Below are 230,938 nucleotides of genomic sequence, written 5' to 3'. Positions count from 1 at the left end.
TGTTTTATACAGCAGGAGTGGTCTACCAGAAAATCATGAAATTTTATATGCTGACATTGATGGTATTCTATTTTGAGAAATAAATCGATCTAGACTTTATCGTTATCTTCTAACGTTATTAATATATTTTATTCTATCATAATGAATGAGAAACGATAAATACTTCTACAAAGAAAACAGTGAAAAATTCTAAGTTCTATTCCCATATATTGCTTTCGAATGTTGTACGCGTTTGACAATGTCAAATAGAATGACTATAATTTTTAATATACTTAATACGTCGACTGCTATGTCACTCATATTCGAGTGATGTAGAGTCCACAGGTGATCATGTCATTCGTGGTCGAGTGACGTTCATATTTACCCGATTACGTATGACATTAGTACTTATTTATATCAGCGCGATAGGGCTAATAAATCGACGATAATTATGAAAATGATAAATATGATTGATCGAAAACGTTTAACGCGTCGACTGCCTCGTTAACCACTTCAGTACGAAAGTATAAATACAAATAAAAATAGAAGAACCATGCGTCAACTTTCGTTCCAATAAATGGCTGTTTATTTTACCACAATTTATTCGCCCGGTAAATAGTTGTTGCGCCCGTCGAATAGCGTTGCTTCGATCGCGACGAATGCAGAGGAAAATCCATTTACATCGATGAACTTCCCCGTTGCTACGAAGATGGGAATTTGAAGTTCAAAAGAACACTTTTGGCCAGCTTTTTGGGATTTCCGACCCAGCCAACTCCACGCTCGGATGCGCATCGGTGCAAGCCGATTCGAACCGAATCCAGGATGGCCCTCCAGCTCTACGACTCGCTTGTTCTTTTGTCTTGTTCGACCTTAATCCGTACGCGTGTCCCCGTCGTTTTCGATGCTCCTTTTCCCGCTAATATTGGCCCCCGTGCGATTGCATTATCGACGAGGGATTTTGAGCGAATCTCGTTTGGCCAAGGGTCGACCAGGTCTTCTCGAAATTTTTCTAACCGATAAAACCGATTATTCGACGATCGTTGCGGTCTGGGTTACGTTACTCCTCGTTTCTCCTTGTATCATCATGATTAGAATATTCAAATTGCCACGGTATCTGCGAGGCAAAGGTACCTTTCCAGCTCGAACAAGAAGAAACTGAACATTCTTCGGTCTCGCAGAGCCATATTTAATCACCCATTCGAGTGGCTGCTCAAAACGATCGATTTTTGTTTGCTGATGTTCTTCATATTAATGCCAAGTCGTGACAACACTTTACATAAATTAAACGAGGAAAAACGAGACCTACGTCAGGTTATCCGATTGTAACAATTGTTGGGAAGAACTTTGAATTTTCCAGCGAGTTCGGAAGTCTGAAACTGTTATTAGGGGGTCCTGAATAACCAATATCGCGCGGGGGGAACAAATTCTGCGAAGCATTTAAAAGATGTAAGCTTCGCGAGATTAATTGAGGCGTTAACGAGGAGCTTATCACACGTGCCATAAGTTGCCCGCTAACATCTCGGTTAATCTCCCGAAGCTTACATGTTTTAGATGTTCCGCGCAACTTGTTCCCTGGCATAATTGGTTATCCAGGATTTCCTAACAATAGTTTCGGACTCTCGAACCCGCTGAAAATGGAACGACAACAAATTTCCACAGATATACTCGATAAACGTGCATTCAACGTCGTACTTAATTTAATACGTACATCCCGTCCATACGAAGAACGAGTAAATTTTTAATGCCCTGAAAAGCAAAGCATTAACGACTCCTCCATCTTCTAATTTATTCAAGTATTTACGAATAGCGAAACCGCGGATGTATTTTCGTTTTAACGTTGTTTTACAGGCTCTTTTCGTCCTGCTGGCGACGCATGACACTCAATTGAATATTGTACCACGACTCGCGTATGAAATTACCGATGGTTAGTGCCTGGAGTTACCAATAAGAACAGATTGAGCGCAGACATAACACGGTGACTCATCAGCATGATTACATTTAGCAATCAAAGAACGCGGTTGGACACCAATCAGACTCGAGCAATTCGAATCACTCTCGTTCCCAGGGCATCGTCGCAGCTTGACATCAATGTTTATTGTCGTTTGGGAGTATAGAAATTTTGATGAATAACTGAGAGAGAGAGTACTGCCTACTGTGGACCATAACGATATTACGAGATTATTATTACGGGGTTCGAGAAATAAGACCTGGAATTTTTTGTCGAAAACAAATAATCGCGAAAATGTTGAATTATGCACGTGTTCCGTTAAAAAATGTTTAAAGTTATATTCCCAGAGGTTTTAACGCTTTTTGTCCGTTTCAACTGTTATTTACTGTACACTCTATCCTCTTTTAGTGCCTTATTGACGATTCTCGAATAGTAGATGGGGGACTAAAATCCCAGGAGCCATTGCCGTGCGTGCTAGACCGGAAAGTCTAGACTGTAAGGTACGCAGCACACCGAACAGCGGAAGCGTAGAAACCATTTGCGATTTCCGCCAGCTTTCCCATTGTCGGCTGCAAAATCGACTAATTGCACGGGCACTGGGTAAACAATATAATTTTCTCGTGTGATTTTAGAACGCGCTTTACCCATCGTACCGATTCCCTCGTTCGAGCTATCTGTGATCCTCTTCAGCCACGAATGATATTTTTCGGATGCTTCGAGACAGGGATCTTGCAAACGCAAGAAACATTTATTAAATCAGTTAAAAATTCTCTCTTTTGTCGTTTCACTGAAGTTTTAATATTTACATTTACGACTATAAATGCACATGGTGGTATCGAGCTACTCTCGAAAATTAATAATAGTTTATCGCGACGTTCCTCGAAGAGGGCCGTAAGCTTTTATTAACATCCAAGAGTTGCTCGATAGAACCGAACAAGATAGACCATTTGGACGAATATCCACGGACGCACGGAGTAGCGAAACGATTAAAACAAACCTCACTGAGGGAACTTTAGGAAATTTATAGTATAGCTTCTGCACGTTTCAAGGTTGGCTATCACTGCTGGCGGAACTTCGCGTGTCTCGGATGTTTGCCCCCGAGGGGTACGCTCGGTGACACGAAACTTGTCCATACCACTGGGTATGCACAAAGGTCACGTGACTCGCGATCGATAGATGACATCGGTAACGTCAACGCCGACGATCGCTGGTCGAAACGTTCGCGGACAAGTTTTGTGTCGCCAAGTGCACCCCCCCAGGGGGGTAAACACCTACGTTCGTCACGGCACGTCGCCTCGTCCATAGATCCCTGCGTGTCGTTCGAACATCCCTTGACGCTAATGGTCATTCTCTTAACGGCGAACGATACAACGTTTCTCAAGGAAATCAACAACTCTCATTACCTTCTTGAATAGCTTCGAAAACGGCGAACGATCCCGAAACAACTGCCCCGTGGCACGGAACTGACGTTGCCATGGCGATATTCGAAACAGACCTTACGCGAATGTCACGAAGAGCAACAGTGTTTCGCTTCGTGAAGTATTGTTTGGAAACAAGATATCGAAGTACTCCGCGAGCCGTTCCAACAATTTCCCGGGTATACTTCTTTTCTGGGAACCATTTACTTCCGGGGTATCTTCCCTTCCCTTCCAGCGAATTGTAAAATGTGAGGAAGTGTATTGGAGACGATTATGACAAATAGTTATTGACTTCAGAAGATCTGGCGGGGAGTCTTGATAGTATAGATTTCAATTTTTGTGATCAAACAGTATCAAATGTATGGTGTGACATATTTTTGTGAGCATACACAACACACATATATTAAACATCCAATTATTGATTTTGGAAGAACCAGTGAGGAATAACAGAGGGAGATGGAATTTTATTCAATATTTTCCACATGATTATGTATTTATTTTCACCAACAATTTTCATCGTTATGATCCAGAGTAAACAGGATGTATGTAATATGTTTTCCAATTGTTTTTCAATTCCCAAGTGTCTGTAAACCTTATGTCTAAATAAAATTCGTGTATTTCCACGAATAAATAACTTTGTAATATTAAATGGCGAAAAAGCTTGTTTTCTTTTTAACCTGCCCCGATCCATATCGATTTGGCGCTGCACCTGGCTACGTGCACCCCTTTTTCTGTCTTTCTTTCGTGCACGTCGCGTCAAGGATCGTCCCGAAGGCCAACGAATATCGAATTTTCAACGTGTTATTGTAAATGTTTGGCCGAGGAACCGTGGAACGACCGAACCGGGAGCACGCGTCGCGCTGAATGGTTCGCTAATGCCGGAGTTCGTCGGCTGCGATTGTGGATCGACGCACGTTGTCGACGATAATCGTCGATCAACGACGGATTCAACGTTACGCGTGGTCGACAAAGGCAAACAGCGGTTGTCCGTGATTCGTCGATCCGTTTGCCAAACGTTACCGCGATCTCTGAAATCACAAAGACCGCCGAACGAATTCGTTGCGTCGTAACCCTGACCCGACGATCGAGAATCGCTTTATTTCGTCGTTAATTGGGGCCCATATCTTCTTTTCCAACCGAAGATATCGAGGAATTTATTTGAACTGTTTAATAAATTAAAAATTCGCGATCTTCGGAATGGTTTTCCTTCACGATTCGAATTCTACGATCGAATCGGATCGTCTCAGTTATCTTTCGCATACGAGTCTCACCTACCAGAACTCTTCTCTTCGTTTTTCCTCTTTTTAAACGATCGATAGAGGGAAATTGTTACAATTTCATTCCGGGCTGCTATTGCTCCGCGTTGACACTAGGTGCATGCATATCGGTAGGACATATTGGGGCAATTTTGCAATTTTCCCGGGAAACGTTAACCGTTTGCTCCGCGGGGAACGATTATAATGGAAATACCCTCGCGCGAAATAAGAGAACGCTGTTCCGCGTATAATCGCGGGTTGCCCCCGCGAAATTCCCTCTTCTTCCGCTACGGCGTTCGTTAAGAGCGCAGGAAACGTCCGTACCAAAATTTTCAGCTTCCGCTTCTTTCCCCGAGTTCGTTGCCCCGAGGAAAATCTTTCCGCGGTAGCAACGTTATCGTAGCTAATTGGTCAAATGCGGACAGTTTGAATGAGATTTAAATTAAACGTAAACTTAATATCCGGTCAATCCACAAGCTAGAGATTCTTTTTTAAAAAAAATTATCCTATCGAGATAGAACCGCTCTGTTTACTTTGAATACGAAATTTATTATTATTTTTAACCTTTCGTCGTTCCGTGGTCTTTTAATTCCGCCCTCATTAATTCGTGCCGGGCTTCCAAGGAAAATATTGTGATCCTTTGACCTTTATTTCTCTTTTCGAGTTCGTTCGTTCAAAAATATATTCTCGAGTGTACAAAAAACATTCAACCCTCGAGATAACGACCGGGGCAAAGGAACACGAAGCGTCTGGGTCGCGGAGAATAATTTCTGTCAAAACATATCCCCGCAAATAATAAAATTCTCGCGATTACCGAGTTCGTTCGGTTCGTTCGTCGACGACCATTCTTGGAATATTAATTCGTTCGACCAGGAGGCACGCACGACGGAATGATCCGCCACGTTCGCTGGCCGCCGTGTACCCAGAATGGAATATAATTGTAAATAACAGAGAACAAGGGAGGGATGTAACGTATCCCGGAAGTGCTTTCATTAACCCGCTTAAACATCGTCGTCCCCCGCGGAGCATAAATTGGCCGTGTTATTGGGTCGAAAGCAGGACGATGTCTCGCCTTACGTGTTGTTTCTTCGGCCGCGATACAGAAGGGTGCTGCTGTGACCGTGTTATTACGAGCGTGTGCATAAATTCGTTAAGAGGACCCGCAGGAATACGATATCGCGGGACGGTAACGGGTAACGTTGGGATTTTCGTAAAAAGGACTGGCACAGTCGGCCGGTTCCAATTAAGCTTACAGGCTCGTCCGCTTCTAGACAAATATCAGTCACCGTCCGAGCCCTCCCGACGCCCCCGCGCCGCCGACGACACGCTGTATTAAATATTCGTCGTATAACGCCGTGGATATATACCTCGTTAGGCTCGTCGGAGGGACAGGACTCCTCTGACAACGACGCTGCTGGCATTCTTCTCGCTCTACGTCCTTCGAAACCTCCTGGATGACGTTAACGCGCCATATTGGAGCCTCCTCTTCCTCAATTTTAATTATTTAACAAATTCCTTTCAAGCTTCGAAGCTTGTTACGAGATTAAAAATAACACTCAAAGTATCATTTCATCGATTAGTATTTTTTTTTTTAGAGCTAGGATCTAAACAAATTATTAGCAAAATGGTCTTTGCTACTCTGGTCGAGGATATCCATATTGGAAAAATTGTCTACTGTCTGCTTCTTCGATTTTAATTATTTAACGAATTCCTTTCAAGCTTCGAAGCTTGTTATATATTTAAAAATAACGCTGAAAGATGGATCACCACAAGTAGTATTAATTTTAACATCTACCTAGGAACGAAATAAATTATTAGCGAAATGGTCTTTGCCACTCTGGTCGAGGATATCCATATTGGAAAAATTGTCTACCATCTGCTTCTTTGGTTTTAATTATTCAACAAATTCCTTTCAAGCTTATGTGGCGTCGCCTCCCATGTTCGCCACCAGAGGTCTCGCGCTCTCACAAGCGCTCGACCGACCCCTCGGTTGTTATACACTCCTCGACCGACTTCGAATGAATGAAATGAATGAAAATGAAAACTCGAATGAAATAAATTATTAGCAAAATATTCTTCGTTACTCTGGAGGACAGTTTGAAGAGAATTATCGATTTCTAAAGCAGTCTAATAATTACAGTGGTTTCAAAGAATATAAAAATTGAAACAGAAATGGGGAATATTGCTCCTTTGAAGAATCACAAGGATAAGTTAGATAAATCTTTTTTTTCGGTTATCCTCGCTGGTCCAGAGCAATCAAAATTCGTGTCTTCGTTACTTTGACCGTTCTTCTAGATTCTACCACATTACCTCCCCGTTACGACGTTCTGGCTAGTTGAATATGCAGTGCAGACGAATTTTTCGCGACTGCTTCCTTGATTACAAGGCTTCTGGTCTCCTATTTACCCATTTAATTTACCCTCCTCCAATATGCTCTATGCACTAAGAATGTTCTAATCATCGAACTTGGTCCAACTCTTTCTCTAACTTCTAGATAGACTGCTACATTTCCAAATAATATACTCAGTAAATCTTTACACCCCTCCCAAACACTCGTTTTATTCTTCCATATTTGTATCACGCTATGAATTAAGCCACATTTGCCCAAACTTCTTTCTTTTCCGGTACTTAGGTACCATTTGAAATTTTTCTTCCCACCGGACAAAGTCGTTGAACGAAAAACGCAGGAATAAACAAATCCGCGCTAGCGGTCGGAAGAAAATAAATATTAACTTTTAACTACACCCGACGTGGTCCCAGCCACAGCGCTATTATTTCTTTCTCGCCCTACTTGAAGTCATTTAACTTTAACGAGCTGCACTTTTCAGCGCATTCCTAAATCCCAGTCGGTTTTCTGCATTATAAAACCAAGACAACGATGTTTTCCACGCACGTGCCTGTCACGTTACTTCAACGTTCCCCAAATTATTTTAACATCGTAGCAAATGATCGCAAATAACTCGTGCAAACAAAACGCGCCAAATGCAGTTCGAAGTAGGTCAGTTCAAAGTAGGTCAAAGTAGGTGCTTCGTGTTTCGACGAATCGTACAAATCTGAAAAATGCACTCAATTTTTACAGAGTCTAGTCGTCTCCGCGATCGTTTTGCAAACAATAATATGCAGATTCTCGTGTTTCTCGAGACAATTAGAAAGCACAAAGGAATAATTTAAACGATAATTACTCGTAGATTATCAATTTTACAGACCCTCCATTAATTCAAGTGAGTGTCTTTCGTTCAACGTTTCTTCCGCGGCACAAAGGACCTCGAAGACGAGTCCGCGATCGAAAGAGCGGCTCCGTCGTCTCAAGATTATCGTGTTGCCGATACCCTTGTTAGAAATCCGCCGTCTGACAACGCTTGGGACACGGCCGCGCCTTAATTATTTCCGCAGAAAGCGAATTAGTATGTTTGCCGTCGAAAAGTCAGGCACGATAAATCGACGATAAGCACGCGATACCAGCGGCGAACAAAGACTGGCATGAAAATCCGAAAACGCGATATTTGCGTCGCTCCGATGTAAACAACTTAATACGCGGAAATCCCCTTATCAATTATCGTTTCTAAACGCACGCACAATCCGGGCTGCGGTTTACCGAACCAACTTCCCTCACGAAAGCTTCTCGATAATAGCGACGAACAGCTGAATTTTATTATGGAAAAATTAATATCGAAAATGGTCGTGAAATCCCTAGTTTCTTCGTTACGAAGTACAGAAAATGTAGATAAAAATTTATACTTCGTTAGAAGTTATGTTATAGAAAATAACTTTGATCTATGTTATATTGATCGAATCTAAATTATTGTGAAACGGGGGATGATTTCTGTTAGATATTTTTACTTTTGATAGACCAGTATGCTGAGTTGCGAGTAGTTATATTATAAATGCACACGATTCCTAAGTAATACTCGTTCGTTTCGCATGTGGAAGGCAAACGCACGCGTTCCAAGGTAATTCTCGTTCATTTCGCTCGTCGAACGTACACACGTGCGCCCGTTCCCAAGGTAATTCTCATTTATTTCACTCTTCCAGTCAACTGACGCTTCAATTCGAACCGAAAGAATGATTTTCATTAAACCTATAATTACGGTTCCGCGTAAAACGAAGGGAACAAGGCGCAGAAATAAATCATGCACGATATGGGCGCACCGTGTAATCACCGTATAATTCGAGGATCGATACACGGCGGAAAGAGATGGGCCGGCACTGACATCAGACGGTCAATTAGACGTAATGCGAAGAAAATTGTATGTAATGTCTGTGGCCTGTTTGGAACACGAGATAAATGCTCCGGGACGCAATCGAGCGTTGTTTTGCGCCACGATTTAGCGGCGTCGTGGGTGCATTAAAACTTAGATAGCGCTTTCGTGTCCCGTCGATGGATCGCGCGTAATATTCGCCGAACCGCCGCGACAATTAACCGGGGAAATGGTTAAAAATCGGAACGGACGATTTTTCGAGCGTCCTCGGAAACGTACGAAACCGTGCGACGCGTGTTGTTCGTTTAAACGCACAAACATTACGCGGGAACGTGTTTTTAATTAAACGACTGCGAATAATTGTAAGGAAATACTGGAACAATTTTTTTTCGAAAAAAAAAATGTTTCGATCAACAGAACGCATTATTAAAAATTCTAACCAGCAGCGGGTTTTAATGGTCTGTGCGAAACGACTCGAAAATACGCTGGAATATGAATACACGTTTACTCCATTGTAGAGCCGCGATTAATTTTTAACTTTCGGCTGGATTTTTCGACGTGCAAACAAATAACTTTTAACAATATTTGCTCCATCGTTTGCCTCTTTTCGGGGGGGAATGAAAACTCGTTTCGATGAAAATGCCGCGGCGTAAGTTCGTGTAATTTTTTAAAAATACAGTTCTCAAACTCGATCTTATCGAGCCGGCGAATAAATCGAGAATTCTTGGTGCTTTCTAATTATACGATAAACTCGGTTTTCGTGGTTTCGACGAGAAGCGGATGCAGTAATGATGATCGCGAGGATCGATGAAAGAGCATTTTAAAAATCCATTACGAAATTAATTGTCTACCGAGCAACGCTCAAATTCATTAATCCGAAATAATATTTCCGAGCGAGAAACTTTCGCCGGAATATTTTTCGAGGCTGCAACGTATCGATTCGGATTACACGGAATATTTTCGCGCAACAGTGGCGCGTAATTGTGTTCCTCGAAATACTTCGTTAATGAACAAATTTAAAAAAAACACGGAGTAAGTTATATCTAAAAATTTCATTGTGATTTATTGGTATCGCGCCGTCAAAATTTTTCTACGATACCCAAAAGCGTACGTTCATTTTCACCCATTGATTAAGTCACTGGTTTACAATGATTGCACGTGTCTCGTAACAGCGTAGTTCCACGATCAATTTCTCTGTCGGTCTGGTCTTCTCTATCGCCGCTGCATTAGCGGGGAACACAATACTAGGTCATTAAGGAGACCACGTGTCATTAAGTCATACTCCAGTATCAAGCAGGATATCGGATAAAATGTACACACGATATTAATAACGACATTGTAATTCAACGTAGCGAGAAAGCAACCGAGTCCAGAACAATTTCTGTGCACGCCAGAAACTGAAAACGAAATCCGGTGCTTTCTGGCTACTGCTGAGAATTACTGTTTTTATTTCGTTTAAAACTGTTCTGAAACGTCTGCGGGGGCGTTTAAAATCCCAATGAGAATTCCATATTTCTATCGATACGTTAATCATAGCCAGATCGAACCCCTCAAATTGTCCACGAAAACGAAACTTTGACAATTGGAAACTAGCATAGCTGTGGCGTCGCTTCCCATGCTCGCCACCAGAGGGCTCGCGCTCTCACAAGCGCTCGACCGACCCCTAGGTTGCTATATATACATTCCTCGACCGACTTCCCAATATCCCAATAATTTTCTGTCCTCCTTCGAATTTCCAGAGTTCCTAACCACAGCGAAGCAGCGCCACATAGCCATAATTTGTCCGTAGAATTTACTTTCACAGTCTTGGTAAGATTCAAGAGTCATATTTAGATTTATTTTCTTTAAAATTGAATCTTGAGACTTAATTTAACATGTTGACTGTCACATCAAACCCCTCAAATTGTCCATAAAAACGAAACTTTGACAATTGGAAACTAGCATAGCCATAATGCAGATATACCTATTCGTATTAAAAATCTGTGTGTTTGTGATTCCCCTGTAATTTCTAGAATTATTGCCCAATTCGAAAGAAATTTCATATTAATCGCCAAGTGCTATGAAATAGGATAAATTAGATATATTAGTGGTAAAGTCCTTCTCAGATCCCAGTATATGTTTTCGATTAAAATAAAGACGATCACGAATTTCAATTATCTTGGATACTATTATACGCGACGATCGTATTTTCCCCACTACGCTTTCTCATTTTTCGACCTGTTCCCCCGCATCGCCGTTTAACGAACCAAATTTGTTCCACGTATCCTCCGCCCGGGGTAGCTTCTGTAGCCCAAACAACTGCTCCTTTATCCTGGATTCCACTACCTTTCGCGCAAAGGAGCAGGTGGAGCAGCTGACGTACCGTCGCTCGTAAGACGGGATCCGTGTAAGTAGACGGGCGTCTCTTCATTATTCAAAGTTGAACGCGGCCATTGGTCATGGTGTCTGCTGCCCTCCCCGTAACACTTAAACTACAACAATGTTTCTTTTACGGTTTAATCCGAAAGACGCGCCAGGACTCGCGTACGGATCGACACGAACCCGATGGAGCGCGTTGCTGCGATTTTTACCTTCGAACCCCTCTACAGCCGCTCAGGGTTATTGGAAAAATTGAAAATGAAGGAAAAAGTATCGACGACACTTACGGAAAGAGTATTTTTAACTCCGAATAAATTGTAAATTAAAATGAAAACCGTATGCGTAACGGGATCGATGCCACAACTTTCGGTTCACGCGGTGAAATTAAATTTACAACCGTTCGAATTAATTACCGTTTACAGAAATTAATTTCGAACGTAACGCGGCGTCGAAAGTTCGCTGCAACGTCTACAAACGCGTTTTCCATTTAAATTGACTAACGTTTTCGTTCAAATTAATTGGGAAATGGGGCCGCGCGTACTGTATCACGCCAGGCATATTTTAGTTCATTGGTGCTTTATTGTTACCATACCGAGACAATAAATGGTTTATGTATGAACGGTGTAACGATATTCGTCGTTATTAATATTGCAACTATCGAGGTGGTCGAAATGAGTTGCAATTTCTGATCAAAGTCAAAAATTTACTCGACTGGAATTTTTAATTTTCATTGCAGATAGATCTGGGCAAATTTAAAATAACTTATTTCAGTCCTTTATTTGATAATAAGAATAATTTCGAGCTATTTGAGACAAAGCGATTTTAAATAATGACTTATTTCGTTATTTCTTCGTTTCAAATTGGTCAAAAGAAATAATCCTGAAGATAACCGACAAAAAGATTTTATTTCATGAAATCTAATTATATTATGAAATCAGCCGCAGAATTGATGATCAAAACCCAATTTCCAAGATCCAAATATTGAAGTTAATTTCATAATTGTTTCGAATAATGTTATTTCGGATGTCATTACAGACATGAAAACAATTATAAAATAACATGTTATTTGAAATAATATTTCAAACAGTGTCATTTGATAAGTGTCCAGGTCTGGTTGTAGTGTTAACGAATGAAACTAATGGCGGAGAACGCATCGACGAGACGGTTGGCGCCATAATTCCCGCTGTCGAGCGTAAAAATTGAAGACAGTAGGGGCTGTTGGTAATTAGTTGGTTGTATAGGAAGATGGATTCGGGCCGGAGTAACAGAGACAGGATGATGAAGGTAAAGGGAGAGGAAGATCAAGCAGAGGGTAAGGGCTACGCTTAGGTGTTGGTGCAGGAACGATGGACCGTCGGCCGCACCATGTGCTAACTTAACTGAAGGGATTACGAGCTTAGTTAATGGATGCCCCTCGTACGGTTCACGGGTAACCACTGTGTTACCCTCCTGTCGTGCCAGCGACGCCCTTGAGCGCTCGATGGATTTCCAAAATCTTTCGTAATAAATGCCGGGTTATATGACCGAAGGGGTCACCGTGGTATTCCCCGGCCCTTTGGACCATTTGCGGCCTTCGGGATTACGGCGCTTAGTTAACACCGGATCTCTATTAACTCTTAGGGTTATCCGTGGCCTTCGGTGCCCCCGCGTCTTTTAGCGACCTGGAACTGGCGCTCAGCCGGCGATCGTAACGGAGAAATAATTTATCGCTCACGGAGCTCTGTTCTCCTTCGCTGTGCTCGATGTTGATTTGTGACGTTGGGCGCTCGCGGGGCCGGAAATTCACGCGAGACAATAAACGAGCACAAAGTAACGACTGAATCGCGCGCGCAGAAAATTGGCTGCCCGAATGCTACGGGGAATCTGGAAAATTGTTCTTAGACGACGCGCTGATTATATTAATAACGCCCCCATCTAGCTTTCGAAACGTAATACCCTTGTCTCTACATATTATATACCATTTAGTTAAAAACTATGCTCACACGTGAATGAAGTAAATTTCCCCAAGACATAGTCCTTTGTAGAAAAGGGGAGTCCCATAGTATGAAAACGAAGTGTTCGTTGAGTATTCTTGCCTGTTAGTAAAGCGCGTGTTCCAGTTGTTAGGTGATCGTTTATTTAGTTAAAAGTATCAAACAAAATGAAAAGAGTGACAAGACGAAGACCTGATAGAAGTAACCCAAAAGCAATGGTTGATGAAGTTGTTTCTCATATAGTTTTAGGCTTCTTCGAAACGACTACACGACCATCGCGGATAGGGATTTTTTCGCGAGAAAACCGATTGTCCGATAAATTTCGAAAAAATTGTTACGGAAAGGGGGAAGCTGGAAGCTTCCATTCCGCGCAGATTCTCCAGGAATTCTATTCGATCCAGCCCCGATTTAGATGGCTCAGGGCGACTGCGTATAACGCGGCCTCGCGTTATTTATCGCCGGCAGGTACGCCCGCTGAAAACTTACCCGTGATATCACGGCGAAGTGGTACGAATGGCGAAGAAGAAGGGGCCCACCGCACCCACAAATCCGTACGAAGATATTGGCAACTCGACCCAAGCCAGCGCGACTTTTTACCACGTTGCTGTTCGCGACTTTAAACGACCTCGCCTCTTCGCCTCGTCTCGAGATTCGGCTCCTTCCATCGCGATCTTTCACCCCCGCCCCCCCCGGACTCGCCAAACTTCGAACCCTATCGCGACGTCGCGATCGATCGTGAAATCAATTTTTTTTTTTCGTGGACGTTCGACGTCGTTTCAGACATCGTTCTCACCCTTATTTTGTATTGTTAAGGGGTTATTGCTGCCCAGTAGTGGACCACGAAAAGACTCAGTAATTGGTGTGTTCGTTGCAAATAGAAATTCGTCCTAACCGCTCTTAACGAAGATGAAATTACTTTTCACATGTAGAAATTACTTTTAAATGTATATAATTCAAATACGGGATATTCTTTAAATCTTGAGTCAAGTTTTGCAGGTCTGCAAATGCAAAAAATTGTTTAGAGGTCCAAACGTTAGAAACCGCTGGTCTAGATTGCCATTTTTCTCGGCCTTTTTTGTGATTTTTTTTGTTAATGGTAGGTGGGATGTTTTGTACTGAGATTTTGCAAATATATTTGTTTATCTTATAAGCATGCATAGTATTTTTTTCATAAAAAAATGTTAAAAATTGTGGGAGTTATAGCTAATCTGAAACAGAGGGGGCTAAAGTATCTTCATAAGGAAGGGTGTAGTTATAGGAGGAACTAGGAAGAAGTCAAAATACAGATAAATAAAAGAATGGTGGTTGAAACACAAGTCTCGAATTCTCTAGTTTCAGCGATGAAGGCGTACTTGCTGAATATTCTCTCCTTTGAAGTAAATCGGTCTGCTAGATCTCGAAATTCAATGTGTTTCTTTAAACAAGAATAACTCCCACAATTTTTAATATTTTTTTATGAAAAAAATACTGTACATACTCATAAGATGAATAAATATATCTGCAAAATCTCAGTACAAAACAACCTACCTATCGTTTAAAAAAAAATCACGAATCTCGAAAGAATGACAGTCTAGACAGCAATACCCTCTTAATAGTGACGATGAAATTTTCTGTACGCGACTCTGTAGGCTCGGAAAATAATTAGATTTCAATTTCAGTCGTAAAGTGAACGCTCGCGCGTGTAACGTTATTCATTTAACTTTGGTTTCTTTCCTTTTTACACCAGATGCGGCGATAACGGACCGACGTAATTTCACAAGGCAGTTACACGAATCGCGTGCGATCCCCGTATTTTTCAGGTTCTGAAAAAAAAAAGAAAAAAAATAGGAGAAACCGTTCCTTAAATGGTAACATAGTTTAAAACACCATCGATCACGGCAGCGCGTCAAACGAAACACGACAATTTGCGCCGGTTTCCAAACAACGGCGACCCGCGCCCATTTCCGAACTTTGTACACGAGGAGAAACAATTTTCGCGCGAATTTGCTGCCCATTCACCGTCACCGTCTCTGTTTTCGGGATGCCCCTCCTCGTTCCAGGGAATTTTGATAAATTCCGAACCGCCCGAAAACCGCGCCGAATACCAACGAATATAATAGCGAACGTGATTGGACCATGGAACGAGTAACATTCCAGCGAATAGATACTTGTTACTCTGGAAACGATAGGACGATAAGCAAACGTTTCTACAGGAAAATATACGAACATAGCCAGACGCAGGAGATATTGTTTACAAATTAAATTGAAAATGGTTGGTAATATAATAATCGTTGACTTGTTCGTCTGCACGTTTGAGATGATTGCCATACAATGACGAGTCCGACTATTAACAAGTCCTTTATGTCAACTTTCACAATCATGAGGTTCTTCACTCTTCATCAAGTCTTATATATTAAATTCGTAAATCTAATCTTTTTCGCGACCATTCCTTGTACGAGCAAATTTAAACGAAATTAAATAGAATATGAAAAATTCCATTAAATCGCACGTCAAGGGGTTAATAGGAGCGTTTGGTCAGGTATCGTCAATTCCAAATCGACGTCATCTTTCCGCCACTTTCGCCCTCGTACACGTTTCCCTCTGATTCCGTGGCTATTCGCGATCCTCGTCCGCGGGCCGCGTGCAAATAACTCGACGGAAACTGACCGTGGCAGCGGGTTGGTAGCGCCAATGAAATCCCGCGGGTTCAATTTTTTTTCCTCGACCTCGTTCCTCTTCGATCTCCCTCTCCCAACGAGCGATTCTTCCGCATTTTACATCCTCTCCTCCAGGCCGCCGGTGACACAATACACACACAGACACACAAACGCGAGAACACACGGACGACCAACCGCGAAATTGCACATAGCCACGAGATATCCCTCCGTCCTTTTCGCGGGCGTTGTGTTCCCCTCGTTTTGTTTATTTTTCCCGTGGCCCTTCCCCCCCCTTCTCCACCCTTCACTCTTCTCACCCCCGAAAACCCGCCGTTTCCCGACCGCTCGTTCGTTTCGTTTTGTTTCACGCACGTCTCTTTACCCCGGAATCATAACTTTTTCACCGACGCGATAAACGGCGTGTAACCAGGCGTGCAGGCCCCCGTTGCACAGCTGCAGCTGCACCGCAGTTGACGCGACCATCGGTTTCGAGCGGCTCGCGAAACGGCGTCGAGCTTTTAAACGTTCGACTCGCGATTGTTCGACTCGACGCCCGCGCCTGGGGATTCCCCGCGACGCGAATGGCAGCGATGCATCTTTGCCCGGAACCAAATTTTCCAACGAATTTTCACCGTCACCGGTAGGGGGGGGACTCTCGTGGAACGTTGTGCAAAATTGTATAGTTCAACGTATCGGGAGTACGGGCTTCCAGTTTCTCAGGATAATTTTTATGGAATTTTATTGGATTGTAGCTAAAAATGATGGGCACTTTTGTATCCGTGAAAATTGTAAATTGGACGAGCAGCGTATTTTTCTACGAGGTATGTTGGGCAAACAGGCCTTAAAAATACGGATATTTGTTTAATAAATATTGGGAGCAACACGGTATTGATCCTTCGAGCGAAATGTTAATTTCTTATTTTTACGGATGGCTGTATTACTTTGCATTGCTGGGCAGGTGTATGCGGTATTAATTTACTAAAACTTGTACAGAATTCTATTTAAAATATTTCCCTCGACGTCCAAAAAGACCTTTGTGCGAATTCATATTTTTATTAATAGAATTAGTCAAATGGGAGCTTCGTAGGGGGTTGTGTCAGTTAATAAATATAATAATTCGTATCTTGCTTCGAGCATTTTTTATATTTTTGCATGTCAAGTACGTTCTGTAGCTTTTTGAAAATTTAAATTTTCAATAATACAAAATTTAGTAGTTAAGATAAATACAGGGAAAGGATAAATGAATATTTTCTGTTTTGTCATACTGAAATTATATTTTGAAACAAGATAAAAGTCTGTAGCAAGATATGATGAGTAGACTGTGGATATTTATGCATTTATAAAAATATGAAAAACACCTAAACTAAAATACCAATTATTATATTTAGAGATTGGAACAACCCTCTGCGAAACTTTCATTTCATTAATTCTGTTAACAAAAATCTGAATTTGCACAACGATCCGCGATCTGTATACCGTTCCAATGCTTCCAATTTTGTTGGACGTCGAGGGAAGTATTTTAAATAAATTCTGTACAGTTTTTGGTAAATTAATACAGCGAAGAGTAAACTCGAGTTACGATCATTAAAACTGCATAGCTTTAAAAACGATGCTCCATAAAAATCCTCCCTTCGGTTTATAAATCGAATTCTCATCGCAACAATGCTATCAACCCTCCATTTATACGATTCGAAATCTCTTGGACCATCGAAATAACTTCTTGGAAAAATACATGTATGATCTCTGGGGGACAGTGAACGTTATAACGTTTCGGTGTTATCGAAAGCCGGTTAATTTAATAACGGCGATCGCCTATTAATTATAATCAATTACGGCAACATTTATTCGCGGGTAACGGTAAATACGTCGTCGTTTAGCCACCGGCGAATAAATATCGGCGAATAAACGGCACGGAACGGCTTGTCGGCGATCGGGGCACGAAGAGAAAACCGAATTCGGAACGAGTGCGACCAAACACAATTGAGTAGATTAATAATCTCGGCCCAGGGGTGGTAAATAAGTGCGCGCACGCGTTATTTGCCAGACGCAAACGTTACCGCGGCGGCCGTGGAAACGCGCGTTCGTCCGTGTACACTGATATAAATGCATCTTTCCCAGGCCCCCGTTCGCGTTTTCGGTCCGCGTCCTTCTTTTTCCATCGAGGCAACCGTCTCCGCGGAAACCGGTGCATATGCATGAGTAATTTCGACGCTCTATAAATACAAGAGACGCTCACCGCCACGGGCAACGTCTCTCCTCGGCGCAGGAGTCGCTCGATATCGGAACTTTCCACGCCTGGGCTCGCGGGGATTAACCGTTTCGGTTGCGAAACGTGTTTCTTATATCCGGTACGAATGCGTACCGAATGAAATTATACGAGTTCGCCGGGAATAGATTCGAGCTCGCTGTTTGGCCGAGTTTGCGACTCGTCGATCCTCCCGTTCGATGTTTTAACACAGGTTTCGAGAGGCTCGATGATGCATACAACCGCCATCGCGATTCCGGTGTGTCGCGGTTCTGCATTCAAGCGCCTCTATCGTTTTCTATTTTCGAGACGATTTTCTCTGGTGTAATTCGTTAGCATCAATTTTTAGGAATACAGGTTTACAGGCTATTTTTATTAAATTCCAAGATAAATATTTGAAACACTTTGGCGAGCGTATCCTGTTAAGGTCGAGTTTGCACCTACAAGGCGAGGTCATTTTCACTCAAAGAGTTGATACCAAGTTAATTTTCATGTTTATTACTCCCTCCTGCGAATAACCAACTGGTGCCTACATAAATTCTAAATCGAATTTCATGGAATAATAGTTACCGAAATCTTCGAGCCAAGAGAGAAATTCTATTATAATTGTTATCCATATACAAATTGAGTGAGAGGATCATGAATATTTGTATCCATTTAGTTACAACAAACATAAAATATTCGTACTACAAATTGTACTAAAATGCTACATTATGAAACGTCCTATTAATTTTTCTGTCGATTTGCAAATGTTGAAACGCAACGCCGATACAATCGATATAATCAATATACCATTACACCGACCCACGTCAGTATCGGTCTGGCAACCATCGTTTATTTGTTTTTGTTGATGACTGTATATATTTTATTACGAAAATTCCACATTCCTTATTCCAAAATCCCAAATAGTCAAAACTCGGCTGAAATAGCAACGCGAGCCCCAGATGGTCCTAAACAACTATTTCTGGCAAGCATTGTCGTCATACTGGTCATACGCGAGGTTCTGGGCCAGCCACGGAGCAAGTAGAATAAACCTGTCACGGTGCGTACAAGTAGTACGGTCGACATTCCTGGTCAGACAAGTGGAATAGGACAATCGTCGCCCGGACAAATAGAATTCGACTGTCCCCCGGTGGACCACGTGGAATTCGTGCATGGTCGGACAAGTAAGAATTGGTGTCGAACGGGGGAACAGGAAATAGCATCGTATCGTGGGAACCACACGTACGCTATTATCTCTTCCGTCGTCAAATGTTGTTTTCCTTTTTTTCTTTATCGTGGATTTTAGCAGCGAAAGGACGCGAACAATTCGACGAGAATCACCGATCGACAAAGGAAATTCGTCGATCGCCGGCTCGGGGCATTATTCCGCGCGGTATAAATCAATTTTCAGTAATTATGTTCCCATCAATTTTTCTCGGTACCTTTGCCACCCCTCTGCACGTTTATCGAAATTCCGTGTCCGCGGGTGGCTCTTTTGTACCACGTGGAACACATTCTCCGCGTCCACGGTGTCTCTCTCCCGTGCACGGCGCGCTGGTATCTGGAGGGATGCGTTTTAATTCCGATTTATCAAAGCAGTGACAGCAATGTGAAAGGATCGGATACATTGCACATGTGCGGAATGTGTGGTCCATCGTGTCACCCCCGTAATCCTTTCGCAGCCCCCTTGGGTAACGGGAGTTCCGTGACAAAACTAGTGGACACGGACAGTTTTGTCTGACGAAAAGCCCTTGATACAACCTATCACGCGACTGATATCATTTCGTCTCAATATTACTATTCGCCACTGTTATAAAATCTGATTTTTATTGCTCGAACACTCTACGTCCACGAACATGCAGCAATTTCACGATTTCATCTATATCTAACATACTAATTTTGCTTGTAATACGAATTTTCTATTTTCTGTTTTTAAAGAATTTTTCTTATTCGTTAAAAAATTTATTATTTAAGTAATATGCTCGAGGTACGTTTAAATTTGCATCACATCGCTGTTGGTAATAAAATTACTCATGTGACAAGGCTTTCCTTTAATTTTTCACGACAAACCCCTAATGGACAACACGAAAATTCGTATCGAATTATTGTACATTTTTGAGTAAACGATTCTTCGTCGTGACGATGCTGAAACAGCAGACACAAGCTCTGCACTAACAACGTCTCCGATCCAGTTGCAGCCAACTACAACTTTTGCCAACTTTTACAAACGTCCTGTCAAGATGTTCAGCGAGTTCCTTGACAGATCGACGCGAATACGTGTCAATTAACGTCCGCCTCGTTCGTCATTTTCGAGCAACGCCGGAAGAACGGTACACCATTGACAAATGATAGGTTCACCGACACTTTGCTCCGCGAAATGTTAATATTACGCCTTCGACCGCGGAATGACCGAGTTTAAACTCGTTCCGAACAATGACTCGAATATCGTGCGTGCTCATCGCGCTGCAGCGAAGGAAACGCCGAACAAACTTTCAGCATCTTTCGAAACAAAAGGCGAGCGAGACAAAAGAGTATATTTGGACGTTCAATTGTGCGTAACATACATTACAACCTAGCAACGCGTGACACTTTCTGCGGGGTTAAAATTCTACATAGCTATTTCATTTGTCTATGTCCTCTGTGGGAACACAAATTATTTAAATACTTCGCCATTTTGCAGAAAATACTCGGATAATTTAATACAGGAGTCTCTAAAAGCTTGCGTACCACCCTCAATGAACCCTTCCGTCCCTCCATTTATCGAATTTTACATAGCTATTTTTATAATCGAGGATTCATTTTTCTATACCCTCTGTGTAACCACAATTTTTTTAAATACTTCGCCATTTTGCAGAACACACTCGGATAATTGAATACAGGAGTCGCTGTTACACGATCCAAGTCGAGAGAATAATTCTGAAAAGCTTGTGGACCACCCTCAATGAACCCTTCCGTGCCTCCATTTATCGATGAAGCGTTTCGAAGTTGCATTGTTTATTGTTTTTGCTTCCCCCCAGGTGCTTCGAAGGTTTAATTAAAAAGGTTACGGATTCCAGAGGGGGCGGGGGTTGGCGCGTGTTAACTCAGCACGTCGTACGAAGCACCCAGAGGGCCACAGTTTGGGACAATAATTACGGTAGACTAGACACCGTTGGTCTCGTCTCATGAAAAGCACTTGACGCGTCCCTTCGGACGCGGGCGCAGTGTTGCGGTCGATGTAATTCAATTAAACCGTTATTATTGTCTGCGCGCAAGATTCGCGCGCCCCCGTGTCCAGACAATTGTTCCCGTTTAATCTCCATCGAGCATAATCCGCCCGGGTGAAGCGTGTTCGAACCGACGCGCGTCTTCGAATTTTTCCCCCGTTCCCTGCGAAAATGTTCTCGAGGCTGTCAGTGTTTTTCATCGATTATGGCGCAACTAATTACCGGGGCGAACACGCTGGAAATGGAACAGATTGCTATTGGAAACGCATTAACGCAACCTAACACAAACGGCGAGTTTATATATTTCACGGAGACATATGTGCCCGATAACACGGCACTCCGCGCGATCCTTGCTCTGAATTTTCGGTCATTTCACTGTTTAGCGAGCCTCCGCGATTTTTGGTACTCGATTCTGGCCCTTCTTTAAAATAGTATTTCATTTTTAACCAGGCAAGTATCAGATTTGGGTTTTAATCAAAGGCAGACCGATGGGGATTCCTATTTACGATTAAACTAACTGTTATTGTAGATGTAGATAATATAAATTTACGCGTAATATTATTGTATGGTATACGATTCCATATATTGTACGACCATACACATTCTAGTATGTATTATACTGGTGTATATACGGCATCAGATACGGGCTCTTATGTATGTATACTACATTTATACACATTTATGGTCACGTATGTTACTGTCTGGTTTCTATTATATTATACCATACGACTCTAATCTAATGTGAAATTTAGAGTCTGAGCAACGCACGAGCAATTCAACTCTGTTTAATACCCACGTAAAATTAAATAAGCTTTCCTTGCGATTTTAATGTTTCAATATAATATTGCTTTTTTCCCCCTAATGAAGATTAGTCCCCCAATATTACCATTTGCAGTAGTTAGAGCAACGAAAGAACAATTTTTTTTTATTTGGTGGTTTATTTACGCCGCAGTAGGTTGTGTAGCTTTCTGTTGGTGAGGTTTTCTTTAAGTTGAGGTTCCAGCTTGTGTTTACGGCGAAGAATATTGTATTTTTGGCAGTCAAGGATTAGGTGGTCCGTTGTAATTGTTGTGTTGCAGTGTTCGCATATTGGGTATGGGTTTCTTTGATAATATGTATGAGTGGGCGATTTTGGAGTGTCCAATTCTTATTCGGGTTATAGCAGTTTGCTCTTTTCTAGTTAAAGTAGTTGCTGTGTTTTCTGTAAAAAAGGCGTCATCTATGTTTTTGATGTGTGGTGGAGCTGTGTTCCTCCACTCAGATTGCCACTGGTATTTTAACTTATTTCTGATTTCTTTAATTAAATCCTCTTGGGTGGGAATATTTTGGTAGCTAATTGGTGAGTTGGCTACTTGTTTTGCTATCTGGTCGGCTTTTTCATTTCCTGGAATGCCTACGTGTCCCGGAATCCATGCGAGTATTATTTCGTGGCCCTTTTCTGTGATTTCATGGTTTGTTTCCTGAATTTGGAGGAGGATGTCATTATCCGATGGTATGCTGCTTAGTGCCTCTAAAGTGCTCATTGAATCAGTGAAAATAATAGTGTGTGTATAAGAGTTTATGTAAGAGATTTTTATAGCATGGTTGATGGCAGTTGCTTCAGCCGTAAAAATTGATGTATATGGTGCTAATTTGGTTGAAAGTGAGGATTCCGGGGTGACGGATCAGTTTTTGATCCGTCAGTATAGATATGGATATAGTTTCTGTAGCGATCTATAGTTTCAGTGGTTAGGTTACGAAATATTACAGAATTGGTGTCAGATTTTTTGTATACTGTTAAGTCTATGTTTACTTCGATGGGGTGCATGACCCATGGTGGTATTGCGGTTTTCCTTCGTGGAATAGTAGGGAAAAATGTTATATTGAGTTCCTCTTCAAGTTTGTGGACTCTATAATAAAAAGGTTTGGGAGTCAGTTTTGTATTATTGTATTTTGTGATGTAGCGGTCTAAAAAGGTATTTTTAAAGGAGGATTTATTTGGGGTAGTAGATATTTTTATCGCTTGTGTAATGCAGAGGAGTTTTCTTCTGAGTTTGAGCGGAGGTTCGTTTGCTGAAAGAACAATTTTCTGGTTCAGATAAATAATAAATCCATCATGGATGTATTATGGTCTCCGATGGAACGCCGTTTCATGCAATAATTCCTTACGCAAATCAAACCACATTGGCCATATCAAAACGGTGAATAGCGATGCCCGCGAAATTTACAAAATTAAATAACGAAACGCATCTCGTTAGTGGAAATCCAGACGTAAAATAATTAAACGCTTTAAACCACCGCACCTCATAGCGCCCGCGCGTTTCCATTGGCAGAGGTACCCCGGAACATTTTCATTACTCTCCCGTAACCGTCGCTCCTCCCCAATTCATTGAAAGGTATTGTCGAATGAAAAGCGCCATCGTGCCAAGATAAAATCGCTAATTACCAACATTCCATATAAACATCCGCGTAATAGGATTGGGAATCATCGACGATATTCGGGAAATCAATATTCGTCGTTCGAAAATATCGCCTGACCCGGAAAGTTACGTTGTTTCTTGACCCACAAGATTCGAAGCATTTCTTGCTCGATAATTATCGGTAAATGCGAACAATTGTTTCCTGGGTAGTGATTTGGTTATTGGAAAAATTAGCAGGGCGAAAGCTTGCGCCTCGAAGATCGCGATGTGGTTCGAACCCTCCCATTCAGGATATATAGGGTTGCAAGAAGGGCGATTTCTATTGAAAATACACCCTTTGTGGAGAAATCTATAAATTTCATTGAAATCCATGAGGAATGTCGCTGCTACAGAGGCTGAAACGCGAACATGTTCCAACCCCCTTGACAGATGGTCCTCCTTAAAAAGTCTAGCTTGACTTACACCCGGATTCTTTCTGTTTTACGTACGTAAGAACTTTCCTGCAATTTAGGTTCAAGTGTCTTGCCAGTATTGGCATTATTATTATATATTATTGTTCATTATTATTACTAAATGAACGAAATATAGAAATATGAAATGTCTTGCACCCTGTTAGTGTCTGAAAAGTAGTCCAAATTAAATGGTAAATGTTGCTAGCCATTGATTGTCGAATCACCCAGCCACCTGTGCATCTTTGTATTTCCACCCTATTAGTACCTGAAAAATAATTCAAATTAAATGACATTAAAATAACACGTCGTGTTAAAATTTCAAATTCGACGGAAATAAAGGACCGACGAATCGGGGAAAAAATCGTGGACAAAATCTGACAATATTTATCATTATTCCGGAGAGTCAGATACGTTTCTATGGAGGCAGCCGTCGAATCCACCCGAAAAGGGATTCTTATTGGAAACGTATCGACGCGACCCGGGCAGAAAAACGACGCATTCGAACGTTAGATACACGTATCCGGTCCCCGTGACGTCCCAGTTCAATTGTTTGCGGGAATACAGTAGCTACGAGACGGCAATGTCGACAGGCCTGCTCCCATGAAAAGCACTCGATGCGTTCCAGTCGAACCAACGTTGGGGAGAGAAGGGGGGTGGTGTCCCACATCGGACGTGCCTGTTCCACGTTTATTTCCATATATGTTACGCGTGCCAACATGCTGGGTTTGCTTCGCCGCGGGACAATAAAGTAGTCCCGCGCCCCCTAACCGAATCGCCCTGTCCTCGTCCCACGGTGTCAGCAACCGAGACATTTCCATTTTATTGGAGAAGCCACGGGGAACACGGGTATCGCCGAGAAACCGACTCGTTTCTCGTACCCGGTTACGTAGGAATCCGAATTGGGTGACGTGAGAGCATTCGGGGACAACTGTCCGTAACCCGCGGGACATCATCTGCATGCGTGGCCTAACCGGCCATCCTGGCATCGAGGACCCCTTGCGTACGGAATATCCCTGGCTGTCCGTGCAACGTTTCCGTATGTGCCGCCACGCCTCTACTCGCGGCCACGGGCTGCGAGCAACATTTCCATCCTGTCGTTCTGCTGGAATTAGGAGACGGACGGCTACAGGGGAGGGGAAAACCGACGCGAACGGTAACATAATTGGACGGTACGTGCGATTATAACAACGACCATCGCGATTGTACGTCGAATTCCACGATCCTCGAACCCGAACGAAACTCGTTTCATCCTGGAAAAAGAAAATTTCAAGCATTAGAAAAATCTGAGTCTCTCAAAGTGGGAGTTTTTTACTGTTCAATGTGTTCAAATTTTCAAAATATCGTGGAAGCGATTATAGTAAAGGAATATGACAGAGTACGTTAATTTTCTTCCAAATATTCCCAATTAAAACTCGTGAAAGAAAGCAATTTCGATCTTCATAAAACTCTGAGTTGACCAAAGTGGAAGTTTTTTTACTGTTTAGTATGTCTAAAGAGGGGTAAAAATGTTGAAAATATCGTGAAAGTCCATATAGTAGAGGAATATAATACAATACGTGTATCTAAAATTACCGAACGATTGTAGAAGCTAAATTAATTTCTTTCGAAATATTCTTTTAAACAATGGTAAATATATGGTTCCTATACTGTGAAACCATAGTTTGAATGCTGAGGATCGAGTTCTGATCGTTGCAAATGCATTCGCAAACGTGATAGATAAAGCAAGTGGAAGAGACACGTAACGAGTCGGACAAGTAGAAGGGATACGAGTCGGGCAAGTAGAAGGTATCTACGTATGAGCGAACAAGTGGAACGAACACGATTATAGTCAGACGTGCGAAACACGGCGTACTTTACGGTCGTTTTTGATCAACCTAGCATAATTACCTGTAAGTTAAGTGTTTAAATATTCAAGTACGATATTATTATTTGTAATATATAAATGTAACAAGCTAGAAAAAATTGTAATTCTTTTATTTGTATTCTGTTATTTCTTAAACTTGAATAACTGTTTCTCGACAGAATCATGTTCCATAATTTGTATTATAAATTGTTCAGAATGGAATATACTAACTAAATTTTTGAAATTAGTGGATTAAATCCAGCGTTATTCGCTGTTATAACCAGCGACTCAATTATTTCAAAATTCTTTAGTCTTCGTTAATTTCGAGTTCTAGCAAAGACTTCACCAAATATTTTAAGGATCAATTCAACAATCCTTCAATAGTTCTTTCGTACTCAAAACATCCTTCAACCTGAATTCAACATTCTCAATCAAATATACCTCATTCCCATTAATTAAATTATTAAACCTCAACGCTATACGTTGAAGGTAGGATTTCGATTCTATTGTTTCTTAAATTTCACCTTCTCATGAATCCTGTCTATTAACTAATACGAAACAAATACTGTTTGGAACACATGCTCAATAAATAAAAATCTCTAACAGTTAGAACAAATTAAATTTTTCAAAAATGGTTACCACCGAGTGGAGAAAAGGCTTCCCAATCGAACGGAGAGCAAAAGGCTGACGCAACACGAAAACACGGAATTTTTTAACGTGTACCAATTGCTTGAAGATCCGTGAGAAAAATGGCGCCGATAGATTCGACACGATCCGTACGCGTCTCCGCGTACGCTTGTCCCCGGAATGGAATGGCGGACGATTCATGGTCGGTATTCTCGGCCGCTCGCGTGAATAACTTTATTCGATTCGACCCCGCGCCCCCGGTGCGTCCTCCCCCTCGCGCACTCACCCTCTTTCAAGCCTGTAATCGGTTTACTCCGAGGCGCTCGCCGCGGAAGTACATCATTCGGGATTATTGCGTCAGGTGAATTCGACGCGACGATGCCTCGACGATTCCTCGCGCGTAGATGCGTGGATGATCGCGTCCCATAATTGCAGGCACCGATGAACTTCCACCGATGTTAGGCGTTAATGAACTTCCCGTGTGCTTGGTGCGAGTGGCAACAGTTTGGAACCGAGCTGAAGAGTTCCAACACAGTATTTAGAATCCAAGTTTCCACGACGAGCGAAACCCATCTTCGTTTATTTCTAGTCCCATTCGACTATTTTCTTCGCCAAAAATTGGAAGCAAAATCGAAACAGAACCGATCATAAATATCACACCTCGTTATATTTTCTTATTTGAGGGCCCAGAGTAAAAGTAAACAGCTTGATTTTGGACCAGGCGAACCAGCAAGTTTCTGCGTTATATTAATCTCTAATATCGTAATATTATTTTATCCTCGAAATGTGGAATTCGTTAAATTGTATGGAATGAAAGGGACCATACGCGATATTACGTTTCGAATTCCAGTTTCGTACACGAAACGATACCATAAATCATTCCGTACATCTTTATCGCGAGAAATATCGTTCGAGTAACATTCAGAATTCATAACGCGCCGCGCGATTTACAGAAGACAGTCCGCGTGAAATTTTACCAGCATCGATCGACGCGACGCAATTTCCGAAAAACCAATGTCACAGATAGCTACGGCGGCTTTCAAAAGTTTCTGCCCGGCATTCACGGGTACGGTTATGAATGTACAGTTCTGTAGACAGAGCTGCCGCGCTGAAACGCGAAAGTAATATGTAACCCACTCGAAACAAAAACCAAACTAAATTATTTACACCAAGCAATATTTAATTCTCGAGTTTCAAATTTATTTACCTTTCCATTCGATTCAAAGAAGACTGCTACTCACGCTCGGCTGCGTTTTAACGTTCCACGTGAAAAATTACTTACTATTGCTCGCCTGTACATCGAAGTCCAAATTAAAAAGTATTGCTTCTTACTAAAATTTAATAACCGTGTAAAATAACTAAGTTAATGACATTTTCGTGTATTATTAAAACAAGATGTTGACGGGTCAGACGTCGACACAGACGTCGGATGAAAATTTTAATAAAAACGTCGTATCCGTGTTATTCGACGCGTGACAGATTCCATTGTTTATTGCGAAAGAGTACAAGTGGAAATAACCGAGTTTTGAGAAAACACGATTCAAAGTTGCCACGACGCGCGGAATACCAAGTAAAATTTTGAACGTCCACCGAATACAGATAAGCGAAAGCTGGATGGGAAAGTTAAAGATTTGTTTGCAACCGGTTCCCAGAAAATCTTTACACGCCCCGTTGTTTACAACGCTGTCGAGTTAATACATTTTTCCAATCGTACGTTTGTTAACAAATATTTGCAAATTATATTGAAGTTTCACGTTCAGCAGCGAAAATTAAATCTTGTAAATAATATGAGGGTAGGTAACTGTATCGTTAATAATATCCCAAATCAGAGTAAAATGTCGAACGCAAATGTAGACTAAAAATTAATATCAATCTTCGAGCGTCATAATTTTGGACATAAACTAAGCAGAATCAGGGATAAGGATATCACGTCCAGCGTGCTGGGTGTAACACGCTATTGAACATTCTTTTCGTCCAGATAAGAGAATTTGCTTACCAGAGAAATTCGAGGTGTTTTCCACTCGAGTCGCCTCGCGCCTTCGACCTGGAAAAGCAGCGCTGTATCGAGTGGTCCAGTATTATTCTTGGTAAACGCGCCCGATTCGAGGACGCGAGAACGATTTCTACGAGGACAGTCTCGAAACGACTGGAAAATACGAGTACGTTGACGGTCACTCCGTATTTCCAACGCGAAAGCGTTCCTAATACGATGCAATCGTGTTTCGGGCGGACACACAGGGACTCCTGGTTCTAGGTGATTAACGTTTAATTATAATTACGGGTCATTGATGCCGATAAACTGGCGCACGGTGCCCCATTATCGTCGCCGGTGATTGCGTCGCGTTCGGGCCACGAATTCTCTTGAGATTAAAAAAAAAAAAACAAACAAAAAAATAAATAAATAAACCGGTAGGTGATTCGAGGTAAAAAGGCCATTTTGCGGAAACGAGCAAATTTCGATTTGCCACGCGCGCGCGCGACCGAACCGAACGCCTCGCCGTATTTTGTCTCCTTTTTTTGCAAATTGAAAATGGTCGTCGGGCGAATTCATATTTCGCGCATATAAATTTTACGGCGGAGCGAAAGTGATTTAAATTCGATACGTTCCCGCCGGTGGTCACATTACAATGAAAATTTATTCAACGGGTCGGATTTAATTATTTCTCCGATGCGCGAAATTCGTTCCGCGTTTGTCACCCGTTAACTGCAAAAGGGAACGGAGATCGCACGGGCTGCGCAAGTTTAGGGTATTTTTATCGGTAACGAACGTCCTGTATACAAATATAAATTAATTTCCAATTAAATAACGAATTTGTAATCCAGTATTATCGTGCACCAGTCGTATGATCGATAGGATTTGCTAAAACTTCTTTGGGTATATAGCGTCAAAGTAAATTTCAAAATAAACATAGAAGATAGCAAAAATTATAGTGGCTGGTATAGTCATTGGATAGAAGATGAAATGCACTTTAAAATGAGCGTTCGAACAAGTCGATAGCTTTATTAGTTCCGGAGATATAGCGATTTTAGTTTCAAGTCGATGCGGTGGCTAGTTACGGAGATATAAGGGTCCGAAGTGTTTGTTTACTTTCCTACTACGGCTTGTAAAGGTCATTGACCGCACGTGCGCGTAGTAACTAGGTCACTCGGCCACTCAGTCACGAGTCGAAGTAGAAAAATTACCCCTTTACATAAATAACGATATCTCGAAAACGGAAAGTCGGATCGTCAAAAACCAAAAGCCATTTTAAAGAGGAAGGTTTACCGCTTCCAATGGTCGCTCAACAATGGATAAAACCTAAATATTACCGAAACTGCAAGCGTCTAAAGTTTTAATACATTTAATACGCGTTAGTGGACTTTTGTAAGAGGGAGAGCGGAATTTTAAAAAATACACTTTTCTTTACACGACGAGATCTTCAAAACGGAAAGTCTGATCGACAGAAACCGAAAGCCAGTTTAAAGGGGAGGCTTTGCCGCCTCTAACAATGGCTCAGTTATGGAAAAACACTAACAGCTTTGGAACTGCACAATTCTAAAGTTTGATTACTTTTAATACGTGTTGTTAGACTGTTCAAAGATAATGTAAATTGAAGATTAATCACATAGAATAAAAACAATTTATTTTTAATTAAGTATTGCGTACAATGATTTTTCCCTTCCACTTAAACTCTGCTTTCCCTCATTTCCACGGGTTGGGATATATAATATTACAGTACGGAATTAACGAAATCATATATAGACGCAAAACTACAGGGCGAACTAAATATTTTCGACTCCTACCTGTTGAAAAGGATTATTGCCACGAGTCGAAGATTAATAAAATGAGAATTTTCAAAGTTTCGTTTCGAATGGGAAGCTTTAGCTACTCGTGGAGTCATTACGGAATAAACCCGTACCGAATAGAATTCCGTTGCGTAGACGGAACAATCATAATGCGTCCGTGCGCTGGTAAATCCGAAATCTGGAATTAATCGTGCACCCCTTTGCCACGCTTACTCGACTCTATCGGCGGTTTCCGTTCTCGCGTCTGAATCTAGCATGTCCATTAGCAGTCTTCTGTGAATTAATGAATTCGAAACGTGATCGACACGTCGATCGATTCGCCTAAGCGGAAATTGTGAGAGACAGCAATTTCGGCGTTAAGTTTGGAGAAAACGAATCTCTGGATCGTTCGAGCCCAGACGTGGCTAAATTAACGAAGGCCATTTACGAAATTCAGGTTATCGTAATGTACGAAGTCTTGGCCTGCTAGTGAACTCGTCAGTAAGGCTTTCTAACAGGCCCTGTCTTAGACGACTGGGATATTAGGAAGTGGTTCGAGGAATGTATATATAGCAACCGAGGGGTCAGTCGAGCGCTTGTGAGAGCACGAGCCCTCTGGTGGCGAGCATGGGAGACGACGCCACAAAGCTTTCGATCTTGGGTCCAAAAGAGATATAAATATAATATCGATGTTAGATACTTTCCAGTTAACTAAAGACTAATAATTTTGATAATTTTTTTAGATACCCAAGTACTGTTATTTATCTATGGAAGCCGTACTTTAAATTATTTTACACTTCATGGATCTCATACAGAAAGCTATGTACTTTGGTTTTACAGTAGATTCAAAAAAATAATCCTGTCCAAAGAGTCATGGTTATAGATAGTTTAACTTCGACAGCTTACACACAGTTTTTCAAAGTCAGTTCCGATTATTAGACTCGTGGGGATCTATACACAGCTTAAGTGGATCCCGCCAGGTTACAGCGGTCACTCCAGTCGCAGGTAAGATCCGGCCACGAGTCACGCTCCCGGAATACAAATTCCCGCGAGCAACAGCTCGGACCTCGCACACGGTCGGAAAATGACGGCGAATGATCAATCCACTTCGAGTGCTCGGAGGAGGGTCGACGATGAATTGAAAGGATATATATTGCGGCACGAAGTCGATGCCGTGGGCGTAAAAAGGCATCGATAACGGTAAAGACGGAATTATTCTCAAGCTGAATGGAAACGATAACGTGCGGAAACTGTGAATCGAGCTTGGACCGAATCATATATCGCGTTTGTTTTACAGGTACGTCAGTTTCGGGAATAAAAATCGATCGAGATCTATGACGCCATTGTCTGAGGCTTTTTGGCCATGCTCGTTGTTTCCAACAGATTTTTGTCTCCCACCACCCCCGGGGGGGAAAGTGTACGCGTAATGTTTAAAGAGGTTAACGAGATAGTTAACGAGCTGGCTCGGTTGTGAAACTTACGAAAACTAATAGGCCCTCGGGAAGGTTATTAGGAAGTATTATCAGATGCACTGACTCTGCTAGTTTATGTGTTCTTGCCTTCGTAAATCTATTCCTTATGTACACAGTATTTGCACCGAGTGGCCAAAAGTCGATTTCAAAAATTTCATGTAAACTAAAAAATTTTGTCAGTCAAGGCAAAATGCTAATTCTTATTTTTCTAATCCTTCGTGCGAGTTTTCGAAAATTGAAATTTATTTAAATCAATTCGCTGCTTTTTCTTTGAGATCCAAGATGAATTGATCCATAGCTACCTCTGACTCGACACAATGAAAATATGTACTCGAACGATTATACACTAAATAAATAATAAAATGCTTCTAAATTCTGGTTAATTAAAACTTGTCATCGAGGAATAAAAATTTCTTGTATTATTAATTTCAACGACGTTCGAACGCGTTTTTGGGACGGACAGAGATCTCAAGACCCCAAATCAATCCTTTTGGCTGTAGTTTGCGATGGGAGAGGAGAATACTGGACAAGGTGGGTTTGATTCGAGGGGGGTAGGGAAAATGGAAACAACGTGGAGAGGCGAACGAGACAGAAATGACGCGACCCGTTCCTTAGCGACGCGATATTTCAAGCACGTCCGCGCACTCGGAAAACGGAGAGGTTTTACGTCTTTGGTATGTCTCCGGCTTGGTAGATTTATTCCGAACGATGGGGAGGGATTACTATTTGCCGTATAAATTTGCATGGTAGCGCGGAGAGAGCCGCTCCCCCGGTTTGAAGATACAACGAACGAGGAGAAAGAGGAACGGAAGTCGGCCGGGTTAGGTTCGCGGCGAGGGGATAGAGGCGTAGCGGAGTAGTTCGATGCGAAAAGCCTCGTAAATCTTAAGCGAAATCTAAGATCGGTGATCCCCGCTTATGGGTTTACACCTGTAGGCGTGGTAAAGCCCGCCAGTGAACTTTCGAGAGCGTCCTCGTCGCAAGAAGATTCGGAGACACAAAGGGCAACGGTTTTCCGCGGGGGCCGTTTGATGGATCAGCTGTGCTCGCGATACCGGAAACGGATACACCCAACGCGGGACAAAGCGTTTAGCCGTCCCGAGAAATCCCCCTTTTTTCGGTGTATCGAATTCGCGGCGGATCGGATTCTAGATTTTTCGTGGCATTTTTGCGTCGACTCCCAGGAGCCACAAAAGACGATGGAACGAAACTCGAAGCGATACTCGCTCTGCGCGACTTCAGACAAAATTTTTTTTTATGTCCAAAAGGAAGTATACGATGTAATTTTCATTTAATAATATTACGGAATCCTTCTCGAGCCTCGACTTTATTTTCTCGTAAAATCGAAAAGAAATACTACCGAGTCCAGGGATGCAAAGTACGGGGTCCCTTGTTCCGCTCCATTAAACTCTAAACAGCCGTCATATTTCAAATATTCCCTGTCAAACTTTCCCAGACACTCGTAACGTTGGAAAATTTTTATTTTCGTACGGGTAGTCATATATTCCCGACGTTCATCTTTAATCGGGAAGAAATACGTCCACGTGTCCGCGTCAATCATTTCTAAGGTAGCGTAAGATCGTTTTACGCGTTTCAATGTGTTGGCAAATGATTATCGTTTATTCTATTTGCTAAATAATCGTTTTCACGAACTAAAGGAAGTCTTTGTGAGAATAATGTTTTCCAATATCTGTTTTTAAAATACTCGAACACTTTTGATCGCTTCTATAAAGTGCAACCTTGCATTCCCCTGTTATTTTTACCGTGGATAATAAATAAACCAATATCTGTTTTTAAAATGAACACTTTTGATTGCTATTCTATTTGCTAAATACTCGGCTTCACGAACTTAGTGCACCCTTTCTAGCGTTCGTGTTCTGTTATTTTTACCGTGGCTAATAATATTGCGAAATAAAAGAATTAAAATAAATTAGAAGCCCGTCCGTCGATAAGCAGAATTGATCGATTTCCGAGCGGTTAAAAACGCAGTGGCCCATCACGAAATCATGAGCGGGCCACTTGGGAGCCTGTTTCCATCGCGGCTATGACTGACGAATTTTTCACGATATTAATTCCCCGGTAGTTCCCGACGGTACATTCTGCCCGTTGGATGAACCCGGCCGGGTTTCGGAATGAAAGGATCATTAATACGAATCCCTGGCTCGGCCCCCGCGCCATTGTGTTCGAACCGCGGAACGAGAAAACGGATTTATAGAAATGAAGATTTAAGGAGAGGCACCGACACAGCGAACTGGAAACGCGTTCCTGAAGAGAAGGTCGAAGATTCCGTTCGGAACTGGCGACGTCATTTCCACGGTACCCCCTGTCGGCGTCGCGACGACGTCGTTCTCTTATCTCGCGAATATCTGCGTTCCAATTTGTTGGCGAACGAGCGAATGAAAGTTCCCAAACGACACAGTATTCATCAGAATTGAATAAACCGAAATAATAGGAAAATTTCTGACAGGTAATTCCAATTCTTGAGACGGGATTTCATCTACCAAATTTATATTAAATACATTTATCGTGTATTAACGTACGATTTAAGGTAATTTTTCAAAGGTATATTATTCAATTTTGTTTAATTTTGTTCGTTCTAGGAATGGCCGCGAAAAAGAGTTTGCTTCACGAATACCTCCCAAAATTTATATTAGATATATTTAGCGTGTATCAACCCCTTGACGTACTATTTAACGTAATTTTTCAAACATATATCAATTTTGTTGTTTGCAAATACTAGAAATGGCCACGAAGAAGAATGTCTTTCACGAAGACCCCTTGAATGTAAAAATGTGAAATTGTGATGATCGTGAAACTTGACGTCAAGAAATTGTAACGAGTCAGAAACGCCATTGTATGATTTCCGTAAATATATTTTGTCTTTCGATTCGACGAGGACGAGACCTGGAGGAAAAGAACGACGGCACAAAAGGGAAACGTCATCGGTGGAAAAGTTTGGGGGGCAAAGAAGCGTCCAGTTTCCGTTGCTGGCAGCGCAAAGGTTCCTGTCGCCGGGATGTTCCGCGAAATTCCGCAACATCGAGTCTCCAATGCGACCATTTTGCAAAATTCCCCGGAAATCTTATTCCGCGAAAACGGGACGGTTATTCTGGCCGCGGTTCCGGCCGTTCCGCGGGTGCCACGATCGGTCTTATTCATCGGGTAATAACGTTATCGTGACCAACGCGTTGAATATCCGTGTCTGACCCAAATAACTGCCGTTTTACCGCGGCATGCATTTTCCATTTAAGCGTTAATATCATCGATCGCGCGAACGCACGACAGCGCGCTCGCCACGGTCACCGCCGCCGGTGGAATATCAGTCCGGAACGATGCATCAACGTTTATTATTTATTTATGGGACGTTTTTGGCGTTCAGTGGGCTGTCGAGCGACGTGATCGCGTCCCACTGACGTTTCGACGCCCAAGAATGTAATAATAAAAAATAATGTCCCCCCCGACCAATAAAATATTGTTCGCTTTGACACCCGAACCATTCTTCCCGTGTACCCCCATTGTTCGAGGAAATAACAACTTCGCGTATGTTTTGATCATCGGGTATTATATTCCCGTTTTTTAAAGCAATATGTTCCTCCTTTTCAATAGACGCGTGCAAAATACTCCGGACGTTATACCGGAGAACGTAACGAACGATTTATTAACGGGATTACAACGGACAGGGCTATTGTCGACGATTATTATTTTGAACGTGTTCCGCGAGGCGAAACGGGGCCATAGTTTTATTTCATTTTCGTTGTATTTATATTCGAACGTATAAATTTAATACAGTCCTGCGATCGGGAGTTTTATTCTGGATCGCTTGGAAGGGTCGATGACATTCATTTGAGTTTATTAAAGACCGTAGATTGAAACAAGAAAAGAAAGATAATTATTTTGAACGTGTTCCCTGAAGCCAAACTGGGCCACATATCTATTTCATTTTTCGTCGTATTTATATTCGAACGTGTAAATTTAATACGGTTCCGTGGCCGGGATTTTTATTTTTTTGGATCACTTGCAAGGGTCGATGATACTTGTTTAATTTTATTAAAGACTGTAGATTGATACGAGATAAATAGGTTTCTAAACAAACTTTGTATATTGCAACCTGTGTTACCCGGTTTCTGATATTCCTCTTTCGAAACTGGTCCAAGCGATTCAGCTGTTTCCAAATAAGCTCTGACGATGCTTGTAAACAACACAGAGAGCAAAGCAAGCATAAGTGCGATCGCTATTATGCAATAGTCTACCGGTCGGCCTCGCGAAAATGATACGAACATGTTGATCTAATTAAGTTTGTAATCTGCATTATTCTCCGCAATATCGCGACTCCGACGAAAAACAGGTTTAAATCGAAACGATAACAGTACTGACCGATACCTAAACATGCTGGTATCTGCAACAATTAGCGTAATTCATGCAGGATTGTCTAAACGTCGATACGTCACGCATTGTTCAAACTGCAGGATTATCAGCTCCCATTATTTTTAGCTTTGCTTTACCTATGCTCCTGTCGTTACAAACTGACAATGTAACAATATATATTCTATTTATTAAAATTCTTTCTTACGTTAAATAAATAAAATTTGATGCTAGAGAGAACAATCTTTGTTCGATCCATAAGAACAATTAAAAAAGTCCAATTTCCAAATCTATTTGGATAGACAATTTGTTACGAAAGAGAATTATTTTTGGATGTCTGCAAGTTCTCTGGTCAAGAAAGACGAACAAGTTTTGAGTTTTCCTCGAGTGCTAGATGGCTAACAAGATTTCTAACAGGACACGCGTTTCGCAGCTCAAGAATGATAGGTGAAAATGGCGTTTGCAGATGAAAATGTTGCGAGAAACTCGCCAGAATTGACCAAAATAGTGGAAGACGACAGACACGCTTTCGATCAAGTTTTTTGAGACAATATTTTTCCTGACGGATAATCTCTACTCGTCGTTCGAAGTTTTCTACAGCGAGTCTATCGATAATTATACAAGGAACCAGCCAAAACCCTAATCCCGACGGATTAAACCAATTTCTCGACTCAAAGAAAAATTAATAACACGGGAGTTTTCGGAGACCAATACGATTCGAGTTTATATTGGACGGATGTCTCCATTGGATTCGGGTTTATCTGATGCGCTAGATATTTCTAGCAGCGGAAGCCATTTTATATCAGCCTACCTCGGATATACGAGCTTATTTTTAAGTTGCAAACAATAGTTGCTTTCAATTTCCAAAGTCATTTGGTTATAAATTCTATTTCTGCTTCGTGAGATACAAAAATTGAAAATATCTATAATCCTCATTCCACCTGCTCTCAAGTATAATCAAATGCATATCAAAAGTTTATGCATTTGGCTGTTCGTAAATACTATTTTTGCAAAGTTTACAACAGTTTTCCTTTCTACGAACAGACCTACCTTTTCCTGAATTTCTGAACGTTATCTCGTAAATCCACAATTTTTCCCCGGGGCAGTATGCTTGAAACGTTTTTTTAAAAGCAGGGTTCAGGCCACTTTGGACCTCCTGCCGTTAATTAAATTACAAATAGCGCGACGGGCGTAATGGGGAAGATGTCAGAACGATACGGCAGGACAATTTCAATAGGAAGGAACGTCCTATCGCTGGTTTCGAAAATAGGCCAAGAGAAATTCGAGGGACTTAAAAGACTGCTCCGTGAGATACCTTATCGGCGAACGTGAGCTACTAGCGGCACAATATAATAGCGTATCTGGCACATACTCGGCGAAACAGTTCGGTACAGCCGAGTCGTCAGCTAGCGAGTATATACGTCGTTTTGCAGCGGCGCGGTCGAGATATGTTCGCCCGTCTCGCGGCGAGACCGTGTACTCGCATACCAATGAGCGTTGTGGATGGAACGAAAGCGTCATAGTTGTGACTCAGTTTGTGCCGCGCAAGCGGGAAAAAGATTTCGCGGAATAGAAAAAGGGGGCAAATCGAATAGGCATCCATTTGGAGGCGGCTGAGAATTTCGAAAGGGGGACACGCGGTGCTTACGCGTGCGTTCGACTGCGCGTGCCAATTTGAATAACGCGCGTACGAACAACTTTTTCGAAGAAAAAAAAAAAGGAAAACTGGCGCATGAAAATTCGCGACTCTTTCGACGGCGAAAGTTAAAGCCCTGGAGGGGGACCCAGAATCGGTGGTTTAATTCGACTATAAATAATTCGCTGTAAATAAAAATAAAAGGTTGTTTACTATGAATTGAGTTGTTTCTTTTTGTATGTTGAGATATTTAAGGTGTGGTACTGATAGCTGAGAAGTCAGTCGAGGATTATATATATAGCAACCGAGGGGTCGGTCGAGCGCTTGTGAGAGCGCGAGCCCTCTGGTGGCGAGCATGAGAGGCGACGCTACAAAGGATTTAGAATGAACAGAAAATTTGTCAGCGTTCGTGTCACCTGATCCTCAGAAAAGCATATATAAAATTTATTATATGCCCTTATGAAAGGCTAGCATCGAAAACAAATACAAAACCACTACGTGTGCTTCAGAGTAAATGCTTAAGGCTAATGCTAAATAGAAGCAGGTATGAAAGAATCATAGCTCCTCATGCTCACTCATGCAATTGTATTATTGTATTTTGTTACCAAATGTAGTGTCTAATAAATGTTATTTAAAATGGAAGCATTGTTGATCTGTTTACTGTGTTTATACGATTATAACATCTCTCTATCGATTTCATAATTAGGAACTACTTCCTCCTTATCATTAAAGAAGAATAAAACAAAAAGAACTACTTTGTAAATAGAAGTAATACAAAAATAAATGGGATAAATTTCATAAGAAACAAAAGTTTCATTCATGCTATACGAACACGAGTGGAATGAAGGTATATAAATTATGAATTATTATCAGAACACTACATTCAATGGGTACAATTTAATTCCGTAAAAGCTCTAACTACCCAGTGGAATGAAAATTCCCTGGTGTTTTCTCCCGACTATATAATAAAAATTACACTGAAACTTCACAGTGGAATACGAATGAACGGATACGCTATAATTTCTTTCCAACGTTCCAGCGTCGAAGAGTATTCGAGTATCTCGCGAATAGGATGAGAAACTCCCAGGATCCCACCGCGTTTCGCATAACGGTGGCCCAGAAGTTTGCTTCAATGACATTTCGATCGTCCCGGTAACGATGATAGTTCAATTGAATACCGAAAGCGACTCCGCGTTGCTCGGGAAAAAGTATAGATTACACGGAAAACGTTTAGACGTTTCTGCGCACTTGGCAACCAGACGCCGAGTATGAATACTCGCATTCTGGCCAACATCCAAGAAACATTATAATACGTTCCACCGTTACACCCCCGATACACGCGACACACATACTTCCAGCTCATTTATAAAACGTCTCGCATAATCGAGTCTAACGATTTTGTTGCACAGTGTAGTCGCGTTATCGTTTCTACAACTGATCGTTGGTTATTATTTCGACCGCAAAGATAGGTTCCACGAGGTAGCTAAGTAATACGAGCCTGGTTATCCGATCGAGGAAATTTGCTTTCCTTTATTAACTTTCCGTTTGGAAGTGGATAATCTCGGTTAGCTCGATTTCTTGGAAAAGTAGAATAAGATCTTCCGATCTATCGAACAACTGCATCAAACTATGGAAGCTTTCCAAGCGTTGTTTATTTGCTGTTTATATTATACTGTAAATTTCTCCAAGTCAACGACGATTAAGAATTTCCTAATATCATTTGTGTTCTGCCTGATCTCGTAATTTTGTTTGACTATGGAAGCTCATGAATCTGGATGATGCATCGAAATCATTGTGTATTACTTGTTTAACCGAACCCGAGTATGGTACTAGTCTGACTAGAACTGTCGATATTCTACCAGTCTGTACATAAACAGTGTATGAGTCTCCGGTTCGACCAATAACCGTGTCTGTTCCACTTGTCTGACCAGATACGACCTCACTCCACTTACGTGATCGGGAATTCTACTTGAGTGACCAATTCCGTTTGAAAAGAGAAGTAAGCGATCTCGAAGTGTCTTTGATAGTCACTTCGACGTTTCTCGTCACACTTTCAACTCTGTTATTTTTTTTTCATAAAATTTTTCAGACCTAATCAATATAGATATTTCAATCTTTTCCAGGGCGCATTTATTAATTTTTTTAAATTTTATATTATTTAATGGCTGGTCCCAGCCACGTGGGACGAGCTGTACAACTCGGACACGGTTACCATTCAACGAATCAAAGTTCCGAAGTCCAGAGTATATTCTGGGACGTCCCAATGCATCGGCTCATAAATTAAAATAGAAACGTGCTCGAATAGCGGTACAACGGGGGATCAGCATCGATTCCATCTATTCCGAGTAAATAGAGAATACTTGAACAAGCGAACCGGCTAGATTTGTAATGGGCAACCGAGCGGCACCGTTGTTGCGTAAGTTCTCGTTCCCGGGTAGATTTACCAGCGCCCTGTTATGATTACGCGATTCGAAAGAAACAGATGAAAATGAATTCTTCCACTCGATACGCCTCATTCATTGCCCGGGCGAACGTTTCGTTTCGATACGCGACGAGTATGCTTTTAATTTTTTGCGCTACTTCGCGGTTTGATTTGCCATCGAGCCCCTTTCGACTCGAGGCTTCCAGGAAATTGGAAATATAAACAATAAACCTAATGGCTTTTTAACCGATTACGAAAGAAATTTTCACAAAAATTGCTAAACAGTTGCTACAAATTATTCGCGAACCACACTATGCGTTTCAAAATCGAAATTGATTTTTGCGAGTATTTAATCGAAACATGCGAAAAATAAAATTGTTTGATTTCTTGGGGTATCAAGTAGAATCTCTAATATTATTGTAAATGTGGTTCGTTTGAAATTTTAATATAGAATAATATTTCTTCAGAAATTGTTTGGTAGTTACGTGCAACAAAAATATACCACGGCGTTGGAAATTCGCCATAATGTTGACAAATTGTGTATGGCAAATAATCGCGAAGGAGGAAGGTTTTCGTAACAAACCACGGAACAGGATGTGAATTATTGCCTTTTGTTATCCTGCTTAATCGTTTGACCTTTGTCCTTTTGTTCCTCAACCTATATGTTTATTTTACGCTTCACAAATCAAAGTTTTCGACCGTCAGGTCCAGGAATTGTGGCGGCGAACGTTCGTACCCTATTACGCGCAATATATTGTACCGTCAGAAAATACTTTATATCATTTAATCGCATTTTCCACAAAGAACCATTTTATAATTATTCGACCCAAAGCAAATGTATATTATAAATAAATCGAAACAGGTCTGGGTTAGGTCTGAAAAAAGTAATGTTAATACAAGTATTCAGATCAATGGATATGCATATGGAGAATTGTGTTAATCCTACAAATAAATATTGGTGATATTAATACTGTGAAAATGGAAACTTGCACGTCTTAGTGGAAATATTTACCTATCTCTTATCAGACCTATCTCTTGTCAACTATAAATATTTCTACAATATTAAAATTAAAATATTTTCCAACCTATAGCGTACAAATTAAAATCGAAGAGCTATAAGAAGAGGTCAAAACAAAGGCCACACGATGGTGAAACGAATTCTAAGCGAATAAAACCAGAATCGAAAGAAAAGTGTGAACGTTAGGGGGTTAAATTAGACCATCGACGAGTCGAGGACGCGTTTTTGGTCCCCGTCTGCGAAACGTAACGTTCGTTCATAATTTGATAAGGACCGTGTTCAGCGGCCGGACACTATTAACGGATTCCCCGAATGTTTCTTCCGTGAATACACAATCGCGGATGGAATTCGTGTCTGTCCATGCGTGATGCTAAATTCTGATTGGGCTGGCACGTTGGTGCGTGTATCGAGATTCCCGGTGTCGGGCAACGTCGCTGGTCATCGTTCCGACAACGAAGCCACGACGGCTTCATTTCACCGGGTGCATAACATATGCATGAAAGGAATTCTGATGAAAAGATAGTGAAAATTGAATTTACCATAGCGTGGACGGTATCGTTGTTACGTGTAACGCTGTTTCAGCTGCAGCTCCGGGCTTCGCTGGACGATGGTAGCCGTCTCGTTCGCGCGCACGAAAATTTTCATGTATTCGTTAATGAATCGTACACTTCCGTGGCATTTGACCTTCGCGTTACGCGCGTTGGGGAATAAATTCTGCTTTTCGTCGAAACGGGGGGCTCGAAAAATCTTGACGATTTTAGCGCCGGATGGTTTCGAACGTCAGATCAGAGATTGGGATTGAATAATTATTACCTTGATTAATTGACGTCGATGGAGGTGAAATTGAATTGCGGAGCACACGAATGAATAATACGTCGAGGAATATTGATAGTAACAGGACCATATCGAAATAGTGGGAATAGTTAAAATTAACAATTTATGAATTTTGTTTGGTGTAACGATCTTGGATTTCCTTCCCTACGATTCGTGAAATTTACTTTCAATTTGATAGGTGACGCTCCAGGGGGGAAGAAAACAATTTAATTACCTCGCTGAGTCTTGCTAACGTTTAAGCCTCTGAAACACAGAAAAATGAGAAAATATTGGGCTCGAATACGAAATTGAAAAGAAACCAATACGGGATACTAATTACGGAGGAAATATGGGTAATCGATGAAGCACAGCAAGACGAAGATTAAATTAGTCAGCAACTAATTGATTTATGGCAGGCTTGAATATGCAAACCTCAAAAGTAGCTCAACACTACTGGGATGGTTATTACCGCCGTTTCATATTCTAGTTGTAGGTCCATCGTCCTCATCTTCTTCCCAATCTGCAATATATAAAAATATATAATAACAAATGGTCCGTGAGTTAATAAAAATAGAAGTCCAAAATATTACAAAAAGATCAAACGAAAGGAAGATCGAAGTTTCCTATTTATAAAAATTTAATATGCTCGGTTTCCAAACCCACGTATTTCTCTTCAGCGACAAAAGACTGGGGGCTTTAATCGAGCACGAGCCAGCGAAAGCTGTTACATATGTACCACGTTCCTACGTTCCCGCTGCGTCGACCATCTTTTTAAAGGCGCTTACGACGTTCCGCGCCGTCAATTTTCGACCCTAAACCTTAAACCACCGTACGTTTAATCATTCACGATGCTCCTCCGGGCGCGTGGGGTCGGCTCAAAGGAACGCCGGAACGTTTGGTACGTGCGGGGCAAAAGAGATAAACAGAAGTAACCGGCGTAGAGGCTGGATGGCTCTGAAATAGAAAGCAGGAACCATTGTTGGAAACACTGGCTGTGTACCGCGGTACAAATTAAATATACGCGCCCGCGACGTCAACGACAGAACTAAATTCCCGATGTTTTTACTACCGTTGACGTTTCGAGCACGGTGACCCGTCTAAACCACGTAAGAAACCTTCCTATCTGCAAATTAAATACGCGCTTCTAGGTGGATTATATTTTTAAAAACCCACGTTTATTTCGATTTCAAATTATCTCAACAATTTCTCAGAACTTTCAACCCCTTGCCGTACAATGACAAGTCTGACATGTGACAAGTTCTTCATGTCAAGTCTTATATATTACCTATATACTCTTTCTCGTGACCATTGTTTTAGATAGTATACTTTTGACAAATTGTTTGGAATTAAATCGTACATTAAGGGGTTAAGACATTGGACAATAGTTAAATCTTAAGAACGAATCTATGTCTGGAAATTTTTTCGTTCGAATTCTGAAGAAGGGGACACGAACGCTGACCCTTCGTACGTTTCCTCCTCCCGTTTCTTCGCGTGGGTGGGAACGATCCTGCCTCTAAACGGGAACTCTTCGAATATTCGAGAGGCTCCGCGACCCTGACGGTCTTCGACGAATGTCGTGAGGATAATTTCTATTGACCGTGCCCCTTCGCTTACGGAATAGTATCGGGCTGATCTTGAAAGCTGAAATATGTAGTCGGTTCTATACGCGGGCGCCCTCTTTCGTATTTCTCCGGGGAATCACCGATGCGTAGACATCGTCGGTCGTTCCCGTTATACTGTCGCGGATTCGCGGGGAATTTAAAGTCCCAGCCAGCACGACAGCCGGAGAACCGAGTTTAAAATTAAAGCAGTGGTGTATCGTGGTCGCCGCGCACTCAGGAATTTAATAGCCTCGTGTAAGTACACACTTAGTGGCGTATTAACGTGAGCAGGGAGCTCGAGTGTGCGGGCTGCAAAGCGTCGAGAGTGAGGAAAGAGTATTGTAATCACTTTCCCTCCCCCCTCCCGTGTAACATCAAGATAATGTAACGCTAACCGAGACCAGATATCTTACTAATTAGTAGTGTCGGGAACGAAATCTGTATTCACGGGCAGTCCTGCTTATCTACGGTCAAAGGATGCCTTGTAAAGCGTAGAGACCGACGATGGACCCTCTCGATACGATGACAGAGACGAGTATTAAAATATATTCCGCTTTTAATTGACGAAATAGTCCATAAATGTGTGATTCAATGAACAGTTAATATTTATGTTGACCTTTTCGAGAACAGTGTTTATTTTATGCGGAGTTGTGTCGATGTGCAAATTTAAATGACACAGAATTGGTGGTAACATTCTTACATTTTATTCCATGAATGAGAATTCTAGATTCTAATAGAATTTAATGGAATTAATTAAATGGGAGCTTTGTAGAGGGTTGCCTCAACCCCTAAATATAATTCATGTCTTACGTATTTAATTACGAATTAAAATTTCCCATAAATGGCACTACGATTGCCTTTATAATCAACAATTAATACAAGTATTCTGTAAGAATACTGACTAAATATACTCCAGCGATTGTCAACGTATTTTTACCACACAGTTTCCCTGTCGTCATTTCGTAGGACGATAGGCGTCAGCTTAAATAGCCACGGGATCGCGTATGTAAAAATACGAGCACTTTGGCCGCTTCTCTTATTAATACCTGAACTAGAGCGGTTTCGGTCTCGATTATTTTTAGACCGTCGATGCACGATGGCGAAAATAAACGTGTTATTGCACGTTGCGTCGCGTCGACGACGACTTGAATCGCGATACGTGCCGTTTACCAACCGCGCCCGCTGGATACGCCGCCCGTAATCATAGAAAAGCGCGCGTGTCGTGCGTGCCAAGCAATTTGAAAATTAAGGCGGCGCCGCCGAGCGCGATGCAGCGTTCATAAATTCACGAGCGATCGCGCCCGGCCGCGTGTGCGTGTCTTCGAGACGGCGCATTATCGCGAACGTGTCCTCCTACGCGACCCCGTTGCCGCCAAAACGTTATTTAAAAACGTGGATTCGTTGCACGGGCTCCTGGGATTCAATTTTCAAAAGCAAACTAAAAAATTTTCCAATTATTTCCGAGTAAACAACTTTTTTATTCTCTGCATGAGAAGAATCAGAGTCTTCGAATTCAATTTGAAAAGTTTGTTATCCCTCCAGGCGTTCGTCAAAATGTATAGTATAGTTGTGAGGATTTTCTAAATTCTTTGACATGTAGCAAAATATTCTCTAAAACTTTTTGGAATTTAATTAGCATTGAAATGCCCCTCTGAAAAGACATCCAACAAAGAATTTCCCCTCTAAGGGAACACAATGATATTATTGTTTCAAAGTGATTATATGGAACGAAATACATAAGCGGAGAATGTAAAAAAAAAGATATGTTTTTTGAAGAAAGGTCTCTATGTGTAAAGGGTTAGTATTGAAATTTCACTATTACATGTATTTTATATTTGTGAGAATTTTCCAAGTGCTTCAACATGTATCAAAATATTCTCAGAAATGTTGTACAATTTAATTAGTATTGAAATTTTATTAGACCAGTAGGTTACTTGTGGTAGATGTGTTATTAAATAACTTTTATGTTATTCACTGTCCTGTAATTAGTAAGCTTTTATGGCGAACGAAGCGAGAATTCCCTTTAAGGGACGCTGCGTTTCGCGGCGATCTCGTGATTTAAGGCGTCCGTGCACGCCGGGGGCGCGTGTCACGCGAGTGCGTGGGCGTCGCGACGCGTAACGTGATCAATGTGAAAGCCGTGCGCAACCGTCGGGCTCCAGAAGAACGACGTCCGCGGTGGCGATTTTGCTTGCTAAGTAAGGAGTATAAATCAATACGTGGTCGGACGCTGGGAGGAGTAGTATAGGTGGGTGATTAGTCAGACACTTGATAAGTAGCGACGCGGTACGATGTGTCTTGCATTCAGCGCTCGCTGTTGAAATGCTGGCTGAATAGGAATGCTGAATAGGAGGCACAGGAATAATCTAATAGCTCCATAACGCCGATAATGATTTGTAATTCTAATTCTTACTAGCCTTTAAAACTGTCGAACTAACTCAACCGTATCAACTCCTTGACGTACGATTTCATTTGGAATAATTTTCTAAAAATATACTGTTTAAATTTGTTCATACAAGGAATGACCACGAAAAAGAGTAGCTTTGTTTTAGGAATACCCAGTGTATGTAAAAATATGTTGATTGTAATGAATGACGAGTTAGTAGCATCATGATTGCGAAACTTCTAACGAGGTAGATTTGTAGTTGTATGAGAAGGGGTTAACAAACTTAATATTACTCATCTTTGCACATCGATGGAACCTAACTATGGCCCATGTAGCCACTAAAGTATGAATAAACAAATTCTTCAAAAATGATTATTATTTTGATCGTCATCTCTTGATAACAAAGAATTGAAAGTTTAATGCAAGGAATTGATTTAAAAATTACGAACTAACATACGATATAAAAATGACCAAAAAACATTGAAAGTTAAATCTACGGAAATAATTTTTATTATCGCTTATCCGACTCGACTCGAGCTATCAAGAAAGTGTATCAGGGAAGTTTTGATCGCCCTGAAAAATAAAATACACACCGATCTTGTAAGTTGCACGAGAAAGTGGCCTCTGTAAACATTGTTCGCTATTCGTTCTACCGGTTTCGATCGATATCTACTGGGCTCCTCCGACAAGGGATTTTCAGGCTGCTTTTCCTTGGAAAGGAGAACGTCCCAATTCCACTTGTCCGCCCAGGAATCGGGCTCATTCTACTTGCCCGTTCAACGATGTATATCGTTTTACTCGTCCGACCACGGACCGGTCTTATTCTACTTAGCTCGTTGGTAACCGCGTCTCAGTCGTTCGTACGTCTAGAAACGATCTTATTCCACTTGTCCGGTTAGATATCTGTACCGGTTCGTACCCCGTACGGTATAAGCGACTTTGAAGCGGCACCGAAATCGCGAGATTCCACGGGGAAAAGTAGAAGGGAAATGTACCGTGAAGATAAACCGCGGCGAAACGAGGAACCGAAGAAACCGGCCTTCGTGTCGCGTTATAAATTCACGTAGAATGAATAAACCTGGTAGGAGGTAATTGCGTGTTGTCCGGACGCGTAACGGGAATAAATTCCCGACAATGGCGAAACGTGTACGCGCGAAACGTATCCCCGTATATAGCCGGCAAGTCGGCGGCCATATCGCGGATGCTACGTAATTTCCTACAATTAATTATACCGTGATTAAATACGGGATTACGGTAAGACGATTTAGATTGGCCGGCCAGCCATTCGGGAGCCAATAATTATCTACAATATGAGCTGATCAATACATATACGAAATAGTGGATATAATTAAAAACCGAACTCAAGCGTTCGATAATAATTAAAGAAATATTATCTCAAGTTCCATGGAGAAACTATGTCGGAGGGGATAAGAGGAGGTTCATTTTTCGTATTTCGATTCAAAGAGGAGATTCGTATTTTTGGTTTTGATATTCAGATCAGTGGATAAATGGAAAATCGTGTTAGCTCGAAATTAAAATTAAGTCAGACTTAATATAGCTCACATTCGACTTGGGGTATCGCTACAGAATTTTCAAATCTATTTTTACCAAGATAAAAGGACAGATTTATATGAAAAATGTCAAATCCTACCAAAGAGGAGATTCTTATTTTAATTTTTGACCAGACACCTCATCGAAAATTAAACTACAAGAAGAGATGACGTCTCAATAAAGCGATATAATTTCGTGTTGGTTGAGCTTCTAAGAAAAATAAATTTGCAGAATTGGAAACTGTTTAGACCAGAGTTTTACGGTTCCATCGCGTATCGTAGTTCCACACACGTGGGAATAAATCGAGAGGATCGGCGTCACGTACGCCCCGCCTCGAATTGTCACGGAGCGACGATGGAATTTCGCGGCGTAACGTACACGGCGGTCCTTTGAATTTGATCGAAATGGCGGCATTTTGTAACGATATCCTCCTTCCCCCGCCGCGCGTGGAAATATTTCACGGCGTCGGCTGACACGCGTCGAGTAAATTCGTCGTTGATCTCGAGCACGTTGCAGGTAAGGCTTTCCGATCGCGTATCCGCGAGAGGAAGAGGCCGAAAGGCTCCGGAGGACGTTTCACCGACTATACCCCCTCCCTCTTGGAACATTTAAAGGCAGGTTGGGCGCACACGTACGCCAGAAACGAAAATTGTGGCCGGGCCGTGTGACAGGCGGAAGGAAATGGAATTTTCGCACCTGCAACCCATACTATGAGAGGCGCCGAAGGGACGCTAATGCCAACGTCCCCTCACTCCCCCCGTTTCTCACCCACGCCGGAGGAGAAAAAAACGTTTAGTCACGTTCGCCGGAACATCGATCGAGCCGCGGTCACGAGACGTGGAAACTACGACGTAGTCTTGCGTTTGGGAATCAATCTTTAAAAGTTCCTCGTTTTCTTCGTAATATTTTGGACCGTGACAATGGCGATTGGCGTATCTGTGGTGAAATTACGTGAATTTTTCTATGTATTTTACTGTAATAATAATATCCTGGTGTAAACATAGTATTTTTCGTACTGTTCGAACACCAATGATTTTTGTCTGACTCGTTGCAAGTTCTTGATGACAGGTTTCACAATCATGAGGCTACCTACTCGTCATCAGGTCTTATCTATTAAAATCGACATATTTTTAGATTCACGAGGTATTCGTAAAACAAATCTATTCTTTCACCTGGCCATTTCTTGGACGAATTTAAATAAAATTAAGTAGTAGAAGTTTAAAAAATCAAGGTGTTAAGGAAAAGCAATAGAAAAACATGACACCAGGCGTCGCAGAATAACGATCAAGGTCGTGGAACGTTTTTCGGGGTACGTTTGCCTTTTCCGAGCGCGTCGAAAAGTAACCATTTCCGTAAATTCAACCTTTACCTCCGGGTTACCACATTCGAAATGTGTCAATACCAAAAGGTGTAGTCGATGGAAGCAATACAGCGAACTCCGCGGGATATATCGAAGTACTATGAAACTTGAGAAATCTTATTTCGGTCGCCGGAACGCTATGCTCGACGACGTTTGTAAAAAAAAAAGAAAAACAGACCGGATTAAATGCGCGAGAAATGGGCAAACCTGCAACTTTATTCGATAACATTCGACTAATTTAAAATATAAATATATGAAATATATTTCTCACCCCCCAAATTTCTCAAAAAAAATATATCAACGAAAGCTTCCATATCGTCACGTACGATTTCTAACAGCCGTCAGTTAAAAATTACTATGCACAAGTGTTAAAATTATCCAGAAGAAATATGATATTAACGAAAGCTTCCATATAGTGAGTCTTTTAATTTGTGCTCGAGCTACGAATCGAAGAGGAAATTTCGACCAAACACCGTGCTTCTCCATTTCTGTCGCGTCATCCGTTCATTTTCATTGCACTTGTTTGATCTAACCGCGCGTCGGGCCACTTATGCGATTAAAGTTTCACTTCGAAGCGCGGTCGTCGGTCCGACTGGTGTGCACTCCTGACCGACAGCTTCTTAAGCAAGGGCAAGAAAAGTGTACTTGAAGTAATTTCCCTGGAGGTCGGTCGTATATAAGCGAATACAGTCCGCCTTTATTGCGGCAAATACACTACGGCTCGCGGAAGAGTTGTATTAAAAATGCGTGGAATAAATTATACGCCAACGGCGGAATTGGTTATTCAGCGTGGCGCTGTTCATTAAAGAACTTAATAACGCGGTCGGGGGAACGAACGCGTCAGTTTTCCAGTTATCAGTTTGCGCGAGACGATCCAGAAACGGCATCGTAACATCCTTAAAACCGTATCTCAAAAAGCTCCAAAAAATAAACAGCACTTCGCCATTTTGAAAACTTTCGATCGCGAGAAATTGCAGTTTTTAGAAAGTGAAAATTTCTTCAACCCCCTTTAGAGCTATCGTGATTATTCCAGAGAGTAGGTATTTTTAATTTCACCTAGTGTAGCATGATCTCGAAACGTTTTTTTCATCGACAGTGAAGCCAACTCGACGTAATATTTTATTTCCCACAGTATTTAACAAAGGTCCATTCTCCACGGGGCTTCCTTTATAAAAATAATTTCCGCCCGGTCGTAAATTTCGTTAGCAACGAGGAGACTGAAATTAAGCAGAAATTCGAAGGCGACCCTTTAAAATTAGAAAGGCAATTTAAGCTATCTTTCCTCTCTGCCCTCGGTGACGCGAGAAACGAGCTTAAAAATTCAAGCATACGTTTCTTTCGCCGGAAGTTTAATTTAAATTCAATGACCACTATTAGGGTAATTCTTTAACGAACCGTGCTGCAAAGTGCATACGAAGAGACGGTCGCGTTATCGCGACTGGGGACCGAAAGTAGCCATTAGCTGGCTCGGGGTAAACGAGCTGGTTAGATGCGCACACGCGTGTAGTTTACGTTACGCTTAGTTATAAATCAACCAACTAAGACGACAAGTGACATCGTGTCGCTATGAAATAATCGCTCCTGGCCCCCCGCGATGCTTGCACACCAGATTATTTACAAATTAAAAATCTCAAACGTACGTGTCATGACAAAGATTTGATATTTCCAAACTTGGCACGATTAAATAAACTTCGGTTAAAATCCATGTTTCCAAAACTGAAATTTTCCTCGTTTGTTTTTACAAATTTCAATTCATTCTCCTGTTTCATCCGAGGTCGAAAGAATTTTCAAAATTCACGCCATACCGTTGCACAACCATCGTAAATTGAAAGTCGACTACCTCCATGGGGGTCGTGTGTGTTTTCGATATGGATATCCGTTACGAGTTGATTTTTATTTTCCCCGCCCCTTAATTCTATTACGCGGGCTAATGAAATTTCCACGGACACCTTTTGGCCCGGGATCGTTCGCGCTGCATTTAGTTCCGCCGTCCCCCGAAACGAACACGGTTATTACACGTTATATGCATAAAGTGATTGAACGGTCTTGCGCGAATTTAATTCGTGCCCCGCCGTAATAAAGGGAAACTGAAACGGACGCATTCCGTCGCGCTCGTAAATGCTCTATCGTAAATTCGATATGTACCGCGCACTCATCTCCAGCGACTTTAAATTTACGACGCCGGGCACCGCGGATAAATTACCCCCGAAAACATCGCGGTAAAATATTCGCGATCGCGTCGCCAAAGTTTCGCGGTGCGTTAAGTTCTTTGCCGACTTACACCCTCGAGTGCGGAGGAAACGAAGCGTATTACGTACATGCTAGTTTACTTAAGATGTTCGACGAATTAATACTCTGGATAATAACAAAAGTCAGTGCACAGAGTCATTTGAAAATCATAAATTAAATATTTGTTTTTCTATGATTAAAAACCTGAAACTGTGTACAACGGGCATTACGAAACTTAATAATGTATTAACAAATTGCAGTATTGTCGTAATTATTACATACACTGTAATTTAGCACCAAAGTCACAGCACAGTCATTTGAAAATAATGAATTAAATTTTGGGAAACAGTACTATGCACACGGTTAAATATTTGTTTTTCTATGCTAGATTCGAATCGAGAAACTGTATACGAGCACTATGAAACCTAATAATGCATTAACAAATTTCAATATTGTTGTAATTATTATATTTCCCTGTAATTTAGCACCGTACTATTACCGTCGAGTTTTGGGTAATTTTAATTTCAATATTAACCAACCGTCAGTAATTTGCTCGTCGCTAATGGTATTATTTTGAATAATAATTTTGCTGTATAAACAATACTAGCCGAAACGAAACTCGCCCAGGATACGCTTCGTGCTTTTATCGCGCAATCTATTTCCACTGTACCAGCTTTCATCTACACCGGAGGTTCTCAACCGTGGGCGAATTTTATCAACAAAATTGTATGTTACAGATTACAATTAAAATTAACTACGAGTCTATTAGATTCGTTTGTAATCCTGAATCTCTTTTAACTCTGTTACGGATGAAATGAAACACAAGTATTTCACTTCCAAGTTCATTAGGAAAGCTTTTGAGTTACTTCAAATTGCAACATAGCAAGAAGTGCTCACAACACGCAACATTCATCGAGTTGTCTATTGATACTGTAGCAGACCCACATTAGCAACTGTTTCGATGACTTTCAAGAGGGAGTGCAACCGTGCGTGTATTTGGGCTCAGAGACGAGTTCAAATAATTCTTTTTAATTCAGAATAAAGTAGAATTTCCAGCACGATAAGGGATTGATCGTATGCTGTCTGCTTGGTCGATACTTTCGAGCAGCAAGATAAATTGAATGTTAGGGTGCAAAGAAAGAATAGGAACAAGTGTTTCTAAAGTTTCGAAAAAATGGAATTCTATAAATTTTCCTAAAATCAGTGATACGAAATTTATTTGCATTACCAGTTGTGAGAATGAAATATGATAAAACGAATTTCTGGAGCTGTATTTCTGAAATACGTTGCTTCAATTTGTGTGAACAGAGCCTTGTAAACGAGACTTTTCATCTCCATAGCAACGAAGAAGAGAAAACAATCGCAGATTTTCTATTGTCTTATCATTTTCATTGGAACGAAACAAACTACAAGACCCTTACACGTTCCTTTTACAATCTTTGTCTTGCCAAATCTTATTCTCTTTAAATAAAGATTCTTTGGTTCTATGGGCAAGAAACGTTGTTAAATTTGTGAGTCTCAAATATGAAGAAAAATAAAAGATTTCAAGTGTCGTTCGCGGGTTATTTGGGCTCTTCCAGGTAGACTGAGGAATAGGAGAGGGATTGGGAATTCCGTAGCATGGCAAACAGGTTGAACAAGGTAAAAAAGTTTGAGAACCACTGATCCACCTCAACAACAAGCTTCCGCTTTCAATTATTCCCAACGTTGCCGGCAACGCGAAGAACGCTGCATCCTTAGGATGTAATCTCCGATGCATCCATCATGCGCGCAGTAACATCGCTGTATGCTTCGCTGGAAAATGTTTCTTTCGATTCACCGGGGATAACAGACGAGTCTTCCCATTTTCCTCTATCAGTCTCGGTCTCGCGACAATGCATGCTCTCCTTCGATAATCTGTCATCCCGGGATGCACGGGTTTATTAGAATGTCCCGCGAGCACCAGGATGCGCACGAGAATCGAAAAGTTGATTGGATCGTTACGCTAACCAGAATTCGATTTCAATAAAATCGCGTGGAATCGACCGGGACATCCAGAGCATCTACAGATTTCTTAAAAATGCTTCAACAGCCATTGTAGGGGTTGGAGGAACGCTGGAGGTGGTTTGTGTTTCATGGTTGACTCTAGACTGTTTCTTCTGAGAACATAGCATTGAATATTAGTAAGTCTTTTCAGAGTAATTGCTTGTTATATTTCGTATTGACCCCCTAAGATTCTAAAGATATTGAAATTTTCGAATATATTTGTTTTTTGCTAAAATTGCGATTTAAATAGCAAATTTCTCCCGGATGGATGGAGTCGTCAAATACAGTTGACTGGTTTAAAGGCACAAGCTAAGAAGAATCCTTGTTAAGGATTCCTTGAATAAGTTCAATGACAAATTCTGGGTGTGCTAGTGTTTGAAATATCTGAAAGTTTCCTTTTCGAGAACAATTTGAGGAGTTCAACGTATCGAATAATGCAATTACTAAAAGCACATGCACAGTTGGCTTCATATGAAGTCCTAGGATTGTAACCCGTGTACCAATTATTTTCACCCTTCGAAATTGTTCTCAAACCGCGTCGATGACGGAGCAATGACCCGAATCAGCCGGCGTGGACCACCCTGTAGATCGGAGGCGCGTCTTCAAGGGAGTCGAGCGCATGAATTTCTTGCAGCCGGTTCAGCCAACTTGCGGCATTTATACCAGACTCGATCAATAATGCATGATGCTCACGTCGAAGCGTCCGAGGACCCGTGGTATCGACGAAATGGAAATGGAAACCGGACCGTGTGTGTGGGCGCGTGTGTGTGTGTGTGTGTTTTTTTTTCGTCAGTAAAAACCAGCGCGCTGCGTCGCGGGTCGATTAATTTAATTGAATAGCCACGGATAATAGCGGATCGGTGAAAAATAACTCGTCGTGGGAGTATACACAAAAGCTCCCTTTCCCCTCCGTCCCTTGACACGCGTTTAGCGCAGGGGGGAGGGATGAAAACGATCGTATAAGGTCTATTCGTTGGCTATGAATTTAATTGGAATTTGTTCGGCAACGGGAAACTCCTACGTCCGTGGAAAATTGTTACGTTCGATGGGATGCCACGGAATCGCGTAAATTGGCGGAACTATCGTAACGACCCCGTGCCACGCTTCGAAAAATCTTTCGTCCTTTTTGTCCTGTTATTTTTGTCGCGCGCCCTTTTCCGACTCGTTAGCGGAGAATTCGTATCAACGTCAACGTCATCGCGATTTCTATCGGGACCTCGCACGATTGGCATTATTCCGATTATTTCTCGTAAAATATCGCGACGCTGGTAGACAGACTTCGAGAATTAGCAAGAGGACGATCGAGAACTATTTGGAACGGAGATCCTGCAGGTATACGGCCAATCCTTCATATTTTTATTAACAGAATTGTCGAAGCGTCGGTGTGCAGATTTAAATGATACAGAATTGGTGCTGATATTGTTAAATTTTATTCCATAAATGAGAATTCTTTCTAAATTCTAATAGAATTTAATGGAAGGTTGGTATAGGGTTGTCTCAGCTACTAAATATAATAATTCGTACTTCGCTTCGAGCCTTATATTTTTGCATATCAAGTGTGTTCTGTAATCTAAATTTTCATAAGGTGCACGGTTGATCTTTCTTTGAGAACGATAATACAAAATTTAATAGCTAAGATAGATACAAGGAAAGTGTTAAACAAACAACTTTGTATGCACTGGAATGTGCTGAAGAAACATGCTGAGGGGGGGGATTGTATCGATAAATGAATATTTTCGGTTTTGTCGTATTGAAATTATATTATAAAACAAGATAAAAGTCTGTAGCAAGATATTACGAGTAGACTGTGGATATTTATGCATTTATAAAAATATAAGAAATCTATGCATTTCTTCAAGCTTCCAAATCTTCAAAACAGTGTATACATCGTTCATACGAGCGAAGAAAATTTAAAGAAACGCAATAAAATTCCCAATTAACTTTCACTTCATCTGTTGTGTTCAATTGGATTTCAAGATTCAGTCCTACTATTAGATTCGATTCTTTTGGTCAACCTTTCTATGCATTTCCTTAAACTCCCATCCGAAAAACATAGAAGAAATTAGTAAAAAGGAACCCAGACCTTCGAAATGGTATATACATTGTCCATACAAGCGAAGAAAATTTGAAGAAACGCAATAAAATTCCCAATTAACTTTGGACGACTCAATCGTTGACCCATACTACTGTCACATCGAATATCATGCTTCAGAAATGAATTTTTGGGATCTAGCGACGTGTCACATCAACGATAATTAAAGCTGGAGAATTTAAGACCACCGGAAGCTGGTATCCCAGCCGATCATTGCCACGGTGGCACCGGGTCCTTTAAAGTTCGCGAAATATAGCCAAGCCGGACGGCACGGAGCAAGAACATTCCGCGTCTTTCGCTTATTTCCCGACCGTCGAAAGTCCGCTCACGTCCTCATCCGTTAAGCTACTTCCTCGACGAGCAAACATCCAATAATTCTGTTCGTGCTTCTTTCCTAGGGGCGAGGCGTTACGGTTAAGGCGAATTCGCGGGACTCAATTACTCCCGACGAAGCGGACCTTGCCACTTTCTAATAGGAACGCTGAAGAACGTCTCGGATGATTATCCACCGCGGCGCGAAAAAATTCTGACCTTCTTTTTTCTCGCCATCGGCGTGCTCGGGGAGTGAAATGTTCCCCGGATGTCCTGGGACCTTGTTCTTCCTTGAGAAACAATAATAAAAATAGCGTCTTCGTTATAACGCACGAAAAGACAATGCTAAAGTTGAAATCAAAAATATTGCCCCACAATTTTGGGGTAGAATTCGAGAATAGAACGAAGCTACAGGGTATTGTATGAAACAGATTTTAAAAAATCTAGGATAACTCAGAAAGTTAATATTTACGATATTACGTGTATCAATGTAGCGTCGCGACCATCATCGTGAGTTAGCTGGTTTGTTTTAAAAGTTCCGTAATGACCGTGTTCCCGTATATACTATTGCACGAAATTTAGAAATACTTGTCACCCAGAAGGAAAGTTTTTAGAAAAGTTGTTAGCGCTAAAAGCTTTCTCTGGGAAAAATGCAACTGGCGGATACTATCTTGAGCAAAAAAGTACCCGACGAAATTTCTAAAAGTAAGAGTCGTGGGTTTCTTTCGCCCGTTGTGGATGAAAAAATACAACTATATATTACCTATATGTATATTGTTGGCGATTTCACAAAGGTATACGTTGATTCTAAACTCGAAACACTTAGACTGGCGACTAATAATTTTGGAAAACTCTAGTTTTGGGCTACGGAGCTGTGTACACAACGCGACGGTTTATAGAACTGTCCTTGTGGCAGCCTGATAACCGAGGCGTAGTCCCAAAGTCCCCTCTCCGTCGCTCTGACTCGACGACGTTGAAACCTCGTCAGGTATACAACGAAAGGTCGAGCTATCTGTTGTCTAAACTTGGACCAATGATATTTACAATACGAAGAATAGACAAAGACTGGTCTTATCGACGATTAAATAAAAGTGAAAATTAATTCGCTCGAAGCTTTTAGCCACGCATACTTTTTCACCCGTATTTTTTATATTCCCATGGATGTGTTCGCGCGTAGAATTGCACGGATTAATGCGTATCTCCACAACAGCGGGAATATTCTCATTCTCCTCGGTACCGAAAAACAATCATCGGGATTTACTCGAAATAAAAGGGTCGGAATCGCATCCCTCCATTAACTTCGAACGGGTATAAACAATTTGTGGACGGCATGGAAACGCAACAATGCGAGCCGGTTAATTACGTGAGTGCCCCGGTCTATCCATAAATTGACCATTGATTGATTAGTTTCTTCTGTGCGACGAGCAACGGGGGAGAGCCATTACGCGCGATCCCGATTATTATTTAGACCGTGGATGCATGTGAATCGGATCGATGACGATTCGCGTCTCTTTTTCTAGCTTTACGCGACCATCGATGCTTGTAAACCTTCCACTAGACCGTTTCGAAAACGTTAAACTATTAGATCGAGTTTGGTTTAGTTTAAATGCCATGAATTTCAAGAGAATTCTATAAGCATAGGTGTGGACAGTATTCTCGCGTTATATGACGAAAAATCGGGTCTGCGTTTAATTTTCAGCCCAAATTGAATCGTTTACATGGTAAAAAATGGACAGAACTAAGTTGCAGTTATAATTACTTGGTACTTAACCCCGTGGAGTGTAAGAAAGAACACGAGACTCTTGTGAAAATCAATTAGAGAGAATAGGATGACATTTGTCGAGCCGAAGTCGCGGATTAAGCGACGAAGAAACTTCGGTATAGCCAGTTTTAATTATTCCACGGTTTCTCGGGCATTAACACGGGCTATTTTAAACGGAACGCGAGCCACACGCGATAAATAATTTCGTCCCCGTTGCTTTTGTTTCGTCTTTCTCGCCGCCCTGCGCGCCGTACAAAGCACCAGGTGTAAGCGGCAGAACCGGGCGTTGTTACTTTCATATTAAAAGGATTAATGTAGTTAGGGATCTACTGGCGACCGTCGAAATATGCCTCGTATATTCACTGAAGGGGAACCACGGGGATAGCGTGCACGAATTTACGTTGGGTCGACGTCACAACTGTATTTATCTACTGCACAAAGCGAAACGTGTAGCTTGTAAACCTATATGGTTAACCAATGGAACTAATTTTCGTATCGTGAACAATCATTTCTTTTCTTTACTGTTCGATTATCTCTCAAATCGGAATATCTGATACGATACGATTCAGTGTAATTTGAAATTTATATTTTATTCCAGTGCTTATTGAATGATAGAAAAAATAAATTGCAAGGTTCTCTGTACGAAATTTGATCTTCAGAAGTTATTAAAAAATGTAATGTGATCGCTATATCGAGAGTTTAAAATTACACTCGAAATATATTTTATAAATATTTTTATTACCGCGTGTAAGCTTTCAGGTTTCGAAATCCAACGTCCCACGTCAGTCGCAGCTCGAATTAAGCGTAAACGGAAAAAGGCAGCCACGAACAATGAAAATCAAAACGATTCACCTGACTTTGAATCCCATTTAAATTGCAAATATAATAGCAAAGATAGAGATAGGATAAAAGGTATGGAAGAAAGATGAAAAATTCATCTCAATTTGCATCGAATATCTTATCGTTACAAGTTGTTACACTATTGTGTGCTTATGCGGGGGTATTAAAAAACGAAATCCGCGTTTCCAGAAGGTTTCGCAGGATTTGGAGTAAAATATGATTCACTTTCGCCTGGAAGTAAATCGACGAGTATTGTCACGACACGCTTTCAAAATGAAAACTGTTTTCCTAAAATTTTGAAGAATGCTGTGCATTTGTCCGAATTGAAACAGTAGGTGTACTTGTTCCGAATAATAAAAAGAACGTGAATATTATTTCAACGAAAGATTTCATATTTTTGTGTATTCTTTAGGGGTCCCCTGAAGTTTGTAGATTTGTCTATGTCGAGGCTTTGTTTATTTTGACTGGCTGACTATTTGGGGCAATCTTCTTTGGAAAAGTCAAATACTACGCCACTGGGCGAAGACAATAGAGTCAGAATCTCAACTATGAAACCGCTGAAACCAACAACCCTCCAGGAACCACCGAATACATAACTCAAGGAGGTCAAGCATTTCTATGAATAAACTAGTGTTTGCAAGGGAAAGTGTCAGCGTCTGGCAAACAGCCACCCTCAAACGTAAACTATCTTTGGATACGTGTATAAATTATTCCGTTTATGACGGCAACCCCAAACACTGGCCAGAGGGATTTTTATTCGATTCTATTCGCTGTGTCATCCATTTTGGTATTCAGAATCGTGGCTAAACTCTTTTATATAAAAATGAGTTGGGACGCACTTGTTGCATCGACTATATGTTTTTGATCTAAGCAAATTGTGCCACCTGCAAATGTTCTTGAGACTTTATATTGATTAAAAAAATACGATAAACAATTTTTTATCCGTTTTGAACACGTCAAAAACGAGAACGTCGATGATCGATTTTGTCTCGCGAAGACGAAAACGTACAGCCGCCCCGTCGGTCGGTTAATAATTGGACGATCGGGACGTTTGAGCGATAAATAATATTCAATCAGTCGAGGATGGAATATCGTGACGAGGAATGGTTAAATCTCTGTCACGATTTGAAGGGACAATCACGGAAGTCGATATTGGCGATAGTGCGACGGAAAAGCAATGAAAATCTCGTTTCTAGATACGCGGGCAGACTGTCGCGCGAAACTCAATAATATTTCAGTTAAGTCTTCGATTATAAAACAACCCTGCGTTGTACAATTTCTCTAAAAGTCGAGCTTCGAAGTATCATCATTGCTTCTCAGTGATTCGGTGCAATTGCACTCTGTAAATGCACGAACTTCGAGGTAAAAGTGTCGTAGGACAGTTCAGGTTGCTAATTATGCAAAGTTTCTCGCCACGATTTCATTTTATTTTTCTTCAGAACACGACCGAATAAATCACTCTCTTGTGCTTTCCCCCCAAAAACACGATCCTTTAATTATTCTGGTCGGTGTAACAAAAATCATCGCGCCCGTAACTCTACGGAGCAAGCAACGATGCGTTAATAACGAGTGAACAGTATTGTTTATGCCCTGATTTCCGTAATCCGATGAAATGTTTTCTACGCGTTCGGGGCGTTGAATTAACGCGGCATTCCACGCGAGGCGGAAACTTAACGAAAATAACAGGAACGTGACCGTATTTTTGTTTGCGTGCTCGCGTCGCGTTACTCGCATTTTGTATTACGTGTTTTTCATTTTATATATCCTGTTTACAGTCTGTTTTATTCAATCGCCCGGGGAAGACGATCGATTATCGGGCAAATAGAATTTTCGCGTGCCTCCGTCGCTGTTGCGTCGGGACATAAATAAAAATACCGTTTAAAATGCCACGTTACAGAATCGCGTCGATACCGATTATATTAATACTGTACATGCACGCTAGTTCGATAATTGAACAAATATTTGAGGTGCTTCCCCCCCGAGACATATAGCGTACTATTTTAGCAAACACGATAAAATATTTCCCCGAAAATTTCTCGCGAAATATATATCGAATGAAGCTGTGAATCCCTCTCATACCTCTGTAGCTTCAGAACGTAAAAAATTTATTATTTTCAATCCGTTTCAGGCCCCTTGCATACGTTGTTGGTTATTAGTATTGACGCTCGCGTTTGAAATAAACATAGTTCCCTAAGAAATTAGACACTGAATTTCTAGACGAAACGAACACACACGATGACTAATTCCTTTCGATAGAAGGATTAGACAGGGATACCGTGAAACGTGTCCTGGAGGATTAACGTGTTATACCCGAATCCAACCCTCGTCACATTTAAACCTCCAACTTTCTTCGCGCCAAATTCGCGAACGCGTCGACACAGATTTCGTTTAAAATGTAAATCGTTCGCTAAAGACGCCTCTGTTACAAAAATATTATTACTCCTGTAAGGGGATGGCCGGGATTCGTGGTAAGTGCAGAAGGCCGAGTTGAAATATATATGTATGCGTTTATTGGTCTTTCCTCATCGGGGGTCTGGACGAGACTGACCGTTGGTCGTCCGAACATTCGGTCATCGCCGGTAAATCGGCATGTCCTCAAAGAATTGCGTTGCGATCGCGCGGCGCGACATGAAAGCCCTTTTGGCGGCTCGTGGCCGCCTTTGACCTAAGGCCACGTCCATGCCACGTGTCCAAAAGCTGACCGGCTAATATCTTACACTCCATTCTTTTATTTTAAGACACTACTAATAGGGGGTATACTACTTAAGGTGGTACTTTCAATCGCTGAATTACAGGAAAGGATCGAAATTTTGGTAATTTCAGTAGAAATGCAGGAATATAAAGGGAACGACGGGAAAATCGAGAAGCAAAGGGGACGAGAGCGTTTCACAACGGATTAACGTGGCAGTCGTGACCTCGACCCTCCCACACCTCACCCCCTAGCTTTCTTTCATAGCAGGGTCACGAAGGACACGCGATACAGCGCCCTTTTCCACCGTTTTCTCTGTCACTCCCCCAGTCTTTTGTACGTTTATCAGATGGTCGGTCACATCCTGCAAATCCATCGTGATAGCGCGTCGACAACGATCGCTACAACGTTCGTGTTTATCACGCATCGAGAAACAGGACTCACTGACTCAGAGATCACTCAAACTCCACTCTCACCGTCTACAGAAATTTTGAAGCGTAAGTTTCTTTGTTCTCCATTGCAGCATTTCGTTTATTTTCCCCTGTTTGATCTCTTATTATTCGATTACTTGCTGTTAAAAGTACTTGTAAAAGAAGGTAAACCTACCTTTTATGGTTTAATTCGCCGAGACGATACTCGTTCGTGCTGTAGAGACAAAAGTGACAAATGTTAAACAATATATAATTTAAATAATATTATCTGGAGGGAAGAATGATATTTTTTATAGTATGATTTAGTAACGTCTTCTTCGTGACAGGGACACGAAAAATAAAGCAACATTTCCTGAGGATTAAATGCAGGTTTAAGATGGGACTAAAGTAGTACGTTTTGACGTAATAAAATATCAAATTTAATTAAAACGTCTGGAGGAAATCCGACTGATATTATGAGACTTACTGCACCTGAAACTCAAACGTTGAAAAGCTTGTATCCGCGATCCTCCGATGCGATTAAAACTGAAAAAAAATAAAAATAAAAATGGTTTACTTCGAAAGATTTTAGGCTCCGCCACGTTTGGGGAACGAGCGCAGATATAAAATGAAATATTTTCGCAACAGGCGGTGCTGTTAAATTCCTTTCGAAAACAAGCTTCAGTTTGATAAACCTGCGAATCAGTTATATTTGATTCGCTTGTAAGCGGATTTCGGATTACTTGATTCCTATTTGCGCGCACGGATTCGATTTAAAATGAACTCTTACGAACGAAATAGGGATTTTATTTCAGCTATTAACCGATCCGATGCCGATCAAACGTTAACGCCAGCCGTTTGAAAAGTTGCGCGCAAAAATCGGGAACATATTAAGCAAACGAAGCTCAGAGAATTCACGTTCCAGTGCAATTAAAAAAACAGCCCTGAATATTTCAGTTTATCCTTTAAAGTAAAATTAAAACTTCAAATCCTTCAAAACTGATAATACAAGTAATATTTCGGTTCAAGAATCGTATCTATATCGAGCTCCCGGTAACAAAAATAACGTAAAGGTATCCACATTTATATTTGAAGAGAATTTCCAAGAAAAACTCGGAGATACTGCTTGAATTCTCTGTATATTCTGGTTGAGAGCAGAAAAAGGGGTATCGAGAAAGAGATTAAAGAATACCTCGGGTGTAGATCGAAAAACGTATCTCGAACCAATATATTATTTTTTAATTTGCATTATCAATAAACTTCAAGTTTCTTTTAATCGTTGCTTGAGCAACATGGTTTATTTCTATGCAACAATTACTCGTAAGAATTTAAAAGAACAAGTCAAATAAATCTGTTATCCACGATAATAGTAAATATTTCATCTTTTGATCGAAGCTTCGTCTGTAAACTGTTAAGAAATAAATAATAGAATCGATCGAGAACTTACCTTGCAACTATCACAATGTTTCTTGGGGAATCCTACGTGGAAACTCCGGACCAGTGGAATTTCTCTCGCGTAACCCGCCAAATTGCGCGGGTATGAACGAAAGAAAACGAAAACAGTTGAAATGGAATCAACCGGCGGGAAACGCTAACCGTATTACGGTTTGAAATTTTCACCGGGCAGGACGTGTCGGGAAATCTTGGCAGGGTATGGTCGATGACAGAGCGAAGGAGCACGAGGTGGAACCACAACCTGGGATAAAAGTCGAAGCGCTTGAGTATTTATTGAAAACGAATCGCTATGTACAAACGTATTAAATACAGGTGACATTTATACAGGGAGAGGTGGAAAGGTGTTTCGATCGTCGACCACGCACGATAGTCAACATGTCCGCCGGTAACAATAGACGAGTGGCCCCTGTGCCTGCGGCCGCGCGCGACCAGATTATTTACAACCCATTTCGTCGTTTATATTTGCACGCGGAGATTGCCGGATGTGCTCGTTCACCAATCAATTTCCGCGTCTTCGCGAAACGGATTCCGACTGGCATCGAACGAACCCGGGACCCTTACCTCGAGTTTTCCCCAATTTTCGCTCGCCAGTTCGTAAAAAATTTATTTTGCAAGCGACGATTACTACTGGAAGATAATTTCAAAAGGGGCAAGAATTTAATACGGAGGGCTCGTAAATATCAGTAAAATTCTAAATTTTCTTCAAAAAGAAAGAATTGTTTTACTCTTAACCCTTAAGTGGACTCTCAATCTTACTTGATGTCCATGTGATGGACTCTTCCACTTACTATGCAACGGATCCTTTTTAATGAGAACTGTTTTATAGTGTGATGAGTTTAGAAATATATAAAGATATTAAAAATTTTAATTATTATTTAATTTATTTAAATTATTTTTGAATGCTCTTTGTATACACTTTAAAAACAGACCTCGTTACTGAGAGTCAAATAGCCACGACTAGCCGTTCAATAAGCGAAAGTCCAACAACTGAATTATTCTAATTAATGTTGATTTCTACCAAACTGGTAAATAGAAATCAACTTTTCTTTAAAGCATGTAAAAAATAATGAACTAGTGAAGAATTACATCAATTTTCAAATAATTACATTGACATGTATTAAAGAATTGTAAGTTTCAACTTGTAGAGGGCAGCAGCGATCCTAACAATCCACTTAAGGGTTAACAACGAGCCACTTTCCGTGGTACACGCCTATGCTATGTTGTTTACCAAAAAAAAAGGTAAAGTCCCCGGATTTTTCTGGTCGTTCTTTGCCATCGAGGCGAGCTCGAACAACGAACGCGAATTCCTGGTTGCACGGAGACGGTTTTCGTCGTTGATCAGAGCGCGGGACGCTCGGCGCAAAGGAAGAATTCGCGTATGGATCGATGGCACGGTTTATCGTTGTTTGTCGAAATCCGTCCGGCGACTCGAAAGCGCAGATATCGATTCGGTGTTGCGCCTCTCTGTCGGCGCTGCACGAAAGCTCGCGGGCGGCCGATGAAAGGGGAGAAAAAGCGCGATCGTGTTTCATAACGAAGGCAGCGGATATTAAATTCCATCGACAAACGGGAATTCCCGTGTACGCGGCACTTCCGTGATCCGACTTTTGTTTGCGACTGCGGGCCCCGCGACGAAAACCGAATGCCTCCATTGCGTAAATATGCGCGGGAAAAACAAGGCTCGTTTACAAAGGAGTTACGGGGGACAACGTCGACGTTGCAACGCCGAAGAAACGATACGACTCGAAGGATCGACTACGATCTTCGTTTCGACGTTTTCGATCTTTAGAAAAGATGGGATCAAAGTCGAGGACAAAACTATATTACGCTTTATATTGTTTAATACCAGCCTTCACCAGAAGTTTCGGTTCGATTTCTCAGTTATACAATATCTTCGGGTTCGTTTCATAAATCGTTGCTGCGTTAATTTTTTAGTTAGATTCGATTCGAATACGTTTACGTCGAAACGTTCGTAGAATTAAACGCGCAAATACTTATGAAATAAACCGACGGGGCGGAAGAAACCGCTAAAATTATAACCGAATACTTCTGATTAAATTTCCCATCGATACGCCACGGCGGTATCGTTGCAAGATTGATGGTGTGGGTCAATATCAGCCTCGGTTTCTGTTTAATTTCAATAAAATAAATTCGCTCCCGCGGTGGTTAATTCCAAAACGAAACGAATTGTTTCGTAAATATTCGAGAGCGTTTCTGGGCCGCGCGAATCGTATTTATTAATTATCGTGTAGTGGTCAACGTAAAATCTGACATAAAAAAGAAGATTTCTTACGGAACTAAGATATAATGTTTCATACTTACGAGATTATTGGTCGCTCAAGGCCACTTCCCCCACTGTTGAACTCGCGTGTCCGTATCCTAATGGGAAATGGCGGGGATAGCTCGTCGGTGACCTTGAACGGTCAATTCATTCTGCTCTGACCGATCAACGTTACAGAATTCGGTCGATTTTCAAGCATTTAATGCACAAAAAATATAAATATTCGTTCTCGAGGCGACAAAGCACGAACGAAACGTTGTATACAAGCATCCATGCAGCGACCAAACGTGTTTCTGTAATTGATACGTAAATTCTTCATTTTTAGTAATCGTTCGTCCACCGATCCCGTCGTCGCCGTTCAAAAATAAAACGCATCGCGGGAACGTTAATCAACGCATTCTCTCAACGTATGAGCGAAATATGCCGCATATACTCGCGGTTTTGTTATTACAAACTGTACAAAGTGTTTCTCACGGGCTCGTAAGATTATCGCTACAGGTGGAAACGATTAGTTCAATGAATTTCTCTTCGTCGCTGAATCTTTAACTTTTTTCAATATATACGTGTGTATCCTATTCGAAACAGGCCGGATAACTATATTATCGATGCATAATTCGTTTTAAAAAACAAATTTTTTAATTTCCTGATCCCTTTTTCGATTGTTTTATAATTTCCCAAAATACTGATTATGCGAACGTATAAAATTTTTACCGGCGTTTCCAAGGTCTCAAAGGTAATATAGCAAATCAAAAGAATTTAAAACATTCATTATCTGACGTAAGTGGTAATTAAAATAAAATTTCAGTTTCCTGGAATAAAATCAAAAATCACATGAAAATACGGGAACGTAAAGTATAATGTACAAGAATGAAAAAAATATGCTTGCATAGGAGGGGGGATATCGATGATCTCAAAAGCTCAGAAATCCGAAACATTTTTGCGAATTGTCGCATTTAAAAGAGGTAATTATACAGTCTGTTTCGAGTGCGACGCTTTGAATATATTTGTGTCTTTTTAACCACTCTCGCTCTTAAACACTCCCACCCACGTCGTAAAGATTCTTCCTACAAAAAGAAACGTTCCGCGAGAAACGATTTGCATCGAATTACGATATGTTCACGATATTTACAATCTAATAAAATTCCTCGAGGCGTGTACACTAAAATTTTCGAATCCTTGCTCGAGTCTATTTTTCACGTTTCAATCGACAGAATAAAGTTTACCGTCGAACGAATGATATGTTAATAGTATGATATTCAATATTCGATTAATAACATTCTCCTAATTTGATCGTCTCGACAATTTCTCTATTCCATTGATCGAACGTGAATCGATGAAAGAAGAAAATAACTCAAGATTTATTGATAAAAAATTCGTTATTAATTTAACGTAATTTTTTTTCTCTTTGATATACGATGCATGGAATGCTAATGCATTTTTCATTTCAATTTGTAGGAAGGACTGCGTGCATCCCGTTTTCCTTTCGTTCGATCGTGCAGAAAACGCCCGTAACGTCGACCAAAATTGCCACCAATATATTTCGTTAAGCTCATCAAAGTGGATATGTACATCGATCCCTCGCGACGCAGCTCGTCGAATTCTGCACGATCGATCGTGATCCCTCCTCCTCGAGTTTATTGTTTCGGCGAGATTGCAAACGCTCGCCACGAATACGCGTGAAGTTGCCTTACGACGAGAAAGGATGCAAATGAAATTCCGCGACTTATCGCTGGTTATCATACGTTCCCTAATAGAGTGGCAGTATTCCTTACTGTGTATCGTTCTTAATTTTATATCATATTAAATTACCAACGTCGTGTCATAGACAATATCGTAGAATTTTCATATTCAAAATGATACCTCTCGATTAGTTTCAGGAACGACGAACTCAGTCCTGCGAAAGTACTTCTCGCTTTGAATTCGAAACAAAGGTTTAAAATTCAAAGATTCGTGATTCGTGATTCGTGATTCGTGATTCGTTCGTTTTTTATTTTACGTTTCGACAAACAAAACGAGTCCTTTCGCCGAACTGTTTCCAGACGCGCGCACATTTATCACTTACGTTCCCTACAGCGATTTATATTTTACAGATCATGAGTGTGACTGTTTAGTAACGTTATAAATTCCAGAACAACGCGTCGATTTACCTCGCGATCTAACGCCCTCTAACAATTATTATGTTTCTCATTTTGTATCGCGCTGACCACGGTCCTCTGCCCGATAAACGTTCACAGTCACTCCAATGGCTCTACGGTATAAACGTAACTAATATCGGGGAGAAATTCAAACCGGGAAGCCAATGAGGGAACTTCGTATAAACACCATGACCCATTTCGCTACCAATCGGAGTCTTTCATTTATTTCTGCGTGCTGAACCTGCGGTTATTAATTTTCGCGCACAGTGTTCTTGGAACGTTCGTTGTTACAAAATATTATTATTAATTATAGTTTGCGCGAAGGGCATTTATGAGGTTTATCGACGTTGAAATTAAGGGTAATAAAATTACCAACAATCGTGATTCTCAACGTTCAGCGTTCAACGAGTACGCAATTTGAATAATTATGAATCGCACGGCTCGTTGTCTTATTTTTATTTTAATTGAAAGAGTCTTCTAATTAAAAAAGTTCATTAAGGATACCGTGGACATTTTGGCGTACTGAAAGCTTCTATGTACCAAATGGGAGAGAATCTAGTGGTTGGTTTATATATTATACACAGTTGTCGAATAAATACGTCCCACACTTCGATGCAAAAATAAGATAAAAATAATAAAATTCGAACCTAAAATGAAAATGGTGGTTTCATGGTTCGTGAAAGGTACGTGTCGAGTCTGTCGTCGTTGTTCGTCAGATCGGTAAAAATCGGTCCCGGGGATGTCTATCGAGCAAACGGACCGTGTCTATTCCTTCCTATAAACTTAACTTCAGGTCACACGAGAGCTCCTCCCCCTACGTCTATCCAACCCCACGTCCTTCACCCGGAATCACGATGCACCCGACTCCGTGGTTTAGCTGGATTCGGTCCCCGGAACGGCGACCAAGTTTTGCTTCATCGATATCGGTTTTAACGAGGGCAAAACGGTCGCCGTACGACCGAGAAGGAATTTCGAAGCCTTAAAATCGACGTTCTCTAATAATTTCATACTATCGGTTAATCCGTTAACATTCTTTACACGCTATATATATATATATATATATATATACGAATTTTCTTTATACTGCAACCTCTAGTGGTATTGTCAAACATTCATGCACTTCGGCTAAGCGCATCTTAAGCTTATTTAGTAGTTTCAGGGAACTTGACGCAAGCCCGTGGGCTCGTGGAATTCCATACCACCACTTTTTCCCCTACTTTTCTCGATAAACCAGCCCCGGTCACGGGACACTGCTCCGTTCCGCCGGTGCACCCTCCGTCGAACATAATCGGCAATCTCAAGTTCCGATGCGCCGTTCAACTTCCACCGATACAGAATCCCCCAACCGACGGTTTTTCCTTCGTCAGCGGCGGTTAATTAAAGTCTCGCGAAAAATAAAAGCGGAAAAGAGAAGAAACGGAGGCACACGTTCCCTGCTCCGAGCGACGACGAATGACGTTAACGAACTACGAACGCCCTCGGGGTGTACTTCCGGTCGCGCTAAATCAATTTTATACTCAAACTATCCGTGCCCCGATACGACGATCCTTTGAACCGGCGGAAACTCTGGCCCGCGAGGTTAGAATCATTTTTCAACTCTCGTCGTAGTTGTTTCGACATTCTAGTTTCGTCGATCGTGGGGGTAGATTGCGTTAAATCGATCTCTGATTGTCGAAATTCGAAAAATTTTGTAACTTATAGCTTATAGCTTATAGCTTCTTGAATCATACACCTGATACGATTTAAATTTCATCGAATTGCAAAAAGAAATCAGTTATTTAAACTATCGTGGACCATCCTGTATAAGTACGATGATAATTTCGATTTAGTGTGGATTGCGTACCCCTGATTCGATTTTGTTATCAAATAATCCAGAATACTCGATTCGAAATGTAATATGCACCAGTGAAAAATGAAATCGATATCGAAAACGGTGGTGCATATTGCCGATCGAAAATCGCAAGACGAGCGCTATGGACGATTTACCTTTGATCCAGGACGATTTGTCGATCGTCGTCTCGAACGGTGGGCCACCCTAGGTACTAACTTGGTCTAACTTGGTGCAACTTGGTCGTCGAAGGGCTGTGCCACCAATTACCGTTCAGCTCGCCGATCATAGAAAGCCGGATGAGGTTCCAGCCTTCTAGCTCTCTGTATCAGGTGTCGTTCGACTCGCCGTGCTTGTACGCGAGATTCTTCCGTTGTAGGAAAAGGTGGATCTCGCGGAAGTTCGGTCGATCCACGTCGTTGCGCTGCCAACACTCGCGCATCAGCTCGTAGATGTCCTTCGGGCAGTTTTTCGGCAGGGGCAGAATGATCTGCGAAAGACAACCAGAACCAACCCCTCGTTGCACGATTTAATCGAAAAGAATTTTTCACAAAAAAATAGAATAGATTTATTTTACTAACGTAAGATGTGAAAATTTCTAGATCTCGATCAATTAGACTTCACGAATGGGAGGACGAGGGGTTAATAAATTCATAGCGTGGAAGTAAATATAGGGTTGCGTAAAAAAAAAGTTGACTTGCATTTTTTTCTAATTTTCACTAAATTCGAGACATCACCCATTCCCAATGAAACGACTCGCTCTGTACGTTCGCTCTACCATACATATTCAATAAACCACGGGTAACCAGTAACAGTTTTTGTTTTGCGCGAGCATACCTCAACTTTCAACGCGGCTTTATTCCATTAATTTGCAATAGAGAGTTTGTACCGGTGCACAATGCACAAAGAACGGTAATTTACAATTCACCGAATGAAACGACAGTCAACGAGCGAACCTAATATTCGAAATATTCGATAAAAACATGCTTTAACTCGTACGCTAATGGGGTTTTACCTGAATAATAAATAAATTTTCTACTCCCTTGCGATTTATATACGTGGTAATTTGCTTCGAATTTCTTTGTAAAGGAAAATATGCCAAGTGTCTGTTAAGAATGTATCAATAAACAGAGACGGTATTTTCGAAGCTCTTTTATCGTATAATACGTATCCAGAAATCGTAGAAATGGGATTACCCGGGACTATTCCGACTAGAAATTGTTCGACGGGGCTGTAAGAACCAGCGAAGTGTAATCGAGAGCCTGAAAGAGGATGCGAATGGCGGCATTCACCGCTGGTGAAAGGTTTAGAGAGCATTTAATGCGAAGTACTTATCGCGCACATTAGGTTGAGTATGCGAGCACAATGAGCGAAAGATAGCGAAGAATACTTACCCTCCTCGCGTCCTCTTGGTAAAAATAAGTCGCGTTGTCGACGATGCGATGGTCGGGGAGTTCCTCGAACGGTTGTTCACGCGCGAACGTCAGAATCTCCCAAAGCGTCACTGCAAATGCCCAAACGTCGCTCTTCGACGTGTGTCTCGCCTGATTGCAATAAAAACGGTCAAACATTTACGTTTTAATATCAACTCGATGAAAACTAACGTCGAAAAATGTCTGCATTTAATTTCTACGTTTCTCGAATATAACTTCTGCATAAACGAAAACCAGCTTTAAAAAATCGAGAGCAAGAATCGTTCGTTTGAAACACCATTTAAAAAGTGTGAAAAAGCAATCGAAACCACAAGTGACGAACCCGCGCTATGCACAACTGTTTTACACGCGTATCACTGTCGCATTGACCCATTTCCGTTCGAGCCAATATTTATGGAACTCGGTGACGTTCGAAAATGGCAACGCGCGAAAAATTTCGCGATACAGCGATATGGAAAAAATCGAAGGGCTCGCTTTCTGACAAAAGGAACGTAGAGAACTGATTCGATCAATGGTTGTCGAAGATTAAGTATTTGATCAGCGTGATGCACTCTTTTACACACACGTTGCATCAGTGTCGACCTATTTCCGATCGAGCCAATATTTAAGGGAGAATTTCCATTAGGAACGGGATTACTTAGGCGCCTTTACAAACTTCCTTCGATAAAAAATTTAAAGAACACGCACGCGAAAGGTTTCACAGGCGCGTTTAACTTCCCGAAAGTAGCGTTTATAAAATGCTCCCCGAGCATCCAGGGAATATTTTTCATTTCTCCGATGGGGGATCGCCGCTCTTAAAAGGTACGAAACATGACGCGGGGGAGAATATTCTAAGGTTTGAGGAACAGTTTTCCTTCGAAACAAAGGGCTTCGGTTTCGTTCGAACGCGTTGTCTGAGAAGTCGGGTAACAAGACAAGCGTAAAACGTGGAATAACGATCAATGGTTAGCTGTCGCGGGAGAAAAAGCTTCGGGGGAAACCGACGCGAGGATCCTGGGCGCAACGTGAAACTTAAGTCTCGAGCGGTGGCGGTAGTAATTTATGGAAACTGCGCGCCACGTCGAGTTCGACGAAGTTCAGACGAGAGAGCACCACCGTGAAACGGTTACACGTCTTTACCCTTTCCTTTGCATTGGCAGTGACGCGTCTTGCGGTTCCCTCGGCTGGCACGCGCGTATTTCTCCGACGTAGCGGAAAAACCGACGGGTAAACGACTCGGAAAATGCTCGAGAATTTCGAGTAGGTTCCCCGAATTCGAACCAGGGACAAACGAAAAAAACGCTCGATCCCGCTCGGTTAATTGATTCGCCGTTTTACGCGAGCGCGCGCGATCGATCAACCGGCGCCGAGTTAAAATACGATAAAAGTCGTAAATAAAACGTTCCATTTCCGCGGCAGCGAAATTGTTCCGGTAATGGAGTCAATTTTTCATTATCGCCGCCGCCCAACGAGAAAAAATGAACGGAAATAGAGGTAGAAACGATAGGGGAAGACGATTTTCCCGTCGCCTTCCGTCGACCTGGTGCCATTCGAAGTTGAAACCGATTTACGGGACGACGAGCACGGCAGGTGGTATCGTTGCTTGACGAGAAATTACTCCAAGTTAAGTGCTTTAGTTGCGTAATTTCAGCCAACTACTCCATCCTGGACGAAAACTGTATGCGCAGGCACCGAGTTTACGGATCGCGCGTGTTCCGGGAACCTTATGAACGTACTTGTACTTTGTACACTCAAACGCGTACGCGGGCGTACCGTTCCCTTTCTAATTAAGACAGAGTTCCCTAATGCGTGGATTACCCGAATCGTGCCTGGTCTCTTTCTTATTAAGAACAATCGGTTTAGTTTCATCGACATGCGTCTGTCGTTGAACATTGTACCACGGTGTTAACCACTTCGATCGTGATTAAATCATTATTATTGTGTTTCCTAATGATACGACATAGGAACATCCTTAACTCGTAAGTGGACTCTCAGTCTCAACTGAATTATTTTACTTAATGTTGATTTTTACCAAATTTCCTTTAAAGCATTTAAAAAATAATGAACTAATGAAAGATTGAATACATTTTCACTCATTTTACATTCAATACAGAAGAATCTTAAGGCTTTTAGATTCTTGAGAGCTAAGCCAATATTTTGGAAAAAAATTTAATCAGAGATTCTAGAGGCCAAAATAAGACGAAAATCAAGAATATAAATTTCTTGATTGAGGCTTCGTTAAGAAGTTATTACAAAATTAAATTAAAAATTTCAAATCATTCTGGAAAAATTATTTACGATTGCGGGGGTCAAGTACAATCATTTTTGGTCAATATACATACCCTCGAAATCCTACGCAGTTTCGAGAAAAAAATTCCTTACCGAAAATAGAATGTCTGACTATGCATTAATATGTTTCCCTGAAATTTCATGCGTATGTTTAAAACGTCAACTTCTGAACGGATTGGAGGATTTTAATGTTTCAAAATGCAAACAATGCATACTAATGGGGCTCTACAACCCCAGAAAAATGGGCTAAAAAAATACAGTGGATGTAAGGTCTACAAAGTCTCAATCAACAAATTGGTATCCTTGATTTTCGTCTTATTTTGGCATCTAGATCGCCTATTAAAATTTTTCCTAGGAGTGACCGAACACCCTGTGTTAATAAAGCCTCCCTCGAACTTCATACGTGTTTTTATCTGTAATAATTTTATTTCTTACGTTCACGAACAGTGATTAATTACTTCGACGCGATTTGTCGTTCCGTGAGCAGAATTCAAAGCGTTTCTTGATTACGAACCGTGTTGGCCACGCATTCGCTTTAATATCGGAGGTCCGAGGCGACTTGGTCGCCATAAAGTTTACGACAGTTGATCGCGAGACATTAGTTCACACCGGCGTTGAACTTAATAAAGTCGAACGTTAAATCATTAAATCGACGCTAATTCCGTATAATTCTTGGGGCGACGTATCGCGCGCCGAACCGAGCTCGTTTCATTAACGCGGCACAATGGCGTAGGTCGGATAAACGATGGCAATAATGAAACATTAACGACGCAGTCAATTTGAAATGACTACGCGAACGACCGGCAAAATACTATATCGCCCGCTCGTTTCCCATTTAGTCGAATTACCATTTAGCTATTAATTTGCTACTGCACGGATTTCATTCATACGCGATTTCCGATGGTAATGGCTGCCGTTGATAAGTCGATCGAACCTCGGTTCTCAGATCCAAACGCACAGGATAGGAAACAAGACGAACCTTTTCTGAACAGTTTGCCTTAGAAGAGTCATTCTAATTTCGTTTTAAAAAGTACATAGACATCTTTTGTGAATTGTATAATTTGTGCAAGCCATGAATCTCTTTTCCTGAATTCGAGAATAATTAGTGTAATTATCTAATTCGATGGCATTATGTACCGTAATAAATAAGAGGTTTGTTTATAACAGCATGTTTTCTGTTTTAAATATTTATTAAGGACACGTAAACAGAAACTGAATATTAATGCCAGACTATTTTATCGTGAGGTCAAACGATTCGTTCAGAGAACAGGTGTCAGTATAAATCGATTATAGACATTGGCCAAGAGCATAAAATTAAATCCGCAGACTTGAAACATGGTCATTGAATTTTACTTGACTACCGCGTCTATATTGTCACGTTACTATTTGTTTCGATTGGTTAGAACTGTTCAGAATATCAATAGAAAATGGAGAAACGTCAAATTAAAACCACAGATTTGGAACACTGCACATGAATTTTACTCGTCTACCATGTCTGACCATTATTAGTTATTACTACTTGCGTTCTGTGTAAGTACCCATGTTGCTACGTTACTATTTGTTTCAACTGGTAGTAACTACTCAGAATATCAATATAGAACAGAGAAACATCAAATTGAAGCCACAAACTTGCAATGTGATCATCGAATTGGATTTGTCTAACTTGTCAGCTCAATTACTTATCCTGTCTACTTACTTAAGAGAACCATATTTTACTTTTAACCCACTATTGCAAGCAAAATTCACACTTCCTCTCCATCTATTGCCAAATAAAACTCACGTTGCATAATGCAATACACGATCAATCCCATTCGAAGCGTCGCGTCTGATCGGTCGCGGGTTTATTCCACTCGTCGCGCACGCGACCGCGAAACACCGAAAAATCCGCGCTCGTCGGGGAACGACGGCCTCGATTTCCTTCCGCCGGGGGTTTTGACATACCCGGAGATTCCCCGAAGAGTAAACACCGGCTGTCTCGTCCCGTCGCTGGGAATATTCGGCGAGATCGTCGGTGATCGACGTCATCCGCTAAGTGGAACGATCGTGTCCGGATTGTCGGGGTCGGTCGGGCGTAAAAAAATTCCCTCGACAACGAATTCCCGAAACGAAGCCCTCCGAAACCGGGACTTTTCACGGTCCCGCCGATGACACCGGCGCATAGCTCGGCGAATAAGCTCGATTCGCTAATGCCGCGCGACCGCAGACAGTTCTGGCGGGCTGACGTTTCGCGGTTTCGCGGATCGACAGTCCGATATCGACGGGCTACGTACGAGAAATTAAAAACAGGATGCGCCCCCGAATAAAATACGTCACCGGCGCGAAACGCTGTACCCCCCTCTCGCCCTCCCACATTCGTTACACTGATATACTGGCATAACGTGCGCTGCCAATAAATTCACCGTGACCGCGGCCGCGGTTCTACGTGGAATACGCGGAGCATCGCGACTTCATTCCGAGCGAATGCAACCGTGAACGCCGACCGTTTCATATTTCTTTGGGGAGGAACGACTAGATAACTATCGGCTCTCTTCGGCCGCGGATAGCGTACAGGAATAATTGTTAGGTACACGTTATCTGGTGAGTTATGCGAGTCTACAACAGCTTTGTTACTTGGAAATTATTTCCATCGCGCGGCAACTGCAGAATCGTTCGAAACTACGCCTTGGAAAGTATTCGATAACTATTATTTGAAATACACACATTTTTCCGTACACGCTTCAGCGGTGTGTTACTGCAAGTAAAACTGAAACTAAAATGTTACATAACAGAAAGTTCATAAATGCTTTGTTGAGAAGGTATGTGAAAGATATGATAATGCTGTTTCTCTCAGTTTAATACAGGATACGTATACAGTGTCGATGTTAATTAACATGTTCACTGCTTTTATAATGTTGTATTCATAAACTGTGTTGCACTACTTTAATTTCACCGGTGCACAGAGATCCTCGATCCGTGTCCTTTGTAAAGAAAAAAGATTGTTTCTCTTTCAAATTTTCCGCGCGAACGACGATGAAATTGTAAAAAACGGGGGTCGGAGGAGTTATTAAAACGCAAACGTTCAAAGTCATTAGCTGCCTAATGCGCCCTAATCTGCTCGTTCTCGTTTCGAGCCCCGGTGTTCCGACTTCTCGAATCCACCTGGAGTTTCAGCGATCCGCGTGGATCAGCTCGGATGGGTTTCTGAACGCGGATGAGAGCTAAAATGGATCCCCGGGGCGGATCGAGCGCGGATTCAAAGTCGAAACGGGTCGAAGCACGCGAAAGCCATCCATTAAACAATGATCGCTGTTGTTCCAACTTACCAAAACGGTGTGTTCAACGAATCTTGAAGGCAAATATTGGATGAAAAAATTGAACGACCATCGGCACAAGCGCGAAAACGGGGCTTTGATTTCGGGACGGGCTAAACAACGGACGGCGGAGCATTCACGGAAACCAACCCGAGTTTCATCGCGTGGATGCGCAGCCACGGTCCATTTAAACATCACTGACCGAAGCGGCACGATATAAAACCGTTCGATCGTGCTCGGTTCTTTTTTTTTTTTTGCTCCCCTCCCTCCTCTCGCTGGACAAAAATCGTTTACAATTTATCTCGCGGCGTCTACTGCGACGAAACCTAATTCGGTCCTCGCGTTGCGGAACGGTTCGATCGGGACGTTTCCGAATCACAGAATTGCGGGAAAGTAATCGCGCGGTTTGGCGAATCGATACCACCCTCGGTGCGATCATAGATAGATTTTTTTCAAGCGAAACAGATTCTCGAGCTGGGTAAAACTTATTATTTTTTTGCTCTTTAAATTCTTGATGAAACATAAAAAATTTTTAATTCACATATTATTTAACCCTGAAGTGGATTATTGGGATCCCTGCAAGTTTAAAATAATAATTACTTAATATATCTCAATGTAATTATTTGAAAATTTATGTAATCTTCTACTTGAGATTGAGAGTTCACTTAAGGGTTAAAATAGTGCTGCTTTATATTATGGAGGATAATTTTGCGTATCATAAATTTTACCTTATTAGGTCTAAATGATACGAAAATATATTTTAGATTTTGGAGTCTGAAAATCAGAGAGTCTGAATATATTTAACTCTGATTTTGACTATCGTCTTTTAGCGACTTTAATCGATCAAATTGCTGGTATTTCGAAAGATTCTTGCACTCGAAGATAGATATTCGATAGGACCATTGACTGCAGCACTAATTAGCGACTTACCATGAGCATGGATTCCCAGGCCATCCATCGAATCGGCAGTGGAGGTCGACCCTCGACCCGGAAATAGTCAGCCGCGTAGGCGCTCCTTCCGGAACCCAGATCCGACACTTTCACCGTGTAACCACGACCCACCAAGCAGTTCCTGCAACAAGTCCACGAACCTTCCAAATGCAACTTTTTACTTTACTACAACGATCAGTTCAGCGAATAGCTCCGACTTCGATATTTACGATTACAAATCGTTACGAGACATAAAAAATTGCGATTATTCTCTGTTTTTCGTAAAGATCGATCCGTGTTAAAGATTTCACTGTCTCATAATACAACGGGGGGAACGGTAAATAAAGAAGCTTTCGTCCCCAATTCGCTGACACTTAATTCTTTTTCCATTTAGCTTTCGTCGTTCGTCCCGAACCCTCGCCTCGAACCTACGACCCCTGGTATTTGCGATACAACTTCCGCGCTGCAAAGAAAGTACCGGCAGACCTCACGAGATAATCCGTCTTCGAGGTCGAGCGGATTAGTTCAGTCACCCTTATTCTGTCACTCGGACAAGTAGAGCGAATTGCTACGAGACGCGCTAAAAGCACGGCTCGCGACCCTCGGACAGGATCAACGTGATCCCGGGGAAAGAATATTTTCCGACTGTCTGCGCGGCTTTCATACACTATGATCCTCTTTGAACGTTACATCTATGCGGATTTTCGAAACTCTTCGAATAATAATGTTGCACGATTAAAAGAAAAAATAATGCCAGACTTTATCTGCATATGCATTTTGCTAATCCATTCGTAACTGATACATTAGTCGGGATATTTTATGGCAGACTGTGGCAAGGCCTTCCCTTTAAAATGGTTTCTGTTTCATGACGATTCGACTTTCCGTTTTGGAGTAATTTTTAAAATTCCACTCTTGGTCTCACAAAAGCCTATTAACGCTTATTAAAAGTACTAAAACTTTAGAAGCGTGTGGTTTCGGAACTACTAGCGTTTTCTTCATTATTAAACGACTATTAGAAGCGGCAAAGCTTCCTCTTTAAAATGGCTTTTGGTTTTTGTCGATCCGACTTTCCGTTTTCGAGATATCGTAATTTATGTAAAGGGGTAATTTTTCTAATTCGATTATCTCTGTCTCCGTCTGACGCGTCGCGCCGGACCTCTCTTTCTCGTACGCGACTCGTGACCGAGTGGCCGCGTGACCTAGATTCTCCGAGCACGTGCCGGTCAATGACCTCCACAAGACCGTAGTAAGAAAGTAAACAAACACTACGGACCCTTATATCTCCGTAACTAGCCACCGCATCGACTTGAAACTAAAATCGTCATATCTCCGGAACTAATAACGTTATCGACTTGTACAAACGCTCGTTTTAAAGGGCATTTCATCCTCTATCCAATAAATATACCAGCCACTATAATTTTTGCTATCTTCTATGTTTATTTTGAAATTTACTTTGACGCTATATACCCAAAGAAGTTTTAGCAAATCCTATCAATCATACGACTGGTTTGCCTAATTACTAGCCAACAAATAATTCTTTTCTCCAGAACTAACCACGATACCGACTCGAAACAAAATTCGTTCCCAATAAACCTGTTTCCAGAATCATGATTAACTCCTTCCAATGTTTATTCGTGCTCCAAATATAAATTTCGATTCAGAAGGAACATTTTCATGCTCGAGTTGTGCCCAGCGATGGAAACTTGCACAAGAATTGAAATATTTTCATCCCGAAGGCAATCCTCGGCGGTCTCTCGAGTTTTCGCGCGCGTTAAGCGTCGTCTGGCCGTGATGGATTCCGAAGGACCGTCCTCGAGGCTGGCAAAAGGGCGGTTGCTTAAAAGCGCGCCGCAGAAAGGTTCCCCGAGCACGTCGAAAGCGATGGTCGTCCGAAGCTGAGCGCTGATTTCCACGTAAAACCGGGCGTTTATCGTTGCGCCGCGACGAGAGGCCGTACAGAGGAACAGTTTAGTAGCCATCCGGCGACGCTTTTATTTTACGCGCGTCGGCGTAGTGTTCTCCGCGGCGGATTTGCCCGGCGACTTTCCGCGCCATCGGTTAAACACGGGTCCGGGTGACGCGCGGTGAGGGCAGTTAAAAATTTTATTACTCGCTTTAATTAATCTCCGCCCCGTCCACGGATGACACAGCAGGGAAGAGCGCATACCGCATTCAATTACGCGGCAAAACGACGGAAATTGCCGGCGGCGTAACACATTTTGTTGACCATATTAATTACGGAACAATCGTACCTATTACGAGCGTTAACGAGCTTTGCGCGATTAAAATATGTCGAAGAATACGGTCTCCTACGAGAGCAGTTTCGCCCCCCGCAACGATATTTACTGTTTCTAATTCCCTTACCCATCAATTCGTATTTTAGAAACCAAAAATTTGAAACAAAAATAGCAATACTTAAAGCTTTTAGTTTCTCGACCAGGTTCATTTAACAAAATATTACTTCGTCGAACTGAATGCATTTGAGAACAAATATTAAGCCAATATTTTTATTTAATAAAGCCTCCCTCGAACTTCATACGTATTACTAAAAATAGTAACACTTTCGTTGATTTCCCCGTTACGATGTAAACGAAACGTGACTATATTCGACAGAATCGATCGTATCTTCCACACTGGTGGTCCCGTTGTCCCGAACACATCGTATTTCTTTCCGCGGCAGCTGCGTGCAAGGGCAAAAGTGTTCCGCGTAAAGTTTCGAGCGCATAACGATTGTTTGTAACGCGACAAACGAAAATACCGGCACGCTCGTCGCGTTTGTTTTTATTCCGTGGAATAAACTTAATTATCCGACGGTTCCCTTATTAACTCGAACGTCGAACGGTCCCGGCGTACTAGGTGGCGTTTGAAAGTTCGCCGCGACATTACAGCGCGCGGGGCTTGTTCGGGGCGATTCCGTTGTTTAATCGTGACGGCTCAAAGGACTGGCGAAACCGTTTCATATATCCATCGTTTTATTTGCCGGTGGCCGGTCGGTTATTGGGCCGTTTGGCTCGATACTCGTTTCTATAAATCAACAGGCAATTAATTTCGACCGCGTCGGTCCGCGCTCGCGTTTCCCGTTTATGTGGCGGCGGCGCTCGCGCCGCGGGGCATTATAATTAAAGTTTATGATTAGAGTTAATAATTCGAACACGTGACCCGGCTATCCCCACGACCACACCTGTTCGGTTTTAATGGCCCTGCCACGTTGAACGTCCCGTCGAGTTGCCAGCGGGTGCCCTGCGCCGAGGAGTTTCTGAATCGAAGCTGCGGTACCACGTAGGGACCTTGACTCCAGCACGGCGAAATCGTAACAGAAAGGGTTGCAAACTTCGCCCTTAAACAGGGGCGACCGTAACGTGGAACTGCTGACATAATTTACCGAGTTATTTGTGCGCGCCTCGACGCGGCTGCGAAGAAACTCGAGCGTGAAAACTGGAGGGCTTGCTGATCACGAAACCTGCTTGTTTCTGCTTTTAATTGTTCGTTAATATTATAGCCTATGATGATGGAGAAAATTGGAAGACAATTATAGAACCGATTTATCGAGCAAAACGTGTTTTTAATTTGATGAAAATGTTCCGTCGATTTTGGAATGATTTTTAAGTATGAGTTTATTGAGAACGAGACAACAGTAGGAATGTAGTATTCACTTTTTAAAAAATTCATGAAAATTCTCATCCCTTAAAAAAATCAGAAATATTCTTGAAGATTCGAAGGTTTTCTGTGCCATAGTTTGTTTGATTTGCTGATTAAGAATCTTTCGAATTTGTTGATTTTATACCACCCTGAGAGCTCCAATCGTCTACTCCAATCACCCACTCGTCAAGACATGAGTTTATTGGGAACGAGACAAGAGTAAGAAAGAGTTACTTAAAACTATATAAAAAATGTAAATGTATACTCAAATTGTAGTTAAATAACCCACAAGAAAGGATCACAAGACGTGGCATTTGCCTTAAAAAGAATTCATGAAAGTTCGCCATCCCTTGAAAAAAACCAGAACTAAATATTCTCCGTTGGAAGGTTTTCTGTTTGACAGTTTGTTTGGATGATGTATCCCGTTAACAGCGACCATGGACGAACGAGGGCTCTCCGGAAATGCGTTTGCGGAAGGTAAAGCGCCGAGAGTATCGTCGAACGAATGACTGATCGGCGAAGTTTGTCTTAAAGTAATCTATGAGAGACTGTCGTTACCTTGTGGCGAGATCCCGATGCACGAAGTCCATTTCCTCGAGGTGTTTCATGCCGGATGCTATTTGCGTGGCCATGTAAACCAACGTGCCGAAACTGCAACACGAAGAACGAGGCGGGTTCCATCCTGAAGTTTACTCCTCGAAACTCTATGCTATGTGCACGCCGCGTACGTATCGCGTTATGTACACGACCGGTCGTTTGCATCGGCTGGCAATACCGCAAATGACGACGCGTTAAAGTACAGTCGAACGCACGTCGACTGACCATTTGCATTAACAACAAAAGGCCGACTGATCGATCCTCCTGTCGCTCGTCTACGCCCGTCGTACAACCGAACATCGCGATCTTTCTCTGCTTTTTATTTGCGAATTTTATTCGATCAAATCAGTTTATTTATTAAGACGATCGCGAAAATGTTTCTGAGAAAAGAAACGACTCACAAAACATTTTTGCGTCGATATAAAATTTCTATCGGTTATCGATGATTAATGGCCGACTGTGATGGTCGTCCGAGGGATCGTCATTATTCGATTATCGTCGTTACGCAGTGAATAATGAGTATCCCACGGCGGATAATGTACGAGAGTGGCCAAACGACACGTTCGTTTGAACAATGTGACAGACTATTTTTCTTTTTTTTTTCGGCTAGCTTTTTGCACAAGCGGATTACGCGGTAGAACAGATTTATTTGTTCGCGGGACGGCCACGTCAACGGAACCTGCGTAAATATTGTTGAATGCGCGTGTTCATGAAGAGAAACGATATATTTTATTCGGATCTACCCGGCGTATTCGCTTTCGAAAAATACATCGCGCGGGCCAGTTTTCATTGTTTCCTTCGTGATGTTTGCGAGACGGTTTTTCCTCGCTACGCGACTTCTGTAAATAACACGAAATTTCAATTAGCCGCCGGTTATGTATCGAATAAATGTTATCGAAATCGGATTTCTATGAATCGAACTATGTCATTTGCAACCCCGACGGAGGAAGGTGTTTTCGTTGGCGCGGTGGAAAGTGATCGGCGAAAATACAAATCGAAACAATTTTAGATATTTGAAAATTGCATTTGGCTCGTTCGGCGCTTAATCGATCACTCTTTGCGCGCGTAGTCCGACGGATTTTTGTGAAATTGAAATGTGGTGTAGTTCGCGTAAAATTAGGTGTGGGTTTGGTCGTCGTTTCCCGTCGAATTTGTTGCGAACGATAGAGTACGTTGAACTTTAAAATTTTTGCCTGTTCTGACAAAGATACACCCTGAGACTATCAACTATATTGACTCGATATTTCCTTTTATTTTATTAAATAGATTATTTTTTATCGTCTTGCTTGGCCTACATCTTGTTGCGATCGATAGAAGTGTAGAATAAAACTAGAATTTGACTTTGTCATCGAAACAAGTAGAAAGAGTCAATATTGGTCAGACGCGCGTTAAATTCTATTTAATCGTATTAAATTGCGTAATTTACTATTATTTTTTATCGTCTTGCTAGGCCTACATCTTGTTATGATCGATAGAAGTGTAGAATAAAACTAGAATTTGACTTTGTCAACGAAACAAGTAGAAAGAATCAATATTGGTCAGACACGCGTTAAATTCTATTTAATCGTATTAAATTGCGTAATTTACTGTTTCGTTAGTTATAGTTTTTTATAACAAGGAACGTGATTATTAGGTACGTTTTAATTTTGTGGCGTTGAAATATTTTATAACACGAAATTGGAAATTTCAGGTATTAATATAGAGGTGGTCGGTGAATTTCTTTCCGGAATATGAGTGACAACATTGAAACTTCTACGAGACCTGCCAATTTCAGTTTTAAACTTCAATCAAATATTATAACGTGAATCGGTTATTTCAAACGAACCGCACCGCGGCTATTAACAGCTAATTATGATGTCAATTATAAAATGTCAATCATAGAAGTTATCCGATTGTGTACAAGAAATTTCTTAAAATGTATTTACATTTTTCTTCTAATTATAAACATAGACGATTCGTTTTAAAATATTCAAAATTAATATATTCTGTAAAAATATGTTCATAAACACACTGTAAATATTCTTTGGGGAACAGTACGTTAAAAAATGTTCCACAAACGCAAAATTACCGTGCGATTTAGAATTTTTTTAGAATGAAAATTTCTGTCGCAAAGAGTTAAGCAAACAAAACAAAAAAAAAAAATATACATATCCCGAAAGGCCAATTCTTCTCGATGAAAAAATAGCAACTCAATACGGTTCGCAGTTACGAAGTTAAAAATTCGTTCGCGCAGGCTGCTATCGCTGAAATATTGCAAAATTCGAGGTTGCGTGTTTTTTAGGGAAATTCGAAACCAGGAATGATGACTCCCTTCCATAATTTCACGTGGATCGTATTATATTTCGATTTCGCCGAAATCCATGATATCGAGGGTAAAAAGCGATCGATTTAGCGTGAAATTGCCCGTTTAGCGAATACCGCAACATCGCCTGAAACACCGGTTTACAAAGCGAATGGAAATAGTTTCGTCTGTGTCGTGAGTTTAATTAACAGTATCAAGTAGCTTTGACCGGCGGGACAGGTTTCTAATTCCGTCAGTTACAGGATTCATTTGTTTTCCCTGTATTCTTGCAGATCGATCTACCGTGTTCGTCGCGTGCATCAACGGGGTTTTCAGTTGTAAAACACTGACAACTCGTAAATAAAACATTCGTGAAATAAAGAAATTCACGTAGTAATTCGACAAACGTATTTACCATTGCTCGAAAATTGTCGATCACGTTTTAAATCAAAGGACTTGCACGATCTCGTTATCCATGATCTTCTAGATTCAAATACAAACGCAGTTATCTCGACTCGATTGTCTTTTATGGAATACGCGTATCTCGAAACGCAAAGTTTGGCCAACCGGTAGATCGATTCGACGTTCCGGTCCAAGATAAAGGGAAGAACGATTCTATTGGTCGTTCCTGTTGTAGCAACCCACCAGAAACGAATGCACGTGAAAAACACGGTCCGTCGACAGCTGTCACGCGCACCGCTGATCTTCTCTGTCGTTCACCTCTCATTTTCAGCCGATTTCTCGTATTTCGAGCACTTTCGACCGATTCGCGGACACGCCGCATTCCCACACGCGCCTCGAACGTGATTGGAACTGACGTTCTCGCAACGATAAAATCGAAAAATTGGGTTCATTGTTCTCCGACGGGCGTCATCGTTAACTGAAATATCATTCGTCACGCGCACGATGCGACCGACAAGAAAAATCGACGTTGTTCCGCGTTTCGATTGGACACTGGCGATGTTACAACGCGGGCGATGCAACCAACTGATTGAAAAATCAAACAACGCTTACAAAATTAATTATCTCCGCTCGAAACGTACATTTCCAAATAATATTTATATAAATTCAGACCACTGCACGATTTATAGCAGGCCAAGTTAACGGTTACAAACGATAAAAGCTTATTTCAATACGCAAGATTCAAAACGGAGCTTCTAACACGCGTAACTAATAATCTAGCGTAACTCGTAACTTGCCTAGTCGCTATCGAAGTTTTCCAATCCTACGAGCCCTTTAAAATTCATAGAATCCGTGCCCCTCAGAGTTTTATACAAAGGAAGCTCAAAGTTTCTTGCCACAATTAATGTTATAGAAACTTTCTGTTTAGGAAATGGACGTTTCACGAGCCTTTCCTTTCAATTAGTATAAAGGGTGTTTGGCCACCCCTGGGAAAAATTGAAATGGGAGATTCTACAGGCCAAAATAGGACGAAAATCAAGGATACCAGTTTATTGATGGAGGCATCGTCTTTTCGAATTTTTTTCTCGAAAGTGGGTAGGATTTCGAGGATATGTCTATTGACCAAAAATGATCATAATCGACCCCTGTAACCGAAAATAATTTTTTTAGAAGGATTTGAAATTTTTAATTTCGATGAAAAATTTGTCCATCTTTCTGAATTTTTTTCTCGAATGTGCGTAAGAATTCAGGGGTACATGTAATAACAAAAAATGATCATAATCGACCCCTGTAACCGAGAATAATTTTTTTAGAAGGATATGAAATTTTTAATTTCGATGAAAAATTTGTCCACACTCCTGAATTTTTATCTCGAAAGTGGGTAGGAATTCGGGGGTATGTGTATTCACCAAAAATGATTGCAATTGACCCCTGCAACCAAAAATAATTTTTCCAGAATGATTTGAAATTTTTTAATAACTTCTTAACGAAGCCTCAGTCAAGAAATTGATATTCTTGATTTTCATTTTTATTTTGCTCTCTAGAATCTTCCACTAAAATCATCGACCCTCACATATTAAATGTTCACTATTTTTTTTTCGTGACCATGCCTTGTACGAGCAAATAAAAAAAAAATTGAATGATACACGTTTGAAAAATTATTTGAAATTAAATTCCACCAGAATTGCTGAAGAATAACAGTTACGAGTTCTGTAATGGCAAGTATGGAATCTGATCGACAGGATTCTCGAACGCAGCGTTAAATGTTTAACTTATTATCGACGAGACGTTGATAAATAGTTTTTCGAACGCGTTTCCATCGACTCGATATAATCGTACGGATTATTCTGTCGTTCGGTAAAATTGTTTCGTCGCCGTATCGCTGTAATTAGTCGTACCTGAGGGTCTTAGCAGTGTGCACGGTGGACGTTTCAGCGATGTGGCTCTGCAAATATTGATTCAAATCCCCGTACTCGCCGTTTTCCAATACGATGCACATGGGGTCGTCTTGGAGGCTGGCACCGAGTAGCCGCGCGACATTCCGATCGGCCAGACGCGCCGTTCTTTTTGCCTCCTGTTGAAATTCTATCCTGGAAAATACACGGGACACTCGGAAGTAATATCTTTATAGCCGGATGCCCTACCGACCGGCTGGATATTGAATACGGGCACACGGACATACTGGAAATAATGCGGGTATTCTGTCTGTGTACCGGTGTCGTTGTCCCAGGAAAGCTCACTCTGTTTCGAAAGAGAGAGAGAGAGAGAGAGAGGAGAGTGGAACAGAGAGAGGCAGGTTTGGGAAAACAACGGAAGAATAGAAGAGGGATTGTAGCCGGCAGAAGCTACGTAACACGGGCCAGGGATAACGGCTACTGCCGAGATTATCGTTTCAAGAACGCTTGTGAGCTTCATGTTTAATAGAGCTTTCCGCCTGTGTTTCGGTTGTCTAATATTTATGATCTGGATAAGAGGAAGCCCGATGTTTCCGAGACCTTCGAGGGTCGCTTATTTCTGAGCTACAGCGTTCGGAAATCGATTGTTTGCGCGGCTGTACCCTCCATCCTACATCCTTTTGTTCGACCCGGCGATATGGTTCGTTATGTTTACTAAAACTCGTTCGAACGAGCAATCGACTTGGGAATAAAATTTTATACGATCTTGTTAACAAATTTCTAGCGAAATTTGATTAGACTTATGGAGACTTCAAACCTTTCGAAGCTATTCGCTATGAAATTTAAAAAATTCTCTGAAATATGGAATTATTCCATATTCCAACACTTCAACAACATTATACATACAATAATTGTATTAATCGTATTCTTGTCTCTGTCTTCCTTTAAAAAGCATGTCACTAGTGATGTACGCACTGCATCTTGTAACATACGCAATCAATGAGACTTGTACACATATTATGCAATTATATTATATCAAAGGGTGTACAAACCCGTCAATAAAATAAATAAAATTAATTCTCCGGTTGAGGTGAATCTTACTGAAGTTAACAAACATAAATACTACGAAAAATTTCAAGTCGATTGAAGATTCTATTTAAAAATCTAAATATCTGAGAACAATCCTCCTCGTTTGGCCGTACACGGCTATAGGCGTGAGAGAAAACTAAATAAAAAAACGAAGCAAACGAGGGGGATTGTATTCCCCGGGGCTCCGGGTGTCCCGGACATGAGACTCCTCGTCGACGATACGCGTTTCGTTAGCGGAGGAACCTGTAATCCCCGATCTTGTCCACCAGGATCATCCGTTCGCTGCGCCGGCGATAACGCGTAGCTTGTTCGTCCCTGGGACACGCTTTATCCCGGACATTCGCCTCCTTGGCCTCGAAAGGGAACATGCACGGTACACGGTGGTCCCCGGACCTTTTTTCAAACCCAAAAATTGCAAAGCGTATCCAGAAAATGATTTATACGACGACGAGAACCGAGGCTGCGTTTGAGTTGAAATAAAATAAGCTCCATTAAATAAAACCTGAAAAGGCAGGTTGGAAATTGTTGCCGACAAACGACCAAAAGCGGATTAGGATCGCCGTGCACGTAGACGCTTTCGATGAAAACACGCAATAACGTATTTACTAAAGCGCAGAGCGTAGATTACTCGAGATATTTCCTTAGCGCGTAACTAATATTTCACCGTCGAACGCGTCTTACGGCTCGCGGATGCAAATCATGCTTGTGCCCATGTGCGCTATGAATTTGCCCGGTTCCCTTGATAAGTGCCACGTGGTAATTCGATATCAGCTTCCGGTGCACCTGTACTCGAAGAACAACGCTGATTGTGTCGGGCGCAATTGGGAACCGATAAAGGAGGGGTCCATAATTAAATTTGCCGACGGAAATGAATCGAACAACACGTTATTGGAACGGTTCGTTCGAGTTTCTAAATACAGCCGGACCTGGGGACTATCGAGCGCCGCGGATATTTTACGAGGACGGAAAATATGGGGCGGCGCGGGAAAACGGCGGAAAATTATCCTGGTCGATTATAGAGTGCTACTCTGATTCGTTTATTATCCGGAGGGGCGGGGAGGGGGTGACGCGAGAGGGGGGCCCGCGGGCGGGAAATAATGGAAATATAGGACACATCGATAGAAAATTATCCCAATCGATTATATCTAGCGCGGCGCGTTAACGCGATAATTCGATAACGCGGCGCAAAGTGATTTCGAATATAATAACACGCTTCGCGTATTAAGTTCCCGCGACGCGATAATGCAAAAGGCGTTTAAACGGTCACTGACTGGCGTTTAATCGGATAACTTGTCCGCGACGCTATTATTTTTCGCTACGGCCACGCCGGGCATCGATACCGCGTATCCGCGATCGACATCGGTGCCCTGATTAGCTCGATCGAACCTGAAAGACCAGCTGCACTCACCAAGAAATTATGTAAACTTCCTCGAACGGTTCCCAGTATCCTTTTTACAGGGACGACGAGAAAAAAGGAAACGTTTCTAATGTCTCGAAACTTTCTATTGGACGCCAGGAAGCGTTCACTAATTTCGTGTACGTAAATTGACTCTTTCTCGAAGAGTCTCGAAAGCAAAACTTTGATAAGATTGTGTTCGAATTTTAAGAATTTGTGGCGTCGCTTCCCATGCTCGCCACCAGAGGGGTCGCCTCTCACAAGCGCTCGACTGACCCCTCGGTTCCTTGAACGACTTCGCAATATCCCAGTCGTCTAAGGCTTTCTGTCCTACGATTCTCTCGAGTTCCACACCGCAACGAAGCAGCGCCATAAATTCATTAACTCTCCAAAAATGAAATAAACAAACGAACGCACGTTTGTTCAAAGATCGATATGGTCTTGACATGATGATTTGCGCGTTCTGGTATCGGTGTATCAGCGATACTGCATCGAATATTTGATGCTCGAGTGGGTCGCGGGATTTTAAGCCGTAGTTGGTCCCTCGACTTCCGCGATTATTTGCTTAGTGCCGGCGAATTTCGGGTTAATACATGGCTGGGAGGCAGTTGATGATAATACAAGATCCTTACCTAAGCGCATCCGTGGATCCGGGTCTCAGGGACTTAACGATCACGAGGTCGCTGCTGGTGTTCCGGAAAACTTCGTCGTATCCGGGAAACCTGTCGACCTCGCAAATGTGAACGTTGCCGAAGTATCCGCAGCCGAGGTTTTCAACGATGTTGAGCTTCTCCCGGGGGAAGTCTAAGATGCACTCGGGCACCTCGTCTTCCTCCTCCGTAAGCATATCCTCGGGACTGTAGCTTGTCATGCTACTGGAAGCTTTAGCGCTCATTGGCGGTGGCGTGCTCGGTGTCGGGGACGGCGGCAATGGCGGCAGGGAATTCTGCAATAAAACGGCAAATGCGCGGCGCAATGAAAGGGAAAAGGGCGGCGAGTGTTTACGAAGCAATATGTAGGAAATAACGAAAATCTGGCATACGAGAGACCCAGATATTATTTCTACCGCGCTACAAGGCTGCGGACGTGTGTGTTTTTAATTCAAATTTACGGGGCTTGTTTAAGGTGGAATCGTTAAAGGATGTAATTCAAAGAAAACATTTGCAATCGCGAACAGAGTGTAAAAGCGTTCCCGGGTCGAGTGAGAATTTTCTTGTCAGAAAATCCTCGAAGTCATGAGAGGTTCGAAAACAAATTTAGTGTACTTGTAAACGGAATAAATTAAGCTGATCAAGTTACATGATACATCGCAAAGAGAATAATTAACGTAAAACTTTGTGGCAAAGTAGTTGCATAATATTGTCCGTCTTTGAAGAAAATTCTTTACTTTTGCTGAAAGAATCGATTAATTTATTTTGTCGGGGCGAGCTCGGGTCGGGCGAGTATTTAGATAAACTAATGGACGTTGGTGCACGTGTACACGGTAAAATAAAACGGTTAAGTATCGAACAAGCGTCCATTAGTAACATTTAGATAAACCACGGCCTTTAGATTTGCGTAATCGCATTCAAAGCGTAGGTACGTACAGCTTATTGCAGAACCTACGATTAGTCCGGCTGAATGCCTCGATACGTTACCCCAACGAATCCCTTAAGTATTTAATTACGACCTCTGCATTATTCATGACGTTGCGTTCATTATTAATACTTCTTCCCCCCGCTGGGCAATCTCTCAACTCCATTGTTCTTGCGTTATCCCTTAATCTAAGGGCGCAATTAGGAGGGAAATTTATAAAAATCATGGTCAATCTTTCTTGAGTAAATATGCCCGACGAATAACATTATTCATCCAGCGGTGCCTGGACAGGGACGTCGACGTAATCAGATGAAAATAAGCGTAAAGCCACGGGGGAACTTGAGTAATCAATAACCACACCCTTTACATTATCGCCGGGTAATCTGTGTATGCCCACGAAAGACGTTTTCCTCGGACGTCTCGCATTAGTTATGATTGATAGTGCCTTCCTTGTTGCCTTGTTTTTCATCCATTAAGCCTCATTATTCTCCGCGCGAAGTGTTTTAACGTCGGTACGGCGAATTCTGAACGCGAAGGAACCATTGATCGCGATCCCACCGCCGATGGGACTCGTGCGTGCGCGGGGGTGGCGTCCACCGAGCAATCGTATCGTGAATCTTCATCTGCGATTCAATTTTTTGTTTATCCTTTTAATTTTCTGAGTGCGTCGGGATAGGATTCTTTCGGGATTTTCGAAAAAGCAGCAGAAACGGTGGAGGAAAGTTTTCTTTCGAATTCACGATGACTGTTGTATGCAGTACTCTGTTTACCAGAAAGGGTCAATTGAATCGATAGTGTTATATAATAAAAACTTATATTTTATGGTTATGATTCCATTCCAAAAACTCATGGACTCGCTGCGCGAAGGTGAGTTGATGTCTGGGACAATTTAAGGGTTGACGAAGGAACGTAGTCGGATCGAATCGAATTAACGTAGGGCGGAGAAGGAACCACAAGGAATTAAGAAGAGGAATCCCGATGGATTCAGTGGCTAGGGGGCCCACGAAAGGGAAACGAATCGAAGTGGCCGCCGCGTGCCTTGATCGCGTCGTAAGATCGCGGAGTCACGAAGCAGCCAGGGCGTTTGACACAGTTCCATGCCCGAAGTGGCCCGCATTAACGACCCCGTGGAAGGACTAATCGTCACGGATCGCATGTCTGACGTACATTTTTGATACTCACCTTGCAGATCTCCGTACTGGCGTAATACTTTTCCGGCGGCGGTGGTATGGGCGGCGGATTAGATGGATATTCTTGAACCGGCGGAATTGGCCTGGTAAGATTGATCGCCGTGTTCAGCAAGAGCGGAATAACCGGCTGCGCCTCCGTGATCCCTGCTCGGTGATACCGTGAACGGAAAAACGAAAAGATAAAATGAAAATAGAAACAAAGAACAAAAAAAAAAAAAGAAATGAATTTTTTTCGACAAGATTTAAAAGACACGATGACCGACGTGCACGTGAAGAAATTACCAGCGGCGATTCGACGTTCTCGCGTTGCATGTTCCGCGAAACTTTCGAGCCAAGTACTTCCGCCATTTTTGTTTCTATTACCGGCCGCGACGACGCGGATTTGTTTTATTGCGACACGCGGACGTGCTGTCTCCGCGTTTGCACGAGGCGGCCCCCCTTATCTTTCTGGGACAGAGTTCCGGCCGTACGGCTTGGATCGGAAAGCCGTATCATTTTGCAATTAAATCTTTTTACGACTCGTCGGCGAGTTTGTACTCGGCGATAATTCCGTGACTTACGGGGGCAGTCGCGACGGATGTTAAATCACTTTCGAAAGTAACTTGAATTCGTTTTTCCACGGTTCAAGAAGCTCTCGAGACAGAGACAAATAGAATGGAACGGAGACGAATATTATTGTAACTCCTCGCGTAAAAAACCTTCATCGTTTCCGTGATAATTTCTATCGGAGGATTCAATGACTAGAACCGATGCGGTTAACTGAATTTTCGAAGTTTCCCTTTATATCCCGAGAGCTTCGAGCGTTCATATTTTCAGTTAACGTTAAACGATCTAAATTAAGTTTTAATTGGAGCAGTTAGTCGCGAGTTACTTTCGCTGGGCGTTCTATAACCGACGAACTAGCAAGTATGAGGAAACAACTATGTCGACGTGGTAAAACTAAGAACAGAGACTCGGAAACGTGTCTGTCACCGAAGCTCGCTCGTTGGAAACTCCCCGTCGTTTCGAAGACGCCATTATGCGTACGAAAGCGGTTCTGATATAACTCACGCGCTTCCAAAAATCAATAACTCCGCAAAGATAGATTTAAATAAAATTACATGACAGAAATTATCAAAAATACTGATACCAGAATTGAAAAAAAATTCTCTAGATTAAAGAATTAAATATATGGAATTTTAAATATATACCAGAGCAAAGAAACGCCACGCTAGGTGCGCTGTTATTTTTTTCTAATCTCTGAACGTTGTAAACATCTGAGAACTCACGAGGTAAAAGGGTTCTGAAAAACTTAAGGTAAATTATAGCCTGTCCGTTGCGATGCAAGTGTTCGATAAGTCGTAGCGAAGTTTCTAATGATTTGTGCTCGTGTAAGCATCGTCTTAAGTACCAGGAACTCTACAATAATCTGTGGATCATTAGCCTCTAATTTAATTCGAACGGTGCATGCTCGCGTATCACGGTAGGTGTTGCGTTTATCGTCACGACCAATGGCTATAGTTCGCGGGCGATTTTATATAATTTTAGTAGAATGCAAACTCGATAATGTGCCGCGACGGAAAACCATTAATTCCCGGCGTTCAATTAGAAACGTCGTCGAGACTGATATCGAATTTTAAAATTCCGTTAACGTTGTCGATCCGTGGCTCTATAGCAACGAATAATTTTCAATGTTATTTTCCAAATATAGCGCTGATAATCATTAGGACGGAACTGTCTCTGTACGAATAAATTTAAACCAGCTTAACGGCGCACGTACGGGGGCAAAGTTCAAAAGGCTTAACGCACAAATGGTACGACGGGATTGAACTCGTTCGGAGTATTATTTCGAAATTTCGTGTCCGAATTCGTGTATAGCGATCGTCTACTCCGAATCGACTGCACTACATCCTGAGTTTCCGATCGAGTATAGTTTTGTAGCAACGGAGATCACTGGCCGAATATATTATCGAATTTCCCAATTTACAGTCCGCGAGTTACTTTATTATTAATGTAAGCACAGTCGCGCGTGTTCGGTCGAATAAAGTATACCGTCTATTTAGTTTCTGAATTGGCGTTAAATTGACTACATTTCATCAGTTAGATACATAATTCATCGCGCCATTTACGCGCGAAACATCGTATTAATCACGTTCGAACACACGAAAATTTCGTGTTTAACGTATCGAATCGTTCACGACTGTACAGTAATCAATTTGCAATAATATATTACAAGTTCCCCGCGTTGATGTTCAAACTCGTATTATTTTCAACCGAATTATTTTAAATTAACCCGATCGCGAACACGGGCGCGAAACGAATTTTAGACACTCGTTTATTTTCGACAGACGCGAATCGTACGCGGCGATAATTAATTATTTGCAACGATGTGTTACAAGACCCGACGATGATTGTCAAATTCGTATTACTTCTGTTCGAGTTACGTTAAATTGGAACATGGGGGACATGGTAAAACAAGTGTGCTCTACGACGATCAAAAATTTACAATAAAACATAGTCTGATACTGATTTCTGTCAGGGTCCCAGCGTCTTTGTTCGAATTAAATTAATGTATTATACTGGATGAAACGAATCTAATAGAATGTCGAGAGAGATTTGAAAAGATCAGAGCACTCGTCTATTTTGTACGGTTCGAGTTCGATATGTCAAAATCGTTCGTAGGTCCGGAGCAGGCGATAATTTCCGGCAATATATTACGAGGCGTGGCGTTGATAATTTCGAGCAACCTCTGTTTGAATTAATTTAAATCGGCCTAACCGTGCATGCAGAGGCAGAGTTCGAAAGGCTTAAGTATCGCACTTAACGTCGCTACCAACCGCTGTAATCCGTGATAGTTTTGTGTAGTTGCGGTGTCGTCGTGGTGTAGGCAGCCGCGTGGTACTGCGCCGGAAGCGGAGGGCAAATTGGTCCCTTGTCCTCGCCCTCCTCCTGCACGGAGACCTGCGGCCGAATATTGAACGTTGTCGTTAATGCACCTGACATTTATGCACACGCTGCGCGTGTATATCGCGCGGTAAAAGCGATATGCCACCGAGAACTTTCCGTCACTTTGTACAACCACCTTCCATCCACCCCACCCCCTCTTGTCCCTCTCAGGAATATTCATCGAGAGCTCCCAATTTGGACTTTTTACCCCACTCGAAAGGATCCTTTTGATAATTCGTACTTTAAGTTAGGAGCAACCAGAGAATAATCGATTAATTCATGTAAGAATAGATGGGGTATTTCTATTTATAGTTAAATGTCTAGAACCATGATTCGAATTTTCTTGGATGTTAGAACGCTATTATTTTAACCTGTGTAATTGTAAAAAAATAAATAAATTTGTGGCGTCGCCTCCCATGCTCGCCACCAGAGGGCTCACGCTCTCACAAGCGCTCGACCGACAACTCGAACGACTTCCCAATATCCCAGTCGTCTAAGGCAGAGCCTCCTTTCCTTTTCTGTGCTCCTACGATTTTCCCGAGTTCCTAACGGCAGCGAAGCAGCGCCACAAATTAATAAACGTAAAAAGTGAGAAGCTTTAAAAGTGCTTGCATTACTTTGCACCAGCTACAGTTGTATTTATTTTCCGTGCAATTACGTTCGTATCGAAGTATCGAGTTTTAGATTTTGCATTTTAATTCGCTCGGTGCAAGAACGTAAATAAAAATCAGCGATCAACGATCGTCCTACACGTGCAATTTGGGTTACGGATGATTAAAATCTGAACGTCGCATTTCGTCGTAAGATTCGGGTTAGAAGGACCGATCGATCCCGCGAAACTTAATTTCGAACGTCGCCAAAGGAATCACGGGACCGCGAAACCCGATGGCGACGCTAATAATTTCATACGGCCGTAATTGTCTGCATGTATCGATATGCATTCAACGGGTCACGGTAATTCCCGCGAATAAAATTTATCATATCGTCGAGTAATTATTAGTTGCGGCTGGCTCTGACGGTTCGGGGAAATTGGATCACGGGATATATCGCGCGACGCTCTTTCGTTAATAATTAACGGTTCGGTCCAATGTCTAGATCAATAATTCCCGATCCGCGAAAACACGATAAAAATATCCCAGAATTTGTCCGAGCCATCCTTGTTCCATACCTTGACCACAGCGTCCTTGTCCCCCGGAAATAGAAACCCAGAATTCCGGGTATTCGCGTTTTAACTTCTCCATTAACGAACACAATGACGAGTCGTACAACTCTTTTTTTAAAACAACCTCATTTCTACATCACGGAATACAATTTTTATTATTTTCTCAGTAACCTTATTTAATCATTTTATTATAAAGGAAATGTAACCCGTATCGTAGAATTCTGTAAACAATTATTTTTATTAATACCGTTCCAACCATTTTGTAATATGGTCCAGTAGTTCTTCGATTCAGAATCTCCAAAATTTTCTCGTTCAGTTTTGCTCGTATATTTATTTTAATTCCGTACGGGCGTTATAAAATTTATTTCAACCCTTAAGTGGACTATTGGGCCCTTTACAATTATTTGAAAATTTATGTAATCCTTCATCAGTTCATTATTTTGTAAATGCTTCAAAGGAAAGGTGATTTCCATTTGCCAATTAAGTAAAATAATTCAGTTGAGATTGAGAGTCCACTTAAGGGTTAAAGATCGCTTCGATAAAGTGTACCTGTAATTTACATTTTCCAAAACGGACGAACAATATTTCTAGTACCAGTTTTGCGCGGACATCGCCAGTATTTTAAACAGAACTAGATCGTATCGTCCAACGTGTTAAACGTATATCGAATCGTTAACCTGGTTAACCGTTCTCGAGAACGCGACCTGGGACCAATCTTCGGCCATGACTTTCCTCCGGAACAGTCGTGGTTCGCCGCGAAAAAGTGCCTCGGTCAAGGATCGACGCGTCGCCCCAGGAAATTAAGGCTCTCGTTGCAACAAACAATCCGCTCGCCGGAAGCTCGATTCCCACCCCCGCGTCGAACCGATAAGCGAGATCGTGTCGAGGCACGAGTCTCCACGGTCGCGACATAATATCCATTGATTTTTGTGCCCTCGGCTTGAATGTCAGAGACGGTCTGGCTTGGAAGGGCACCAGAGACCAAGGGGGTGTTAATTTCCGTTTAGGAAGCGTTAGGGTGCCTTGCTGGCGAGATGCTGCACCGCCGCCGTTAAGATAAGATAACCACTTAGCCATCGGGATTCTACTCGAATCTCTTTGCTCGATTCCCTCTCGTTCCCTCTTTCCTCCACCCATCTCAGGCCGGTCCTTTTTCTTTGATCGCCCGGTTTCTGGGTACGTTGCTCGTCTTCCTGTCATCTAGCTTCCCATCCGACGCCCCTCTCTCTCTCTCGCCATTAGGGCTATCTGAAGTCCTGTCGCGACTTCCTTCGCCTCTTATGGTCGGGCATTCAAAGCCACGTCGTCTCCTCGTTCCCGTTGATGGCTCGATCACTGGGGCCCCCTCGCTGCGTGGGCGGCGACTCGACGGTCGGGTTTCACCGCGAATAGAATCGTGTCTAAACTATAGTCGAAGCATACGTGATAACGTCTTTCTTGTTTATGCTCGCGTGAAAAATTTCATCGAGACTGTTTCGATGGGTACAAGTTAACCCCTTGACGTATGTACGATTTAATGTAATTTTTCAAACATATATTAATTTTGTTTAAATGTGTTTTAGGAATACCTCGTGAATGTAGAAATGTTATATAATAGTTATTTAATTAGTAACAACGATAGAATACAGTGAATGAACTGTAATAATTCGATGATCCACAGGAAGTGGACATCTTACGAGGTCGAATCTGTTGCAGCTAGCGAGGGATTACGAGCGATGCCATGACGGAATTCAGAGCTGCGAATCGCAGCAGGGAGAGGGTTAAAGCTCGTTGCACGTCGTTAATTTCGACTGTGACCTTGTTTGTTCGATGCTCGAACCCGGGCGAAAATCGCGACGCGACTCCCCTCCGTAATTGGCAGTATGGAAATCTTCGGGCTGACCGAACGTGTTTCGGTGATCGACGCGCAACGGCGCGAATAATTTAATGCGCGAGGAAAAATTAATTACAGAGAAACCAATCAGCAGCCGGAATTTTCGACCGATCGTCCCGGGCAATCTTCGTTTAAGCGAAAAATAATCGATCGGACGGGACCCGGTTAATTGAAAATAGTAATCGCTCGATAAACACCGCCGGGGAACGCGTTTGCAACGACGGTTGAGAGGCTGCGGCAGTCTGGAAGACGGTTAAACGCGGTAGTTTTCGAGGCTGCTAATTATCGAGTATTATTCGCGATATATCGTGTGTCAGGAGTTAACGCGACTTAATTTATTTACTCGATTTATCTGCTAGTTTCAACACAGATCGCTTTTTTGCTATCAATGCCAGGGGAAATTTTCTTAGTGTTGATAACAAAAATTGGGGGCATTTTGTAAGAGCCTAAAAACTAATTAACTTTTGCTATAAATATTTTTTCTGGCTACATTTACGCGATAAGAGCTCCTTTAACCCTTTGCATTTCAATGGTGACGCTACGATGACATAGATAATATACACCACAACTCGATTCAATTAATAGTAATAAAAATTAACAAAACAAATGAATTTTTATGGGGGAAAAGACGATTTTAATGTTCCTCAAAATGGTGTCACAAAATTGTATTCGAGTAGCCAGTTGCTTCTATTAAAATGAATTCTTGGAGGGTTAATAGCAAGGGCGTTGGACGATCAGGCGTTATCGTTTCCCAAAATATGAAGGTCTTTTCACGAATTACCCTGTAAACCATCGACAGGACGATAATACGCCCCGTTCCAGCCGACTAGTGTTCACTGTGGTCGCAAGTATATCAATCGGTCTTACAAAAGGACCCTCTCGACCGACACATCCGTGACCCCTTTCGTGGCTGCGGATACGTTCGATTGACCCTGGGGCGGTTTTATCGGGGAATATCGTACGATACCGTAGCCCGGGCGTCTTCCGTTGCGGATGTATCTTCAACATCTGGCCGTATAACCCACGCGAAATAAACGATACAATACCGTCGCGCGGGCTCGACCCTCCTCCGTGAGCGTTTCGCGGAACTTATTATCATGCTGCATTTGTTCGGAGTCGGGGAACGTTTCCCCGCATACTAATAGCGTATCCAGTTTATCACGGGAGTGGACGATCGATGCGCGCTATTAAATAATCTCCGGTCGTAGCGGTTGAATTTTAAGTTCCCGCAAAGTGGCCGCGAAGAAGTTTAACGATTACTCGCCCCGGAGAGCCTAAACCAGTGTCTTCCAAAGTAGGGGGCGGTGACGACTCCGGAGGCTCTTTACGATTCTGGAAGGAAGGGGTGAATTGACAATTTTCAATGTAGAGAAACGTGGATGGGAATTCCAAGTATCAGCGCTTTCAAAAATGTTCGAAAATAGGCTGTTCAGATAGTTTTTGTGTTTCATTGCTATGGGCGAGCAGGGTATCACGAGAACTAATTAACCAGCGAATAAAGAGGGAAGTAAATCGCGCGCGGTTCCAGGGAAAACATAATCTGCGCGAGTATGGTAAAGGATAGCTTTCGGTTGGGAAATTAGGAAAACATTGGAGCTGGAGTGTGCAGGAAGGATCGGATCGGGCCTCGACGGAACGGTTTTGCCTTTTTCCGATCCTCGCACGCGCATGTCCGTAAACACCATAAATATAGGAGACGCAATTCACCGTGGATAAACGTAGAAACACAAATCGAAATAGCGAAGTGTGCTGCTTGATGAAATCCCAGACGCGCAAAGAGGTGGATTTCAGGAACAGAACGATCTTCCATTAATTAGCAGCGGAGTGCTTTTTGCCATTTTCATTACCGTGGGTACATTTCCGCTCTTTTCCCGTTAAAGCTGCTCAACCTGTCGGATGTTTGCACATTTTCTGCCTTCGCCCGACATCTGCCCTCTTACTCGGTGTCCTTTACTCTTTCGCTTATTCTGAGCTTTTTTGCGCGTCCTCAAACGAACTTTTCGAGTCCGGTGACCGAATTTTTTGTTCGATCTTTGCCCGCGTGCGTTCTAATTGCGAACATTATGATCCCTGGATTAATCCTCTTTGACACTACGATCCAATTCGTTCGTTATCGTAAGACAATTACGTAATCGTATTATTTTCTTCGGGAGATCAGAAATTCTCCTTATCAAATCACATTTCACATTTATCCTCTTGATCGTTTCGTAACGTTTCTAACCGCTGTTTGCACGATTCCTATTATACGTCCAGATAATCCCGTTCGATGTTACTATATAATTTCACAGGATGATTCTTATAAAGCATGAGCATTTGGAAACCACAGAAACACAGGACTACAGAACTAAAATAGTCACGGTAAACAAACACTACAGCGTATACACAATCGCCAGCGAATGTAAATGCACTGCAAACATTTAAATCAACATTCGGTAATTACACGAGCGAGCAAATATAATCGGCGGTAACGGTGAAAGATCACCGAAACGTCTACTGAAAATTCAATTAACCAAAGTTACACGAATAATTTCCCCAGCGCCGCTGTAATAACGTATTACAATTTTCTAGGAAAGAAAGCTGGAAAAACGGGAATAATGAAAGTTCCCGACGTTCGCCGGTTTTTCATCCGACTTATGATTTCATAGCTCTCCCCGGTACAATGCACGAGGATCACTGACAGCCGAATAATATTTCTCTCGTCTCCGTTCTCGCCGTTCGCTAATTCACGGTCGACGTCGACGAAAAATCATCCCCCGGGCGAGAAACAAAAGAAAAACCGGGGAACAACGAAGAAGCTCGTGGATCTTCTGTTTGATTTTCATCAGGAGGGCCCGAGGTCTGTCTTCGACGATGGCCCCGGCTCTATCCTCGATGCTTAATCCGGAAACTACCGAGCGGCGACAATGCGGATACACGCGTACGTCAAATTTGCGGGGGCGGATTACAGTGTACCGGGAAATCGGGGGAGTTTGTTGCTTTAAATTAAAATAATCTGTTTTCGCTCGGCTGCTCCTCGTATCGTGACGAACCCCCCGTGGTGCTGGGAGTCGGTAATCGCATTACCTCACTTTTGAACACTTCCCTCTTCAACCCCTGTTTCCGCGCCGCCACACCCCCTCGACGACCGCGTCGTGTCGGACTAAAAGCTGCCTCGTGTGCGTCGCGATCGGACCGTTCCAAGATAATAAATTCGATAAAATTTTTGGAAAACACGCGCTCCTTCCACCGAATTTCGATGTTTCGACGCGGTGAACGATTATTAATAACACTTTTTAGATCTTTTTTGCGAGTGGAGACACACAATAAACACCTCCCTATGCCGGGGATTTTCTAAATTCGAATCGCGTATATTTTTACACGAATCGATTGCTTTCATTATTTTCTGCGTGAAAGTGTTGCAGCAGGATCATCGGGAACGCAATACTTTACGAGATTTTTCCCCGTTTTACGTTCGGATATTACTTCAACCCAGCAGGCGTTCAAACGTTCCGCCATGAACGTTTAAACATTTTATAACTCGCTTCCTTACATTTTTCATTACATTCTTAATCCCGCGAAAATACCCTTGTTCTTCACTAACGCCGTGGATGGCGGTCTTTCAAGCTCCAGTTAAAGTTCTCAACGCGTTTAAGTGTTTTAGAAAGTCTGTAAAAATTCAAGCATTATCTCTGACATCTCAGGAACGTATTACGATGATAATATTGGTCGGATGAGCGCTGAAGATTTTTTTAAATCGATCTTTAAAAAAACCTTTAGTGCAGTAATTAAACTCGTTACGATATGTTTCATGCCGATTTAATCTAACGCAGTTATTAAGTGAACTCTGGGAATGTAGGAGCACTCAACACTCAACGAAGTGTGCTTATAATCAAGATGAAAGGTTAAACATATCAAACTATATGGAAATTTATATAGAACCAAACATTTATCAAGAAGATTTTGTCAAGACTGAGAGGTTAGGTAGCCATCTTGAATATCTTCTCCAATATTTTGTTTAAAAGCCTTTTAAATGATTTTGTGCCTTTCTAAATAAATATATAATAAATTAACGTAACAGTAGGTAAAGTTGACTTTCATATTTCTCAATTTACAGCAGACTATTGCTACTCTGACAGACGTAAACGTATTTGGAAACGACTTTAGAATTCGTCCACTATTATTGGTTACCGTAACCATTTCACAATGACGTGAAAATGAAACGATATATTCGACGTTATATTATTTCGTGGAAATTTTAATCGCGCGACAAGTCCAGCGCTTTTCGAGCAACGGGGGATACGCTTTATTTCCCCGCGTCGGATTTTTCCAATATTTCATTAGGACGGAAATGCGCGTTATCGGGAATGATTTGCCAACGTTGAAAGATATATTAATTTTCGGGTAGTACGTCGGAAAATCCGCGGAAAGATAACGCGAGAGGGATAATAATTCGCAGTGTTCCACCATTGTTCGACAGGACAGGAAACTGACTCTTGTTAAGCATCGTTGTCCACGCTCGCGGAACGCATATTTTTCACGATACGTTAAAAAGTAACGAACTGTGAAACAGCGGCGCGAGCCCGGGCATTGTGTTACAGAGCACGTTAATACGACTACGAGTACGTGAAAAATTCAAACAAGTCGGTATTGTTTCTGCGCCGTACACGAAATGTTCCAGCTTGTGCTTCGCCATTACATCGTGCTTTCGAAGGAAAAAAATTTTTTTTTCACGCTGTCGGCGAACAATAGGGATCCCGCGTGAAAATCGGTAAATAAATCGCCGAACCGCGCGGTCGAAAGATAAATAATACTAGATTTATTCTAAAAAATATTTCTTTACAGAACGAACGAGACGGGTTGTAGCGAAACAACGACAATCCCGAATTCTATGTGAAAAATTCTACATTTTGTTTTTCTCGGGGCATTTCCCGCTAAAATTGTTGTTTCAAACTAACTCAAATCGTAAAATATTGTCGAGATCGTTTCAAAGATCTCGCTGTTCCTCACAGTTTGTTCGTTTTAATTTTTAGCAAAGTGAATTCACCGAGTGTTGCACGAGTTCCATCGGTTCTAAATTAATAAAATTCGACGAGGAAAAATTATTAGTTCGCGAGATATTTTCAAGAAGATGCTCAAACGCCTAATGACTAATTATACTGGAAAATACAGCGATGCATACAGATAGTTTAAACGCAGTTATGAAAACACTGAATGGAGAAGGGTTTGAGCATCCCCTTCAATGAAGATATTTATTGAAAATATCTCGAGAACAAATAATTTATTTGCTACGATTAATAATTTTGTACGCAGAATGGACAGGAGAATGGATCTGTGCAACAAGAAATATGCATTTCCATTTAAAGAAAGGATGCAACTCTCAATTGCACATGCACTGTTGAATGTGACAAAAATCGAAGGTCCTACAGATGCTCTTCGAGTGATTTGCTTTTCCCTATTTCTTTCGTAAATGCATTAATAGCGGAGTTATGACTTGGAACAGTTGCACAGACCACCCTGTATATTTCTGATCCGAAAACCAACGAAACCCTCGAGGCGACTGAGCCCCCGGTCGCGGATAAATAGTCTGGAGTGCACTGGCTGTCGAGTGGTCGATGTTCGGGTGAACTCGTCTCGAAGAAGGGGAGTCTGCAGGAAGTGCAACGGGGTCACCTGAACAAAAAAGGGAAATCGCGACGGCTCCACCGGCTTTACAACGCCGTGAGACGAGACAAGTAGCAGGTGGCTAATATCGGGAGTGGCGTGGAACGGGGGTAAAACGCGACGAGGAGGACGCCTACGTGTGTACACAGGCTTGGTTACGGACGGGTGAACGAGCTAGATAACGCACGTCTTCTCGCGTACCCGACAATACGGTCATGCGACTGGCTCTTTTAATTAAGTGGAGTCAGCTCGATTGCCTGCCATCCCCTCCCTCCCCTTGTCATCGCCACCCTCCCCCTCGCTGGCTAGTGGCTGGTAAAAATTTACTCAGCGGGAATTATATTGGTTCGTCGGACAGGGTGACTCGAACGACGCGCGGTTGGATTCGAGAAAACAGGGTGTCGGGGCTCTCGACGGCGTCTCCTTCGCTCCAAGTGCTTCGTAATAAACGCGGATACCGGAAGCGCCGTCGGTCCCGTTGCAATTATTGTCGGCTGGCTGGCAACTCGGAAAATTAAGAATTTTTTTTTTTCTGAGAAACCAGCGAATGTAAAAACGCGAAACTTTGCAGGCGTATTTACATACGCGTGTTGCTGTATGAATTTTGTGCACGTACGTTGGTTATTTAATTATCGTAAGTATTTGAGAGGGTAGTTCTTTCGAAATCACGATCGAGGATCTTTGTACCCTCTGAAATTTAATTAGACGTTAAGGAGGACTCGTAGAGGATACACGAAGATTTTTCTGTATTTTTGGGGGTGTCTCGAATGTAGGCTCCTCGAAGCCTACGCGAAAAGTTTTCCCCCGAACGAAGAAGCCTGATTGTATTGTTCCGCGAGTGAAGAAGTACGTCGAAAATAGCTGTTCGCGCTCGAGATCTACGTCGTGAACGTGTCGACTGTGAAATAGAGGTTTCAAAGAACCGATCTGGTTCTACGAAAGTCCATTGTATCGCGAGGCGGAACAATTTTCATCCCCCGAATACGAGCAGCAACCCGTTTCGCGAACTAAGAATAGTTTCATACGTAAAAACAGATTTTTTACTATAATATTTGAAGTTAAACCAATACATCACATATATGTGACATGATTTGTTCACTGAGAAGCTAAAAAATTCTTAAGATTAAATATTAAAGAAAATAAATCGTGGATATGCTAGTTTCCAATTGTCTAGAGACGAAGTTTCGTTTTCGTGGATAATTTGAGGGGTTTGGTTCGACAATCGACGCGTTAAAATGTCCCACGCAAACATTCTCGGCGATAATTCCCAGCTTCCTCGAGAAACGAAACGTACACTCGACGCGTCTATGCAAATTGCAGAAATTTAATTACTGTTTATAGCTCGTTTTAATGCAGTCACGTCTCAGGCTGAGTATTGTTTCGCGTCTGTCTTGCGTGGAACTCGTTGGTGCAAACATGTTTGGAAAGCTAGCAACGATTGAGTTCCACCGTCTGGCTTCTATTATTTCCCATCGTTCAGCAACCTGTTAATTACTGTCTTCCGTACATTTCGCAAAACGGTCGCAGACTCGGGTTACCCGTTGGCGCGAACAAAGTTCAGCTTGTTATTAATACTGCTACAAATTAAGGACATTCAGCATTTCCTTATCGTTCGCTTCTGCAAGCTGATTATCTGTTTCGTTTTTATGCGTTTAGATACATAATCTTATACAGCTCGAATTGCACTAAGAAATTTACTTATTAAATCTGTACATTTATATACAAAGTCAAAAACTAAGATATATAATATTTATATTTAAATGATCATTATAATACCTTTGACATAAACATAAATAACAAACGCTTTCTTTCTATAAAGATTGAAGCATGCTCCAAACTTTTCCAAGACAAGGTACAATAAAGAAAATTTCTTCGGGCCGTTCAAAGGACATAAATTCATTTCATTCAATTCTCACAATTGAAAGAGCAGAGAACATCAAATCGACAGGCCATTATTGGCGAAATTTGAACTTCGTTAAATTAAATTTAGTTTCGTTTAATTTACTTTCCAATAAGCTAGATTGCATCGAATGAAAAGAAGATTATTCATGGAACTTGATATTAGCTACATTAAATTTGGCTTCATTCGATTCCCTTTTTACATTCGAAACACTAGGAAGCACCAAATTAAAAAGTTATTATCCGCGAACATTTCGATTCGCCGAATTAAATCCAATTTCATCCAATTTTCGTTTTACAGTTATAAGATTGGACAGCAAATCAAAATTCATTACTCTTCAACTCCGAGGAATTGAATATGCCTCGCATTTTCTTGGCGTACGAATCTCTCGAAACTATTTTCTGCGACCCCGACTGTCAAGAAATCCACGGAAATATTCGTCCGACTTTCTTCGAGTTTTGCGAAAACGCGCGACATGAAATTTTCTTTGATGAATTTTTTATTTCTGACAATCAAACCCCGAAGTTACGACCAGCAGGCGACGTTCCGACCGAAGGAACTCGGCCGTTTTGAAAAATGTCCAAAAATTTGAAAATAAAGTCGACGATCGCTTCGCTAAATCTAAATTTATTAATTGCCGCTCGAGAAGAAAATTCAAGGATTAGGGAATTCAGATTCATCGAATTGAATGTCTAGCTTCGTTCAATTTTCTTTCAGCGCTTAAAAGGCTGGATCGCGCCAAATCAAGAAGTTATTATTCGCGAAACATGAGATTCGTTAAATTAACGAGAATTCAATTTCGCGAATGAACTTCAGCTCGTTCAATTTCACAATAGCTCGCACCAAACTAGCCTCGCTTCCACTTTTCTTCGTCTTCGTGCTTCGTTAAATACCAATTTCCCAAGAAACGCGTTTTCCATGTATTTACATATTCTTGCGTCGTTCTCCCTCGCGTCTCGTTTCTTGCGTTCAATAGACGACAGGGGGGAGGGGGGTGTAGAATTCGTTCGCAGGATATTTCCGCTTTCTTCTATTCTCCGTTCCCCTGTATTTCGCCATCGTTCTTCCGGCGGGGCCGCGTTTCACCATTGTCCCCCCGGCGCTAACAGCGGTAATTAATTTTTGCTCGGGACAAAGTGGATCCATCTTGAAGCACGCGTCCTCATTACGAACGGCCCGCGCACAGAAGGGATGGCCTTTTCGGCGGTGTGGTCCAACGGAACAGAGAACCGTGGATGACAACAAAAATAAAACTTTAATAATTCCCGCCGCAGCCGGAGCGGAATTTACGAGCAAGATGGACATTCCTCTTTAAAACGAAGTGCCAGGTACGGTTTCCTTCGCTTTGAACAATTTCTCCTGCGAGTACGTTCCGCGCGGATACCGGCGTCGACGGAAATACTGGATGGTCTACCGGAAACAGCCAACCTTAATATCGTCTGTTGGCTTCATGTTGCGCGGGGGAAAAAATGTAATAAAGAATGGACGGCTTCAAGAGGCCAATATGACACAGCGGTAAGATTTTTAAGGTCACTTTGTATCAGAGCAAAGCGCATGTTTCATTTCCTACCTACGGAGGAAAAGGATTTAATGATGTGAGCTCGACCGTACCAGGATTCCACACTACTTACGTAGGGCGATGAAAAATTTTGCAGAACTCTCACTTATAACCTCGAATCAAAATAGCCCATATGATTTTCGTTGCATTAAGCAAATTAATTACACCGGAATTGAGCGAATTCGATGGAAGTGAATTCGAAATTCGACCATTTCGCGATCGAAAATGACGCTCGTTCGTCCCGCGGCTATTTATCGAGGATTCCTTTTCCGCCCCCCGTCTCGACCATCGACGAGCAATCCCGGTTGCCCCTTTACCAGCTTCGAGGAAAATATTTGACCAGTTTTCCTCTCTCACTCTTGCTCTGCTTCCTATGGAAGTCCAGGCTGACGCGCCTAACACGACTAAGACGTTTACCATGATTGCTCAAAAGCCTTTTCGTTCGAACTGCTTGGAAACGGACGGCGAATAGGTGGCCTAGACGTTCGGGTTCGGTTTATTAGGGGTAAAATGAATCTCGATGGGAGTCGAGGCCGCGTCGCGCCAACGAGAAAAATCGTTATCGTGGAAGGGAATGGGAGGGGGGGACAAGATCGTCGTCATTTACCAAATTGGCGGCGTCGAGTTAAACCCGCCGGTAACGAGGTGGCATTCAATGCTTCGTTCTCCGACCGCCGACGGTCTCCTTGTTACGGATTGGACGAAACACTGGTGGATTCTCGCGTTACTAACAATTTCCTCGAGAACGACGCGCTGAGTAGGGGGCCATCGACGACATGCAACTTTACGACCAAGTCGCGACGAGTCGAGTGAAATAAATACGACCGTGGACTTAAAACGAGAACCCCCGTAATGTCACCGAACGAACGTAATTCGAAAGTTTTAAACGATAGATTCAACATGGCTGATCGAATTCGTAGAAAATTCTGCTATCCGCCGTTCGCTCTCGTTTTATTTAGGCCACGTGCGTTTACGTTGTGACTCCGTTTAACGCTAAACCAGTCGTACAATCGATAGGAATTGCTGAAATTTTTTTGGCTACATTGAGTAAAAGTGAACTGAAAAAATTGGAAAAAAAACATGGAAGATAGTAAAAATTATAATAACTGGTATAGTCATTGGATAGAGGATAAAATGCCCTTTAAAATGAGCGTTTGTACGAGTCGATAGCTTTATTAGTTCCGGAGATATAGCGATTTTAGTTTCAAGTCTAAGCGTTTGTTTACTTTTTCGCTACGGCCTTGTCGAGGTCGTTGACCGCACGTGCTCGTAGTAACTAGGTCACTCGGCCACTCGGTCACGAGTCACGTACGAGAAAGAGAGGTTCGGCGCGACGCGCCAGACGGAGACAGAAATAGTCGAATTAAGAAAAATTACCTTCTACATAAATTACGATATCTCCAAAACGAAAAGTCGGATCGACAAAAACCAAAAGCCATTTTAAAGAGGAAGGGTTGCCGCTTCTAATAGTGGCTCAATTATGCAGAAAACGCTATTTGAAAACGTCATTTGACCGGTCGTAGTAACTTTAATGTTAAATCGCGTGAGCTACGCATGTCTCGAGTCGATTAAAACGAATGAGCTGGATTAACCCGGAGGTCGTAATCCTAAAAATTCCTTAATGGGTCGCTGTTAGTTTGAGAGATACTGTTATCTGTGCCGTAGTTAAGCTTTGCAAGACAATTAGACGAATTTATGAACAATATTTAATTGTATTAAAATAGATTCGATTATATGTGATTCTTGAAAACCAGTTGTGAGATATATCAAGAAAATAGTAATTTAATTCTATTCTAAATTGTCAATATTGCCTATCACTGAAAGTTTAAATATAGATTACGTATTAAAGATCGACTGCCTCACCTTCAGATCGCCATGTTGATCGTAGAACGTAGAGGGAGTGAGGGCAGCCTTGAGCCTTCGATTTCTGTAGAAAATGAACATGATGGCGGCCAGTAGCATCACGATTACTGTCGTCAGAATCCCGATGACCAGGCCGACGAATTGCTTGGACTCTGGCTCTTTGCTTTTCTCTGGAACTGACATATGTACGCGCACCTGAGTATTTTAATATTCATAGATCTAGAACAAGTTACTAGTAAATGGATTTGATAGGAGTCGAGACCTTGGAGATCCTTCTATACCCAATTATTAATGTAGCGTGCTATCGTGTGCACAATAAACTTGAAAGGACACTTCATTAATATTTATTTCCCATGCAACGTCTACGAACATTTATATTTTCCTTAGATCTACATATACAGGATATCCTAGCAATTACAGTACAATTGCAAAGGGGATTCTACGAGAAAATATAAGTCGAATTTAAAATTCATTAAATACCGGTCCAAGTAGAAAAAGCGAACAATGATCAGACGTAACATACAGAACATTCCATAAATATTTAAATTCAATTACCTCGAAAGCATTCAGGGAAATACGTTATTTCACATTTTCGACTTTTTTCGCCCAGAATTACCCCCTTTCCCGATTACACCATGGTCACTAGGATATCCTGTACGCAGAAGCGTTAAGGGACGATGATTGAAATTTTTTATCGAATATTTCCAGACCTTGGTCGTCTTCGATATCATCTGTCATTTATTCCTATCGGTCCGCGAACGCGTTCCGTCCCACTGCGCGACGATTAGTTAAATGTCGTCCTGGCGGTTCGATTTCGACATGCTTTCGAGGCCCGTGAACGTTTGTACGTGATCCGAAGAGACATGCACGTGTACGTGTCTCTGGTGTCTGCAGGCCGGCCACCAGATACACTAATGTACATGACCTATCACGGTGGATATTATCGCGAAGGCAGCCTCGCATAATGCACGATGGCTCGATAATGAAGATTACGTTCATCATGCTCGTCGTAATTGGATCACGGTCGATCAGCACTTTATCGATTCGTTGCTTTCACTGGAAGATCGTACGACCCGTTATCCGTCATTTCATTGTCTCTCGACGACGGAGCGACGCACGGAACGACGAGTAATAAAGAGCTGCTTGTGGATATTCCACGCCAAATCGATCACTTTCGGCGATCGATGGCCGGGGATTTTCATGAAAATGAAATATGACGTACCTCGTGTTAAATTAGGAACGATTTTAGCCATTATTTCCCCAACACGTAAAGAATAATATCCGAGCGAGCTACACTTATTGAATAAATTACAAATTAATGAGTTTAACCATTTTTTTCGTAATAATAAGGATTGCATCATGAAATAAAATAGTCCAGGTTAAATATCGTAGAAAAGAAGGGAAGACTGATATAGTAGTTGTAATCGTTAGTAAGCATGGTCGTGCAATTAATACAATTAAATTAACCTTGCAACGTGCGATGGGATACCAAACATAATAAGACATACTGTATTAGATTGCTAACAGGAACATATAATTTGAATAGTTTGAGAATATCTGAGCTTGTACTGCAACCGCAGAGCACCATCTGTACAAACAAGATATCGAACATCTCCCTCCGTTTCTCAAGAGTCATTAAACCTACACGAGACAGCATGAATTCGTAATTATGCATTTTCTGCATCCCTGAACGTATTTGGGTCATTACGTTCCATTTCACCTTATCATTCCGGAAACGAGTACTTAGACGTAATAAAAATTTATACCGCGTTATGCAGGAAAGAATATAATTTTATACCCTGACGTCCTTTAGGATACTTCGATTAAACTTTTTAAATATATGTTCTTTCTCCCCCTTATTTATTCACACTTCACCGTTGTCCAAAAACGAAAAAGATCCTCTCACGAATTTCACAAAATTACCGCTATCCACGCCCGGTAGAAATTCGATGGAAATGCGTTACGATTTGTTGAAACTCGTCGAGAGGGATGCAGAAGGATTTATGAAGCAAAGTGGCAGAAAAGTTTCCTCCGCGAGAGGCAAGAATCGGACCGCGTCCCGCGTATTTGTAACGCAGACCCTGGAAGTTCTCGAAGAGTCGAGTAAACTCGATTCCTCTTTCAAAAAATCCAACGTAATTCGATCTATTTACTTTAAGGAAAATAAAACGGGCCGCCGTGGCCGGGGTCATAACGATCGATTAAGCTTAATATCGTCCGGGGAGCCTCAAAGGGAAAAAGTACTGGATAACAATTGGACAGTTTACCGGGGAAAACGACCACGCGGAAACGCGTCGTCCAGTACTTTGGGCTCTACTTCCTTTAACACTTTGGTTGAAAGCGAAGTGCTCTCCGGAGGACAAGAGCGGAGAGGAAAGAAATTAATTAGATTTTGCTCTCTCGGCGACGAAAATAAAACAAAAGGAAGGCACGGTTACATTATCGGTTTATAGACTCCGCGATGAGTCGATGGACTCCAATCGTCCTTCGATTCCGCTTCGTTTCTTTGACCGAGGACCGAGAATTTTCGAGAACGCCCCGGAGACATTACGGCGCATTAAAAGGATCGTTCGAGGCATAAATACATTTCCACAAGACATACTGATATTTAATTTTTATTAAATTCGCAATGAATCAAAGGTATCGGACATTTAATTAGTAATTAATGAAAAGTGACGAGAAACTGTCAACGAAAAACCAATTGATCCCTTGGATGGATTGGAAAGGGGTTGCAAAAAAAAACACGTGAAAATCGATCGACCACAGTTTTCACGGCATTTTCGAAAAACGTACAATGACCGAGGAAATTCGATATTAATCGTCGCGACGCGTTCCGTTTAAAAACTGCCTGCAACAAAGGCGGGCTGGAATCAAATTTTTTTTTTTCCAAAATCTCGTTACACGCACTCTTGCGTCCCCATAGTGCTCGATTGACGTTGCAAAAAGTGAACAGAGCAACACGGAAGATAGGTGGAAAAAAGGCTGTTCGTGATCAGCATTCAATTTTCGCGCAACTGCGAAGCGCAAAAAGGCGGGGTGAGGGGAGGAGGGGATTGAGGGGAATAAAGAAGAGTGGAAATCGTGCGGAAAATTGCAAAGGGAACCCTTCGACGCAACAATACCAGAAACTAGACGAGGAGACTTACGGGCATTATCGTTGTTTTCCTCCTTATTAAAAGTGGCCTTTACTTCGTCTCTCTGCAGTGGACCCTCGTTATTCTGATAGGGGCTGCCAGTCGCCGATACAATGGCACTCTTGTTCCTCGGCTCCTCGTCGTCGGTGTTGTTCCATTCGGAGATTACTGCGCATCAGGGATGAAGACTAATGAAATTTACGGCCATTGAAGAAATTGAAAATCCTTTAAATGCACGATCTTTCATTGACCGAATGTTAAATTACTAGCTATCATTTGGTTCCGTATAGAAACCCTACAAAACATTTGACAAGTCACTTATAAACAACTGTTGCTTGAATTTTGTAAGCGAAACTCAACTTTGTGTTTTGAAATATTCGATCACTTTATCGAGAAGGAATTCTTTTTTCTTCACCTATATAACAAATATTTATTTCAATGTTAATTATTATAGAGTCGTTATAAACTCGAGAAAATCAAGAACCGTTTGAGTTAACATACAACAACGAATTCTGTTCCAAAATTTAAAATTTGATTGCTTTGCGAAACACGTCTGGGCAAAATATTCCATTAAACTACAAATCCTTATTTTTCTCGATTACAACATTCGAAAATCGAAAAAAAATTCTCCGTCGGTTAATAGCGCCAATTACTTCGGTCTGACGGTCCGGTTGTAAGCAATACCTTACGGAATTAACGGTTTCCAATAGAGTAAACGTTATTTAAACGGAAACTGGAGGGGGGGTAGAAAAGAAAAACCGAGAGTGTTCCGGCGTCGACGAACCGGATAAGCGAAGGAGTATTTCGCTCGGTTAATTAGAAGCAAATCAGGTCACGGAAGTTTAAGGATCACCACAATGTTAATAAAACTCAAAGCCGAAGTTTCGCCCCGGTCAAACACGACGCGGTGCCAAACGCGTTCGCGGGGGGGTAGCAATTTCGCAATGCAAAATACTCGTATTTAAAACTTTCGCCCCCGTCGCGATGAATTGCCCGTTCGGACCCCGGCTACATCGAAGAGAACATTTAATTTACGGTCAGTTCGAGCGGAGCGTCGAGGCTCGAAAGGAGCGAGCGAGCGCCGACTCGAGGATTGTTAATTGCGCCACGGTTGCCTGTTAAGGGTGGACATTAATTACGCGCCGCGAAATTGCTGTCGACGATTTTCTTCGCGCGGTCGGCGACCACGTCCCTGGGTGGGCGACCGATATATTTTCCTATCGATGACGCCCGCTCGGCGATCGCAGCGTGAATTGCGAGGAACGAGCGTCGAGGAGGCGGTTGTAGCCGGTTCCCCGATGGGGACGCTGAACCCGTGTACGCGCTCGATGAACCTCCTATCTGCGTTTGGATAACATTTATGGGTCGTATTTGCGATTGTTTTAATTTATCTTACTGTGGCAAAAGCTGCACTGGTGTACTGTGCGTCCGTGAGAAGTTGCCACTTGTCAACTTCTCGCGTACGAGCAATAGAATAATGCGTATTTATTGCAAAAAAAATTACTGTCGCTTCTTCGTGGGAGAACCGGGGTAGTACAAGCAAATTACAGTTTAATACACTGTGTAATTTTCTGGATATAAAATAGAAAGCGAAGGAGTGACGAATATATGGCCGTTTTTCAAAGCATAGGGAAACTTCTCAGTTCGTAGTTGGAGACCATCATCGAATGATTAACGAGGGTTTCGGTCTCTTGGACAGTGCAACGAACCAGCGCCGAACTTTTCGAGGGCGTCCCGGTTCGAGTAAGTTTCGTTTCGGCTCGTTTGACGGGGAAAAGAGGAAACGTGTCCGTCGCAGAGGCGGACGTCGATGATTTTGCAACGCGTAATCCATATCGTTACGCGTGCTTTAACCAGCGAATCGAACCGAGGGATAAGTAATTACCTTGTCGAATCTCCGATCGCCCGTTATAATCAGTTTGCTATTACTCCGGGCCTGATAATGAGTCGCTGAGCCCTTCCACGGAACAGTTGGAATCTTCGGGCAATCTGCAGATCATGTTACTCGGAGCAAGGAGGTTTCCAGTTCAAAGGTCGATTTCGCGCAAAGTTCGACTGCCATCGTATCTAGTGACTAACGGTTAGAATATAGGATGATCCTCTCATCGTTAAATAGATTACTGTCCAGGGTGACTCAAGTATTACAAATTTCCTTAGAGACGAATGTTATCTACCCTTTCATAAAATATAAAAAATACTCTGTACGATCCGACAAGTCTTTGTATTTTTATATACCGAGGGTCGAAGACAATAATAAGAAAAATTTGCCCGACTATATTTTAAGAGTGATTTAATTTCCTTGCAAATCGAATACCGAGGAATCATCGCGTCGTATTCTGTTGCCAAAGAAAAAAGGAAACGAGAAAAAGAACCAAGGGAGCAGAGAATTAAATAGAAATCTGCTGGAACGATTCGCGCCACGTTTGCGAAAAAACGAACGGGAATTATGTGGAATACGGACGCCGTGGAATTCAGGGGCCACTTCGGGGCTAAGCAATCGAAGTTATTTTTCGCGGAACGAGAAAACACCGGGGCGCCCTGAGAGAATGATTAACGATGGTTTCACTCTTTCGCGAAACTTTCGCGGCGTGTGCCTCTTTCGAAGTAAGTAAGTTTCGTTTCTGGTTCGCGACCACGTGTTCTCGTTCGTCCAACGTGACCTGGATACCTGTGCTCCGCGCAACATCCATGGAATACAGTAGTGATTCTTTAAATGATCGCTCAGTGGTTGTCACGATCATCTTTCGTGAAATTCGACGGTAGATATTTACGTTCATTTTATGAATCAATACTGGAAAATTTTCATTTGAAAAATCGTTAAATAATACGAGTTCCAAGCTTATTGACACCCCACTTTCAACTGAGTATTTATATGTATGGTAGAAAGCGGTTATTACTTTTTCCTGTCGTGACTACAGTTACAATTATTCGCGTCGCGAGGATTCGCCATTTAACGCCCGTCGATAAGAATTCCGTCGCGTTCAGGGAATTCATTGTCCCATCGTCGCAGAAACGTCTCCCGTTCTGACGTATCATCGTTCGCGCAGAGGTGCCTGATTATCCCTCATCTTCTCCAATAATTCTATCGTTCCCGCGGCGGAACGACGGGACCGTGTCACCTAAAATTGGAAATCGACTCGGCCGGGATATCGAGGAAGAGGGACTTCGAAACTCATCCGTTTCTTGATCCGGAGTTCGCGGTAAACTCTTCGGGCCCGAACAAGTTGCCCGTGGCAGCCACCAAAGCCGTGAGAAGTTATTTCGTTCCCGATATCTCGCTACCGCGAATCCTTTTCTCCTTTTCTCGCTTTCGTTCCCCTTTGTTTTATCACCTCTTTTAATTCAAAATGCATAGACCATTAAAATATTTCAAACACGGCGAGTAATGGTCCATAATTCCCCTGATTCGTTTCTTTATTTAGACACAGAATCGTGCGACACGCGATAACAAACGCGTTATAAATGGTAGTCAAACGCAGTCTTTATACAGCGTATACAGAATAGGGGACACCAAGCGAGTAAAAGGTAATTCTACGTAGAAAATAAATAAAAAAAAATGCAGAGTTAAATTTGTCCTTACAATGCTTCGTTCTCGAGATAATTGAATTTGAAAATTGTACGGAGCACGCTTGGGATCGAATACGATTTGGTTGGTCTGTTCGTTACTCGCTATTTCTACTTGTTTCGATGCCCAAGTCGTATCGAACGCGTGCTCGATGAAATTTTAAAATCGACTTCCCTCGTAAACGAAGCGTTATACGAACAAACTGTATTAGAATTAAACAATTGCTATAGATATGACGATAAAAATGTAAATGGAAAATAATTTAAAATCGTAGGCGATCGGTTACTGATTTAAAAATGGCGTCGAATTTGTCGAGTTTAGGGACTCCGTGTGGTATATAAAATCGACGCAGCGTGCGAGAGGGATTTTTATCGAGGGCCGTGGCGCTTTCCTTTACCTGATTCGAAGATTACTTCGCTGAGCATGATCCAGCGTGCTGCGAAATACAGCTGCAGTTTCAGAAAGCGACCGGCACGTGAGTGAAGCTTTATGGTAACATCACGTGCCTGCTCTAACACCAGATCCGGTATGTAAGAGAACTGGATTGGCTCCCCGTTGAACTGGTTTCCACCGGCGCCAAGATAAACCTTCGCGTAAGAAAAGACCTGCGGAGGAATCGCATGTATGTATACACTGTACACGGGCCCGGGATGAAGCGATTGGTGGACGGGTAAACAGGGAGGAAATCGTTGAACGTGATGGAGACGCTTCTTCTACTTCTTTTTCTCTATCTATGGCCAGCGTATATCGCGGTTCGCGTGTACACGCGAAATAGGGCAATAACTATCGGCCTCTCCAAGCAATTTCGTTTCCCCCGGATGCGTAAAAACATCCAGATCGAATTAAAAATTTAATCTGTCGTGGATTCGATGACACTTGCCCCCACAGATCGAATTCACCAAATTTTGCACTCCGTGATTATACAGAATGCTTGTAATTGAATGGTCAATCTTTAAATGAGAATTTGGGACCTGTTTTTCTCTCAAAGCGAAGAAAATATAGAAAATCAATAGCAACGTTGTGGAAATTCAGTCCTTCTTGTCTTCAAACAGATTTACGCCATTTTCGTAACGAACGGCTTAATTATTCATAGCGTTAATAAATAAAAGTCAAGCGTTCCAATCGTGCTGGTATTTCTGGAAGACCCATGAATATTTGACGAAAGTTAACAATCCAATTGTCACGATAACAGAATTATTATTTAATTACCACAATTTGGAAATTATTTCTTATTTAGCTGCTCATTATACCCAGTCGTAACAAATTCATGATGTTACCAAGCCACAAAAATTGAAGGTAAATATATTAAGGAAATAGGAAAATTGGTAAATGGATTTCCAGGTACTATAAAGTTGCATTCTTTTTAAACCTTCGATAGATCTGTAAAATGGAGATTTTGTTGATCTTCAATCTATTTCTAAAATTTTCGATTATTTTTTTTTTCTTTGATTCCCTACGTTTATATTAGATAATGAAAGTTTAGTGCACCTGCACATCTTTGGTGAAGTAATTGTTTGTGTGCAAGTGTATGGCAGTGAAGTTCCGAGAGCAGTCGAATTCGAATGTTATTTCAACCGGTCGTCCAAGCATGCTGGGCGTGTCGTTCCTCCAACCGACCCATTCGTATCCTGAAACAAACGGAAAACAGTAATTCGAAAAACTTCGTTCAAAGCGCGGCACGAAGTAAAAATATTGCACGTATCCCGGTTGTCTCGTTTCACTCATATTTTATTGCAATCGAAATTCTACCGCGTTCCTCGTGGTTCTCGACTTGATAAAAATCATACCTTTGACCAACGCGAGTTCCGGTTCGCGGTATTCGCGCAGCCCCGTGACTGTTTTTTTGTTTTTTTCCATTCCACGCGAATAGTTGTTTGCTTTTCAATCGCAGCGAATATTTTCGTTCGCAGTCGACGGGACTGGAAATTGTCAGGTTACGTCGTCGGATCCGATTACTCCATCGACAACTGGAGCCGATAAACGGGGGGTGGGAGGGGGGCAATAAAATCTGTAACATAAATAATCCCGCGATTCGCGAGCGACGTCGAGATTTGTTTACGCGAGTAGCGGACCGATCGGTGGGCGTTCGCATCAAACGAACAAATTGTTTCAACGCGTACGCATTTGTTGCAAATTGCGCGAGGCTCTTTCGACCGGGGAGGGGGAGGGGTTCCGGACCAACCTATTTTCCCCCGAACGACAGCTGTTCTTTGAATGTTGCCTTAATTAATTGCCGGCCGAATGCAAAATAGTAGGCGTTTCGCGCAATCTGCGACTGCATTGAATCCGTGGCCTCCTCGAAAAAAGGACCGGTCGCCTCTGTTACGGGGATTCGTCTTCTAGCTTCTCTCGAGGTACCATAAGTTACGAGATAAATCCAGGATCAAAACGAACGTAAAGTTTCGAATATTGAAATTCTAATAGCAACTATTCTGGTGCGAAATTAATAAATGTCAAATCATTCTGGAAAAATTATTTCTAATTGCAGGGGTCAATTACTATCATTTTTTGGTGAAGACACATACCCCCGAAATCCTACCCATTTTCGAGATAAAAATTCAGGAAGGTGGACAAATTTTTCGTCGAAATTACAAATTTTAAATCCTTCTGAAAAAATTATTTTCGGTTACAGGGGTCGATTATGATCATTTTTGGTCAATAGACTTGTCTCCGAAATCCTACGCACTTTCGAGAAAAAATTCAGTAAGTGGACAAAGACCTCATTTTACATCATTTCAACAACATCGAATAGGACATACATTTATACGATTCTTTTTTACTGTTTTCATATGTATATACTTATTAAATTTTGTTCCCACGAATTTGGCACTACAAAGAGACAAAAGATGGAAGATTATTTAACGCCACAGTTAAAACTATCTGCCTCGAGAACAAATGCTTCTCATACACCAAACAACAACCTTTCCCGATATATGATACCTCCCGACTATTGCTCTCCAGTTTCAGAATCCTCTATCGAACCGAAACCAGTGACTTATACTCGCTGGTGTGCCCGTACCGTTCCTGCTAATTCCCCGAAATTGTCCTTGCAGCTAAATTCTGGCTCTTATCGATCCTCGCCGGAAGCACCGGTGAAATATTAATTACGCTTCGAATTAACATTCGGTAGCCCCGGTATCCACCGTCTCTCCAAAGTTACGTGTACCCTATCCCGGTCCCACTCCCGCGCGCCTCGCTGGACGAGCACACCAAAGAGCAACGAAACACCGTATGGAAAATGGAAGAGTCCGGTGGCCAGGAGCCGCAACGGCAGTTATTGCTCGAATCCCGCCATTAGATTCCGCCGGTTCGCCGCTCGGATCGAATACGGACAGCAATAATCCTAAAACCAGCTTTTTTCGAAACCAGTCCTCCGTTACTTTTCGCGGTACGTTTCGAATTTTCGCCTTTAAACCAGACGCTGGCTGCGGTTTTCCGGCAAAACTTTCGCCCGCGTGCGCGGAGGGGTGCCTAACATTCCCGGGACGAACGAAAGTTTCGGTTGCACGGTTTCAGGGGGCTCGTCATCATTTAAATGACTTTAAAAACACGTGCATTTTTTTCTGTAGGGAAACCACAGACTTTTATTATGAAATTTTAATCATATTGTCTGCATGCCTTAAATCAGGCAATCGAAACGAAGGTACGACATTTTCGTGATTGCAGAAGAAATCCAAGAACTGAACACAAGTTGAAAAAATAAAGAGTTGGACTTAAAGTACCTACAGTGTAGGTATTAATTCGTTCGCGAATTGAACGAGGCAAGATGCACTCGAGACGCCAAGACACCGTGAATATTCGTTGCAAAACTGTTCTCCCTGGCCCTTTGTTTACATTTCAATTTTTACTTCCGCCTAATCCCAAGCTTCATAAGATCGCGAGAAGTTGATGTACGTAATCCGCCTCACAGAGATCTGTTCTTTACGCTATAAATCCCGCGCGCTTTTATCTCCTCGACGAGAGAAGAAAGAGGCTGGAACGAAAAACGTCTCTACGTAGTCCTGACAGAGGCTTCCTTGAAGCTTATTAAAACTTACGAGAGTTTCGATCGTTCTGCTTCGATTCGGTATCCGCGGCCGTTCTGCTTTGGATTTTCCCAGCCACGGTCCCTTCCGTTTTCTCAACAATGTTCGGGGACTCCGGCATTATATCGCTCTGATCTATCCGTTTTCATATAAACCCCACCCTTTAATATCGTCCCTCGAGTAAATAGTTTCCCAGCTTCCTGTCGTCGCTCGGCCGCTATCTGCCATCAATTCTGAACATTCAGAAGGGTCGTAAGATAACGGTACCATAGGTATATCGCGCCTCAGATTCACCGCAGCCTGATGATTTTCTCACTTAAACCGTCCTGAAACTATACGACCGCGCGTATGGCGCTCGTAAAGAGGGTTGCGCGTCGATAGTCCCGCGTTATCACCTCTTCAAAACGATCTACCGGAGATTTCGACGATTTCGACGGCCCGATTCGAATCTGGATAAGCGACGGGAATAACTTTTCGCTAACGCTACCGTTGAGCGAAATTTGAATTTCATTCGTTCGGCCAACAAGGATTCCAAAAGAATCCTCGAAAACGACTGGCTTTGACTCGCCATTTTTCAAAGTACAAATTTTTCACGCCACGATTTACTGATTCTCCAACCTCTGGAAAGACTACAGATTTCAATTAGGATTCTTCAGCGATAACCAGTTTTCTGATCGTTCGTGTTGGATTCTTGGACGTATATTTGCGACGGAAAGCTAACGGATTGCTGGAACCTCGAGTCTCCTTTCCCGAAGGCCAGTGACCTAATCCCATCTTCTGAAGGGTGGATCGCCAAATATTCCGGAAACTGTCCCGCCTATGTCATTTTCCTGGTTGATTGGTTCTCTAAATCCTATCGCTTGGACGTCTACTCCCGAGAAATATCTTGGAAGCAACGCCCATAGGTTTAATCCATTAAGTATCATTTAAAAAAAATTAATTGTATACGTCAACGGTAACGTAAATAATAATTCTACGTTGCAGTTGATCTCTGTACTTGCGCATTACCGATAAGAAAATATGAAACCTCTGAATCTGGAATGAAATCTTTCGAACAACCGTCGCAGTAACAGGTGAACGAAGTGTCTGTTTCTTCCTTGTCGTACACTGCTGTTTTTACCGTGAACTCGTATCAGAATGGTTCATAAAAGTAGGTACACGTCGCGATGATACCGGGAGTTATAGAGATACGTTGTGACAGGAGTCGTATAATAAACTGAGTATATTCAAACAGAAAGTCGTAGACTCTCTGTAAACCGGTGCTTTGCTGCAGGGCATTCGCGTATCGTTACCGTGAATTCGGCAGCAGAGACCCTCCAAAATTCTCACGACTCCAGGCTTGACATTATGGACTTGAAAACATCCTAGGATTCTCACCTCAACACTGTAACTACGATCAAGGAAAAGTCATCAAACAATCGCTGACGAAGTCAAAGTTCGAGAAATATAATTATATTTTCCAGGACTAGTATTTTAAAATGCACGTTGATAGAAAGCTTGTGCTAATAAAAGCTTTCATTAGAGACCAAAACTTTGTTCCGTAATAAAAAACCCCGTTACCCATATTTGGAAGACGTGACAGTCAAAGTGTTAAGGTATTTTTGGTAACGAGTTTGTACAGTTTCAAATGCTAGAAACATAAATGAATTATGGGTGTAATTTTCAGCACCTTCGTAAACAGTAAAAGTTCCTAGCTCATTCATGTTGAGAAATGAAAATAAACCTATTGTGGGATCCTCAGAGTCGAGAAGAAACGGAGTCTGAGAGATCGGGAAACGGTTCGACGGTTGGAAAAGTGGTCGGTCGTCAATCCTGTGCCCTTCTTTTTCTTGGACTCGTACAATTGGGGAGTCGTTTGGGATTGTTGAAGTGTCACGTGTAGGATACGGCGTGTCGGGCAGACAAGTGTAAAAGAAGAAGAGAGTTACGAGCAGGGATTGTAACCGTTGCCTAACACGAGTGAAAAACCGGGTTAACAACGAGGGGTTAGTGCAACCCATAGTAACCACGATCCGACATGGTAGAAAGGGTTGACTAGCTTGGAACAGGTTACGAGGGTGAATAAAAGTGTATTTCAAAAAGGATTCGTGTTCTGCCTGTCCCGGGACTTCAAATAAAAATTGATCGAGGAAAACAATCTCTAACAAAAAACAAAAATAACAAATTATAAAAAGATACACAATTACGTGAAATGTACATTGAGCGTTCTTTCGCGCGTACAAATATTGACAGCTACGCTAACACATATTCAAATTCACGCGCCAAGAGACACCAACAGGTGGTCCACTCCACTTCCGTCTCGCTCGACAATCATGCCAGCGGTTTTTCCGTTGTACAGACCCGATTATCCCGCTCGATTCAATTTTCCTTTCGTAAAATTGTGGCGATTATTTCGCAGAAACCCGTCGAAACTACGGCAAGTGGTTCGTTTGTAGAACTAGGAGCAACGACAAAGTCATGAACATCTACCTGGCACTCGGAAGTTCCAATAACACTTGAAACATATTGGATACTCGATTTCCCTATTACTCTCATCCAGCAATATATCAAGCAAACCCATCCAAGAACGAGGGGGAATTTGAAGTACCAAATTCAACGCAACCATGAAGCTTTTGAAGTACGACAAACTACGCGAAAACTTCCCTACGCATACCTGGATGTTTATCCAGTAGCAATCTGTAACATATTATCCAACTTGCAGGGATGCTTTGACCATAGTTGTGAAACTAAATTCCATGCTGAATACTGTAGCGAGGCACTGCCATTCCCCTTTCACTTTTGTCACCGATTAATTCCAATAAGGTATGTTTATTTTCATAGTTGGGGTATAGCAAACGTTAAAATGGAACAAAGTCATAGAAAATGACGATCAATAATTAATCTCCCGCGCCAAAAATTTAATAAAAGACCCGGAAGTATTTCCGCGAGTGGTTTGGGACGAGAATCGACGGACAGTCGGTTCTCGACGCGAAAAGGAACGGGCACCACGGTTTTAAAGAGAGTCGAGAGAGGCTGCACGCAGTCCCGACGGGTTTAAAAGTTTAAGAAGCTGAAAGTACGTAGCTCCGAGTGCGCTGGCCTGTCTCGCCGGCGTAAATGGAAAGACACAAATGTATCCTGGGAGCCGGTAAACAGCAGTGTGGCTTGCAGTCTAGCCCCGCGGTTCAATATAAATGTAAATTGGAACAGATTCGAGTGCGGCGTGGAACACGCTCCGCGAGTCCGAGCTTCTAGTCTGCCGCCAGCTTTCTGGGATTCCCTTATCCCCGGCTGGTACGCGCACCTGGAATCGGCGCGTAGAAAATTTTATTCTCCTTCGAAACACCCACTCGAAAGGTGCAGCCCAGTGCTGACCGATTGCACAGATCATAGACCACGCGAAACAAAATTATAGCGCACTTTATATGCACGATTATATCCATGTTACATAGGACCATTCGATGTTTGTTCAACTCCCATTGCAAACGTTTAAATATTCGACAAATAATTTAAGTGTAATCGAGTTTAAACGCGCGTGAAGTATCTTTTGTGTTTCTAATAAACTGTTGTGTAATTCGAAAGTGAAGGATGCAGGCGTTGCATAGAGCTGAAAGTGAAATTTATGTATATTGTGAGACCCGGAAGTTGCTCGAGTCATTCAACGAACAATATTCCAACCATGGCGCTAACCTTTTCCTCAAGAACGGCGTGAGCAATCTACTTCTTCCTCGAGTTCCTTTATACGCGCTCAATATGTATTAAATTAATCCCGAGAATGGGGTTCGATATCGCCTGGCGAATTTAATTCCGACCGGTGAAATGAAAGGCATTTACAATTGAGATTTAATAACACTCTGGAAACTACGTTCGACGAGGATCGCTGCACCGGGGAAAGAGCGACGCGGTGCACGCATCGATTCAGATTTTTCCGTTTCCATCGTGTAAATAAACAAACATACACAAAAAGACTTTTTCTTGGAGAAGAAAAAAAAATACTAGACCTTCGAACCTTTCGAATATGAAATTACTGTGCAATCTACGCGTACTTTGATCAGACATTTAATTTGGTCAGTGTGCCAAAGTGTGTATAACGTTAACCCCACAGGGGTTTGAATAGCGTGATAAAAGAGAAATCCTTAAAGAATCGCTTGAATGTTACGTTCCCAAGGGGAAAGGGTAAAGATCAGCGAAACGTTAAAGCGGAGTAAGAAGGATAGAAAAGATGGGAACGTAATAATATAAGTCGGTCAACGAGCGGGTTACTCGCGAAGGTAGAGCGCGGACGGCTCTATCACGCTAATCTAGACACGATCGGGCTCTAGCGCTAATCTCGTTCCAGCACGAAGCAACTTACCTTTCCCGTTACCACTGACGTCCAATCTGAAGTTGTCAGGACCCTTTTGCCCGTCGACAAGTTGACCGAGTCCCCCCGAGAGGTAACCTCCTTCTTCCCTCCCGTCGTACGTCCTGTCGGAAAGGTCAACCTCCGAGCCCCTCTTAATTCCTTGGGGCATGGAATACGACACCAGGCCCTCTGCAACAAGAACAGAACGAACCGTGTAAGGTGCATGCACGGGCCAATCGTGAACTATGCATCATCGCGCAGCGTACGTGGCGATGGGACGGACATTTTATTCCCGACGATACGTGATAAGATTGCGCGCCCCCGGTCGTTGGATAAAGTGCACGTCCCCGGGAGAAGACGAGACCGGAAAGTTTTAAATCCTGACGTCTCGACGCCCGCCGAGTCGATTACCTGTTGTCTGAGTGCGGCTCGTTCCTGTATAATTTATGACCGAGTAACGGATACCTCGTCCGGCGAACGTGCTTTTATTAGGAGCCACGAGCCCCGAGAATCGATACTTCGCACGATATTAACAGGTTTCTCCAATTTCGAGACCCACCGATCGATTTCAAATATTTTTCAATAAGGAAATTTTGTATAAATAGAATGAGGATCGAAAGAAACAATAGAGTTGGACAAATTGCAGCGCGTTAAGAAAGATTTTTTTCGAATAAAAACTTTTATAACCATTGAGTTTGTTTTACTGCCGGCGATAAAAGAGCCAACTTTATACGTATATCAAAGTTCAAAACAATGGGTCTATTGATTTCCGAAGTATCGTGTCAACCGACTTGAAAGATGAAGTTTGGTAAAGTGTCTGGAAGTATGTAAAATATTCGGTCCAAAGTCCCGTAACATTGTCCATTTTTCAGATTCCACCGTGATCCTACCGGTATTAACGTTGTGGAAACTTTGAGGAAATGTGTAAAAAGAATTAATTTCGCTCGCTTCCAATATAGACAGACCACTAAAACTTCGTCGTGAAATGTTGAAGTACATAAAGTCTCCGGGTTTAAAATTATATTGCACGGAAAATGTCAGCTTTTACCACAATTAATTCGAAATAATGGTGGGCTTTGTAACTTTAGAATAAAGTAATGAAAAGAAATTTTTTTTTACACTATTTTCAAACATGTGAATGAACCAGAAAGCAGAAAACATAGAAATAAATTTAAAAAGCAGATGATTTCGAGACCCGCGACTCTGTTGATTTTACAAATTTCAAATTGAAAAAATGCAGCGATTCGAACATGATTTTTCGAACGCCCCAAAGCAGACTGCTTAAACATGCATCTTTCGTACGGATGCAACGGAAAGCGAAACATTTTGGAACGGAGCCCTTTTGAACAGAAGAGGGAAAATTGATGTTTGGAAACACGAACGATCTCCGCACATTTTTGCGGAGGAACATTTGGAAAAATATTCGTAGCATTCTGTATTCGGAGAAACGAACGTTTTCAGCAGTTTTTGGAGGAACATTGATATTGGAAATAGCGAACCGAATTTCATTGGAAATTTCTCCTTGAATCTAAAAATGATTTTCTAGCGCACAAACTCTATTCCATTCGTAAAAGAAAAATCGCAAGAATACCGATTCTCGGTATGAAAACTTTTATTTTTCAAACGTAACGCTGTAAGTTTAGGGTTTCAGAAGGCAACCACACGCCCTTAATAGAACTCCATCCTTCGTAGATATATGCAAAACAAAAGTCTGTATCTACACGCGGTAATAAAGACGTATTATTATTAACTATTTTCCAACGAAAACTGTTCGCGAAAGCTCCCAGTGATTTCATCTTTATACATCTTCATCAACGCCACAACGATACCCGATAAAAATCTACCATTTTACTTCTCCTGGTCCCCGGGGGAAATACGGAAAATGATTTATTGGAAGGCCGAAGAACCGCCTGCAAGAACTGACAGACGTCACCGAAGACGAACGCGGTACAAGTTTTAACACTTTCGCGGAATAAAAATGGCACCGTTCGTTCCGACGCGTTTTTAATACTCGCCGGACGACGTATTCAATTTAATCGACGGATGACGGGTAGAAATCGTAAATCCCACGGTATTAAAGTCGTCCTTTGCATAAACGACAGGCGAAAGGAAAAGGAAATGGCGCTTGGAATAACAGGCTCGTTGCGAAGCGGGGACTCGTTTTCGCGTTGCTTTCTTTTCCGATAACAGGCGTAAGCGATAAATACTCTGTATTTATCATGGTGTTGTTCCGCGTGTATAAAGGCCGGGAGGGGCAAAAAGTACGCCAGTGCAAACGATAGTATAGTGCTCTGTGAAATTGTCGATACTCGAGCAGCTGAGGAGTGATCACGATTTATAAACACGAACCACCACTAGGGTGGTTTATAAGTTTTACAGCCTTCTTTGGTACTATTTTTTAACAATAAAACTACGATTGAACTCTATTCTTCTTCTTGCAATAATGTTATAATTATTTCTTTTTAAAATTTAAACTTTTTTTTTAACAGTGCTTTGAAACAATGAGAAAAATTTGAGGAAATAATTTTACAAGCCTTCGTGTTGGGTTTGTGAATAAACAGATCAATTTAGTCCCCGTAAACATTGACTGCAATTTTCGGTGCGTTCGGGTTTACTAATTCCGGTAATTTCGACTGCGATCGGCGAGCATCGGGTGGAAAGTATTTCGGTTCCCGTTACAGTAATTGCTCGGTTACCGGACTGGAATTGAATATACAAAATCGTTTACGGGCCCGTTGTTATTTCCGGCAACAGCTTGGAAATGAAAACACCGTTCGTTCGATAATTCGAGCAAGTTTTCGAGAGACCGATCGTTCGGCCGGACGGTAACGGGCCAATTCGATAATGGAAAACAAACATTCTCGATGTAAATATTTCTTACCGCGTAAGCAATTACGAGCACCATCGACACCGTGCAGCCGTGTATCGATACTTATAACCGTGAATTCGAGCAACGACCGTGCCCCGTCGAGCCTCCTCGAACGCCCACGCTCGCTGAACCATTTCGGGGTCAGATTAACGCAAACACACCTGCCCTCGCTTCGAATAGCTCGTGCCCGTAAATCTCCGTTAATGCCTGGCCTTCGAACGGGCAAAGTTGTTGCCCTTCGATCGCTGTTTAAGAATCTGCACGAATATCTTCGAAACAACGAGATTTATTACCTTTCTTTATTATCTAACATTCGAGTCGACAGAAAGACTATGAAGTAGAATTTTCTGGTACGCCGTGCATTACTTTTAATTAATTAATTATCACTGCTTTGGTTATCTTCTGAAGAACAGCCGTCGACGAAAGAATGGAGGTTTTTCTATAAATTTAAATTGAAACGTAGCGAAGCTAAGGCAGGCAGACGCATTAATTTGGCCATCGGAGAGGCCGTCGGAAGCTCCGTTGCTGAAAGGACTATCCGATGGCGATTCGATGGATTCCAGAGATCTGAATCTGAAAAATGAGACTCGAGGGGGACTTAAATCTGTTCCCAAAGAAAATCAATTGAGAGCCATGCTCGGGAGCTAACTCGCAAACAACGCCAAGCCTTGTTGCGGGACTTAGGGGTTGTCGGTGGAAAAGTTTCCCGACCACAATAGGAACGTTGGAAAAATAGGTATCGAATCGCTCGCGCTTGTAAATCTACGCTAATACCGGGCTTCGAGCGAGCCAAGTTGCTACCCTTCTATCGAAGTTTAAGAACCTGTACGAGAGCCCGCCAATATGGAGGATAAATGTCTGGGATGGCTTAGTATTTTCTGGAACAGCTGGGGAATAAACAAGAATTTAATATTCAGTCCAATCTGATCGATCTTGTCCAGTTACAGTTTACGGAAATGCGTAATACAATGTCAACGACTGTCGATGCGATGACAGGTCGGTAAATCATTGGTAATTATGAGCCAATGACTGAAATAAATCCGTGTTTTTATCTCGATGAAATTTCAGCTGCCAAGAGATAAATGGTCCATGCGCGGTCGAGATTTACTGGAGGTTTGCCCGCAGGTTTGATCGACTGTCTTTCTCGCGAGAATGAACAGCGATAAAGACGGTCGATCAAACACGTAGGTGTACGGGCTGCTTTACAATGAACGATAACACCAATTCATCAAGTCGTTTGTAAACCGCGAATCGAAAGCTCTTTCGGATTATTAATCCTTTCGTTGTCACTGTTGTATAGATCCTCGAAGCTTTCCTTAACAAAAGCAAACACTCAAAAGAAAATTATTTTCACGAATCGATTGCTTGTCGTTTACCGTGACTTTTTAAGAAAGGGCTAAAATATGAAATTAAATGATGGGGGTCACCGGTTACGTCGACCTCGTTCATAGCATTCTCTCGAACGGAGAAAATGGAAAATAGCGACGCGGGTGATAAAAATGCGCGAAACTGAAAACTACGTGGCGTCGTCCTTTTCAATACTTAGCGACGGGCACTTTGTCGCGAATAAGTGGAGTATCATGATATATGGTCAGAGAGAAGAGCTACTATAAATTTCACTCACCGATCCATGGACAGCCATAAAGCTCCAGCCGTATGCATACCATGCGCATGTGGGAGGTGTAAGGAATGAAACGGACTTTTGTCGCCACGATGGCCGGGTCGAAGATCTGCTCCTCCTCCGTGTACGGATTATTGTTGCCCGCTAGAAGCTGCAAATGACGAAATTCGTTGCAATAAAGTCGGAAAATTATTATTAGAGATTTCAGCGAACTAATCGAAATTTTCGAATCTCTCGTGTTCCTTTTCGATACAATAAAAACGTCTCCTTTTCTAATTGCAGTCCAGTTTTCAACTTCCTTTCAGCCGATATTTCTTTTTTTTCGCGAATCTCGTCCCTCCGCTACGGCCAATTCGAACAAACCAGACTGTCTCCGAACTCCAATCGCCGTTCCAACGAGACGAGAGTAGACTGGACGAGAGAGAGAAAAAAAAAGAGAAAAACGCGGACTAGTAACGAGCGGGACCAAAGTATGGCCGGTCGCCGGGAAGTTCGACAAACGAAAAAGGAGAAGCTGGCCGACGAAGGAGTCAACGGACACCGTCGACCGCGCAGACGACGGTCTCGTTAAGCACGGCCGCAGACGGAGCATCGGGATTGGTCATTGGAACGTGTTTACAGCGTTAAGAACGAATCTCACGGCTCTCGGGCACCATTTTCCGGGATCCGATTAGTAAACAACAGCTCGCCGAGAAGCTCTTCTAAATGTAAATGCCGGCGTTAAATCTGGATGAAAGCAGCGTTTCGTCGTACGCTTCTCTCGTTCCTGTCTCTCCCGGCTCGAAATCGATCCGCGTGTCCTGAAGAACACGGGGCTGGTTGAAATACGAACGCGCACGACCGCTGGTCGAGAATCGAATCTCCAGAACAACGAACACGAGAGCCGAAACGAACCGTACGCGCGAGTTGTACACGCGACTCCGTGTCGGTCTGTGAAAAACAAACGTTACGTCGGTTCGCGATGATCGGGACGATGAGGGGTTCGTTTGCGTTTCCATCGGATTAGAATTTCTAACCGTGGTATCCGTTACTCGATACCGAAAAATATAAGGCTCGCAATTTGAACCGTCTCGCGTTTCCTGCTTCGAAAAGCCCGGATTATTACTTTGAGGCGAGTAACGGGATACGCAAATATTCCTTCGATTTTCCTATTGTTGATTTAATACGGCTGGTTCCCCTTGTATATAGCGTGCAGCGAATTACGCGAATTAATGTTTTCGAAATCATACTGGGGGGGCTTACTAACAAGGGAAGTTAGCGAACGTGGAAATTCAAACGATTCAGAAACATCGTGAAAATGCTCTACGATATGTAGAAAACAATTTTAAAACCGTACTCAGATATATATTTCTGTTAAGTTGCAGTGTTTATGCATTTAATTTTGTAATACTATCTCGTGCTTTTTTATTATAGATTAGATATTATTATAGATCTTTGTATTTTACAGACACTATTTGTCCAAAGCTGAGAGTTAAGTTAGCGAAATCTGGCCAAAAGCGTCGTTCGAAATCCAATTCTGAAAGAGTTAAGCTTTCTCGTGCTATGAATATAGTGTCTTTTCGAGCTAAGCGGATTCGTTGATTCCCCACTGCTACTTTACGTACTTGCACATACTTAGGTACAGCTTTTCATAAAGTAGAACGAAGTCTAACGTTTACTAAGTTTTGCAAGGAAGATTTTATATGAAAAAAATTACAATGGAAATTTTTTCTATAACGTAACGGTTTATCACCGTTTCTAGGATCGCAATTTGGTTTCTAGAGGGTCGAACGACGCCTATTTTGAGAAATTCGTGGACGTTTCTTCCTTATCGCAGTCTGTCCTCGACCGCACCAATAACCACGGCGCCGTCGAACACGAATGCGAGTCGCGGGCGGACGATACGGTGGCTCTTGAGAGCGGATTTTTGCAAGGACTTTTCTCGTACGTCGATCGTGTGTTGTCGGCATCTTCGCTGATATATTAAATGGATTCGTGCCGTTTCCATGAAATTCTACGATGCGCTTCTCGCATCCGCGAGACGGGAGAATTTCGTGTCACTTTATCCGCATGGGAGTGCGTATCGTTCCCCGGCCATCGCCGACAAAGCTGAAATCGCGTTCTCGAGTTAGATATCCTAGCGAAAAAGAGTTTATTGGTATCTACCGGTCGTGCCAGAAACGCTGAATCGAGAAAGAATAAATTCCGGAGATCGCACGCAAATTGTCGAGACTCGATAGATTGCCTCGTTTACTTCGAAATTTTATTACGCGAGCGAGTTGGATATAAGTATTTTTATTACGATATCACGATAATGGTGGCCTTATAATTGTATTAAAGTATTAAATTATGCATCAGATGTCACAAAAAAAAAACTAAGACTGTCAATTGGGCGATGTTCTGTCTGATGGATGTCTGGCCCAATATGGCAGTTTCTACTTAGACCGAGATATTCCTTTCTCCTTGGAACACTTTCGGTATATAATCTTCGTCACGAAAGCTAGTCAACATTAAGCACATCTATATTTTTTATAGAATTGAGAAATTGAATAATAGCAAACTCTGTTTCAGATGTGAATATGTACTCATAAAGGATATAAGTAGAGGATATTTTATTCGATATCCTTGCGAATACTAGATAAAGTCACTAGGAACAAATTAAGTAGAATCGTCGTTTCTAGGTGATGGGGTCCAAATTTTTCACTATTGAATCTAGCACCGTAAAGAAATCATTACTGTAATTGATTACGTGCCGAAGTGCAACCGCTCCAAGAAATTCTCTGTGGAAGAACTGAATATCAAGAATCTCTCCGTTGACCTGAAACTCAATAGCGATAACTCCCAGGTTCAGACACGGTGTCCAGGACTCAGGGTCAGAGGATCCAATATCGAGCCACTCGGGTTACAGGCGCCAACACCGATGAACTGGGGGTCACGGGATTCAATATCGACGGAGTCCCGTCGCGAAGGCAGATTCCCACCACTTCGGGAGTCGTGGAATCCACTACAGGCGATACCCATGGGGGTCAGATTCGATGAGCGCGAAAACCGAGTTACGCGATTCCGAAGCCATTAATTTTCGGTTTTCTAAATCTCACAGTAATCACTGTCGCTATGGACGGTCGATATGGCGAAGATAAGAATGGTAAATCCCCTTGATTTCGGGGGTACGTGGATTGTAATTGACCCCCACAACTAGAAATAACTTTTTCACAACGATGTGAAAATTTTTAATTTAATTTTTTACTAACTTTTTAACTCTAAAATCTCCCATTAAAATTGTTCCCAGGGGTGGTCGAACACCCTGTACACCATACTTCTAAAAGACTGCTTATTTATAGATAAAGGCTCTCACCTCGCCCCGTGATATTTTAAAATATTTTTCCTCTTTTAACCAGGGAATATTGTCGATGCCCCCATACGATTTAACGTCGCTCAATGGTTGAAATGCGAGCGGATCCGTTCCTTGTGAATCCGTCTTACCTCTGTCAAGCGAAACAGCGGGATGCACGCTAATCAATCGTCGTTCGAATTAGCACGTCCGCCGTAGTTACGGTCAGGGACCGACGGAAACTTAATGCAGCAAAGGGCGCGGGGGGAGGGGCGGGGGTGTAGCTGTAAACGGGCCACCGAGTTGTAAACGGCACGCAAATGGAACGCACCCCTTAAATCGTGCCGCCCTACGACGAGGGCGGAGGCGGACGAGGCTATATCGGCCGGCTCGGAACGACCGACCGCGGATGCATTGCAACTGCAACTGCAACGCGCAGGAATACAAGCCAGCGGCCCGGGGTATACGCGATAGGAATAATTAATACAGCCATAAACAAGAACCAGGGACGGGGGCGGCGGTGGCCGGACCGATATCGTCCTACCGACACATAAAATTGATATCCGTGCTTCAAGGAGGGAGGATCATTCTGGGAGGCTGGCCATATATCCGACCTGGATGGATCGTTCTTGCGCCACGGGCACCGGAATAGGGTGTCGCAATCGTACAGAGACTCATTGTGTACTTTACTAGTTATTTATCGCTTCGTTCAGTACGATTATCCGCGTCATAACGTCGCGGGAAACGTAAGCGCCATGGATCGCTTTCAACCAAGAACTTATTTTCGTAACCTCGATAAAATTCATTAAATTTATTTCCTCGAACGTTTCAAGTTATGAGAATTAATTGTTTTGGTTACAGAGTGAAAAGTCCTGTCGCCCATACGTGGTGGTCAAAGTGCTAGAAGCGGAAGAACAACAAGGATTTCCTTTGGTAATTTAAAGTGCAGGATATTTGGGAAATATATGGAAATACTAAGATTAATCCTACGGAGACCAATAAATTTCTGTCACCAATTAAACAACCGTTTTAACGTTCTCTTATTCCTAAAATGTAATTTAATATCGATCGATCGACAGCAACTTGCCTTTAAATTCAAACTATGGGAAACTAATACCGAATCGTATTTTATATTTCTTCGGTCCCCAGTACCGAACGCACTCGTACATTATCGTTTACGGGAGGTGCTCGATTCGCATACGTGGGTGGGAAGCTTTATCTTATTACCTAACGCAGAAACCGGGCGGAACGTAAATTCCACACAGGCACGTAACACTGTTTTACCAGTGTGTGTAATCTGTATTTTCAAGCTAGAAACCACCTATTCTGTGCAGGCAGGCTGCGATCGCCCTTAGCTAGATAGGTCGCATCAGAGATGATGGTGATTCTGACGATGCAGGAAATGTTCTCGACTGTTGGACCCTCCCGTGGACAAACTCGGAATTCACTCAATTTGCTGAAATTGTAATTCGAATACAGACGCTGTCTCGCCCGCGCGAACGCTTGGAGGACATTTTCAATCGTCGCGAGGACAATTGAAACGGTCGTTTGTCCGCTATAACGGCGCATAATTTGCACTTCGATGGTAATTCCGGAACTAAGAATTCCACGGCGATTCGAAACGCTCTGTTACGTACAGCTCAACAAGTTGACATCGGTCTCTGTCATTCTTTCATAGCTGTATTCGTTTCAAAACGTGATTCGATTAGATTTACCTTTGCAGTTACACGATAATTGAAGAGCTCGGTGATTTACGATTAAGATTACACGACGATACGCGACAACGATGGTGCAATTACGATGTAATTAGAGTGCTATTACTTTGTAGAAGTAATAGTGGCGAATGTAATTAGATTCCATTTAGCTCGACACTGTATAACACTCGTTAGCTAGGTCGAAGCAACAGTCTAATCGTCTCGTTCCTGCCACTTATCCGCGCCCGAGACACTTCCTCGGGGCTTTCATTAAACTTGTTGATCTATACTTATTAATATTCACCGATACCACCGACCCCTGATATCCGTAAACGTTAACTATTTTGACGGGACGACGTAAAGATTCTCTCGACCCCGTTCCATCTTTAATAAAATAGACGCTTTCCTATCCAGGAAATGCTTCCCTTCGCGGTCGCGGAAGAATGGTCCTCCAGGGGGATCCCTAGAAGGTTACTGGGTCGATGGAATATACTTATTTGTTCGTAGGTCCCGGCAAGAGACACTGGATAAGGAAAGTTCCGCTGTACATCCTCCGGCTTTATTGGAGACTTGTTCCAAACTAAAATGCAATATCGACAACTTGACGTTTCCTTGTTTACAGTAACCTGACTTTTATTATGCGTTGTTACAGCATCAACGCGTCCCACAGGATCATAAAATATCCGACGGAGCACGGGTTTTCTGCCAGACTTGGTCTCGATATGATTTTTCACTATCCTTAAGGACGAACAAGTATATAATAATGAATCTGCAGCGAGAAAGGAAATATCTGGAAACGAGACAATTTCTATCGTTAATTGTTCAACGCTGGAACCGGATTATATTATAACTGACGTCCAACGCTGCACGATGTCATACAAAGTCAAGTCTGTAGACGCGACGGCTCAGCCCCGAGTGGCCCCGTGTCAACGTAGTCGCGAATCAACAAGCGTTAATTATTCGAGGCCGTCGAATAAAGTTACAGTTAACAGTTTTCAACTGCAACGACCTCGTAACTCGAGGAATCAGAATGGAATAAACTCGAATCGAAGAAAATTTCGTATCATAAACGGTACAAGTATTTCAAACAGCGAAATCCAATTTCACCATGGACACTGGAAACAGTTTATGAACTCGAGCAATGATTTTTACGTCCAATAAAATTGTATTTAAGAAGAAACTGAGATTGCCACGAAGTTTTCCAATCTCACAATCGGCGATCGTTGGCCCTCTTTGCATCCAAATCGCATCATCGTGCAAGATTTTCTTTAAACCCTTCGAAGCGTCGCGCGACGGTGTTTAAAGAGGGTCAAATTGGAATTGCCTCGGGCAAGGTAGTGTACTGATGGAATTAAAGCCACCGGTGTACGTCTTCCGCCGAGTTTCATTATCTCGACGAGGTTAGGAGGTCGAAGTCAGGTAACCCGAGCAGGTGGTGGCTCGGTGGCTCGTCTTATGGAGCCGAAAAACCCGGAACGAGCTTACGCGGCGCGTCCCATTTCCGCCCGCTCGTCGTGGCGCCGTGTAGGCAATTACTTTCTAGGAGCAATGTGCTGGAAAGGAGCACGCTCCTAATCTGTTTTCGGCCGAATACGGCCTCCCTCCCCTCCACAACCCCACTTCCTGACTCCGCTAATGAAGAACTGTTTAATTTTAACGTCCTTAAACCCGCGCTGGCGGCAATTCTCGCTGTTATCTTAATATCGCTACGGGAGTCGGGTCCTTTGATGTTAAAGTTGCACCACGAGAAGGCAATAACCCGCTTTACATTCGTGAAATTAATATCGCGCGGGATTCGAATCGAGACGCGCGATCTATTTCACGCGATCATTTATACGCAAACCATTTTGAAAAAAAATTCCTAAGATTTGCATTTGACTCCAGGCAGTTTTTATTAAGCGTCAATGCCCCGTACGGGAATAAATAAATAAATAAATTTCAAGTGTATTCTGCGTCAAAGATACAGGAAATACGCGTACCGATAGAAGTTTGAGAAATTATATAAATGGAATTAAAGAAGATTGTATCTCTGTTCGAATTAGTCCGCGCGGCTGAAAGCTCATCGCGTTAAAAGATTTAATAATTTTAAATCTATATTAATGGCGCCATTCTCGGCAAAGCAGAACACCGAGGGCGTAAAAAAATGTCTGGAGACGATCCTTGGCGATTTAAATACAAACGAAATAACGGTATAAATAGACGGCGATTAACGGAAATGAAATCATTTAACACCTTCGCAGAGGGAGCGCTAATTGGCTCCCCTCTAATTTCATTCGAAATAGACGCCTTCCTGTTCGTGTTCATTAACGAGCACGGTCGTCGGAATGTCTCCCCCGATATAAAAGGAAAATATTCAAGAGCAGCGTATTATCGTTAGCGAGACCTCGATCCCGGGGTTATCGGTGAACGGCGTGTCTCTAATCCTCTGGTAGCTCGGATCTTTACCCTGTTGCTTTGCCGAAGAACCGTGTAATTCGAACGTCTTCTCGCGACGGACAGAAGCGTGCCTTCTCGAAATCACTTCCCTCGTCTTTTATACCGCCGACAACGCTGCGAGAAAATTACTTCGAATGCAAGCAAAATTCACGTCTCTCGCGAAAATACAACGACAGTTTACAATCCACTTGACTGTACTACTGATCAACCATTATGAAATAGAAGTATTTGGCAGATGAAGACATTAAACCTTCGAATTCGTCACTGTAGGGGAATTAGGTCTGGATAGAGGCAAGGAAAGGGCGCGAAATGCTGGAGACAACGGATGATTTCGAGGCGAGAATTTCGATTTCGGGGGCGGGAATCCGTCGGCGACGAGTTGTAACTATTCGTTTACGCCGAAATGGATTTCCCTCCGTGTGCTCGAGCGGCCGATATTTCGAAAATCGAGCGAGACCGAGCGACGGCGGCTAAAAAGGAACAAAATTCAACCCCTTCCTTTCCGCGCCTCGGGGGTGAGAGCCCTCGTCCGGATGGAAGCACTCACCGATCGAGCCTGCGCTCTGATGGAGTCGCGAAAAAGGAACGGGGAGAGAAAGAGAAAAAAAAGCCAGACTTGGCCGTCGGGGAAAAAAGAGGACACGGACCACGGACGGTGGAGAGAGAAAGAGAGACAGGAAGGGAGGAAGTGTGGCCGTAGAAAATTGTTTCCAGGCCGCGCGGTAATCTGCTAATAGGGTGTCCACGTTCGGGCCGGTAATCCGTAATCCATCGATATCGGCTCGATCCTGTACGGGTCCTCGCACACTTAACGAGGCTACCGTGTCGACGATAATTTATACACGTCCGCGTGTGTTCCGCGAAATAATGCATACACTGGGTCGAACGAGTCTCCGTACACCACGATAGAATTTCTTAACGAACTTGTTAGGTCGTACTGTTCGTGCTTGAATTTTGTACTAGAATTTACAGCGGCGCTTCAAACGTACCATACAATTTCATAAAAATCCGTAATCCACTTTCCGATCGTCCCTATCACCCCGGCAAAGCTATTATAGCGCTTTTGGGAACTTCTTCGATTTTTCGTTGAAATTTTTTTTTAATACCGTTATTTTTTCACCGGGTAAAAATAAAAATATCAAAACTTGTGTTTTTCTGGCTGTGGAAATCTCTATCTGCCCCGGAAAAAATTTAACGAATACACAGTAATATTGTAACAAATTCGTTGCAAAATTCTAGTCTAGCTTGAAATTATTATATTCTTCGGGTAGGAATAGGAGAACGTCGTAGACTCGATATGAATTTTTGAAAATGAGGGAGCGCGAGAGATTGCGAATTAAATATCTAACGATTTCCAATATTGGAAAGTTAATTCGCTATGCTCCTTCAGGAGGGGTTCGTAATTGGAAAAGAGTATGTGAAAGAATGTCTAGAGCCGAAGTCCGAATTCTAGGTTTCCCAAATATTCTCCTAAGCATTGTCAAAGAGGCTATTCCCTGCCTGGTATTCTCGTAAAATTCTGAAGAGTGATTTCATTTTCTTCTTCAGCTCACATTGGAATTGTTAAAGATTTAAATCACATTTTGTAATCAACTCTCTAATACCTTTAGATATCCAATTACCAACAAGCATCGATCTGTTTATCCACAACCTCAACATAGAGTCTCGTAAAATTGCTCTCTCCTATCTCAAAGAATATAAATTAATAAAAATTCGTACCAACTTACGAGGCACGATCGCACGATTTATCTCGAAAGGGACGATCCCAATTACAATTCGCGTTGAGAGCCTCGGTCAAGACTCGTCCCGGGAGAAATTTTCAGAGGACACCCAGTGCATTTGCGCGTTCGAGCAGGCCGAGGGAAATTTTCTAGTTTCCCCGTGTCGAGCATTGAATTTCCTGCTGGAAAGGCACCGAGGCGTGGGCGAAGAGAGGATAGAAATGTCTGCCGGCTCGGTCGCGTATAACTTTATTTCTCTCCTTAGTTCATCACCAGGATGAAACAAGAGAGCCTAACAGGATTTCCCTCCAGCTCGAGAGACCTTGTTGATTTTTCAAACGCGCCGCAAATCCGACGGATGGAAGGAACGATAAACCGCAGCGGCGGCGACGACGGTGGTGTCTCGTCGCTCCGTATCGAATAACAGACTCCGTCGGCGTCTGACCATAAACGACCTTTAACTACTGCCCGCCTCCACAGAGTCGTTCTCCACTTCCCGTACGCGTCGTCGCGCGATACTATTGAATTTCCATTTATGATATCGCCTCTCCCGCCGATACGCTTGCTTATTTTCCCGCATTAAATCCTCGTTTCGGCAATTACGCTCACCCCGGAGGGGGGTGGCGCGCCTCGTTAGAGGGTTAAGCGTGACTACGCGCGATGGTTCTCAAAAAGTTTTCTCGTTGAGAAACTCGTTGCCGCGCCCGTTATTCCCGCGGCTCGGGCTATTTTTCGAACGAAATTTCGTACCGTAGACGGGAATCCGCGGACGTCGGGAAATTTTATTCGCGATTAAAAGCCCGGAGAATAGTCGTATAAACTTGACGACTCCCCGAACCTGGGCGGGTATTTAATGGGGCGGCTTTCTCCGCGTCGCGGTTTGAGAACCGTTTTAATAAAGCGATACCATCAAAATTCACTTCGTCAGCCGGGGAGGGGGGTGGGGGCCGATGGTCTTCGCCAACGGAGACTAACGTTTCCCCGATTCTCTTCGCGTAGAACTTTTTTTTTGTTTTTAAATTTCTCGCTTCTTTTTTTTTTAATTCTGCAGACTCGAGCAATATTATCGCGAACGAACGCGTCCGGTAATGACTGCCGCGTAATGACCGTGCGGGTGCTCGGCCGGCAGCGGCTCGTAATGGCGCTCACCATATTGCAATTTGAATTTCGCTGAAATCAGTGGAAAAAGGGTGGCAGGCCCACGGAATGAATATGTTAATTGGCTTTGGAATTGGCTGTCCCTATCGGTGATTGATTAAAATTCGATACGTGCTGCCAGTCCCCGCGACGATCGCCTGAGGGGTGGAACGGCACGGACGATGAGGGGGCGAGGGGGCCGACTGCGACGGACAGGGCTCATGGAAGTTACTTTACGGATAAACGAGATTGAAATTTCGATGGAAATTACAGTCCGTATCTGTGGACTTAAGCGAACGGTCGTCAAGTCAAACAAAAGTCCGCGTCTCTCCGCCAAACGCACGTTTCGACGTCACCCACGGGACCCGTTAATCATTTTTTACCAGACGACGTGATTAATCCCGCGTGATGTTTATCGAGTGATTTCGAAGGAATCATTCCGTGCCTCTCGCGAATTTCAATGTCTCAAATTTAAATACTTTGGATGGCCAACAGCGACTGAATCGCTACCAAAGACTGTTTAACCCATAAGTGGACTCTCGATCTCAAGTGAATTATTTTACTTAATATTGACATATATTAAGCAATTTTTAGTTTAAACTTGCGGAGAGGCCCCAACAATTCCTCTTGCTATATTCGTAACAGTAATTACCAGAGTCTGTAAAATGAAGTATATGTTTATTCTCGATCAACCCAAATTTGTTTCCTGAAAATAGTTTTAAATTTTCTTCGCTGAATCGTTTCGTATACACTAAGACATGTATACCCAATTTTGTTTAATAATTTTTTGTAATAAAATTCGCGAAGACGATCCAAATATTGGCTCGAAAAGCGGGACTAGCCCCTTAAGGGTTGAAGGCTGCGAGGTTGCACCACGACTCTATTCCGGTCTGGAGAAACGCGGATATGTGTATTTCACCCCCGTCTCGCACGGAACAACGGTACATGTTGACTTTCACCTGCGGATTTATCGCGACACACCTCTGGGAATGTTATCATTGGGGAGCAACCGTGTCTTGTTTCTCGCGTGTAGTGTCCTCCTTTTGCTAGAATCCCGGCAGCTCGGGCGATAAATCTCGCGCACGAAAATTACCACACTATAGGCACGTTTACGCGAAATCTCGTTCGCTTAAATAGTTTCCTGCCGGGTCGGAACTATTAAGGCCGCAGTTTTCGAAACGTAAGCTGATAAATTGCAACGCGGACGTGCACGCGTATAGAATCCTAACTACGACTTCGTTCTCTTCTGCTTCTGCTGGAAATTCCACAAGATATTTCCACGCGATCCGTTACACAAAGTTTGACATTTTTTAGGATCGATCATCAGAGGAAACAGTCGAACGATGCAACGGTGTCCCACTTTGAATACGAAGCTTCGAGAAGCCAAAAATAATTAAAATTAATTTTGAGCTTATCAATTTTCATACCAGATTTGTGTCAGTTCTTCTCCAGATAATATATTTTCCACGGAATGACCACGTAATACGAAAACTTTTTAGTTTGATGGGAGTATGATACGGTATCGGCGATGATTCGCTGGGAATATTCTCCCCCCGAGATAATTGAATTTCTTGATACTCATTTTATAACGAACGTAAGTGGAAAGACGCCGCAAATGAAGGTGGTTCAGAGAGTTCCGTCTCTGGCGTCGGTACGTCGACGTTAATGAAACACGTCCACCGTTGGCAATTGTCCCACCGCAGGCACGACAACGAGCACCCTAACGCAAAAGGAAGAGGCGGTATCTAGCCGGACTGCCGTATTCCGTTCCGTTTTCATCAGAATGCATCTATATACTGTCGCTGGTCCAGGTCTTTCACCGTTCCTCTCTGAATTCAAATGAGAGCCTCCTTTTCGGTTTAATTCGTCCGCTGGCTCGCGAGCGTGAACTCGTGCTACGTTTCTCATCGTCAGCGTGGTGCTCAGTCTCACGAAAATATTTCCAAATTTCGGGTCAAGATTCTCTTCGATTCCCCCTAATAACTCGTTTCATCTTTCACGCACGTTCGTCGTAAAGCATTTTAAAGAAGTCATGTTTTCCCCGAGCATTTTTACGCCCACCGTTTTACGACCCTCTCGATCTTCAGCTTCGTATCCTTTAACGCATTCCGCGTACCAAGAAGAACACGGACATATTTTTTATCGCAACGGTTATTCGTTACGCTTTTATTACGCGTGTTCATTCGCTTCTGGAAACGAGTTCCCGGATTCGAACCCAGATATATGCGTGTCCCGTCGTAAACCATTTAGGAAACTGCTTCGAGAAATGTTTTCGCGCCGGATCTCTCATTTTTTTTTTCACTTTTATTTAGCCGTATATTGCCGGCCAAAAGTTCGCAACGAGTATCCTGATAAAACTTTTAAAAGACGATGACAACTCGGTGACGAGTGTTTCAATTATCGTTGTTTTCAACGTTGCGGAAAGAATAAAAGTTTTCATCGATTAACCTCGATTTTCCTTTATTTACGTTCGAAAGGATGGTAAAAAATGTGAAACGAGTAGTTGAAAATGTTTTAAGTTTTCACGTTCGTGGATCAAATTTTATCGCCATTTTCGACGCTTCGTTTCAAATTTAGATGTCAGTGTCGCGTGGTACCTGAGAGGGGTGAACTCCTGACGGCGGTTCCAAACTTTTGGGCGGTAGTGTACGTATATGGCGGGCAAAGGAAATCGCGACGGCATGGAAATGTTCCGTACGGTCGATCGGAAACGGAAAAGCCCTTTCTCGTTTCGCCTTCTCGTTGCCCGTTCCCCTTTATTCGTGGGAGTGGCGACTACGTCTGCCGTAGAAAAATGCCTGCGGAGGGCTCGGGTCACGTACAACGGGGCGATAACACAGTCGTTTTGCTTTTTTTCCTTCGCCATCTCCTCCCCCCCGCCTTACCCGGTCTCGCTCCAGCCTGTGGGTTTCGTTCACCGTCAGGCTCTTTCGTTTCTCCTGGTCGTATTCAAAGTGCAAGGAGTAAAGGGAAAGAGCTCGTGCACAAAGATCACATGCCGCCCAGATTGAGGCTGCAGGGTAAACGTTCGTGTTCTCTCTTATCCTCTTCCAACTTCCGTTTCCTCTTAAATTCTCCCGTCTCGCTCTTTCTTGTCCCCCTTTCTCCGTCCGTTTCTATTCCGAGCTGCTCCCTCGCTTTGAGCAAATCTGCGTGAAAATGGGAAGAACGTCTGGCTACGAGCCTCGGCCAAGGACATAGAAGGCTGCGTGTGTACCGAAGAGAGACAACGCGAACCGGAGAGAATCACCAAGCCATGGTGAATATCAGAAGTCGTCCGATGGTAGCGGGAGTCTCGTTGAATAACGAGAATCTCGACGTACTCGCGAGGCAACTTGGACTCACGGAGTTGAGAATTACTTTCGCGACGCCGGCGCCCTTCTTGAAATACAATAATGATTTGTAAAATGAGTACCCTGACGTGATTCGTGAACATTTTGAAAAAGATGAAGGCGAGAAGGGACTTACAGGCTCGATCCGTACGAAAGGTGAACATATCAAACCCAGAGAGATGCTTATTTTACAAATCATTGCTGTATTAGGCTACGTTTTCTCACTTGATTATATCGACGAGCGAAGAACGTTATTCTTTCGCAAGTAAAGCTAAAGTCCTTCGAGTTGTTGGTACACTACTTGTACTCACGAAGCCCGAACGATTAAATCAACCACGGACAAAGAAACAAGACCCAGAGACTCGGAATACTAACTGAACCTGAAGGTTACTCTCGGGACTCGACGGTACGCAAACTTTCGAGATCCGAGCCGACTCGATCCGATATTCCCCGACACGACACGAGTTTCGTGTTCCCTGGAGTATTTCTCGTTCGCACATTCTTAACAAAGAACTCTCGATCGATATTTGGGCCCAAAGTCCCACGTCCCCACACACGACGATTAGTGTTTAGACTATTTTGACTCCACTTATATTCGAGTCTTTTTATTCTGACAAATCCAGAAATCCACGCGTTAAATATAACGTTTTAGAAATCACACCTCGAAAGGGGTTATTGAACAAATTTATCTGGATGATTAGGTGATTCCGTAATCCTGATGGGCGATCAGAGGCGACGTTATATCCAGCTCGCGCGACGTAACGTCGCATGAACTTCATCCTCGTCATTATCGGAAGTGACCGTCTCGATCCCACCGAATGCTGGCGCGTAATAATAATTTAAGGCGACGCCTCGAAGAGCCTGTTCCCCGTAATTTCATCGGCGTCGGTAAATCGCTTTACCGGCATGATGTATTTTGACGAGCTAATGGATATCGCGTACAGATTATCATGCTAAAGAGACGTTAATTAACACGTCGGCCGTTGTAACGGCCGTTTACACTGGTTACAGACACTGCCCGCTGCAACATAGATACGTCCACTCGACGGCGACCGAGGGACGGGGCACACCATCCGGGGAATACAAATGGCGAACGGCCTCGAGGCTATCGCAGCTGAAGCTTCCGCGATACGCGCAGATTTTGCCCGTTCAAAAGAATGGAATTACGCCGACGATGCTTTGTCCCGGTGAGCAAGGGATGAACCTGTAATCCGATTTCCTTGACGAGAGCAATTATAAAGAGTGGCACTGGATTAATTCTGTCGGCCAGTCTCTAGCTGCGAAATTGCTTCGCGATTGCCCACTCGCACGATAAACGTTCCACCGATCGACTGTGACCAACAACTTTCCTCCAATATCGATTGTCTGCCGAATAACATGCTGCTGATGATCTAAAAGATTTTTTTTAAACGCAAAACCATTGCTACTGTCTAGAAAATTCGTACTGTTCTCATGTTTGCAATTGTGATTTTTACTTTCGCTGTACCACTTTTGTGAAATAGTTCACATATCGATGGACGATTTATGTGCCTTCTCAGACTGCCTTGGAACGTTCGATTCGCTAGAGATTTTACGCAACTGAATATTACAGTTAAAATTTATGAAGAAAAACTGAATGAGAGGCAAATTCAATAACTAATTTCACGTAAATTCCATGTAAATTTAAAAGTTTCTCGAGGCGATATAATATTTTTTTCGACATATTTATCAGTGATACCTTTTACTACTGGTGAGTTTAGATATGGAAAATCAGGCAGCGCGAAAAGAACGTACGCTGGAGAGACGATCAGCGACTCGTATTTGTAAATGAAGTTCCAATCGGTAAACGCGGTGGAAGATTGGATACGACGTAACGATATCGAGCAGGAAGTTCGCGGCGAAGTTCAAACTTAATCGAGGGCGAATTTAATTTCGTTCGCCGACTCCGAGCCGGTAATATTTGCACGAGCGTCGCGTGGAATCTGAAAAAGTAACAGACCTCCGAAAGTGTCGAATCCAGGACTGAATCACGGCCGAGGAAGATGACTTTTCTTTTAATAGAAACGCAAGACATCGAACCAGGAACACTCGTTCAGTGTTTCATTTATAATCTGACGAGGCTATATTTAAAATTAATTTTTAGTAATTTCTACCGAATAATTCTTATCGAATAAAAATTTTGTAATACTATATTAAAAGTGTATTCTTCTGGTACTTTAATCTATTTAATTTCCCTCGATTCAAGATCATTGCACCGGATTAAAAATGAAAATTATCTAGACTGTCGATCACTTAATACGAAAATAGTAAGAGGGGATTAATATGGACACTGGCGCGTTGGTGGAAGGATTAAAAATTTCTGGCATAACGAGATCTGAGGATCGATTACTGGGGAGGTCCGGTCGAATCAAAGGACACCCGCGTATTCCTCGAGCGTGGCATTCATAACGAATGTAAAAGAGGCAGTCAGTCACGAACACGAGTGGCTGCGAACACAGAGTGAAGAGGAGGGATCGAGGAAAAAAGGTCCGACGCGAATCGATCGTCAGCCAGCAGCTAGAAGGTATGTTCGTACCTCCATGCCACGTCGATTTCTCCATCGCACCCACTTGTTGAACCCCGGTCGCCAATATTCGACGAAGTACTCCTCGGTGTACTCGACCCCGTGGCCGTTCCCGAATCTACCCTGGGTCCTGGTAGACGTCAGTACACGTGGGCTGTGCAGATTCACCTCCAGGTACTCCTTGCCCTCCTTCGTGACCATGTTTTTCGGGCACCAGGCGCCGCCACCCTTGTCTTGTCTCAGCCTGAAAAACCGAGGAATTACGTCAAGAATTATTACAAAGCCTCCTAACATCAAGCATTTAATTCTAAGAACCTACTTTTACTCTAAACGTTAGTACTTTAATAGTATTAGTAATTTTCATCAAATGGAAGATAGAACACTCTTGAAACAAATTTTCTTTCAAGTCGATATCGTAGTTACTTCCAGAGAAAACAACTATTCACGAAAACATGGAATAGTAATTATGCAAACACCCTGTATACAAATTTAAATTCATTTCCAGTTAAATAAACAATTTATGATCCAGTTTTATCGCAGTCGTACAAACAAACAATACGAATAGAAGTGAATTTGGTGTCGAATTTCACCCCTTAACGAAAGATGAACGTGTCGACCCTGGAGAAACGTTCATCTTAAGAAACATTGCTGTACTCTGGTAACAAGGGCAGCGTTCGAGAGGGATTCGCGGCGAATCTTCCTTCTCCTCCCCAATTACGGGAATATATAACCCATTTTTGGTTTTCCGATACGCGACGCGTGAAAAAAAATAATTAATGGACTCTCTTTTCCCGGCGTCGCTGGTTCCACATCGTTATCGAGACGGGGCGCTCGTGTATAAATTAATGACGCCCGGATTGATTTACGAGCGATCGTTTAACCGGGGGTTTTTTCACTATCGATTTCGAGTTATTTATAATCGTTTATGTGTATCGAGCAGCTTTTCGCCATAATGGCTTTCGTCGCCGAGTGCCGCGAGTGGAACGAAACGACGGAAAAATGGAGAGAGTGACAGCGATCGGTGTTTAATCATCGCGCACGGTTTCTGACCCATTTACATCGTCGCCGAGAACAACGGGGAAAGCAGTTTCGATTGCGGACTCCTGTCTCGACGTCGTCGGCCCTGGTGCATTATTATGGATGTTCCCACTCTTGTGCATCGACTTGACGAGCGTAACGCGTTCGATACTGTCCTTAAGATCCAAAAACTGTAATAGATCTCAAGGGCTCAGAAAACCGCAGAAAAACGGTTCGACGTCGAAATGTGCAATAACAACAGAAATTCAACGTTTCCCGCGGAACGTGCCCAAGCACTTAGGCGAGCCACTCGGCGGTAAAACACTCGAATCTATTTCGTGATGTTGAATAAATTCCACGAGAAGAAAATACAAATATACCGTTGAACAAAATTAAACGAGCACTTTAGATCCTCTGGAGAATAACGAATTTTAAAGTTCCGGATAAGATTGTGGAAAATAATTGCGCGGATGTTAAATGTATATTAAAATGCATACGATAGTATATAATAATATTATGCTACCGACTTTTATGCAGGATTGGAAGGATCTGACTCGTGTTCGAAGATTCGAAAATCTGAACGACGGTAATATTTTATTCGATAATTTTATATGTGCAACCGTGTACGGATACAGTAGGAATAAAAGAGTTAAATGCAAGTTCGAGAGCCGCGCACGATCGCGAGCAGTCGGTCCGCAAAAAAGGAAAAACTCGCGCGCGCGAACGCGGAGACCATAATTTCAGGCACAAAATGCGTTTTTAATTCAGTGCCCGGGGAATTTGGCCCAGATGCATACGGAATACATGGTCGGCCATGCGGCTTCTGCACGCTCGACAGACACGGGTTAGCGCAGTGTTTCTCAAACTGCAGTTCCCCAACCCTCCGGGATCCGTGGACTCGCGGGAAAAAAGCAAAAAACTCGGTTCCACAGCGAGACAGAAAATATGCCTTTCGTAGCATTTTATTCTAATTAAAGTACTCGTTATAAATGTTTTATACAGCCAGCGGCAAAAACATCGAAAACGAAACTGGAAGCTAACAAAACGTTTGACAATGTGGAACGACTGAAATTTTCAGTTTCATCAATATTACTCTGTATTACTCATTTTTTTTCTCAATTTTAGTACCTATTGTGAACTTTTAATTTCGTTTGAATCCAGCAGAAAATTTCAAAAAATTAATACTGTTTGTGGAAAAATATTTAAAAAACATGCATGCGTTTGAGGGGAACCATTCGCTTTTATATGTTAGATCGATGGACCCTTGACGAGCAAATAAATTAAATTTTGTTACTTTTTAAGTATATTCAGACCTCGGTGAGTTGAAGGGGCAATACAAAATATTTCGAGTTATAAAAGTTTCTTCTTAACGAGGTTTCGACTCGCAGGAGCTCGGTAAGCAATTTCGACCGACGAAGGTCTCTAAGAAAGACGAATGCAGTTACAACTACGAGTTCGGATTAAAAATATAATTCTTTGCTCTCGATCCAAATCTGTTTCGATATGTCGTGACGTTTGAGTTAGGAAAAGCTTCCTATTCCACGAATAATTTCTAAATAATCTCGGTGATCTGGACGGGTTGGTACCTCGTCTTAACCCCTTGCACTCGGAGACTTTTCTTCTATCCACTACCAAGTCAAGCACACTTTCTTACGAAATAGATAGTAAATAATCATTTTGAAACAATAATATCGTTGTGTTTCCTTAGAAGGTACATCCAAATTCTTTGCTGGACGTCTCTCTCGAGGGGAAAGCGGAGTGCAAAGGGTTGATCTAGGGGATTCGCGGAAAGCCTAGCATTGAGAACCACTGGGTGAGTACATACGTGTGCGCATGTAATTCCGGCTAAAAATAACGCGGCCCGATAACAAGATCGCATTATGTATGGTACGAAGATTCTTCGCGCGATAAGAAAGCTGCCAGAGTTTAATTTTAAGCTCTATTTACCGTGCAACGAGCTTTCGGAATTAAGGATATCGGGCGAACGAGAAGGCCGAGCATTCCGAGTGGCTTATTATCACTCGGCTAAGTTACTAATGGCTGCTGAGGTTCGGGTGACTTGTCGGCCGGCGTCTCTGATACAATTTCCTTGATTTTCAAAGCTCGTTATCACGATAATCGTCTCGAAATGAAATTCTTTCCACCGTCGACCTTTTTCCCACCCCCCTCCCCGCCGATATCGCGCGCATTCCCGTCGCCAATTAAAATTAATGAAACCCTGCCCCAACGCGTAACACCGCGGGCAGATTGCAGTTCCAACAGCCTGCAGTTCTTTGTCTTTGCTTTACGCTGCAACGGCGCCATGTTAATTTGTTGCTCCGTCGCGGTGTATTAGGCGTAGAAATTAATTGTACGAGTAACCATTTATCCGTAAAAGCCACCTGTACCGTCAAAAACGAATAATAAGGTTCCTACGAAACGTTGGTTATTGTTATTAACATGGACACGGACCTACAAATTATTGGCTGACCTTTATCGAACCGGGGCGAAATCAATGGAAACGTGTTCCTCTGTTCGAGAGAGAGGGACAATGTGTTTGTGCTATGCATCAATGAATATATCCGTGATGCCCGTTTCTATGCTGTTAGCGCGTAACACGATTCGAAATCGTTCCATTAATACAGTTGGGAAAGAATATCCGGAGACGCGAGTGCACGAAGAACTTACAACGTCTGCACCAAGAGCCACTTTAATAACGCAAATTGCCATTCATAGTGTACGTAACTATAATTACTCGTATCTCTACAATTATCCAGTTATTATGCCCAGTATTTTGCATATAGAACCTTGCAATTTACCATCCTATGAAAAGAGATTGAAATCGATGCAGGGGGTAAGTTAACTACTTCCCATTTAAGTCAAGTTTCTGTATTATCTACCTTCGAGTTTGCTCTCATCCGTAAATGTAGCGTGAAACAATCTTAGAAATCTTATACGAATTAAAATTTCGATTCTGCTAAAAGTATGTTAAAAAAAAGCACAAGGAGGTTCCATGTCGCGAAATTACATAGTTTTTCCGAGTGTTTCAAGCTCGAAACGGGAACTCGACGCGATAATCAAGAAAAGAAGTATCCCCAGACGAGGCAGCCAGGATTCAGGAATCGACCAGTTTACTTTGGACATTTCCCGAAGGCATTGGCCACGAGTGGACGTAACCCTGTGGACGTGCCCTGTGGGAGCTACACTCCGATCCGGATAGACGCGTGTATGCGTGACACAAAGCGGCAGAGAATCTCCATGGAAATATTTCAGCTGGTTCGGTCGTCGAGCACTATCATACAGGCGGCATGCCCGCATGTAAACAATAGACCGAGCGAAACCCACTGAAAGCGTTTGCGGTTAATTAGGCAGCAATGCTGTTAACAATGTCCTGGCTTCGTCCCTGTCCTCCTCTTCAACCCCTTTTCGTCTATCCGTAGACCTACGTCGCGCAGCCGAAATTCCCCGCAACGTAGCCACCTCGGTCAGGATTTCGTCCGAATAAAGTTATCACCGACCCTCCTTCGTCGGTTGATTCCGTGATCGCCTCGAGGTCGCTAATTGTCTGCCGTTTCTGCGGGCTAATTACGCGAGCAAGGAAATTAGCCGCGACCGGGCTCCACCGAAAATTTCCACCAGCCTCAAACATTCGACGCAATATTTTTACCATCCTTTACACGCCGATTATGCCGAAACCGGGCAAACGATAAATTCGAGTTATGAAGTTTGTCCCGTACGACAATTTTATCATTACTTAAAACGTAACAGTTCTTTAAGATCCTAGCAACGATGTGAGTTTTCCTTCGTTCACAATGAGTTACGACGTTAATGGCCGTAAGCTTCCGGGGCAAGAAAAATTCCTTTAAAAAAAAAACCGCTTTCCATCTCCAGCAATTAAACGATCAAGGAAGGGTTCGTTTTTCCGTTGGTCGAAGCATGAAACGCGAGAAGAAATTCTGGCCATTACGCTTTCTTCGCAGAGTTCGCGAGCCACTCAAACGCCTCTGCACGAAACTTGGACGTTTTACGCGTCTCGATGCAGTTGTTTGACGTACGCCTGCTTCTGCAAAGGCGCGAGAGTAACGTAACTGAAATCTAGAAACGAATATTCGAAAATCAATTTTTTTTTATTACTTTTTATTCCGGTAAATATGGCAACAATTTCTGTACGATCGATAGCTATTGCCAAAAAGAGGTGGCTCGATACGATACCGTCTAGAACGGTGTAATCGTTTTTTAAGAAGCCCACGTACCGTCGCGTTTACGTAATCGGTCGATGGCGAGCAAACAAGTTTAAAGTGGCTGGGTATGATACCGACTCCGTTACAGCAGTTCTTTTCGTTAATAGCGCCATCAGCGTGGCCAGATGCTCCGCGGGCTGGCCGTAATAACGAAAGAAAATGGTGCTCCAGGAATCGTAGGAATTCCCTTACGTGCTTTACCCGGACCGGAAAAATTTGTAGCGCGAGGAAACGCTGGGAATCGCCTCGTTTCGGGGAGGAAAGACATAAAAGAAGTTCGAAACGTACTGGTTAAGGTTCCTCGAACCCTCCAGTTTTTAATCATAAACTTCTACGGGCTATCGTAAACAGCGACCATAACAGCCACGCGTAACTTCGAAACGCTTCGATGTCGCCCGATAATGGCGTCTGAAAAATTACTCCTTCCGGACGAATCCTCCTTTTAGGCGGAACACTTTCTTAAACAGTAAAGGCAAGGACACCTTTCGTTTCTTAAAATTTATATACAACGAAGCAGCGCAAGTTCGCCTCTTGGTTTCTTAATTGTCGCGGGCGGTTTTATTTACCGAATCGGTAGAAGCTTTCAGTTTCACGCGCAATTAGGAGCCCGGGTGTTTTACGGGTAGCTCCGTTATCGGGAGAATTCTAATTTCTAGGGAATTAGTTACGGGACTTCGATCCTAATAGGAAGCCAATAGTCCCGACGAAATGTACGGTAGCAGCCCAGCAACCAACCGACCGAGCAACCAGCCTTATGGGTTGGGTGTTCCAAAGTAGCCTCGCTGAGAAATGCTCCAAAGTGGAAGCCCGGCCGACCAGAGGCATTACGGTGCCTCATCAGTCGAAAGGTGCATTAGCATTGCTAATGACCTGCGATCGTTACCGGCACACGCCGCAGCAACCATCTTCGCCGCGCTCCGTCTACGGCGCGTTTGTTATTTGAAAATGGGCCACCGTCCGCGATGGTTACAATGATCATCTTAGCGTCGAGAGACGCGACAACCCCGAAGCTTTCGACGCTCGACGTTTTACGTATTTTTATCAACCCATAAACGAGCGAATGATTTTGTAGTCGACGAGAAAAAAAGACAAGGAGACCGTAACAACGACGGATAGATCGATAAAAGGTGCTAATTTTTTAACGCTCTTAATATGAACCCGCACTTTTTTGCTGGTACGTATTACATTATTAATATCTTGGGTATAATGTAGACTTCTTTTTAGAATGTTATGCCCTAATTCTGTAAAATTCCTTCGGTGAACTTTGTAGGGAACTTTTTTTCTCGGCTTGTTACACGATAGGTTAATAGACTGTTCTTCTCGTGCATATTGGGGTGGATAGATCGATAAAACGTCCTCCTTTTTTAAGGTTGTAATACGTACTCGTTGCACTTTTTTTGCTGGAGAAAAATTATTTATAATCTAGGGGTAATATACGTTAAATTCTTGTACGTATTAGCTTGCCCCAGTCGATGCTCGTTTTATTAGTTTTACTTGTTGGTTTTGATTAATAATTTCGCTAAACATTTGTCCTGTAGTGCACTAATATTGATTTAAATTTCAACGCACAGCGAAAGCGAATGCTCTTATTTTGGAAACTTTTAACGTAGTTAGGAGGGTCCGATGATTTTGACCGTAAACTTCCTACATTGAATTGAATTCGCGTGTACCCATCATATTCACCGAACGTGGTAGAACAAAAAAAAAAAAAAATTGTAGCGATCGATTGATTCGCAATGGAACGCCGTCAATCATCGTCACGGTGAATATTTTCCCCCAAAAAACAAACAGATCTTCTTCTCGAATAAGTAATTAAATTGAAATTCACGTTAAATTACTTCTAAACATTCTCATATAATGTTATAAATTAATTTCAAAGTTACTACTGATTAACTTGCCTCGTAAATATCGTTTATTAAAATCAATTAAAAATAATTGTAGCACTCGACCAAACTTGCTCATCCGTCCACTTGCTGGATAACTCGATCATTTTTATCACTCGAGGCCAACTAAAAGTAGTGAACGACGAAGGAATTTTAATAATCGTTTGCAAGGATAGGGTTCGTACGATGAGTTCGAAACAGAATATCGAATAATAAATCCGACCTAGATTCGGCGGCGTAGGAAATAAAAAGCAATGCAATCAGCAATTTTTAAGCGAGGTGAGGGGTACGGTCATCTTCGTCGTCTTATTCCTGGAGGACTACCGATATTCAGGACACGGCCGCAGACCACTCGCTTTCTTTTATTATCTGGCGGCGTACGTGCAGCTCGACCACTCATCGCAGAGACGATGAGCCCTACCCTGTCCCTCGATGCCGGAGCGTTCAACGGTCGGTAAAAACTAATTAAATTTTTCCATAATACGGCAATTTCGATGATAACGCGGCAGTCCGTCGAGGGAATTGTGAAAATACTTGAAAAGTCGGGCGGAGCGCAGGACGAAACGGCGCTCTGGAGTTACAGGACATTATGCTGTACCGTATGAGCGTTTTGGCGGGGATTAATGCTCTCGCTAATTAGACGCGAAACGACCGACGATTACGTTACGCGACGCCCTACAGAAGACGAAGCGCGCCGTGTTGCAGAAATTGCGCCCCGAAAATATGTATTTCAGCCTAACGAGCACACCTGTCCGACCACCCAACGCGCCAACGGAAGCCACTGTTCGGGCGAACGTATTTAAAAAAGTACCGCAAAACGATGGGAACAGAGGGAAAACTTTATCTCCGAGCAGAAATAATTAATCAAAAATATCACCTTTTTTCTTATAAACGAAATAATTAATTTTTTCCTGGCCCGATATGAAACACAAACTCGGTTTCCATTCTAACCGTTCGTCGGAGTTAATTAAATAACAAATTTGAACCCGTCGTTGTTTAAATACGCATCATCGTACGATAGAACGTGTTTTTTTAAAGGATCGACGAAGTGTGTGACCAGTGGCACTCATGGCGCGAGTTCTCCCAGTGCTTTTCTATCGGGCATAAACTGTTTGGAAAAGCCTTGCTACGTTTCGACAGTACTTCGTCGCGCGTTTAAATCGTTCTTAATCGTATTAACTGTACCGACTGACAGGTCAACTTAATCTTTTCCGGAAGAGCTTAGACCCTCCAAGTGGCCACGACCAATATCAACGATGTCCACTGGATCATCTGGATTAGATATACACCCCGACTTTGGGTAAATTTCACAAATTTCATACGTCGACTGTTTTTAAGAATATCGATATGTATTTAGAAAGTGAAATAACATGTTACTGGGGAAATAGTGCTCCGAATAAACGTTATTTTACGAGTGTCCTATAAACGCATAGATTGTGGTTACTATCCTTCGTTGTCGAGGTCATTAAAAAATTAGTTCGAAAGATGCAGGAGAATATCAAAATTTTAAAGAGAGGAATAAGTACAATTTTAATTTCGAATAAATCGTAGAACGCTCCAAACTTTTAAGCGTCAGCGTACATCATACGAGCGACGTTTTACGGATCAATCGATCGTACGCGGTTATCCAGCTGCCTTTAAAACAAACCCTTCGAAGCCGCGATCCACAGTGGCCCATTTCGCCGAAAAGCTGGTAAAAATTTCGGAAAACAAAAGGGCGGATCAAAAATGGCGAACGGGTATAAAAGTATCGTAATAGCCTGAAAATTGGTAAAGTAGAAAAAATATTTTATATTGTTGAAGCACAAAGTTTACATTTATAACTTGTGTTTTACAGACAAAATGATTTAAATATGTTTGTTTATATGAACTGTGCCTGACACATTAAACATGACAGTTTGTCAGCTTTGAAGGTCTATAATCGATTGGCGAGCTTTTTGGCAAAATGGGCCATTGTACAATGTATCTTCGGTATCGAGTGCAACGCAGACTGATTTATAGCGTAGCAAACGCCAGGAAGAAGGTGCGTAGACTTCCCCCACGTGTTGCTTCCGGTCTTCCAAAAGTCGTCGAATAATTTCCGCGAATCGTGTCTTGGATCGATTCTGGTCCGGTTACGAGTTCGCTGACTCTGCCCCCCTGCGGATCCTGTCGACACACCGAGGCGAAACACCCCCGAAGAAATCCATATTATCGCGAGCGTCGTCGTCGTTTCCCCTAACTTTTCCAATCTCGCTCGCGCAACTTGTTTCGCAGGTCAACGAGTCTTCGCAGTTTGCTCGGTCGATCGAATATTTTCGATGGACCATCATCGGGGCGGGCTGCATGCGCAGCGACACAGATTTATAGAGAAACGCCCGGGTTATGGCGTGGCAATGGGAGACGGGTATACAGGGTTTCGCGCGTTCTTTCACGCTCGCGCGGCCACCTGCCCCCTCGTTCGATCCCCTTCCCGGCCGCGTAGCTTGCGGGAACGGTTATCGAATATGCTGGGAATGCTGCCGCCGAATATGCCATCAGCCAAATGATCCGTGAAAATTTCGGTTGCCCCGGCGCGATTTTGCGCGGGGCTCGATCGCTCCTTTTTTATCTGCGCGTTCGCGAGCGGCAACGTGCACGCTCGCATGGGTCGGGGAAGCAGCCGGTCGAAGAACAGCGAGGAAAAAGCTCGGGATATTAAAGCTTATACTGAATGACAGCGATGCTCGATGGAACGGCACGGATTGATTCTGGTTCCATTTCGAAGCGATCCGTGGATCTCGATACGGAGCACTTGTCAATAAATAGAGCCGTTTTCCCCCCGACTCTTTTACCGCTCTCTGTCTCGCTCCCTCCTGTTCGTAAATCGTCTTGAAAATTCGCGACGCGTCAATCAACCGGGGATCCACGACATCGCGGACGCTTCGAATGGAAAGCTTTTAAGCCGTCGTGACAGACAAACGGGAAATGAGGTTTCTCAAAATGAACTCCCCGAAACGGTATCGCGATCGTTATTCCGAACGATGAAATTTAATGATCGAATTTACCCATCCCCCCGCCCTCCTACCCCGTTGGGAAAAGAATTCACCCGAAACTGGAAGCGGGAACTCCTCTGGCCAACCTGTTAAAACTCTTCCGATTTCAACCGAACGCTATTCTCCCTTCCACCGAAGTTGAATATATCTTTAAACATTTCAGCAAAGATTCAACACTAAATTTTTAAGTAACGAGAAATAAGAAACGTACACTCCCGTCCATAAGTCACCGGACACTTACTCGTTTTCAGCAAAAGAATGATTAAAACACAGATATAACTCTCTAGCTTGATTTTATTGTTAATCTTGTAATATTTAGGTATTTTACGATAATTTCGGTATATAAAAATAGAAATAAATATTAGTTATTTAAATAAAAGTTTAAAAAAGGAACTGCATGCATAAACACTTATTTCGTTACATTTCCATTCGGTACATGTTGGGATAAATTGTTCGCTTTGGACGTTCAAAACCATCAAAGGACTATATTGGGAACATTGTAAAGAGTTTATAAACACTTTGAGAGGAGTTCTAGACTAAACAGAGATAAGCATGGAGCTGCGAAGGCGAAGTCGCTGTTTCTTCTTCATTTCAAGTTTGACAGTGCATGTGATCAGTATGAGCAGTTCTAGAAAAGAATTATCCATTCAAAAGCGTTCGAGTATTATTACTCTTGCTAAAGAAGGCTATTCTGTGCGGGAAATTGCAATAAAAACTAAAATTCCGAAATCAACAGTGCATGATACAGTGAAAAAATTAACAGAGACTAATACTTTTGAATATAAAAAACGAACTGGACGGCCCAAAAAAACAACAGAAAATGAAGACCGCTATATACAAACGTTAAGTAAACGAAACAGGAGGATGACATCAACAGAAATTGCGGCAGAAGTTAACAAAGATCGAGAGGATCCAATTGGTACGACAACAGTTAAGCGGCGTCTTTTGCAAGCAGGGCTTCGCGGGTGTGTTACAGTTAAAAAACCGTTATTAAGGACTCAAAATAAGAGAAAAAGGCTGCAGTGGGCAAAATTACATAAAGATTACACTGCTGAAGATTGGGAAAAGGTGTTGTGGACCGATGAGTCGAAGTTTGAGGTGTTTGGTACAAAACGACGAATCCATGTGCGTAGGAAACAAAGTGAAAAATTAATTCCCGATTGTATTGTACCAACCGTTAAGCATGGGGGTCAGTCTGTAATGGTATGGGGTTGTTTTGGGGCAAATCAAACTGGCGATTTAGTGCAAATCGAGGGAATATTAAAGAAAAAACAATATTTGCAAATTTTACATGACCATGCAGTGCCGTCTGGAAAACGCTTAATAGGACGAAACTTTATATTTATGCAGGACAATGATCCCAAACACACCGCAAAAATTTGTGCAAATTATTTAAAAGACCTAGAAAATAATCATGAATTGAAAATTATGGTATGGCCTCCGCAATCACCCGATCTTAATCCAATAGAGAAATTATGGGAAGAAATAGACAGAAACGTACGCAAAGTGTGTCCAAAATCAAAAAAGCATTTATGGGAACTATTACAAAAAAGTTGGACAACAATAAATCCAGAAAAATTAAAAAAATTACTCGACAGGATGCCACGAATAGTCCAAGCAGTGATAGCCGCACGCGGCGGATATATTGACGAAAAGAAAATATAAGACATTTCGGTAAGATATTTGACATTTCTCCACTACTTCTTTATCGTAAAATACCTAAATATTATAAGATTAACAATAAAATCAAGCTAGAGAGTTGTATCTGTGTTTTAATCATTCTTTTGCTGAAAACGAGTAAGTGTCCGGTGACTTATGGACGGGAGTGTATTTGTTCGTTGACAGAGGTGTCATCAACAGTTTCACCACGTTACGCAGTAATTCTGTTGACGCTCTAATTAAAAATCTCCTTAACGAGTTCGCGACGAAGATGTTCGCGGATGCGTCTCGATTTACCCGAGCGTTTTCGTCCGCGTGGAACCGTCGTTAAATCAGATCTTGGCGTGAGATCTATTAAAGGGAAGCAACGTAATTTTTTCCCGTCGCGATCCTTCGTCCCTTTGAGCTTCCGGTGTTAAGGGACGTTAGAAGCGAGGCGGCAATCGCGACGGGATCGCTGTCGCTCCTGGACTCGAGGAACCTTTTTCAAAGTCCGCCGTTAAGGACGATAAACGCGGATGAAAAAGCGTCGGTTTATACATTTATAACGCCGTGTCACCTTATCTCGGCGTTCTTCGAGTACCCTCGTCGCCAGCACGCATCCCGGGGGTGCGCTTCCGCGAGTCAAACTCGATCTGCAAACGGGGACGATCCTATTTTCACCGTTTCGACGCCGCTTGATCAGCCTTTCGTTGGACAATACCTCCGTTTGACGTACGTTCAGCCTACTTCAAAAGGCCTACGACCTCTTCGTACGAAGATTACAAAGTTCTATCGACTACACCAAATAACTAGTCTTCGAATAAAAGGTTTTGGAAAGGCCTACTCGAGTCTAGCAACGGCTGCAAAGATGTTTCTCTCACTGGTCTTTCTTCCTGATCGAGTCTATGGACCTATTCTCTCGAAGATGCAACCTAACCCAGACCTAACCTTGTTTGATACTTAGAGTCTATAATATTTGTTAAGATAATAATTCTATAATAAATTTATCAATTCGAAAATGTTCCCAGCGACTGAAACGCTTCGTCCTAGCGAGAAACAAAAGATCTATGGGGGAATGCGCAACGCTAAACCGGTATATTGCAATCGAGTGGTCGAGCAGCTCGCCATAGAGTAATCTTGCCAGAACACGATCTCGATCCAGCGAGAATCAAAGTGTTCGCTTCTCTAATAACACTCCCGGAGAACAGTTTAGTGGAAGCGATCGGGCTTCACATTAGTCTGGAAGCGATCAGAGTTCTCGTTACTACCAACGGCAAGCAGGCTTCAAAGTTTAGCAATAACACGCAGTCCTAGATGTAGAAATTAACGTAAGTGTAATTAATCTCATAGTTTGTATTAGCTTCTGATCAAACAGTATTATCTCAATATATACGGTTTTACAACGCGCGTAAGGTATAGGCTACTTCCGTACAGCGCGGACTTGAAGAGAATCGGGAGCAGCCAATTCGTCAGAACTCCATTTTACAGTATACACTCGAAAGCATAGTACACGATATTTCCCGAGTGTATCACGCAATATGAAGCCTTCGTCTAGAACACTATAAATGTTACGACGATCGCAGCTGTTACAATATATGTACACCGTAGATCCAGGGCGGATGCAACGATCTGATTTAACATCCCTGGCAGTAAACTTTCTTCTTCCAGCGAGGAAAAAATATCTTTCGCGTGTACCAAGCTCTTTGGGGTGCAGCTAATGCAAATTAAGTGAAAAATATTAGTATACAAGCAACTCTTAATAACTATAGTGATATTTATAGACAGTATGATCTTAGATCTAACACGTTAGTTTACAGAATAAATTTTGATATAAAAACTAATTCTTGCAATTCGAACCATCGAATTTTCCAACTTTTAAATTAAAAAGCGATCTTACAGAGCTCGTACGTTGAAACGTATAATAGGAGCGAATTAAAACGTTGGCTCGACCGACCGAAATACCGAACATCTCGGTGAATATCAGGGAATGGAATTCGGAGGACACCGGCGGGCTCCGGAGCGTCCGCGGTAATTTATGTGACCGATTTGAATAAATTTTAAGGAAACTTTCCGCGCTACGCCCGTGAATAATTGCAGTTTAATCGACGGTTCGACTGTTCCAGTTTCAGGGAAAACAAAGTGGAGTCCGGCAGCCGCGGAAGCGACGAAAGTTTCGGGCAAAACTGGGGAAAACCGGGGATCCGTGGCGATACCGGCGACGAAAATTGCGTGGCCGGGCATATTTCAACGTGGACAGTTCGCGAAATATGCCGGTTGACTTTGCCGCGCGATGAATATTTGTCTCGCGGGCCCCGTTAAGCGCTTCGGCGTTTTATCGTCGCTCCACGCAGCGTATTCGCCGGAATTCGTCGTTCGACGACTTACGCCCCCGAGCGACGGAGCCACCGATATCGGTATTAAAGCTCCCCGTGTTCGTTCATCGGGATCTCGTATTACCCTGGGATTTCCCGGGAACGACAAAGGGCGGAGGGAACATCAACGCGTTTCGAAAAACAACTAAATAAATAAACGAAACGCCAGACACTCTCCGTAGGAAACGAAGTCCGTGAATCGTGTGTTTCGTTGGTGCACTTTGGGAACGCGTAGCTTCCCGGTCTGAAATAAAATTATTACTATCCACGAGGTGCTCTTTGTGTCCGCCACTTTCGCGAGTCGATGCTGCAGACGCTCGACAATTAGTTTACAGCGTAGACTGAGTCGGCGCTGTAACACGTTTTGGTGTCGGTTCTCCCGAGAGAATGGAATTACAACGCGATTCGAAGCGTGAAATTACGTTCCCCGGATCGAAAAATGTATAAACAACACAAGGACAAGCGTCTAGTGATTCTAGAATTATTTGTGAAAATATAGTAACGTTCGTGGAGACGCGTTGTATCGAGAATTCCATTCGAGGCGATTCTTCCCTGTTTACAAAGGGAAGTTGCAGAAGTACAAAGCTTCTATAAACTAAAGCGAGGGCAAAGTTTCGGCTCGTCATACATCAGAAACGACAATCCGCAAAAGTCATCCCCGACGCGACCGGAAACTCTGTTCGTCGGGCGGCTCGTACGTTGAAATACGCGATTCTCCTTTCATGAGACAACTTGTCTGCGACAACTTCGAGGTCTTGTTGTGCTTAAAGTTCGCGCTATCGTTGCAAAGCCTAAATTCAATCCCACGGAACAAAGTTGCGGAAGACGGTTAGGCCGGCGATAATCGAAAGGGGACGCGGGGAACAAACGTTTAATAAATTTGTTTCCCCCGTGGAGAACCGATAAAAGTTGCGCGAGGTGCTTCCGGGGAATCCTAATCGTTCGAGACGCATCGCGAGAAGAATTCCCAACTCTCGCCCCTGCCCTCCTCCTCGTAAACGTTGATTTCAATTCTCGCGCGAAAGTTGGACGAAATTTCATTTCGCCGTGGGTCGATAAAATCGAGTCGCTTTAAATCCAATTTCGCCTTCAAACAGACACAAATCTGCGATCAACGAACGGCCCTCGTATACCGGGGTACACAAGCGCCGAGGAAGATAGATTCGCGTAGCGCTAAATTCCCGAGTTTGGAAAACGCGCGGAAAAAGGTGGCGGGGACTCGATAAGGCAGACGCGCCGCGCGTCACCGATGATTGCAAATACAATTTCAGCGTTATCGTTAACGAGAATTTCGTCTCGGTAGCGCGGCGGTTTCGCCGCGAACGGGAACCGGAATAAAGAGTAACGCGGAAGGCTCGATACGGCGGTCGTCGCTCGACGAATCGGTTGGCGAAAATCGAGGAACGTGCAGAGGCACGCGGCGAACGCTCACGCTCGCATGATCACGCGCGACTATGGTCGCGAGGAACGGGCGTGCACGAGCCGAGACGACGTTTCACACGCTCCGCGCGGAACGCGGAAGCGACGAAATAGATTTTCGTTATCACCGTCGTCCTCCTACGTTCGCGCGCCACGGAATAATGCAGCCCCGAGGCAGATCGACTGTCGAACTCCTATGTGAGAATTCGATACCTTGATACGGTTTTCGCTCGTTACTTTAAATCAGAGAATATCGCCTGGCACAAAGCTGCCGATGTCATTTTTGCTACGACGTTTCCGACGACACGCGCCCGGGGTATTCCACGAAACAACCGAAAGTCGATTTCAACGATCTTTTAGCCATCAAGATGAAGGAATACCTCGAAAATAATTCGCTTGTTACTCGAAAATATATTTAAAGACAAGTGGTAAAACATAATTTTAATTTCAGTATAGATGTTTGTAAAAATTGTAAGAATATTGGAGAACTATAGTAAGTATAATAAATAAGTAATTTTGTTAGAATCTGTCTCGTGACTACCTTACAGAGAATACTAAAACAGCTTTAATTGCTATTTTGGAACACACACCCTACTGTACGACATTTTCACTTGAACCTATCGTAGTAAATTTCTATTTTCCCGCGCTTTATTTCCATTTCAAACAACACGATCGTTGAAACAGATTTTAACGGAGGTACTCGCCTCAGGGCCTATAATTTTCTCGTAACATCGGCGAGTGCGGCGGTTTCACAGCATTCGAAAGGATTACGTCTCGTCCGGGCCATTATCGGAATATTGAATCCACATTCATTATCGTCACCAAAATTTCCACCATAATTTCTATCAGCGGGCCGGGGGCAGTTGTCGATTCCGAGAGCGGCGCGCGTTATTCGCGCATTATACTTGCAAACGTTTCCCGCGGACGGGAATAAACCGTAAATGGGCGATTTCCTTCTTTCAATTGCAGGAAAATCTCGCGGAAGAACGCGGACGCCGGTCGCCGCGATTTATGGTAAGTATTGATATTCAATAACGGCCAGTCGTCGTCCACGGATGGCGGTGACCTTAAATAAAACTAAAAGTACGCCGGACGACGGGCCTTTATACGAACTTTATGCAACGGGTGATCGTAAACTTACCAACCCACCCACCCCGGAACACCCGGCAGCTCGCGTTCCATCCGACGATATGTCGACCGGAATTTTCTCCTCGTCTGATTTTCAATTCTAATTCAGGGGTTGGAAAGAACGAACGGCCCCCCAGCCTGTAGTAAAGCTGCCGCTGTACTATTCATCGGCGGATTATTAAAGATACCAAAACGCGAGTAACGTCGTCGTTCTATCGATCGTTCGTTTTCCTCCGGAACTATCGTCTTCGTTTTCGAAAGTGCACGCCAATGTTCGAAGAAACGAAAAAAGATCGAATATGTAAATAGAAACTGTTGTACCGAATGTGGGTCGTACACGTATTGTTCCTCTCGAATGGATGGACAGACTGAAGTATAAAAAGATCGACGCTTTTATAGAATATGCTCTTTGAATCGCCGGGAATTCGTAGAATCCTTACAAATCGATTACCCTCTGCCGCTCTTCCACCAATCGATAATGAAACGAAACGTTTGGGAAATTTATACAAATTTTGCTTGATTCTTCTAAATTCTTTTACGAGACACGCGATGAAACTACCCTCTCTGTCCTCGATCGAGAAGAAATAATTCGCAATTATTCGCAAACATTCGTCCTTCCCATCGATGGACAGACTTAATCGCGGGCCCCTCGACGGGATCGGGATTTGTGTCGAGAGTCGCAATTACGATAAGAATTTCACCGAGTTTTCAGAGCGAATCATATCGGATGAAGAGGGCCCTCGTGCGATGAAACGAGTCGATCCGGATGCAGCAATGGAGCGGGGAAACAAAGAAACTCCTAGGGATAAACGGCGAAAGCGACGGCTTTTATGGATAAAAAGATTTTTAAGGGTCGGCCAACTTAACAGTCAACGATTGATCTTCGAAGCATAACGATCATAGACTCTATTTTTGTGGAGCGGAACGGGATGAACCCGAAAGTCGGTTACGCGACCACCGAATCAAAATAAAATCTATAATGAACTCTTCGTTAAAGCAATTGTAGTGGATCCTTAAACGTACCTCGCAATTGGAGGCTCCATACGTAAAATTTTAATTACGAATTTCGATATATTTTACATCGCCGGAAGGTTCGATAGAATAATGGAATTATTTAACAACGGAAACTAGACACAAAAAACGTATAATAAAGTTTCTGTATTAGTAGTAAAATTGAAAACAAAGTTCGTGTACTTCCTAAGGGAGGAAAAATTGTTTTCCACTGGATTTCCCACTCCTCATATGGTTGAATCTGTTTTTACCGAACTCTTCATCTAAAAGTTCTGCTATCAAAAACTCGTAACCGTCTCGATATTATGAAGAGAGGCGAACTTCGCTTATCCCAAAGAACACTAGTACCGGATATTCAAAAGCTTGCTGAATAGTCCGCATTTTCCCAAAGGATCTTGCAAACAATGGCAATATCGTGGCAAACATACTCGTTGGGTTGGTATTATGCATAAACAACTACTGTACTATAATTTTTACCGAATAATAACAACCACGAGGGATCTAGAATATATTTTTCCTCTCGTGACCGAGGAATTTACTTCTTACGTATAAAATCAAATTTGACTGTCGAGTCGCAGCTTTTTCTAAGAAAAGGGGACGACGCGGACTTTAAGGCTGATAAAACGTTCATTTATCAGATTTTTCCTGTGACCTATTCTCGCGGAACGTTCGAGTAGAATTTATTAAAAGTAACTTCTACTGTAAATCCTTGGCGATCTCCCCCGAACAAAGAACTACCCCTTGAATTATGCTCGCCTCTGTCCGATTACGTCGTTCTCATTTTGCTTGGCAATAAACTTGAAATTTTTAGGCACTTCCGGGAAGCTGCATCAAAGAATCATCGGGGCAAACTTTCGTGGAAGAATTAAAATTTTACAGATGACTATAAACCACCACGTCGATGATTTCAACTTTTATGACAAATTCAACTCTTTTGCTCCATTAATTCCCATGGAAATCACTGTAGAATGTTCTGCAAGCCCAATTTTAAAGCGAGAATGTGCACGAGGGAAAAATGAAAAATTTATATTTTGCTAACTAATAACAACCATGTTGCTACGGAAATGATGCTGAAGGTAATGAAACAATGTAATAGGAAAAGGACGTATTCGGTGTGTGTATGCAAACCACTGCACCACCCATTATGATAATTATTAAAATATGGTAGGGTAGGTTAATTCTGGCTGTCAGGTAATTATATCTTGCTTTGTCACGCTCAATATGAAAAACAGAAGTACTTGCTAAAGCATTCTGAAAGCTTATAGCATGCAGACTTATAGTTAAATTTGTATGCATATTTATTTGTACTAATATACCATAGAATAATTTTAATTCTGCTACGATCAACTATTTATCTTGAAATATCGTCAACAATTGGAAGTAGGGGATATTCCTTGATCCCTGGATAACCAGAAAAATTGAAAAAATATTTCGCGACCCTTGGGATAACGCGTTAATGTTTTCGATCGCGTCGGAAGGGGCCGTGGTTCGGCCAAATGTCACGTAAATTCTGTTTGCGGAAAAAATTGGTCGATCTTGGCCCGGGTCCCGGGACACTCGACGAATTCGAGGCTGAGAACGCTCGCAGTGGTTTACATCGATACACAGACACGTTCCACACGGTCGTCCAAGATTTATGCGACGAAGTACGTCGTCACGCGAGCCAAGGGTTAACCTCGACGACGGTTCCTGGAGGCATAATATGACGTATCGAGACTCCTCGTGCCAGCGGGACCGCGGTACGTACCTGGTCGCGATACGAACGTGGAGAAATAAAAAATACAAGAAACATCGGGCGTAGAGTGCGGCGGAGGGGGTTGAGGGTGCAGTTGTCGGTCCATAAATCACTGAAACGAGAGAGGGGCCAGAGCCAGCGGGGTTTTCGAATCGTAACAAAGTGGAAGATAGCCCGGCTGGAAGGCCGGGAGAATATGGCCACCATTTTTCGTTGGCTTCGTCCGCTGAAAGCACACGTAACGGCGTAGGACGTTTTATGTCTGCGTGATTCCGCCTTTTCACCCCGTGCAGCCCCTCTCCCGTCGAAGATTTTGGCCTGTCACGCTTCAAGCTTCCACTCTTTTCCTTTTTTTTCTCCCCCGTTCGACCCCTCGGTTCCGTCCCTCCTCCCGCCCCGTACGCGCGTTCCTCCTTTTTCCACGGTGCCTTTTCACCGTATGTTTCTCCCTCTTGGATCGCCTACCCCCGGGCTTGACCACCCCACGCTACCCCCTTTTCATGCCAGCTCTAAAGCGATACGAATGGCCACTAACTCGGCCACGAAAACGAAAACTTTTTCCTCGCACGTACCGATGCCCATCCACTCGCGTAGGCCCCTATCGATCCACCCTTTCTGCGAACGACTGCGTCCTTGTATCGCGTTACTTCCCCGAAGTGTCACTAACTTTCGGTTCGCTGACCTTTCTTTGTTAAAATTCTCCAAATTTTGCTATTAATTCCCAACTCTGTTTCGATAGAAATTCCAATAAACCCTGGAATCCCCGAAAAAATGTAATTTAAAAATTGTTCAAACTGTAAGGATCTTTAAAAAAAGAACTTGTTAAAATCGACGCTTTTAAACGCGAGTAGTGTCCATTTAGAAAAATGTTTGAACGTTTTGCAAGAATTAGCTAACCTCCTCAGGGACCAAACGATACCCTAATACTGGTAAATGTAGCGTGGTTTAACTCTATTTAAATTTCCGCGTGCTCGTGTCATGGATCATTGAGCGCCATGGGTCACTGATCGCTAATCATAGCTGTTTTAATCGTTCGAACAATAAACTAGCTGAAGGGTGTTCTAGATAGGAAGTTATTACGGTGCTTCGTTTTCAAAGATTCCATTAAAATTCTGTACATATACTAGGAAAAATTGTAATGGCAGATTCTAGAGGTCAAAGTAAGCCGAAAATCAAGAATACTAATTTGTTGATTGAGGCTTCGTTAAAAAGTTATAGAAACATTTCCGACCACACAGCATATTTTCGGTAAAGAATTTTTTTCTCGAAAGTGGATAGGATTTCGAGGATATATATATTCACCAAAAATGATTGTAATTGACCCCCGCAACTGAAAATAATTTTTCTAAAATGATTTGAAATTTTCTTTTTTCAGCGAAAAATTTCAGTGGAATTGGTCAGACATTGGTCAGACATTGTATTTTCGGTAAAGAATTTTTTTCTCGAAAGTGCGTCGGATTTCGGGGGCATGTGTAATAACAAAAAGTGATTGTACTTGAGTGCTGCACCCAAAAATAATTTTTTCATAATGATTAGAAATTTTTTAATTTAATTTTTGAATAACTTTTTAACGAAGCCTCAATCAACAAATTGATATTCTTGATTTTCGTCTTATTTTGGTCTCTAGAATCTCACACTCTCTACAAAGAATACACCCAGGGCTCCAAGGGAGCAAATTTTCCCCTGTCCCTTCGAGGTTCACAGATATTTGTTTTTCAGAATATTTTTTTTCGTAACAAGACAATTGAAAGAGCGTCGTATTCTCCTGCAATCTTAATTTTTTTTTCATTAGAAGCTTCAATAGCTAAGGGCGAAGACACTCGATACGTTTTACACTAATATTAGGAGAGGTCTACGACAGCGTCGTCATACGTTTTCTATGTTTTTTGCTGGCAAGCCTCGTCCTGGGCGTTGAATTCCGGTTTTTTCGTAGGTCAACGTTTGTCCTAGCCGCGGGGCAAGGCCGAATATTCTTCGTGTCTGGCATTCTAAGCGCACGCGATGTAATACGGGCACGTTCTCCTCCCGTGGGACTGCGAACGATCATATCTGAGCTACCCCGTACCTTCTGTTCTTGGCAGATTTGATTATATGCCCGATAAATGAGGATTCGCGGCGTTTTCGATTGATCGTACTCCATTCCCGGGTAACTAACGTGATCATCGAATCGAATCGCTCGGGGAAGATTGCGTTCGAGGCACGGAGGTTTGAGAATACAATAAAATCCTTCAAGCTTCGTTTAACCAGTGAGAAAAAGGTTTGAAAGCACGGAGCTACTAATGATCAAAAAGTGTTTGCGCTACGTGTTATTATATTGACGGACAAAACGAATAGGATACTTAATATTCTTGCTGTATCTAGGTTCGTATATAATTTAGACTTTCCTTCGAATTTTTTATATTATTAGAGCTTTTCAAAGAAATTTAAGGAATGCACTTTGAATTTTATAACAAGGTAATTATATTTAACTTAAAAATGTGGAGCTTATTTTCGACGAAAGGAAAAATTCAATTTAAGTTGACTCGAAGGCTACTTTCATGATTCGAGGAAGAATTATTTTCCAAATGTCGTAAATGGACAAGCTACTAACGAATAAAAAACAGTGGAAATAACGTAGAAACAAAATAAAAGTAGACTTTTCAGATATAATGAAAGGAAGTACCAACAAAGCTCAAATGAAGTAAAAAGATAATATGAATTCTGTAGTTTCAGAGAGAATAGACTTCGTATCAAGAAGGCGCACAGCATACAGCGTCAGAGGTTTGTAAAAAAATTAATTAAACTTTTTAATAACTGTATAGACAAATATTATACACCTGGGTCTCTTTTTACACGGTGGTTGCTCACCGTACTAGAAAAACGTTGCAAAAAATGCACCGTGTAGAAGAAACATATTAAAAAACAAACGCAGTTACGCTGTACAGTATATTAAAGCAAAGATGAATCTGAGATATTTGTACGTACAGTTTTTACAACATTCTCTGCGAACTAATTAGTATGCGTTTCGCGAACGTGTTTGAAACACCATGTAAAGAGAGACTCGGTTGTAATTTCTCGAAATTCACTAATCCAACAGTTTTCGTTTGCATTCTGAAACTAATTTACGTTTTTTAACAACGCCGACAAAATTCAAGCTTTCGGGCCAAAATTTTATCCGTAGATTGTTGGAGGATCCTAAATTTATGTTTCCAGAATCCCAAGTGAAGCCTTGTTCGATTGTACAAAATTTTTCAAAACCGTGTTTTATGCCCCTTGTCTCTAGGTACTTAACTTTTATTGTACTCGTAAATTCGGCCATATTACTCCTCTAGTCTAACGTTACGGCTGCCTCAATATCCTGAGAGATGGATTCGTTATCTCGTGCTGCCTTCTTCGCAAGATTCTTATCTCAAAATCTTCAATCTGGATTGAATTAGGTCAGCTCGTAAGATCACCTCTATGTACACTTTCTTCTTCGTTTTCAAAATCGTTAAATAAAAATGCATAAAGAATATATATTTCGATCCCGCATGAAAGTGCAAATTTTTAACGTTCCGCCCCTTCCATATCTGATTTCAGTCGCGAGCCCTTTGCCTTGAAAATCAACGAACAGGCGGAAACGGGGAATACCGGGGTACAAAAAGTTCAAATCGCTTCCGGACACGACGTTGCTCCGTCGACGTTGACGCGGGAATTCCACGGCTGCGATATATTCCGTTGGGCGAACGAACGTCGGGCTCTGTGTACAAGCATAAAGCCGTACACACGCCGGAGTGGACTGCAAACAACTTCTTTTTTTCTTTTTTTCCTTTCGCCCGTTCTTTCGATAAACAATTTTTTTAGCCGATTACAAATCCGTCGTTTCCAAACTCCCCCGGACCTTTGTGCGGTAACAATACGATGGAAATGTACTGCATATTTCACGCTGGAAAATCGAGAACGCCCGGCACAAAGCCGAATATAGGTCAGAGTTGTAGCGCCCGAACGAAACGCGACATTGTTCGCGACGGAAGACAAAAGCCAGGGTTCGTACGTAGCTGCTTAAAGTTTCAGACGCGCAACACGTTCGCAAAATTTGCGTCGAGCTTCCGAAAGTGTCTCGTCGGGAAATCGAGTCGATTACTTTCCCCGAAACTTCCGCGAGCGTTTACGTTTAACGAATTTCGCCCAATTTGTATCGCGCGCCATCAGGAAACGGTACGAACGTAACTTCCGTTCTCTCCTTTATTTCGGATCGAAATCGACACATTATAAACACCATCGAATCACTGGTATCTTGATTGTCTCGTCCGCCACGCGGGAAATCCATCCCTGGACTCGACATTTTATTTTTTCAATCGAAAGAAAAATCCCCACTTTGCTCAAGCATCCGATTTTACGGGATGGAAACGCGTGTAAAATGCCTGGACGGCTCTTTTACGCTCTGGAGTTAGCCTCGTTTTAATCGAGGATAGCTCGATGGCGATAGAAGTTGATTAGTCTCTCTTTTTAGCGACGCTTTATTGACTCGTTTCGACTTGTTACGCGCGCGTGTTCAGCGTACTGTTACAACGGCTGCACTTCACCAACTCCAATATTTTTTTTAACGAAAGAGAAAAGGTAAGCATTCTATTCGAGCCAATGGGGAAACAATAACAGCACGGCAATGCAAAACAATAGGAGGAAAATCTAATTTGTTTCTATTTTTGTTCCTCTCATAACTGTTTTTTGTTGTACTTTTTACTACGTTAAACTTGCATTTAACGTTGCATTGGTATTCAGATATTACTCGTGAGAGCTTGGATAATGAAAATATAAAATATAAACTTCTGTAAACTTCACCAAAAAATTGGGAGGAAATATTTTACGTCCCTATTTTACCCTTTCGATCATTCAACCAGCTTCTTGCTAAAACTATCTTTAATCTAGAATTATAATCGCGCGTTAGTGTGACGCGATCCAGCGTATCGAGTATCGCGATGGGCGAAAGCGAAGTCGCTGAATTCGGGTCGTCTCAAGGTTCAGAACTTTGTTCTATCGAACGACAAAGGCCGCAAACAACGTGCTCTCGTTCTTGTGGACACGATCTCCGTTAACAAGGAAAGGATCCAACGCGGGCCGCTCTGATTTCAACGTGCTTTCGCGGAATGATAAAATACACGCCCCTGTAAACTACATTCTGTAGACATTATATAATTTTAAAGATACAATTTATATAATTTAATCCTATTATATTATAGATACGTATTAAGATGAAAATATACATTCGAAATGCATAATAAATTTTGTATCTAGACAAGTAGAAAGTAGGTAACCTGAAATTGATCGTAGTACTTATTTTTTAAATCCCATCAGACTTCGTGGATTGTCCAGTCAAGATTTATTTTCAAACGAAGATTATACATCGAACTTTCGGACAAACAATTTAAAAATAAATATATTCAATTGGATATATTGACGTGGCTACGGTGCGGAAGCACGTTCGAATCAAAGACGGATAGGTTGGGTCCTTCCTTTGTGAGATTCGAGTCGAATCCTGATTCTTGGAATTCCCGGGCGAAGATTAACGCTGCCCGGGACAATTCGAAGCACCGGTCGCGGTCTAATTAACGACCGCGAACGACTAATTCGCCGTGGCGTGAAATCCGCAAGTGGAGAGCGCGGAATTAGGTGCGACGAGGGTGGACGGAGTCTCGATTATTCGCGATCGAACCGGAACGTGGCCGAGATATCGTGCCCGGTGGATTATTTCTAAGCCGTGCGAGTCGTATTTAGGGCAATCTTGCTAGACAACGCCGCGGACGAGACAGGGTGGTGAAAAATTAGCCGGCCCCCTCCCCCGGGGGTCGGTTGTACCCCTTTTACCAAGAGAAGCAACGCCTCGCCCTAATACAGATTTATTGCCGCCTAAGAGCCGGAGCTGGGCGTCCTAATACAGGTATTATGCTGACGCAGGAACGAGGAATTTACACGAAATTGGAGGTAATTTGTAGGGGTCGAGTTCAACCCCCCACAACCACCCTCTCCTGCCGCCGCCGACACCCACTCGTTCCCTCGATTCCAACCCCCGTTACATCGAACCGGACTCCCATACAGGGTGTGCCTCAAACGATCGACTAAATGTATCCCCGGCTGCTTATATCGACGAACCAAATTCCCCTAAAAACACCCTCTGAATTAGAAGCCCTTATTTTTGGAAAATGGAAATTAAAACAAGAATGTACTTTCCCAGAACGATCTTATTTTATATGTCCTTAAAAAATGCCAGGTATCTTAATTACATATACTTTTTCTGGCTCTACACGTTCGCGTATTATTCAACAGAGTACGAAATGGGTGATCTACCCACGACTTTGGAGTAGTTGTAGTCTCTAAAAAAAATGTGAGAAATATGTTTCGATACTCGAACGCGAAGGGTCGTAAAAATGGGTGAAGCTTCGCGAAAAAAATGAGTATACAGAGTCCCCTTTTGATTATCACTTCTGTCGTCGTGTAACACGGATATCGAAACGCATTATTAACAGATATCGGCCGGGTGATTTCCGCGGCGCGTTACGAGCGACCCTCATAAATTGTCCAGGTTCGTAAATGCGCCAAATCGATTTGGCTGTCAGGCGTCCGGCGTTCCCAACGAATCAAGATCGCAATATCGCTAGTAAAAACGTCAGAAAGACGATTCCTCTTTTTGACAAACGGTAGACACTCGATTCCGGGAGTGCATCGAGGTTAATCTGGCCCCGCGATTTTTCTTCGAAACGTGGCCGCGCCGTCGTAGATCGCGACGACGGTCCGCGGAGCACGCCATTTTCTTTTTTCCACCGTCGCCAGCCGACGGAGGTTTTTTCTTTTTTATCGTCGAAGCGATTAATTTGGTATTAGCAGTTTACAAGCCGCGTTTTTGTTCTTTCACATCCGCGGCCCGATATCTGATATTCGTTCTAGCTCTCGATAACAGAATTTTACAAGCGTGCTTTCCAGGCCGTGTGCCATTTAAAATTTTAATGCGAGCCGAGGCACGGCAAGGGACGCGAGAGAGCCCCTCGGGGCAGCTTGGAGATTTTAATCTCGCCCGTTGTAATAAGAAATAAACTGAACCACCCAGTGGACTCGCTAATACCGGCCGTCGTGGTGGTGAAACGTTCGTTCGCGTCACGCGACCCAGATTGCGAAATAGAAAGAATTTCGACGCGATTAGAGAGCTTACTCGACGCCGCGAACGTCGAATTATCGAGCTTAACTCTCCGGGGCGGGAAGATTTATTTTCGCGGTACGGGAAGGAGAGAGGGGGGGGGGATTGCAACGATTGCGTTTACGTACCGGACCGAGTTAAACGCTTTTCGAGATGCACTCTATTAAATCGTACCAAACAAACTATTCGTCGAATCCAAATTTTATTGCCGTTGCAATTTATTACGACCCCGAAAGAAACTACTATCCTCTAATTTCTCCGTTAAAAAAAAGAACGGAGAATACGTTGACAATTCCATTAGGTATAGCTGTATTTTTTCTTCCTTAAAAGTATGACCTACGGTGGAAGTCAAAGTTTAATTTAAAAAATTCATGATCATTGTCGTTCAGACCAGTACAGCGATGGAATTTTTATTGAACGAACAGCCGTCTGTAATTTGTTTTTAATCGTTCACCGATGAATTCAAGCTGTAAACAGAATAATGCCAACGACGTAAAGTCGTGCAATCATTTGGTGTACAGACCGCGAGACCGGAAACTCCGACGCTGAACCGAAATGGCCGACTTGCTCGGCTGCAGTCGAGCATTTCGAGATATCATTGTTCGCTTACCTGGCATGTTTCGGACCAAGACTGGGATCGTACATAGAACTGGCCGATATGTCTTCATTGGGGATTTCACCATTCTCCATACCCAGCGCCGCGGTACATTGTCCTGAAAGGATTCAAGACGGTATTAGACATAGTCCAAGATCCATTTCTGCTTTGTCAAGTTTGGGCTTTAAGTTAACTACGAGATTCGCTCCGCGAAAATTAAACGCTAATAAACGGGACTTCGGTGAACTTTCTCGAAGAAATGTGCAGGCGGTTTATTTACACGCCCTCATTAAAAATGAAATAATTTTGTCCGCCACTAAGGATTAAGAGCGGAATTAAAAAAGTTGTTACAACTTGGGAAAATCAAACGGGTCACACGTTCGTTTGAACTTTTCTCATCGTTCTCGTGTCCCCTGTGCGCCGCTGTGGCGCGAACGAAGAATTAGTGCGACGCGCAATATTTATGGCAGCTTATGGTTCTGTTTTACTTCCATCGGTATTTTCGCTTCTTTCGTTTGCGGCGGTCATCGTTGCAACGGTAAACTTTTATGGGGGCGAAGAGAATGAGAAAGAAAGTTCGATTGTAGTTCGCAGCGGACCACGATTGGGTCCCTTGTGTGTACGTCGGGAAACGAAGTCACGTGCCGGTGACGACTTCTGTTCCCGAGGATTTCGCTGGAGTATTTTCGCCTGATCGTAGACGTACGTACCGTTACCAACGTACAGCGGTATATTTTGCGGGAACGTTACAGTTCCCAGCTACGAAATGAATTCGAAATTCAACGAACGTACGGAATTGAGTAAATGAAACAGGTGATTGAAGAGGAGTCCGCTGCAATCGATGCAACCCTTGAATATCACCTATTTTTCCTACAACTCTCGCCTGATCCAAGAAGAAATTGGCATGACCGATGATTTTACAAACAGTAATTGCAGGAGGACACAAGAAAAAACCACCCCTTTTATTTGAATAGCCTTCCATATAGAATTATTTAAATCATTTACATGGAAGGCTAGTCGAACGAAAGGAATGGTTTCTTTCTTAGCTCTTCGCTAAAATGATTTAAAAATATCTGATAGCGGCCAGCACATTAACAAAGGGATGTGACTTAGGAACAATGATGAAAGAGCCCTACCCAAGTCCCACCTGTTACGATACAGCTCGTATAAACTCGTGAATCGTTCAATTTCAAAGTATTCTTACGAACTTTTCGTTTACGAAGAAGAGACTCGGTTCCGTGCGGTTAACCGGCTGCAATAAATTGTCCAATCCATAGTGACAGAGTGTGGGCCACGATACAGGCCACGCCGCTACACTTAAGCTACGACACTGCAGTTACGCTGGAAAGTTTCAAAACTGCAGAATGCAGCGGACGTGGGATTAGCCAGCGAGCGGAGGAGGCAGAGGAACCCTGGCGTGCTAGCTATGGCCTTCGCGAAGTGGCATTATAACGTACAAAACTTTGCTTGTGTTTGTAACTGTCCCCTAGGTTTCAGACGCCGTCCATTATAAGGGCGAACTTTGTCCGTTAGATTGCACCGACATCTTCGTTCGATGAGATCTCCTCGCGGGAATTCTCCCAAGTCCGTCACTGTGCTTCGACTATGGCAGATCAGAGAGATTCGTACAGAGATCGCAACAGTGATGACGATTATAAATTGGTCGCCACATCGATTAAACTCCAACGAAAATAATCAGATTTTTATTCGATCGATTGGAGTTAATTGCTCGAATTTAAATTCCAATTGAAAAATCGGATTTGAATCGGAGTCGAATAGTGCTGATACCGAACTTACGAAAGTTCAAAACGACGGAATGACTTTAAACTCGGGAGAGCTGACACGTGGGGACCCGAGTTTGATGACCCAGGACTTTAGGAGCGACGGAGGGAAGTCAAGGGATCTCGGAAGGTAGTGGTTCCGGAGGTCCCAGAGGTCTCTGAGCGTCTCAGGGATCTCGGAACAGTCGAAATCCGCTTACATTTCTCAGGATAAAGCAATAGTGTATTTCATAGAATGAGTAAACGACTCTGTGACCCATTTCCAAATTTAATCAAAAGTCACTGGCGTCATAGCAATGATCGTACAGCGTACAGTCCGCGAACAACTCCATCGTAGAAATATTCTTACTTTTTTTCTTTGAATACTAAACTTTGATTAAACAATGTCTTTCCCTTTGATCGTAAAAAAAAATATTAAATCTTCTACTATTTCAAGGATGGCTAAATTAATAGATTCGAGAACAGATGCAAATAAAATTTGTTTCGATCCTTCTTGGCACGCTCTGAATACATTTTTAATATTAGTAATTCGTTCTATAGACTTTGTTTTATCTAGGTTGATTTCATTTGCAATTTCGATTAACACGTATTTTATAGTTCATTTTTAACGCGTTTAACTGATAAATTAACCATCCATCGAAATCGTTCGGATGACCTAAAAACGAAACGAATAATGTTTAAATTATTTAATCCGAAGAAAATTATTCCGATCTGTAGAGGGCTGTTGACATCGCGAATTTTGGGAATACAAAATGTAGGTCGCGCGGAATTAGTAATGGAGTGAGGCGAGTTTGTAGTCTACTTCGACTTCCACGCTCGCTAATAATAGTACAGTTAGTTTCCATTTGTGTTAGCGAGTCAGTGCGCGAACGGATGAAACTTTGTTACCGCTTCTTACGTTCCTCGATCCAACAAACCCCCTTAGACCGCCCTTCTGTTTTGTATACGAATTGTCTTCAACGTATGAAGACCGTGCTGGTTTTCCGACTTCTCGCATGGATCATAATTCTAGCGTAAGGTTCTCTCGGTTGGCGAACTTGTCTCCCCTTAAAACGTATAATGTGCTTGCTCGCGCTTCTTGTTACCTTGTTGGACTTCGCTTGTTAGCGGCAAAGCTGTTGGTTATTATCACCGAATACATCGCGAGGCAATTACACTTTTTGCTTCCGTTGGTGCGAACGCTGTTCTCGAATGCCATAAACAGTTCACGTCTCCCGCGTCTTCCTTCGTTTTAATCGAGATCAAAATTACCTCCGCGAACTGATTGTCAAAACGCGACAAGATTAAACAATTTCACAGAGTCGGAACTCGACGCTCGCAAACAGAGACGTCAAATTTATCAAATTTATCTTCGATGGTATATTTATTTTGACACCAGACGTTTTGCCTTCGAAAGGCAAACGCGTTTAATGTCGACCGTTCGAGGTAATTGCTTAGACCCATAGAGCAAATGAAGCGAACGTAAGCGGTTGCTTTGAGAAATCGCTACGACTTCGCTGAAAAATTACGAAAAGGGGCAAAACGAGACCGGAACCTCAATTTACGGACTTCGACGGGCGATTAAATATCGTCAAGCAGAGACGAAAACCGATATCGGAAGGCAGTCGACGCGGGAGTACGTGACTCCGTTCGACCAACTCTGTTTAGAGATAAACTCTCGACAAAGGTCGAGAATAATGAAAATACATATTATCGACGTTACGTACGTTCCAAATTAACCCTTTGCACTCGGAGACTTCTCTTCGATCACCTACCACTAACTCAAGCACACTTTATTAAGATAGTAAATACTCCGAGCAAACATACATTTTTTTACATTCATTGCTTATGTATTTTGTCTTATGTAATCACTTTAAAACAATAATATCGTCGTGTTCCCTTAGAGGGAGAATTCTTTGCTGGATGTCCCTTCAGAGGGGATAGCCAAGTGCTTAAAAATTGGAAACCACTAAACCCTTATTTTTAAAATTCAAGAGTCTCGTTTAGATTCATTTTCGTTAGCCTACAATCTTGAGAATTAATTTGTTTAGCCCGCGTTATCCATACGTGGATGGCGAATGCGTTGAGCAGTAGCGAAGACGATAAGCTCGTAATAGTATGGCTAAAGCAGGCAGAGACGCAGAAGTTGTCTGCTCGTCGCATCGGTGAATCGCGTGGAAACTCTAAGTACACTGACATAATTGCTCACTGGAATAAAACATTTGCCGCGCGACACGTTCGCCATTGTTCCTGGTTGCCAATGTGCATGCCCGTCTACGGTGCAGACCGTACTTTGTCAGATAGGTACGGCCTAGTTCTCTTTGCAATTCAATCCTTAGAACTGTCGCCATCCTGGCTGCGGCGCAACTTCGATCCCGCTTTGCAGAATAGCGACTGTGCCTCTTTATGCAGCATCCATTACTGGGGCAAACTGCGGCCGAGATGAACCGTGCCGTAATTATCGAACTCGGCGACACACGGACGGGACCGTGCGATCCAAGGATCCACGAGACAGACGTCGCGCAGGTGTTCCGCGCGGCCAAAAATTGCACGGAAATCGAACACCTCGATGCCCGACAGCCTTCGCCATCCGTGAGCATCGAACGAGATTCGTCGAGACGCGAAACGGCGGACTGTGCACAAAATCGAGCTCGGAGAAAGCGAGATTCGTTGGAACGCTGCTCCCCTTATCGCGTGTATTCGGCCCACTTTTCAATTAAACTTCGCGTTCCGTCCCTACCCAGCCCCTACCCCCTGATTTAGTTTACAACGCTGCGAACTGTCGGGCGCCGATTTTGACGAAACTTTGCACAAATGGTTCATCGGTCCAAACTGAGAAGTAGGCCGTACTTCGTTGCTGCTACGTCCCCGATGCGGGGGGGAAATATCTTCCCTCGTCGCGGAGCCAACTAAATTTTGGTCGGATCTGGGCTGGTAAGAAAACGGCACGGGAGTTCAGAGACTCGTAGAAGTTATCGAAGGGAATCTCGCGGAGACATTTCATTTTTTAGATATTTGAACTTTGGAAATATCTTTTGGAATTTATGTAGAGACGAGCAACACAGTTTCTGGGTTGGATCGATGAACGTTTGTGCAACGCCTGACGGAGTCCCGTCGTTGGTATTGTAATCGAATCGTCTCCCGCGCCTCCACGATTAGATCGTAAACGCGAATGAGTCACGTGCCGCTATATTGTGCCCTTTGTACGCAACGATATTATCTGGATTTTTCGTCTCCCTCCTCCTTTTCCGTCGTAAACTTCTCAACGGAAATTTTCCGGAAAATCCGTTCGGTAAATCCTTCGCCATTGCCAACAAATCCACCACTAAGAGTATTCATTATTCGCTTCTACTATCTAAGTTTCCTACTAAAACTCGGTGAAGGGGCTCGGAATAATACTCCTAAAATCGCTCTGAACGAGAAAAGCTTGGTTCTCAAATAAAAATCACAAGAATATGTAATCTCGGGCGTGGTAGAATCATTTTTGACTCGAGGCGGTATAACTTTCGATTCGAAAAGGGTAGAATGCAACTTAAATATCTATTTCGAAAAATCATAAGAAAAGGAAACGTCCGGTATCCATTCTCCAGAGACTAATATCCAAAGTGAAAACTAGTATCAGGACTACCAGAAACGCAGTGAAATCTCGTGTTACCGTTCAATTTCGTTTCGAGTCCAGCTGCCTCGATTTCCCAACGACGAGCAAAAATATCGTATTTTCACTCACCGACATGAATTATTATCGCGAACTTGGAGGTCGATGTCATGTCCTGAAGTAATACGTCAAGCTGACGTACCGTGATATTTCAGACGCAATACTGTTGCACGCGACATGCGCATAATGGAGGGTTCGAGTGGACTGTTACACGATCGAGATCATGCTCGTTCCTTTCGATTGGAATTTAAGGAGAAACTTTCGCGAACTACGGGCTATCTCGTGCTCAAAATTTCCATCCCTCGAATTGGCGTACGATATATTGCATCGGAAGAAGCGTAAGGTTTCATTGAATGTAAAGAGCTTCGATATTGCTTGTAGGTGTGTCGGTTTAAAGAATAAAGAATTATCCTTTAGTTACCGCTAGCAACGACGAACAATTTTACGTTTAATTTTTAACTCGCCCCTTTCTTCGTTTCTGAAACGAGTAATTTTAGTAATAAATAGTTTTTTTCATATTTAAGGAACCAGCATAGGAATGCAATTGCTTTCAAAGCCCGGCAAAAAATCCGTAGATCGTGGTGCTCGAAATTCTGTTTAGTCGGTAGTAATTCCCGAGTAAATAAGAGTTTTTGAAATATTTCCTGGAACGCCCTAATATTTATCTTCGAAGTATTAATCCGGTCTGCTCCTAACTACAGGGTACCGTGAATAGAGTTTATTCCGAGCTGGTTATGACCGGCTCAATGCCGGACCGGATCGTTCTTTGCAATTCAAGGGAATTAATTAAACAAGCCGAGAGGTAAGAGCGGCGGTCGTTCGATAAAATAAATTCGACCCGAGCGACGCGTCGACGAAACACTGGTTACGGTTTCACGCAGCGAAGAAAACCCCGGGATCAATTTGCAATTTGAAGGATCGCCCCTCGTAGCCATTTTTCATCCCGACCCGTCCCCGTAATACGGCCCATTGACTCATGAATATCAAAAAAGCCCGTCGATCGTAAGGAAAGCTCGCGATTCGCGCCGATTCTATTCACCGTTAATTAAAGTTCCCTGAAAGGCGGACGAATTATGTTTCGCCCGCGCCGCGAATAATCTCGTTAATTGAGCCGCATTAATTTCGAAGACGGAAGTGAAGGAAGGGGTTGGGGGCTACGGATACCCAACCCGACGCGTGGAAAACGACGAAGGAACGAGTTCCCCTAGTGAACATCATTGGCGATAATTAATATGCGTAAAAAGCACAACGGTAAACAACCGGAGGCCTGGGCGATGGAACAGCACGGGAGAACGGATCGGCACAATGGCGTTTGCCCGCTCGTCTGCATCCGAGCAGCTATTAGATAGTATTGTTAATTCATCGTGCCGCTGACATTTCATTTGCGGCCGCACAATGGCGTCGCGACGTCGAGTGTGTAGAACCCGCGCCGTTGCCGCGCGAGCAACTTCCTTTGGACGGGAAAATAAATAACAATACGCCATCTTTGTCAAGTATCCGTCGTTGAATTTCTTCGCCCGTGCCTCGCGGTGTATTTCCAGTTACAGGGGTTGGCGTACTCATATTTTTCTAAAATTAATAAGCCGTGATTCCCCTAATTGGGAGAGATAGAAACGTTAAAAGTTAATTCGAGTCGTCGTAATCGGTTTAATATTCGATAGGACCGATATATTCGGTCACAGCCGCCTCTCGAGAGCGCGAAAGGTTAATTGCACCAGGATTCTCGGAACGGAGCCGGTACGCGAGAAGTCAATAAAATTCTCACACAGGGGAATCGTATTCGGTTACACGGGGCTCGTTCGCGCAACACAGTCATAATTGTATATTACCGCGGGCAAAGCGCCACCCCCTTGCGCCCTCCACGGTCGTGTTTGCATCTCGCCGCTCGCTGTTGCGTGCACAGTGGGAAAAATTTAAATTTTACAGCCCTAGTTTCGGAGACGACACCCGGGCCCGCGTTCCGCACCGGTCGGATCGTATCAAGGGAAGAGAAATCCGCGCGAAATCCCCGGAGGCGGTGCATGCGACTCGTCGTGTACCTGCCTCCTCCTCCCCCGCCTCGTGTGTTCCCGCGAACCCTGGCGCGTGTACGTGTACACGCGACGAACAAAAGACGGGGGGGAAAAAAGTTTCGGAATAATTTTTCTCCGCTTTAGCATCCGGCGATATTGCCGGTGGAAGGCAACGGGAAAGACAAAACTAAAGTAAATTCATTTTCATGGAATAGTCGCCCGCGCAAATGCAACGATATTTTTCCGTCGTCCACCTGCTCCACCCCTCAGCCGGGCGAAATGGCCCGCGCGAACCGCGAGTTAGGCGACACCGGGTATACGTTTACCCGCGACAGGCCACGGTTTCAACCAGGGCTATGATTATATAAATATCTAATCCGGATCTAGCACTTGGACGAGTCGCTGGAGTGTTACGGAACCGAATACAGCGATGATTCTTGAAACCAGACGTAATTCATAAGTACATTTCTATTTCTGTAGAAAAGACCCTAAAGACGAGGTTCTTGCTTCCAATGATACTCGAAATCAAGATTAAGTGGTTTAACTACCCTTTCTCAAAAATATCCAGAGGGTTAGTAATTCTTGAGCTTCGTCCCTTCGTGGTGGAACGACCAGAGAATACCTTCGAAATTAAAAATTTTGAATGGTTTGAACGAGTTTTGGAAACTCTGGAGTATTTGGATACTCGACGGGCGAATAAATCGACAAGAATCTGAACCTTCGTCTTTGCAGCCAGTCGAAGCACCGCACCTGTCGCTGAACGATGTCCGAACGTGTAACTTATGGGTGAATCTTTCATCCGCACGTGACTCACGGCAATTTTTTTTCGTCCTCGCGAACCATCGGACGACCGATCCATACGGTTTGTTTCGGCGTCAACGGATTGAACGCGAAACTGCCCTGGCTCCGCGATATTAATTCCGTCCGGAAGGTCGTTCCACGACGAATCGATCATTTCTTGCGTTCGGTGCTAGGGATTTTCGCGAAGCTAAAGAATGACGTAGTTCGAGCAAAATTGGAAGGGGTTTAAGGCATACCTTTGTAATATATTCTTCTCTAGATAAAAATTTCAAACGACTAATGGAAGATAAACTACCGTCCACCTGTTACTCGTTAAGTGGGGAATAAAAATTTTACGTATCCAATAAAATATTTCGCAACAGATACAAAAACTGTTCGATCGAATAAACGTCATGAATAAATAAGCTGCTTTTATTGGCTATACATTATTCAAATATAATTTTAGCCGGCTCTGATTAACACGGCAGAATGAACGCGAACGAATTATGAAAACCGAGTGATATCCTTCGAAAGACGAGCTAAAAAAAACTTCAATTATTTAAGTGGTCTGGTTTCTAATCCCGTCGCCATCAAGCTAACTCGATGAGATTTGATTACAAGGGAATTGGATTGATATTGGGTTAAGTATTTTAAGAAAATGTGGCTCGCAGATATTCTATGAGCATATTGGGTACTAGAATATTGGATTGGACTCACCTGCGCCAAAGCTGTAACACCGTGGCAAGGACAACAGAACAAAAACGGCGATCGCAAGTCCTCGAAGAGGACCTGGGTCTAGTCTACGTTCGAGAACTGGCATGTTAGCGGTGACCTGAGCCATCGGCACGCCGACAACTTGCTCCTCCTCATCACTAACTGTCGACGATCCTGACCGCATCGGTCATCAAGCACGTTCCTGGCATCGTGATGGCCGCAAGGTGGTGAGTGTTCTCGCCGATATCCTGCACATAGAGTAATCCACGTTAATCCTCTACAGACGTCTCGAAAACGTTGGTGACAGATAATCTCAAATGGCTATCGATGTAAGTCGCATCGACGTTAGTACAAATTCAGTCTAACAACAAACGCGACACATTTCCTTCGTTCACAAAACGCAAATAAATACGCATCAGCTCCAATTTACTGCGATAAACGATTTAAAGATAGCAGAAAGTACAATCGTAAACGAACGTGCGTTGGCGTAGTTCTCGAATGTTTCAAAACTCGACTGTTATTTCTTCAAACTCGAGAGCACTTGCTTCGACAGGGCAACGCAATGTTCGACTGCGCCGAAACTTTGGATCTTAACCAGACTTCACCGCAACCCACAAAACTTAACCGGACATTACCGAACACGACACGACTACAGGGGACACATTTCAATCCGAAAGGATGCAGCTAAACGTTATCGAACTTCGTAAAACTTGACTGGTTTCGATCGAATCTCAACTGTAAGACTAGACTTTGCTGGATATTCCGTGCCTCGACTTCTACGCGTGACTTGACTTTTAATTTTGACGCGGTTGGCTCCTCATACATGCTCAAACTTTACTGAATTTCGGTGCAAGCACGTCGAATTCAATGGAATTCTAATAATGTGGAATGATTTTATACAAACTAGAAGGTGCGTTTCACAGTCCAATAGAAGAAAGACGAGTAACATTTTTCTCTATATTGGTAACTAAATTTTAACGTACATTTTCGACTCAATTTTTCACGTGTAATTACCTGCTGTCTGTATAGGCTGCATTATATTAACGCACAGGGGAAAATTGGTAATTTGAACGTTTCCAATTGAGAGTTTGAAAAGTTACACAATAAAACTGACACAGTGGAATACAACCGAGCCGAGTCAGACAGCTCTCCGACCGACGTAATTCCCTTAGAGTAGAATAACTCGAATCAGATTTAGAATAGCGTCCGATAAAATCACCTGGAAATCTACTTGGAGTTATGGACAATCGTATTCCGTCGGATCCACTGTCAAGTTTGCAGATTCCGTCCTCTTCTGTGCCGGAGATCTACTTTGATCAAATGAGATCGGATCGTATTCTATGGAATCGAACGAGGTCCAGTCGACTTCTGTCGTGTTCGACGCGATTCGATCGCGAGGCGTTGGATGACGTCCAATGAATTTTGGTTAACGACGTCGTAAAACTTCTATCGTGTACGAGGCTCGTGTAAAGCCACATGCGCCACTATTGTGACATCGATATCTCGCTAACTTTAACTACGTTAAGCAACGTTTGACTTCAACTTATCTGGTTTATAAAATAATTATAATTTTGTTCAAACTGTAATGTTTTTAGTTTTAAAATTGACTGAAATATAGCGTCGAAACGTTAAAATCAATTTCAATTCAATCGTGTGACTCGTGGCAATCGCTGACTCGGTGAATGAATCCTAACACGATTCGTCAGTTGTTGGGTGTCTTATTAATTTCGCGTGCAATGTAGGCATTTATCTACCCGGGGCACTCATACCATCGCGTACTTTAGTAATTTACTTGAAGCAGCTATTTATCAATGTTGCAAACAATGTTATCAGCGATAACGTCAGCGTATAACAAGAAGAAAAATATTATTTGAAAGTTCGGAGTACCTCCACTTAAGGGAACTAGATAGTCGAATTCCTCCAAAGTAAAGATTTCGTTGCGAATTCATAGCAACAAAACGGATGGTAAGTGCAGACTTTTGCTTATACATACGTAACGTTCATTCGAATCTCGAACAGTAAGAAATATATTCTTCAGTTTGTTGCTTTTTGCAACGATAACTCGAGCAAGTAAACAGAAATTTTCTCACTCGTTAAAATCAAGAAGGAAAAGTCTGGATTCGTATTCGTTTCCCAGGAATTAATCCCCGAAGAAGACTATGCTTTTATTCCCGTCTCCGTAATAGGTATTAAACATTCTACCACGACGTAGATCAGGATCGTTCCAATTGTCCCTGCGGGAAGAATCTTACGAAGTGTGGAAGAGTTCGTGACCCAATTACATTTTCCCTTCTTTGCATTCCAATTCCCCGATGTTGAAATTAGAGACGGAAGAAAATCAAGAACACAATTCCTGCTGCATCATTCGCTTCGTCACTCGGTCTCTCGAATCGCGGTCCGTTGCAGAATCACGCGTGCCTTACATGAATATTTCAGTAGTGCCGCTTCATCGGGTATATAATTATAATTGGAACGTCGTTATTAATGAACGCGATCGATCTCAGAGGGGAACGGCAAGAGGCCGTGTAACAGCGATCGTTGCACGAACACACGGCTTACAAATTTGTACACGATGATAGACGGCAAACGGCATTGCAAACACGTTTCACGCGTTCCAGCAGCAACTGCACCCATTCCGCATGTTTGGACTGACGCCATTTATGTTCCGACCGCCCAAAAATTTCTGTATGCGTGCTCATCCGTTTAAACTACGAGGCGTCGGCCCCGTAATACGATAATAATTTCGCGCCACGAAAACGGAGACGCGGAAATAAGAAACGCTGTTGTTCGCCGACATATTCTTTCCCTTATTTCGATCTAAAAGAAATTGTTAATTACTCGAAAGCGACTGGTCACGTAACTTAAAAATACAGAGAAACAAATAATGAAATATTCAGAGTATAACGATTCGAAATGTCTCGCGGAGAATTAAGTTTTCAATAGCTTTATAAGCAGAATGAGAGGAATCGATTGATGCAAACGAAATGCACAGTTTCGTTTATAAAACTACAGCAATCAGCAATTGAATTTTAACGTTGGAAGAAAATTATATGGTCGAAAGATCTGTACCTCAAATATAAAATTGTCGAATGTATCAACGGTGGAAATCAGTTACTTTGAATAGTTCTGTGGGATCGGGAAGATAATGACTCCGCTCTGTTCCGTTCCGCACAATTTTATTGTTGCTGTCGTACAACGACGTGACTCGTGGTGCGGGTTACGCTCGACTCTCTGGTACGATCATCGCCACCGTACCAAGAGGCCTTCAAAAACAAAAGACGGTCAGAGACGACGACAACGGCTTTTCGGCTCACGCGGCTCTGGTCGTCTCGTGTGCAACCATCGTCTCGTGTGCAACCATCGTCTCGTGTGCAACCATACATTGTAGCGGCTTCGAACGGCTAAGGCGTATGTGGTGCCTTGGCCGCCACACTACCCCCCTGCCAGTAATTGGCACAATTACGAAAAATTGACCGACTACATTACCACTACCATTTACTCTATTATATAAAATACGTTATCCTAACTAAGATTTACATTACAGTATTTGAACAGAGTTGAAAAAAAAAGGAATTTACATGGAGTTTAATATATAATACGTAATACCTAAAAATACATGAAAGTACATAAAAGTGATGGAAAAAAATAAATGGTATATGATACTTATTATAATAATGCGCAAGCCTTAAGTACTACCGCGTAATTTGAAATCGCTCGGGAAAACGTACGCGTCTACCTGAACGCGTGACACGTTGCTGTATAACCGGCGCATTGTCAGGTACGTTTGTTTGTGTGACCGGCTGATTTTCTATGCTCACGGGATCCGGTCTGTTTTCTGCTAGCATATAAGCAGGCTTTAGCCTTTCAATTGATATATTTATTTCCTTACCTCTAATGTTTATTGTAAATGTTTTTTCGCCTCGGCGCACTACGGCGTATGGACCTTCATAAGCGGGTTGTAAAATAGTTTTGGCTGAATCTGTTCGGATGAAAACACGTGTTGAACTGCTAAGATCTTTGAAAACGAATGTACGATTAACGGAATGGCGTGATGCATTAGAGGGACTCAATTTAGAAAAATGGTTGCGTAGTCTATTAGTAAAATCGGAAGCATTTTCTGTGCCTTCCGCTGAATGCGAAGACAAGAACTCTCCCGGTAATCTTAATGGCTCGCCATAAACTAATTCCGCTGAGGTAGCGCCGAGGTCTTCTTTCCAGGCGGAACGAATACCGAGTAGAACCGTCGGAAGTATTTCTGTCCACTTGTCGGATCCGTGGCACCTTATAGCCGACTTGAGCTGTCGGTGAAAACGCTCTACCATCCCATTGGCCGCTGGGTGATACGCCGTTGTGCGAAGGCGTGTGGATCCAATTAAATTGTTCAGCGCAAAAAATAATTTGGATTCGAACTGCCTACCCTGATCGGTGGTAATCCGTACGGGAGCACCAAACCGCGCTACCCAACCGTCATAAAAGGTTCGAGCTACGGTTTGGGCCTCCTGATCGACCATGGGGAAGGCTTCCGGCCACCGCGTATATCTGTCTACACAGGTCAGACAATACCTGAAACCTTCGGACACCGGTAAAATTACTATGTCTAAATGAATGTGTTCGAATCGCGCAGAAGGTTTAACAAATGTAGCCAATGGTGCAGTCACATGACGGGAAATTTTTGATCTTTGGCACGGTATACAGCAACGTGTCCACGTGCGAACATCTCTTTTAATCGACGGCCAAACATAACGTTGCGTTATGAGCTTGATCGTCGCGTTAATACCTGGATGTGATAATACATGTAACATATTAAAAACTGCGCGTCGGAAAGGAGGGGTGACATAAGGTCTTACATTCTTAGTCGAAATATCGCAAAAAATTTCGGAAGACGTGCCAGGCAAGGAGACTTTGCGTAATCGCAGGCTAGATTCGCTATTCAACAACCGCTGCAACTCCTCATCCTGGGCTTGCGATTTTGCCAATTCTTCGAAATTAATCGAGTGGTTAACCGTTTCCACTCTGGACAGTGCATCGGCAACGACGTTGTCTTTACCGGAAATATGTTGAATATCTGTAGAGAATTGCGCAATGTAATCTAGGTATCGGAATTGTCGAGGAGAGCATTTATCTAATTTCTGTTTGAAAGCGAAAGTTATGGGTTTATGGTCTGTAAAAATCGTGAAATGTCTGCCTTCGAGCATATGTTTGAAATGTTTTATTGCTAAATAGATAGAAAGTAGTTCCCGGTCGTAAGCTGAATACTTCTTTTCGGCAGATCCTAATTTCTTAGAAAAGAATGCTAATGGTTGTCGTTCGTTGCCGACACACTGATGTAAAACAGCTCCTACGGTGTAATCAGAAGCATCGCAGGTAACCGACAATGGAGCGTTGACCGCAGGATGAGAAAGCAGGGTTGCGTTTGCTAAACTATTTTTGGTATTTTCGAAAGCCTGACGCGCTTCCGAAGTCCAGGCTATCGGGGTCTTGCCCTTTAAATTGCCGGCTAAAAGGTCGTTCAAGGGTGCTTGAAAGCGAGCGGCATCTGGGATAAAACGGCGGTAAAAATTAAGCATTCCCAAGTACTGCCTCAAATCCTTCGCGTTTTTCGGAAGGGGAAATGACTTTATGGCTTGTACCTTGCCGGGCAAAGGTTGAGTGCCGCTTTCATTTACCCGATAGCCTAGAAATTTAACTTCTTCCTGTCCGAACGTGCATTTATTCGGATTAACAACAATGCCATAATCTTTTAATCGTTTAAATAATAATTCTAAATGGCGCAGGTGATCGGCTTGGGATTCTGAGGCGACCAAAATGTCGTCTATATACGCGTAACAAAAATCGAAACCGCGTAAAATTTCGTCGATAAAGCGCTGAAATGTTTGCGCGGCATTTCGTAACCCGAACGACATGTACGGGAATTCAAAAAGCCCGAACGGCGTTGTAATGGCCGTTTTTCCGACGTCTTCCGACGCAACCGGAATCTGATTATAAGCTCGGACGAGATCTATTGTGGAAAATACCTTTTTGCCACTCAGTTGTTGCGCAAAATCCTCAATGTGACGCACGGGGTATCGGTCGGGAATTGTCCGTGCGTTTAACGCTCTATAGTCACCGCAAGGCCTCCAAGCTTCTTCGCCCTTCTTCGGAACCATATGAAGGGGTGCTGACCACGCGCTCTTCGAAGGACAAGCGATGCCCATCTTCACCATCGCGTCGAACTCCTTCTGGGCAGCCCTGAGCCGGTCCGGTGCAAGCCGCCGCGGCTTGCTGGAAACGGGTGGTCCAGGGGTTGTCTCGATGTAATGCACCGTTTGGTGCGTAGTCCTCATCGGGGTGCCGCTAGGCCGTGTAAGTTCCGGCATCTGCATCAGGAGCTGGTGATAAACGGTAGTCCCTGCTACTGTCTTCACCGACGGCGTTTCATCCTCGGCTCGTGTTCCGCGGACCGTTAACGACGTGGTCCGATCGACGAGGCGACGATTGCGGATGTCCACCATAAGATCGAAGTGATCGAGAAAGTCTACCCCGATTATGGGTTTTGTAACATCCGCAACCACGAATCGCCACACGAAATCCCGTCGTAGGCCGAGGTGCAGGTTTAACGACACTGTCCCGTAGGTGTTAATTACACTCCCATTCGCCGCCGCCAGCTGGTACTCCGATCTTTCTCGCAATCCGCATAGCAGGCGGCGCGGAAAAACGCACAAATCGGCCCCGGTATCCACTAAAAATTCCGTCCTCGAGCTGTTGTCTAAAATGAAGAGGCGGCGTGATGCTGGATTTGTGTCGCTGGCCGCCATCAACGACTCCCCAGGTCGTTTCCCTGATCCGTGGCGTCCCAATTGCACGGTGCAACGCACCTCTGCGCGGCCGGACCGAACCGCCAATGGTACCAGCATTTCCCTTGATGGTCCATTTGTCCTCCCGCGGGCCGCTCTCGCGATCGCGATAGAGATCGTCTGCGGTAGCGCGAGTTTGGATGATTTCGGTGGGTCCACCTGCGACGGGAAGATTGCCCCTGGTCCACCAAGGATTCACGGATGGCAGAAATTTCCTGCCTCAAGGAAAGAGCCAATTGTGACATCTTAATGTTTAACATGGCCTCGATGCTCGGGCCCGGCGGGGGTATTTGGCAGGATGTAGATACGCCCGTAATCGCGGCCTCCGTGACGTGTACCCGCGGTGTCATCGTATCCGCAACAGCGTCTGCCAACTCTGCCACCTTATCCAGCGGGGTGTCCCGCTGCGTGGCTAAAATCACCTGCATATTAGCAGGTAGTCGGCCCATCCAAAGCGTCCGCAATACACCGTCCGAAAAAGCCGTACCGGCCAATCCGCGCAGGTGACGAAGAAATTGGGACGGTTTTCTGTCCCCGATTTCCTCGTGTTCCAATAACCGTCGCGTTTTCTGTTCCTGGAACGCACTAAGCCGGCGAATGAACTCATTTTTTAGCGTCGTGTACGGATCCGCGGCCGGGGGATTCATGATAATGTCTCTTACTTCCGCGGCGTGTCGCGCACTTAACGCGCCGAGAATGTACCCGAATTTCGTGGTCTCCGACGTTACATTGGATACCTCAAAACTTCTCTCTACCATCGAAAACCACATCTCCGGGTCTCCCGGACAAAACTCGGGTATTCGTACAGCGACGCGATCAACTGCCAACGGCACACTCCCGGATGTCCCGCGTTAACGGTAGGGTCAGTCATTTTACCAGTCTTGGTCACAAAAGATTAATTTCACCGCACACACACACCGCGCCTACTATTTGTCAGACCGTGTCCTTTCCTTATGTTCTTAACACTATACACTTATTTCTCTACACTAACTAATATTGTCCGTATACAAAAAATGTCCAAATTTTCTTTAAAAAACTTTACTTGCGCGGCGAGATCACGTCGGGGTCACCAATGTGGGATCGGGAAGATAATGACTCCGCTCTGTTCCGTTCCGCACAATTTTATTGTTGCTGTCGTACAACGACGTGACTCGTGGTGCGGGTTACGCTCGACTCTCTGGTACGATCATCGCCACCGTACCAAGAGGCCTTCAAAAACAAAAGACGGTCAGAGACGACGACAACGGCTTTTCGGCTCACGCGGCTCTGGTCGTCTCGTGTGCAACCATCGTCTCGTGTGCAACCATCGTCTCGTGTGCAACCATACATTGTAGCGGCTTCGAACGGCTAAGGCGTATGTGGTGCCTTGGCCGCCACAGTTCTTTAGCGTTGTCATTTACATTTGGTGAAGTGAATAGTTTCACTGTTGTTGGAACAGCTCGTTGAACTTTGCTAAATTGACACAGGCTTATTAGAACAGTCGGAAAATTGTTCTTGCACCCAATAAATACCACAATGTAGGCCTGCTGACAACGAGACGGAAGATTCCGTCATTCGTTGAATTCAATTGCGGTTTGCATCAGTTAGTAGTACACTATCGTCGTTTAGCCTTCCCCCGTCCCTATCCTGTTCCCCTTTCGTGTGGATTCGTGCACCGGGAGTCCGGGATTCGTTTGAAACTCCTAGTTATTCCGACCGCGTCGTTCCATGTAGGAAGTTCTCGGACCGTATACAAATAGCTATGTAACCGAGGAGCAAGAACGCCTTCGCGCGTGAGGACTCTAAACAATCCAACTATCCTCTAAAAGGGTTAGAAATAATTAGTCGACGTACGACTTTAATCTACCCAAGTTACAGCGGCGTCGCGACGGCGCGGGATAAATTAAATTTAAGGTGGCGTAATACGGATATACCTCGCGTTAATTAAATACTGTTCGATTCGTCGGCGTATCTTGAGTAAGTAGAATGGGACCGTCTATGATCAGGCAAAAGAATAACTAACATTAGACTGTCCTTCTTTCATTTACCTTAATATTTATGCGGTTCTAAAAAATAATTTACATTTACATCAAAGAACTTTGGCCCTTCGTTAAAGAGAATGTTACAAACTTCTGGCGCTACTATTACAAGTTTCAATCAACTTTGTTCATTTTCAAGAAGCTTTACAGATGGAAATTCAATTCCGGAGCTCTCGTAGAAATTCTGTCGTAATTAAATAGAATCTTAATTCGACGTAAATTGCAAAATTAACCGATCCGTCTCCCGCTCGACGAATTTAGGAAGAGGGATAAACGATCCTAGAGGTATCGATTCTGTCAGAGATTTTTAAGTTCGCTTCCACGATTGTTCGAAGGTGGTATTAAATTCGTACACGGGGTGCACGCCGCGGTACGATTTGCAAAACGCATCCGCGGTGAATTTATATCGCATAAATACATAATACCAAAGTTCCGTGCCGTCCGAGTGGGAAGAACACGTCTCTGTTTTCCGTGTAACGTTTCAAGGATCCGAGGCCGGCCTCGTGTACCATCTGATATATATAGTTATATAATACGATGAGGCTCGTAAAGCCGTCAGAAACAAGTGTTACGCCCTGTATTGAGGTTGTAAGATATTGCGATATGCATGTACCGAAACCTATAATGGAACTTCGGGATCCGATGCTTTGAATAACCGATCGCGCGTAGAAAATTACCTCGACGAAACTGCTTTTCGCCGATCGGTTACGCGCGAAACGAAGACAAAATAACTGACAGGGAATAATGTTCTACGTTGTAATATTTACAAGCACGACAGATTTAATAGCTATTGTAATATCATTCTATAAAAGAGATTCGTAGAAGGAACCTTATAGAGAACAACCACGACGTACTTCTCGTTACCTTTACTCTCAGTCTAATTATTTACAATGATCGATCGTTAGCGGGCAACAAGCGCGGAAGCGATCGAATTAATACGCGCCCGCGAGCCAGGGGTCGTTAACAACAACACGATAGGTGGGATCGAAACGCTCGAGCACCGTTAGCGTCGCAACTTGTCGCGTGAAAAAAATTTTTCTTCTGCCGCTTCGAGCGTCGTTAGCGGCCACAGGCCGCGGAATAAATCGCGTAACTGGAAAGTGACTCGGTCTGGCGTTTAGAGGGGCGACTTGTTCGATTAACATTTCAACGATGCCGAGATTTATTGCAAACAGGAAAGCCCGGATAGTGAATTACGAGGTCGAATAAATTTTCTACTAATACACAACGTCGGAATAAATTTCAGATAAACAGCCGCGATTTAAATGACCCGGTACTCCGGGCGTCGTTATGCACGACGAAATAATAATTACGAAAAATATGAGCGCGTTGGACGAAAAACCGGAAACTGGGTCGACGAGATTTTCGGCCACGCGGAGAAGTTAACGTTCGCTGGACGTCCGACGTAATGAATTTTGAAGACAATATGGTCGTTTCTGGTCGTTTTGACGCGCTCGTGTTCCTCCGCGAATAACACCGGGGATTAAATTGCCCTCGAAACAACATGGCCGTGACACGACTTCTCGACGAAATTTGATACCCGGGCCAAGCGACGAATTGTATTAATCCGCGTGGGCGTATTCATCTTAGGAGTCGCGATTGCAAAAAGCTATTCACCAGCCGCGGGAAACTGTGTTCTTGCTTTGGAACGACGAACGTGTTAATGGATTCCATGAAACTACCTTGTAAAGGTTATTTGTTCGTTTTTTATTTGAAATAAAATAAAATTCTTTAGCGTTCGAGCGAATCTAGATCTTCCTTAAGGAATATAATTACGTAGAAACGGAATATAATACGTACAACATCAACAGTGTATGAAATATCGCGGCGCCAACTTGTTATTTTAAAGCACACGAGTGAATTTGTAAATCACGGTATTTAGATTGACTGTTTATTTATGTACGAGTCGATTATCAGATGAGGCCGAGCTGAAATTTGAATCGTTTCAACGTCCGTATGTACGATTGCATTGAAATCGAATAACATAAATATTTCATTCGGCGCGCTTGCAAAATTGCTTGTGCAAATTGTTAAATGCTATACATTCGTTAAATTACGAAATATGCGCGCTTTAAATTTAACCGAAGTTCCCTACCGGCAAAGCCAAATATCTCGAAAACATTGAAAGTTAAATTTCATAACTACGTTAGCATCGAAAGGGAACAAGAATAATAATCACGCTTGATTATTATTAACGCGATACGTGATCGTTATTGTTGTGACAACGAAAGAATTTATTCAATGGTCAACAGGAAAACGATTTTAACTGAATTTAAAAACGATTCGTTTTAAATTTAACGCCAATTTTGTCGCGTTAAGCGCTGTATTAAATTTTGGTGCTAGGTACGATCCTGTTAAAAATTATTCTCACAAGTATTCGATCCTTTCGATACGAACGTTTCCCCGACTTTTTACCAATTTTCCAAAACAAAGATTTCAGATATGAATTTTCGAGGCTCGAAAGTAGACAGGCCTCTTAAAAAAAAAAAGGCAGGAGCTTCATCGAGGAGCAGACTTCGAAGAGTGGACCAAACGGTAGAGATCGTCGAAGCTTTTGTGCGGGTTCGATAGCCCGTGCAGCGCAAACAAGCCTACGGGGCACAAAACAGGGTCCACGGCGCGGAAGCGAGGCAGGGATTCCGCCCAATGGACTTTCCTCCGACCGTTCACGGGATGTCGAGCACCGTCATTACGTCGTATGCAGACGAGCCGACGTTACCCTCGCGCGAGAGACGCAAAAGAACCGAAACAGACCAAGAATACGCAAAGGAGGCGAGACGAACGGCAGAATTTTCGGATGCAAATTTTATTCCGTTCCTACCCTCGCGGGGCACACCGGGTCTGCCCTCCGCCCCCACGATTCCTCTTCCATACAGCCAACCTTTTTTCTCCCCGGCTTTTTCTGTCCTCCCGACTTGCCAGTTTCTTTAGCCAGGCCCTTTTCCGAACGATCCTTCACGCGTCGTTGACCACCCCGATGACAAAGTTGCGTGCCGTCGCAAAACGGAACCCCCCCGAAGTTAGTCGGAAGTATTTTCTTTCTTTAAAAGCAGCGCGAAGATAAGATCGTGACAGAAACTCGATTTTTACACTCGTATTAGGTTACTTTGATAAGTTGTTTTACGTCTAAAGTTGGATCCACCTTACTATTTCTTTTAATCTCTGCAAAGATGTTTCTAACCAGAACTGACCAAGAAATGGACCAAAAGAACAAAAATTGGTTCTTAATGCAGGACTAATCGGAATTTTCTAAAATAGAGGACGATAATAATAAAATAAACAATTGTTTCACACTACTATCACAATACTACGAGTTTCTAGCCAGAATTAACCAGAACTGACTAAGAAAAATCTTTAATTTTCTGACAAGATAATGAAGTTGCGAGATTGAAAGGGCATTGTAGATCAAAATGGTAAATACCCATAAACCCAGTGGTCTTCGATGGAATCTGTAGAGGACCAGGACGATAAAAATTATGACACGGGGCAGAATTGAACATCACCGGGGCTAATGAATTCCGACAGGTCGCGAGCCACCCTTCGTTCCACCGGGACCAAGGAACACTGACAAGTTCAACCGGGACGAAGAAAGAACTCCGATGCTCGACCAGCAGCGTCCCATCGGGGGACCGTTCGAACGAAACGACTCTGTCTTCCGGAGACAATCGTCGATCCTGGCCGACTAAGTGGAACCGAAAGGTGTGTCTTCAAACTGAGACATCCGGCACGCTCGTGTCTTCCCGTTAAACATCGATACGACCGTATCTCTTCGAAACCTAACGTTTATCTCATAGTTTAAAACGTGAAGTTATCGTCTCTCAAACACCGTCATCTTTGCACATTTATTTACACACGGCGTGATCAAGTTTAGTTAATATTCTAGATGCACCAAAATAAAGTGCATCTTTCAATATAAATCGTTTAAGTGTCTCGAGTTTCTACTGATTCATGGAACTTTAAAATTTCCATTGTATTCTCCCCCCGTATCGCGTTTACAACGGTTTGATCTGAATTCCCCGTAAGACGAGCACTGTTCAAACCTTCAGTAGCAATTTAGCTTCTGGATGGAGGAGTTTGATCTTAAGGCTCCTTTTATAGGAGACAGCTTCCAACGGGGAGACGCGTCTAAGGCAGGATTTGCTATAATAGCTTCGCCGAAGAGTTTACTAGAATATCCAGGACGAAACTTACGGTTTGCTCTATACCAAATAAAATACACTGCTTCGCCGATTTGACCCAAGACTTTACGACTTTTTAACTGTGAATCGTAATTGTGTTCGCTTTATTGTGCTAAAATAGAAAACTTCGGAATATTATTGTGTACGCAGTTAAGGTTTTAATAGCTAAATGTTCAATTTCACGAACGTGGGATACCTTTGTGCCTAGTTTTATGGGAATTTCGACGAAAATGATTGACAGTGGTTAAATGTCTTGCACGGTGCTCGTTTTCATTCGCGTTCCACACCAAGTCGCTCAATTCCATAAAAATTCTGATTGCTCGCCGAGACTCTCGACTCGCCGGAGTCTTTCCGTCGGAATAGTCGAAACGTCGTGGAATTTTTGCGCCGCTCGTGGGAATCGACGTCGATCCACCGGGTCACGGAGAATCGCGGTACGCGAAATTCTATATTGAAATCGAACCCTTTCCCAGAAACTTTACAATTTCCTGAGCAGACAAACGACGATGAATAGCGCACTCTGGTCAACGGTTCCATATACTTTTCCCCCCGAATGCGACTATCCGAAATAAATCGAAAATATAAGCAAGCTACGGAAAGGTAGATTCTACGGAGTTCTGATCGAGGATTCTAATCCACGAACGTTCAATTTATTTCATGGAATTCTTTTTCTTCGACACGGTAAGTAGCCGGATTCTTTGAGAATAAAACTCCAACCGTATTTTTTATCTCTTAGGAAATCTTAAGTACAACTTAATTACATGAAGCATTCTGTATACAAAGTGTCAAAAATGACGTCTCCTCGAGATGTCCCTTTGTTCGTTACACAATTTTTCTGAAGAAGATGGGTCCAACGGTCCCCCCACACTCGTTTGGGTCTCGACGACGGACGAAACTACTTGTCCCTTATCAAAACCAAGAAATAATTAATCTACCCAAGTCCTCGAGGACCAAACGTAGCCAATATGGTCGCGTTTTGAAAACCTGTTCGCGCTAGAGCGCGGGTGGTCCTATTCAAAAGTCTCGCAACATTCATCCCGCCGAAACGATGCGCGCGAGAAAAGAAAATGAAAGGAAAAGGGAGGCATTAGCTTCTCGTTCCCCGGCGGCGTAAGCTTTTCGAATATCCTCCGTAATTTGGCCACCGGTAAAGAGTAACTTTTTGCCCAAGATAAAACCGAGTAATCGCCTTAAGCGAGTCTGAAATCGCCGGAACGTGAAATCCTTCTCTCGTGAAAATTTTACATCAGCGTGCAAACGCCGAATCCCGAGATTCGGTCGAGATTTTCCCCCCTGGCAACAAAGTGGCACTGTTCTCGATCCGATAAACGTGTTTTCTCAAATCCTTCGGCCGCTCTAAGGAGGAAACGCGATTATTCGAATGTGGAGCGTCGCGGCAGCGCGAGGAAGGAGAACAGGCCAGAAGGAAAAACGACGCTGCGAGATCAGGCTGAAATTGGTACAAACCGAATAATTCCAACAGGATTTCCACTCGGCTCCCGTAGTAATCGAGACGCGCGACGAAGCACGCTTTATCGATTGATCTCGTCGAGAACTGGGTCTTTGGGCGAGGACTGGCTAGATCGAAGGTGTATTCGACGATGTCTGGAGACAACCTGCACGAATACGGGGTGTCTCGACTGAATGGAATCGCCTACATATCGTCTGCTCTTGTCCGTTGTTATGCAAAGGATTTATGGGGGAAGAATAACGCTGTTTCTAGGAACACGAGTAAAATTAATTCAATGACTTTAATAACCACATGAAAAGAAAAGGTATAGAAGATTTGGAAGATCTAAGTCGGTCAGATACAAAGGATGAAAGCTCTGTTCGATATTCTTTAGTCGAGAAAGAACGTCCTGATTCTGGTAAGAACCAAGATAAAAGCCAAGGTGCCAAAAAGTCGTGCATAAGGCTTTCGGAATTTCAAAGCTTCCCGATAGCGATCCGGAATGATTCGAATTGGCGAGCAGATCAAGAAACGGTAGACCTAGTTCAAGGATTGAATCGTTAAGAAACTAAAAAGTTGGACTGTCGTTATCCCAAGAAAGTGGAAATGGAGAATCCTAGGATCCTGAATGCACGAATTCATACATAATTAACTGATCTGAACCTTAACGTTTCTCGAAGCTCCGTCAATATTTTGGTCAGTTTTATAGATACCTAAAAGACTCTGTAACTTTATATTTATATGAATGAATATTTTTATATTGCTTCTACGTCCAAATAAAACACTTCGATAGTTAATTTCAGCGAAAGAAATCTTTAATCACAATTATTCGGTTACCCGATAAACATAATTGAAAAGAAAATGAGATCATGTTTCTTTCAGCCTTAATAAATTCATCCCTCAAGAGATTACCGTCGAACGACTTGCCGGAGTCTAAAGTTTTACGGTTTTTCCATTGCTACACGCTTTTTCTTCCCGGCCGAGGGTAGCGTGCTCGCTCTCCCTTTTCAGCCCTTCTTTTACCTCGGATAATCCGTAGTATATTAGCCGCGACCCTAAAACTAACAAGCTTAACGGTTTGCTGTCGTTTCTGCGGCGGTTACGCGGCCTTAGTGTTAACGCATCGTCTTGCCCGTCGCGATGATAAACGCAAGATCGTTGAAAAAGATTTCCTCGAGTGGCTGAGCTTAAAGACAAAGCGAGTCTCGGGACGCTTCGCTGTTTGCCTACTGAAATTTTTCTTAGGAAGTCGTAAACGTCCATTAGCACTCATCTATTTTAACCTTATTTCGTCTTACGAATTATGAGAAAAATTTTAATTTTAATTTTGCATTTGAAATACGGTGAAGAACAAACTCTGCGTCGTAAATTAACCCTTAAGTGGATTATTGGGGCCTCTGCAAGTTTAAACTAATGATTGCTTAATATATTTGAAAATTTATATAATTCTCCATCAGTTCATTATTTTTTGAATGCTTTGAAGGAAAGTTGATTTCCATTTACCAATTTGGTAAAAAACAACTTTAAGTAAAATAATTTAGAAACGACTGGATATTTCAGAACTATTACAAGTTAAAACAAGACTAGAATTTTACAACGCGTTTCGCTGCCCATCCAATGACCTGTACAATTTTTGGAGACGTTGCAACGCTATGAAAAGTGGTTTCAAACGTGTCGAAGCGACGATGTCTTTCCACGGCGATACTTATTAGGAATTGTTGACTTAACTAGCCCGTCTTCGGGGGTTTTTAGTCGGTAGCGGAGACGCTGTGGCCGTGACGGTGGCCAACCCGATATCGACACGGCTTTGACACGTGTATGTCGCATTGCCAGAACGTTGTACTTAGGTGCATGTTTATACACGACGAACCGAAGCCTGTACCAGCGTGATAGAGTCTGTGCAAGCCACGATACACGATGGCCGTTGCTCGTGTACGTGTATCGGGGCGTTCTGTATTATACACGACGTCGCACCAGTCACGGAAACGCGGCCGGCGACACTCGTTGCGTTAGTCAAACGGAAATTAACCGGCGCTCACGGGCGTATTTGGCCTCCGGTGTCGAGGCACGATTCGGTTCTTTCGCCGCCGTGTCCGTTTTAAGCGATACCCGATCGCCGAACGCTATGATAAATACCGTCGGCTGATTTTCATAACGCCGTTTCTCCGCGGCGCAGATTTATGAATCGATCGCGGGCCCGACGGATTCCCGGGATTTATGGTGATTGTATTTTAGTTATTGAATTCGTTCCCAGTGTTCCGGCTTGTCGCGAACGACGGTTGCTCTTTATTTTATCAGCCCGCGGCCACGGCGTACTCCATTTCACCGTAACGCTTTATTTATTTGTCATTCGCTGGCTATTTTTAGATGTTTCTTCGATTATTTGTCTACGGAATAAGACACTGTGACAGCACGTTTCACCACTGTGAGGTAGCAGGAGGAAAGCAAAGGAAAGGCCTTAGACGGCTGAGTACTTGTGAGAGTCGCCGCAAAATTTAAAAAATTTATTTCGTAAACCCTTGTACCCCAGAGGATCCCAAATAATAGCTTCTGAATGATAATTGCTTTCGGACGATAGCTCTTATTTTGAACGGTATATTTATTAAGACCGAAAATCTGCCAGTTGGCCGTCAGATCGTTTCACCCAATTGCCGAGCAAGCACGTTCGGTGAATTTCGCTAATTGCTGCGCTGATTGGCGGAAATCCAATGTGTTCAGCCGGACAGAGTGAATGCTGGTCATTAACGCGTTTAAAAGTCCTCGAAATTTTCGAGTTCCACGGATGCTCGGCTTCCGGCGCGAATCCGAATTTTAAAAATGTCTGCCGCCGTTGTGTCTGTCGCGACGTTCGTCCGACTTCTATTTCTCTCGTTCCCCTTATCTTTTTCATCAAGTTAATTGCGATATCAATTTATTAAATGCAGACAGAGAAGTTTGGGTCCTTAATTCGATCGGGTTCCTTGGGAACCTTCGATATTTGCATCTTCAAAACATCTCTTCACTAGGAATATTAATGCTAGTCTCTCGCTTTTTCGTTCGTCATCTCTTTCTCCTACACGAAATACCCGCCCCAGAACGGATCGTTTGTAGAGCAATTTAATTAAGTAAAGCTTTGAAGTAGATATCTGCTTTTCTGGCTAATGAAAAATATAAATTAAGCTGCTTTAATAATGATGGATCGAGGATACACTTTCAACGGAAATGAGTGATAAACACACGAAGAATAAACTCCGTCCATTGTTCGTTTTAACATCCTGCTAGTTTACGTGGAAACAAAAGCTTATAATCGTGATCTTTTAGATTTCTTTTTCTACACTCTGGATTTTGTACACGTCGCGAAATTATTCGAATGATAATTCTTTCTTCCGTTAATTTCTACGCTGAGGGTCAGAGTAGCGTTTATTGCCCGAGGATCCTGAATCCTGGCTGCTTAATCCCTCATTCTCGAGTAATTTTGGGCTGTGATTGCGTTACGAGCCAACCGCGTGGATTGTTGATTGAATTCTCTTGGGATTGTAAGGTCCAAGATTAACCGTGGTGAGTGCGATTAGTCGAACAATCGCCCGTCAATTTAATATTCACGGACTAATTTAAGCACACATTCTAATCTTTGTATAATATGTATCCATACAATGTTTTCTCTGCTGGCTTTACTTTGTAATTGTTTTATTTTATATGCATAAAATCTTGACAAATAACATTTATTTGTATCATCAACGATTTTCGAACTGCATAATTATTGTTCGTTCGATAAAAGTTTAGTACCGACAAATGGAGCATTCGTATTCCAAGCATAGCCGCGAAATGTTAATGCTATCGTATCGAAACTTTCGAACATCCTTCTCTCGACGAATCCAAGCTCTCTCTGTATTCCGTACTAGCTATCAAAATCTACTGAACAGCAATGTATGCGCACGTGCGCAAACTAACCGGTGTATAGACGTCCGCGTAAATACGCATGATCGCGCGCACATACATTATAAGACGCGTCCATGTATGTTACCGTATACGAGCATTGTAGAGTAATACGTGCAACAATACGTATACGGGATTCCCCATTCTGCGATATTTCACAATTGCCTCGCTCTGATCGCTACTTCCTAAATGGTTTCAGGCTGTTTAAAACGTATAGCAGAAAATGTTTCAACGTTCCCCGATGTTATTCAATGTATCGCCATTGTCCGAGAGTAACAGTGGCGTCGACGCTGATGAATCGTGCTCGAAACGCGAAAAGTCTCGTTGTCTATTAAACCCGCTAAAGAATTTCGTTGGACTCTGACCCAGCATTTCTGTTGCCAAACTAACTTGACCGGAGTCGGTTTCGGTTGCTACGAAAAAGTGCTTACGCGAAATAGCGGACATACAGAAAGTTTACTTCCGTTCTGGAGTGCATCGTTGTCTCGTCCATTCAAAGAATAACGATTATGCACGAAGTCAATAATCCTCGGTCACATAACACTAATTTGGCACGGTGCGCTAATAGAATTATCGCGTGAATATTTCAGTGAAAAATAGGGTAAAACTATTCTCAAGTCTAGAGGAAATCTAAAAATTCCAATAACAACAGATATATTTAATGTGAAAAGCCAAGTTGTTCCATCTAATTTTAAACGTAATAGTTACATAACTATTCCTAGCATCAGGGTTGTATGTCAAATACAGTAGACTCCCTCTTAATCAGCATCCGCTTTAACCGGCCAACGGTTGCCGTACAAACAGGTCATGTGACTTGTCTATGGCAGTGATGGACTTGAACCTAAGACGAGTGCTAACCGTTGTACATCAAACTAAACGTTAATCGTATCGAAAATTGGTATTTGAAACGTTATCGATATAACGATATTTTATTTCATTGCAAAACTTCATTTGGTGTGTAATGTCAAAGTAAATTTCAATATAAACAAAGAAGACAGCATAAATAATAACAGCTGGTATAGTCATCGGATAGAGGATGAAATGCTCTTTAAAATGAGCGTTCGTACAAGTCGATAGCGTTATTAGTTCCGGAGATATGACGATTTTAGTTTCAAGTCGATGCGCTGGCTAGTTCCGGAGATATAAGGGTTCGAAGCGTTTGTTTACGTTTCATTCAACGCGCGCGAGTTCATTCATCCCGCGCGCGCGTGAATAGTAAACAGTGCGTAGTAAATTCTTGGAAATACTACGCTTCCGCGTCACGCGACTGTCTCGACTCACGCGCGAGCGAGAGGTCCAACGCGACGCGTCAGACGGAGACAGAGATAGTGGAATTAAGAAAAATACCCTTTTACATAAATTACGATATCTCGAAAACGGAAAGTCGGATCGACATAAACCAAAAACCATTTTGAAGGGGAGGCCTTGCCGCTTCTATTAGTGGCTCAGTTATGGAGAAAACATGAATAGCTTCGGAATTGCACGCGTGTGAAATTTGTATACTTTCAATACGCGTTACTAGACTGTTTATTAAAATACTACAATCAGTAAGTAATTTATTTGGATAATTTTATTCGTAATAATTCTATTAAATGTTTTTAACGCTACTGGCAGTGATTATTTCATGAAATTTCGTTTGCTTTGAGAGCGTGCTAGCCTGTATTCAAACAAAACTAACACGATCTTAATTAAGCCGATTAATGAGTCGTCGAAATTTAAATATACAATCAATGAGAGCTAACCGGTTTCGTGGTTGTAGACTCAGCATAAAATACGATCGATAGGAAATCGAACAATGGTTTTGTATTATAACTTTTCGGAGTAACAATAGATTGCAGTTACAAGATACGAACGAACGTTGCACTATCATCCACAGAGGCGAAACATATCGGTCTTCATCGATCACTTCGCTGTATTTTATATTCTTCCCGTGTTGTATTATATTTTATCTTGTTCTTGGAAATTTTCAAAATATGAATACTATATTCTTTTGCAACGGATCAAGAAAATAGATAAGCAACTTTCTTTTCGTGTCAAACCACATTGAGAGGTTCCACCGTAGCAAAGTACGTTACTTGATATTTTGTTTACGTATCTTATTTTCTTACGTAATCTTGTATCAGCTTTGCTGCGAGAGAGCCATCCGAAAGCAACGTAAAAGCACGCTGACACGGTGCACGGAAAATCAAACGCGGGTCGTCATGCATATTGATTTTCAGTTTTGACGTCGCCAATCACTTTACCCAACAACTGACGATGTTGCATCCCGTTAGGATGATTGTGTAAACATCAGGAATCAAAAGTAAATTTCGCGAAAAACTCCGGCGAGAAAGCATCATTACATCGTTCAATTTAATGAAACGAATTTATTACACTGTGGCAGTTTTTCGATTCCATAAAAAAGAAAATAAATTTACATCAGAAATATCAGGCGACGATTGCTTTCGTTTCCTGGATATTGTAATTATAAAATGAACAACTTTTCAAATACTCGAACTTGTGTTCCGACCAAAAAGAAATTATACATCGTTTTCGATCTTTCCTTGCGTGCGGAAAAGGCAAAAGGAATAAAAAAAAATCTCAGAACTTTTTAATTAAATAACTATTAACGTTTAAGCGAGCAAACTGTATACAAAGGTTTGCGCCGAGAACTCTTAAACGCGCAGTTGCTTGATCGTGAAAGTACTTTTCCGCGAAAACGAATCTTCACGGCACAACTTTCGCTCCATCCAGTGCATATATTGCTTTTCTCCGCTTTGTAGCTCAAAGTACCGGGCAAAGTACTGCTCCACGTTCTGAAAATTACACGCGAGAGACGCTCGTTTCGCTCGTGTGCCGCAAGAATTCACATACTACGCCGCGTACCAAACATCGAGCAAGCAGAAAGGAAAAGTAACGCGGGGACTCGAATCGTTTTGAGAATCGTCTTTACACTATCGACGCACGAAATTCATAATCCTGTTTTCGAACTGTTTATAATTTATGCAATGGTTCAAATAAAATTAGAAAATAATTAGGAGGTTTCTTATCATCGACAACGTTAGTTTCGATGTTTCGTTACGTTCCTTTCCCCACGAAGCGTTCGTCGTATACGCGAAAAGCACATTTGCTCGCGGATTTCCTCGGTCGCGCCTATCAGAGAAAATGGCAACAGGGAGAACAATAAACGCCCGCGAAGGCGAAGGAAATATTTTAACGGGCCGCTCGTTCCTCGCTCGACAAAGTGAGCAATTATGATCCACCCTTTAGAAAGGAGCGGACTCGAGTTTACGACAGGATACCGTAGCAGTTTTTATCGCGAGCTTAACGCCCGCTATTGTACGACGTAAAGTAGTCATTCATTATGGAAACACTGCGAGACATAAAAACAGCAAGCCACGGGAAATTAAATACAGCGAATTTCAATCTTTTCCGCCGCGAACGCGTACACGGCAGAATTGTACGAGCGAACAAAGGCAACGGCATTACGTATGTTTTCGAAAATATTTCGAAACACGGCAAAATTCCGGGGAACCGTTAATATTATGCGACGCGCTCGAATACGCGCTACAAATAGCGGTTCGATACAGACGTCACAAAGCTAATACGAATAATTATATATAAACGAAGAATATTACGAATCTGGAACAAAACGATCGGATAGATTGAATTATTTGTTAGCGAAGTTAGAAATTTAATTGGGACGCTCGTCCATCCGCAAAATCTCGTCTATAAATCTCTGATTGAATTTTCCTTTGATGTAAACGAAACGATAATAACCGAAGTTGTGCTCGATCTTCAATTAAATTAAATTTATTCTGCTAGCCTGGTTACGGCGGATCGGAAAGTTTTATTTAAATGATTAAAATATCCGATTCTTCTAATGACTCGTGAAAACAAAGCAAATATTTCCATCGATCCCACGCAAAACGTGCAGCTTGTTTGCACAATTAAAGAACATGACCAGAACGTAGTTCGAAACTAAGACAAAGAGTTTAAATCAATTGTACATTTATTCTATATCTTTCATATCCTTTTCGCGAAAGGGATTTCGTGTAATGCAACACTGATAATTTTCCTTTGTCGATATACTTAAAATAATCTTGAGCACAGTGAACACTGTAATATTACTCGCGATGCTAACCTAAATAATGATACTCTTTGACAACGTCCAGTCTCGTCTACCTTGCACATGGTGCGCTTCGATTGACTATAAGGAGGCAACCCGCAGGTTCTCGATCCTCAGAGAAGCATATTCATCGTTACAGGAAAGACAAGACAGAGTGGCTCATGGAAGTCAATGAAGCATGAGGAGCTAACGCAGGAAGAGAATAGGAGGCCCTTCAAGGAATAGGCTATGGTTAGCCAAACAGTCCAGAGTAGAGGGTCTCGAAATAATCTCTTTAAGAGCCAACGCTATTCGACAGAGCCGAAACTCGAGTTACGTACTTCGCTGGTGCTCCGTTCAATGAACGGCCCTCTTCCTTATACATGATCGAGCTTCTGACATAATGATGCAGGCCGTTCTTGATGGCCGACACCGACGATGATAAAAGTTATTTGCGTATTCACCGCGAATTTATCGATGTTTTCTCACGCTGATCAATTAATCACTACTTCTTCGTACAACGAGATTGTTATAATTATTTAAAATTGTGATAGATCCTATAACGATATCAGAAGGAATATATATTTTATGTTTCTGTTTGAGCTCAAGAATATTTCACACCTGGGCCATAATCGGTTGCCAGGCCATTTGGAGTTAATTGCGTGAAAAGTACACCCGGTACATTGTGCTCGAAAACGCTTCGAAGCGAGACACAGCCATCCAGCGTAATTTGGTGGATGATGGACCTATTAAGGGACACCCGAAACGTTGCGCCATTTCTGGACGATATATGGCTGCTTTTGTCTTTGCTATTTTATGAAAAATAGTAAATTAAACAAGAAACGTTCGAGAGTCGTGTAATTCACGTGAAAGCCTAACTTCGCGAACAAAAATCGAACAAGTTGGACGAATGTCCGCGAGCGAGTGTTTTAAAATAATTAAATGAAAAAAAAAAGAAACTTTCTTGTTCGCTGAAGATTGATTGCTCGTCCGTACTTTCGCTACTCTTTTGTTCGACTCGACAATGAGAGGGAAAAGACAGTTTATCCTTTAATCGTAACTTTCCCCGTAGTACGTTGCAATTCTATTAGGTACTTCTGAGCAGTGAAAATGGCGCTTTATGACGACAGTCTGGAAACTTCGGTAACGTCCGCGGAGCGACACAACTCACTCCATAAAGTCAGCTTTATGGGAAAACTGGCGTGACCTTTTCTACCGGTGTTTTCCTCTTTTCATCCAGTTCGACCAAGTCTGCGACCGAGGTGAAACTGCTTGAACATCGTCGAAAAGAAAAGTATCGTCCGTCGGAACGCCATTTATTTTTTCGCGACAGAATAAAACTACCCTAAGACGTTTGCTCGTGTTTCCTCTAATATTCCAAGCAAAAATATAATATTATCAGTCTCGAACAAGCAGCTTTTGTTATTGGTACTTCGACATTTTTGTAATAAACATAATTATACAATGCATGTCCCCAACAGAAACTGTAAATGCCAGTTAAGTAGGAGAGCAATTCAGAATATAAGTAGAGGTGAGCCGTGGGAATCCGAACGTGGTGTGTGTGTGTGTGTGTGTGTAGTTATCCGAAATAAAGGTTAATGTGTCTGGCTGTGCTCGTAAACTGAGCGTGTTTTTTCCAAACTGGTATCCCTACAAATTTTAGGGGCTCATCTGGGATACGAAAAGTAGAACGCAGCTATTACGACATAGATGGCGAGTCTGAACGCTGTTGAAGTGAAAATTGTTGGACCATCAAACGAACGCGAGGCTCTTAAATTAAAAGAATTAAAAGGAAAACGATTAAAGACGACTGGCAATAAGGAAACGTTGGATATAACGAGAAACACAAACACTGTACTATACGTACTACTCCTCGAGTTGTGAAACTTAACGTAAAGACTTGTAAAATTATTTTCTCCTTTCTCGAAGAATGTACTATTTTTTACAAATCGATACTCGGTGTCAACTGCCTAAGGCAAACAGATAAAAGCACAGAAAATAGTTATACGAAGAAGACCTAGTTACTCCATTTATATAAGCCCAGTGGCAAAATATTTATATTAGACTCAAAGAACGGATTTTTCCACGTATGTACCTACGGAAGAAAACCTAGGTTGTACTGCATTTAATAGCACGTAATCGCGAGGAATAGATCTATAGCGGGGGGTCTCCTTTGCCAACGACAAAGATTGCCTAACCGCGTAACCGCAAAGTAGAATTTTCTACTTGAGACAACAATAACTTCCGATGATAAAGCCCCGCCGTGGCTGGATTTCCTCGGCACGAATCGATCACGGCCACGAGCATCCATCCCCATTCAATTTGACTTCGGAAGTTCCGGGGCGGGCAGCATTCCGGGGCCCTTTTATTCGGCAAACTCTTCGAGAGCTGTGCACTTTGGATAGGAAAACTAGGTGGAGAATGGAAGTACAGTGTGAGCGCGGCGGAAAGGGGCGCGTGGTGCTCCCGGAAGGGGAGTCAAACAGAGGGAAAGACGCAAGGGAGGGTAAGGTAAATAAGGGGTGGAAGAGGAACGAGGATGGAAGTCATCGAGACGATGACGTAAGAACGAGAGGGAGAAAAGGGGCTCCCGAGTGGCCGGTTAAACGACGCTTCATACATGAGAGGTTATCGTGTCTGGTGGGCGCTGATATCAGCCTGTCTCGCCGTGGCGTCCTTTTCTCGACGTTTGCCGGCGCCTTCGGGGTGCCAGCCTCGTCGCGTTCTCTCTCATCTTTAGTCCCATCGTGCGGGGTTCATTACTCACATGCAAATACCGAGCAACGAAGGTGCTCGGGAAATTCTTGGCCCGTACGCGCCGCGACGCCTCTCAAACGGCGCGATTCCGTCTGCTTTTCCGAGTCTTGTCGCGCTCTTTAACCCGCTTCTTTTACGCACCCCTTCGTCGTCTTTTCCAATCTCGCGACAGTCGAAACGATTCATCTCGTCGTTCGAGAAACGGCAGAGCCATCCCGGAAGTCGAGAGTTTTTGGCTGGGGAAATTAACTCGTCGAAGTCGTATTAACGAGCACGCTCGAATTAATTCGGGCGAACGATACCGCCGGAAACGTGCACGCTCGAGTTGACGCGAGCAGCGTCCCATTTTGTGTTACCATAATATGCACGCTCGAATAAATACGAGCTATCAAATTGAATCTCAAAAAGATCGAGTTTCGTTTAACCTAATTTGTAACTGGAAGCCTACGATGCTCGGAGAATTCATTAATTATAAGGATGCACTTGCCCCATTTGGGGCTCAGCGACGATCGCTGGAACGCCCTGTACCATTTCCATTACAAATCAACGTACCCGCGAAGAAGCGAAAAACGCAGTAATTTGTCTACGATGTTTATTCAATTTCCCCGGGTTTGGGGCGGGGCAAAAGGTACAAAGCAGGAAACGTCGAGGGAACGGGGATTCAAATCCTATTGCTTCGCGAAAGTTTTCGTTTAACTTCCCCATTGCCTCGGACAAACGTTTCCCTTTCAGGGCAACGGGTCCGTAGATTCCCGGAATTGCGAGGTACGAATTTCAGGAATCGAACGCGATTGTTTCCAGCACGGTGCCCAAGAGTGGTATCAGGGCGCTCCAAAGGCCGGGCTTATGACACGGTGGCCTGGAATTTATCTTTCGACGACCGGTGCATCCGCGGACCACATAATTCAAACTCTTTTTCGAAGAACATCGAAGCTCGTTAGCACCGAGCTCTTCTCGTTATTATATCGTCGACGAACGACGAAGACACATTCCGCGAGCGATGACGCGAACGAGGTTAACCTTTCTTCACCCCCTGAACTCTTTTTGCAAAGAGGCAAGAGAAACGTTGTAACGCGACACCGAGGGGAAACTCGATGTTCCTCGGAGTCCGTCAGGAAATAAGGGCAAACACGGGAAAAAAGGGGGATCGTGTAAACCAATTTTAAATTCCTCTTTATCAGAGAGAAGTTCCACTTCCCGGAGTATCTATTGTTCTACGAGTTACGAACGCAACTGCGAGCCGCGCCCGTGTCCGAAACCCCATCAGGAAATTCTCCGCGTCGGGATTCGATATATCGTATAACCGTCCCCGTCATATCCGATTCTCTTTCAGTCGCAACTCGCTTCGAAACGTCTCCGTAGACCCCGAACGTCCCGAGAAAAAGAAAGAGGAACGGAAACGTCCTACGGGTTACAAGCCCTGGATGAAAGTTCAGCCCATGTCGCTTTCACGGCTGCCACATTAGCCGGGACGGAGTCGAATGCGAGTCACGTAGGCGCGGGGGTGCAATTCGTCGTTTAGCTCTCGTCGACTCGGTCCTGTCGCCTCGCGTTACCCGCGCGAAAAGAACGCCGGCGTTACCGGAAGCAGCGCATAGACAACCGGCCAGGAATGCCGGAAGACATAGAACAGGGATGAGGTAAGTAAAACTATCAGGAAAATGGGCGAAGAAAGGTGCGAGAAGAAAAGAACCGTCGGTGAAAGGACGGGAGGAAAAATGCAAAAGCAAGGAAACCGAGAACGGGGGCTTCGGGAATAGTAGGTCGTTCTTTCGGAATTTTTTAACGCGGAAGTACGACAAACTTTGGATCGAGTTCCAAGTTGCTCGAAAGCAAAATATTCGTCGATTTCTGTTGTTTATAGAGAATTGTCGCTGAGAAAGTGCTTAGAATTCTTGAACTACAATTTGAGAATTGCAAACCTTTTCATCGAGCGGCTTTTATTTTGCTCGCGTTTGGAGAGGAGTAGGAATACGTCTCGAGGGTACGCGAGGCGGAGGGCCCGGTGGGACGTAGCTGACGGCACTGGGCTGCAAGGAGAGATCTCTGTATTCCCGGCAGGAGTTCGAACACTCAATAGTGTGCTTTAGAAAAATTCGTGACGAAACTGCTAAAGGTAGCCGCGCACAATTTACGTTATTAAATCGGCGGAACGGTTCGAAGCACCGGACGAGTGCCGCCTATTCGACGCTATTCGCGTTTAAGTTCTCCTTTCGGCCCTCCCAGCCTCGCCATCCACTTACGCCTCGACGCCTTCCTTCCCGTGGACGTCGCCAGTTCCAAGACCACCCTCCCGACCCTACCCGATTCACGGACCTCCACGTAGCTCGATAAGATTCTTCGAAGGTCCAGTCTGATCATAAGGCGACCTGGATTTCCGTGGACCGCCGGGCTTGTATATATTCTCGGTGATCACGTTCCCGTACTGGCAGGAATTCGAAATGATACACGAACAACGACGGTCGTTCCCTCGCGGGAGAACCTGCCACCGATCGAGATTTACACGTTCGTGTAGGAGATTCTCATGCTGGATAACCAGCAACGTTTTAACGGTATTCTAATTGTCACGTATACGAAACACAGTTGTGTCGGACGCAACGAACTTGAAACTGATGTAATTATTAAAAATTAAAAGAATACATCCAAGCTTTTAATAAAAAATATTACATGGCTTCATAAAAATTTGTGAGGCATTTAAGAAATTTGTACAGCAATCTTTTCGCCAAAGCCAGTTGCGTCCGCGGAACATAAAGTTTTAGGTCGTAAATCGGCCCAAAAAACGGTAGATGAAATCGATCGAGGTATCGCGAGCCGTGTGTTCGCGAAACGTGCACCCATACCAGCTCGAGTTCCTTTTCTCCGTCGCGTACTCGAGCCCTTCTCCGGCCCTCCGTTCCTTATTGTCGGTGCAAAGGGCGATTTCTCTTCGAAACGACGTTACCCCCGCGCCGGGAGAATTTAAAACGAAGTCACGATTCCCTATATAGGATGCCAGCTATCTACTCGCGCGAAATACTTCGAGATAAAGGCGTGTACAGGCCGGCTCGTGCTGATATATACACCGCCTCGGAGCTTTTTCTACTTCGAATAATGTCCCTGGAAGGGTAAAGGGGAAAAAATATCGCCTCTACTAAACCCGCGTTAGCCAACCTTATTTGTTTCACCTTACACGCTCCCCGCTCCTTCCTCCAACCTTTTATGCATTTTTGATCAACCTTCCCTCTATTCGTGTTTACCACCTCGCTCTGTTATATTCGCGATCGATGGATATTGCTTTTCTTTCTCGTTCAATTTCGAATTCGTAAACGATGCTGACCTACATATCGCTTAAACATGCAGCCGGATCCATTGTCCTAACACACTCTCTCTAATGTCCCCATCTTGCCTTTTATATAATACATCTTTACTACGCTAACAATGCATATACTCGGTGAAATTATAAGGGAGAAGAAGAGAAAAGTAGGAACAGTAATATTTAAACGTGAATTATAAATACAGATTACGGTATAAAAGCGAAGTATTCAGAGGAACGAAAAGGGCTTTCCGTCTAAATCGGATTGCTACAGACGTTACAGTTGGTCTTCGTGAGACAAAATTGCTCGACGTTGTCCACATTCTACTTTCTTGTAGTACCACGTTGCCCTTAATCCGCCACTATGTTCTCTTTTTCCCTGCAATAGAGTTACACACCGTTGCCAACAAAACCCTCAGAACAATACGATAAGAAAGCAATCCCTATCAAAAAAAGTGCGCTTACAGTTTCGAATATTTTCTTAATTATTTGAAAATTATTCTTCTATAGTATCACTGCCCTCGCCTGATCATTAACACAACTCCATTCGTTCGACAGAAGGCGAATTAAATCCCGCGCGTCTGGCCAAATATGATTCTGACTACTTGTCCGACCGAAAACAGATACGTTCCACTTGCCCGACTAAAAACTGATATATTCTACTTGATCTATCACTGGTTTCCACGCTGTACCTGTTCGATCAACTGAATCTACTGTACCATTTCAAACCAAGAATACTCTTTACTTTACTTAACTAACCAACGATATTGACAATAATATACCCCTGCAAAAAAAGGATTTATGAGAAAGTTTCAAGCAACGCAAGACACGGAGGAATCTTTACAAATCGTAGGGAATAATATGATTAACGTCCCCTCCGCTCCCTTATCCGCGAAAATCGAGAAAATTCACCAAGGTTTTTCAGGTTGAAACGAACTGTCGTTCCAGCCAGACGCGTCAGCAAGTGCCTCCTCGTTTGCGCTCTTTTCGAAGCGAAGTTACCGTTTCAAAGCGAACCTCCGGATTGGTTAATTTAATTTTCGACCGGTTCAAAGTATGGAGGAGCGTAATACGATTAAAAGGAACAGCTAGACGCTGCACGAATCGCGTACAATGTGATTCCAGGTAAGTGGTACCTGGAGAGAACGCCGCCGCCACTGGACTTTGCTTCCTCGTTCTCTCGTCCGAGTATTCTGCACCTGCTATCCCCACACATAGCCGTTTCTCATTCCAGCTTGGCCCAGGAACACATCTCGCCAGTGGACGATTTACGAAACGCGAGTCTTCTGATACGAAACAACGCTGACCAAGTTATGCGAACGTTAGCGAGAAAATTATACCCTACACGGCGATTTACGACTATTATACAAGTAACTAAAAGCATTTGAACATTCGTGTTCGATGCGAGATATTGTTCCGAAGAAGTAGGTTATCGATATAGTCCGTGTCGACTGCTTTATCGTGTAATGCCTAATATCTTATAGACGCGTTTTCGTCGAAGGAGAATTTTGTGTGGCCGAAATATTTTTCATAGTACACTCAATGCGCGGATTGACCTGATTTCTGTATATTCCAGTGTTTTTCTTGTCCAGAAAACGGGATGCTCGGAAATTTGCTGGCTTTTCAGAGCGCGATAACCGTTGCCAGCTCTCTCGACGGCGGCAAAAATATTTACGGAAACTTTTTCCAACCCGAAATCTGATTCCACTGTTTGGACTCGCTAGAATATAAACGGCTTCCGGCGTTGTTAAATTCGTTCGAAATCCACGAGCACTCGATTTCAACGCAAACTGTTAAAACTTATCTCGGGTAGTTCGATTACAGGCTTTTGACACTGTGCTTCCTGCCGTTACTGTTATTTCTTTGGTAGAACGTATGGTCGATTGGAATTGAGAATAGTCGAAGTTACAAAATCGAAACAACAAATTTAATGAGACGTTCGCGACGAGAGACGAGAAATAAAATAAAATCTGAGAGATATTTAATATTTTATGTAGAAAGTCTAAGAGACAAGACGTTTGATGTAATTATTTTTAATAGAACGTTTCAATAAAGCAAGCCGTCGAGCCAACATTGAATAAATCGAGCAAGTCAAATGAAATGAAATTACAATGGCGGGAATGGATGTAAGAAATTAAGAGGCACGTTTACGAGCGTTAATATATCGTAACGAGGTAATTTCGTTGCAACGAAGATACGCGCAGACAAAAGAATGATCTCATCGTTCAGCCAGCCGGTTTAATAACGCAACACATGGCCGGGCATACGAAACGAACGGAAGCGTCCTTCTTATTTCCGTCGATGCCAAATATCGCTCAGACCCGGTGATATTTTTCTCCGGGTGACTCTTCCAGGTGACTGTGGGCCAGGATGCGCCCGACGGTTTTCATCTTGGATCCTGAATCGTTTTCCAATACGAACATCAATACCTATGTACATGAACCAGCCGCCGATTTCACGTTCCTGCTCATTTTATTCCAAATATCTGGCAGGCCGGCATTAAATCGAACCAAAAAAGAGACGCCGCGCAAAGGCAGAAGAAAAGTGCCGGATACGCCTGAAAATCGACCAAAGGAAAATAGATTCGATGTATGTTGTCGTACAATCGGAACCCTGATCCTTTAATACTCTCTCTCATAATGCACTGGAAACCTAGCCAAATCGCAGTTTGGTAAATTCCATCTTCCTCTAAGAGTTACGTCTTACGCGAAAGAGAATTGAATCTTTCTCTACAGAGAATAATACAACCCCCTAAAATAATATAAAACGAGTTTCATTAAAGAAATTACAGTGCTAATAAAAATGTGAAAAGTTTCAAACTCTTTTTTATCGAACCCATGTTTTTTTTATAACGTCCTGAATACTTTCAAGATAAATTGAAATAAAATACACGCGAGCGCGACGAACAAATTGAAAGCTTGAAAAATCAAAAAATTGGAAAGCGAACGTTTCGAATATTTTCCTTTGCAATAATAATATTAATCGATCGAAAGAATTCGCTGGCCAGTGAATTATCGTCCGAACGACTCTCGGGGTAGTAAAAAATGTTCGTTCGGCAACACTTGGGGGGCAAAATATCCGAACGACGTGTAAAATCCGCATATGGATGCGTTCACATATTGCCCGGTAATCCGGAAAATTAAGAGATGGGTTGCCAACCGGTTGAAAATGAATGAGGCTTCCCTCGCTGTTTCAGAGGACCGACTCTGGAATTCAATTATCTTTCTCTTCGATTGTCCTAATTAAATACTCAATCCCATCACGGATGCGTTCGGCGTCCTGTCGTCCGTAGAATGTAAATCCTGGCCGAGTTTTGCGTCAATGGCACGCGAGGATCCGCGCCAGAAGAACCAGCCTGGATGAAATTTCATCCACGCTCCGCGCAGATTTCAATGAAACCGAAATCCAGAATTCCCCCAACTGTTACACCTTTGCCTAACCCACGGTTAAAACGTTTCCATTAAAGTGTGCCAGACATTATTCCACGATGTTGAAACCGTAATTCATTAACTAATATCATATTCTTGCGATCTCGCCACGATTTCGGTCATCTCAACGGCTTCCTCGATCAAGAATATAATTGTGACACGTCATTTTATCTCGTACCAAAGGATATTTCGTTCTGTAAGACTGACAATTAAATAAATAAATGGCACAGATACATATTCCTTCGTTTCTAATGGCGGTCTGGGCCAGTGACAGCGTCGAACGAAATTTTCGACGAACTCTCGGAACCGTGGACGATGTAACCGCGAGATCGGAAAATAATGTCGGGCAGCCCGAAGGACGTTCGCCAAAGTTTCCCCCGAAGCGAATTGAATTCGCCACGGCAGGTTCGAGAACGCAACAAAACCGGCGAGAAATCAAGCGCGACGAGTGCGGCCGGCGCGGTTCCTTGGGGAATTTTTACACCGCGCCACGTAGCTCCTGTAATATCGCGCGAATTTTTGGAGCATAGATATAGAAGCACGATGGCAGGATATTGATCGAACGCTTGTTCCCGTGCACACCGTGGCCACCGTTGCACGTACGAAACGAGGCACTGGGTGCGCGTGTCAACCTGATCGCGAGCACCGATCTCGATCAGGTTCGACGTATCGTTAGCACGAGGGTCACCACTCGAACGACTTTGATATCAAAGACGCACCCAGTGTGCCTCGTCAAAGGATGCAAAGGCAGAGGAAATAACGACCAGGAATTCCTCGAGCACGACCGATCGATTGGTGCTTGAACGACTGGCTTTGTTCGCGCTGATACAGTAATGCCTCGAATATGGTCAAATTCGGTGCTCCGATTGGTGATCGGGTGTCATCACCGCCACGGGTTTATATTTCTTCGGCCTCGAACCGGCAGGCCTTGGACTTTCAGCCGTGATAATCGTTCAAAAGGATTTCGCGCTGCTGGGAAGCCGAGATTCTACACTATCGATATTAATATTTCGACCATAGATTTGTAAAAACGAGGTACCCATCTCATATAACAAGACGTTTAGGAATAGATATTGTGCAAATATAAAACTTCAATTTGCCATATTTACGAATATCGGTTTTGCGGTCCAAATTAACACTTTTTCAAATCAAGATTTTTACAATTTGACTTGCAAAAAGTTAAACACGATCCGCGACAGAAAATCGTCCGGTGGAGGATTTGTGCGACTAACCGTAGAATCCCAGCCGGAAATGGAAAAAAGGGACATAGGGAAGGACAGAAAAATTTGCCGTTTCTATCGAGCGTTGTTTAATTATGCGAGCGGGTGGAGGGGGGCGGCTAGACCGTTAATTTCAGCTCGTTTCCCGTGGCGACCGGCGATCGCGATTTGACGAGCAATTCCAAATGCAAGATTACAGCTGTCGAAGCCCGAACGACCGCTGCAAGTTGCATGCGCGAAGATTGCCAGCGGATTTAATGCGCGCTGTCCGTTCGGACCGATGGGATATTCCATCATACAGCGTACTCCCCATTATGGCTTTCGTTTTGTTTAACAGTCGACGAGAGCGGCCGTAATCCGTAATAATAAATAATTCCCGGGGCCGGTAAAATCCTTTTCAGCTTATTCGCCGCTTATGCGCGCCGATTACCATTGTTCGACGTGTGCCGCTTCCACGTTCGCGCCGTACGGACGCACAACACATCAGCTCCCGTATTAATAGTTTCGTTCTATTCGATAATTCGACGGGAATAAAATTTTTTTAAGCGGATCGTAGGCTTCGCCGATGCTTTCTCGTTTCGCGAGATGCATCAGCCCGAGAGTTATGTGATATATTCGCGAGCTGCGTCCATTTTTTACGCAACTCTGGAAATCTTTCAAAAAATGGATACTTCGTATTATTACCGCCGTTAACATCACTGGGAATAATCTTTTAAATACGATAAATACGGTAAAAAATTTAAACGTGACGTAAAACACTCTGCGTAATTAAATATGGCGGGCTGCAAAAATTGAGCCTAACGACAAAACTTCGTTCGACTCGATGGACCAACGTTTCTGTCTTCTAGTTTGGGGTCATCGTTGGAACGCGAAGCTAGATTTAATTTTCGAGTTAATTTTGTATTCCGAAGACCGAACTTTGATTCGTATTTGCTAAGACTGTTGCAATTTATCGGTACCAATTGAATTTTCATTTCCACTCGCGGAATCGCCGACTGTAAAGTTACACGCCTTGGTACTTTTCAACCGGCCTAGTTAGGTTTCAATTTAATTCCCGGTATTCAGTTCGATAACCATCGCTGAACAAGAAGTTCCGTTCCCTCATCACCTCGGTGCAACTCACCGTTTCAACGCGGCTTCACCGCATTAATTTTGTGGTAGAGATATTGTAATCGTGGCTACCTTGCATTATCGACAGAAGCTCGAATTGTGTTTACATATGTATGCATACACGCACGAACAGTTGCTACGTTACGCTGTTCGTTGTTAATATAGAAAGAAACGGCATCGATCGATTGGGATTCCTGGACCAGAATTTCAGCCTGAATATTTGATTCTGCCGGGGCTGTTCCATTTAACAAAGTTATCCGGGTCGTGGAATTTTTGTCTTCTCAATTTAATATTACAAACGTTTATCGGTCATACAGAGTGGTTCACCGATAATTGTCGTCTAAATTTACGTTACTATTTACACCGGATACAATTACACGATATAGTAAATTCTTCATTTATGCAGGGAGAAAGAAAGATCAGTCCCGGGTTAAGAATAATGTGGTACCATCTATAAAATGAACGTGGAAAGTGTCGAGAATTTTTTGCTCAGTCGTAGGATTTTCGAAGCTGACTGAAATATGTAACCCAATACGACTCATCAATTTCTGCCAAGATTAATCTTCCCTTCTTCTCACTTTGGGAATACAATATTCGTTAGTTTAATTAAAGTCAAAAATACCTGTGTGCAAAAGATAAGTGAAAAAGAGAAACGATTTTCTTCATTTACGAAACAATGTCCCTTTTCGGGATTGTCAAGTTTCCCCAAATCGATTTCCAACTTTAATAAACCTCTACGTTTTAATTCTCTTCCATACATATTTACATCCCCAGCAAACATACAGCCCCTTCTTTTATTTTCTTCCATACCCCATAATACTACATTATCGTTTTCTCCTTGTACTTAGAAGAATCCTTTTGTTCGCCTTATGTTTATGCTGGGTTGTAAGTTAGGATTAACACGGTTTCCGTTGTAAAATAGCTTTATGCACCAAACTTCGCACTCTCGCCTTGCTTGGTACAGTTCCTTTATACACATTTTACGTTTTTCTTTCTCGTTTGGCGAATAAAGTCGGCAAATAGAAACTAAAAAGGAATGGAAAATATTACAAGAGCAAGAAGCATTTCTGTAAATTAACGTGAGCGAGGAAATTAGCCGATAATATTCGCGAGGAGTTATTTAAATTCGCGATTCCCGTCTGCTGGGAAACCCGATTGAAATGTCTAGACCGTCGAGTCCTTTCTTAGCTTAATTACCGAAATAGCTGACGCTCGCAGGAATAGAAATCATCATCGGTAATATTCATCCGTTAATTCGAAGATGCATATTAACGACTCTGGGATTACGAAAATGTAGTTAACGCTTAGGCGCCACTCACCGGCGCGTATTAATGATTCCACATTTTCCACAAGGGATCAGCCGATGGTAATCCGTTATTTCGAGCCGCAGCAAATGGGGGATTCGATGGTACGAAATGTACGATTCAAAGTGCACTCCGACTTAACATTACGGTTTAATGCGTACGGTACACGGAGGAATTACCTATTTTTCAAAGCACGCGAATATTTTCAAAATAACGTTACGAAACATTAACAATTTGTTCGTTCGTACAGGCAAACGTTGCAAAATTCAACGTCCTGTATTTCAAACCCAGCAAAACGATGACACAAGCCTCCCCCAATTTTACTTGGACTACACGGAGTGTCGATTTCAACAAAATTTTTACCAACGATCGCGAAAAATGATAGATTTCACGTGGAATAACTCAGGAAAAGCCGTGGACGTTTTGTTGCTATCGGCATTTTTGGTATCAGAGATCAAATTTGAGGAGACGCACTTTTGGAAATCGGAGCGGAAACAATGCGAACGACTACGATACCCCGGTCGAAAATTTGCTTTCGCGTCTTCCAAAGCGAAATAAACACCGGTCATGACGTTCCTGTACGCCGGTCGCTCGAAAGTATATTGGAGTGCACATTTTTTTGCCCTAGTCGACAGGCTTCTCGCGCTGATTGATTGTGACGAATAGCCTGTGTTGCCAGGACGTTTTCCCGCATGAACTGCCGTGTACGCATTCCGAACACACTCAGGACGAGCGCCAATTTAATCAGTCGTATATGCCACTGTGTTGTCACGCTGCAACCACTCATACCGCCCCCGTCGCTTTTGCACCGACGTCCGCGCGGTATATGATCTACGATAATTCATTTCGCGAGTTGGTCGTCGCTTCATTTCTATTAGAAAATATACCTTCCTGACGAAAGCTGATCGCAGGGACCAGCAGTGCGTTTCTTCGAATATTTTAAACTTTATATTCTTTAATCGATCCTCGGAGACACGACTAACCAAGAAACTAGTTACAACCGGTGACAAATGGCACAACGTAAAAATTAAACCAGCAAAAGCAAACCGGGCGTGTAATACCGTACGATATGCTCGCGAATGTTATATTCCTTCGCGGTAAATCTGGGATCTAAACATTCAACGGCACATTAACGGCAACAAACGACATCGTAACAAATGTAAAGCCCGTTTCTTACAAAACTATAGGGAACACGGGGCGATAAATCGCTTTTACTGCGACACCTCGCCGACAATGCCCCGATACGAACGCGGCTCGTTGTAACCTGCAATGATCGTTCCCCCTTACAAGCCTTTTAACCTCGATCGTTCCAGTATTTCTTCCGGAAGGGATCAACGATCAGCTTAAACGCGAGTTTGGAAAAACCAAGAGCCCGGAAAAAGTCGAGCGAGCGAGACCGGCGCGCGGCGCTGCGGCGTTGAAACAAGTTGCCGGATAGTTTTCGGCGAGCGCGAAACGGCACGCACGCGCCAACATCCGCCGCGGAAAAAGAAGAGGAACGCAAGAAAAATTCCGCTCGTACGCTTAAAGGGTAGGAAAAATGGAGGAGGGGGGGAAAAAACGACGGTTCGAGAAGCGCGGAATGCTTGAACTTTCTGTCAAGTTTCGAGTACTCGGCCACTCGAGAAGTTTTCAGCTGGCTGCTTTTCTGCCCTCTCCATAGATTTTCCCGCTTTGCTCATCGGCGGCGGCTCGCTGCAATTTGCGCTCGCAACATCGCTTCAATTATAGGACAGGCGGATTCACCGCTCATTAAAACCGATGGGGACTCTTGCTCTTCCATCCCCGAAGCGAAGTTTCGTTCTTAACCTCGTTACTTCCGATACAGGCTCGATCGACTGACTCCGAATAGAAGCGAATTTATCTAAAATCAAAGTTTTCCCAAGAACACCGACGAGAGGCCACTCGAACAATAACCACTCGTTCCTTCGCATTATCGTTCCCCTCCCCGGGGAGGGGGAGCCTTTCTCGTTAATGTCTAATTAATTCGAGGAAGATGCTTCCGTTTCGACGGGCGAAATTCGCTCGGTGGCGTCGACGCTCGTCGGTTCGCTGCGCAATGGTCGCCGGATAAAAATGCCCGCCGCTGGGAGTAATTCGTTAGGACTCCTTATCGGTTTTGTTTTGAAACGAACATCGGTTTCATTAATTTGAAATACAACGTGTCCGTGGGATCGATCGGTTCAACGAACGCTATCGAAACTGCGCGTCCGCGTGGCCTGCATCGCATCGTAAATATTAGAATGACGCCGTTCTGCTACGTTTTCTTCCTACTGGGAATAATACGTTGACTCCTGCGCCAGCGCATGTTCGACCGCTGTTATCGAATACACGTATTCGCGAATGTTTCAATAAAATACGATAGTCCGGTGGAACACGAAGAAACAGTCTCTGTGGGCATATATTATTGCGTGAATGCATTAACGCGAGATCAACGATTACAAAAAGGGTACGTCTATCGATCTTCCGTATCTTCGGTTAGAAAAGAAGGCTTGTGCCCCAGTTTCTAAAATAATCCTGTATAGATCCTCGACCGTCGAGTACCCTGACGTCTACGACAGGATCTGCCGGGTAGTCTCACCGACAAATTCTCCATCAGAGCCAGGATGAAACATTCTTGCCCCTACCATCGCCGTGCCTCTGCCTTCGGCATACCTAGCCAACTTTATATCGAAAGTTTCTGCGGCACGCCGCGAGACTGAAAGCTATTACGGTTCGATTGAAACGGCACACATTGCGTGTCTTTCCAGTCAATATATTCGAACGTTTGACAAGTCACGTGTACCCGGTGAAGCAGCCCAAGTCTCCCGGCGCGTCCATCCAACGAAAGATAGCGACGAGGTTGAACGCGAACGTCGAGACGGCGGCGTGATGTACGGCATCGCGGCCGAAATATCGATCGAGCAATTATTCTCATGTGAGTTACGACGGGCAACGATCGTGAATTAGATTAAGCCGGTGACACATGGTGATATGAGTTACGGGATCGTGTCCAACGTAGACCAAACCGGCGCGGAGATAATATGGGAAACGAGGAGTGTACCGTCCTATCTCATCCTTTCTCCCTCTTTCGTGCGCCTAACACTCGGTCTCTCTCGCGGCGTATAAGCGGATACCTCAGTCGGGTCAGCAAGATTAGCCGGATCATCGCGAAAGCACGAAGCGGCTGCGATATACCCGTGATCTGTTTTGAATACGAATTAACGATTGCTTTTATAAAACGTCACGGCTATTTCGATAGCTGCGCGCTGTTGCGAGGGCTCGTCGGACTTTTTCCGCTTTGCGTACAGGATCAGTGATCTTGCGATGGAAATGGGTCAACAGGATTGGCAGAATCATCGAAGAAACACGATGCTCCATCGAAAAGATTCCCTCTGTTTCCGACGATCGTTCAAACGTATTTAATCAAATATTAGCGCCGCGTTTCGAAAACAAGCTTCGCTATGGGAAACGGTTCATGGTTTATTTTGTACAACGATGTCTTCCAAAATTGAGGTTATAATTTAGAATGGACTAAAGTTGAAATTTTGGTCTTGCAGAATATTGTACGATTTTGACATGGCAGTGAATGCGTTGAAACGAGCCCCAGACACGATTCGTAAATTGAACATTTCGTCTTTCTAATCGCGCGACTAGCTCCCGAATTCCCATAGCGGGGGCTTTCTCGTTCGAACGGTGTTCGGTAAAATTTTTCGTATCCAACCGAGGGACTCCGGTTGATTGGCGCCGCGCGGGATGTGACGAGCCGATTGAAGAGTAGTTCGCGGCCGTTCATATCCGTAACTCGCAGAACCACCGACGAGTTACGTAAATTGAGAGACCGGGAGGGGCAGGTCGTGTCCCCGTCGCGAAACGATTCCCGTTGGAAATCAGAATTCGCGTTCGGGAGATTGAAATCCGCAGTTTGAACCACTTTCGCGACAGCCCGAGCACGAAACGTCGGGGAGGGCAACTTTAAAATAAACCAGCGACACAGGCGAAACCGAACTTCATTAATTACTCGTTCTAAGCGCGCCGTCGTGCCCCGCCATTTTCCAAAACAGGAGTCGAACGAATTTGAATAGACGCCCCGGCCCGTAGGCTTCCGTGAAAAGACTTCCCCGCCATTCATCTCGAAAATTCGCGTCGCGAGTCGTTCGAGGGTGAAATCTTCCGAGCCACGGATCGCGCACGAATCGTCCCAAAATGGAAACCGAACGAGAATATTTCCAACTCGGGCGACGAGCATCGCCTCTCGTCGAAGATTCCCGAGACCCAATCCCGGGGTTCCCGGGGATCGACGTTGATAATTCGTTCCGATCTATCGATCAGCGGAAAGGAAAGCAAACCGACCGGGAGCAGTTCGTTCGTTCGTTCTTGCGTCATAAATCAGGCTCGACTTCGGCCCGGGTAAACCGAGGAGGACTTCGACGATTAGACTCGTCGGCCGAAAGTTGCCCAACTTTCCTCCTTCCAATCTCCTTCGCCACCTTCTTCGGATGTTCGTTTAACTATCCGACCATACGGTCCGCCGAAGCTTCTGGAACTCGCTCCGTTCCAAGATCGGGAAATCGGGAATGAGAAGTGCACCGGCGGAAAAGGAACGAGACAGCCACGGAGCCATCGGACGAGGAGAGACCAGGAAAAAATACCGGTGCCCCTTCTTCGTTCCGGGCCAGCTGAAGCAGGCGCCACTGCGCGAAATAGAAGAGATGGAAAGCTAACTTTTCAGAGGCCATTCGATAATATACCCAAGGCGATGCGGATCGCTCGTAATTGGCTCGACTCGTCGTCGATGTCGAATCGATGCCACCGAAAGAACCTTCGCTCCATCGATCCCTCCGCCTCGCTGGCCAGATAGATTTTTATTGCCTTGGGATAGTAATATCCCTTAACCCTTCGATACTACGGATAAAAATTGAAATATGCCCTGGGGAATTTAATTGGCCCAGAATCTACCAGCAAAGAAACGTGGTCGTTAATTTTAACGAAACTGGGCACGCGTGTACTTTCATTTTTCGACTTGGAATTATATTCAAACTACCTTGGGCTGGTTCAACGAAATAGGAAAATAAGAATCCGAGAAACGTGTAACTTGGTCTGATACACGGCGAAAAGGCAAAGAATGCTCGAATTTCGATGAATCTTGATTTCGAGACGATAAGGAATTTAAAATGACATTCTTTCGAATTACCGTGCCATAGCAGGTAGGTTTTACTTTGTCCTCGTTTAGTCTGCAGCGGCCTGAATAATCTCTAGAGCGACGTTGAAAGCTCTTTCTTTCAGTTTTCTCTGCTTTGTCCCGTCGGTACTGTTTGCCGCTTTGTAGCGAATTCAGTACGCAGCAGTTGACGTTTCAGAAAAATAGTCGGCAAAAGTACACGTGAAAGGGCGTACGCTTACTAAAAAAAAAGACAAAAAGATGGAAAATTGTACGTACAACTTGTTGTGCAGCTTCAATCGCACGGCAAGGTGTAGCGCGCGGTTAGACGGATCGCGATTCAATTAAAATTAGATTAAAATGGAATCGCGCGCGGGACAACATTAATCTGACTCGAATTAATATTCAAGATTAATCGGATTTCGTTTCCATCGGGCGACGGTTTTATATTTTCATCAGACTGGGGAGATTATTTGATGTAACGATATTTGCGGACCAGCCGGCGGACAACGTCCGTAAATTAATGCGAACGAAACCCTCCGAAATTAGAATCTCGTGGAAAACAGAAACGTACCTACAATTTATATGAAACACGCTCAAAGATGAACAAATCCTTTGGCCTTTCCAGAGCTGGACAACGTAAATACAGACTATATCTTGTTCTCATTTCCATTTAGACGCTTCTTCGACAGTATAAAAGTTTAAAAAAAAATACTACAAGAAAATTTAAAGAATAGCTACCGCACAACGTACCAAAGCAGCTTCATAGGCCGCCACAATCACCGCAGACGAATCCCATCGAACCTGTTGGATGAAATAAAGAAACATTTACAAAAACATAAGATAAATAATAAAACAGAATTTGTTTAAATCGTACCACTACAGTAAAATGAATTTAAATAAATCAATTGAGGATCAATAGCTTCCGTTATAAAATTTGAATTACAGAGAGATCGGTTATCGCCAAAAAAAATGGGAGAATATCGAAATAGAATTTCATGCTCCCGTTGTTAAGAGCATCAACATATTTGGGAATGTGACATATATCAGACACCGAATAAAGCGGAAATTAAATCAGGCACTATGAATATTTATTTTCATCAGAAGCAACGTTCTATAAAAGGACCACCATCTCGACGTCTTTTCATAAAATTTCGAGTCGATGGTACATAAATGATACGTGGACTACTTCTAAAATCTCCTGTTTCTGATTTTTAACTAAAATAAAACCCGTGACATTTTCAGGTAATCTTTCAATAACAATCGCATACATCCAAAAGTTTAACCGCGAGTAATGGAGCGTGGCTAAGCGATAACCATTAAATCCGGCGGAAGTATACCCCGGGATCTTGCGGAGTAACAGCCCCGAAACAAATTCAATTTCGTTACCACATTTTTCCTCGCGAATAATTGCGCATATAAATTCAAATGAAACGTACCGCGGGAAAATAAACGTTTCGTCGCGGCGCCGCGAAGAGGCGGGTCGAGAACCCCGCAAGATTAAAATCACGGAAAATCTCGTTCCGCGTGTTGCTCGATTAAAGCGAATTAAAACGAAAGCTACACCGCGTTTATTCACGCGCGAGAATGCTTTCGACGCTCAGTTCCCGCGAATGGCTATTTTACATTTTAATTGACCAAACAAATTACGCGAACCGCCGTGTCAAAGCAGAAATTCACGGCCGCGCTCGGCCCCGGCGACGAAATCACCGAGCGGGGACCGCGGATTTCCTGAATTCCATTTCGGTCTCGTCGCCGAATCGAATTAAATTGTATAAGTTACGCGGCCGCCCGTTCAAGTGAAATTCCAAGTATGAATGGATTCGAGAGGGGGGTTCATCGACGCTGTCAATGTTATCGCCGTGATAGTCGATTCGCGTTCGACGCTCGACCTGCGAGCGGAGCTCGTAAAATCGTCGAGAGATTCGACCGATAACCAATGTTTTCCAATTTCCGCCACGATCGGTCCGACTACGAATCTAGATGATGCTAGCCGATAGCTCGAAATCTCTGCTCCATAAAGAAGCTGTTTCGTTCAGTGCGCCCCGTGCATTCGATGATAACTGCGATCGCTTTTGACGCCTGTTCTATTCGATCGCTTTAAAGGATATCGCTATACGAACCTGACGCGTGCAGTTACGTTTAACCCGTCGACGAATAGTCTGGACGTAACAGGCCCGATGCAATTATTCCCTCTTCTCTTTCTACGTATTTATACGCGACGATATGCGAAAGTTTTCGATTAAATGATTTTTTTAAATTTCCTGCCAACGACAAAACCTCAAACAATTTCTATTATTTTGGAGCAACGAGAACGTCTTATGTAACATCGACCAGTTTCGATTCTAGACTTTAGACAATCTGTCTTCTCCTGGCCATTTAAACGAATTGGAAGCAGAACTAAAACTTTACGCTTTTATTGAAGAGTATAACTTGCCTACGTCTCTTTTCGATTATTAGGTCGTACTTCAAATACTTGCCCAAACTTTGAAATTGCTGGAGAGATTTAGTGTGCGAAGACCAAAGAAACTTTCGCGTTTCAAAACGTTCTTGGTTTTTTCTACTAACGATTGCCAGTTATTTTAGTAATTCCGAAGATAATCCCAATGATATCGAATATTTTTCAAATAATAAAAACACGTACCTTCCCAGGTAGAAAAATGAAGTTAAACTTGGAAAATTTTAAATGTCTCACCACTATTTTGATACATAAAGGAAGACAAATTTAACGATGTTGAAATACAGAAAACGATTCGTATCTCTTTTGTATAATAGTAGAAAGTACGGAGTAGAATCTCTGAGGTTTCTCTTTGTACGTTTCATTTCCGATCTGTCGTGATCTCGAACATCGTGAACTTTTGAGACATCGTGTGCATAGTGCATGTGAATCGGTGATGGATCGGGAGCTTGCGGCAAAGGATCGATTAGGCGGCCTTCTGGTGGCGAGTGCGCCGCTACGCTAACCTATCTCTCTGTTTCAAAGACAGGAAGCACGTGTCTATAGGTTTGCGCGAAGAGACGAGAGAGATAAGGTGGTAGCTAAATGGTATTGTAGAGATAATCCATCGGTAGCTTTGAGCGGTCAGTTGATTTTAATTCGACTATAAGTGGTTCTTTTGATGTGCTTTCTAGTTCGCGTACGCTGAAACGTACTTCCGTTATCACTCCCTCGGGTCTAATCGCTCTTGTTCCTGAACTATCTTCCAGTCCATTGATATTTCGCTGACAGTGAAGAATTGTTATCGGGTGGAAACGTAATGGCAGAAAGCATCGTTACTGCAGTCGGTGAAATAAGGGAAAAGAATATTAAAATAATTATAGATATTCTTTTGAGGTTAAAAATTCGAATAACTTCTCTGCAAAGGTGAGTCAAGAGATCAGCAGACGCAGAAACAGTAAGAGAAAGAAGCTCTCATCTTCCAATATAGCTGCTTCAACACTTCGATTGATAAGCGTGGGAGAGCGTGTCTGACGGAATTTAAATCAGGTATAATCAAACCTGACCGTGATTCGCCGCGGAGATTAATCAAAGCCTAGAAGCGACGAAAAGGCGGGGAGCGTTCAAGATGAAAGATAGTTCGCGCGCTTCGTAAACATATCCGGCTAGAGATAACGAGGGCACCTCTCGCGACTTAAGCGACGACCGTAAACGAAGCCGAGGGTTGCTGCGGGCGGTGTCGTTTTAACGTCATCGGCGACTGAAACCCGGCCGCCGTGGTACGACTTGAAAATTAACAATAACACCACCAAAGAGCTGCGTGGCTTGTCACGAGCGCTCGTTACCTTCCCGGCGAATACTTCGCCCCGAACGACGCCCAAACCACCCCCCGCGCGAAAGAGTCGAGTGGCCAACTGGTAAAACTAGACGAGAGATTTAGGCGGTTACCTTGTTGCAACGAGAACAGATCGATTTTCCACTTTAGACATTTTTTTACGGTTCTCAACGTTTCACATCTTTGGGACTACTGGCTTTAATCACGAGCGAATTACACGACAAACTATAAGAAAACAGCGCAAATATGGAGAATTACCGCGATAAACGAGACGCCTTGCACATTCTAATATCGAGTCTCATTTCCACGGAAGCCATGAATCGTCGCATTTCGCAAACTGCATTCCGCTTTACAGGAGACGTAGACTTCTATTTTGCGGAAAGCGTAGATCGAGATTTCAGAGGAGAATCCTCGGAGATACGTCTACAATAGGTGTCTTGGGATTTGACTTTCGTAGAACTTGTAAATCTGTGATAATTGTAGACACGAAGTCTGTCGGAATCGTATATCCCGATCTCGCGGAGAAGCTTGGATCAAAGTTTTATAGGAATTTAATAATAATAGGACCTCTTTTATAGAAATTATGAAGCAACCTTCCACGGTAATGGTACGTCCCCGTTGTTCATAAATCTTTCTGTCCGGAGAAACTGTACATTCAGACAAACCGGAAAATCCTAGGTCAGCCTTCTTCAAAAATCAAGGATCGTATTCTACAGAAATCGCGAGTTCACGTTCTGCACAGAAATGATATACCTCCGTTCCGCACAAAAGCAGTAAATTCAAACTCTGCAGAAATCCCAAGACGTATACGTTATGCAATTTTTAACACATACTTATGAATAGGTAGCGAAGAGTCGCCACAATCGAACCATTTAAATGGCAACTGACTCCCTAAATCATACATTTAAAAGTAGTAAATTTCTGATTGAAGATATTAAAAGATATCATCCAGAAAAAGAGTTATCTTTCAAGTACACGTTTTAACGATAAGAATGAAAGAAATATAAACGTGATTATTCAATGTGCCACGTGTTTATATATTTTATGAGTCACAATTCGTACTTTTTCATAATGTCGCCCGGGAGCACACTTTATTCTCTGGATCATGTTCTCTATACGTGTCACGTAACTTACGTAATAATCTAGATGCATGGTACCGAACACGTTAAGCATAAGTGCATAAATTGTACTGGCACGAGTTGAGAAACCCCGTGTACGATTTAGGAATCGCAGATAGAATAACGATCGTGACATTTACATAAAATGAATATTTTTATAAAATCGTAAACACGTGGGAAAAGCTACGCTATTGTCTTCAATATAAAGTGCACTTAATTTCGACGGATTTCATGGATGGAGCAATTATTCCTAACGCGGAATCGATGCAAGGCGATCCAATACTAAACGGTTGTTTTATTTCTTAACTCGTGGCCATAACACGGGGCGCGTTTCACTCTTATCGGAATCGGTTTCGGCAACAGTCGATGCCGGAATAGCTGCACCGACTGCATCGACTGCACCGGTTCGACGATGCGCTTCGACGAGGCACTCGGTGAAACGGATGCACAAATCTGCAGCGAGCCAATGGGCACGGACGTGTACAAGTTTGCAGGAGAACATTAGTGCCACGGGTCACCAAATCAAACAATGCTGAAATCAAGGGGAACGAGCGGAATTAGATAACGGTGCCTTCTGCGCGACTCGCTATCGAGGGAGTAATGTTATTGGAAGCCAGTGAATCAAAAGTTACGCCGTTTCAACGTGTTTCTGTGTGGGATACGCCGCAGCTGACTTCGGGGTTCGTTTGAAACGCAAATGCGGTCGATCGGTAGTCCCCTTTTCAAATGAACTTCCATCCCAGACGTCGGAAGGTGACACTTTTTTCATGATTACAAATGGAGCTAAGCAGGAAATAAATTCATATTGAACAAGTTCCAGCCCCGCGCTGTGATATCTTTCTTCCGGTCCACGTAGACTCGCGTTAAGATTTCTGCCAATCTTCTTTCATTATTCCATTTTTCTTCTTACGGCTGTATAGTAAATTTTTCATTTTCTCGTAGATATTCCAATTCTTTTTATGTTTATATTAGAAGCACTCAGTTCTGGACTAATATACAGAAGACGAAACGAAGAAATGGAAATCGATTTCTCTTCTTTCTTTGACTAATTTCTACAGGAATTGTCATTTCTTCTTCTTGTTGTTTAGTTGCATTTCATGTACTCTGTGCTTTCCAAATAAAATTAAAAATAGATAAGTCTGTAGAATCAACTTGACGTGTACGACCAGCATCCATCGAATCCAATGAAAGCGAAGTAAATAGACTGCTGAGTGTCTTCGCGTAATTTGAGTAGAAAGTAACATTACCGGGAGTCGTAGGATATCGAACAATACTGTGCTCGCGCCGCGGGGGCGTAATGTGCCCCAAAGGGATGCGTACTCGTGATTATAGTGGAAAGCAAGTACTTCTTCGAGCAAGTCGCAGGAAACGCCTGCCCCGCCGGGATTTCGAGCGTAATCAAAATCTCTGGAAAACGGGGCAGGCGTAAAACGAGAGACAATAAATGCGGATTAATGGTCAATTTGTTCGCGAAGTCGCGTAAACGTCAAAGCGGCTGTAAGGTAATGAAATTAACATGTCAGAGTAACGTTGATCGTTAAACAGCGCGAAAAATGTCAAACAAGTTCGATGTTTCGCTGAACGACGCGCATAATTTTTACACGGCTGCGCTGTTGCGATTAAACTCGCGCTCGAGAGTTATGCACACCGATGTAACGTTAAACTGGGAAATGTAAATGCATAGCGTTTATAAACACTGGATAATATAAGTAATTACTCGGGAATGGAATAAAATAATTCTAAAGGGCTCGTGTAACGCGTTGCTCTCATTCTCTTGATTTTACTGCTGGTTTAACCGGTGGTAGGAAAAGCCTTTGTGCTGAATTTATTTTACAATTTATTTGCCTATTATAATGCTTGTGAATGTATGTAACAACCTTACAGAAGTGCCCATAGAAGCTAATAAAATAATTCTTTGTCTAATTTACAATTGTATTTTATAGGTCATAATAGTCTCAGAGATTTCGAAGTCAACTAGACTTCTTTTTCCACACGAAATCACGCCCTTCGTTTAAAATGCAAAGAATGCTGAAACGAAGTCAAGCTCGAACGAAAGAATTTTCGGAACGACGCTTTTCGAACAAAAAATCCTAACTGGAAAACAAGAAACGCGCGAAGATAGCTTCTCAATTTAGAATCGTGAAAGAGAATTCCGTTTCACGTTTTCATCTACGACATAAATTCCATTCGACTCCAGAAGTAGGTCTTTCGAAGCAACTTTTACACAATTCAATGTAAATGTCATGAATGTTATTAAATATGTACACGTATTTTTAATAAATTTTATAATATCGTAATACTAATTTTTCATTCTCATTGTACCTTCCACGCTACGCCGCGATTGCGATATAATGATCGAAAAAAAAAAAATGAATATTTACTTAGTTACGCTAATGGTTCTACAAAACAATGAAAACCTGGCTCGTTTTAGAACTAATTTTTCCCGAGAAAATTCTGCTCCATGAGCGCTATTAACCTGGAAAGTAATTTTAACAGCTCGTTATCGACGATCTCGTTAACCCCGTATCCGCGAAGCTGGACTTGGGGCAAAAATAAAACAGCATCTCACCGCCGGATCTCTCAAAACATGTTTTCAACGATAGCCTAAAGAAACGAGAGGGGAACGCGCTAAAATTATTATTGGTCGAGATCAAATTAAAACGTTACACCAGCTTTGTAGCAAAAATATAGACGCATTATTTTTGTATTATACAAATTTCAAGTCTACCTTTTCTGAAATACGACGTTGTATTTAAACACCAAATATCGACATCGACGATTTAAATATTGCCTCTCGGTTTCAGTGTATATTTGAAGCTTTCGACTTTAAAAAAACGGAAAACAGAAAGTGCACCTTTTTCCATTTAACAAGAGTAGTCCAACGTTCGTGGTTTGCTCCGCGGCAACGTGGAATATTTCATTTCCGCGGTCGGTTTCGATGCTGAAACAACCGGATTAAGTAATCTCGTTTCCCGGATTCTAAGGGGGCGAGAAATCCGCGGTGAGTCTCGTCGATGGCAGCCAAGGCAGGAGCTTAGATATACCAGTCGGAAGAAAGCGGAGGCTTTTGTGTAACGAGAGACTCCAAGCCGCGGATAGAACTTTTCAACGTCATTCCGGGAGAGCATCTGCAGAAAACGCAGGACGTTCTCGAGTTCCGAACAAATCATTTCCAGATTAACCGCGGAGACTCGGTGTTGTCGGTTTCAATCTCCCGCCTCCGTCTATCCAGCGAGATTGATTCTCGCGATAACGAAGTTCTAATTTCTGATATAACCGGGCATAAGAGAGCTAACTATTTCTTCCCTTTTAATGCATGAAAACTAATAAGAAATGCAAAACCGATGTTTCCATATAATTATAAATTTGTAACCCAAAAGTTGTGTATTCCTTTCACGCCAAAAGGGGTGAGCATATTGATAGAAACGAATTCCATTTCGTGGATTGTTATTTTAATAAATTTGTTATTCGAATCTAATTAAATAAAAAGCAATTACAGTCTAACGTTTCTGATGTATGAAACGAACTCGTTCCAGCAGAAAAAAAGCAATTTCGACGGTTTCGTCGGACGTGTCGTTTAAAAGAAACGATTTGGGTTGTCGGAACGCGTCTAAAATTCCGTTCCGATTGCCGGCGTCGCGACGTTTCGAACGCGTTTCGCCTCAGGCCGCATTAATTCTTCGCGCAGTGGGTTAAAGTTAATTAAACTGCGACGTATATCATCGTACGTCGCGGCACGAGCTGCGGTCGGGAACGCTGACTGCACTTGGCAAGTGTAACTTCAAGAGGGGAATGTATAAATTGTCATGAAACGCAGATTACTTGATATTAAATTACAAATTTAATGCGTGTCGGATGGCATTTAATATTTGATCGCCGCAAGACACCATTTTCCGAAACAGAAATTTATCGAGCTTACGATTACAAATTACCCTTTGGTAAGCACGCGTTTGGATTCGATATTCGCCATTTTAAAAACCGCAGACTGTTCTTTCCTGCTCCACGCGAGTCACAAATAAATTCTGCTGGTCTGTAAACTACCGAGTGCATTAAAATTTCGTGAGGCGCATGACCATTACTTTTTGCTTATCTGAAAGCGACGCACCTTCTCGCATGACACATGGCACAACACGTGCGGGACATGTTTAGTATTATTCAGCCCACGACTCATTATAATACATCATTCACGCCTGGCAGGATGAATAAAATCACACACGGCGATCCGTAATACTATTATCTAAAAATGTTCGCTGTTCGGGAACACGCAACAAGAATAATTTCCAATGTAACCCCGCCATTCGCGTTTAACAGTGTAATACTTGTACCACCAAAATTAGGTAATTAACTAAATTTATCTATATAAATTTTCAACGATCTATTATCTATTCCCAACAATCTATTGCTCAATAATGTACAACCGGTGCGTGTTTTTGCGGCACGTTCAACATAAATTCACATTATACTCGTTGCCGTCGTATCGATACGTAAAATATACGAGATCGGAATCACTGCCTTATCAATTACTATTTATATTTTCTTTTATAATACACGAGAAACAAGGCAAAAATGTAGAGTAAAATTTTTTCCTACGAGTTCGCAAGAAAACCGACTTGGACATTGGCGTAAGTAGAAACAGCAAGTAATGGACAGACAAGGTTTGAGATTCGATTATCTCGAAAACGAAGCATTATACGGAAAAGATTTATACCACGCTTTCGACTTATACTTTCGCGTAGACTCGAACCCCTCCCCCTCTTCCGGTTGTAGGATGATTAGTGTTGCACTCGGTATAGAGCGCAGTCTATTTATCGACGTTCCCATATACCTCGACCAAAATGAAGGTTCTAACGATACGTTACGATCGAGCCATTACTAAAACCACTAGCAAGTCCAAGACCGTTTAAGAGCAATAGCATCGGCGAATGAGCACGTCGATTATAGGTTGCTAGTCTGTGCTCCGTAAATGGGGCTCGCTACGAGAGAGGGGAAAACAGGGAGTCGAGTGACGCATGCAAATCGACTGGGCGTTGCTTTTATAAATCAATGTTTTCGCGCGTTGCACGGCCACGGTGTTCGCGTGAGGCCAGCTTTTGTAGGGGAAAAAAGCCGGGTGCCTCGATGATTCGATCGAAATTTTCGTGTGGCTCGAATTAAGGGCGTCACCGAGTCGCTGGAGGGAAAACCAGAAGGGAAGGTTTCGTGTCTAATGATCGGTGGGCGAAACGCAACGTCCAGTGTATTTAGTGTATTTTATGAAAAGCATAGGGTCGCGTGACGTGGTCGCGTCGTTCTTGTTTTCGTTTTCCCGCCACCGTTGTCCACGGAAAAGTAAATAATAATTTATTAACGGAATAACAACGTAAGATACAAAAACAGGGACTATGAGTTATTTATTTGGAATTGCTTGCTAATTTGGCCCGGAGAAATTGTATTGGAATCTCTGAAAGCATCGATGCGTGAGTAATTAGCGATGTGTAATTGTATTATAGTTATAAATTATATTTGCAAAATGTGGGATCGATAAACCGAAGATTCGTATTAATTACTCGAACGAGCATTGTACTTGAATAAAAATACTCTCAGCCAGCGAATTCTATTTCCCGTGTACCGTAAATGGGCGTACGTAGATTA

The 230,938-nt window shown here is 42.9% G+C and overlaps 1 protein-coding gene across 1 annotated transcript; it reads right to left on the bottom strand.

Moving 5' to 3' along the window:
- Positions 1-69,293: 69,293 nt before the first annotated feature.
- On the bottom strand, positions 69,294-221,219 carry LOC122395078 (discoidin domain-containing receptor 2-like). The gene is made up of 18 exons (XM_043392391.1): positions 221,170-221,219; positions 179,688-179,932; positions 170,779-170,881; positions 143,594-143,825; positions 127,413-127,560; positions 122,929-123,108; positions 116,059-116,198; positions 114,968-115,175; positions 111,018-111,173; positions 107,872-108,047; positions 93,767-93,890; positions 90,943-91,094; positions 88,818-89,131; positions 85,704-85,895; positions 81,084-81,176; positions 76,887-77,028; positions 70,360-70,509; positions 69,294-69,455 (listed from the first exon to the last, which is right to left on the bottom strand). Exons 2-18 carry the CDS (start codon positions 179,866-179,868, stop codon positions 69,294-69,296), a joined length of 2,853 nt encoding a protein of 950 aa, XP_043248326.1. The 5' UTR covers positions 179,869-179,932; positions 221,170-221,219.
- Between the last annotated feature and the right edge of the window lie 9,719 nt (positions 221,220-230,938).

This window comes from Colletes gigas, unplaced genomic scaffold (genome assembly GCF_013123115.1).
Source record: "Colletes gigas isolate AHSC1104 unplaced genomic scaffold, ASM1312311v1 Colletes_gigas_Sc00005, whole genome shotgun sequence".
Lineage (NCBI taxonomy): Eukaryota > Metazoa > Arthropoda > Insecta > Hymenoptera > Colletidae > Colletes > Colletes gigas.
The sequence above is the reverse complement of the archived record's forward strand: the minus strand, read 5'-3'. Positions and strand labels throughout refer to the sequence as shown.

Coding starts and splice junctions, on each gene's coding strand:
- LOC122395078 (XM_043392391.1), bottom strand. CDS start 179,868: ATGCGGTCAGGATCGTCGACAGTTAGTGATGAGGAGGAGCAAGTTGTC. Junction 81,177..85,703: donor CACACTGCTAAGACCCTCAG/GTACGACTAATT, acceptor TTCGTGTTGCAG/TTTCGGCACGTTGGTTTACA. Junction 77,029..81,083: donor CATCGGGATCTCGCCACAAG/GTAACGACAGTC, acceptor GACTTGTTGCAG/GAACTGCTTGGTGGGTCGTG.